General features: G+C 50.2%; 28 protein-coding genes, 3 long non-coding RNA genes and 13 other non-coding genes across 79 annotated transcripts; 16 read left to right on the forward strand and 28 right to left on the reverse strand.

Moving 5' to 3' along the window:
• Nucleotides 1-15,622: 15,622 nt before the first annotated feature.
• Nucleotides 15,623-15,705, reverse strand: LOC137774334 (small nucleolar RNA ZL8). The gene has a single exon (XR_011075858.1). It is a non-coding gene; the product is annotated as a small nucleolar RNA ZL8 (small nucleolar RNA).
• A 355-nt stretch (nt 15,706-16,060) lies between these two features.
• Nucleotides 16,061-16,127, reverse strand: LOC137774312 (small nucleolar RNA SNORD52). The gene has a single exon (XR_011075838.1). It is a non-coding gene; the product is annotated as a small nucleolar RNA SNORD52 (small nucleolar RNA).
• A 426-nt stretch (nt 16,128-16,553) lies between these two features.
• Nucleotides 16,554-16,616, reverse strand: LOC137774316 (small nucleolar RNA SNORD48). Its single transcript, XR_011075842.1, has one exon. It is a non-coding gene; the product is annotated as a small nucleolar RNA SNORD48 (small nucleolar RNA).
• Nucleotides 16,617-21,761: 5,145 nt separating this feature from the next.
• Nucleotides 21,762-24,334, reverse strand: LOC137773034 (heat shock 70 kDa protein 1B). Its single transcript, XM_068557370.1, has one exon. The coding sequence runs from the start codon at nt 24,044-24,046 to the stop codon at nt 22,121-22,123; it is 1,926 nt and encodes a 641-aa protein (XP_068413471.1). The 5' UTR covers nt 24,047-24,334; the 3' UTR covers nt 21,762-22,120.
• A 127-nt stretch (nt 24,335-24,461) lies between these two features.
• LOC137773035 (uncharacterized) lies at nt 24,462-31,856 on the forward strand. 2 transcript variants are annotated; one of them, XR_011075627.1, is made up of 4 exons: nt 24,462-24,625; nt 26,792-26,934; nt 29,422-29,500; nt 31,620-31,856. It is a non-coding gene; the product is annotated as an uncharacterized lncRNA (long non-coding RNA). The 2 variants fall into 2 exon arrangements; XR_011075626.1 differs by lacking the exon at nt 24,462-24,625 and adding an exon at nt 26,590-26,704.
• A 1,256-nt stretch (nt 31,857-33,112) lies between these two features.
• LOC137774335 (small nucleolar RNA ZL8) lies at nt 33,113-33,195 on the reverse strand. Its single transcript, XR_011075859.1, has one exon. It is a non-coding gene; the product is annotated as a small nucleolar RNA ZL8 (small nucleolar RNA).
• A 356-nt stretch (nt 33,196-33,551) lies between these two features.
• LOC137774313 (small nucleolar RNA SNORD52) lies at nt 33,552-33,618 on the reverse strand. Its single transcript, XR_011075839.1, has one exon. It is a non-coding gene; the product is annotated as a small nucleolar RNA SNORD52 (small nucleolar RNA).
• A 426-nt stretch (nt 33,619-34,044) lies between these two features.
• LOC137774317 (small nucleolar RNA SNORD48) lies at nt 34,045-34,107 on the reverse strand. Its single transcript, XR_011075843.1, has one exon. It is a non-coding gene; the product is annotated as a small nucleolar RNA SNORD48 (small nucleolar RNA).
• A 751-nt stretch (nt 34,108-34,858) lies between these two features.
• On the forward strand, nt 34,859-49,351 carry LOC137773544 (uncharacterized). Of its 3 annotated transcripts, none has more exons than XR_011075702.1 (4): nt 34,859-34,953; nt 44,274-44,416; nt 46,901-46,979; nt 49,102-49,351. It is a non-coding gene; the product is annotated as an uncharacterized lncRNA (long non-coding RNA). The 3 variants fall into 3 exon arrangements; XR_011075701.1 differs by lacking the exon at nt 34,859-34,953 and adding an exon at nt 41,950-42,115; XR_011075700.1 differs by lacking the exon at nt 34,859-34,953 and adding an exon at nt 44,072-44,186.
• LOC137773543 (heat shock 70 kDa protein 1B) lies at nt 39,253-41,831 on the reverse strand. The gene has a single exon (XM_068558293.1). It carries the CDS (start codon nt 41,535-41,537, stop codon nt 39,612-39,614), a length of 1,926 nt encoding a protein of 641 aa, XP_068414394.1. The 5' UTR covers nt 41,538-41,831; the 3' UTR covers nt 39,253-39,611.
• An 810-nt stretch (nt 49,352-50,161) lies between the features above and the next one.
• Nucleotides 50,162-50,244, reverse strand: LOC137774336 (small nucleolar RNA ZL8). Its single transcript, XR_011075860.1, has one exon. It is a non-coding gene; the product is annotated as a small nucleolar RNA ZL8 (small nucleolar RNA).
• Nucleotides 50,245-50,600: 356 nt separating this feature from the next.
• Nucleotides 50,601-50,667, reverse strand: LOC137774314 (small nucleolar RNA SNORD52). Its single transcript, XR_011075840.1, has one exon. It is a non-coding gene; the product is annotated as a small nucleolar RNA SNORD52 (small nucleolar RNA).
• A 426-nt stretch (nt 50,668-51,093) lies between these two features.
• On the reverse strand, nt 51,094-51,156 carry LOC137774318 (small nucleolar RNA SNORD48). The gene has a single exon (XR_011075844.1). It is a non-coding gene; the product is annotated as a small nucleolar RNA SNORD48 (small nucleolar RNA).
• A 5,143-nt stretch (nt 51,157-56,299) lies between these two features.
• Nucleotides 56,300-58,878, reverse strand: LOC137773447 (heat shock 70 kDa protein 1B). The gene has a single exon (XM_068558127.1). It carries the CDS (start codon nt 58,582-58,584, stop codon nt 56,659-56,661), a length of 1,926 nt encoding a protein of 641 aa, XP_068414228.1. The 5' UTR covers nt 58,585-58,878; the 3' UTR covers nt 56,300-56,658.
• A 118-nt stretch (nt 58,879-58,996) lies between these two features.
• LOC137773449 (uncharacterized) lies at nt 58,997-66,398 on the forward strand. 2 transcript variants are annotated; one of them, XR_011075674.1, is made up of 4 exons: nt 58,997-59,162; nt 61,321-61,463; nt 63,952-64,030; nt 66,149-66,398. It is a non-coding gene; the product is annotated as an uncharacterized lncRNA (long non-coding RNA). The 2 variants fall into 2 exon arrangements; XR_011075673.1 differs by lacking the exon at nt 58,997-59,162 and adding an exon at nt 61,119-61,233.
• Nucleotides 66,399-67,208: 810 nt separating this feature from the next.
• LOC137774337 (small nucleolar RNA ZL8) lies at nt 67,209-67,291 on the reverse strand. Its single transcript, XR_011075861.1, has one exon. It is a non-coding gene; the product is annotated as a small nucleolar RNA ZL8 (small nucleolar RNA).
• Nucleotides 67,292-67,647: 356 nt separating this feature from the next.
• Nucleotides 67,648-67,714, reverse strand: LOC137774315 (small nucleolar RNA SNORD52). The gene has a single exon (XR_011075841.1). It is a non-coding gene; the product is annotated as a small nucleolar RNA SNORD52 (small nucleolar RNA).
• Nucleotides 67,715-68,140: 426 nt separating this feature from the next.
• On the reverse strand, nt 68,141-68,203 carry LOC137774319 (small nucleolar RNA SNORD48). Its single transcript, XR_011075845.1, has one exon. It is a non-coding gene; the product is annotated as a small nucleolar RNA SNORD48 (small nucleolar RNA).
• A 5,146-nt stretch (nt 68,204-73,349) lies between these two features.
• On the reverse strand, nt 73,350-75,921 carry LOC137774166 (heat shock 70 kDa protein 1B). Its single transcript, XM_068559299.1, has one exon. The coding sequence runs from the start codon at nt 75,632-75,634 to the stop codon at nt 73,709-73,711; it is 1,926 nt and encodes a 641-aa protein (XP_068415400.1). The 5' UTR covers nt 75,635-75,921; the 3' UTR covers nt 73,350-73,708.
• A 7,870-nt stretch (nt 75,922-83,791) lies between these two features.
• LOC137774238 (heat shock 70 kDa protein 1B) lies at nt 83,792-86,276 on the reverse strand. The gene has a single exon (XM_068559470.1). The coding sequence runs from the start codon at nt 86,003-86,005 to the stop codon at nt 84,080-84,082; it is 1,926 nt and encodes a 641-aa protein (XP_068415571.1). The 5' UTR covers nt 86,006-86,276; the 3' UTR covers nt 83,792-84,079.
• A 240-nt stretch (nt 86,277-86,516) lies between these two features.
• Nucleotides 86,517-90,093, forward strand: LOC137773272 (heat shock 70 kDa protein 1-like). Of its 2 annotated transcripts, none has more exons than XM_068557814.1 (2): nt 86,517-86,573; nt 87,903-90,093. In XM_068557814.1, exon 2 carries the CDS (start codon nt 87,916-87,918, stop codon nt 89,839-89,841), a length of 1,926 nt encoding a protein of 641 aa, XP_068413915.1. In that variant the 5' UTR covers nt 86,517-86,573; nt 87,903-87,915; the 3' UTR covers nt 89,842-90,093. The 2 variants fall into 2 exon arrangements, with proteins under 2 accessions (XP_068413915.1, XP_068413913.1); XM_068557812.1 differs by lacking the exon at nt 86,517-86,573 and adding an exon at nt 86,716-86,819.
• A 1,137-nt stretch (nt 90,094-91,230) lies between these two features.
• Nucleotides 91,231-96,271, forward strand: LSM2 (LSM2 homolog, U6 small nuclear RNA and mRNA degradation associated). The gene is made up of 5 exons (XM_068559050.1): nt 91,231-91,478; nt 92,088-92,155; nt 95,463-95,493; nt 95,612-95,671; nt 95,781-96,271. Exons 1-5 carry the CDS (start codon nt 91,476-91,478, stop codon nt 95,904-95,906), a joined length of 288 nt encoding a protein of 95 aa, XP_068415151.1. The 5' UTR covers nt 91,231-91,475; the 3' UTR covers nt 95,907-96,271.
• Nucleotides 96,272-96,978: 707 nt separating this feature from the next.
• Nucleotides 96,979-111,313, forward strand: VARS1 (valyl-tRNA synthetase 1). 3 transcript variants are annotated; one of them, XM_068557624.1, is made up of 30 exons: nt 96,979-97,287; nt 97,483-97,904; nt 99,127-99,261; nt 99,357-99,495; nt 99,726-99,850; nt 99,933-100,020; nt 100,224-100,324; nt 100,460-100,587; nt 104,019-104,183; nt 104,448-104,529; nt 105,021-105,140; nt 105,225-105,333; nt 105,426-105,520; nt 105,759-105,849; nt 106,102-106,226; nt 106,311-106,414; nt 106,501-106,659; nt 106,774-106,864; nt 106,982-107,087; nt 107,173-107,243; nt 107,333-107,458; nt 107,761-107,865; nt 107,948-108,016; nt 108,106-108,184; nt 108,309-108,436; nt 108,819-108,974; nt 109,126-109,332; nt 109,416-109,527; nt 109,623-109,703; nt 109,793-109,942. In XM_068557624.1, the coding sequence occupies exons 2-30, from the start codon at nt 97,518-97,520 to the stop codon at nt 109,849-109,851; spliced, it is 3,543 nt and encodes a 1,180-aa protein (XP_068413725.1). In that variant the 5' UTR covers nt 96,979-97,287; nt 97,483-97,517; the 3' UTR covers nt 109,852-109,942. The 3 variants fall into 3 exon arrangements, with proteins under 3 accessions (XP_068413725.1, XP_068413723.1, XP_068413724.1); XM_068557622.1 differs by adding an exon at nt 111,169-111,313 and having other exon boundaries at nt 96,980-97,287; nt 109,623-109,948; XM_068557623.1 differs by adding an exon at nt 111,169-111,313 and having other exon boundaries at nt 96,981-97,287; nt 99,936-100,020; nt 109,623-109,948.
• Nucleotides 111,314-111,951: 638 nt separating this feature from the next.
• VWA7 (von Willebrand factor A domain containing 7) lies at nt 111,952-122,028 on the forward strand. The gene is made up of 16 exons (XM_068559274.1): nt 111,952-112,307; nt 112,633-112,914; nt 113,416-113,512; nt 114,132-114,242; nt 114,703-114,898; nt 115,013-115,182; nt 117,173-117,285; nt 117,757-117,873; nt 118,351-118,536; nt 119,001-119,133; nt 119,252-119,404; nt 119,515-119,607; nt 119,955-120,256; nt 120,338-120,477; nt 120,680-120,854; nt 120,960-122,028. Exons 1-16 carry the CDS (start codon nt 112,068-112,070, stop codon nt 121,131-121,133), a joined length of 2,682 nt encoding a protein of 893 aa, XP_068415375.1. The 5' UTR covers nt 111,952-112,067; the 3' UTR covers nt 121,134-122,028.
• SAPCD1 (suppressor APC domain containing 1) lies at nt 121,930-123,939 on the reverse strand. Of its 3 annotated transcripts, XM_068559273.1 has the most exons (5): nt 123,561-123,939; nt 123,168-123,308; nt 122,576-122,671; nt 122,384-122,473; nt 121,930-122,289 (listed from the first exon to the last, which is right to left on the reverse strand). In XM_068559273.1, the coding sequence occupies exons 1-5, from the start codon at nt 123,672-123,674 to the stop codon at nt 122,194-122,196; spliced, it is 537 nt and encodes a 178-aa protein (XP_068415374.1). In that variant the 5' UTR covers nt 123,675-123,939; the 3' UTR covers nt 121,930-122,193. The 3 variants fall into 3 exon arrangements, 2 of the variants coding, with proteins under 2 accessions (XP_068415374.1, XP_068415373.1); XR_011075774.1 differs by having other exon boundaries at nt 122,208-122,289; nt 122,384-122,671; nt 123,173-123,308; XM_068559272.1 differs by lacking the exon at nt 121,930-122,289 and having other exon boundaries at nt 122,369-122,671; nt 123,173-123,308.
• A 127-nt stretch (nt 123,940-124,066) lies between these two features.
• On the reverse strand, nt 124,067-141,405 carry MSH5 (mutS homolog 5). 7 transcript variants are annotated; one of them, XM_068559265.1, is made up of 25 exons: nt 141,347-141,405; nt 140,787-140,937; nt 140,379-140,502; nt 139,841-139,921; nt 139,593-139,655; nt 138,767-138,888; nt 138,471-138,580; nt 138,177-138,212; nt 137,772-137,854; nt 136,617-136,662; nt 133,486-133,624; nt 133,307-133,369; nt 128,539-128,667; nt 128,167-128,239; nt 127,897-128,006; nt 127,580-127,660; nt 127,260-127,347; nt 126,830-127,019; nt 126,603-126,729; nt 126,037-126,186; nt 125,604-125,678; nt 125,110-125,253; nt 124,770-124,907; nt 124,536-124,609; nt 124,067-124,313 (listed from the first exon to the last, which is right to left on the reverse strand). In XM_068559265.1, the coding sequence occupies exons 2-25, from the start codon at nt 140,922-140,924 to the stop codon at nt 124,202-124,204; spliced, it is 2,496 nt and encodes an 831-aa protein (XP_068415366.1). In that variant the 5' UTR covers nt 140,925-140,937; nt 141,347-141,405; the 3' UTR covers nt 124,067-124,201. The 7 variants fall into 7 exon arrangements, with proteins under 7 accessions (XP_068415366.1, XP_068415368.1, XP_068415363.1 ...); XM_068559267.1 differs by having other exon boundaries at nt 124,770-124,859; nt 125,604-125,681; XM_068559262.1 differs by having other exon boundaries at nt 125,604-125,681.
• Nucleotides 141,406-144,731: 3,326 nt separating this feature from the next.
• Nucleotides 144,732-149,780, forward strand: CLIC1 (chloride intracellular channel 1). Of its 2 annotated transcripts, none has more exons than XM_068559270.1 (6): nt 144,732-144,992; nt 147,088-147,197; nt 147,391-147,516; nt 147,664-147,770; nt 148,238-148,419; nt 149,384-149,780. In XM_068559270.1, the coding sequence occupies exons 1-6, from the start codon at nt 144,954-144,956 to the stop codon at nt 149,543-149,545; spliced, it is 726 nt and encodes a 241-aa protein (XP_068415371.1). In that variant the 5' UTR covers nt 144,732-144,953; the 3' UTR covers nt 149,546-149,780. The 2 variants fall into 2 exon arrangements, with proteins under 2 accessions (XP_068415371.1, XP_068415372.1); XM_068559271.1 differs by lacking the exon at nt 144,732-144,992 and adding an exon at nt 145,413-145,432.
• Nucleotides 149,781-150,458: 678 nt separating this feature from the next.
• DDAH2 (DDAH family member 2, ADMA-independent) lies at nt 150,459-153,806 on the forward strand. 2 transcript variants are annotated; one of them, XM_068558459.1, is made up of 7 exons: nt 150,459-150,692; nt 151,532-151,895; nt 152,011-152,110; nt 152,236-152,309; nt 152,487-152,606; nt 153,144-153,293; nt 153,483-153,806. In XM_068558459.1, exons 2-7 carry the CDS (start codon nt 151,599-151,601, stop codon nt 153,597-153,599), a joined length of 858 nt encoding a protein of 285 aa, XP_068414560.1. In that variant the 5' UTR covers nt 150,459-150,692; nt 151,532-151,598; the 3' UTR covers nt 153,600-153,806. The 2 variants fall into 2 exon arrangements, with proteins under 2 accessions (XP_068414560.1, XP_068414561.1); XM_068558460.1 differs by lacking the exon at nt 150,459-150,692 and adding an exon at nt 151,196-151,394.
• A 1,901-nt stretch (nt 153,807-155,707) lies between these two features.
• Nucleotides 155,708-157,401, reverse strand: MPIG6B (megakaryocyte and platelet inhibitory receptor G6b). The gene is made up of 6 exons (XM_068558461.1): nt 157,341-157,401; nt 156,769-157,116; nt 156,519-156,609; nt 156,120-156,160; nt 155,911-156,009; nt 155,708-155,781 (listed from the first exon to the last, which is right to left on the reverse strand). Exons 1-6 carry the CDS (start codon nt 157,399-157,401, stop codon nt 155,708-155,710), a joined length of 714 nt encoding a protein of 237 aa, XP_068414562.1.
• A 1,341-nt stretch (nt 157,402-158,742) lies between these two features.
• LY6G6C (lymphocyte antigen 6 family member G6C) lies at nt 158,743-161,373 on the forward strand. Its single transcript, XM_068558870.1, has 3 exons — nt 158,743-158,801; nt 160,181-160,291; nt 160,745-161,373. The coding sequence occupies exons 1-3, from the start codon at nt 158,750-158,752 to the stop codon at nt 160,957-160,959; spliced, it is 378 nt and encodes a 125-aa protein (XP_068414971.1). The 5' UTR covers nt 158,743-158,749; the 3' UTR covers nt 160,960-161,373.
• Nucleotides 161,374-162,281: 908 nt separating this feature from the next.
• On the reverse strand, nt 162,282-163,778 carry LY6G6D (lymphocyte antigen 6 family member G6D). Its single transcript, XM_068558353.1, has 3 exons — nt 163,724-163,778; nt 163,478-163,624; nt 162,282-162,505 (listed from the first exon to the last, which is right to left on the reverse strand). Exons 1-3 carry the CDS (start codon nt 163,776-163,778, stop codon nt 162,282-162,284), a joined length of 426 nt encoding a protein of 141 aa, XP_068414454.1.
• Nucleotides 163,779-165,471: 1,693 nt separating this feature from the next.
• Nucleotides 165,472-166,760, forward strand: LOC137774200 (lymphocyte antigen 6G6e-like). Its single transcript, XM_068559371.1, is given in 4 exon segments — nt 165,472-165,523; nt 166,221-166,346; nt 166,454-166,738; nt 166,741-166,760. Coding segments are annotated over 4 exon segments (483 nt in total).
• A 1,628-nt stretch (nt 166,761-168,388) lies between these two features.
• On the reverse strand, nt 168,389-171,106 carry LY6G6F (lymphocyte antigen 6 family member G6F). Its single transcript, XM_068558352.1, has 6 exons — nt 171,049-171,106; nt 170,216-170,545; nt 169,868-170,131; nt 168,756-168,911; nt 168,547-168,613; nt 168,389-168,413 (listed from the first exon to the last, which is right to left on the reverse strand). Exons 1-6 carry the CDS (start codon nt 171,104-171,106, stop codon nt 168,389-168,391), a joined length of 900 nt encoding a protein of 299 aa, XP_068414453.1.
• Nucleotides 171,107-174,314: 3,208 nt separating this feature from the next.
• ABHD16A (abhydrolase domain containing 16A, phospholipase) lies at nt 174,315-188,500 on the forward strand. Its single transcript, XM_068558335.1, has 20 exons — nt 174,315-174,501; nt 175,481-175,537; nt 176,274-176,340; nt 176,589-176,675; nt 179,679-179,764; nt 181,383-181,456; nt 181,637-181,759; nt 183,509-183,623; nt 183,732-183,833; nt 184,776-184,839; nt 185,264-185,313; nt 185,776-185,899; nt 186,361-186,465; nt 186,700-186,763; nt 187,193-187,249; nt 187,388-187,450; nt 187,592-187,668; nt 187,753-187,851; nt 187,950-187,996; nt 188,172-188,500. The coding sequence occupies exons 1-20, from the start codon at nt 174,370-174,372 to the stop codon at nt 188,253-188,255; spliced, it is 1,677 nt and encodes a 558-aa protein (XP_068414436.1). The 5' UTR covers nt 174,315-174,369; the 3' UTR covers nt 188,256-188,500.
• Nucleotides 188,501-192,109: 3,609 nt separating this feature from the next.
• On the forward strand, nt 192,110-196,848 carry LY6G5C (lymphocyte antigen 6 family member G5C). The gene is made up of 3 exons (XM_068557379.1): nt 192,110-193,033; nt 194,111-194,278; nt 196,353-196,848. Exons 1-3 carry the CDS (start codon nt 192,931-192,933, stop codon nt 196,514-196,516), a joined length of 435 nt encoding a protein of 144 aa, XP_068413480.1. The 5' UTR covers nt 192,110-192,930; the 3' UTR covers nt 196,517-196,848.
• Nucleotides 196,497-201,074, reverse strand: LY6G5B (lymphocyte antigen 6 family member G5B). Its single transcript, XM_068557376.1, has 3 exons — nt 200,273-201,074; nt 200,006-200,134; nt 196,497-199,720 (listed from the first exon to the last, which is right to left on the reverse strand). The coding sequence occupies exons 1-3, from the start codon at nt 200,394-200,396 to the stop codon at nt 199,317-199,319; spliced, it is 657 nt and encodes a 218-aa protein (XP_068413477.1). The 5' UTR covers nt 200,397-201,074; the 3' UTR covers nt 196,497-199,316.
• A 102-nt stretch (nt 201,075-201,176) lies between these two features.
• On the reverse strand, nt 201,177-205,236 carry CSNK2B (casein kinase 2 beta). 2 transcript variants are annotated; one of them, XM_068557377.1, is made up of 7 exons: nt 205,104-205,236; nt 204,416-204,498; nt 203,591-203,693; nt 202,919-203,034; nt 202,394-202,469; nt 202,057-202,246; nt 201,177-201,406 (listed from the first exon to the last, which is right to left on the reverse strand). In XM_068557377.1, the coding sequence occupies exons 2-7, from the start codon at nt 204,485-204,487 to the stop codon at nt 201,316-201,318; spliced, it is 648 nt and encodes a 215-aa protein (XP_068413478.1). In that variant the 5' UTR covers nt 204,488-204,498; nt 205,104-205,236; the 3' UTR covers nt 201,177-201,315. The 2 variants fall into 2 exon arrangements, with proteins under 2 accessions (XP_068413478.1, XP_068413479.1); XM_068557378.1 differs by lacking the exon at nt 202,057-202,246.
• Nucleotides 205,237-205,482: 246 nt separating this feature from the next.
• Nucleotides 205,483-209,163, forward strand: GPANK1 (G-patch domain and ankyrin repeats 1). 3 transcript variants are annotated; one of them, XM_068559006.1, is made up of 4 exons: nt 205,483-205,757; nt 206,312-206,467; nt 206,739-207,443; nt 208,537-209,163. In XM_068559006.1, exons 3-4 carry the CDS (start codon nt 206,845-206,847, stop codon nt 208,979-208,981), a joined length of 1,044 nt encoding a protein of 347 aa, XP_068415107.1. In that variant the 5' UTR covers nt 205,483-205,757; nt 206,312-206,467; nt 206,739-206,844; the 3' UTR covers nt 208,982-209,163. The 3 variants fall into 3 exon arrangements, with proteins under 3 accessions (XP_068415107.1, XP_068415105.1, XP_068415106.1); XM_068559004.1 differs by having other exon boundaries at nt 206,742-207,443; XM_068559005.1 differs by having other exon boundaries at nt 206,330-206,467; nt 206,742-207,443.
• Nucleotides 209,164-210,212: 1,049 nt separating this feature from the next.
• Nucleotides 210,213-212,664, forward strand: C12H6orf47 (chromosome 12 C6orf47 homolog). Its single transcript, XM_068558495.1, has one exon. It carries the CDS (start codon nt 211,031-211,033, stop codon nt 211,922-211,924), a length of 894 nt encoding a protein of 297 aa, XP_068414596.1. The 5' UTR covers nt 210,213-211,030; the 3' UTR covers nt 211,925-212,664.
• A 131-nt stretch (nt 212,665-212,795) lies between these two features.
• On the reverse strand, nt 212,796-214,999 carry APOM (apolipoprotein M). The gene is made up of 6 exons (XM_068558496.1): nt 214,704-214,999; nt 214,176-214,330; nt 213,813-213,886; nt 213,621-213,719; nt 213,345-213,443; nt 212,796-212,936 (listed from the first exon to the last, which is right to left on the reverse strand). Exons 1-6 carry the CDS (start codon nt 214,815-214,817, stop codon nt 212,911-212,913), a joined length of 567 nt encoding a protein of 188 aa, XP_068414597.1. The 5' UTR covers nt 214,818-214,999; the 3' UTR covers nt 212,796-212,910.
• A 2,089-nt stretch (nt 215,000-217,088) lies between these two features.
• Nucleotides 217,089-228,101, forward strand: BAG6 (BAG cochaperone 6). Of its 13 annotated transcripts, none has more exons than XM_068557143.1 (26): nt 217,089-217,344; nt 217,972-218,092; nt 219,125-219,242; nt 219,357-219,553; nt 219,790-219,843; nt 220,004-220,078; nt 220,697-220,935; nt 221,447-221,576; nt 222,066-222,263; nt 222,491-222,743; nt 223,098-223,175; nt 223,287-223,394; nt 223,517-223,629; nt 223,738-223,825; nt 224,031-224,314; nt 224,714-225,011; nt 225,170-225,339; nt 225,538-225,591; nt 225,703-225,805; nt 225,896-226,020; nt 226,200-226,346; nt 226,447-226,506; nt 226,617-226,760; nt 226,842-226,949; nt 227,471-227,617; nt 227,912-228,101. In XM_068557143.1, the coding sequence occupies exons 2-26, from the start codon at nt 217,985-217,987 to the stop codon at nt 228,005-228,007; spliced, it is 3,495 nt and encodes a 1,164-aa protein (XP_068413244.1). In that variant the 5' UTR covers nt 217,089-217,344; nt 217,972-217,984; the 3' UTR covers nt 228,008-228,101. The 13 variants fall into 13 exon arrangements, with proteins under 13 accessions (XP_068413244.1, XP_068413246.1, XP_068413243.1 ...); XM_068557145.1 differs by having other exon boundaries at nt 217,089-217,321; XM_068557142.1 differs by lacking the exon at nt 217,089-217,344 and adding an exon at nt 217,374-217,488.
• A 993-nt stretch (nt 228,102-229,094) lies between these two features.
• Nucleotides 229,095-245,129, reverse strand: PRRC2A (proline rich coiled-coil 2A). 4 transcript variants are annotated; one of them, XM_068556977.1, is made up of 31 exons: nt 244,878-245,129; nt 242,529-242,703; nt 241,839-242,016; nt 241,375-241,474; nt 241,208-241,280; nt 240,736-240,879; nt 240,437-240,588; nt 240,162-240,241; nt 239,870-240,012; nt 239,087-239,177; nt 238,758-238,974; nt 237,867-238,341; nt 237,212-237,402; nt 236,683-236,977; nt 236,098-236,308; nt 234,027-235,895; nt 233,245-233,516; nt 232,916-233,046; nt 232,554-232,683; nt 232,365-232,450; nt 231,935-232,168; nt 231,651-231,791; nt 231,474-231,545; nt 231,188-231,355; nt 230,902-230,984; nt 230,508-230,718; nt 230,312-230,410; nt 229,960-230,172; nt 229,752-229,846; nt 229,551-229,641; nt 229,095-229,431 (listed from the first exon to the last, which is right to left on the reverse strand). In XM_068556977.1, exons 2-31 carry the CDS (start codon nt 242,638-242,640, stop codon nt 229,291-229,293), a joined length of 6,498 nt encoding a protein of 2,165 aa, XP_068413078.1. In that variant the 5' UTR covers nt 242,641-242,703; nt 244,878-245,129; the 3' UTR covers nt 229,095-229,290. The 4 variants fall into 4 exon arrangements, with proteins under 4 accessions (XP_068413078.1, XP_068413077.1, XP_068413080.1 ...); XM_068556976.1 differs by lacking the exon at nt 244,878-245,129 and adding an exon at nt 244,533-244,704; XM_068556979.1 differs by lacking the exons at nt 242,529-242,703; nt 244,878-245,129 and adding an exon at nt 244,533-244,704.
• Nucleotides 242,216-242,346, reverse strand: LOC137774325 (small nucleolar RNA SNORA38). The gene has a single exon (XR_011075850.1). It is a non-coding gene; the product is annotated as a small nucleolar RNA SNORA38 (small nucleolar RNA).
• Nucleotides 245,130-254,266: 9,137 nt separating the features above from the next.
• On the reverse strand, nt 254,267-255,987 carry AIF1 (allograft inflammatory factor 1). Its single transcript, XM_068558015.1, has 6 exons — nt 255,908-255,987; nt 255,672-255,733; nt 255,508-255,574; nt 255,122-255,163; nt 254,770-254,932; nt 254,267-254,462 (listed from the first exon to the last, which is right to left on the reverse strand). The coding sequence occupies exons 1-6, from the start codon at nt 255,930-255,932 to the stop codon at nt 254,378-254,380; spliced, it is 444 nt and encodes a 147-aa protein (XP_068414116.1). The 5' UTR covers nt 255,933-255,987; the 3' UTR covers nt 254,267-254,377.
• Nucleotides 255,988-262,533: the final 6,546 nt, after the last annotated feature.

The raw sequence follows: 262,533 nt of genomic DNA on the forward strand, positions 1-262,533 counted from the left end.
CTTTAGTAAAAAGGAACTGTCCCTCATCAAGGCTGTTGGGTTACCCTGAAGCATGATTTGTATGGGAAAGTCAGGATAAATGCTTCATTTCTCCCGTTAACTTGCCAGGTCTCAGAGTAACCTGATGTAATATTTTACCTTGGCCAGTAAACCACATTGTTACCACACAGGACACACATACAGAGGCAGAATCTATGGGCCTGCGGGGGGACATCTGAGGGAAGAAATATGCGGAGACGAACACAGGCAGCATGGCCGGGGAGGGCAGGCTCTGCTCTTCTAACACAGGTGGAGGAATAGATATGACGCAGGAAGTGCAGTGGGGGGGGTGGCATCTGCAGCAACTGGGACATCTGCTCTCCACTGCCACTAAAAATGCACATCTGAGAAAGTCTCGCTAACAACTTTCTTTATCAGAAATAACGGAGGAGAGAGAGGAAATGATACCATGAATGTCCGCCACATGAGCTACTGCCTCGTGAAGTAGACGTGGCAGGGGGCTTGTAAGGAAGTGATCATGTTCCTTCTTCATAGCCAAGAACCCTCAGCTAAGAGAGAGGCTCCTCAAGGAAGGATCTCCTCCCCTGGAGGTGGCGGAGTGGAGTCATTATAAACCAGAGTCCTGGCCCTACCCCAAACCTGCCTGTAGGTTCAGTGTCTCTAGAATCAGTCCAGGACCTTGCTTTTTTTTTTTTTTTAATGTATTTTATTGAAGTGTAGTTGATTTGCAATGTTGTTGATTTCTGCTGTACAGCAAAGTGATTCAGTTATACGTATGAATATACGTTATACGTATATTCTTTTTCATATTCCTTTCCATTATGGTTTATCCCAGGATACTGAACATAGTTCCTTGTGCTATACAGTAGGACCTTGTTGTTTATCCATCCTATATGAAATAGTTTGCATCTGCTAATCCCAAACTCCCAATCCATCCCTTCTCCACCTCCACTCCCCGTTGGCAACCGCAAGTCTGTTCTCTGTGTCTGTGAGTCTTTTTCTGTTTTGTGGATAAGTTCATTTGTGTCATATTTTAGATTCCACATATAATTCCTCTAATAATTGGCGATGTCGAGCATCTTTTCATGTCTCTGTTGGCCATCTGTACATCTCCTTTGGAGAAATATCTATTTAGGTTTTCAGCCCATTTTTCGATTGGGTTGTTTTTGTTTTGTTTATTTTGTTGTTATTGAGATATATGAGCTGTTTGTATATTTTGGAAATTAAGCTTTTGTCGGTCACATCATTTGCAAATATTTTCTCCCAGTTCGTAGGTTGTCTTTTCATTTTGTTTATGGTTTCCTTTGCTGTACAAAAGCTTGTAAGTTTGATTAGGTCCCATTTGTTTATTTTTGCTTTTATTTCTATTGCCTTGGGAGACTGACCTAAGAAAACATGGGTATGATTCACGTCAGAGAATGTTTTGCCTATGTTTTCTTTTAGGAGTTTTATGGTGTCATGTCTTATATTTAAGTCTTTAAGCCATTTTGAGTTTATTTTTCTGTATGTTGTGAGGGTGTGTTCTAACTTCATTGACTTACATGCGGCTGTCCAGCTTTCCGAACACCACTCGCTGAAGAGACTGTCTTTTCTCCATTGTATATTCTTGCCTCCTTTGCAGGGCCTTGCATTTTTTTTTAATAAATTTATTTATTTATTATTTATCTATTTTTGTCTGTGTTGGGTCTTCATTGCTGCACACGGGCTTTCTCTGGTTGCAGCGAGCAGGGGCTACTCTTCATTGCAGTGTGCGGGCTTCTCATTGTGGTGGCTTCTCTTGTTGCGGAGCAGGGGCTCTAGGCGTGCAAGCTTCAGTAGTTGTGGCTTGCAGGCTCAGCAGTTGTGGCTCACGGGCTCTAGAGCGCAGGCTCAGTAGTTGTGGCACACGGGCTTAGTTGCTCCACGGTATGTGGGATCTTCCCGGACTAGGGCTCGAACCCATGTCTCCTGCGTTGGCAGGCAGATTCTTAATCACTGCGCCACCAGGGAAGTCCGGGCCTTGCATTTTTAAAAGGAACTACAGGAGAGTCTAACACTGGGGTCTTTGGGCTGCACTTTAAGAAACTGTCTCTTAGATGTTTTAGCCTAGACTTAGGAAGACTAGATTTCAAAACACTGAAGAAAAGATCTCAAAAGAGAAACTGTTTCAACAGGAAGAATTTGTGTTTAAAAAACACCAATAACCATAAAAGATGGCAGGGACCAAACCTGCCTGTTTACCTGGGCATCTTAAACCCCGCCACAACACCTAGCACATGGTGGATGCTTAATACAGGAGGAAAGGCAGGTCCAGGATGGGTAAGGAGCTGGGCCAGTGTTTCTAAGCGTGGTTCCAGGTAGGTGGCAGCCACTCCCTGGGAACATGTTAGAAACGCTTGACCTTCCCCCTATGCTGACCACCCCTCTCCCCACCAGACCTGCAGAATCAGAAGCTCTGGGGGTGGGGCCCAGCACTCAGTGTGTTAGCAAGCCCTCCAGGGGATTCTAATGCACATTCAAGTTTGAAAACCAGGGTTAGGACACAAGTCAGGGGTGCAGAAAGGGTTGAAGAATTGTTGGTTGGTTGGCTTTTTTTCTTTCAATATAAAGGGGGAATTAGAAGGAGTGGCAGGAGACTGAAAGGGGAAGGTATGTGCTTATTTGTACAAATAGGACAAAGTGGACTTTGAAAACTACAGCCTGGTGGGTGCCACCTGGATCAGCAGCCAAATTCTAGCGTGGAGCCCTAACCCCCTAACACAGGCCCTTCTGCCCCGCTTCGAAGCCTCTCACCCCTCCCCCCAGCCCCTTGGCTCAGCATTGAAAGGACTCTGGGCTCTCCCTGCTCATCAGGCTGCCCTTAAACAATAGAAGGAGCCTAACAAGTAATATTGAGCAGCAAATACCAGGGACCAGGCACCAGGTACACTTTCTCACTAATTCAGTCCTCACAACCAGAAGTCATTATCAGGAAGGAGCAGGACGAGGTCCATCATTTTTGCCCAAAAAAAAGGATTAGGAAGGAAGATCTAAGACAAAGTCTTGCATTTCTTTTTGACAAAAAGCAAACACACACACACACACACACACACACACACGAAAGGACTTAAATTTACCACAAGGAAAGGGTAGGTCTTCCCTTTCCTAATATTCTGGATAGAATATTTTTTAAAACACATTTTTAGGGAATTCCCTGGCGGTCCAGTGGTTAGGACTCTGCGCTTTCACTGCCAAGAGCCCAGGTTCAATCCCTGGTCCAGGAACTGAAATACCACAAGGCGCGTGGCTCAGCCAAAAAAAAACAAACAAACAAACACATTTTTAGTGTAGGGCTTAGTTGGTGAGAAAGTAAGGGAAATCTTCAAAAACCATAAATAATGGACAGCAAGAACCCAGAAAAACAAGTGAGCCCTGGAGCTGGCATTTGCCCGGAGGACATCAGTCAATGCTCAGTGACCAAATCAGGATTACAGTGGATCACAGATCTGTAGTCAGGATATAAAGCCAAGGTCCTGAGAAGTTCTGGAAATCGTGAAAGGAAAATCAAATGGAGTTGGTATTGCTAAGAGAGCTCTCTAAAATGGAGCTGGGAGGCCATTAAGGAAATGTGACTTACACACATCTCAGCCTGGATGGAATCTGACCTTTTGACCTTATGAAGTCATCCAGAACACCTGCTAGAAACTCAAGATACATATAAAGTAACTCGTGACAGTCTACTTATCAGACCCCTACCCTAAAACAACCTGTGATTCCCTGTGGATAAATATTTTCTGACTTAGTCAATCATAATTCTCGCCAGGCAACTTTTAACAACCTTGTGGCTTTGTGCCTTTATAAGCCCCTGACTCTTTCTTTCCCTTGGAACACACTTTCGGGGTTACCCGACTCTGTGTCTCCCTAACTGCAATTCTTAAGACTCCATATAAACTCTTTTCTTATTTGCAGCCTCCTGCACCATTTTTTTTTAGTTGAGAAAGTTAAAAAAGAGCATTTTTCCCACCCCCACCCCGGGGTGGGAAAGCAGTACTGCCCTGGGTGCAAAATTTAAGAGAACACCAAAAAACTCAGGAATCAAGATAAATCATGTTTTAGTGCAATTAAAAAAAAGGCAAATTGGCAAACTACAGCTCGCAGGCTGACTACTCTTTGTAAATAAAGTATCAAAAGGCCACATCTTCAGTGTGGGAACTGGCCTCCATCTTTGCTCTGGATAGAGGGGGGAAAAAGAAAAGGAAAATAAATAAAAGTATCTGGAAAATTCCTAACAAAAAGTTCATACTCCCGTGGGATTAACGCCAGAAGTCACATTTCCTGTGGCCTCCAAATCTGCCAGCCACACATTTAGCAGTACCTGGTCTTAAGCTCAGTGGTGAGTACATGTTGTTTATTAGTCTTCTTTAAATTGTACATAATTATTATATACACTTTTGTGTATAAATAAGTAGAAGGAAAATTAAAAATAAAATGAAATAGAAAGAAATAAAAGGAACAAATAAATAAATAGAAGGCAAAAGATAAATGGAGACCTCTGGGTAACTTGGCAAAAATACAACCACAAAGGGACTTCCTTGGTGGTCCAGTGGTTAAGAATCCGCCTTCCAATGCAGGGGACACGGGTTCGATCCCTGGTCGAGGAACTAAGATCCCACATGCTGCAGGGCAACTAAGCCCACGCTCCACAACTAGAGTGCCCATGCACCACAACTAGAGAGTCCATGCGCTGCAACGAAAAATCCCGCGTGCCACAACTAAGACCCAACACAGCCAAAAATAAATAAATAAATATGTATATATATATATATATATATTTTTTTTTTTTTTTAAAAATACAACCACAAAGGTGGTGTCCAGAGCGAATGCCAACGTGCATCAAGAGAGGATGAGGTTGGAGGGAAGAGTGAAGATGCATAATCAGCTTTATGCTTCAGTATCTTAAGTCCAGCTAACTTTGTGATGTTCCTATCAACCAATTTAAGGGAGGTGTGTTGTTTAACCTCCACTAAGCTTGGTTTTGGTGTTTTGGAATCCCTGAAGCCGTTGAAGTGCCCTTGCCATTGGAGGTGGGAGCCTGGTAGAGAGCAACTAACATGTTCCTTGGCCAAGATTCTAAAAGGAGAGGGCAGGGGAAGGCCAGCGTCTCTGCACATCTGAGTCTCAGCAAGGCGTTTGATAAGGTCAAGGGGACCACAGGGAAATTTCCTGGACCCATGTATACAAAAAAGAGGGGGAATTCATTTGCCACCACTGGAGGACAATATCACACCAGCCCCTTACACACACAATACTGTAAATACAGAAAAAGAATGAATCATTTCTCCTACGTTTGCGGTAGGAAAAAGTAATTCAGGTTAGACAAAGTACCAGTTGGTGAGATGACTTATTACTTGTTTTACAGAAGAATGTCAGCAAATAAGTGTAGAAGGAATAATCAAATTAGAAAATCATCATTTTGCAAACTTGAGTGAAAATTCCCATTTGAAAGGTGCCCTCCCTGAACCAGGAGGACAGGAAGTTGGCGACCAAGAGAATTCTATACAAACAGAACTTGTTGGGAATTCCCTGGTGGTCCAGTGGTTAGGACTCAGCGCTTTCACTGCCATGGGCCCAGGTTCAATCCCTGGTTGGGAAACCAAGATCCCACAAAAAAAAAAAGAAACAGAACTTGTTAAAAATAATTCTTACCTTCTTTAGCCTCCCCCCATAGTTTAGACACTTTTCCACAATTGTCTATTTTGTTCAACCTAACATAAAAGCAAGTATGCCATGTCTTTGGGTTTTCATTTCTTTATGAAGTCTCGTGTCATGTAAAACTTAAATAAATGTGTATGCTTTCCTCCTGTTAATCTGTCTTTGTCAGATTGATTTTTCAAACCCAGCCAGGGACCCTAAGAGGGTCAAGGAAAACTATTTCCTCCCCTGCACAGGCAAAGATAATCAGTGGATGCCAAAATCATTAGGTTAAGGTTGATGGAGACTGTATATTCATTCACAAGGTGCTGAAACCAAGGGTAGTCAGCAGTTTGCCATTAATAAATAATAAACTGTAACCTGCCTTCACTGATCAAGCTCACTTCGTTTTTACAAAAAACTTGCATGTCCTCTGAGCATCACATAGCCTAAACAATGTTTGCCCAAGTTGTTTTTTTGAGATTTGGAGTTGTCTGTGTCCAGTTCAAGATAGAAGCAATTAAGACTGGTTAAGACCACTGACCCTCCATCTGGGCATGAAGAGTGTCTGGGCACAGAGTGTCTGCTCCGTGACATTTTGACATCAGAGGGACAAAAAATTCACCCTCAGAGCATACTAACACAGCCATTTTCTGAACATAGGTCCCAAGAAGAAGCCTGTAGCTTAGTTGTGTCTTTGCAGAACGTTGATTCAGCACCTTTCTCTTATCTTAATTACCTTTCCCCACACCTCAGCTTTATCCCATGAATACCCCAAGCCGCTTGCCTTTTTGGGAGGAAAATTTGAGACTTGTTCTCTCATCCCCTCAGTTGGCTGCCTTGTGGATAAACACTCTGCTGCAAACCTAGCGTTTGGCTTGCTGCGCATCAGGCAAACAAACCTGGTTTGGTAACAGTGCCAAAGAATTAACCCATCTTGCCACTCACAAGGGCGAAAAGCACCTCTACAATGAAGAGATCCTGGGGGGGTCACTACTTTAACCGGGTGATCAAACTAAGGTCAAGAATAATGGAACAGGGGTGGGATAGGGAGGGTGGGAGGGAGATGCAAGAGGGAGGAGATATGGGGATATATGCATATGTATAGCTGATTCACTTTGTTATAAAGCAGAAACTAACACACCATTGTAAAGCAATTATACTCCAATAAAGATGTTAAAAATTAAAAATAAAAAAGAATAATGGAACAAGTAGACTTTATGATCCCCCTGACACAAGGCCCTGTGAAGTATGTAGCACGTGGTAGACTGAAAAAATGATCCCCTAAAAGATATCCATGCTCTAACGCCTGGAACCTGTGAAGGCTATCTTATATAGAGATAAAGAGGGTCTTTGCAGATTGATTAAATCAAGGGTCTTTCGATGGAGAGATAATTCTGGATTATCTCGGAGGGCTCTAAATGAAATCGCATATATCGTTATAAGAGGGAGGCAGAAGAGGATGCAATACACACAAGTGAAGAGGAGGAGGCAACGTGACACAGAGTCAGGAATTGGAGTGATGTGGCCACGAGCCAAGTTATGCCAGCAGCCACCAGACGCTGGAAGAGTCAAGGAACAGATTCTCTCCCATAGTGTCTCTGGAGGGGGCAAGGCCCTGTGGACACCTTGATTTTTGCCCAGTGAAACTGTTTTGAACTTCTGGCCTCCAGAATTGTGAAGGAATAAATATCTGTTGCTTTAAACCACCAAGTTTGTAGTAATTTGTTACAGCAGCCATACATGGTGTCATTCATGAAGTATTCTTGCCCAAACCATGTAATCAGAATCTAATTAGGTCTTTAAGGGAATTCCCTGGTGGTCCAGTGGTTTGATCCCTGGTTGGGGAGCTAAGATCCTGCAGGCTGCATGGTGCAGCCAAAAAAAAAAAAAAAAAAAAAAAAAATCTAATTAGTCCTTTAAGTATAACTTCAGGTTAAAGAAAATGCAGAAAGTTGAGGAACAAGTTAAAAACGCCAAGAGAGCACAGTTAGATGAAGCCAACATGTGGAACATTCTACAAGACAACTGGCCTAGTCTCTTCAAAGGATCATTGTCACAGAAAGAAGGGGACTGTTCTAGAATCAAGAGACTACTAACAAGGGACTTCCCTGGTGGTCCAATGGTAAAGAATCCACCTTCCAATGCAGGGGACACGAGTTCAATCCCTGGTCGGGGAACTAGGATCCCACATGCCACGGGGCAACTAAGGCCGCATGCCACAACTAGAGAGAGAAAACCCTCACGCCACAACTAGAGAGAAGCCTGTGCGCCACAACAAAGAGCCCGCGTGCCGCAACGGAGACCCCGCCTGCCGCAACGAAGACCCAACGCAACCAAAAAAAGGAAAGTAAATAAATAAGTAAAGATTTAAAAAAAAGAGAGACTAACAAGATATAACAGTAAAAGAAAGTGCTTGATCCTTTAATCAATGAATACTGGCTCTTTAGAAGAACAATTACCATAAAAGCTATTTTGGGAACAGTTGAAAAAATTTGAGTATTGATTTAACTATTAAGTAATATTAGGAATTATTAATTTTCTCAGGTATAATAGTATTGTATATATGCAGGTAAATGTCCTTAGATTGTGGATATGCATGCTGAAATATTTAAGCATAAAATGTCATGATCTCTATAATTCACATTGAAATGAGCCTGCTAAATATATATATTTTATATTATATGTGTGTATATGTATATACACACATATATAATTTAATATATATTTTTGCCATTTGCCATATTTTCAAATATGGAAAAATGTTGACAATTGTTGGATTAGGTGGTGGGTATATGGGTGTTTATATTCTTCCTATTGTTTGAAAAGTTTCCTGATAAAAAGCTTAAAAAGCAATCTTTTGTAATGGTTGCTCAGCCTCCTGTAGAAGAAGTCAACCCACTGTGGAGCAAGGCCTCTCCCTGCATGCTGGGAAACGGGAGGCCCCCAATCCAGGGTGGTGCCCGCCATTGTTGCAAGGCCCTTTAAAGACAGCTCCCTCTCCCATGTTGTCACCCATCAGCACATAACTGGGTTTGATTATTGGCTGACATCTCTATCTTCACTATGTTTAGAATTTAATGGTTTAATGACAGGCAATAGCCAGCCTGGAATGTGACCCATTTCCACCTGAGATTCACCTGATTGGGGGCAATAAAATTTAACATTTTAAGCATCAGCAGGTATTTTAACCCTTAGGATAATCTCTCTGTCCTTACTCTTTGTGAAATAACACAATTGAAAGACTATCCTGGGCAAGTAGGATGTTAATGGTCGAGAAAGTACTACAATAAACAAAGTAATAGATGGCCCTGAGCTTCTCAAAGCCAGATGCCCACAGATGCCACTGCGCAGAGCTAACCATGGTGCCTGCGCCTGTTCTGGCTGCAGCATTATAACAAACCAGCAAGGTGAAGGCAGCTCTAAGCAAACGATGCCAAATGTTGGAGCACCTCACTTCATCCTTCCTATCAACTCCTTTTCATATTCATCTCTGTTTTCTCTGCTCCACATTATGGATGATTTCTTCTTCCAATTCACTAATTCTCTATCCAGTGGGTCTGTTATTTAACCTGTTTGTTGTGCTTCTTATGAATTTACCTGTTCATTTCAATTCTAGAATTGGTACTTGTTTCCTTTTCAAACCCATCTGCTACTTTATAATGCCCTCTTCTGCACAATGGATTGAATGAGCCCCTTTATCTCTTTGAACATCTTCAGTCTCCAAGCGTGCTGTCATCTGAGTTTCTTAGTTGTAAAGTCACCTGTTATTGCACCTCCTGACTTGTTCTCCTGGGGATGTTCTGGCTCATCTTGAGAACGGTTGTCTTCCAAGGGAGCTCCCTGTGTCTGGAGGTGTCCCTGGGGCTGACTTAAGCTTTTGCCTGTGCTCAGCCCTCTGGGATTCACAGGTCCCAAACATTGTTTTTTAAGTTATTAAGAAGTAGTTTGACATATGAAAATATGAATTACACAAGGAGCTCCCATAGAGCCTCCATGTACACCTCCTTGACTATATCACTGTCCCTAACCACCCCATCTTGAATTTAGCATTTAGCAATCCTATGCATTTCTTTTTTTATATATATAAATTTATTTATTTTATTTATTTATTTTTGGCTGTTGTTGGGTCTTCGTTGCAATGCACAGGCTTCTCATTGTGGTGGCTTCTCTCATTGTGGAGCACGGGCTGTAGGCGCGTGGGCTTCAGTAGTTGTGGCTCACGGGCTCTAGAGCACAGGCTCAGTAGTTGTGGCGCATGGGCTTAGTTGCTCCACGGCATGTGGGATCTTCCTGGACCAGGGATTGAGCCCGTGTCCCCTGCATTGTCAGGTGGATCCTCAACCACTGCGCCACCATGGAAGCTCCGGTCCTATGCATTTCTTTTTGTTTTTACTATGATACTTAACTCCAAACAATATATTGGTTTTTTTAAATTTATTTTATTGAAGTATGGTTGATTTACAATGTTGTGTTAATGTCTGCTCTACAGCAAAATGATTGTTATACATATATATATATATATATATATATATATATATATATATATATATTCCTTTTCATATTATTTTCTATCCAGTTTATCACAGGATATTGAATATACTGTGCTATACAGTAGGAACTTTAAGCGATATATTGTTTAGTGGTAAATGTTTTTAAGCATTACATACTATTTTTCTGTGATCTGCTTTTTTTCTTCACATTGTGAGATTAATCCACGCTGGTATGTTAGTCATCCTACTGCTGCATGTAACACATGGTGTATTTTATGAATATACCCCCACTTCCCTATTGGAGAACACGTGAGTTCCTTTTTTTCTCCCCCCTTACCAACAGTACCATCAAGGATGTATATATTAATCCCTGTATCTGTATGTGAGTGTTTAGGGTGCATCACCAGAAGTGGAAACACTGGGTTGAAGAGAGCATGCCTCATTTTTAGTAGGTACTGATAAACTGTTTTCCAAAGGGATTCTATAAAGTTATATTCCTGCAAACAATGTCCAAAACAGTTTTTATTTCTTGGCTCTAGGATTTCCTCACAAATCAAATTACATCCAGAAGCTTTGTTGGAGGCTGTTGCATCACGCAGGGGAGCTAAGTGAGACGACGGTGGATCCCACCAGAGTCAAGGAGCAGTAGAGTTGTGAGATGCGGCCAAATTTTGGTGTTAAGGTATCGCCAGCATGATTTGTTGACAAATTGGATATAGAATATGCAAACAGGACTCAAGCAGACTCCAAGAGTTCGGGCACAAGCAACAGGCAGGTAGAGGTATCATTCTGGAGGGGTTTGCGCACTAGCCAGTTGCTAAGGATTCCAGGGATGAGAGGCCTGGGGAAACAGGCCTGGGAGGCTCACGGGCTTCAGTAGCTGAGATGGCAGGCCAGTCTCTGCGTAGATTAATTTTGGAGAGCTATGAGATCTGCCTAGTGGGTTGGGTGGACTGTTTACTTCTGAAAGTGCTCCTGGGGGTGAAGAAGATTCAGTGTGCTTTGGGGTAGGGGTCTTATCAAATCACTGTCACCCCCGTGAAGAGAGGCTGTAGGGCTCAAGAATGTGAGGACTGGAAAGTGATTTCCATGCCTGGAATTAAGAAAACTTCACGTGACCATCTTCACCATGCCTGTACCTCAATCTTTTTAATGTAAATTAATTAATTAATTAATTAATTTATTTATTTATTTATTTATTTTTATTTATTTATGGCTGCGTTGGGTCTTCGTTGCTGCACGCAGGCTTTCTCTAGTTGCGGTGAGCGGGGGCTACTCTTTGGTTGCGACTCATGGCCTTCTCATTGCAGTGGCTTCTCTTGCTGCAGAGCACGGGCTCTAGGTGTGCAGGCTTCAGCAGTTGTGGCTCACGGGCTCTAGAGCGCAGGCTCAGGAGTTGTGGCGCATGGGCCCAATTGCTCGGTGGCATGTGGGATCCTCCTGGACCAGGGATCAGATCGAACCCATGTCCGCTGGATTCTTAACCACTGCACCACCATGGAAGTCCCTCACTCTTATACTCTAAACCTGGGACTGACAAAGGAAGGAGGGTCTGAACACCTAGGGCAGGACTTGGATCATTCTCTGCAAGAGAATGCAGAAGAGACCCTATGGACAAGAAATCACGTTGACCATTTAATAGTAATGTCAAGGACTAAGGAAAACTGGATGAGGTACTGACTAGGCTATGTTACCTAATGTCTAAACTATTTGGAATAATATAATTGTAGCTAATGCCTAAATAAGGCTTACTATGTGTTAGGCAGTTTTAAGTGCATTTAAATATAGTTAAACCTAACAACTCCGTAAGAGTAGGTACTCTTTGGGGCTTCCCTGGTGGTGCAGTGGTTAAGAATCCGCCTGCCAATGCAGGGGACACGGGTTCGAGCCCTGGCCCGGGAAGATACCACATGCCGTGGAGCAATTCAGCCCGTTCGCCACAACTACTGAGCCTGTGCTCTAGAGCTCGCGAGCCACAACTACTGAGCCCACGTGCCACAACTACTGAAGCCAGCGCACCTAGAGCCCGTGCTCTGCAACAGGAGAAGCCACCGCAATGAGAAGCCCATGCAGCGCCACGAAGAGGAGCCCCCGCTCACCGCAACCGGAGAAAGCCTGTGCGCAGCAACAAAGACCCAACGCAACCAAAAATAAAAATAAAGAAATTAAAAAAAAAAAACAGTAGGTACTCTTTTATCCATTTACAAATGAGGAAATAGAGTGGCTAAGTAACTTAGCCAAAGTTGAACAGCTGTAAGTATTCAGTCTGGCTCCCTACATCTTAACCCAGTCCCCTGTACTTCCTATGTGATACTGTCACCCTACAAAAATGCACTTACAAATGCAAGTCCTCATGTACACTACCCAGAGACACCCATCAACCTAGAATTGTTGTTGTTGGTTTTTTTGCCTAAATAAAAATGGGCAGAAATGTGTTTGGAAGGGTAGAATCTAAACTATAGGGAAGTATGTGAACAAAAAAGAACCAAGCTGCAACATAACTACGTGGAGTATTAGTCCGTATTTATGAAGCTCAAAAAGATACAAAACACAAAACCAAACAATATTTTAGGGACACATTCAATTCAGAGTACAAAGAAAAGCCAAAGAATGATACAGCCACAATTCAGCTGGGTGACATCCTCTGAGTGGGAGGGAGAAAAAGAAAAATGGAATCAAAGAAAGGTTTGCTTCAGTTATTGGAAATGTTTAAAGCTAGGCCACAGGTGTATTATATACTAGACAGAAAGGAATTTGAATCCTGACTGACACTGATCTCGGAGAGACCAGTGAGTGGTCCTGAAGAGAGATCTTAGTTCCTGCCCGGGAATAGAACCTAGCCGCTAGTCCAGCAGGGGCTAGAGGCTAGAAGCAAAGTTCCCTGGCTCTTGCCCCATTTGAAAGCCAAGATGGATTCCGCTGCAGAGGCCTGTGGGGGATATGTCCACACTTATTATGGGGTGGTGCCCCCTCCCTTTTTGACCCCCAAGGAGCCTTCCTGCGCATGTGCAGACAGGGAAGTTTACCTTGACCTCAGGAATGCTCATCTTATCTCTTAACTTCAGCAGAGCTCAGCTTCTGCCACTTGCTTTGTCCTTGGAGTGTCTGGGTGAGAACCAAGCTTCAGTTTTACTCCACTTGACAAACACCAGTGTCCGGCCCAGGGACCTCAATACCTCCTATCTCTCTGACCTTAAGGAAATTATTTAACATCCCTGAGCTTTCCTCTCCTTGCTTGCAAGGTAGGGTAGATACATATCTACTTTGCAAGGTTTTAAGGATTCAATAAAATGAAACACATAAAAAGCCTACGACAGACCAAAGCACTAAATATATGGTGGCTGCTAAGATTATACAGAACCCGTGGTCAGAGAATAGCAATGGGAGCAGCTAACTGTGTCCTGTAGGGAGTACCAAACAGGGCAATTTCAAGGAGGGAAAACAAAAGATCTGGCAAAGACGATTAAGGAAAATAAAAGTTGGAAAAAATCTTTGCTGAGTGGGGACCAAGCTGGAAACGTTCCATAGGAAAACAGATGCAAAAGATGTGCAATATTTAAAAGATGAATTATTAGGTACACAAACTGGTACACTCCACCTGGAGTAGTGATGGCACGTAGAGAAACAGGCACTCTGAAGGAGACTGCTGTTACGAGTATAAACTGGGACAACTTTATGGAACATACATTACTACTTTAAATGCCCAAATCCTTTGACTCTGAAATTCTACTTTTGGAAATGTATTCTACAACACAACTTCAAATGGGTGCAAATTAATAGGGAATCAGCACTGGTATATACCATGACCAGAAGCTCAAACACCCCTTTACCAGAAGCTGGATAATTTACAATACAGCCTTACAGCAGCATACTCTGTACATGCTGGTGGGGAATCTCCTTTATGACGATGACAAATAGGAGCACAGAGTATGCTTTTTCCCCCATTTTTTTTACTGTGGTGAAATACACATAAAATTTACCATCTTTACCATTTTTTAAAAAATTTTTATTGGGGTATCGTTGACTTACAATGTCGTGTTAGTTTCAGGTATACAGCAGAGTGAATCAGCTATACATATATCCACTTTTTGTTACATTCTTTTCCCATATAGGCCATTACAGAGTATTGAGTAGAGTTCCCTGTGCTATACAATAGAGCATTAGTTACTTTTTTTATGTGTAGTAGCATGTATGTGTTAATCCTAATCTTCCAATTTATCCCCCTCCCCATCTTTACCACTTTTAAGCATACAGTTCAGTGGTAATAAACATTCATCACATTGAGCAACCATCATCACCATCCATCCCCGTGAACTCTTTTCATCTTCTAAAACAGAAACTCTGTATCCATTAAACAGTAACTCTTCATTTCCTCATTCCCTGCCCCTGGCAACCACCAGTATATTCTTTTAAACTATATCTGGACAACCTATGTTTTCACCAATTGATCAAAAGGCAAACTGGATGTCTGTGTTAATGCTGTCATAAGAACCTCAAATATTAGAATACTATCACACTCAATCTAGAAATCCTTAACATTGGCGTCAATATGTGGCAAATCTACTTTTTGTATGTCGCTGCAAAGAGGTGCAGCTAGATGTCAACTGTGATGCTCATTCACTGCTGGTTAACCTTTCATGTCCCTAAATCTTTCTGTACCGTCTTGTTTTCACTGAGACGAATCTATTTTTTATTTGCTTTAAAATATTTTATTGGAATCCTTTGGGTAAGACCAAGTAAAGGCCACCTAATTGATTTTGGTCCCCAATTTCTAGGCAGTCCCCTCCCTCCACCCCAGGAGGTTGACAGCTGCTCACGCGGGTTAATGCAGGAAAGATGTGAAGTTCCAAGGATCTGTCCAACACCAGGTAGAGAACATCCTTTGTGTCAGCAAAATTCTAAAATTTCATAAAAGCAACACATATTAGAAACATGCAAGCAACTGGCAGTAAAGCATGAATCAAGGGCTTCCCTGGTGGTGCAGTGGTTAAGAATCCGCCTGCCAATACAGGGAACACGGGCTCGAGCCCCAGTCTGGAAAGATCCCACATGCTGCGGAGAAACTAAGCCCATGTGCCACAACTACTGAGCCTGCGCTCTAGAGCCCACGTGCCACAACTACTGAAGCCTGAGCGCCTAAAGCCCGTGCTCCACAACAAGAGAAACCACCACAAGAAGCCCTCGCACTGCAACGAAGACCCAATGCAGCCAAAAATAAGTAAATAAAATAAATAAATTTATTTTAAAAAAGCATGAATCATAGATACAGAAACAGAGTGGTAGTTATCAGAGAGAAAGGTGGTTAGGCAAAAAGGATCAATTGCATGGTGACTAGACTTACTGTGGTGATCGCTTTCTAGTGTATATAAATATCCAAAACGTTATGTTCCTGAAACTAATGTAGTTATATACCAGTTTTACTTTAAAAAAAGAAAGGTCTGGGTGGGCAGGGGAATTGCCACACAGGGTGGAAAGAAGCATAAGAGTGGATCAGGTGGTTTCAAAGATCCTCAGAGAAGTTCTCAGAGACTCTAGTCCAACCAGGTCATCATTACCACTCTGGAGATGGTAGGAAAACCAGCAAGAGACTTACCACAGACCCAGGCAGAAGGCACGCTACTCTCCACTTCTTGTCACTCTCCACTTCTTGTCACAGCTTGCTGATGAAACTGGCAGGAACCATTACCTGGGCATCCCAGCCATCCCAACAGCACTTCTCCAAGAGGAGAATTCCAAACTTTAGGCCTTCAGCCACCAGGCTATCCCTGAATCTCTGTGAAGGGGCACTGCCCCGGCTGGGCTTCCAAAGCTCTCAAGCTAGAAAGATGAAAGCAGGACCACCGATGAGAAATACAAGCAGAGAGCTACAGCCCTCCCATTGGCTCCTCTCAAAAATCCAAGTATCCAGTTCCCCAAATGAGTCAGAAATTAATTTTGACATCAGGACCAGCATCAGAGACTCTAGTCTGAGAAATCATCATCCCCAATTTAGGGAGACCTGGATCAAGGGAAACCATTATGGGGAGGAATCTAGAACATTCAAAGACAACAGCCCCAATATACGGATCTAGCAAATTAAGAATTCAGGGATGGGAAGTTCAGGAGAGAAAAGAAGTAGGAAACAAACTTAGAACTGCGGAGAACAGCTCCATCAAGGAAGCCCAGCATGCAGGGTAGTTTATAGTAGTAAAACAGGTGGAGAAAGCAGGTTTAGCAAGGCTTAAACAAAACGCTGGGGAGTTAAAAAAGTGAGAGACACTTGAGAGCGCCCGCACACCTAACACTCACCTTTATTCAAAAATAACACATGGGTCGGTGAACGTCTTAATCCCCTAATGGAGAAACGAGACACACGAATAAGTGGCTTCTCCGAGCCCAAATACTAGGGATCCCAACCCGGGGGATGGAGGTGGTCAGCGCGCTGCGGTGATGGCGTCAGCGAGACACTCAGAATCACCTGGGGTCATCATCATCCCCGTCCTCCCCCAGTACAACCACCAGCCACTCCATATCGCACAATCCACTCACCCTCGAGGCGCTGCGGACCCTCCTTCGAGAATCAGGGTCCTGGGAAGAAACCAGTGAGTTAGCAGAAGCCAGGGCGACTACCAGACAAGTCCCCCCTGCCCTGGGCTGGGTCAGTTCCAAGCAGTGGTGTCACAGAGACATCAGAAATTCTAGTCTGTAATGATAGCTCATCCTGCTCAGCCCGAGACTTCGGTCCCTTCAGTGTCCAACACGGCCCTGAGGTACTCAGGTACCTGTACGCCGGCAGCTGTGCAAAGATAGCGCAGGCGGTAGCCTTCCTTTTCCGCCAGGCGGATCCTAAAGCCACCATCTTCGCCATCCACCAGTTCACTGCACAAAGAGAACGACAAGGCCTGGGCCAGGGCCGTTTATTTACGGCGGCGTGGCGTCGGGGCCTGACGGGCCTATAGCTGTCTTCTGAGAGGCCTGTCTCGATCCTCAGAATTTTCCCCATCGCTTGTCCAAACAAGACTAAAGTTAAGTGAAAGAGAGGCCATGAGTGGACGTTTCACATTCTTCTGGGCAAATATTCGGAGATGTTTTGTGAATTTTCAAAAACAAAAAAACAGGTGACTTTACTGGCCAGGCCGGAGAAGTCCGCGACGCTGCCAAGTGCGCGCGCAGCTGAACGCTCTTCCTGGGTGGCCTCCCAGATAGTCCTGTCCCTGCTTGTGTAACCAAGGGACTTCGCTCTAGTTCTCAATTGTCCCGGTTTGGATTCGGGGGTCCCTCCAAGGGACTGCCACCCTCCTCTGTCTAGCCAGCGAAATCTGAATTTGCAAGACCTGTCAGGTACATTAAACTTCCTGTCCTTTTTTTTTTTTTAAAAACACCTTTATTAAGGTGTAATTGTGTCCACTGAAAAAAAAATGCACGTCCTAAAAGTTGAGAATCTGTTTTATTTGGTGGATAAAACTGAGGACTTAGGCCTGGTCGCAGCCTCTCAGCTCTGTAGAGGTAAGGGAGAAGCCAGGCTATATAAGAGTTTTTGCGACAAAGATCGGGTAGTCGGCACTTCATAAGATTACTGTCAATTAGAGAAAACAAGGGATTTCCCTGGTGGCGCAGTGGTAAAGAATCTGCCTGCCAATGCAGGGGAAACGGGTTCGATCCCTGGTCCAGGAAGATCCCACATGCCGCGGAGCAACTAAGCCCCTGCGCCACAACTACTGAGCTTACGGTCTACAGCCTGCGTGTCACAGCTACTGAAGCCCGCGCATCTAGAGCCCGTGCTCCGCAACAAAAAGGAGCCACCACAATGAGAAGCCCACGCACCACAACGAAGAGTAGACCCCGATTGCTGCAGCTAGAGAAGGCCCTCCCGCAGCAGAGAAGACCCAATGCAGCCAAAAATAAAACAATAAATAAATTAAAATAGAAAATTAAAGAACCCCATACTGTCCTCCATAGTGGCTGTATCTATTTACATTCCCACCAACAGTGCAAGAGTGTCCCCTTTTCTCCACACTCTCTCCAGCATTTGTTGTTTGTAGATTTTCTGATGATTCCCACCCTAACTGGTGTGAGGTGATACCTCATTGTAGCTTTTTTTTTTTTAAACATCTTTATTGGAGTATAATTGCTTTACAATGGTGTGTTAGTTTCTGCTATATAACAAAGTGAATCAGACATACATATACATATATCCCCATATCTCCTCCCTCTTGCTTCTCCCTCCCACCCTCCCTATCCCACCCCTCTAGGTGGACACAAAGCACAGAGCTGATCTCCCTGTGCTATGTGGCTGCTTCCTACTAGCTAGCTATTTTACATTTGGTAGTGTATATGTGTCCACTATGGAGAACAGTGTGGAGGTTCCTTAAAAAACTAAAAATAGCCTTACCATATGATCCAGCAATCCCACTATTGGGCACATACCCAGAGAAAACCATAATTCAAAAAGACACATGCACCCCAATGTTTATTGCAGTATTATTTACAATAGCCAGGTCATGGAAGCAACCTAAATGCCCATCGACAGACGAATGGATAAGGAAGATGTGGTACAGATACACAATGGAATATTACTCAGCCATAAAAAGGAACGAAATTGGGTCATTTGTAGAGATGTGGATGGATCTAGAGACTGTCATACAGAGTGAAGTAACTCAGAAAGAGAAAAACAAATATCGTATATTAACGCATATATGTGGAACCTAGAAAAATGGTACAGATGAACCGGTTTGCAGGGCAGAAATAGAGACACAGATGTAGAGAACAAATGTATGGACACCAAGGGGGAAAAGTGGCGGGGTGGGGGATGGTGGTGGGATGAACTGGGAGGTTGGGATTGACATGTATACACTAATATGTATAAAATAGATAACTAATAAGAACCTGCTGTATAAAAAATAAATTAAATTTTTAAAAAAATTAAAACCAGACATCTCAAGTTAATGAATTTAACTAAACATGCCGCAACAAAGATCCCATGTGCCGCAACTAAGACCCGGCGCAGCCCAAAATAAATATTATTTTAAAAATCTCTTCCAAGAATCCTATAGTATTCATCTGTTTATTTGACACATTTCTCAGCTCCCAGTGGTTGAGTTCCGCCTGTGGTTGATGTTGCAAAGTGATTTTAAGTTCCAGGAAGTGTATATGTACAGGTAGGTGATGACGTCTCATATTCTAAAGTGGCTGTTTTTATTGGCCGCGGCGCGCCGCTTGCAGGATCTTAGGACTGAACCCAGGCCCGCAGTGAAAGCGCCGAGTCCTAACCACTGGACAAGAAAATTTCCTGATGTTGCTTTTTAATGAACCATTTCCCTAATGAGGACTCATGAAAGTAGTTGGCCCAGCTTCAGGAATTCTCTTCTTTGGCCCGTTAAGCCGTTGCTGGCGATTTCCCTAACCTTTATCATCGCTGCTGCTGCCAGTGAATCAACACTTTAAGGCTGTGGAAGGCTTCCAGCACTGGTTCACAGCAGAAAGCCCCTTGCCACCAGCTGCTGCTCCTGGAAGCACTGACACCTTCCTGTCCTGCCTCTCTTGGGTCCCCATACCTCTAAAAACATAATCAGGAGTAGCCTCTGGTGCAGTGGCTTTTTCTCAACTTTGGCTGAAACACTGAGACAATTTTAATTCTATACAATTTCTTGGCCTACTTCCAGAGACTCTGATTCTTCCGGGACCGGTATCAGTATTTCTTTTTTCTTTTTTCTTTTTTTTTTAAAATAAATTTATTTATTTATTTATTTATGGCTGTGTTGGGTCTTCGTTGCTGCATGCGGGCTTTCTCTAGTTGTGGTGAGTGGGGGCTACTCTCTGTTGCGGTGCGCGGGCTTCTCATTGCGGTGTGTTGTCTTGTTGTGGAGCACGGGCTCTAGGCACGCAGGCTTCAGGAGTTGTGGCTCCCAGGCTCGAGAGTGCAGGCTCAGTAGTTGTGGCGCACGGGCTTAGTTGCTCTGCAACATGTGGTATCTTCCCGGACAAGGACTCGAACCCGTGTCCCCTGCATTGGCAGGCGGATTCTTAACCACTGTGCCACCAGGGAATCCCGGTATCAGTATTTCTTTAGCTTCCCAAATGGTCTCAGTATACCACTGGGTTGGAGAACCATGGCTCCAGTGTTTTGAAGTTACAAGGTTTATTCCCTCTATTGCTTGGCTGGCTAAATTTTTTAAAAGTTAAGCAAGCCCCCAATTTCTGCTTCTGCAGCAGTTAAACTGCACATACTATATGCTATGGTCAGAGCCTATAATATTACAGTGCACCTATCTTGTAAGTAAGACCGGCCTTTGAGAATTGGCCCAGGAACCAAAACTATACTATTTCCTTTACAAGCTTTTCCTTTACAAGGCTTCCCATTCTTTGTCATTCCTAAGCTGTTTCAATTTCCCAGAGAGGAAGGATTTATTGAACGATAAAACACAGGGAACTTTAATTTGATTCTGGAGTAGATATTCCCAGGCTCAGTTTTTGGAAGGAGCAAGGTTGGGATTTATCAGGCTAGAGGAAGTGTTAAGGACGTTTAACTGCTCCAGTGAGAAGCAGCCCCTAGGGAAGGGCTTGTGTGGGAGGAACGCCCATCTCCCCATCTTCCCAGATCTATGCTGCACAGCTTTTATTTCCTCTTCGTTCATAATTAAATGTGCTATTAAGTTGCTTCTGTTTTGAGACTGTCCATGAAAAGAACAAAAAGGCTACTGATTGTTAAAACTGGGGTAAAACCACCACTTACAGCCAGACAGGAGCCACCCATGCTAGCCCCAGTGTTCAGGCAGTGTGAAAAATCCCTGGCCCCCAAATCATCACTTGTTCCTGCCTAGTTTTGCTCTGGATATAGCTTAAGTGACCACCTCCACATGCTACCTATGAAAAAAAAAAACTTTACAATACCTAAGTTAGAGGGTGGTGTGATGAGAACTACTGAGGATTACAGGAGGGACTCAGAGAACCAGGTGCAGTGCCTGGCCCATTCCTCTTTATTGCCATGCCCCCACTCTCAGTATCTCACTCCCCCAGACCCTCAGTTGAATAACTGCAGCTCCAGTGACCTTCATTGAACATGTTGCTTGCCTATAGCACATTTCTGCTCAAGTGATCTAGATCTTTGGAACTGAGGCCACTCAGGCAAATGCTTTATTTTGAAAGGAGCCAACCAAAACTAAGAGGCTAAGTAATTTGCACTAAGTCACTCAAGTGGGATTTATAAAACAGAGTATGAATCTGCATCTCATTTTTACTGTTTCGTCCACCCCTAAATTCATAACTTAAATAAAAGACTGGAAGACTCACAGGTCTAGTAAGAAATGAACAGCTCTGCACACAGTGAGTGCAAGACCCTAAGGAACCATGAACCCCTCTCAACACTGCCTTTGACACCACAACAATCTCTCCTCCCCAAAACCCTACTGCAGCTCCCATCCCTACTTTTACCTAAAACAAACCCCACCCCAATCAAAATGGGCACTTGGAATTTGTTTTCTGTCCTGGATGTGATTTACCACCTACAATAAAGTCCCAACAAAAACAGCCATACCCACGGCTCCTAATACGTATGATACTCTCTTCAGAAGTACAGCCCTTTCATGGTCTATGGATTTCAGAGAAGAGACTATTATCCCTCCCCAAATAAAAGCAGACATACATATTTAACATTTTATTCTTATTCCTTAAGCATACAAGTTTTTAATTCCATGAGTTTTGGTATGTTTACAAAGCAAAAAATAGGACAGAAGGTGGCAGTGTTAATCCATTTGAGAGAGGGAAAAACAAAAAAGGAAAGTGACCCTTACAGTACCAACGTACATGAAACGCAAATCATTCTGGTGAACGCATTGGTTATAACATACAGAAATAACAAAGACAAGCAAGCTAATTATTAAAGGTTAAAAGCTAACCTTAGAATGAACTGCTATAGTAGAGGACTAACATACAGGGAAATACCAAGGTCCTTGGGTCTCCTCTGTCTCAAAGAGGAATACAGAGAAACAATAGTAAGTCCCCTAATCCACCTCCTCAATGGTGGGGCCAGACCCAGAGCCCCCTTTAGGGGCCTGGGCCCCAAAGCCGCCAGCCCCGGGGCCACCCGCCCCCTGGTACAGTCCGCTGATGATGGGGTTACACACCTGCTCCAGCTCCTTCCTCTTGTGCTCAAACTCGTCCTTCTCGGCCAAGGTGTTGGCGTCCAGCCAGGAAATCACCTCCTGGCACTTGTCCAGCACCTTCTTCTTGTCGGCCTCGCTGATCTTGCCCTTCAGCCCCTCATCCTCCACGGCGCTCTTCATGTTGAAGGCGTACGACTCCAGGGCGTTCTTGGCAGACACCCTCTCGCGCTGGACCTCGTCCTCGGCTTTGTACTTCTCCGCCTCCTGCACCATGCGCTCGATATCCTCCTTGCTCAGCCGGCCCTTGTCGTTGGTGATGGTGATCTTGTTGGCCTTGCCCGTGCTCTTGTCCATGGCCGTGACGTTCAGGATGCCATTGGCGTCGATGTCGAAGGTCACCTCGATCTGGGGCACTCCCCTGGGGGCCGGTGGGATGCCGCTCAGCTCGAAGCGCCCCAGCAGGTTGTTGTCCCGCGTCATGGCCCTCTCGCCCTCGTACACCTGGATCAGCACGCCGGGCTGGTTGTCCGAATAGGTGGTGAAGATCTGCGTCTGCTTGGTGGGGATGGTGGAGTTGCGCTTGATCAGGGCAGTCATCACGCCCCCAGCCGTCTCCAGCCCCAGCGACAGGGGAGCCACGTCCAGCAGCAGCAGGTCCTGCACGTTCTCAGACTTGTCCCCCATCAGGATGGCTGCCTGCACCGCCGCCCCATAGGCCACCGCCTCGTCGGGGTTGATGCTCTTGTTGAGGTCGCGCCCGTTGAAGAAGTCCTGCAGCAGCTTCTGCACCTTGGGGATGCGGGTGGAGCCCCCCACCAGGACCAGGTCTTGGATCTGAGCCTTGTCCAGCTTGGCGTCGCGCAGAGCCTTCTCCACCGGCTCCAGGGTGCTCCGGAACAGGTCCGAGCACAGCTCTTCGAACCGCGCCCTGGTGATGGACGTGTAGAAGTCGATGCCCTCGAACAGGGAATCGATCTCCAGGCTGGCCTGGGTGCTGGACGACAGGGTCCTCTTGGCCCTCTCGCAGGCGGTGCGCAGTCGCCTCACGGCCCGCTTGTTCTGGCTGATGTCCTTCTTGTGCTTCCTCTTGAACTCCTCCACGAAGTGGTTCACCAGCCTGTTGTCGAAGTCCTCCCCACCCAGGTGGGTGTCCCCGGCCGTGGCCTTCACCTCGAAGATGCCGTCGTCGATCGTCAGGATGGACACGTCGAACGTGCCCCCGCCCAGGTCAAAGATGAGCACGTTGCGCTCCCCCTTGCCCGTCCGGTCCAGGCCGTAGGCGATGGCGGCAGCCGTGGGCTCGTTGATGATCCTCAGCACGTTCAGCCCCGCGATCACCCCCGCATCCTTGGTGGCCTGGCGCTGCGAGTCGTTGAAGTAGGCCGGCACGGTGATCACCGCGTTGCTCACCGGGTGGCCCAGGTACGCCTCGGCGATCTCCTTCATCTTGGTCAGCACCATCGACGAGATCTCCTCGGGGTAGAACGCCTTGGTCTCCCCCTTGTAGCTCACCTGCACCTTGGGCTTGTCACCGTCGTTGATCACCCGGAAAGGCCAGTGCTTCATGTCCGACTGCACCACAGGGTCGCCGAACTTGCGGCCGATCAGCCGCTTCGCGTCAAACACGGTGTTCTGTGGGTTCAGCGCCACCTGGTTCTTGGCCGCGTCGCCGATGAGCCGCTCGGTGTCCGTGAAGGCCACGTAGCTGGGGGTGGTGCGGTTGCCCTGATCGTTGGCGATGATCTCTACTTTGCCGTGCTGGAACACCCCCACGCAGGAGTAGGTGGTGCCCAGATCGATGCCAATGGCCGTGCTTTTCGCCATGCCGGTGTCCTGCCCTCTCGGCTCCGCAACGAACTTCAGACCTGAAAACGGCCAACGAGTTCAGCGACGAGGAGCTCGGTCCTTTCGGAATCCGAAAACTGAACGCGCCGGTGCCGCTCGGGGTGGTCCTCGCAGATAGTGTGTCTGCGGAAGCTGCGCTCACCAACCACACCAATCCTAGCAGCTCTCTCCAGGCTTGCCGTTTCTCTGAGGGCGGCTCTGTGTTTATGGTTTTTCATCAAGCTCCGCCTTTTCCCTCCTCAGCCAATCACAGAGCTCAGTTCGGCTGCCGGGTCGGGAATATTCCAGGGGTTTCGCCTCAGGTCCTGCCCCCTGGTTTTCTGGGACCAATCAGCCCCCTGGGTGCCGCCGCCCCCCCCCCCCCCCAGAACTCTCCAGACTCTTCTGGGATTCGCTGGAGGAAACTGGAGTCCTAAGGGAAGGGGGGAGAGGCGCCGGGAAGAGTCGTTGTCGACTCCGGCCACCCAGTCTCCGTTTCCCTGGCGAGCCGCCTGCCAAGTAGTTGGATGTCGGCCGGAAGGATGAGCACTAGGCTTGTAATAAGTAGGGCGGTGAGAGGTTCGTGGGGCTCAAATAAGTTTGATTGTTTAAAGTAGGATTAGGGGGTACGCGATTCCGGGGAGACCCAAATTACAGAACGATCCGGAGTTTCTCTAAGAGGGTGGGGTATCTGTGGCCCAAAGAGACGCTGATTGGAGCCTGACGCTGATGGAAGCAGCCGCGTTTGGGCCGGTTCGCGGAGGGGCCGGGCTGCCTGAGAATTGCCTTGGCCATCCCGGCGTTTTTCCCATCTTATTTTTAAAATAGGAAGGACAAGGAAAGAGATAATGCAGTATAGTTTTGGCGTCATCTTTAGCCCTATATGGATGGAATATCTGGGGATGGGAAAATTTGAATTTTCAAAAGAAAAGTAATCAGGTAAACAGACGGTTCTTAAATTGCAGAAGGTTCCCAACGCCTTAGAAGGGACGTTTTCGGTCAGGGGCGTGGGGAGGGAAGGGCAGGGTTGGATCCACTGCGCCCCTGTCCCCGCCCAGAACCGCTCCCGTTTTCCTCGGGCTGGACTGGGGCTTGAGGAAGAAAAAAAATCTCTGTAGAAATTCAGCTATCATTAGGCCTTTGGGGCTCTCCCAGTTCCTCATCTTTCCCAGCCTGGGGTCCGGGCCACTCCCCTGTTTCCCTTCTGCCTTCTTCATTCCTGGTTCAGCCTCGGATGACTGGTGGTGCCAGGATTAACCTGAGTCCGGAATTCGGCCTTCTGCCTTGTCACTTGCAGCCTCTAGGCTGTCCACCGCTTTAAAATAAATGTGATGTGGTGGTGAGCCTGCGAGGGCGGGGCGGGAATGTTTACTCCTCTTTAACAGCATCATATGCTACAGCAGGTTGGCAGGTGGCTCACTTGAAAGCAAACTGGTCGGGATGGTGCTGTAAAGTGGGAGAGGTTGGCGGGACCCAGATTCTAGCTCCTTTAAAACTTAAGATTATTTGCTGTGCACGTAATTCTTCCATTTAGTTTTTTAGCCTGGATTTCAACTTTCTGTGCATTACCTTCCTTCCTGTTTTAGATACAGTTATATTTGGTAATTTGTTTTGGCCTTTGTTTCTTCATCCTTTGTGGGCAATGCAAGACCCCTTGTTAAGCACCTAAAATGAAAATGTGAGGGACATTAAGGCAACAGTGCGGGGTTCACAACCCACAGAGAAGTAGACTCATTGCTGTACTCACACGTCTTGAGCGTAAAAAACATAACAGCGCAAGTGGGAGGAGGCAGGGTTTTTTTTTTTTCTATTTGTTTATTTTATTTATTTATTTATTTTGGCTGTGTTGGGTATTCGTTGCTGGACGCGGGCTTTCTCTAGTTGTGGCAAGTGGAGGCTACTCTTTGTTGCGGTGCCTGGGCTCCTCATTGCGGTGGCTTCTCTCGTGTGGAACAGGGGCGCGTGGGCTGCAGTAGTTGTGGCGCACGGGCTCAGTTGCTCCGCGGCATGTGGGATTTTCCGAGACCAGGGATCGAACCCGTTTCCCCTGCATTGTCAAGTGGATTCTCAACCACTGCGCCACCATGGAAGCCCCGGTCCTATGCATTTCTTTTTGTTTTTACTATGATACTTAACTCCAAACAGTATATTGTTTTTTTAAAATTTATTTTATTGAAGTATGGTTGATTTACAATGTTGTGTTAATGTCTGCTCTACAGCAAAATGATTGTTATACATATATATATATATATATATATATATATATTCCTTTTCATATTATTTTCTATCCAGTTTATCACAGGATATTGAATATACTGTGCTATACAGTAGGAACTTTAGGCGATATATTGTTTAGTGGTAAATGTTTTTAAGCATTACATACTATTTTTCTGTGATCTGCTTTTTTTCTTCACATTGTGAGATTAATCCACGCTGGTATGTTAGTCATCCTACTGCTGCATGTAACACATGGTGTATTTTATGAATATACCCCCACTTCCCTATTGGAGAACACGTGAGTTCCTTTTTTTCTCCCCCCTTACCAACAGTACCATCAAGGATGTATATATTAATCCCTGTATCTGTATGTGAGTGTTTAGGGTGCATCACCAGAAGTGGAAACACTGGGTTGAAGAGAGCATGCCTCATTTTTAGTAGGTACTGATAAACTGTTTTCCAAAGGGATTCTATAAAGTTATATTCCTGCAAACAATGTCCAAAACAGTTTTTATTTCTTGGCTCTAGGATTTCCTCACAAACCAGATTACATCCAGAAGCTTTGTTGGAGGCTGTTGCATCACGCAGGGGAGCTAAGTGAGACGACGGTGGATCCCACCAGAGTCAAGGAGCAGTAGAGTTGTGAGATGCGGCCAAATTTTGGTGTTAAGGTATCGCCAGCATGATTTGTTGACAAATTGGATATAGAATATGCAAACAGGACTCAAGCAGACTCCAAGAGTTCGGGCACAAGCAACAGGCAGGTAGAGGTATCATTCTGGAGGGGCTTGCGCACTAGCCAGTTGCTAAGGATTCCAGGGATGAGAGGCCTGGGGAAACAGGCCTGGGAGGCTCACGGGCTTCAGTAGCTGAGATGGCAGGCCAGTCTCTGCGTAGATTAATTTTGGAGAGCTATGAGATCTGCCTAGTGGGTTGGGTGGACTGTTTATTTCTGAAAGTGCTCCTGGGGGTGAAGAAGATTCAGTGTGCTTTGGGGTAGGGGTCTTATCAAATCACTGTCACCCCCGTGAAGAGAGGCTGTAGGGCTCAAGAATGCGAGGACTGGAAAGTGATTTCCATGCCTGGAATTAAGAAAACTTCACGTGACCATCTTCACCATGCCTGTACCTCAATCTTTTTAATGTAAATTAATTAATTTATTTATTTATTTATTTATTTATTTATTTATTTATTTATTTTTATTTATTTATGGCTGCGTTGGGTCTTCGTTGCTGCACGCAGGCTTTCTCTAGTTGCGGTGAGCGGGGGCTACTCTTTGGTTGCGACTCATGGCCTTCTCATTGCAGTGGCTTCTCTTGCTGCAGAGCACGGGCTCTAGGTGTGCAGGCTTCAGCAGTTGTGGCTCACGGGCTCTAGAGCGCAGGCTCAGGAGTTGTGGCGCATGGGCCCAATTGCTCGGTGGCATGTGGGATCCTCCTGGACCAGGGATCAGATCGAACCCATGTCCGCTGGATTCTTAACCACTGCACCACCATGGAAGTCCCTCACTCTTATACTCTAAACCTGGGACTGACAAAGGAAGGAGGGTCTGAACACCTAGGGCAGGACTTGGATCATTCTCTGCAAGAGAATGCAGAAGAGACCCTATGGACAAGAAATGACGTTCACCATTTAATAGTAATGTCAAGGACTAAGGAAAACTGGATGAGGTACTGACTAGGCTATGTTAGCTAATGTCTAAACTATTTGGAATAATATAATTGTAGCTAATGCCTAAATAAGGCTTACTATGTGTTAGGCAGTTTTAAGTGCATTTAAATATAGTTAAACCTAACAACTCCGTAAGAGTAGGTACTCTTTGGGGCTTCCCTGGTGGTGCAGTGGTTAAGAATCCGCCTGCCAATGCAGGGGACACGGGTTCGAGCCCTGGCCCGGGAAGATACCACATGCCGTGGAGCAATTCAGCCCGTTCGCCACAACTACTGAGCCTGCGCTCTAGAGCTCGCGAGCCACAACTACTGAGCCCACGTGCCACAACTACTGAAGCCAGCGCACCTAGAGCCCGTGCTCTGCAACAGGAGAAGCCACCACAATGAGAAGCCCATGCAGCGCCACGAAGAGGAGCCCCCGCTCACCGCAACCGGAGAAAGCCTGTGCGCAGCAACAAAGACCCAACGCAACCAAAAATAAAAATAAAGAAATTAAAAAAAAAAAACAGTAGGTACTCTTTTATCCATTTACAAATGAGGAAATAGAGTGGCTAAGTAACTTAGCCAAAGTTGAACAGCTGTAAGTATTCAGTCTGGCTCCCTACATCTTAACCCAGTCCCCTGTACTTCCTATGTGATACTGTCACCCTAGAAAAATGCACTTACAAATGCAAGTCCTCATGTACACTACCCAGAGACACCCATCAACCTAGAATTGTTGTTGTTTTTTTTTTTGCCTAAATAAAAATGGGCAGAAATGTGTTTGGAAGGGTAGAATCTAAACTATAGGGAAGTATGTGAACAAAAAAGAACCAAGCTGCAACATAACTACGTGGAGTATTAGTCCATATTTATGAAGCTCAAAAAGATACAAAACACAAAACCAAACAATATTTTAGGGACACATTCAATTCAGAGTACAAAGAAAAGCCAAAGAATGATACAGCCACAATTCAGCTGGGTGACATCCTCTGAGTGGGAGGGAGAAAAAGAAAAATGGAATCAAAGAAAGGTTTGCTTCAGTTATTGGAAATGTTTAAAGCTAGGCCATAGGTGTATTATATACTAGACAGAAAGGAATTTGAATCCTGACTGACACTGATCTCGGAGAGACCAGTGAGTGGTCCTGAAGAGAGATCTTAGTTCCTGCCCGGGAATAGAACCTAGCCGCTAGTCCAGCAGGGGCTAGAGGCTAGAAGCAAAGTTCCCTGGCTCTTGCCCCATTTGAAAGCAAGAATGTTTCAAGGAGGCAACAACTGTAAGAACAGGTACAAAGTTTATTATTAGAGACACAGCACAAGTGGGAGAACAGCACACAGAGAAACAGTTTATTTAAGATGGAAGCAAGGCAGAAATACACGGAGAGAAAGGATACGGGTGTCCTCTCTAATGAGGAGTACCGTGAAAGGGTGATTTAAATCACATGTAGGACGGGCCTTCCAGGTCTTTGTTTACCTGTAGCCAATTATCTTGTTTCTTTTTTCACAGCTGACCAGTCCTAGACCCTCCCCAAGATGCGAGTGCAGCTTTTTGCCAAGATGGATTCCGCTACAGAGGCCTGTGGGGGGTATGTCCACACTTATTATGGGGTGGTGCCCCCTGCCTTTTTGACCCCCAAGGAGCCTTTCTGCGCATGTGCAGACAGGGAAGTTTACCTTGACCTCAGGAATGCTCATCTTATCTCTTAACTTCAGCAGAGCTCAGCTTCTGCCACTTGCTTTGTCCTTGGAGTGTCTGGGTGAGAACCAAGCTTCAATTTTACTCCACTTGACAAACACCAGTGTCCAGCTCAGGGGCCTCAATACCTCCTATCTCTCTGACCTTAGGGAAATTATTTAACATCCCTGAGCTTTCCTCTCCTTGCTTGCAAGGTAGGGTAGATACATATCTACTTTGCAAGGTTTTAAGGATTCAATAAAATGAAACACATAAAAAGCCTACGACAGACCAAAGCACTAAATATATGGTGGCTGCTAAGATTATACAGAACCCGTGGTCAGAGAATAGCAATGGGAGCAGCTAACTGTCCTGTAGGGAGTACCAAACAGGGCAATTTCAAGGAGGGAAAAAAAAAAAAAAAGATCTGGCAAAGACGATTAAGGAAAATAAAAGTTGGAAAAAATCTTTGCTGAGTGGGGACCAAGCTGGAAACGTTCCATAGGAAAACAGATACAAAAGATGTGCAATACTCAAAAGATGAATTATTAGGTACACAAACTGGTACACTCCACCTGGAGTAGTGATGGCAGGTAGAGAAACAGGCACTCTGAAGGAGACTGCTGTTACGAGTATAAACTGGGACAACTTTATGGAACATACATTACTACTTTAAATGCCCAAATCCTTTGACTCTGAAATTCTACTTTTGGAAATGTATTCTACAACACAACTTCAAATGGGTGCAAATTAATAGGGAATCAGCACTGGTATATACCATGACCAGAAGCTCAAACACCCCCTTACCAGAAGCTGGATAATTTACAATACAGCCTTACAGCAGCATACTCTGTACATGCTGGTGGGGAATCTCCTTTATGACGATGACAAATAGGAGCACAGAGTATGCTTTTTCCCCCATTTTTTTTACTGTGGTGAAATACACATAAAATTTACCATCTTTACCATTTTTTAAAAAATTTTTATTGGGGTATCGTTGACTTACAATGTCGTGTTAGTTTCAGGTATACAGCAGAGTGAATCAGCTATACATATATCCACTCTTTTTTGTTACATTCTTTTCCCATATAGGCCATTACAGAGTATTGAGTAGAGTTCCCTGTGCTATACAATAGCGCATTAGTTACTTTTTTTATATGTAGTAGCATGTATGTGTTAATCCTAATCTTCCAATTGATCCCCCTCCCCATCTTTACCACTTTTAAGCATACAGTTCAGTGGTAATAAACATTCATCACACTGAGCAACCATCATCACCATCCATCCCCGTGAACTCTTTTCATCTTCTAAAACAGAAACTCTATATCCATTAAACAGTAACTCTTCATTTCCTCATTCCCTGCCCCTGGCAACCACCAGTATATGCTTCTAAAATATATCTGGACAACCTATGTTTTCACCAATTGATCAAAAGGCAAATTGGATGTCTGTGTTAATGGTGTCATAAAAACCTCAAATATTAGTATACTATCACAATCAATCTAGAAATTCTTAACATTGGTGTCAATATGTGGCAAATCTACTTTTTGTATGTCGTTGCAAAGAGGTACAGCTAGGGACTTCCCTGGTGGTGCAGTGGTTAAGAATCTGCCCGCCAATGCAGGGAACACGGGTTCGAGCCCTGGTCCGGGAAGATCCCACATGCCGCGGAGCGACTAAGCCCGTGAGCCACAACTACTGAAGCCCGCGTGCCTGGAGCCCATGCACCACAACATGAGAAACCACTGCAATGAGAGGCCCAAGCACCACAACGAAGAGTAGCCCCCGCTCACCGCAACTAGAGAAAACCCGCGCCCAGCAACAAAGACCCAATGCAGCCAAAAATAAATAAATAAATTTATAAAAAAAAAAAAAAAAAAGAGGTACAGCTAGATGTCAACTGTGATGCTCATTCACTGGTGGTTAACCTTTCATGTCCCTAAACCTTTCTGTACCGTCTTGTTTTCACTGAGACCAATCTATTTTTTATTTGCTTTAAAATATTTGATTGGGCTTCCCTGGTGGCGCAGTGGTTGAGAATCTGCCTGCCAACGCAGGGGACACGGGTTCGAGCCCTGGTCTGGGAAGATCCCACATGCCGTGGAGCAACTAGGCCCGTGAGCCACAACTGCTGAAGCCCGCGTGCCTGGAGCCCATGCACCACAACATGAGAAACCACTGCAATGAGAGGCCCAAGCACCACAACGAAGAGTAGCCCCCGCTCACCGCAACTAGAGAAAACCCGCGCCCAGCAACAAAGACCCAATGCAGCCAAAAATAAATAAATAAATTTATAAAAAAAAAAAAAAAAAAGAGGTACAGCTAGATGTCAACTGTGATGCTCATTCACTGGTGGTTAACCTTTCATGTCCCTAAACCTTTCTGTACCGTCTTGTTTTCACTGAGACCAATCTATTTTTTATTTGCTTTAAAATATTTGATTGGGCTTCCCTGGTGGCGCAGTGGTTGAGAATCTGCCTGCCAACGCAGGGGACACGGGTTCGAGCCCTGGTCTGGGAAGATCCCACATGCCGTGGAGCAACTAGGCCCGTGAGCCACAACTACTGAGCCTGCGCGTCTGGAGCCTGTGCTCCGCAACAAGAGAGGCCGCGACAGTGAGAGACCCGCGCACCGCGATGAAGAGTGGCCCCCGCTTGCCACAACTAGAGAAAGCCCTCGCACAGAAACGAAGACCAACACAACCAAAAATAAATAAATAAAAATAAATTTTAAAAAAAATATATATATATATTTTATTGGAATCCTTTGGGTAGGACCAAGTAAAGGCCACCTAATTGATTTTGGTCCCCAAATTTCTAGGCAGTCCCCTCCCTCCACCCCAGGAGGTTGACAGCTGCTCACGCGGGTTAATGCAGGAAAGATGTGAAGTTCTGAGGGTCTGTCCAACACCAGGTAGAAAACATCCTTTGTGTCAGCAAAATTCTAAAATTTCATAAAAGCAACACATATTAGAAACATGCAAGCAACTGGCAGTAAAGCATGAATCTAGGGCTTCCCTGGTGGCGCAGTGGTTAAGAATCTGCCTGCCAACGCAGGGGACACGGGTTCAAGCCCTGGTCCGGGAAGATCCCACATGCCACGGGGAAACTAAGCCCATGTGCCACAACTACTGAGCCTGTGCTCTAGAGCCCGCGTGCCACAACTACTGAAGCCCAAGCGCCTTAAAGCCTGTGCTCCACAACAAGAGAAACCACCACAAGAAGAAGCCCTCGCACTGCAACGAAGACCCAATGCAGCCAAAAATAAGTAAATAAAATAAATTATTTTAATAAAGCATAAATCATAGATACAGGAACAGATTGGTAGTTATCAGAGGGAAAGGTGGTTAGGCAAAAAGGATCAGTTGCATGGTGACTAGACTTACTGTGGTGATCGCTTTCTAGTGTATATAAATATCCAAAACGTTATGTTCCTGAAACTAATGTAGTTTTATACCAGTTTTACTTTAAAAAGGAAAGGTCTGGGTGGGCAGGGGAATTGCCACACAGGGTGGAAAGAGGCATAAGAGTGGATCAGGTGGTTTCAAAGATCCTCAGAGAAGTTCTCAGAGACTCTAGTCCAACCAGGTCATCATTACCACTCTGGAGCTGGTAGAAAAACCAGCAAGAGACTTACCACAGTACCCAGGCAGAAGGCACGCTACTCTCCACTTCTTGTCACTCTCCACTTCTTGTCACAGCTTGCTGATGAAACTGGCAGGAACCATTACCTGGGCATCCCAGCCATCCCAACAGCACTTCTCCAAGAGGAGAATTCCAAACTTTAGGCCTTCAGCCACCAGGCTATCCCTGAATCTCTGTGAAGGGGCACTGCCCCGGCTGGGCTTCCAAAGCTCTCAAGCTAGAAAGATGAAAGCAGGACCACCGATGAGAAATACAAGCAGAGAGCTACAGCCCTCCCATTGGCTCCTCTCAAAAATCCAAGTATCCAGTTCCCCAAATGAGTCAGAAATTAATTTTGACATCAGGACCAGCATCAGAGACTCTAGTCTGAGAAATCATCATCCCCAATTTAGGGAGACCTGGATCAAGGGAAACCATTATGGGGAGGAATCTAGAACATTCAAAGACAACAGCCCCAATATACGGATCTAGCAAATTAAGAATTCAGGGATGGGAAGTTCAGGAGAGAAAAGAAGTAGGAAACAAACTTAGAACTGCGGAGAACAGCTCCATCAAGGAAGCCCAGCATGCAGGGTAGTTTATAGTAGTAAAACAGGTGGAGAAAGCAGGTTTAGCAAGGCTTAAACAAAACGCTGGGGAGTTAAAAAAGTGAGAGACACTTGAGAGCGCCCGCACACCTAACACTCACCTTTATTCAAAAATAACACATGGGTCGGTGAACGTCTTAATCCCCTAATGGAGAAACGAGACACACGAATAAGTGGCTTCTCCGAGCCCAAATACTAGGGATCCCAACCCGGGGGATGGAGGTGGTCAGCGCGCTGCGGTGATGGCGTCAGCGAGACACTCAGAATCACCTGGGGTCATCATCATCCCCGTCCTCCCCCAGTACAACCACCAGCCACTCCATATCGCACAATCCACTCACCCTCGAGGCGCTGCGGACCCTCCTTCGAGAATCAGGGTCCTGGGAAGAAACCAGTGAGTTAGCAGAAGCCAGGGCGACTACCAGACAAGTCCCCCCTGCCCTGGGCTGGGTCAGTTCCAAGCAGTGGTGTCACAGAGACATCAGAAATTCTAGTCTGTAATGATAGCTCATCCTGCTCAGCCCGAGACTTCGGTCCCTTCAGTGTCCAACACGGCCCTGAGGTACTCAGGTACCTGTACGCCGGCAGCTGTGCAAAGATAGCGCAGGCGGTAGCCTTCCTTTTCCGCCAGGCGGATCCTAAAGCCACCATCTTCGCCATCCACCAGTTCACTGCACAAAGAGAACGACAAGGCCTGGGCCAGGGCCGTTTATTTACGGCGGCGTGGCGTCGGGGCCTGACGGGCCTATAGCTGTCTTCTGAGAGGCCTGTCTCGATCCTCAGAATTTTCCCCATCGCTTGTCCAAACAAGACTAAAGTTAAGTGAAAGAGAGGCCATGAGTGGACGTTTCACATTCTTCTGGGCAAATATTCGGAGATGTTTTGTGAATTTTCAAAAACAAAAAAACAGGTGACTTTACTGGCCAGGCCGGAGAAGTCCGCGACGCTGCCAAGTGCGCGCGCAGCTGAACGCTCTTCCTGGGTGGCCTCCCAGATAGTCCTGTCCCTGCTTGTGTAACCAAGGGACTTCGCTCTAGTTCTCAATTGTCCCGGTTTGGATTCGGGGGTCCCTCCAAGGGACTGCCACCCTCCTCTGTCTAGCCAGCGAAATCTGAATTTGCAAGACCTGTCAGGTACATTAAACTTCCTGTCCTTTTTTTTTTTTTAAAAACACCTTTATTAAGGTGTAATTGTGTCCACTGAAAAAAAAATGCACGTCCTAAAAGTTGAGAATCTGTTTTATTTGGTGGATAAAACTGAGGACTTAGGCCTGGTCGCAGCCTCTCAGCTCTGTAGAGGTAAGGGAGAAGCCAGGCTATATAAGAGTTTTTGCGACAAAGATCGGGTAGTCGGCACTTCATAAGATTACTGTCAATTAGAGAAAACAAGGGATTTCCCTGGTGGCGCAGTGGTAAAGAATCTGCCTGCCAATGCAGGGGAAACGGGTTCGATCCCTGGTCCAGGAAGATCCCACATGCCGCGGAGCAACTAAGCCCCTGCGCCACAACTACTGAGCTTACGGTCTACAGCCTGCGTGTCACAGCTACTGAAGCCCGCGCATCTAGAGCCCGTGCTCCGCAACAAAAAGGAGCCACCACAATGAGAAGCCCACGCACCACAACGAAGAGTAGACCCCGATTGCTGCAGCTAGAGAAGGCCCTCCCGCAGCAGAGAAGACCCAATGCAGCCAAAAATAAAACAATAAATAAATTAAAATAGAAAATTAAAGAACCCCATACTGTCCTCCATAGTGGCTGTATCTATTTACATTCCCACCAACAGTGCAAGAGTGTCCCCTTTTCTCCACACTCTCTCCAGCATTTGTTGTTTGTAGATTTTCTGATGATTCCCACCCTAACTGGTGTGAGGTGATACCTCATTGTAGCTTTTTTTTTTTTAAACATCTTTATTGGAGTATAATTGCTTTACAATGGTGTGTTAGTTTCTGCTATATAACAAAGTGAATCAGACATACATATACATATATCCCCATATCTCCTCCCTCTTGCTTCTCCCTCCCACCCTCCCTATCCCACCCCTCTAGGTGGACACAAAGCACAGAGCTGATCTCCCTGTGCTATGTGGCTGCTTCCTACTAGCTAGCTATTTTACATTTGGTAGTGTATATGTGTCCACTATGGAGAACAGTGTGGAGGTTCCTTAAAAAACTAAAAATAGCCTTACCATATGATCCAGCAATCCCACTATTGGGCACATACCCAGAGAAAACCATAATTCAAAAAGACACATGCACCCCAATGTTTATTGCAGTATTATTTACAATAGCCAGGTCATGGAAGCAACCTAAATGCCCATCGACAGACGAATGGATAAGGAAGATGTGGTACAGATACACAATGGAATATTACTCAGCCATAAAAAGGAACGAAATTGGGTCATTTGTAGAGATGTGGATGGATCTAGAGACTGTCATACAGAGTGAAGTAACTCAGAAAGAGAAAAACAAATATCGTATATTAACGCATATATGTGGAACCTAGAAAAATGGTACAGATGAACCGGTTTGCAGGGCAGAAATAGAGACACAGATGTAGAGAACAAATGTATGGACACCAAGGGGGAAAAGTGGCGGGGTGGGGGATGGTGGTGGGATGAACTGGGAGGTTGGGATTGACATGTATACACTAATATGTATAAAATAGATAACTAATAAGAACCTGCTGTATAAAAAATAAATTAAATTTTTAAAAAAATTAAAACCAGACATCTCAAGTTAATGAATTTAACTAAACATGCCGCAACAAAGATCCCATGTGCCGCAACTAAGACCCGGCGCAGCCCAAAATAAATATTATTTTAAAAATCTCTTCCAAGAATCCTATAGTATTCATCTGTTTATTTGACACATTTCTCAGCTCCCAGTGGTTGAGTTCCGCCTGTGGTTGATGTTGCAAAGTGATTTTAAGTTCCAGGAAGTGTATATGTACAGGTAGGTGATGACGTCTCATATTCTAAAGTGGCTGTTTTTATTGGCCGCGGCGCGCCGCTTGCAGGATCTTAGGACTGAACCCAGGCCCGCAGTGAAAGCGCCGAGTCCTAACCACTGGACAAGAAAATTTCCTGATGTTGCTTTTTAATGAACCATTTCCCTAATGAGGACTCATGAAAGTAGTTGGCCCAGCTTCAGGAATTCTCTTCTTTGGCCCGTTAAGCCGTTGCTGGCGATTTCCCTAACCTTTATCATCGCTGCTGCTGCCAGTGAATCAACACTTTAAGGCTGTGGAAGGCTTCCAGCACTGGTTCACAGCAGAAAGCCCCTTGCCACCAGCTGCTGCTCCTGGAAGCACTGACACCTTCCTGTCCTGCCTCTCTTGGGTCCCCATACCTCTAAAAACATAATCAGGAGTAGCCTCTGGTGCAGTGGCTTTTTCTCAACTTTGGCTGAAACACTGAGACAATTTTAATTCTATACAATTTCTTGGCCTACTTCCAGAGACTCTGATTCTTCCGGGACCGGTATCAGTATTTCTTTTTTCTTTTTTCTTTTTTTTTTTAAATAAATTTATTTATTTATTTATTTATGGCTGTGTTGGGTCTTCGTTGCTGCATGCGGGCTTTCTCTAGTTGTGGTGAGTGGGGGCTACTCTCTGTTGCGGTGCGCGGGCTTCTCATTGCGGTGTGTTGTCTTGTTGTGGAGCACGGGCTCTAGGCACGCAGGCTTCAGGAGTTGTGGCTCCCAGGCTCGAGAGTGCAGGCTCAGTAGTTGTGGCGCACGGGCTTAGTTGCTCTGCAACATGTGGTATCTTCCCGGACAAGGACTCGAACCCGTGTCCCCTGCATTGGCAGGCGGATTCTTAACCACTGTGCCACCAGGGAATCCCGGTATCAGTATTTCTTTAGCTTCCCAAATGGTCTCAGTATACCACTGGGTTGGAGAACCATGGCTCCAGTGTTTTGAAGTTACAAGGTTTATTCCCTCTATTGCTTGGCTGGCTAAATTTTTTAAAAGTTAAGCAAGCCCCCAATTTCTGCTTCTGCAGCAGTTAAACTGCACATACTATATGCTATGGTCAGAGCCTATAATATTACAGTGCACCTATCTTGTAAGTAAGACCGGCCTTTGAGAATTGGCCCAGGAACCAAAACTATACTATTTCCTTTACAAGCTTTTCCTTTACAAGGCTTCCCATTCTTTGTCATTCCTAAGCTGTTTCAATTTCCCAGAGAGGAAGGATTTATAGAACGATAAAACACAGGGAACTTTAATTTGATTCTGGAGTAGATATTCCCAGGCTCAGTTTTTGGAAGGAGCAAGGTTGGGATTTATCAGGCTAGAGGAAGTGTTAAGGACGTTTAACTGCTCCAGTGAGAAGCAGCCCCTAGGGAAGGGCTTGTGTGGGAGGAACGCCCATCTCCCCATCTTCCCAGATCTATGCTGCACAGCTTTTATTTCCTCTTCGTTCATAATTAAATGTGCTATTAAGTTGCTTCTGTTTTGAGACTGTCCATGAAAAGAACAAAAAGGCTACTGATTGTTAAAACTGGGGTAAAACCACCACTTACAGCCAGACAGGAGCCACCCACGCTAGCCCCAGTGTTCAGGCAGTGTGAAAAATCCCTGGCCCCCAAATCATCACTTGTTCCTGCCTAGTTTTGCTCTGGATATAGCTTAAGTGACCACCTCCACATGCTACCTATGAAAAAAAAAAACTTTACAATACCTAAGTTAGAGGGTGGTGTGATGAGAACTACTGAGGATTACAGGAGGGACTCAGAGAACCAGGTGCAGTGCCTGGCCCATTCCTCTTTATTGCCATGCCCCCACTCTCAGTATCTCACTCCCCCAGACCCTCAGTTGAATAACTGCAGCTCCAGTGACCTTCATTGAACATGTTGCTTGCCTATAGCACATTTCTGCTCAAGTGATCTAGATCTTTGGAACTGAGGCCACTCAGGCAAATGCTTTATTTTGAAAGGAGCCAACCAAAACTAAGAGGCTAAGTAATTTGCACTAAGTCACTCAAGTGGGATTTATAAAACAGAGTATGAATCTGCATCTCATTTTTACTGTTTCGTCCACCCCTAAATTCATAACTTAAATAAAAGACTGGAAGACTCACAGGTCTAGTAAGAAATGAACAGCTCTGCACACAGTGAGTGCAAGACCCTAAGGAACCATGAACCCCTCTCAACACTGCCTTTGACACCACAACAATCTCTCCTCCCCAAAACCCTACTGCAGCTCCCATCCCTACTTTTACCTAAAACAAACCCCACCCCAATCAAAATGGGCACTTGGAATTTGTTTTCTGTCCTGGATGTGATTTACCACCTACAATAAAGTCCCAACAAAAACAGCCATACCCACGGCTCCTAATACGTATGATACTCTCTTCAGAAGTACAGCCCTTTCATGGTCTATGGATTTCAGAGAAGAGACTATTATCCCTCCCCAAATAAAAGCAGACATACATATTTAACATTTTATTCTTATTCCTTAAGCATACAAGTTTTTAATTCCATGAGTTTTGGTATGTTTACAAAGCAAAAAATAGGACAGAAGGTGGCAGTGTTAATCCATTTGAGAGAGGGAAAAACAAAAAAGGAAAGTGACCCTTACAGTACCAACGTACATGAAACGCAAATCATTCTGGTGAACGCATTGGTTATAACATACAGAAATAACAAAGACAAGCAAGCTAATTATTAAAGGTTAAAAGCTAACCTTAGAATGAACTGCTATAGTAGAGGACTAACATACAGGGAAATACCAAGGTCCTTGGGTCTCCTCTGTCTCAAAGAGGAATACAGAGAAACAATAGTAAGTCCCCTAATCCACCTCCTCAATGGTGGGGCCAGACCCAGAGCCCCCTTTAGGGGCCTGGGCCCCAAAGCCGCCAGCCCCGGGGCCACCCGCCCCCTGGTACAGTCCGCTGATGATGGGGTTACACACCTGCTCCAGCTCCTTCCTCTTGTGCTCAAACTCGTCCTTCTCGGCCAAGGTGTTGGCGTCCAGCCAGGAAATCACCTCCTGGCACTTGTCCAGCACCTTCTTCTTGTCGGCCTCGCTGATCTTGCCCTTCAGCCCCTCATCCTCCACGGCGCTCTTCATGTTGAAGGCGTACGACTCCAGGGCGTTCTTGGCAGACACCCTCTCGCGCTGGACCTCGTCCTCGGCTTTGTACTTCTCCGCCTCCTGCACCATGCGCTCGATATCCTCCTTGCTCAGCCGGCCCTTGTCGTTGGTGATGGTGATCTTGTTGGCCTTGCCCGTGCTCTTGTCCATGGCCGTGACGTTCAGGATGCCATTGGCGTCGATGTCGAAGGTCACCTCGATCTGGGGCACTCCCCTGGGGGCCGGTGGGATGCCGCTCAGCTCGAAGCGCCCCAGCAGGTTGTTGTCCCGCGTCATGGCCCTCTCGCCCTCGTACACCTGGATCAGCACGCCGGGCTGGTTGTCCGAATAGGTGGTGAAGATCTGCGTCTGCTTGGTGGGGATGGTGGAGTTGCGCTTGATCAGGGCAGTCATCACACCCCCAGCCGTCTCCAGCCCCAGCGACAGGGGAGCCACGTCCAGCAGCAGCAGGTCCTGCACGTTCTCAGACTTGTCCCCCATCAGGATGGCTGCCTGCACCGCCGCCCCATAGGCCACCGCCTCGTCGGGGTTGATGCTCTTGTTGAGGTCGCGCCCGTTGAAGAAGTCCTGCAGCAGCTTCTGCACCTTGGGGATGCGGGTGGAGCCCCCCACCAGGACCAGGTCTTGGATCTGAGCCTTGTCCAGCTTGGCGTCGCGCAGAGCCTTCTCCACCGGCTCCAGGGTGCTCCGGAACAGGTCCGAGCACAGCTCTTCGAACCGCGCCCTGGTGATGGACGTGTAGAAGTCGATGCCCTCGAACAGGGAATCGATCTCCAGGCTGGCCTGGGTGCTGGACGACAGGGTCCTCTTGGCCCTCTCGCAGGCGGTGCGCAGTCGCCTCACGGCCCGCTTGTTCTGGCTGATGTCCTTCTTGTGCTTCCTCTTGAACTCCTCCACGAAGTGGTTCACCAGCCTGTTGTCGAAGTCCTCCCCACCCAGGTGGGTGTCCCCGGCCGTGGCCTTCACCTCGAAGATGCCGTCGTCGATCGTCAGGATGGACACGTCGAACGTGCCCCCGCCCAGGTCAAAGATGAGCACGTTGCGCTCCCCCTTGCCCGTCCGGTCCAGGCCGTAGGCGATGGCGGCAGCCGTGGGCTCGTTGATGATCCTCAGCACGTTCAGCCCCGCGATCACCCCCGCATCCTTGGTGGCCTGGCGCTGCGAGTCGTTGAAGTAGGCCGGCACGGTGATCACCGCGTTGCTCACCGGGTGGCCCAGGTACGCCTCGGCGATCTCCTTCATCTTGGTCAGCACCATCGACGAGATCTCCTCGGGGTAGAACGCCTTGGTCTCCCCCTTGTAGCTCACCTGCACCTTGGGCTTGTCACCGTCGTTGATCACCCGGAAAGGCCAGTGCTTCATGTCCGACTGCACCACAGGGTCGCCGAACTTGCGGCCGATCAGCCGCTTCGCGTCAAACACGGTGTTCTGTGGGTTCAGCGCCACCTGGTTCTTGGCCGCGTCGCCGATGAGCCGCTCGGTGTCCGTGAAGGCCACGTAGCTGGGGGTGGTGCGGTTGCCCTGATCGTTGGCGATGATCTCTACTTTGCCGTGCTGGAACACCCCCACGCAGGAGTAGGTGGTGCCCAGATCGATGCCAATGGCCGTGCTTTTCGCCATGCCGGTGTCCTGCCCTCTCGGCTCCGCAACGAACTTCAGACCTGAAAACGGCCAACGAGTTCAGCGACGAGGAGCTCGGTCCTTTCGGAATCCGAAAACTGAACGCGCCGGTGCCGCTCGGGGTGGTCCTCGCAGATAGTGTGTCTGCGGAAGCTGCGCTCACCAACCACACCAATCCTAGCAGCTCTCTCCAGGCTTGCCGTTTCTCTGAGGGCGGCTCTGTGTTTATGGTTTTTCATCAAGCTCCGCCTTTTCCCTCCTCAGCCAATCACAGAGCTCAGTTCGGCTGCCGGGTCGGGAATATTCCAGGGGTTTCGCCTCAGGTCCTGCCCCCTGGTTTTCTGGGACCAATCAGCCCCCTGGGTGCCGCCGCCCCCCCCCCCCCCAGAACTCTCCAGACTCTTCTGGGATTCGCTGGAGGAAACTGGAGTCCTAAGGGAAGGGGGGAGAGGCGCCGGGAAGAGTCGTTGTCGACTCCGGCCACCCAGTCTCCGTTTCCCTGGCGAGCCGCCTGCCAAGTAGTTGGATGTCGGCCGGAAGGATGAGCACTAGGCTTGTAATAAGTAGGGCGGTGAGAGGTTCGTGGGGCTCAAATAAGTTTGATTGTTTAAAGTAGGATTAGGGGGTACGCGATTCCGGGGAGACCCAAATTACAGAACGATCCGGAGTTTCTCTAAGAGGGTGGGGTATCTGTGGCCCAAAGAGACGCTGATTGGAGCCTGACGCTGATGGAAGCAGCCGCGTTTGGGCCGGTTCGCGGAGGGGCCGGGCTGCCTGAGAATTGCCTTGGCCATCCCGGCGTTTTTCCCATCTTATTTTTAAAATAGGAAGGACAAGGAAAGAGATAATGCAGTATAGTTTTGGCGTCATCTTTAGCCCTATATGGATGGAATATCTGGGGATGGGAAAATTTGAATTTTCAAAAGAAAAGTAATCAGGTAAACAGACGGTTCTTAAATTGCAGAAGGTTCCCAACGCCTTAGAAGGGACGTTTTCGGTCAGGGGCGTGGGGAGGGAAGGGCAGGGTTGGATCCACTGCGCCCCTGTCCCCGCCCAGAACCGCTCCCGTTTTCCTCGGGCTGGACTGGGGCTTGAGGAAGAAAAAAAATCTCTGTAGAAATTCAGCTATCATCAGGCCTTTGGGGCTCTCCCAGTTCCTCATCTTTCCCAGCCTGGGGTCCGGGCCACTCCCCTGTTTCCCTTCTGCCTTCTTCATTCCTGGTTCAGCCTCGGATGACTGGTGGTGCCAGGATTAACCTGAGTCCGGAATTCGGCCTTCTGCCTTGTCACTTGCAGCCTCTAGGCTGTCCACCGCTTTAAAATAAATGTGATGTGGTGGTGAGCCTGCGAGGGCGGGGCGGGAATGTTTACTCCTCTTTAACAGCATCATATGCTACAGCAGGTTGGCAGGTGGCTCACTTGAAAGCAAACTGGTCGGGATGGTGCTGTAAAGTGGGAGAGGTTGGCGGGACCCAGATTCTAGCTCCTTTAAAACTTAAGATTATTTGCTGTGCACGTAATTCTTCCATTTAGTTTTTTAGCCTGGATTTCAACTTTCTGTGCATTACCTTCCTTCCTGTTTTAGATACAGTTATATTTGGTAATTTGTTTTGGCCTTTGTTTCTTCATCCTTTGTGGGCAATGCAAGACCCCTTGTTAAGCACCTAAAATGAAAATGTGAGGGACATTAAGGCAACAGTGCGGGGTTCACAACCCACAGAGAAGTAGACTCATTGCTGTACTCACACGTCTTGAGCGTAAAAAACATAACAGCGCAAGTGGGAGGAGGCAGGGTTTTTTTTTTTTCTATTTGTTTATTTTATTTATTTATTTATTTTGGCTGTGTTGGGTATTCGTTGCTGGACGCGGGCTTTCTCTAGTTGTGGCAAGTGGAGGCTACTCTTTGTTGCGGTGCCTGGGCTCCTCATTGCGGTGGCTTCTCTCGTGTGGAACAGGGGCGCGTGGGCTGCAGTAGTTGTGGCGCACGGGCTCAGTTGCTCCGCGGCATGTGGGATTTTCCGAGACCAGGGATCGAACCCGTTTCCCCTGCATTGTCAAGTGGATTCTCAACCACTGCGCCACCATGGAAGCCCCGGTCCTATGCATTTCTTTTTGTTTTTACTATGATACTTAACTCCAAACAGTATATTGTTTTTTTAAAATTTATTTTATTGAAGTATGGTTGATTTACAATGTTGTGTTAATGTCTGCTCTACAGCAAAATGATTGTTATACATATATATATATATATATATATTCCTTTTCATATTATTTTCTATCCAGTTTATCACAGGATATTGAATATACTGTGCTATACAGTAGGAACTTTAGGCGATATATTGTTTAGTGGTAAATGTTTTTAAGCATTACATACTATTTTTCTGTGATCTGCTTTTTTTCTTCACATTGTGAGATTAATCCACGCTGGTATGTTAGTCATCCTACTGCTGCATGTAACACATGGTGTATTTTATGAATATACCCCCACTTCCCTATTGGAGAACACGTGAGTTCCTTTTTTTCTCCCCCCTTACCAACAGTACCATCAAGGATGTATATATTAATCCCTGTATCTGTATGTGAGTGTTTAGGGTGCATCACCAGAAGTGGAAACACTGGGTTGAAGAGAGCATGCCTCATTTTTAGTAGGTACTGATAAACTGTTTTCCAAAGGGATTCTATAAAGTTATATTCCTGCAAACAATGTCCAAAACAGTTTTTATTTCTTGGCTCTAGGATTTCCTCACAAACCAGATTACATCCAGAAGCTTTGTTGGAGGCTGTTGCATCACGCAGGGGAGCTAAGTGAGACGACGGTGGATCCCACCAGAGTCAAGGAGCAGTAGAGTTGTGAGATGCGGCCAAATTTTGGTGTTAAGGTATCGCCAGCATGATTTGTTGACAAATTGGATATAGAATATGCAAACAGGACTCAAGCAGACTCCAAGAGTTCGGGCACAAGCAACAGGCAGGTAGAGGTATCATTCTGGAGGGGCTTGCGCACTAGCCAGTTGCTAAGGATTCCAGGGATGAGAGGCCTGGGGAAACAGGCCTGGGAGGCTCACGGGCTTCAGTAGCTGAGATGGCAGGCCAGTCTCTGCGTAGATTAATTTTGGAGAGCTATGAGATCTGCCTAGTGGGTTGGGTGGACTGTTTATTTCTGAAAGTGCTCCTGGGGGTGAAGAAGATTCAGTGTGCTTTGGGGTAGGGGTCTTATCAAATCACTGTCACCCCCGTGAAGAGAGGCTGTAGGGCTCAAGAATGCGAGGACTGGAAAGTGATTTCCATGCCTGGAATTAAGAAAACTTCACGTGACCATCTTCACCATGCCTGTACCTCAATCTTTTTAATGTAAATTAATTAATTAATTTATTTATTTATTTATTTATTTATTTATTTATTTATTTTTATTTATTTATGGCTGCGTTGGGTCTTCGTTGCTGCACGCAGGCTTTCTCTAGTTGCGGTGAGCGGGGGCTACTCTTTGGTTGCGACTCATGGCCTTCTCATTGCAGTGGCTTCTCTTGCTGCAGAGCACGGGCTCTAGGTGTGCAGGCTTCAGCAGTTGTGGCTCACGGGCTCTAGAGCGCAGGCTCAGGAGTTGTGGCGCATGGGCCCAATTGCTCGGTGGCATGTGGGATCCTCCTGGACCAGGGATCAGATCGAACCCATGTCCGCTGGATTCTTAACCACTGCACCACCATGGAAGTCCCTCACTCTTATACTCTAAACCTGGGACTGACAAAGGAAGGAGGGTCTGAACACCTAGGGCAGGACTTGGATCATTCTCTGCAAGAGAATGCAGAAGAGACCCTATGGACAAGAAATGACGTTCACCATTTAATAGTAATGTCAAGGACTAAGGAAAACTGGATGAGGTACTGACTAGGCTATGTTAGCTAATGTCTAAACTATTTGGAATAATATAATTGTAGCTAATGCCTAAATAAGGCTTACTATGTGTTAGGCAGTTTTAAGTGCATTTAAATATAGTTAAACCTAACAACTCCGTAAGAGTAGGTACTCTTTGGGGCTTCCCTGGTGGTGCAGTGGTTAAGAATCCGCCTGCCAATGCAGGGGACACGGGTTCGAGCCCTGGCCCGGGAAGATACCACATGCCGTGGAGCAATTCAGCCCGTTCGCCACAACTACTGAGCCTGCGCTCTAGAGCTCGCGAGCCACAACTACTGAGCCCACGTGCCACAACTACTGAAGCCAGCGCACCTAGAGCCCGTGCTCTGCAACAGGAGAAGCCACCACAATGAGAAGCCCATGCAGCGCCACGAAGAGGAGCCCCCGCTCACCGCAACCGGAGAAAGCCTGTGCGCAGCAACAAAGACCCAACGCAACCAAAAATAAAAATAAAGAAATTAAAAAAAAAAAACAGTAGGTACTCTTTTATCCATTTACAAATGAGGAAATAGAGTGGCTAAGTAACTTAGCCAAAGTTGAACAGCTGTAAGTATTCAGTCTGGCTCCCTACATCTTAACCCAGTCCCCTGTACTTCCTATGTGATACTGTCACCCTAGAAAAATGCACTTACAAATGCAAGTCCTCATGTACACTACCCAGAGACACCCATCAACCTAGAATTGTTGTTGTTTTTTTTTTTTGCCTAAATAAAAATGGGCAGAAATGTGTTTGGAAGGGTAGAATCTAAACTATAGGGAAGTATGTGAACAAAAAAGAACCAAGCTGCAACATAACTACGTGGAGTATTAGTCCATATTTATGAAGCTCAAAAAGATACAAAACACAAAACCAAACAATATTTTAGGGACACATTCAATTCAGAGTACAAAGAAAAGCCAAAGAATGATACAGCCACAATTCAGCTGGGTGACATCCTCTGAGTGGGAGGGAGAAAAAGAAAAATGGAATCAAAGAAAGGTTTGCTTCAGTTATTGGAAATGTTTAAAGCTAGGCCATAGGTGTATTATATACTAGACAGAAAGGAATTTGAATCCTGACTGACACTGATCTCGGAGAGACCAGTGAGTGGTCCTGAAGAGAGATCTTAGTTCCTGCCCGGGAATAGAACCTAGCCGCTAGTCCAGCAGGGGCTAGAGGCTAGAAGCAAAGTTCCCTGGCTCTTGCCCCATTTGAAAGCAAGAATGTTTGAGGCAACAACTGTAAGAACAGGTACAAAGTTTATTATTAGAGACACAGCACAAGTGGGAGAACAGCACACAGAGAAACAGTTTATTTAAGATGGAAGCAAGGCAGAAATACACGGAGAGAAAGGATACGGGTGTCCTCTCTAATGAGGAGTACCGTGAAAGGGTGATTTAAATCACATGTAGGACGGGCCTTCCAGGTCTTTGTTTACCTGTAGCCAATTATCTTGTTTCTTTTTTCACAGCTGACCAGTCCTAGACCCTCCCCAAGATGCGAGTGCAGCTTTTTGCCAAGATGGATTCCGCTACAGAGGCCTGTGGGGGGTATGTCCACACTTATTATGGGGTGGTGCCCCCTGCCTTTTTGACCCCCAAGGAGCCTTTCTGCGCATGTGCAGACAGGGAAGTTTACCTTGACCTCAGGAATGCTCATCTTATCTCTTAACTTCAGCAGAGCTCAGCTTCTGCCACTTGCTTTGTCCTTGGAGTGTCTGGGTGAGAACCAAGCTTCAATTTTACTCCACTTGACAAACACCAGTGTCCAGCTCAGGGGCCTCAATACCTCCTATCTCTCTGACCTTAGGGAAATTATTTAACATCCCTGAGCTTTCCTCTCCTTGCTTGCAAGGTAGGGTAGATACATATCTACTTTGCAAGGTTTTAAGGATTCAATAAAATGAAACACATAAAAAGCCTACGACAGACCAAAGCACTAAATATATGGTGGCTGCTAAGATTATACAGAACCCGTGGTCAGAGAATAGCAATGGGAGCAGCTAACTGTCCTGTAGGGAGTACCAAACAGGGCAATTTCAAGGAGGGAAAAAAAAAAAAAAAGATCTGGCAAAAGACGATTAAGGAAAATAAAAGTTGGAAAAAATCTTTGCTGAGTGGGGACCAAGCTGGAAACGTTCCATAGGAAAACAGATACAAAAGATGTGCAATACTCAAAAGATGAATTATTAGGTACACAAACTGGTACACTCCACCTGGAGTAGTGATGGCAGGTAGAGAAACAGGCACTCTGAAGGAGACTGCTGTTACGAGTATAAACTGGGACAACTTTATGGAACATACATTACTACTTTAAATGCCCAAATCCTTTGACTCTGAAATTCTACTTTTGGAAATGTATTCTACAACACAACTTCAAATGGGTGCAAATTAATAGGGAATCAGCACTGGTATATACCATGACCAGAAGCTCAAACACCCCCTTACCAGAAGCTGGATAATTTACAATACAGCCTTACAGCAGCATACTCTGTACATGCTGGTGGGGAATCTCCTTTATGACGATGACAAATAGGAGCACAGAGTATGCTTTTTCCCCCATTTTTTTTACTGTGGTGAAAATACACATAAAATTTACCATCTTTACCATTTTTTAAAAAATTTTTATTGGGGTATCGTTGACTTACAATGTCGTGTTAGTTTCAGGTATACAGCAGAGTGAATCAGCTATACATATATCCACTCTTTTTTGTTACATTCTTTTCCCATATAGGCCATTACAGAGTATTGAGTAGAGTTCCCTGTGCTATACAATAGCGCATTAGTTACTTTTTTTATATGTAGTAGCATGTATGTGTTAATCCTAATCTTCCAATTGATCCCCCTCCCCATCTTTACCACTTTTAAGCATACAGTTCAGTGGTAATAAACATTCATCACACTGAGCAACCATCATCACCATCCATCCCCGTGAACTCTTTTCATCTTCTAAAACAGAAACTCTATATCCATTAAACAGTAACTCTTCATTTCCTCATTCCCTGCCCCTGGCAAACCACCAGTATATGCTTCTAAAATATATCTGGACAACTATGTTTTCACCAATTGATCAAAAGGCAAATTGGATGTCTGTGTTAATGGTGTCATAAAAACCTCAAATATTAGTATACTATCACAATCAATCTAGAAATTCTTAACATTGGTGTCAATATGTGGCAAATCTACTTTTTGTATGTCGTTGCAAAGAGGTACAGCTAGGGACTTCCCTGGTGGTGCAGTGGTTAAGAATCTGCCCGCCAATGCAGGGAACACGGGTTCGAGCCCTGGTCCGGGAAGATCCCACATGCCGCGGAGCGACTAAGCCCGTGAGCCACAACTACTGAAGCCCGCGTGCCTGGAGCCCATGCACCACAACATGAGAAACCACTGCAATGAGAGGCCCAAGCACCACAACGAAGAGTAGCCCCCGCTCACCGCAACTAGAGAAAACCCGCGGCCCCAGCAACAAAGACCCAATGCAGCCAAAAATAAATAAATAAATTTATAAAAAAAAAAAAAAAAAGAGGTACAGCTAGATGTCAACTGTGATGCTCATTCACTGGTGGTTAACCTTTCATGTCCCTAAACCTTTCTGTACCGTCTTGTTTTCACTGAGACCAATCTATTTTTTATTTGCTTTAAAATATTTGATTGGGCTTCCCTGGTGGCGCAGTGGTTGAGAATCTGCCTGCCAACGCAGGGGACACGGGTTCGAGCCCTGGTCTGGGAAGATCCCACATGCCGTGGAGCAACTAGGCCCGTGAGCCACAACTACTGAGCCTGCGCGTCTGGAGCCTGTGCTCCGCAACAAGAGAGGCCGCGACAGTGAGAGACCCGCGCACCGCGATGAAGAGTGGCCCCCGCTTGCCACAACTAGAGAAAGCCCTCGCACAGAAACGAAGACCAACACAACCAAAAATAAATAAATAAAAATAAATTTTAAAAAAAATATATATATATATTTTATTGGAATCCTTTGGGTAGGACCAAGTAAAGGCCACCTAATTGATTTTGGTCCCCAAATTTCTAGGCAGTCCCCTCCCTCCACCCCAGGAGGTTGACAGCTGCTCACGCGGGTTAATGCAGGAAAGATGTGAAGTTCTGAGGGTCTGTCCAACACCAGGTAGAGAACATCCTTTGTGTCAGCAAAATTCTAAAATTTCATAAAAGCAACACATATTAGAAACATGCAAGCAACTGGCAGTAAAGCATGAATCTAGGGCTTCCCTGGTGGCGCAGTGGTTAAGAATCTGCCTGCCAACGCAGGGGACACGGGTTCAAGCCCTGGTCCGGGAAGATCCCACATGCCACGGGGAAACTAAGCCCATGTGCCACAACTACTGAGCCTGTGCTCTAGAGCCCGCGTGCCACAACTACTGAAGCCCAAGCGCCTTAAAGCCTGTGCTCCACAACAAGAGAAACCACCACAAGAAGAAGCCCTCGCACTGCAACGAAGACCCAATGCAGCCAAAAATAAGTAAATAAAATAAATTATTTTAATAAAGCATAAATCATAGATACAGGAACAGATTGGTAGTTATCAGAGGGAAAGGTGGTTAGGCAAAAAGGATCAGTTGCATGGTGACTAGACTTACTGTGGTGATCGCTTTCTAGTGTATATAAATATCCAAAACGTTATGTTCCTGAAACTAATGTAGTTTTATACCAGTTTTACTTTAAAAAGGAAAGGTCTGGGTGGGCAGGGGAATTGCCACACAGGGTGGAAAGAGGCATAAGAGTGGATCAGGTGGTTTCAAAGATCCTCAGAGAAGTTCTCAGAGACTCTAGTCCAACCAGGTCATCATTACCACTCTGGAGCTGGTAGAAAAACCAGCAAGAGACTTACCACAGTACCCAGGCAGAAGGCACGCTACTCTCCACTTCTTGTCACTCTCCACTTCTTGTCACAGCTTGCTGATGAAACTGGCAGGAACCATTACCTGGGCATCCCAGCCATCCCAACAGCACTTCTCCAAGAGGAGAATTCCAAACTTTAGGCCTTCAGCCACCAGGCTATCCCTGAATCTCTGTGAAGGGGCACTGCCCCGGCTGGGCTTCCAAAGCTCTCAAGCTAGAAAGATGAAAGCAGGACCACCGATGAGAAATACAAGCAGAGAGCTACAGCCCTCCCATTGGCTCCTCTCAAAAATCCAAGTATCCAGTTCCCCAAATGAGTCAGAAATTAATTTTGACATCAGGACCAGCATCAGAGACTCTAGTCTGAGAAATCATCATCCCCAATTTAGGGAGACCTGGATCAAGGGAAACCATTATGGGGAGGAATCTAGAACATTCAAAGACAACAGCCCCAGTATACGGATCTAGCAAATTAAGAATTCAGGGATGGGAAGTTCAGGAGAGAAAAGAAGTAGGAAACAAACTTAGAACTGCGGAGAACAGCTCCATCAAGGAAGCCCAGCATGCAGGGTAGTTTATAGTAGTAAAACAGGTGGAGAAAGCAGGTTTAGCAAGGCTTAAACAAAACGCTGGGGAGTTAAAAAAGTGAGAGACACTTGAGAGCGCCCGCACACCTAACACTCACCTTTATTCAAAAATAACACATGGGTCGGTGAACGTCTTAATCCCCTAATGGAGAAACGAGACACACGAATAAGTGGCTTCTCCGAGCCCAAATACTAGGGATCCCAACCCGGGGGATGGAGGTGGTCAGCGCGCTGCGGTGATGGCGTCAGCGAGACACTCAGAATCACCTGGGGTCATCATCATCCCCGTCCTCCCCCAGTACAACCACCAGCCACTCCATATCGCACAATCCACTCACCCTCGAGGCGCTGCGGACCCTCCTTCGAGAATCAGGGTCCTGGGAAGAAACCAGTGAGTTAGCAGAAGCCAGGGCGACTACCAGACAAGTCCCCCCTGCCCTGGGCTGGGTCAGTTCCAAGCAGTGGTGTCACAGAGACATCAGAAATTCTAGTCTGTAATGATAGCTCATCCTGCTCAGCCCGAGACTTCGGTCCCTTCAGTGTCCAACACGGCCCTGAGGTACTCAGGTACCTGTACGCCGGCAGCTGTGCAAAGATAGCGCAGGCGGTAGCCTTCCTTTTCCGCCAGGCGGATCCTAAAGCCACCATCTTCGCCATCCACCAGTTCACTGCACAAAGAGAACGACAAGGCCTGGGCCAGGGCCGTTTATTTACGGCGGCGTGGCGTCGGGGCCTGACGGGCCTATAGCTGTCTTCTGAGAGGCCTGTCTCGATCCTCAGAATTTTCCCCATCGCTTGTCCAAACAAGACTAAAGTTAAGTGAAAGAGAGGCCATGAGTGGACGTTTCACATTCTTCTGGGCAAATATTCGGAGATGTTTTGTGAATTTTCAAAAACAAAAAAACAGGTGACTTTACTGGCCAGGCCGGAGAAGTCCGCGACGCTGCCAAGTGCGCGCGCAGCTGAACGCTCTTCCTGGGTGGCCTCCCAGATAGTCCTGTCCCTGCTTGTGTAACCAAGGGACTTCGCTCTAGTTCTCAATTGTCCCGGTTTGGATTCGGGGGTCCCTCCAAGGGACTGCCACCCTCCTCTGTCTAGCCAGCGAAATCTGAATTTGCAAGACCTGTCAGGTACATTAAACTTCCTGTCCTTTTTTTTTTTTAAAAACACCTTTATTAAGGTGTAATTGTGTCCACTGAAAAAAAAATGCACGTCCTAAAAGTTGAGAATCTGTTTTATTTGGTGGATAAAACTGAGGACTTAGGCCTGGTCGCAGCCTCTCAGCTCTGTAGAGGTAAGGGAGAAGCCAGGCTATATAAGAGTTTTTGCGACAAAGATCGGGTAGTCGGCACTTCATAAGATTACTGTCAATTAGAGAAAACAAGGGATTTCCCTGGTGGCGCAGTGGTAAAGAATCTGCCTGCCAATGCAGGGGAAACGGGTTCGATCCCTGGTCCAGGAAGATCCCACATGCCGCGGAGCAACTAAGCCCCTGCGCCACAACTACTGAGCTTACGGTCTACAGCCTGCGTGTCACAGCTACTGAAGCCCGCGCATCTAGAGCCCGTGCTCCGCAACAAAAAGGAGCCACCACAATGAGAAGCCCACGCACCACAACGAAGAGTAGACCCCGATTGCTGCAGCTAGAGAAGGCCCTCCCGCAGCAGAGAAGACCCAATGCAGCCAAAAATAAAACAATAAATAAATTAAAATAGAAAATTAAAGAACCCCATACTGTCCTCCATAGTGGCTGTATCTATTTACATTCCCACCAACAGTGCAAGAGTGTCCCCTTTTCTCCACACTCTCTCCAGCATTTGTTGTTTGTAGATTTTCTGATGATTCCCACCCTAACTGGTGTGAGGTGATACCTCATTGTAGCTTTTTTTTTTTAAACATCTTTATTGGAGTATAATTGCTTTACAATGGTGTGTTAGTTTCTGCTATATAACAAAGTGAATCAGACATACATATACATATATCCCCATATCTCCTCCCTCTTGCTTCTCCCTCCCACCCTCCCTATCCCACCCCTCTAGGTGGACACAAAGCACAGAGCTGATCTCCCTGTGCTATGTGGCTGCTTCCTACTAGCTAGCTATTTTACATTTGGTAGTGTATATGTGTCCACTATGGAGAACAGTGTGGAGGTTCCTTAAAAAACTAAAAATAGCCTTACCATATGATCCAGCAATCCCACTATTGGGCACATACCCAGAGAAAACCATAATTCAAAAAGGACACATGCACCCCAATGTTTATTGCAGTATTATTTACAATAGCCAGGTCATGGAAGCAACCTAAATGCCCATCGACAGACGAATGGATAAGGAAGATGTGGTACAGATACACAATGGAATATTACTCAGCCATAAAAAGGAACGAAATTGGGTCATTTGTAGAGATGTGGATGGATCTAGAGACTGTCATACAGAGTGAAGTAACTCAGAAAGAGAAAAACAAATATCGTATATTAACGCATATATGTGGAACCTAGAAAAATGGTACAGATGAACCGGTTTGCAGGGCAGAAATAGAGACACAGATGTAGAGAACAAATGTATGGACACCAAGGGGGAAAAGTGGCGGGGTGGGGGATGGTGGTGGGATGAACTGGGAGGTTGGGATTGACATGTATACACTAATATGTATAAAATAGATAACTAATAAGAACCTGCTGTATAAAAAATAAATTAAATTTTTAAAAAAATTAAAACCAGACATCTCAAGTTAATGAATTTAACTAAACATGCCGCAACAAAGATCCCATGTGCCGCAACTAAGACCCGGCGCAGCCCAAAATAAATATTATTTTAAAAATCTCTTCCAAGAATCCTATAGTATTCATCTGTTTATTTGACACATTTCTCAGCTCCCAGTGGTTGAGTTCCGCCTGTGGTTGATGTTGCAAAGTGATTTTAAGTTCCAGGAAGTGTATATGTACAGGTAGGTGATGACGTCTCATATTCTAAAGTGGCTGTTTTTATTGGCCGCGGCGCGCCGCTTGCAGGATCTTAGGACTGAACCCAGGCCCGCAGTGAAAGCGCCGAGTCCTAACCACTGGACAAGAAAATTTCCTGATGTTGCTTTTTAATGAACCATTTCCCTAATGAGGACTCATGAAAGTAGTTGGCCCAGCTTCAGGAATTCTCTTCTTTGGCCCGTTAAGCCGTTGCTGGCGATTTCCCTAACCTTTATCATCGCTGCTGCTGCCAGTGAATCAACACTTTAAGGCTGTGGAAGGCTTCCAGCACTGGTTCACAGCAGAAAGCCCCTTGCCACCAGCTGCTGCTCCTGGAAGCACTGACACCTTCCTGTCCTGCCTCTCTTGGGTCCCCATACCTCTAAAAACATAATCAGGAGTAGCCTCTGGTGCAGTGGCTTTTTCTCAACTTTGGCTGAAACACTGAGACAATTTTAATTCTATACAATTTCTTGGCCTACTTCCAGAGACTCTGATTCTTCCGGGACCGGTATCAGTATTTCTTTTTTCTTTTTTCTTTTTTTTTTTAAATAAATTTATTTATTTATTTATTTATGGCTGTGTTGGGTCTTCGTTGCTGCATGCGGGCTTTCTCTAGTTGTGGTGAGTGGGGGCTACTCTCTGTTGCGGTGCGCGGGCTTCTCATTGCGGTGTGTTGTCTTGTTGTGGAGCACGGGCTCTAGGCACGCAGGCTTCAGGAGTTGTGGCTCCCAGGCTCGAGAGTGCAGGCTCAGTAGTTGTGGCGCACGGGCTTAGTTGCTCTGCAACATGTGGTATCTTCCCGGACAAGGACTCGAACCCGTGTCCCCTGCATTGGCAGGCGGATTCTTAACCACTGTGCCACCAGGGAATCCCGGTATCAGTATTTCTTTAGCTTCCCAAATGGTCTCAGTATACCACTGGGTTGGAGAACCATGGCTCCAGTGTTTTGAAGTTACAAGGTTTATTCCCTCTATTGCTTGGCTGGCTAAATTTTTTAAAAGTTAAGCAAGCCCCCAATTTCTGCTTCTGCAGCAGTTAAACTGCACATACTATATGCTATGGTCAGAGCCTATAATATTACAGTGCACCTATCTTGTAAGTAAGACCGGCCTTTGAGAATTGGCCCATGAACCAAAACTATACTATTTCCTTTACAAGCTTTTCCTTTACAAGGCTTCCCATTCTTTGTCATTCCTAAGCTGTTTCAATTTCCCAGAGAGGAAGGATTTATTGAACGATAAAACACAGGGAACTTTAATTTGATTCTGGAGTAGATATTCCCAGGCTCAGTTTTTGGAAGGAGCAAGGTTGGATTTATCAGGCTAGAGGAAGTGTTAAGGACGTTTAACTGCTCCAGTGAGAAGCAGCCCCTAGGGAAGGGCTTGTGTGGGAGGAACGCCCATCTCCCCATCTTCCCAGATCTATGCTGCACAGCTTTTATTTCCTCTTCGTTCATAATTAAATGTGCTATTAAGTTGCTTCTGTTTTGAGACTGTCCATGAAAAGAACAAAAAGGCTACTGATTGTTAAAACTGGGGTAAAACCACCACTTACAGCCAGACAGGAGCCACCCACGCTAGCCCCAGTGTTCAGGCAGTGTGAAAAATCCCTGGCCCCCAAATCATCACTTGTTCCTGCCTAGTTTTGCTCTGGATATAGCTTAAGTGACCACCTCCACATGCTACCTATGAAAAAAAAAAACTTTACAATACCTAAGTTAGAGGGTGGTGTGATGAGAACTACTGAGGATTACAGGAGGGACTCAGAGAACCAGGTGCAGTGCCTGGCCCATTCCTCTTTATTGCCATGCCCCCACTCTCAGTATCTCACTCCCCCAGACCCTCAGTTGAATAACTGCAGCTCCAGTGACCTTCATTGAACATGTTGCTTGCCTATAGCACATTTCTGCTCAAGTGATCTAGATCTTTGGAACTGAGGCCACTCAGGCAAATGCTTTATTTTGAAAGGAGCCAACCAAAACTAAGAGGCTAAGTAATTTGCACTAAGTCACTCAAGTGGGATTTATAAAACAGAGTATGAATCTGCATCTCATTTTTACTGTTTCGTCCACCCCTAAATTCATAACTTAAATAAAAGACTGGAAGACTCACAGGTCTAGTAAGAAATGAACAGCTCTGCACACAGTGAGTGCAAGACCCTAAGGAACCATGAACCCCTCTCAACACTGCCTTTGACACCACAACAATCTCTCCTCCCCAAAACCCTACTGCAGCTCCCATCCCTACTTTTACCTAAAACAAACCCCACCCCAATCAAAATGGGCACTTGGAATTTGTTTTCTGTCCTGGATGTGATTTACCACCTACAATAAAGTCCCAACAAAAACAGCCATACCCACGGCTCCTAATACGTATGATACTCTCTTCAGAAGTACAGCCCTTTCATGGTCTATGGATTTCAGAGAAGAGACTATTATCCCTCCCCAAATAAAAGCAGACATACATATTTAACATTTTATTCTTATTCCTTAAGCATACAAGTTTTTAATTCCATGAGTTTTGGTATGTTTACAAAGCAAAAAATAGGACAGAAGGTGGCAGTGTTAATCCATTTGAGAGAGGGAAAAACAAAAAAGGAAAGTGACCCTTACAGTACCAACGTACATGAAACGCAAATCATTCTGGTGAACGCATTGGTTATAACATACAGAAATAACAAAGACAAGCAAGCTAATTATTAAAGGTTAAAAGCTAACCTTAGAATGAACTGCTATAGTAGAGGACTAACATACAGGGAAATACCAAGGTCCTTGGGTCTCCTCTGTCTCAAAGAGGAATACAGAGAAACAATAGTAAGTCCCCTAATCCACCTCCTCAATGGTGGGGCCAGACCCAGAGCCCCCTTTAGGGGCCTGGGCCCCAAAGCCGCCAGCCCCGGGGCCACCCGCCCCCTGGTACAGTCCGCTGATGATGGGGTTACACACCTGCTCCAGCTCCTTCCTCTTGTGCTCAAACTCGTCCTTCTCGGCCAAGGTGTTGGCGTCCAGCCAGGAAATCACCTCCTGGCACTTGTCCAGCACCTTCTTCTTGTCGGCCTCGCTGATCTTGCCCTTCAGCCCCTCATCCTCCACGGCGCTCTTCATGTTGAAGGCGTACGACTCCAGGGCGTTCTTGGCAGACACCCTCTCGCGCTGGACCTCGTCCTCGGCTTTGTACTTCTCCGCCTCCTGCACCATGCGCTCGATATCCTCCTTGCTCAGCCGGCCCTTGTCGTTGGTGATGGTGATCTTGTTGGCCTTGCCCGTGCTCTTGTCCATGGCCGTGACGTTCAGGATGCCATTGGCGTCGATGTCGAAGGTCACCTCGATCTGGGGCACTCCCCTGGGGGCCGGTGGGATGCCGCTCAGCTCGAAGCGCCCCAGCAGGTTGTTGTCCCGCGTCATGGCCCTCTCGCCCTCGTACACCTGGATCAGCACGCCGGGCTGGTTGTCCGAATAGGTGGTGAAGATCTGCGTCTGCTTGGTGGGGATGGTGGAGTTGCGCTTGATCAGGGCAGTCATCACACCCCCAGCCGTCTCCAGCCCCAGCGACAGGGGAGCCACGTCCAGCAGCAGCAGGTCCTGCACGTTCTCAGACTTGTCCCCCATCAGGATGGCTGCCTGCACCGCCGCCCCATAGGCCACCGCCTCGTCGGGGTTGATGCTCTTGTTGAGGTCGCGCCCGTTGAAGAAGTCCTGCAGCAGCTTCTGCACCTTGGGGATGCGGGTGGAGCCCCCCACCAGGACCAGGTCTTGGATCTGAGCCTTGTCCAGCTTGGCGTCGCGCAGAGCCTTCTCCACCGGCTCCAGGGTGCTCCGGAACAGGTCCGAGCACAGCTCTTCGAACCGCGCCCTGGTGATGGACGTGTAGAAGTCGATGCCCTCGAACAGGGAATCGATCTCCAGGCTGGCCTGGGTGCTGGACGACAGGGTCCTCTTGGCCCTCTCGCAGGCGGTGCGCAGTCGCCTCACGGCCCGCTTGTTCTGGCTGATGTCCTTCTTGTGCTTCCTCTTGAACTCCTCCACGAAGTGGTTCACCAGCCTGTTGTCGAAGTCCTCCCCACCCAGGTGGGTGTCCCCGGCCGTGGCCTTCACCTCGAAGATGCCGTCGTCGATCGTCAGGATGGACACGTCGAACGTGCCCCCGCCCAGGTCAAAGATGAGCACGTTGCGCTCCCCCTTGCCCGTCCGGTCCAGGCCGTAGGCGATGGCGGCAGCCGTGGGCTCGTTGATGATCCTCAGCACGTTCAGCCCCGCGATCACCCCCGCATCCTTGGTGGCCTGGCGCTGCGAGTCGTTGAAGTAGGCCGGCACGGTGATCACCGCGTTGCTCACCGGGTGGCCCAGGTACGCCTCGGCGATCTCCTTCATCTTGGTCAGCACCATCGACGAGATCTCCTCGGGGTAGAACGCCTTGGTCTCCCCCTTGTAGCTCACCTGCACCTTGGGCTTGTCACCGTCGTTGATCACCCGGAAAGGCCAGTGCTTCATGTCCGACTGCACCACAGGGTCGCCGAACTTGCGGCCGATCAGCCGCTTCGCGTCAAACACGGTGTTCTGTGGGTTCAGCGCCACCTGGTTCTTGGCCGCGTCGCCGATGAGCCGCTCGGTGTCCGTGAAGGCCACGTAGCTGGGGGTGGTGCGGTTGCCCTGATCGTTGGCGATGATCTCTACTTTGCCGTGCTGGAACACCCCCACGCAGGAGTAGGTGGTGCCCAGATCGATGCCAATGGCCGTGCTTTTCGCCATGCCGGTGTCCTGCCCTCTCGGCTCCGCAACGAACTTCAGACCTGAAAACGGCCAACGAGTTCAGCGACGAGGAGCTCGGTCCTTTCGGAATCCGAAAACTGAACGCGCCGGTGCCGCTCGGGGTGGTCCTCGCAGATAGTGTGTCTGCGGAAGCTGCGCTCACCAACCACACCAATCCTAGCAGCTCTCTCCAGGCTTGCCGTTTCTCTGAGGGCGGCTCTGTGTTTATGGTTTTTCATCAAGCTCCGCCTTTTCCCTCCTCAGCCAATCACAGAGCTCAGTTCGGCTGCCGGGTCGGGAATATTCCAGGGGTTTCGCCTCAGGTCCTGCCCCCTGGTTTTCTGGGACCAATCAGCCCCCTGGGTGCCGCCGCCCCCCCCCCCCCCAGAACTCTCCAGACTCTTCTGGGATTCGCTGGAGGAAACTGGAGTCCTAAGGGAAGGGGGGAGAGGCGCCGGGAAGAGTCGTTGTCGACTCCGGCCACCCAGTCTCCGTTTCCCTGGCGAGCCGCCTGCCAAGTAGTTGGATGTCGGCCGGAAGGATGAGCACTAGGCTTGTAATAAGTAGGGCGGTGAGAGGTTCGTGGGGCTCAAATAAGTTTGATTGTTTAAAGTAGGATTAGGGGGTACGCGATTCCGGGGAGACCCAAATTACAGAACGATCCGGAGTTTCTCTAAGAGGGTGGGGTATCTGTGGCCCAAAGAGACGCTGATTGGAGCCTGACGCTGATGGAAGCAGCCGCGTTTGGGCCGGTTCGCGGAGGGGCCGGGCTGCCTGAGAATTGCCTTGGCCATCCCGGCGTTTTTCCCATCTTATTTTTAAAATAGGAAGGACAAGGAAAGAGATAATGCAGTATAGTTTTGGCGTCATCTTTAGCCCTATATGGATGGAATATCTGGGGATGGGAAAATTTGAATTTTCAAAAGAAAAGTAATCAGGTAAACAGACGGTTCTTAAATTGCAGAAGGTTCCCAACGCCTTAGAAGGGACGTTTTCGGTCAGGGGCGTGGGGAGGGAAGGGCAGGGTTGGATCCACTGCGCCCCTGTCCCCGCCCAGAACCGCTCCCGTTTTCCTCGGGCTGGACTGGGGCTTGAGGAAGAAAAAAAATCTCTGTAGAAATTCAGCTATCATCAGGCCTTTGGGGCTCTCCCAGTTCCTCATCTTTCCCAGCCTGGGGTCCGGGCCACTCCCCTGTTTCCCTTCTGCCTTCTTCATTCCTGGTTCAGCCTCGGATGACTGGTGGTGCCAGGATTAACCTGAGTCCGGAATTCGGCCTTCTGCCTTGTCACTTGCAGCCTCTAGGCTGTCCACCGCTTTAAAATAAATGTGATGTGGTGGTGAGCCTGCGAGGGCGGGGCGGGAATGTTTACTCCTCTTTAACAGCATCATATGCTACAGCAGGTTGGCAGGTGGCTCACTTGAAAGCAAACTGGTCGGGATGGTGCTGTAAAGTGGGAGAGGTTGGCGGGACCCAGATTCTAGCTCCTTTAAAACTTAAGATTATTTGCTGTGCACGTAATTCTTCCATTTAGTTTTTTAGCCTGGATTTCAACTTTCTGTGCATTACCTTCCTTCCTGTTTTAGATACAGTTATATTTGGTAATTTGTTTTGGCCTTTGTTTCTTCATCCTTTGTGGGCAATGCAAGACCCCTTGTTAAGCACCTAAAATGAAAATGTGAGGGACATTAAGGCAACAGTGCGGGGTTCACAACCCACAGAGAAGTAGACTCATTGCTGTACTCACACGTCTTGAGCGTAAAAAACATAACAGCGCAAGTGGGAGGAGGCAGGGTTTTTTTTTTTTCTATTTGTTTATTTTATTTATTTATTTATTTTGGCTGTGTTGGGTATTCGTTGCTGGACGCGGGCTTTCTCTAGTTGTGGCAAGTGGAGGCTACTCTTTGTTGCGGTGCCTGGGCTCCTCATTGCGGTGGCTTCTCTCGTGTGGAACAGGGGCGCGTGGGCTGCAGTAGTTGTGGCGCACGGGCTCAGTTGCTCCGCGGCATGTGGGATTTTCCGAGACCAGGGATCGAACCCGTTTCCCCTGCATTGTCAAGTGGATTCTCAACCACTGCGCCACCATGGAAGCCCCGGTCCTATGCATTTCTTTTTGTTTTTACTATGATACTTAACTCCAAACAGTATATTGTTTTTTTAAAATTTATTTTATTGAAGTATGGTTGATTTACAATGTTGTGTTAATGTCTGCTCTACAGCAAAATGATTGTTATACATATATATATATATATATATATTCCTTTTCATATTATTTTCTATCCAGTTTATCACAGGATATTGAATATACTGTGCTATACAGTAGGAACTTTAGGCGATATATTGTTTAGTGGTAAATGTTTTTAAGCATTACATACTATTTTTCTGTGATCTGCTTTTTTTCTTCACATTGTGAGATTAATCCACGCTGGTATGTTAGTCATCCTACTGCTGCATGTAACACATGGTGTATTTTATGAATATACCCCCACTTCCCTATTGGAGAACACGTGAGTTCCTTTTTTTCTCCCCCCTTACCAACAGTACCATCAAGGATGTATATATTAATCCCTGTATCTGTATGTGAGTGTTTAGGGTGCATCACCAGAAGTGGAAACACTGGGTTGAAGAGAGCATGCCTCATTTTTAGTAGGTACTGATAAACTGTTTTCCAAAGGGATTCTATAAAGTTATATTCCTGCAAACAATGTCCAAAACAGTTTTTATTTCTTGGCTCTAGGATTTCCTCACAAACCAGATTACATCCAGAAGCTTTGTTGGAGGCTGTTGCATCACGCAGGGGAGCTAAGTGAGACGACGGTGGATCCCACCAGAGTCAAGGAGCAGTAGAGTTGTGAGATGCGGCCAAATTTTGGTGTTAAGGTATCGCCAGCATGATTTGTTGACAAATTGGATATAGAATATGCAAACAGGACTCAAGCAGACTCCAAGAGTTCGGGCACAAGCAACAGGCAGGTAGAGGTATCATTCTGGAGGGGCTTGCGCACTAGCCAGTTGCTAAGGATTCCAGGGATGAGAGGCCTGGGGAAACAGGCCTGGGAGGCTCACGGGCTTCAGTAGCTGAGATGGCAGGCCAGTCTCTGCGTAGATTAATTTTGGAGAGCTATGAGATCTGCCTAGTGGGTTGGGTGGACTGTTTATTTCTGAAAGTGCTCCTGGGGGTGAAGAAGATTCAGTGTGCTTTGGGGTAGGGGTCTTATCAAATCACTGTCACCCCCGTGAAGAGAGGCTGTAGGGCTCAAGAATGCGAGGACTGGAAAGTGATTTCCATGCCTGGAATTAAGAAAACTTCACGTGACCATCTTCACCATGCCTGTACCTCAATCTTTTTAATGTAAATTAATTAATTAATTTATTTATTTATTTATTTATTTATTTATTTATTTATTTTTATTTATTTATGGCTGCGTTGGGTCTTCGTTGCTGCACGCAGGCTTTCTCTAGTTGCGGTGAGCGGGGGCTACTCTTTGGTTGCGACTCATGGCCTTCTCATTGCAGTGGCTTCTCTTGCTGCAGAGCACGGGCTCTAGGTGTGCAGGCTTCAGCAGTTGTGGCTCACGGGCTCTAGAGCGCAGGCTCAGGAGTTGTGGCGCATGGGCCCAATTGCTCGGTGGCATGTGGGATCCTCCTGGACCAGGGATCAGATCGAACCCATGTCCGCTGGATTCTTAACCACTGCACCACCATGGAAGTCCCTCACTCTTATACTCTAAACCTGGGACTGACAAAGGAAGGAGGGTCTGAACACCTAGGGCAGGACTTGGATCATTCTCTGCAAGAGAATGCAGAAGAGACCCTATGGACAAGAAATGACGTTCACCATTTAATAGTAATGTCAAGGACTAAGGAAAACTGGATGAGGTACTGACTAGGCTATGTTAGCTAATGTCTAAACTATTTGGAATAATATAATTGTAGCTAATGCCTAAATAAGGCTTACTATGTGTTAGGCAGTTTTAAGTGCATTTAAATATAGTTAAACCTAACAACTCCGTAAGAGTAGGTACTCTTTGGGGCTTCCCTGGTGGTGCAGTGGTTAAGAATCCGCCTGCCAATGCAGGGGACACGGGTTCGAGCCCTGGCCCGGGAAGATACCACATGCCGTGGAGCAATTCAGCCCGTTCGCCACAACTACTGAGCCTGCGCTCTAGAGCTCGCGAGCCACAACTACTGAGCCCACGTGCCACAACTACTGAAGCCAGCGCACCTAGAGCCCGTGCTCTGCAACAGGAGAAGCCACCACAATGAGAAGCCCATGCAGCGCCACGAAGAGGAGCCCCCGCTCACCGCAACCGGAGAAAGCCTGTGTGCAGCAACAAAGACCCAACGCAACCAAAAATAAAAATAAAGAAATTAAAAAAAAAAAACAGTAGGTACTCTTTTATCCATTTACAAATGAGGAAATAGAGTGGCTAAGTAACTTAGCCAAAGTTGAACAGCTGTAAGTATTCAGTCTGGCTCCCTACATCTTAACCCAGTCCCCTGTACTTCCTATGTGATACTGTCACCCTAGAAAAATGCACTTACAAATGCAAGTCCTCATGTACACTACCCAGAGACACCCATCAACCTAGAATTGTTGTTGTTTTTTTTTTTTGCCTAAATAAAAATGGGCAGAAATGTGTTTGGAAGGGTAGAATCTAAACTATAGGGAAGTATGTGAACAAAAAAGAACCAAGCTGCAACATAACTACGTGGAGTATTAGTCCATATTTATGAAGCTCAAAAAGATACAAAACACAAAACCAAACAATATTTTAGGGACACATTCAATTCAGAGTACAAAGAAAAGCCAAAGAATGATACAGCCACAATTCAGCTGGGTGACATCCTCTGAGTGGGAGGGAGAAAAAGAAAAATGGAATCAAAGAAAGGTTTGCTTCAGTTATTGGAAATGTTTAAAGCTAGGCCATAGGTGTATTATATACTAGACAGAAAGGAATTTGAATCCTGACTGACACTGATCTCGGAGAGACCAGTGAGTGGTCCTGAAGAGAGATCTTAGTTCCTGCCCGGGAATAGAACCTAGCCGCTAGTCCAGCAGGGGCTAGAGGCTAGAAGCAAAGTTCCCTGGCTCTTGCCCCATTTGAAAGCAAGAATGTTTCAAGGAGGCAACAACTGTAAGAACAGGTACAAAGTTTATTATTAGAGACACAGCACAAGTGGGAGAACAGCACACAGAGAAACAGTTTATTTAAGATGGAAGCAAGGCAGAAATACACGGAGAGAAAGGATACGGGTGTCCTCTCTAATGAGGAGTACCGTGAAAGGGTGATTTAAATCACATGTAGGACGGGCCTTCCAGGTCTTTGTTTACCTGTAGCCAATTATCTTGTTTCTTTTTTCACAGCTGACCAGTCCTAGACCCTCCCCAAGATGCGAGTGCAGCTTTTTGCCAAGATGGATTCCGCTACAGAGGCCTGTGGGGGGTATGTCCACACTTATTATGGGGTGGTGCCCCCTGCCTTTTTGACCCCCAAGGAGCCTTTCTGCGCATGTGCAGACAGGGAAGTTTACCTTGACCTCAGGAATGCTCATCTTATCTCTTAACTTCAGCAGAGCTCAGCTTCTGCCACTTGCTTTGTCCTTGGAGTGTCTGGGTGAGAACCAAGCTTCAATTTTACTCCACTTGACAAACACCAGTGTCCAGCTCAGGGGCCTCAATACCTCCTATCTCTCTGACCTTAGGGAAATTATTTAACATCCCTGAGCTTTCCTCTCCTTGCTTGCAAGGTAGGGTAGATACATATCTACTTTGCAAGGTTTTAAGGATTCAATAAAATGAAACACATAAAAAGCCTACGACAGACCAAAGCACTAAATATATGGTGGCTGCTAAGATTATACAGAACCCGTGGTCAGAGAATAGCAATGGGAGCAGCTAACTGTCCTGTAGGGAGTACCAAACAGGGCAATTTCAAGGAGGGAAAAAAAAAAAAAAAGATCTGGCAAAGACGATTAAGGAAAATAAAAGTTGGAAAAAATCTTTGCTGAGTGGGGACCAAGCTGGAAACGTTCCATAGGAAAACAGATACAAAAGATGTGCAATACTCAAAAGATGAATTATTAGGTACACAAACTGGTACACTCCACCTGGAGTAGTGATGGCAGGTAGAGAAACAGGCACTCTGAAGGAGACTGCTGTTACGAGTATAAACTGGGACAACTTTATGGAACATACATTACTACTTTAAATGCCCAAATCCTTTGACTCTGAAATTCTACTTTTGGAAATGTATTCTACAACACAACTTCAAATGGGTGCAAATTAATAGGGAATCAGCACTGGTATATACCATGACCAGAAGCTCAAACACCCCCTTACCAGAAGCTGGATAATTTACAATACAGCCTTACAGCAGCATACTCTGTACATGCTGGTGGGGAATCTCCTTTATGACGATGACAAATAGGAGCACAGAGTATGCTTTTTCCCCCATTTTTTTTACTGTGGTGAAATACACATAAAATTTACCATCTTTACCATTTTTTAAAAAATTTTTATTGGGGTATCGTTGACTTACAATGTCGTGTTAGTTTCAGGTATACAGCAGAGTGAATCAGCTATACATATATCCACTCTTTTTTGTTACATTCTTTTCCCATATAGGCCATTACAGAGTATTGAGTAGAGTTCCCTGTGCTATACAATAGCGCATTAGTTACTTTTTTTATATGTAGTAGCATGTATGTGTTAATCCTAATCTTCCAATTGATCCCCCTCCCCATCTTTACCACTTTTAAGCATACAGTTCAGTGGTAATAAACATTCATCACACTGAGCAACCATCATCACCATCCATCCCCGTGAACTCTTTTCATCTTCTAAAACAGAAACTCTATATCCATTAAACAGTAACTCTTCATTTCCTCATTCCCTGCCCCTGGCAACCACCAGTATATGCTTCTAAAATATATCTGGACAACCTATGTTTTCACCAATTGATCAAAAGGCAAATTGGATGTCTGTGTTAATGGTGTCATAAAAACCTCAAATATTAGTATACTATCACAATCAATCTAGAAATTCTTAACATTGGTGTCAATATGTGGCAAATCTACTTTTTGTATGTCGTTGCAAAGAGGTACAGCTAGGGACTTCCCTGGTGGTGCAGTGGTTAAGAATCTGCCCGCCAATGCAGGGAACACGGGTTCGAGCCCTGGTCCGGGAAGATCCCACATGCCGCGGAGCGACTAAGCCCGTGAGCCACAACTACTGAAGCCCGCGTGCCTGGAGCCCATGCACCACAACATGAGAAACCACTGCAATGAGAGGCCCAAGCACCACAACGAAGAGTAGCCCCCGCTCACCGCAACTAGAGAAAACCCGCGCCCAGCAACAAAGACCCAATGCAGCCAAAAATAAATAAATAAATTTATAAAAAAAAAAAAAAAAAGAGGTACAGCTAGATGTCAACTGTGATGCTCATTCACTGGTGGTTAACCTTTCATGTCCCTAAACCTTTCTGTACCGTCTTGTTTTCACTGAGACCAATCTATTTTTTATTTGCTTTAAAATATTTGATTGGGCTTCCCTGGTGGCGCAGTGGTTGAGAATCTGCCTGCCAACGCAGGGGACACGGGTTCGAGCCCTGGTCTGGGAAGATCCCACATGCCGTGGAGCAACTAGGCCCGTGAGCCACAACTACTGAGCCTGCGCGTCTGGAGCCTGTGCTCCGCAACAAGAGAGGCCGCGACAGTGAGAGACCCGCGCACCGCGATGAAGAGTGGCCCCCGCTTGCCACAACTAGAGAAAGCCCTCGCACAGAAACGAAGACCAACACAACCAAAAATAAATAAATAAAAATAAATTTTAAAAAAAATATATATATATATTTTATTGGAATCCTTTGGGTAGGACCAAGTAAAGGCCACCTAATTGATTTTGGTCCCCAAATTTCTAGGCAGTCCCCTCCCTCCACCCCAGGAGGTTGACAGCTGCTCACGCGGGTTAATGCAGGAAAGATGTGAAGTTCTGAGGGTCTGTCCAACACCAGGTAGAGAACATCCTTTGTGTCAGCAAAATTCTAAAATTTCATAAAAGCAACACATATTAGAAACATGCAAGCAACTGGCAGTAAAGCATGAATCTAGGGCTTCCCTGGTGGCGCAGTGGTTAAGAATCTGCCTGCCAACGCAGGGGACACGGGTTCAAGCCCTGGTCCGGGAAGATCCCACATGCCACGGGGAAACTAAGCCCATGTGCCACAACTACTGAGCCTGTGCTCTAGAGCCCGCGTGCCACAACTACTGAAGCCCAAGCGCCTTAAAGCCTGTGCTCCACAACAAGAGAAACCACCACAAGAAGAAGCCCTCGCACTGCAACGAAGACCCAATGCAGCCAAAAATAAGTAAATAAAATAAATTATTTTAATAAAGCATAAATCATAGATACAGGAACAGATTGGTAGTTATCAGAGGGAAAGGTGGTTAGGCAAAAAGGATCAGTTGCATGGTGACTAGACTTACTGTGGTGATCGCTTTCTAGTGTATATAAATATCCAAAACGTTATGTTCCTGAAACTAATGTAGTTTTATACCAGTTTTACTTTAAAAAGGAAAGGTCTGGGTGGGCAGGGGAATTGCCACACAGGGTGGAAAGAGGCATAAGAGTGGATCAGGTGGTTTCAAAGATCCTCAGAGAAGTTCTCAGAGACTCTAGTCCAACCAGGTCATCATTACCACTCTGGAGCTGGTAGAAAAACCAGCAAGAGACTTACCACAGTACCCAGGCAGAAGGCACGCTACTCTCCACTTCTTGTCACTCTCCACTTCTTGTCACAGCTTGCTGATGAAACTGGCAGGAACCATTACCTGGGCATCCCAGCCATCCCAACAGCACTTCTCCAAGAGGAGAATTCCAAACTTTAGGCCTTCAGCCACCAGGCTATCCCTGAATCTCTGTGAAGGGGCACTGCCCCGGCTGGGCTTCCAAAGCTCTCAAGCTAGAAAGATGAAAGCAGGACCACCGATGAGAAATACAAGCAGAGAGCTACAGCCCTCCCATTGGCTCCTCTCAAAAATCCAAGTATCCAGTTCCCCAAATGAGTCAGAAATTAATTTTGACATCAGGACCAGCATCAGAGACTCTAGTCTGAGAAATCATCATCCCCAATTTAGGGAGACCTGGATCAAGGGAAACCATTATGGGGAGGAATCTAGAACATTCAAAGACAACAGCCCCAGTATACGGATCTAGCAAATTAAGAATTCAGGGATGGGAAGTTCAGGAGAGAAAAGAAGTAGGAAACAAACTTAGAACTGCGGAGAACAGCTCCATCAAGGAAGCCCAGCATGCAGGGTAGTTTATAGTAGTAAAACAGGTGGAGAAAGCAGGTTTAGCAAGGCTTAAACAAAACGCTGGGGAGTTAAAAAAGTGAGAGACACTTGAGAGCGCCCGCACACCTAACACTCACCTTTATTCAAAAATAACACATGGGTCGGTGAACGTCTTAATCCCCTAATGGAGAAACGAGACACACGAATAAGTGGCTTCTCCGAGCCCAAATACTAGGGATCCCAACCCGGGGGATGGAGGTGGTCAGCGCGCTGCGGTGATGGCGTCAGCGAGACACTCAGAATCACCTGGGGTCATCATCATCCCCGTCCTCCCCCAGTACAACCACCAGCCACTCCATATCGCACAATCCACTCACCCTCGAGGCGCTGCGGACCCTCCTTCGAGAATCAGGGTCCTGGGAAGAAACCAGTGAGTTAGCAGAAGCCAGGGCGACTACCAGACAAGTCCCCCCTGCCCTGGGCTGGGTCAGTTCCAAGCAGTGGTGTCACAGAGACATCAGAAATTCTAGTCTGTAATGATAGCTCATCCTGCTCAGCCCGAGACTTCGGTCCCTTCAGTGTCCAACACGGCCCTGAGGTACTCAGGTACCTGTACGCCGGCAGCTGTGCAAAGATAGCGCAGGCGGTAGCCTTCCTTTTCCGCCAGGCGGATCCTAAAGCCACCATCTTCGCCATCCACCAGTTCACTGCACAAAGAGAACGACAAGGCCTGGGCCAGGGCCGTTTATTTACGGCGGCGTGGCGTCGGGGCCTGACGGGCCTATAGCTGTCTTCTGAGAGGCCTGTCTCGATCCTCAGAATTTTCCCCATCGCTTGTCCAAACAAGACTAAAGTTAAGTGAAAGAGAGGCCATGAGTGGACGTTTCACATTCTTCTGGGCAAATATTCGGAGATGTTTTGTGAATTTTCAAAAACAAAAAAACAGGTGACTTTACTGGCCAGGCCGGAGAAGTCCGCGACGCTGCCAAGTGCGCGCGCAGCTGAACGCTCTTCCTGGGTGGCCTCCCAGATAGTCCTGTCCCTGCTTGTGTAACCAAGGGACTTCGCTCTAGTTCTCAATTGTCCCGGTTTGGATTCGGGGGTCCCTCCAAGGGACTGCCACCCTCCTCTGTCTAGCCAGCGAAATCTGAATTTGCAAGACCTGTCAGGTACATTAAACTTCCTGTCCTTTTTTTTTTTTTAAAAACACCTTTATTAAGGTGTAATTGTGTCCACTGAAAAAAAAATGCACGTCCTAAAAGTTGAGAATCTGTTTTATTTGGTGGATAAAACTGAGGACTTAGGCCTGGTCGCAGCCTCTCAGCTCTGTAGAGGTAAGGGAGAAGCCAGGCTATATAAGAGTTTTTGCGACAAAGATCGGGTAGTCGGCACTTCATAAGATTACTGTCAATTAGAGAAAACAAGGGATTTCCCTGGTGGCGCAGTGGTAAAGAATCTGCCTGCCAATGCAGGGGAAACGGGTTCGATCCCTGGTCCAGGAAGATCCCACATGCCGCGGAGCAACTAAGCCCCTGCGCCACAACTACTGAGCTTACGGTCTACAGCCTGCGTGTCACAGCTACTGAAGCCCGCGCATCTAGAGCCCGTGCTCCGCAACAAAAAGGAGCCACCACAATGAGAAGCCCACGCACCACAGCGAAGAGTAGACCCCGATTGCTGCAGCTAGAGAAGGCCCTCCCGCAGCAGAGAAGACCCAATGCAGCCAAAAATAAAACAATAAATAAATTAAAATAGAAAATTAAAGAACCCCATACTGTCCTCCATAGTGGCTGTATCTATTTACATTCCCACCAACAGTGCAAGAGTGTCCCCTTTTCTCCACACTCTCTCCAGCATTTGTTGTTTGTAGATTTTCTGATGATTCCCACCCTAACTGGTGTGAGGTGATACCTCATTGTAGCTTTTTTTTTTTTTAAACATCTTTATTGGAGTATAATTGCTTTACAATGGTGTGTTAGTTTCTGCTATATAACAAAGTGAATCAGACATACATATACATATATCCCCATATCTCCTCCCTCTTGCTTCTCCCTCCCACCCTCCCTATCCCACCCCTCTAGGTGGACACAAAGCACAGAGCTGATCTCCCTGTGCTATGTGGCTGCTTCCTACTAGCTAGCTATTTTACATTTGGTAGTGTATATGTGTCCACTATGGAGAACAGTGTGGAGGTTCCTTAAAAAACTAAAAATAGCCTTACCATATGATCCAGCAATCCCACTATTGGGCACATACCCAGAGAAAACCATAATTCAAAAAGACACATGCACCCCAATGTTTATTGCAGTATTATTTACAATAGCCAGGTCATGGAAGCAACCTAAATGCCCATCGACAGACGAATGGATAAGGAAGATGTGGTACAGATACACAATGGAATATTACTCAGCCATAAAAAGGAACGAAATTGGGTCATTTGTAGAGATGTGGATGGATCTAGAGACTGTCATACAGAGTGAAGTAACTCAGAAAGAGAAAAACAAATATCGTATATTAACGCATATATGTGGAACCTAGAAAAATGGTACAGATGAACCGGTTTGCAGGGCAGAAATAGAGACACAGATGTAGAGAACAAATGTATGGACACCAAGGGGGAAAAGTGGCGGGGTGGGGGATGGTGGTGGGATGAACTGGGAGGTTGGGATTGACATGTATACACTAATATGTATAAAATAGATAACTAATAAGAACCTGCTGTATAAAAAATAAATTAAATTTTTAAAAAAATTAAAACCAGACATCTCAAGTTAATGAATTTAACTAAACATGCCGCAACAAAGATCCCATGTGCCGCAACTAAGACCCGGCGCAGCCCAAAATAAATATTATTTTAAAAATCTCTTCCAAGAATCCTATAGTATTCATCTGTTTATTTGACACATTTCTCAGCTCCCAGTGGTTGAGTTCCGCCTGTGGTTGATGTTGCAAAGTGATTTTAAGTTCCAGGAAGTGTATATGTACAGGTAGGTGATGACGTCTCATATTCTAAAGTGGCTGTTTTTATTGGCCGCGGCGCGCCGCTTGCAGGATCTTAGGACTGAACCCAGGCCCGCAGTGAAAGCGCCGAGTCCTAACCACTGGACAAGAAAATTTCCTGATGTTGCTTTTTAATGAACCATTTCCCTAATGAGGACTCATGAAAGTAGTTGGCCCAGCTTCAGGAATTCTCTTCTTTGGCCCGTTAAGCCGTTGCTGGCGATTTCCCTAACCTTTATCATCGCTGCTGCTGCCAGTGAATCAACACTTTAAGGCTGTGGAAGGCTTCCAGCACTGGTTCACAGCAGAAAGCCCCTTGCCACCAGCTGCTGCTCCTGGAAGCACTGACACCTTCCTGTCCTGCCTCTCTTGGGTCCCCATACCTCTAAAAACATAATCAGGAGTAGCCTCTGGTGCAGTGGCTTTTTCTCAACTTTGGCTGAAACACTGAGACAATTTTAATTCTATACAATTTCTTGGCCTACTTCCAGAGACTCTGATTCTTCCGGGACCGGTATCAGTATTTCTTTTTTCTTTTTTCTTTTTTTTTTTAAATAAATTTATTTATTTATTTATTTATGGCTGTGTTGGGTCTTCGTTGCTGCATGCGGGCTTTCTCTAGTTGTGGTGAGTGGGGGCTACTCTCTGTTGCGGTGCGCGGGCTTCTCATTGCGGTGTGTTGTCTTGTTGTGGAGCACGGGCTCTAGGCACGCAGGCTTCAGGAGTTGTGGCTCCCAGGCTCGAGAGTGCAGGCTCAGTAGTTGTGGCGCACGGGCTTAGTTGCTCTGCAACATGTGGTATCTTCCCGGACAAGGACTCGAACCCGTGTCCCCTGCATTGGCAGGCGGATTCTTAACCACTGTGCCACCAGGGAATCCCGGTATCAGTATTTCTTTAGCTTCCCAAATGGTCTCAGTATACCACTGGGTTGGAGAACCATGGCTCCAGTGTTTTGAAGTTACAAGGTTTATTCCCTCTATTGCTTGGCTGGCTAAATTTTTTAAAAGTTAAGCAAGCCCCCAATTTCTGCTTCTGCAGCAGTTAAACTGCACATACTATATGCTATGGTCAGAGCCTATAATATTACAGTGCACCTATCTTGTAAGTAAGACCGGCCTTTGAGAATTGGCCCAGGAACCAAAACTATACTATTTCCTTTACAAGCTTTTCCTTTACAAGGCTTCCCATTCTTTGTCATTCCTAAGCTGTTTCAATTTCCCAGAGAGGAAGGATTTATTGAACGATAAAACACAGGGAACTTTAATTTGATTCTGGAGTAGATATTCCCAGGCTCAGTTTTTGGAAGGAGCAAGGTTGGGATTTATCAGGCTAGAGGAAGTGTTAAGGACGTTTAACTGCTCCAGTGAGAAGCAGCCCCTAGGGAAGGGCTTGTGTGGGAGGAACGCCCATCTCCCCATCTTCCCAGATCTATGCTGCACAGCTTTTATTTCCTCTTCGTTCATAATTAAATGTGCTATTAAGTTGCTTCTGTTTTGAGACTGTCCATGAAAAGAACAAAAAGGCTACTGATTGTTAAAACTGGGGTAAAACCACCACTTACAGCCAGACAGGAGCCACCCACGCTAGCCCCAGTGTTCAGGCAGTGTGAAAAATCCCTGGCCCCCAAATCATCACTTGTTCCTGCCTAGTTTTGCTCTGGATATAGCTTAAGTGACCACCTCCACATGCTACCTATGAAAAAAAAAAACTTTACAATACCTAAGTTAGAGGGTGGTGTGATGAGAACTACTGAGGATTACAGGAGGGACTCAGAGAACCAGGTGCAGTGCCTGGCCCATTCCTCTTTATTGCCATGCCCCCACTCTCAGTATCTCACTCCCCCAGACCCTCAGTTGAATAACTGCAGCTCCAGTGACCTTCATTGAACATGTTGCTTGCCTATAGCACATTTCTGCTCAAGTGATCTAGATCTTTGGAACTGAGGCCACTCAGACAAATGCTTTATTTTGAAAGGAGCCAACCAAAACTAAGAGGCTAAGTAATTTGCACTAAGTCACTCAAGTGGGATTTATAAAACAGAGTATGAATCTGCATCTCATTTTTACTGTTTCGTCCACCCCTAAATTCATAACTTAAATAAAAGACTGGAAGACTCACAGGTCTAGTAAGAAATGAACAGCTCTGCACACAGTGAGTGCAAGACCCTAAGGAACCATGAACCCCTCTCAACACTGCCTTTGACACCACAACAATCTCTCCTCCCCAAAACCCTACTGCAGCTCCCATCCCTACTTTTACCTAAAACAAACCCCACCCCAATCAAAATGGGCACTTGGAATTTGTTTTCTGTCCTGGATGTGATTTACCACCTACAATAAAGTCCCAACAAAAACAGCCATACCCACGGCTCCTAATACGTATGATACTCTCTTCAGAAGTACAGCCCTTTCATGGTCTATGGATTTCAGAGAAGAGACTATTATCCCTCCCCAAATAAAAGCAGACATACATATTTAACATTTTATTCTTATTCCTTAAGCATACAAGTTTTTAATTCCATGAGTTTTGGTATGTTTACAAAGCAAAAAATAGGACAGAAGGTGGCAGTGTTAATCCATTTGAGAGAGGGAAAAACAAAAAAGGAAAGTGACCCTTACAGTACCAACGTACATGAAACGCAAATCATTCTGGTGAACGCATTGGTTATAACATACAGAAATAACAAAGACAAGCAAGCTAATTATTAAAGGTTAAAAGCTAACCTTAGAATGAACTGCTATAGTAGAGGACTAACATACAGGGAAATACCAAGGTCCTTGGGTCTCCTCTGTCTCAAAGAGGAATACAGAGAAACAATAGTAAGTCCCCTAATCCACCTCCTCAATGGTGGGGCCAGACCCAGAGCCCCCTTTAGGGGCCTGGGCCCCAAAGCCGCCAGCCCCGGGGCCACCCGCCCCCTGGTACAGTCCGCTGATGATGGGGTTACACACCTGCTCCAGCTCCTTCCTCTTGTGCTCAAACTCGTCCTTCTCGGCCAAGGTGTTGGCGTCCAGCCAGGAAATCACCTCCTGGCACTTGTCCAGCACCTTCTTCTTGTCGGCCTCGCTGATCTTGCCCTTCAGCCCCTCATCCTCCACGGCGCTCTTCATGTTGAAGGCGTACGACTCCAGGGCGTTCTTGGCAGACACCCTCTCGCGCTGGACCTCGTCCTCGGCTTTGTACTTCTCCGCCTCCTGCACCATGCGCTCGATATCCTCCTTGCTCAGCCGGCCCTTGTCGTTGGTGATGGTGATCTTGTTGGCCTTGCCCGTGCTCTTGTCCATGGCCGTGACGTTCAGGATGCCATTGGCGTCGATGTCGAAGGTCACCTCGATCTGGGGCACTCCCCTGGGGGCCGGTGGGATGCCGCTCAGCTCGAAGCGCCCCAGCAGGTTGTTGTCCCGCGTCATGGCCCTCTCGCCCTCGTACACCTGGATCAGCACGCCGGGCTGGTTGTCCGAATAGGTGGTGAAGATCTGCGTCTGCTTGGTGGGGATGGTGGAGTTGCGCTTGATCAGGGCAGTCATCACGCCCCCAGCCGTCTCCAGCCCCAGCGACAGGGGAGCCACGTCCAGCAGCAGCAGGTCCTGCACGTTCTCAGACTTGTCCCCCATCAGGATGGCTGCCTGCACCGCCGCCCCATAGGCCACCGCCTCGTCGGGGTTGATGCTCTTGTTGAGGTCGCGCCCGTTGAAGAAGTCCTGCAGCAGCTTCTGCACCTTGGGGATGCGGGTGGAGCCCCCCACCAGGACCAGGTCTTGGATCTGAGCCTTGTCCAGCTTGGCGTCGCGCAGAGCCTTCTCCACCGGCTCCAGGGTGCTCCGGAACAGGTCCGAGCACAGCTCTTCGAACCGCGCCCTGGTGATGGACGTGTAGAAGTCGATGCCCTCGAACAGGGAATCGATCTCCAGGCTGGCCTGGGTGCTGGACGACAGGGTCCTCTTGGCCCTCTCGCAGGCGGTGCGCAGTCGCCTCACGGCCCGCTTGTTCTGGCTGATGTCCTTCTTGTGCTTCCTCTTGAACTCCTCCACGAAGTGGTTCACCAGCCTGTTGTCGAAGTCCTCCCCACCCAGGTGGGTGTCCCCGGCCGTGGCCTTCACCTCGAAGATGCCGTCGTCGATCGTCAGGATGGACACGTCGAACGTGCCCCCGCCCAGGTCAAAGATGAGCACGTTGCGCTCCCCCTTGCCCGTCCGGTCCAGGCCGTAGGCGATGGCGGCAGCCGTGGGCTCGTTGATGATCCTCAGCACGTTCAGCCCCGCGATCACCCCCGCATCCTTGGTGGCCTGGCGCTGCGAGTCGTTGAAGTAGGCCGGCACGGTGATCACCGCGTTGCTCACCGGGTGGCCCAGGTACGCCTCGGCGATCTCCTTCATCTTGGTCAGCACCATCGACGAGATCTCCTCGGGGTAGAACGCCTTGGTCTCCCCCTTGTAGCTCACCTGCACCTTGGGCTTGTCACCGTCGTTGATCACCCGGAAAGGCCAGTGCTTCATGTCCGACTGCACCACAGGGTCGCCGAACTTGCGGCCGATCAGCCGCTTCGCGTCAAACACGGTGTTCTGTGGGTTCAGCGCCACCTGGTTCTTGGCCGCGTCGCCGATGAGCCGCTCGGTGTCCGTGAAGGCCACGTAGCTGGGGGTGGTGCGGTTGCCCTGATCGTTGGCGATGATCTCTACTTTGCCGTGCTGGAACACCCCCACGCAGGAGTAGGTGGTGCCCAGATCGATGCCAATGGCCGTGCTTTTCGCCATGCCGGTGTCCTGCCCTCTCGGCTCCGCAACGAACTTCAGACCTGAAAACGGCCAACGAGTTCAGCGACGAGGAGCTCGGTCCTTTCGGAATCCGAAAACTGAACGCGCCGGTGCCGCTCGGGGTGGTCCTCGCAGATAGTGTGTCTGCGGAAGCTGCGCTCACCAACCACACCAATCCTAGCAGCTCTCTCCAGGCTTGCCGTTTCTCTGAGGGCGGCTCTGTGTTTATGGTTTTTCATCAAGCTCCGCCTTTTCCCTCCTCAGCCAATCACAGAGCTCAGTTCGGCTGCCGGGTCGGGAATATTCCAGGGGTTTCGCCTCAGGTCCTGCCCCCTGGTTTTCTGGGACCAATCAGCCCCCTGGGTGCCGCCGCCCCCCCCCCCCAGAACTCTCCAGACTCTTCTGGGATTCGCTGGAGGAAACTGGAGTCCTAAGGGAAGGGGGGAGAGGCGCCGGGAAGAGTCGTTGTCGACTCCGGCCACCCAGTCTCCGTTTCCCTGGCGAGCCGCCTGCCAAGTAGTTGGATGTCGGCCGGAAGGATGAGCACTAGGCTTGTAATAAGTAGGGCGGTGAGAGGTTCGTGGGGCTCAAATAAGTTTGATTGTTTAAAGTAGGATTAGGGGGTACGCGATTCCGGGGAGACCCAAATTACAGAACGATCCGGAGTTTCTCTAAGAGGGTGGGGTATCTGTGGCCCAAAGAGACGCTGATTGGAGCCTGACGCTGATGGAAGCAGCCGCGTTTGGGCCGGTTCGCGGAGGGGCCGGGCTGCCTGAGAATTGCCTTGGCCATCCCGGCGTTTTTCCCATCTTATTTTTAAAATAGGAAGGACAAGGAAAGAGATAATGCAGTATAGTTTTGGCGTCATCTTTAGCCCTATATGGATGGAATATCTGGGGATGGGAAAATTTGAATTTTCAAAAGAAAAGTAATCAGGTAAACAGACGGTTCTTAAATTGCAGAAGGTTCCCAACGCCTTAGAAGGGACGTTTTCGGTCAGGGGCGTGGGGAGGGAAGGGCAGGGTTGGATCCACTGCGCCCCTGTCCCCGCCCAGAACCGCTCCCGTTTTCCTCGGGCTGGACTGGGGCTTGAGGAAGAAAAAAAATCTCTGTAGAAATTCAGCTATCATTAGGCCTTTGGGGCTCTCCCAGTTCCTCATCTTTCCCAGCCTGGGGTCCGGGCCACTCCCCTGTTTCCCTTCTGCCTTCTTCATTCCTGGTTCAGCCTCGGATGACTGGTGGTGCCAGGATTAACCTGAGTCCGGAATTCGGCCTTCTGCCTTGTCACTTGCAGCCTCTAGGCTGTCCACCGCTTTAAAATAAATGTGATGTGGTGGTGAGCCTGCGAGGGCGGGGCGGGAATGTTTACTCCTCTTTAACAGCATCATATGCTACAGCAGGTTGGCAGGTGGCTCACTTGAAAGCAAACTGGTCGGGATGGTGCTGTAAAGTGGGAGAGGTTGGCGGGACCCAGATTCTAGCTCCTTTAAAACTTAAGATTATTTGCTGTGCACGTAATTCTTCCATTTAGTTTTTTTTTAAATTAATTTATTTTTATTTTTATTTTAGTTTTGGCTGTGTTGGGCTTCGTTTCTGTACGAGGGCTTTCTCTAGTTGTGGCGAGCGGGGGCCACTCTTCATCGCGGTGCGTGGGCCTCTCACTTCCGCGGCCTCTCCTGTTGCGGAGCACAGGCTCCAGATGCGCAGGCTCAGTAGTTGTGGCTCACGGGCCCAGTTGCTCCTTGGCATGTGGGATCTTCCCAGACCAGGGCTCGAACCCGTGTTCCCTGCATTGGCAGGCAGACTCTCAACCACTGTGCCACCAGGGAAGCCCGTTCCATTTACTTTTTTAGCCTGGATTTCAACTTTCTGTGCGTTACCTTCCTTCCTGTTTTAGATACAATTATATTTGGTAATTTGTTTTGGCCTTTGTTTTTTCATCCTTTGTGTGAAATGCCAGACCCCTTGTTAGGCGCCTAAAATGAAAATGTGAGGGACATTAAAGCAACAGTGCGGGGTTCACAACCCACAGAAAAATAGACTTATTGCTGTACTCACATGTCTTGAGCATAGAAAACATAAGAGCAGAAGTGGGAGGAGGCAGGGGATTTTTTTCTATTTGTTTATTTATTTATTTATTTTGGCTGCGTTGGGTCTTCATCGCTGCACGCAAGCTTTTCTCTCGTTGCGGTGAGCAGGGGATACTCTTTGTTGTGCTGCGCGGGCTTCTCGTTGCGGTGGCTTCTCTCATTGTGGAGCACGGGCTCTAGAGCACAGGCTCAGTAGTTGTGGCGCACGGGCTCAGTTGCTCCTCAGCATGTGGGCATGAACCCATGTCCCCTGCATTGGCAGGCAGATTCCTCTTTTTTTTTTAAATATAAATTTATTTATTTATTTATTTATTTATTTTTGGCTGTGTTGGGTCTTCGTTGCTGAGCAGGGGCTTTGTCTAGTTGCGGGGAGCTACTCTTCGTTGTGGTACGCGGGCTTCTCATTGGGTGGCTTCTGTTGTTGGGAGCATGGGCTCTAGGCGCACGGGCTTCAGTAGTTATGGCACGTGGGCTCAGTAGTTGTGGCTCGCAGGCTCTAGAACACAGGCTCAGTAGTTGTGGCGTACGGGCTTTGTTGTTCTGCAGCACGTGGGATCTTCCCCGACCAGGGCTCGAACCCGTGTCCTCTGCATTGGCAGGTCGATTCTTAACCACTGCACCACCAGGGAAGCCCAGCAGGCAGTTTCTGATGAAGGGAAGAAATCTTGCTTTTGAACACTTTTGCTCAATTGGCATTCTTTACACACACACCTGTCCATCCATACACCTTTTCCTGGAATTCAAGGGTATTCATTTGTTTATTCTATAATTTGCTCAGGCTAATCTAAACTGATATTGCAAAAAGATTGCTTTAACAAACCTGTGTGTCTTTCTCTGTGCAAGTAGGTGATAACTTTTTTTACTTTCAGATGTGACTCCCTAAATGAATCACCTCCTTTATCTAGTCAAACTGGCCAAACTTCAGGAATTTTCCATTTCTTTATGCATTATCTGGTTGGGTATTCCCCAAACTTACATCTTAGCTGCCCAGTATAGGAACACTTCCAGAGATCCTTAACCTCACCCCCTCCTTCTGGACGCTTCCTCACCATCAGCTGCTACCAGCAGCACTTCTGGATTCACTCTTTCCTTCTCTCCAAATTTGCAATTGTATTCCTCTGTTGGCTTGAAGCAAAGGGTATCACTGTCTCCACTGCCAGGCAGGTAGAGGATGTGAGAGGGCCTCAAATCTTGTGGCTGCTGGCTTAGCAGAAAAAAAGCCACTCGAAAATGCTGTTTTTCTTGAATCGGGCAGTCAGCCGCACATCGTATTTGACCTACCTTTTGCATTAAGTTTCTCTCTGTGGACTGGCCTGTAAACCTAAACATCTATATTCCTTTTCCATTTCCTACAAGGGGAGAGTCGCCTGAATTTTGTCTTTCCTTTTGCACTGGACACTTCCCAATGCAGAAACTCAGTTACCGGTTTAATTGATGTCTAAGGAGATTATATGAACCCCAAGAGATTTTTCAGAACTTTAGTTTGATTAGCTTTGGAATTAGGTTTTTATCGGGTTTGGTGTTTGGAAGGATCAAGGCTCAGGTTCCCCAAGCCTGACGGGCTGTCAGGTAAAATTTAAGGGTGGGGGATGGGGGAGAGAGTGCCAAGAAACCTGACCGCCGGCGGCAGGAAGTATGGGGGAGGGGAACCCCTCAAGGCTGCGGGATCTTGTTTCTTCTCTCTCCTTTTTCCTACAGTTTTTCAAACAGTATCGTTTTCTCCTCAATTCTATTTGCTTTCAAAGATATTATAATTCTAGGTTTATCAGAAGAACGCAAAAGAGATAACTGATATGAAACCTAGAGCCTGGCATTTTTAACCATCAAATGGCAAAGGCTTCAAAGACCTGGGAACCCTGCTAATTTCCAGCAGCATGGAAAAAAACCTGGGTTTGCGTCTGGACTCTACTTCGTTGTTGAGGCTGTTTTTCTTCTTTCTTTCACAATGAAGTACTTGTAAGTTAACTAAATTACACGTCTCTGTATCTCTAAATTAGAATTAACAATATTTATTTCATAGGATAACTACAAGGATAATACTTATAAGGCCTTAGTTCAGTGTCTGTGACAGAGTAGTGCTCAAAACTTTGCTCCCTTCTCCCTTCTTTTGTTGGCGGTCCCACACTCTCTCAGGTCTGATATATCTCAATCATTCTTACTGAAGGTTGGGGGTTAATACCAGGACTATCGTATTACTTTCAGCTTACCATAGAAACTATTTTAAGATTTTTAGGCAGAGCCCTTCAGCCAAACCTTTCCATTTTCAAACATAAGCACAAAAGATCAGAGGTTTAGTGGCTTGGTCTGGTCACCTAGACAGATAATTACAGAACCGGTGACTGAACCTACATGTCCTCATACTTTCTATTTTGGACTCCTCCCAATGCTGGCACATAGACCTTACCCTTTCACTCTAAAAAGAAGAAAACAAATGGTCACAGAAGAAGATAGTTAAGAGTGAATGTCAGGGCTCTGCGCGCACCTTGGGCACCATGGGGGTATGTGACCAGCAGGTATTCCCCTCCAGGCTGTTGCTTCTGACTCACAACCATCTCCCCCATCGCCCCCCCACTACCCCACCCTTCCAGCTTCTCCCAGAACCGTCTCCTCTTCCCTTCATCCCAGACTGGTCGGTTGTTATGAGGGGAAAGGAGGGGGGGGCCCGTTACTAAGGCTAGGCTGGCACCCAGTTCAAAGAATCTCCTGGAAACTAAATGTAGAGCCGTGACTAAGCTTGATATCCTAGAGTGGGGTTGGGGGGTAGGGAGACTTGGGTGGGGCAGTTTGTTTGTTGAGGACTGTTCCTACGAGTCAGTCCCCGCCTTCGAGCCCAGAGAACTCCAGAAAGTTCCTCGCACAGCCTGAAACGGGGGCAAGGAGCCAGAAGCCGTAAGACCCCGATAAAATGGGGCGGGGCGGGGCCTGACGGTAGGGCTGGCCGCGGAGCTGCCTGTCCGGTGCCGGCGTTTTTCGGCTGTTTTTTCAAAATGGGATTAAAGAAGTAAATAAAGGAGAGACCTTTAGAGTTTCACTCAAACTCGCTAATTTATTGGATGAAAACACTGGAAAAGTTCGTAACTGATACAAGGAAGCCGGATGAACTGGGTGGCCAGACGGGAGAAGGCCCCACCGCCCTGGGCAGGGACAGGCCATAGATGGGAGCTTGCTGGCTTCTCTCTGCCGCTTCCCCACCCGACTCTAGTCCCTGGTTCTCGTGAGGACGTTTGGAGGGGTAAAATGGTCTAAGACTCTCGGGGGTGATTCTGGTCTTCCGAACTCCCCCCGCCTTCCCACCCTGTTTGCCCCGTTGTGCCCTCCCTCCTCCCCCGCTGTGCCCTCTGCTCCGATCCTCTGCTGGGCTGGACAGGGGCCCGCGGGGGTGGGGCGGGTTGACCTCGGCATCCCGAATTCGCGGCGCTACGTGACCCCTTAACGTCTCCAAATGAGCTGGAGCTAGGAGAGGGTGAGGGGGCTGGTGGGGTTGCTCTGTGTCACAGAACTGCACTGGATACTTTACGGGTGACCCTCGGGGACGGATTTAAGGTGATCAGTTGGAGTAAAGTATGATGACAGTCACCGTTTCTTATTCCTAGCGTGAGGATCTCCCCCTCAGAAATCGCCAATATTGGTTTTTCACCTGAAACAACCTCTTTTAACTGAAAGCCCATGCTTTTGCCCACTTCTCTCACATTTATAAACGTTTTTGTTGTTTTGGTATCTTTTCTTCATTTTTGATGACAGAACCCTGTTAAACACCAGGAATAACAGTATGTATATTACTAATCACACAATATCTTGGATTTAAAAGACATAAAATTAGTCGTATTACCATAGCCACCTGCCTTCTGAGGGCTGGCATAGGGAGACAGGTGAGATTGGAATTAGGGAAGGTATTAGATTTTAAAAATTCTTTCCTCATCTACAATTATCTCGATGCGCCTCCTCTCCCCCAAAGTTCCTGCTGCTACCCAAAACACCGCTTTTTCCAGGGATGGCATTGCATTCTCTTTGCTAGTTCTGCAATTCCCTCAGCTTCATCTGGAACTTAAAAAGTGATTATTTTCAAAGTACTCCGTGCAAGGGTATATGTTATCAAGGCAATAACATATTGACTTCTTAGTATCAATAAAACACCCTCAATAACCTTAACTGATTTAGCCATAGGAACTCATTTTCTCCAAGGTAATTTCTGGAGATTTCCCTAACCTCTCTTATCAAAGGTGTTTCTTAGGTCCTTCCCAATCTCCGCCCTTTTCCATCCACCCTCCCCATCCCTTGCTACCTCCCCCTAAAGTAGTGGTAGTGGCTGCTTGAAGAGTTACTGTGTTGTGTGCAGATGACAGTCACAAATGCTACTGCAGCTCTATGGGGTAGAGGAGGTCCTGTAGCAAATGCATACCCCCATGAAGGTTGACTTACATTGTGGCTAGACTCCACAGCGCTACAGTTCAACTACCCTGAGGATTAAACGTGTCTTTACAAACTGGCCTGTAAGTCTAAGCATTTCCATTTCCAAACTTACAGGGCAAGGTCTACCTATACATGTTATTCCCATAATATTGGATTTTCTTCAAAGGCAAGTATTTAGTGAAAGGTTTGGTGGGCCTTGAGGTATACAAACTCATAAAGTGCTTTTATAGAATGTTGACACAATTTTTTTTTTCTGCTTTTGGCGAAGTAAATTCACATAACAAAATGAACCATTTTAAAGTGTACAATTTAGTGGTACCTAGCCCATTCCCATGTTGTGCAATCACCACTGCTGCCTAGTTCCAAAATCTTTGTAAACCCCAGACACAACTGATTTTTAAAAGGGCTCACTCCCCAAGCCTTGAGGATTGTGCCAGGCCTTTTCCAACAAAGAGGCTGTGGAGGAGATTACTTCTAGGATGCTAGCAGCTAGGGTATGAAGCATCTCAAGGGGAAGCAAGTCTGTGGTAAGTCTTCCTGGTACAGAGCTGCAAGTTTTTTCTATCACTCTTCCAAATTAACAAATACTAAACCTCTGTCATCAACCCTATTGTTTATCTGACATAATTGTTTCGATCATACAGAGTAAAAGCAGAAAGAATACTGATTGTGAAACCCAGAGTAGAAACATAACCCAGAACCAGACATGCACACACAAAGCCCTGTGGACTTGGGGCAGCAGGGCAAAAACCAATAAACCCAGAGTTGGAATCCAGGTTCAACATCTTTGCTGAACTGATTTTTTTAACCTTGAAATAAATTTTAGTTAAGCCAGTAACTTTTAAGTCTCCCCATATGTTCACCTGTGGAAGTCAAACACCACCTATACTCAGTGCAGTGGAATGAGAATCCATAAACACCTAAAAGGCCCCTGTACAGTGCCCGGTAGGTAAGAGCACTGAAATACTGGGGTCCCCCTGCTGGGGCATGAAACTATGACACCTGCCTAAGGTGCTCACTGGGATACTTAAAATGTAGGTAACCACTGCTGGAAATGTGGCATTTTTATCTCAGCATTCTTTCAGAAATAAGAAATATAGATTGAGGCATGAGGCCAAACCCTTCCATTTTAAAATATGAGAACTAGGGATCACAGTGGAGAATGCATTCATGCATAACTAGTCAAGCCAGTGCTTGAACTCACATCTCCCCACTGCCAATTTAGCCTCTCTTTCATGCTGAATCCAGATTAAGTAACAGGGCTCTAACATATCACGTGTACTCACAGGAAGCAGGAGCCATGACCTTCCAATCCAACTGCCTCTCCTATTTGGCTGCTTCTCCAGAACACTCCCACGCACAAGCTCCTTTTGAGGCCACCCTTAAAGCCTCTACCCCCTCAGCCACCTTGAGGCCACCATGACCATACCTCTTATTTTTTCTGGACCCACCAAACCCAAAGCATTCAAATTCACAGTTTTGTATCTCCCAAGAATACTATTTGCCTAAAAGACGTGTGTCACGATACAATACATATCCTTACTTTCCAGATCCCTGACCTTATCTAAGAGGCAAATTGCCATTCAATTCTAGACTCTGTAAGAAAGAGAACCTATGCAGACCCTTCTGCCCTCAAAATAAAACAGACAGACATCACTCGAATTCTTTTGAGTTTATTTACTTTGAAGTAATCGGTTAAAAGGGGGGGGGGGAAGCCTTAGTTTGGCATGAGTATTACAAAGCGGAAAATTGACAAAAGATGGCAGTATACATTCATCTCTACACTCACACGCTGAAAAAGAGTTCATAACTTCACCAAGAGACACAGTTCAACTTTGCAAACAACTTGCATAGCTGATAGCTGATGAAAGGCAGATACATAAGGCAATGCAAAATCTTGGATCCCAACTGTCTCCATAAACATGAACGATCTGGGGAAAGATTCCTAATCCACCTCCTCAATGGTGGGGCCAGACCCAGAGCCCCCTTTAGGGGCCTGGGCCCCAAAGCCGCCAGCCCCGGGGCCACCCGCCCCCTGGTACAGTCCGCTGATGATGGGGTTACACACCTGCTCCAGCTCCTTCCTCTTGTGCTCAAACTCGTCCTTCTCGGCCAAGGTGTTGGCGTCCAGCCAGGAAATCACCTCCTGGCACTTGTCCAGCACCTTCTTCTTGTCGGCCTCGCTGATCTTGCCCTTCAGCCCCTCATCCTCCACGGCGCTCTTCATGTTGAAGGCGTACGACTCCAGGGCGTTCTTGGCAGACACCCTCTCGCGCTGGACCTCGTCCTCGGCTTTGTACTTCTCCGCCTCCTGCACCATGCGCTCGATATCCTCCTTGCTCAGCCGGCCCTTGTCGTTGGTGATGGTGATCTTGTTGGCCTTGCCCGTGCTCTTGTCCATGGCCGTGACGTTCAGGATGCCATTGGCGTCGATGTCGAAGGTCACCTCGATCTGGGGCACTCCCCTGGGGGCCGGTGGGATGCCGCTCAGCTCGAAGCGCCCCAGCAGGTTGTTGTCCCGCGTCATGGCCCTCTCGCCCTCGTACACCTGGATCAGCACGCCGGGCTGGTTGTCCGAATAGGTGGTGAAGATCTGCGTCTGCTTGGTGGGGATGGTGGAGTTGCGCTTGATCAGGGCAGTCATCACGCCCCCAGCCGTCTCCAGCCCCAGCGACAGGGGAGCCACGTCCAGCAGCAGCAGGTCCTGCACGTTCTCAGACTTGTCCCCCATCAGGATGGCTGCCTGCACCGCCGCCCCATAGGCCACCGCCTCGTCGGGGTTGATGCTCTTGTTGAGGTCGCGCCCGTTGAAGAAGTCCTGCAGCAGCTTCTGCACCTTGGGGATGCGGGTGGAGCCCCCCACCAGGACCAGGTCTTGGATCTGAGCCTTGTCCAGCTTGGCGTCGCGCAGAGCCTTCTCCACCGGCTCCAGGGTGCTCCGGAACAGGTCCGAGCACAGCTCTTCGAACCGCGCCCTGGTGATGGACGTGTAGAAGTCGATGCCCTCGAACAGGGAATCGATCTCCAGGCTGGCCTGGGTGCTGGACGACAGGGTCCTCTTGGCCCTCTCGCAGGCGGTGCGCAGTCGCCTCACGGCCCGCTTGTTCTGGCTGATGTCCTTCTTGTGCTTCCTCTTGAACTCCTCCACGAAGTGGTTCACCAGCCTGTTGTCGAAGTCCTCCCCACCCAGGTGGGTGTCCCCGGCCGTGGCCTTCACCTCGAAGATGCCGTCGTCGATCGTCAGGATGGACACGTCGAACGTGCCCCCGCCCAGGTCAAAGATGAGCACGTTGCGCTCCCCCTTGCCCGTCCGGTCCAGGCCGTAGGCGATGGCGGCAGCCGTGGGCTCGTTGATGATCCTCAGCACGTTCAGCCCCGCGATCACCCCCGCATCCTTGGTGGCCTGGCGCTGCGAGTCGTTGAAGTAGGCCGGCACGGTGATCACCGCGTTGCTCACCGGGTGGCCCAGGTACGCCTCGGCGATCTCCTTCATCTTGGTCAGCACCATCGACGAGATCTCCTCGGGGTAGAACGCCTTGGTCTCCCCCTTGTAGCTCACCTGCACCTTGGGCTTGTCACCGTCGTTGATCACCCGGAAAGGCCAGTGCTTCATGTCCGACTGCACCACAGGGTCGCCGAACTTGCGGCCGATCAGCCGCTTCGCGTCAAACACGGTGTTCTGTGGGTTCAGCGCCACCTGGTTCTTGGCCGCGTCGCCGATGAGCCGCTCGGTGTCCGTGAAGGCCACGTAGCTGGGGGTGGTGCGGTTGCCCTGATCGTTGGCGATGATCTCTACTTTGCCGTGCTGGAACACCCCCACGCAGGAGTAGGTGGTGCCCAGATCGATGCCAATGGCCGTGCTTTTCGCCATGCCGGTGTCCTGCCCTCTCGGCTCCGCAACGAACTTCAGACCTGAAAACGGCCAACGAGTTCAGCGACGAGGAGCTCGGTCCTTTCGGAATCCGAAAACTGAACGCGCCGGTGCCGCTCGGGGTGGTCCTCGCAGATAGTGTGTCTGCGGAAGCTGCGCTCACCAACCACACCAATCCTAGCAGCTCTCTCCAGGCTTGCCGTTTCTCTGAGGGCGGCTCTGTGTTTATGGTTTTTCATCAAGCTCCGCCTTTTCCCTCCTCAGCCAATCACAGAGCTCAGTTCGGCTGCCGGGTCGGGAATATTCCAGGGGTTTCGCCTCAGGTCCTGCCCACTGGTTTTCTGGGACCAATCAGCGCCCTGAGCGTTGCTGCTCCCAGAACTCTCCAGACTCTTCTGTGGCTTTCTGGCTGGCACTGGCTCGGGGAGTGGGCAGTGGGTGGGGAAGGAGTGGGAGGAGCTGGCGGGTCCGGTGGGGGCGGCGGGGGCGTTGACGTCTTCCACGCAGTTGCGTTACAATGGAGATTGTGCTTCTGACCTCATGGGCTAGTTGGGAGTCTGGATGACAGGTCTGGGCCCGGCTCAAAGTTGTAGGGCAGGGCGGGTGGGGTGGGGGGACACCGGCTGCGCAGTTTGGATATTGAGGGAGCCCCAAGTTATAGACGCTCTGCAAAACGAACCGTATCAAACTGCATTGAAGGCGGCGAGACACTGATCCACGAGTACTCTGATCGGAATGGGCTTGGAATAGGCAAGACGAATAAGTCCTTGTTTGAGGAAGCGCTGGAAAGTTCTCTAGTTTGTTTAAATCTAAGGTATGGGGATGTGGGCCAGCCAGGGAAGGAGGATCGTTTAAGGACCACAAAGGTGGCTGGGATTGGTCAGAGCTGCCAGAAAAAAGTGAAGGAGCTGGTCTGTTATTGTCTCCAGATAACAGGTGTTTTATTTGGGAGAAGATTAGAGAAAGAGACAGCCTTAGAGAGCACCACCTCGCCTGAGAAAACTCATGGGGGCTTGATGGGGTTCCTAGCAGCCGTCTTCAGACTGGCCCAAATGTACTCCCACCAATCCCTAATAGAGGGTAAAAGGCGATCAGCAGGGTTGCTAAACCCACGTGACTGATGTCTCCTGTGGAGACCAGAACTTCAAATAATCAGAGTTCAGCAGGAGACAGGTACAATACCAGAATAAAAAAAGTCACAGACACAGGAACAGGACAGTTGAGTCTGGCCCTGTGAGAAATTGAAAACAGCATTATGACGCTGTCCTCCCACTTCTGGTTGGCTAGGAGTTCTTCTACCTTGTACATAACCTTGTCTGGAAGAGATGTTTGCACACACAGTATGTGGCAGGATTATTCACAATAGCCATAAGGTGGAAGCAGCCCAAGTGCCACAGAAGGAATGAATAAAGAAATGTGGTATATACACACAATGAAAATTATTCAGCCGTTAAAAGGAAATTCTGACACATGCTGTAAAATAGATGAACTTTTAGGATATTATGCTAAGTTAAATAAGCCAGTTACAAAAAGAAAAATAGTGTGTAATTCCGCTAATGTGAGGTACCTAGAGTAGTTAAATTCTGAGAGACAAAAAGTAGGCCAAAAGGAAAACCACTAGTAGGCTAATGGTTTCCAAGGGCTTGGAGGAGGGGGGAAATGAGGAGTTGTTTAATGGGTATAGAATTTGTTTTGAGAGATAAAAAATTCTGTAGATTGGTTGGGCAACAATGTGAATGGACTTACTACTGAACTGTATGCTGAAAAATGGTTCAGATGGTAAATTTCATGTTGTGTGTATTTTACCACAATTAAAAATAAATAAAAATAAATAAATAAATAAATAAATAAAAATTAAAAGTTTTCTCTGAAATTTTATCTCATTCTTTTCCCACAGGCCTAGGAAAACCATGGCTGCTGCTAAGGGAACGGCCATTGGCATCGACCTGGGCACCACCTACTCCTGCGTGGGGGTGTTCCAGCACGGCAAAGTAGAGATCATCGCCAACGATCAGGGCAACCGCACCACCCCCAGCTACGTGGCCTTCACGGACACCGAGCGGCTCATTGGCGACGCGGCCAAGAACCAGGTAGCCATGAATCCCCAGAACACTGTCTTTGATGCCAAACGGCTGATCGGCAGGAAATTTAACGATCCTGTAGTGCAATCAGATATGAAACTTTGGCCTTTCCAAGTAATCAATGAAGGAGGCAAGCCCAAGGTAACGGTGTCCTACAAAGGGGAGATAAAAGCTTTCTACCCTGAGGAAATCTCTTCTATGGTACTGACTAAGATGAAGGAGACTGCTGAGGCTTTTTTGGGCCACAGTGTCACCAGTGCTGTGATCACCGTGCCAGCGTACTTCAATGACTCTCAACGCCAGGCCACCAAGGATGCAGGTGTGATTGCAGGTCTCAATGTGCTAAGAATTATCAATGAACCCACAGCTGCTGCCATTGCTTATGGCTTAGATAAAGCAGGGCAGGGAGAGCGACATGTCCTGATCTTTGATCTGGGTGGAGGCACATTTGATGTGTCCATCCTGACCATAGATGATGGGATTTTTGAGGTAAAGGCCACAGCTGGGGACACCCACCTGGGTGGAGAGGATTTTGACAACAGGCTTGTGAGCCACTTTGTGGAAGAGTTCAAGAGGAAACATAAGAAGGACATCAGCCAGAACAAGCGGGCCGTGAGGCGGCTGCGCACCGCCTGTGAGAGGGCCAAGAGGACCCTGTCGTCCAGCACCCAGGCCAACTTGGAAATTGATTCACTTTATGAAGGCTTTGACTTCTACACATCCATCACCAGAGCCCGGTTTGAAGAGTTGTGTGCAGACCTGTTTAGGGGCACACTGGAGCCTGTGGAGAAGGCTCTTCAGGATGCCAAGATGGATAAGGCTAAAATCCATGACATTGTTTTAGTAGGGGGCTCCACCCGCATCCCTAAGGTTCAGAGGCTATTGCAGGACTACTTTAATGGTCGTGATCTCAACAAGAGCATCAACCCCGATGAGGCAGTTGCCTATGGGGCTGCAGTACAGGCAGCCATTTTGATGGGGGATAAGTCTGAAAAGGTACAGGACTTGCTTTTGTTGGACGTGGCTCCCCTGTCCTTAGGGTTGGAGACAGCCGGGGGTGTCATGACTGTCCTGATCAAGCGCAACTCCACCATCCCCACCAAGCAGACGCAGATCTTCACCACCTACTCAGATAACCAGCCTGGGGTATTGATCCAGGTGTACGAGGGCGAGAGGGCCATGACGCGGGACAACAACCTGCTGGGGCGCTTTGATCTGAGTGGAATCCCTCCTGCACCCAGGGGAGTGCCCCAGATCGAGGTAACCTTTGACATCGATGCTAACGGTATTCTCAATGTAACAGCCATGGACAAGAGCACAGGCAAGGCTAACAAGATCACCATCACCAATGACAAGGGCCGGCTGAGCAAGGAGGAGATCGAGCGCATGGTTCTGGATGCTGAGAAATATAAAGCTGAGGACGAGGTCCAGAGAGAGAAAATTGCTGCAAAAAATGCCTTAGAATCCTATGCTTTTAACATGAAGAGTGCTGTGAGTGATGAAGATCTACAGAGCAAGATTAATGAGTCTGATAAGAAGAAAATACTGAGTAAATGCAGTGAGGTCCTTTCATGGCTGGAGGCCAATCAACTGGCTGAGAAAGATGAGTTTGATCATAAGAGAAAGGAATTGGAGCAGGTGTGTAACCCAATCATCACAAAGCTCTACCAGGGAGGATGCACTGGGCCTTCCTGTGCAACAGGGTATACACCTGGAAGGGCTGCCACAGGCCCCACCATTGAAGAAGTAGATTAATCTTCACTGGAGCTGGAGGGTTCTAGGGTGCCTCTAGATGAATTTTGTTCCCCTCATCTTTAAACATGGTTATGATTCCTGAATTGACTGGACCTGAAGCTAAGTTACCATCCCTTTTGGATTCTGATAGAGGAGTCTCATATACCATCTTTTCACACTCCAACATTCTCTTTCTGACTCTGGATTGAGACTCTTAGGAAAACTAGGCCTCTCTCTGAACCATTTGAAGAATTTGAATGTCTGTTATTTATTTCCAGCCTCCCCAACTTTCTTCTTCCTGTGTGGATGGTTATCTGTCCCTCAGTAAATTTGTTCCTAAAGCAAATTACTTCTGGTATTTTTAGACTGTGAGTGTATCTTGTAAAGTAGGGAAAAGGAGAGCTCCTGGAGAGACCATCTGTGGTCTGTTTGTGAGCTAATTGTGAATGATTAAACTGGTAAGGCCAAAGTATTTGAATTTTCATGAGCTAATTGTTTCAAGAAGGAAAACAACTTTTGATCATCAGGCACCTTTAGCCCCAGTTAGAGTAGTTGCTAATTAGTTACTGCTTATATTCAGTGATAGACTGATTTCTGTGCTTAGGGTTCAGCTGGGGTGAGAGGGGCGGTGGTGAGGGCCCAAACTTCTGCTTGATGTCCTGATGTCAACTTACAGGTGGGGCCTAGGAAATCCAGCGTCTGTGCACTCACAGAGTTCATTATTACAATCCTTTACATGCTGAAAATATTTCTACAACAAACTCCCAACAAATGTGTACTTTTATGCAAGATGAGAAATGCAAGATTTATTACAATCTTATTCCTTTAAAAAATATTTTCACCTATTGTGTCATAATATCGCATACTTATAAAGCCTTGGGGGCTTGAGTATAGAAGTACGTGTAATTGTGTAACTGCATTTGTGTCCCTTTCTGTTTGAAGGAAATATTTTTTAAGTGAAAATATTAGAATGGGTATTTCTAGCCCCGAGCCAGACTGTTTGGTTTTACTCAGTCCTTTACAGGACAGTCCTAGGCAAAACCGTAAAAGAAATGTGGACCGAGAGAGTAATATCTTTATTGGGAACCTTTGATAAAATCGAGATTTGTGCGCAGGCTCCTCATCTCCGGGACTTCTCAACATTTTTTTTTTCTTTACTTTTATCAAAGTGTAAAATACATAGAAAAGTGTACAAATCATCACGGGTTTTCACAAGCTCCCCAGCAGTTTGCAATAGGAAGTGTCTTTAGAGTATGAGCAAATCATGTTGGAACTGTACTTATTGTCATAGAAAGGAACAAACACCTCTGAGGGGCGGTGAGCCACCCTCCCCGACGCTCGTGCAGCAGCTGGAGCCCGCACCTGCGCGGTGGGAGCCTGCCACTCCGGGAGGAAGTCGGAAGGCGGGAAGCTCCGCCCCTTTCCCGGCTTTGGCGTTCCCCTCGGCTCTATTCCCCCCCCGCCCTCCCCGAGCCGCGATCCTGCGGGGCGCTGTCCTCCACCCCTCGGAGCAATCCGCGGCGCTTCCCGCTGCGCCTGCGCGACCCCGTCCCGCCCCACGTGCGGGTTGGCGTTCCAGTTGCCTCCAGGCCCTCGGTCTACTGCCCCCGGCCCTCGCCCTCTCGGTCCGGCGGGCGCCCGGCGGCGCAAGCACCATGGTAGGTACCGTGACGTCACAAGGGGGCGCCCTCGGGGAGCGCGGGCGGTTGGGGGCGGGGCGGGGGTCCCTCTGGGGGCTTTGTTCTTCTGGGCTGGGGTTGGGCCCTAGGACTTTTCCCTCCATCCTTAGTTCGTGCGCCTCAAGTTCTTTGAGGAGAGACCTGGAAGCAAATAGGATTTTTATTTCCCCCCATGAGAAAAAAAGAATAAAAAGACAGAGAGAGTCGGCGGGGACAGCAGAAGGAACAGCTAGATCTCAAGGACCATTTCCCTGACGGAGAACAGGCTCCGGGAGGGTGCGGGTGGAATACTTTCTACAGTTCTCTGGGAGGCGTGGACAGGACCCTAGGAGAGGTCGTCCGTTGAGAGACGAGCCCGAAGTGTGTAGCGCAGAGCCTCTCTCTGGGGCTTTATGTCAGGGGCTCGAGGTAGTGTGCATAATCATCTGGGCTCCTGCTGTTCATCCGAGTGTTCCTTCCTGTGAAGTTTTGAGAACTGCCAGAAATGGGGCGGGGATCCCAATACCAGTATTTGGTAATACTGGCAGGGGGACACGCCTCTTACCATGTCCTTTCCCATATGATGGTTTTCCCCCTCTCGCCCAATAGCTCTTCTATTCCTTTTTCAAGTCCCTTGTGGGCAAGGATGTGGTCGTGGAACTCAAGAATGACTTGAGGTAGGTACCTGCTCTGCCAAGTCTGTAGGGGGTGGATGTGCCCAGCACCCTGGAACCTCTTTAACAAGTATTTGAGGGCTAGGCAAGGTGGGAGGGATACAAAAGAAATAAATGACTTGTGCCTCAAGCTTACAGATTAGCTGAGGAGTTGTATCTTGTATTGGAAAAAAAATACAAAGAAATATGTAAGTAGTAAGTACTAGAGAGAAGACAGGGCAGACGCATCAATAACATTTTTTACAAAACGTAGTTTTGTTTTTCTGATTATATACTCCTTTGACCCAACTTCTAGAAATGTAAGTATTGGTTCCTCAAGTAAAGATGTATGTACAAAGATGTTGGTAGATTTTTTTCTTTTTTGTAATAGCCAAAAGTTGGGGGGAAAAATAGCCATAAATAGGGAATGGGTTAGATTGTGGTATTTCCATATAATATAGCTGTCACATAGAAATGAGATGTATTACTATGGAAAGCTGTTGCAGAATAGTATATGTGGCATAATCTCCCTTTTGTTGAAGAAAATATGAAAGATAAACAGAAGACCAATGCAGCCCCTTCTGTCTGTACTGCTGTTACATCCCCTATACCCTTGTATCATTAGCTTCTAGTCATTTTTCAGGAGTTGGATTAAATGCTGTATCCTTGGACTTTCCTGATTCTTCTTCTTCTAGCCAAGTAGACGCTTCCTTTTGTTTTTTTTTTTTTCTGGGCTGCGCCACGCAGCATGTGGTATCTTAGTTCCCCCACCAGGGATTGATCCTGTGCCCCCTGCATTGGAAGCACGGAGTCTTAAACCACTGGACCTCCAGGGAAGTCCCTAGCCAAATAGACTCTTCTGTCAAAGAGTCTTTTTTTTCTTCTTAGTGGGTGCTTCTCAAATTGTGATTTCATAGAAATGTATTTACTGTTTAGGATCTATCTTTCCTACAGGGCCAAGACCATGTTTAAGTTCACCACTGTGTAACTAATGTCTAGCACAGGCCTGGTATCAATATATAGTAGGTGCTTAATAAATGTGTGCTGAAGGAAAAAAAATAGCCAACATTTGAGAACCTCCTATAGACTAAGAACTACTCTGAATACTTTACATTTGTTAACTCATTTAATTCTCAGAACACCTCTACATGACATATATTATTGTTCCTGTTTTACACATGAGGAAACTGAAGCTTGGATAGGTTAAGAAACTTGGTTAAGTCTACACAACTACTAAAAGACAAAGCCAGAACTTAAATCCCATTCTGTCTGCCCCCCAACCCCTTTTTAAAAATTAAAAACAGGGTGATAGTTTCTATGCAATTGTGAAACTTGCTTTCACCTAATGGTATGTTGCGGATATTTTCCATGTCAATAAAGTTGATGTTTAACGTTTTAACGTTCTTAATGTCTGAATGGCATTTTTCTTAGCTGGCTAGAACTAATTTAACCAAGACCTTGCTGTTGGACACTTAGGCTGTTTCCAATTATTTGCTTTTATAAATGATGCTGCCCTGAACATCCTCATGCATACATCTTTGTATACATCTCATTTCATTAGAAAAAAATCCTTTAAATGAAACGTACATTTAAAATATTGATACATGTTACCTGATTGTCCTTTAGAAAGTTTGAATGAATGTATTCTCTCCCCAACGGTTTCTTCTTCATTTCTATGTGAGATAATTTCTTAGTGGGGGAGGCACTGACATGGCAGGGAACGGTGAGGCAAGGGATTTGCCTTTTAGATCAGGGATTTCGGTTTATGGCACTGACAATGCATGTGGTATTGATGGCATATATTGATAGATTGGGTCCATATAGAGACAAGTGTGGAAAGCACAACTACCCTCAGCAATTCTGTGAGATGACTTGTTTTTTGATTTTCCTCTTCTTCCTGGGTCTTCCACATGGCAAGAATAACTGTTACGTTATAGCCCCAGATCCTAAAACAAGGACTTAAAAGAATCGAAGGTAATCCATTGGGTTGGGAGAAGAGCTCTTTCTCTTGTGCTGGTTGTCAGACCACTTTTGTCCTAAATATCTCATTCTAAAGGGACTGAATGAAATGTTACCACCTTATGCAATTCCTGAAAGTTATTGCATTGCTGCAGTTGGTGATAGGGCGCTGTCAAAAGTTTTTTAGCAGCCAGGGATGTGGTAAAACCACCACTGAGGCAGTTGGTCTCAGACACTGGATTTCAGACACTTAGAATTTTACAAAAATTAGGGCCAACAGAGAACTGACAACTTGAATTTTGGCAAGGTAAGGATATTTTTAAAACTGCCATTTATTAACAATCATTTTTTTTTTAATACAAAAAAAAAGGAAGGGCAATTAAAGAGCAGTTATTCTTAGGAGGAAACCAATGACAACCTTCACCACACCATATACATACTACACTAGCCTGCGTTTCCTCTTTTGTCATGGACTCATGAAACCTTTGAGCTCACATCAGTATTTGAGAACCAGTTCTAAGGAACTTAGAATCTGGTGATGACATGCAGAATGGTTAGGATGAAGGCAGCCAGGTTGGAGGCTGGCCTGGATTGAGCTGTAAAGTCATTAGACCTTGGTTTGTAGAAATTATACTACAAAGAGAATTACAGAAATGTTAGACATCAGCAAACCATAGGGATTCATGGGACATGGAGGGTGGAGAAGTACAACTTACAGGATTTGAGGTTGTGAGACTTCATGTTGAAACTATTGGCAGAACTTAAAGGATTGGGAGAGGTAGCATGGCTTGGAGCACTGGTGTTTAGATAGCATTCCTCTTTAACATTGCAGGGGATTGAGGAAGGGAGAGGACATCCCTGTGCCTGCATCATCAAGAACACTGCTAGCTACCTACTTTACCTACTTTACATATGAGGCTCTGGTTCCAAAGCAATAGTATTTGAAAATAGCTGGTGGTTGTGGGGGTTGGACAGGCCTGAGCCAAAGTCTCTGTTTGTTCTAAACTTGGGTAAGTTATAAACCGTTTCTGAGCCCCTGGATGGTTAATAGCTACCTTACGAAGTGGCTGTAAAGATTACAAATACGCAGAATACAGGTCTAGCACATACCAGTTGTTTAATGGTAGCTACTAAGAGTGAGTTGGTTTAGGGAGAGGAGAGGTTATTTCAGAGGTCTAAAATAACACACTGCTCTGGAAGCACCTTCTTTCCTAGTCCAGAGCTTAGACATATCCCTTTTTGGTTCTGCCTTTTCTGGTTTCCTCAAGTCCTTTATTTCCCCCAACCATGCTCTTATCCCTGCTCTGCAGTCACCTCTATGTTGACTTTGGTATAAACTAATTGGGTTTTACCCTCTCTTTGCCCCTGACAGCATCTGTGGAACCCTCCATTCTGTGGATCAGGTGAGAATATAATAAGGGCCCTGAATGGGGTCTTGGGGAAGGAGATGGGAGAGGTTAAGGGCTGCATACATTCATATTGTCTCTAGTTCTAATGATGGTGTTCATCTTCTTTTCTTAGTATCTCAACATCAAACTAACTGACATCAGTGTCACAGACCCTGAGAAATACCCTCACATGGTGAGTTGTGGATGGTAGAGAAGAGGAAACACCTCTCAAAGCAGGAGGTCCCTGGGTGGATAGAGGACATTTTTTAAGGGTGTTTTCACATTTGTCTATCTTTGTCTAGTTATCAGTGAAGAACTGCTTCATCCGGGGCTCAGTAGTTCGCTATGTGCAGTTGCCAGCAGATGAGGTCGACACACAGTTGCTACAGGATGCAGCAAGGAAGGAGGCCCTGCAGCAGAAGCAGTGATGGTTCCTCCTCCCTTCCCCTCCTTCCATTGGTGACCCTTAACCTCACGTCCCAGCCTGGGAGGCCTCCCTCCCATACTTGAGGTGGTGTTTGTTTCTACATAGCAAAGGCTTTTTTTTTTTTTTTTTTTTTAAAGGGATGTGGATGAGAGGAATAATAGTAGGGAGCAGCTATCCTCTGTTGAGAAGGGGAGGAAAAGTAGGCTGGGGAACTGCGAAGACTTCCCTGTCCCCAGCACCTGCCTTTCTCACTTCTTCCCTGGAGATGGTGGGAAAAATCTCCCAGATCTCTCCAGGGTAGCACGTGATTCATTTTGGGGATGGAAGGAATCTGTCCCGCATCGGGAATAAAATTTATGACGCAAATTCTGGTTCTGTGTGTGTTTTGGGAAGGGGGCTGGAGAATGGGAAAGGGGTGCTAAATTCATCCAAGCCCTGTTACTCTCATTACCCCAGCCAAGAATCCAACCCATCCCGGCATTATCTGCTGCTACTCTCCTTGGTATAAACCATATCATTACCTCAATTAGACTACATGTGTTTCCTGAACATTCCCCTACCTAAATGGCCTACCTATCGCAGCCTTTTGCTTATACTGTACCTATGAGTGCTTGCTGTCCTATTACCATGAAAGCTAATGAGACACCAAAGTGCGTTTAATGCTGCTGGATTTCTTCCTCAGCCCAGCCAAACCAGTACACTCTTTCCCAATATCTACTGCAGATAAATACAAGTGACAAAATACTGTGGAGAGTTGTGACTGGGAATTAACTCACTCGCTTAGCAAACAAGAGTTGCCGCTATAGAGATGAGTTCTCAGCACGAAGGGACCTTAGAGGCCATCCAGCGTGACTCCCTCTTCCCACATAGGAGGAAATGAGGACCAGGGAAGACCTGGACACCAGGATCCTTCGCCAAATTGATCCGCGTCCGCGTCAGGGAGCGTCCTCCCCGCCGCTTCCCCAGCTGCCCGCTCGGCACCGCCCTCCCGCCCGGCCGAGGACCCGCGCGGGGTGCCCGCGGCGGCGCCTGACGGGAGCGCCGTTCCTGGGCGCGTCGCCACCCCCCACCCCGTGCCCGCGCCCCTCGCTGTTCCTCCGGAGCGCGGTCTGCGGCGGGCGGCGTGGTCCCTGGGCCAGGGTCGGGCGGGGCAGCGCCCGCACACGCAGGCCGGGCACGGCTGCCCCCGCCAGGACCCGCGGGCCCGGAAACGCTTGCAGTCACACGTGGGCGCCGACGGCCTGGGCTGCTGTCGCAGGGAGCTACGGTCGCCCGGACAACTGCCCGCCGGACTCCCCGGCTCCAGCCGCCAGGCCAGTCCAGCTTCGGCCGGCGCCCGGCTATGAGGTGGATACCAGGCTCAGTGTGACCACCTCCCTCCAGTACGTACATACAGCCCGAACCCCCGTCCTGCCGGCCGCTGAGGGGCTCCTACGAGCTTCCCACACTCCCCGAGGGCCCGCGGTCACGGGAAGTTCCCCACTGTCATTGCCACTCCGAGAGCTGGGTCCTCGGCTCTTGAAGTCCCGTCAGATTCCTGGATCCCTCGGTCTTACCCTGTCTCTCTTTCTCCTTAGGGTTTTTCCACCTCGTTCGGACCTCCTGCATAACCATGTCCGTCCTCTACGTCTCTCCTCACCCCGATGCCTTCCCCAGCCTCCGAGCCCTTATAGCTGCTCGCTACGGGGAGGCTGGGGAGGGTCCGGGATGGGGAGGAGCCCACCCCCGCATCTGTCTCCAGCCGCCCCCGACCAGCAGGACTCCCTTTCCGCCACCCCGCCTGCCCGCCCTGGAACAGGGGCCCGGTGGGCTCTGGGTGTGGGGGGCCACTGCTGTGGCCCAGCTGCTGTGGCCAGCAGGCCTGGGGGGCCCTGGGGGTAGTCGGGCAGCCGTCCTCGTCCAACAGTGGGTCAGTTACGCTGACACGGAGCTGATACCAGCCGCCTGTGGGGCAGCGCTGCCAGCCTTGGGACTCCGAAGCTCTGGCCAGGACCCCCAGGTGAGAAGAAGCGCAGAGGGGAAGGGGGAAATTTAGAAGAAGGAAGCAAGACTTGCAATCGATAGTGAGTGAGGAAGACAGCATGTCAGACATAGAAAAAGGTTGATCGTATTCCAGATTGCCACCTGATATGGTAACCTTGGGCAGGTTTCTTAAACTCTCTGAGCCTTGGTCTTCCTCTGTCTGTGAAAACGAAAATTGAGAACATGTTGAGAAGGTGAAAAGATGTGTGCAGATCACATAATCTAGTGCCAGGTGCTTTAAAGTCTCGGAGTAAGAGTTTGATGAATCTGAAACCGATGAGGTTAGTTAGAGGTTACTGTGAATTGTAGGCAAAGACTGGGTGAAGGAGAGATGAGGAGAGGTAGTCAGGCCTGGAGAGATGACAGTTGCTGGGAGAAGACGGAGGAGAAATGAAATGAGGAAGAAGGGAAGTAGGAGAAAGGAGAGATAATCATACCAGATTATAACTAAATTCTTCTTGAGTGGAGCTGTGCCTTACTACCCTTATAACACCAGCTCGTTGCAGAGTATTGAGCACATGGTGGATATTTAGTATTTTTTGAATGAATGAATGAAATGAATATATGACTTAGATCCTGGTTTGCTCCCTCATATCCTGACTACCCTATCTAAATAGAGCCCCCCCCCCCATTGGGAGTCTCTCTCCCCCTCAGCTTCATTTATTTTTCTTCATAGCACTTAGGAAAAAAATAGGGTAATACGTTATATATTTGCACATTTATTGTCTCCGCCCCTAGAATGTAAATTCCAACAGGTCAGGGGCTCCATCTGTTCATATTGTCTCCTCATTCATTAGAGAAGGCCTGACATGCAGTAAGTACTTAATAAATATTTGTTGAAGCAGTTACTGTGTTGCTTCATGTAATCTTTAACTTCCTGTGCTTAGTATATTGTATCTGACATGTAGGTGTTCAGTAGGCAGTCCAGTGGTTAAGACTCCATGCTTCCAGTGCCTGGGGTGTGGGTTTGAGCCCTCGTTGGGGAACTAAGATCCCGCATGCTGCGTGGCATGGCCCAAAAAAAAAAAAAAGTGTTCAGTAGGAATTTATTGAATGAATGGGAAGTATTTTTATTACAATCATTTCAGTGAAGAAGAAACTGGTGATTTGTGGGAATGGAAGGAGGCCAAATGGATTGAGTGGGGGTGGGGATTGAGGTGGGCCGAGCCTTATCTCATACCCCTTTGCCCTCCTTTTAGGCTGCACTGGCGGCCCTGGGCAGGGCCCTGGGCCCCTTGGAAGAGTGGCTTAGGCTGCACACCTACTTGGCTGGAGAGGCCCCCACTCTGGGTGACCTGGCGGCTGTCACAGCTTTGCTGCTGCCTTTCCGTTATGTGAGTCATTGGGGCTTGGGGAAGAATGAGGGCAGGTTCCCTCAGACCTCACTATAGGGTGACTAAGGAGAGTTCATTTCTTTTCCCCACCCCAGGTCCTGGACCCCTCTGCCCGCCGGATCTGGGGTAATGTGACTCGCTGGTTTATCACATGTGTCCAGCAGCCAGAATTCCGGGCCGTGCTGGGAGAGGTGGTTCTGTATTCAGGAGCCAGGCCTCTCTCCCAACAGCCAGGTGAGGAAGGATGGAGGGTGGGAGCGGAGGGGTTCCTCTGGGGCCTTTCATGCAGCTCACTTTCCTTTCTCTCTTAGGAATAGCAAAATCACTGGGACAGGAGCTGGGCGGGGGTAGGTGGGAGGTCGGCATGGGGGAGCCTTTGGGCAGCTGAAATAGGCCATCTGAGACGTAATAGCACTATTCACAGAGGGTCCGCAGCAGGTCTGCATTTCTGTGCCTCTTTCCAGGCTCTGAGGTCCCTGCACCCCCAAAGACAGCTGCTCAACTCAAGAAAGAGGCAAAGAAACGGGAGAAGCTAGAGAAATTCCAACAGAAGCAGAAGGTCCAACAGCAGCAGCCACCCCCTGGGGAGGTGAGAGGCTGGTGGAGCTGGATGGAGGGTTGGTGCCATGGTGAGCGGCTGATATCTGGGCCTATATCCTTTCCCTCCCAAGCAGAAGAAACCAAAACCAGAGAAAAGGGAGAAACGGGATCCTGGGGTCATTACCTATGACCTCCCAACCCCACCTGGAGAAAAGAAAGGTACTAGGAGGAGGAAGAGAGACCTCCACTCTTCACCTCCACCCTCCTTGTCTCTTCTCTTTTTATCCCTTTTGCTCTGTCCTTGCTCCCACTACTTTGCTTAGTGAGGGTTTGCAGAGTCCCAGGTCCTTCTCTGCTGGCCCCTCGTCCCCTTCCCAGCTGCTCCCAGCCTCGGCTCTGACCCTTCCCTTCCTCCCCCTCAGATGTCAGTGGCACCATGCCTGACTCCTACAGCCCTCAGTACGTGGAGGCTGCCTGGTACCCTTGGTGGGAGCAGCAGGGCTTCTTCAAGCCCGAGTACGGGGTGAGTGGGCACTGCTGCCCAGGCCTGGAGGGGATGGGGGCGGGGAAGGACAGGGCTGAAGGATACATTGCCTGGGAGCGGACCAGAAGAGGTGACATGAGGCCTTAGTAAGTACCCATCCTTCCTCCCCGTCAGCGTTCCAGTGTGTCAGCACCAAATCCTCGGGGCATCTTCATGATGTGCATTCCACCCCCCAACGTGACAGGCTCTCTGCACCTGGGCCACGCGCTCACCAACGCCATCCAGGACTCCCTGACCCGATGGTGAGCTCCCATCCTCTCCTCCAACTGGTTCCCTCTGCCTTCTCTGGCTCCACACTCCTGTGGTTCCCTTCTCTTTGCCGACTGGGGCCCTCAGCTCTGCCCCCTGGTGGTGCTACACTTCTCTCTGGGTCACTCCCATCTGATGACTTAGCATCCTCTCCTGGTCAAGTAACCAGCACTTCCACTTGCAAACTCTTCTCTTGCCACTAAAAATAACATTATTTTGAATTTAGCAAGAAATACGTGAATATATTCTTGTAAGAAATTTAAAGCTTCAAGTTTCCTTGACCACCCTCCTCCAGATTTATTCCCTCCTAAGAATTAGCACACATCATTGTTATCACTTGGATGTGTATCTTTCCAGACCTTTCCTATTTGCTTACATGTACATGTACCCATAAAAATGTGTAGTTTTCCTTTTGGGAAATGGGTTTTTCTTCTCTGTAACATAAAGGGCTCACACCAAACTTGTTATTTTACAACTTTTTTCTTACCCTTAAGAGTTTATCGTAGAGATTTTTCCTTGTCCTTATATGTAGACTGACTTCATTCTCCTTCATTGCTCCTTAGTGTGGCTCTACATAATGGTGTCACTTTTTTATTAATGGTTGTTCCTAATTTTTCTCTGTTGAAAACTGCTGGAATGCACATTTCCTATACATGCTTTCTCAAGCTCCTGTGGAAGCATATCTCTGGCGTAGATACCAAGAAATGAAATCTCTGTGTCCAAGGGGCATGCCTTTATCGAGTACAAATAGAAGCTGGCAAGTTGCACTCCAAAACAGCTTTACCAGTTTATACTCCATGAGTTGCATGTGAGGTGTGCCCCTGCCAACCCTGGACATTATCTGTCTTTGTTTTGCCAATCTGATGGGGGGAAAATGGTTATTTCTGTTACTGCTGATTACTAGTGAGGCTGTGTCTCTTCATGTATCCTGGCTAGTCAGGTTTCCCTTTATATGAATTGTCTGAACCTATTGTTTGCCCATCTTTCTATTGTTCTTTGTTTGTTTACTTTTTTAATTGTTTTGTTAGAAGATTCTTTATAGACTCTATGTATATATTCTGGCTATTGATTTTTGTTGTTGTTGTTATATATGTTATAAACATTTTCTCCTGTTCTAGCACTTGATTTTTTTCCCCCACTGTTAATATTTTGATTAGTTAACAACCACAAAGGCTAATATTTCAGGTGACGAATTTCTTTTAAAAAGTATTTTAAAACAGCATTTTATCTATTGAAACTAGGGTTTATTTATTATATTTTAAATTTTGAGAACTTTTTCTAGTGTCCTACTTAATTAATTTGGTCAAAAATATTTACAGGACATAACTATGTGCCAGCTCTGCTCAGGGCACTGGGATACATCAGACTTAGCATTTTGCAAGGAATTAAGAGTTGGAAAAACAGAGTTGTGTTAAATACGTATAATATATAACAGCCAGATTATTTACGTGAGGAAAGGTTTAACACTTCTTACAGAACGCTTAAGGTAGCAACATTTTTTGTTAATGAGCATGGTTTAAATCAAATATTAGAAACTCCCATTACTTAACTGGAATAGATTCATGTCAGTGTTTTAGAATCACAAATAACGTGAAATACAGCCATAAGTATCTCCAGTAAGATATAAAAATGAAATGAAAGTGACTATCTACCTATGTTTTTTCCGTTTTCTTCTTCTTGCAGAGAATAGGGTGTTTTTCTACAAATATCCATGACATTTTATTGATTTTTTTTTTTTTGGACAAATTTATATGCTCCCCAAGAGATACTTTTGGTGAAATAATATTTTTATCTTCCTCTCTCATGCTTGATTTCTTTAATAGTATTGTTTAACAATATCTTGAAAAGGTCAGAAAATGTTCATATCCATTACAGCATATAAGAATATCTGTGATCTGTAAGAGAACGGGTTGCTACAGTCCTGTCGCCAAGGAGATCTAAACCCAGTGGGGGTAAACAGACTGATAAAGTAATGGATATAATGCCGTTTGATGAGTCATTGAAAATAATGTATGAACACAGTGTTACTGTATTTCTATAGTAATTTTCTCTCCCCCACTCTTTTTTTTAAACGTTTCATTTTTTAAAATTAATTAGTTAATTGGCTGCGTAGGGTCTTCGTTGCTGCGTGCGGGCTTTCTCCAGTTGCGGCGAGCGGGGGCTACTCTTTGTTTTGCTGCGCAGGCTCCTCATTGCGGTGGCTTCTCTTGTTGCGGAGCACAGGCTCTAGGTGCGTGGGCTTCAGTAGTTGTGGCTCGCGGGCTCAGCAGTTGTGGCGCACGGGCTTAGTTGCTCTGCGGCATGTGGGATCTTCCCAGACCAGGGCTCGAACCCATGTTTGCTGCATTGGCAAGCAGATTCTTAACCACTGCGCCACCAGGAAAGTCCCATAAACATGTATCATTTTTTAATAACAATAGTAATAGCTGACAATAATAATAGCTTAATTTGGTCCTCTCTCCTACTTTAAAATGTACTTCTCAAAGGTCACCAAAAAGTTCGTTACAGTTTAATGCTTTATGGGCCACATCAGCACAGAGCTTGATTAAGAGTAAACTACATTTACTTGTACCAGAATATGGTAGGTGAAGACTCACGATACTACCATCTCTATTTCTCTAATTCATCCCCTGATTAATTCCCTGAAATATTACTAACTTCCAGTCATTTTCTCCAAAATAGTCTAGTCCTTGCATTTCAACTTAGAGATTTTATTTTTCTGAGGTTTTATGTTTTAACCTAGTCAGTTTACCAATGTTCTTTGACTTAATCTTTACTGTCTTGTTAAAGAAAATCTCTCCTGCCTCCAAGTTACAAACATGATCACCTATTATTTTCTTCTTTTTTTTAATTTTTGGAAACGATACCATTTTCTAATGCTTTTCTCATAGTTTTGTTTTCTTAAGTTGAGGGTTTTTCTTTTTAACTAAATTAAAATCAAACTAAATTTAGATTTTAAAGTAAGTAAGTTTATTTTTGTGGCTATGGGGAAGTAGGGCGATTTTTCCAACCAATTAGCTAGTGTCCCAAACAAATTTATTGAATAGTTTGTCCTTTCTCCACTGATATGAAATGCCACCTTTAACAAATACTAAATATGCTTGAATCTGTTTCCAGTCACTGTTTTGTTTCCTTAATCTATAACTTTTTTCCTAGTTCCTGTGAAAACTTCTTTTAATAATCATAACTTTCTCATATGTGTTGATATCTAGCTGGGCGAGAGCCTCCTCTTTGTCCTTCTTTTGCCAAATTGCCTTGGCTGTCCTCACACATCTCTGCCTGACAATGATTTTAGAGTTGGGAGAGTCCTGCCCCATCGCCCCTCTCTTTCTCGAGTTCACCGACTGCCTGCCTGGAGTCCCTTCCTCCTTCGGGGCAGCTCTACCGCCCGCTCACCTCTGCTCCTCCGTGCTCCTCCCCACAGGCACCGCATGCGCGGGGAGACCACCCTGTGGAATCCTGGCTGTGACCACGCGGGCATTGCCACCCAGGTGGTGGTGGAGAAGAAACTCTGGCGCGAGCAGGGGCTGAGTCGGCACCAGCTGGGCCGAGAGGCCTTTCTGCGGGAGGTCTGGAAGTGGAAGGAGGAGTGAGTGCAGCGTCCCTGCAGGCATCACAGCCCTGCTTCCCTGTCCCCTGTCCAGATAAGATCTCTGTCACCTGCAACCTGGCTGCAGGGGTCAAACCCTCCCACAGAGGCTGAGGGTCATTTGGCCCCAGGGCCCACGTCCATTTGGCCCCAGGGCCCACGTCAGAGGGATGAGTGATCCCCACATTCTGCCCCATTAGCTGCCTGATGTCTCCCTCCAGCCCAGGCCTGATTGCTGATCCCGGCCTGTCTGTCCGCTTCCAGGAAAGGTGACCGGATTTACCACCAGCTGAAGAAGCTTGGCAGCTCCTTGGACTGGAATCGAGCCTGTTTCACCATGGATCCTGTGAGTAGGAGTAGGGGCGGGTCTCGGGGCTGGGGTAGGAGTAGGAAGCTCCCCACAGAAGAGAGCATATGCCCAGGGCCCTCCCCCAGGAGGTGGCCCACTCATAGGAAACCACTAGGGCTCAGCTGCAAATGCCACTTTCTACCCCGTGTCATGGCCCTTTGTGTTACCTGTCACCCACCTTAGGAGCTCAGATTCCTTCCAGTGGCACATGATGGGGCCTCACCCTCCCCTGGAGCCTGAACCCCCAGGATTTTCTGCACTAGCACCTGTCCCTAGCTGAGTGGTTTCCCTGCCATCTCCAGTATCACCAGGCTGTTGCCGATCTGTGTTCCCATAGTGCCCTCTCCCCCTCAAGAAAAGTACTTCTCTCCTCTAGCCCCTAAAGGGGTCTGTGTGCCGGGCAGTGGGGCTCTGGGCCGGCCGGGTCTCACTGGCCCCTGCTGCCTTGACACCGAGGCCCATCTCTGGCTCCCCCTGTTCCCCCCTAGAAACTGTCAGCAGCCGTGACGGAGGCCTTTGTCCAGCTCCATGAGGAAGGAGTCATCTACCGTAGTACCCGCCTTGTCAACTGGTCCTGCACCCTCAACTCTGCCATCTCGGACATCGAGGTGTGCCCCTTCCCTCCCCGGCTCTCCCCATCTCCACCCCCAGCCCCAGCCCCTGGGCCACTCTTCTTAATCTCCGCCTCACAGGTGGATAAGAAGGAGTTGACAGGTCGCACCCTGCTCTCTGTGCCTGGCTACAAGGAGAAGGTGGAGTTTGGGGTCCTCATCTCCTTTGCTTACAAGGTCCAAGGCTCAGGTAGGAGCCAGGGGCACCAGGGTCCTGGGCTGGGTTGGCTCGGGGGCGGGAAGGGCCCAGCGCTGAGCCCACAAGGCCTCCTGTCACCCCAGACAGCGACGAGGAGGTGCTGGTGGCAACAACTCGGATTGAGACGATGCTGGGAGACGTGGCCGTAGCTGTGCACCCCAAAGACCCCAGATACCAGGTGTGGTGGTGTGCTGCCCGCAGTTGGGGGATGAATGCTGGCTGAAGCGGCCCCCACACTACGTGGGGGGATGGGCTCTGAGACCCCCGGCTGATGAGAGTAATTGGATCAGAAACTCATCCGCTGGCTGTTTTCTGGCCCTGTAGATGGAATTTGGGTGTTAGGAAGCCAGGACCCTGCGTAGGAGGGAGTCAGGCCCAGCCCTTTGTGCGTTTTTGGCATCTTCCTCTGTCCCCAGCACCTGAAGGGGAAGAGCGTGATGCACCCATTCGTGTCTCGGAGCCTTCCCATCGTCTTCGATGATTTTGTGGACATGGAGTTTGGCACAGGTGAGCGCAGGGCTGTCCTGTGGGGAGAGGAAGGAGCCGTGAGGCACACTCCTGCTGTGCATCTTCCCTCTCAAAGAAGAAAATAAGCTTCACCTGAGCAGGCAGGAGTTGGGCTGCTTCTCAGGGGACTGTGTGAGGGGGATGGGGGACAGGGGTGGTCTGAGAGCCACATCCGTCGGCAAAAGGGGGGTGCGTGTGGGCAGAGACTCTTCTGAGTCCCTCGTGACCCTGGCACCCCCACGTACACCCCAGGCGCGGTGAAGATCACCCCTGCACACGACCAGAATGACTATGAGGTTGGGCAGCGGCATGGGCTGGAGGCCATCAGCATCATGGACGCCCAAGGGGCCCTTGTCAACGTGCCCCCACCTTTCCTGGTGAGACTGCCTGGGGCATGGTGGCTGGCTCAGGAGACAGCGGGGTACCTGGCACGGCCGTGACAGCGCCTGTCTCCCATCCAGGGTCTGCCCAGGTTTGAGGCCAGAAAGGCAGTGCTGGCGGCGCTGAAGGAGCAGGGACTGTTCCGTGGCATTGAGGACAACCCCATGGTGGTGCCACTTTGCAAGTGAGGGTGGAGGCCAGGGAAGGGGGGAGGGGATGGGTTTCTCGGGGTGCTCACCACCCAGCCTCCCCACCCACATGTACCTGCAGCCGCTCCAAGGACGTGGTGGAGCCTCTCCTGCGGCCGCAGTGGTACGTGCGCTGTGGGGAAATGGCCCAGGCCGCCAGCGCTGCTGTGACACGGGGCGACCTCTGTATCCTGCCCGAGGCCCATCAACGGACGTGGCATGCCTGGATGGACAACATCCGGTGCGTCAGGCCCCTCGATGTGGGGAGGGCGACCGGGCGAGGGGCCGAGCGGGGCGGAGGCCGGTGCACCTCCTGCCCTTCCTTGATTCCCTCCCCTCCCCCTGCCACTTGCAGGGACTGGTGCATCTCCCGGCAGCTGTGGTGGGGCCATCGCATCCCAGCCTACTTCGTCACTGTCAGTGACCCAGCTGTACCCCCAGGGGAGGTGAGAACTGGGCCAGGGCTGGGTACTGGCACATCTTGGGGGGGCTCTGGGTACATTGGATCTTGGTGGGGGGACAGGCAGAGGTGCCCCCTTGGATACTCACTCCACCTGTGGCAGGACCCTGATGGGCGGTACTGGGTGAGCGGGCGCACCAAGGCCGAGGCTCTGGAGAAGGCAGCCAAGGAGTTTGGAGTGTCCCCTGACAAGATCAGTCTCCAGCAAGGCAAGGCGGGGCCTTGGGGTGGGGGCAGAGGGGGGCTGATCCTCACCTCTACCCCGTCTGACCTCTGACCTCTGGTCCCCCTCAGATGAAGACGTACTGGACACCTGGTTCTCCTCTGGCCTCTTCCCCTTCTCCATCCTGGGCTGGCCCAACCAGGTACATTCCCGGGGCCAGCGCAGGGTGGGGTGGGAGTCTTGGGGGTGGGTGCTCGGCTCGCCATCACTCACGCCCTGCTCTGCCCCCAGTCAGAAGATCTGAGTGTGTTCTACCCGGGGACGCTGCTGGAGACGGGCCATGATATCCTCTTCTTCTGGGTGGCCAGGATGGTCATGCTTGGCCTGAAGCTTACTGGCAGGCTGCCCTTCCGAGAGGTGTGGAGACTGCTGAGACCCCTCCCACTGTCCCCTCCCTCACCCGGGCAGCTGTGGGTGGGCCTGGCCAAGGAGGCTTGTGGGGTCTCAAAGCCAGCCTGGGCTCCACTAGGTGATTCTGCACCCCAGCTTCCTAGAGGAGGGAGCACCTCTAATTCACACGAAGGCGCTGAAGGGGCTGGCAGGGACATCGAGGGGCCTGAGGTTCAGAGGGGGGCAAACCAGAGGTAGGGGTAGGGGGACAGGCATTGGGGTCTAGGTGGGGAGACATCCCCACAGGCCTTCCCTTCCCTTCCTCGCAGGTCTACCTCCACGCCATCGTGCGGGATGCCCACGGCCGGAAGATGAGCAAGTCTCTAGGCAACGTCATTGACCCCCTGGACGTTATCCACGGAGTCTCTCTGCAGGTGGGGCTGGGCGCGGGCTCAGGCCAGGAAGGACTGTGGGGTGGTGGCCGCGGGCCCCTGACTACTCCCACCTCACCCTCAGGGCCTCCACGACCAGTTACTGAACAGCAACCTGGATCCCAGTGAGGTGGAAAAGGCTAAAGAAGGGCAGGTACAGAGGGTGGGCCCGGGGCTGGAGTTTGGGCAGAAGGCAGGCGAGGCTGGCTCAGGACGCTCCCCCTGCTCTCTCCTCCCCCGCAGAAGGCAGATTTCCCGGCGGGGATCCCCGAGTGTGGCACCGATGCTCTCCGGTTTGGACTGTGCGCCTACACGTCCCAGGGTACGGCTCCCCAAACCTGTCTCAGCTGCATCCTTCCTCCTTCCCTGAGGAACCCCTCTCTCCTCTGCCCTGGGCGTGAGCTGGGAGGGAGAACGGTGTGGACTCACACTTCACCTCCACCCAGGCCGTGACATCAACCTGGATGTGAACCGGATATTGGGATACCGCCATTTCTGCAACAAGCTCTGGAACGCCACCAAGTTTGCCCTCCGTGGCCTTGGGAAGGATTTTGTGCCTTCACCCACCTCTGAGGTGAGGGCCTGGTGGGCGCGAGGTGGGCAGCACCCACACAGGTTGCATCGTTGCCATCAAGCACGGCCCATGCTGTGTCAGGATTGTAGCCACAGAGTCAGGAAGCCCGGCTCCTGCCCCCAAGGAGCCTCTGTCTAGCTGGGGGGACAGAAGGATATAGGGACAGATCGTCATCGGGAGAGCCTCAGGCACTGTGGTCCTCCCACAAGGTGGAGGGGGGCCTGCCCCTTCTCCCCCAGATACTGGGCACATGGTGGTTGCTTTGGACCCATCAGGCTCCTGGAATGCAGATTTCCCCATGGTTCCCATTCCCATGGGGTTCTGGCTCCCCTCCCCCTGGGCATATGGTGGCCCCCTGCCTGATATGGTGCTTCCCCCCAAGCCTGGAGGCCGCGAGAGCCTGGTGGACCGCTGGATCCGCAGCCGGCTGACTGAAGCTGTGAAGCTCAGCAACCAAGGTTTCCAGGCCTACGACTTCCCAGCTGTCACCACCGCCCAGTACAGCTTCTGGCTCTATGAGCTCTGTGACGTCTACCTGGTGAGGAGGAGCCGAGGGGCCGGGGCGCACAGAGCCCTGGGTTGGCATGAGCCCTGAGCCAGCCTGTCCCCCTCCCGGTCCTCACCAGTTCAACGAGGGCTGGAGGCTAGGCCTTCCCCAGCCCTGAGCCCTGTGCCTCCCCCTCCCCTAGGAGTGCCTGAAGCCTGTGCTGAATGGGGGGGACCAGGTGGCGGCCGAGTGCGCCCGCCAGACCCTCTACACCTGCCTGGACGTCGGCCTGCGGCTGCTCTCACCCTTCATGCCCTTTGTGACCGAGGAGCTGTTCCAGAGGCTGCCCCGGCGGACGCCACGAGCTCCGCCTAGCCTCTGCGTTACCTCCTACCCGGAGCCCTCGGAGGTAGGGGGATGGCCTGGCACGGGGCTCCGGGGAGCTCTGCAGAGCCAGCCCCAGCTTCCCTCACCCCCTCCTCCACCCCACAGTGCTCCTGGAAGGACCCTGAGGCGGAAGCCGCCTTCGAGCTGGCCCTGAGCATCACTCGAGCCGTGCGCTCCCTGCGTGCCGACTACAACCTCACCCGGATCCGGCCCGACTGTGAGCCTCAGGCCCCCGTGTCCCCCGTCCCCTCAGCCCACTCTGGGACCAGTGTCCAGTGTGGCTGTCTCGTCTCCTTTCTCCCTTCCACGCAGGTTTCCTGGAAGTGGCTGATGAGGCCACAGGCGCCCTGGCGTCAGCAGTGTCGGGCTGTGTGCAGACGCTGGCCAGTGCGGGTATAGTGGCTGTCCTGGCGCTGGGGGCTTCTGCACCCCAGGGCTGCGCTGTGGCCCTGGCTTCTGACCGCTGCTCTGTCCACCTGCAGCTGCAGGGGCTGGTAGACCCGGCCCGGGAGCTGGGCAAACTGCAGGCCAAGCACGATGAGGCGCAGCGGCAGGCCCAGCGTCTGCGGGAACGCCGCGCCGCCTCGGGCTACACTGTCAAGGTGCCCCTCAAAGTCCAGGAGGCGGATGAAGCCAAGGTGTGTGCTGTGGGTGGGCATTTCCTTCCCCATTTCCCACCCCATCGCTCCCTCCACCATCAAACCCCCTCCTGCATCTGCTCTGCCGGGCCCCAGGCAATCCATGGAGGAGCAGGTGGGACCACGTAATCCCTCCTCTTACACATGAAGAACAGCCAGGGCAGGGGCACAGTCCAGGGTCACACAGCAAGTTGAAGATGGAAGCAGACCATCCATCCATCCTTCCTCCCAGCCAGACCCCTCGTGCACCACTCGGTTCCCAGAACTTGGCATCCACGTGCCGGGGGGCTGGGATCGGGACTGACCCAATGCAGTCAGGAAGCTTAGCAGATCACCTGGGACCCCTCCAGGGAGGAGCCATGGGGTAAACCACAGGGACAAAAAGAGAAACATGAGTGGAGGCTAAGAGTTACAGAGCCGTGGCGGCTGAGCAGGGTTGTCTCACGTGATTGTCCCAGTAGCCCTCTCATGGCAGGGCAGTATTAGCAACACCATTTTCCAGGTGAAGGCTAAGGGCCCCTCAGAGCCTCTGTTCCTAACCACTGTGCTCTACTTCCCCAGTCATTGGCTGGGGCTTAGCCACTGGGTGGCACACATGAGCTCTGAAGCTCCTTTGTCTTTGGGAACGGACCACTCTGGGACCCAGGAGACCAGTGATGGTGGAAGAGAACAGGGAGGTGGGGAATTAAGGGAAAGCAGGCTAGCCAAGCACACAGTTCCCCCAAGCTACTCCCTGTCCATGGTCCTCACCCATCTTTCCAACTCTGACCCCTCTGCTCTTTTTTTTTAATATATAAATTTATTTATTTATTTTTGGCTGTGTTGGGCCTTCGTTGCTGCGCACAGGCTTTCTCTAGTTGCCGCGAGTGGGGGCTACTCTTGGTTGCGGCGCGCAGCCTTCTCGTTGCAGTGGCTTCTCTTGTTGCAGAGCTCGGGCTCTAGGCGCGCGGGCTTCAGTAGTTGTGGCACGTGGGCTCAGTAGTTGTGGCTCACGGGCTCTAGAACGCACGCTCAGTAGTTGTGGCTTACGGGCTTAGTTGGCTCCGCGCCATGTGGGATCTTCCCGGACCAGGGGTCGAACCAGCGTCCCCTGCGTTGGCAGGCGGATTCTTAACCACTGAGCCACCAGGGAAGTCCCTGACCCCTCTGCTCCTGTGGGTATTTGGGGTTCTCTTTTCTTGGCCCTGGGTCTCACCACTCACCCCCTTTTCCACCCTCAGCTCCAGCAGACAGAAGCAGAGCTCAGGAAAGTCGATGAGGCCATCTCCCTATTTCAGAAGATGCTGTGATACACCCAGCTCCAACCTTCATAACTCCCAGTGTTCCACCATGGGGATGGCAGCAATAAAATATTTTGCCACAAAACCATCTCTTAGCTGTGTGTGGTGGGGCTGTGGAGGGAGTGCTGAGGGGCTGGGTTCCTGAATCCTCAGGGGCGCCAATGTGAACAGGAGGGCAGCAGGCTGGGCTTGAGGCACTGGGTCCTGGCGGGTAAAGAGGTGCGTCTCTCTGGGTCTGGCCCTGGCCCCGAGCCAGGCCTGAGTCACGCTGCTAGCACCCTCCTCCTCCCGCTGCCTCCTCCTCCCAGCTCTTCACTCACCTCCGCACTGCGGCCAGCCATCCAGCCGTGGGAGGCCCGCCCTGGTGCTGGCTGCTGCCTGTGGCCTTGGGCAGGCCTCAGTAGAGGGGCCAGGGGCTGCCTGTCCTGCCCGCAGCCTGCCGGGGCCTCCCTCTCCCTCTCTCCACTGAATCCGGCCTAGGTTAATTATAACTCTGACCTAAGTGCCCTGTGACACCCTGCCCCCACGGCCCTGCCTGGAGACCCAGCAACCAGGTAGGGGAGAGGCCTAGAGAGGAGACTTCCTCTGCATGGGGGTGTTAACCGAGGGGTGTGGGGTGCGGTGCTGGGGGAGGAGCCTCAGACCCTTCCCCTGCAGGTGTAAGCCCCTATTGGTCTGAGAGGCCCTCAGGTTGTCTGGATGATTGAAGGGAGAGGGCGGGGAAGCCAGTTAAGGGGCCAAAGCAGGTGCCCATAGAGACAGAGCCAGGCCTGCCCTGAAATCTCTGCTGCTTCCTGCTCTCTCGAGAGCCTTCTGTTCCCCAGGTCCATGTCTCAGCTATGCTCCCCACGGACGAGCCCCTGTCCCACCTGGGCCCCTCACTGCTGCTGTTGCTGCAGCTGCAGCTACTGCTGCCCCCCGCATCTGCCTTCTTCCCCAATATCTGGAGCCTCCTGGCTGCCCCCGGCTCCATCACCCACCAGGACCTGACCGAGGAGGCGGCACTCAACGTCACCCTGCAGCTCTTCCTGGAGCAGCCGCCCCCAGGTCGGCCCCCCCTTCGCCTTGAGGACTTCCTGGTGAGCGTCCCTGGGTCCGGTCACATCCCAGGTGGATTCCCCCATTCTGGGGGACTTCTACTACTTGAGGGTCCTGCTTGCCCAGAGAAGGAACCCCATGCACACATTCCCTCCTCCCCTCCTGACAGCAACAATACCCAGCAGTCCTGGTCCTGCAATCAGGAGTCCCGCTCCTTAGGAATGACAAGGATTGCCCCTCCCTTGTAGGGCCCAGCACCCTCAATTCCTGCCACACCCAGCCTTGAGTGACAGAGCTGAGGAAATGTAGGCAGTGGTCCGATCCAAGGGGCTTCCCTGGAACCCCTGCCCCCTACCACCCTCCCAGGGCCACACCCTCCTTGCCGACAACCTCTTTGCCGCCTACTTTGGACCTGGGTCTCCTTCCCGGCGATTCCGAGCAGCCTTAGGAGAGGTGTCTCGTGCCAATGCCGCCCAGGACTTCCTGCCGACTTCCAGGAATGACCCTGACTTGCACTTTGATGCCGAGCGGCTGGGCCAGGGGCGCACACGCCTGGTGGGAGCTCTAGGGGAGACTGTGGTGGCAGCCAGAGCCCTTGACCACACCCTGGCCCGCCAGCGCCTCGGGGCTGCGCTTCATGCCTTGCAGGTGAGGACAGAGTTGGGGGGGTCACGGTCAGAGGGGTCTTCGTTTCCAGTCTTCCTGTCTCCCGAATGGTGCCTCCTTAGCCATGCCTCCCCCTACTCTAGAAGGGGCTGGGGCGCTGCTTGCCAAGGCCCTGGGGCTATTCCCTAGTCCCCGCCTCCAAACTGGCAGCTTCCTGTGGGAACAGCCGGGAGGCATTGGTGGCTGGAGCAGCTGAGTGAGAGAGGGCGGTGCTGAGGTCAAGGGGTGGGCTGTGCAGGCCACTGAAAGGCCTCTGGCTGGGCTCTGAGTGAGATGGGAAGAAACGTGGGAGGCTCCCACTTTGGCAAAGCTCTATTCTGGGCAAGGGAGAGAGCAGTGGAGGGGACTTGGGGTGTCTGAAGGAGTAGCAGGGTGGGAGGAGGCTTTCAGGCTGGGGAACTGGGAGGAGGGGGGAGTTAGGGCTGGAGACTGTGAGAACAGTGAGCTAGTGCTTCTTCCCCTTCTCCTTTCTCTTGGGACCAGGATTTCTATAGTCACAGCAACTGGGTGGAACTGGGGAAGCAGCAGCCACACCCTCACCTCCTCTGGCCAAGGCAGGGACTGCAGAACCTGGCACAAGGTACGGCCAGGACCCCACTGGTAAGGGTGAGCCCACAGAGCCGCCTCTCAGCCCATCCAGCCACCACCTCACATCCTGGGGTCAAATAGGATGCGACATGGCTTCATCTCTGGAACCACCTGTGCGGTCCCTCGGTTCAGCCAAAGGCCAGTCAGCTGCTTCCCCAAGGTCACGCAGCAGAGGACAGAGCCAGGACCTGATCTGCAGACGTCAGGGAGTTCTCTGTCCTTCACGCGGCTGCCTCCCCCCGCTGGATCACACAGGGCTTTCTCTCTCAGTCCCCTCATCCTTCCGACTGAACTGTGACCCGGAAGCTGCCTCCTGTCTAGTACAGGTTCACTTCCTGTCCACAGCTCACAGAGGGCACACTCCCGTAGGATTGGTCCCCCCCACACTTCCGGGTTTTCTAGCACAGTCCCAGTCTCAAATATTAAGTCTCATTGCCAGCCATGAGCTCCAGGTTTTAGTTCAGAAAGCCTGGAAGGGTACCTGCAAAGGGTACCTATGGGCTTTCGCCTTGCTCCAGTCGAGAGGAAAAGCTGAAGAAGTTTGGGTGGACAGGGATAAAGGTCAGGGGCAGCAGAATCTTGGGTGCTAGACCCTTGCCCTCTCTTCCCAGTGGGCGATCCTACCTGCTCCGACTGTGAGGAGTTGAGCTGCCCTGGGAATTTGCTGGGCTTCACACTCCTCACCTCTGGCTACTTTGGAACTCATCCCTCCAAACCTCCAGGTACCAGACAGGAAAGCCCCCAGAAGTAAGGGGAGAAAGTCACTTCCTCTCCCCTGACCCTCTCCCTAGGGACCTCAGTCCTGTAGCCCTTGTCCTATTTCCTATGGCATCACTTCTTGGAAGAAGGAGAGGATGCTGGGAGGGAGGCGGGTGGAGGAAGGTCCACTGAGGTGGCCATGATTGTTGGGGTGGTGGGAGCAGCTTCTTACACTGCCGATAAGACTTCAGTGCCCGAGGGCAGCTTTTGGGGACTAACCGGAGGGATCAGGGGATCCACCATGTGCTGTGGTAACTAATCATTCCAGATTTACTCCAGATTTGCCCTCTACAAAGTATCATAATTTTCTGCTTATCCTTTGCTGAGGAGTGAGAGGGTCAGGGCAGGTCAGAGAGGGCCTCGTTTTATTAGGAGGCAGTGGGTTTTTTACCTCCACCCTCCAGATCCCTTTCCCCAACCCAGGGAAATGTAGCCATGGGGGCCATTTTGACCAGAGCAGCTCCCAGCCACCACGGGGAGGCATCAACAAGGATAGCACATCCCCAGGCTTCTCCCCCCACCACATGCTGCACCTCCAGGCCGCAAAACTGGCCCTTCTGGCCTCCATCCAGGCCTTCAGCCTCCTACGAAGCCGCCTGGGAGACAGGGGTTTCTCCAGGTGAGTGGCCTCCTGGGGATGGGCTCCTTAATAGGTAGGTGCTCCAGAGTTGAGAAACCAGGGGCTGGGGACAAGTGCGCAGACCCTTCACTGTATCTCTGGCCTGCTTCCCAGGCTGCTGGACATCACCCCAGCCTCCAGCCTGAGCTTCGTCCTGGATACCACAGGCAGTATGGGCGAGGAGATCAACGCTGCCAAAATCCAGGCTCGCCACATTGTGGAGCAGCGACGGGGTGGCCCCATGGAGCCCACCCACTATGTCCTGGTGCCTTTCCATGACCCAGGTAACTGGGGTCTGGCTGGAATAGTGGAGGGAAGTCCAGGGCAAGGGGTAAATGCCACTGGTAGGGAAGTGGGCCTAATGGCTTCACTTCCATAATAAAATGGAGGCACTTCCTAGGGTCCTGAGTGAGTCTTTACTGGTACTTGTGTGCATATAGGAAACAATCAGCCACTTCTTCCACTGCTTCCAACATGACAGCACTTTCCATATGAGTTTAATCATTATGGGTGCTTAGGCAGGTAGCCTCTGCTTTCTTAGGCCTCCATTCTAATAAGTCATTTTCAGTTCTCTCCATTTCCTGTAGACAGAGGTTGGGATGAAGATGGTGGGGGGTTGGTGGGCCCAGGCCTCTGTGAAATGTCTAAGACAGCTAGTTACATCATATTCCTTTCCCTGCTAAATAGAAGTCAGATCATCTGGCCTGGGTTGACCAGCACTTACTGTGTGTACTTAGGCTGATTGTTTAACCTCTCTTTCCTCAATTTCATCATCCATAAAATGGATTAGTACTTGCCTTATCCTACCTATCTCCCAGGGTAGAAATGATCATCAAATAAAATTTGGATTGAGAATTCCCTAAGGGCAGGGTTTGAGTCTGATCTGCCTATATAAATCTCATAGTAGCTGACATTCAAAAGGGGTTTATCACATATTTGATAAAGGTACGAGTAAGTGAATAATTAAGAATTTAGCACTTATTATGTGTCAAAGCACTATTCTAAGATTTACAAAATCAACTCATTTAATCATCCCAATAACCCTCTCTGAGGTAAGTACTATTATTTCTCTCTCTTTTCTGTGAGGAAACTGAGGACCCAGTTTTTTTTGTTGTTTTTTAGTTGAAGTATAGTTGATTTACAATGTTTCAGGTGTACAGCAAAGTGATTCAGTTATATATATTCTTTTTCAGTTTCTTTTCCATTATAAGTTATTACAAGATATTGAATATAGTTCCCTGTGCTATACAGTAGGTCCTTGTTGGTTATCTATGTTGGCTTTTTTTTTTTTTTTTTGGCTGCGTTGGGTCTTTGTTGCTGCGCGCGGGCCTTCTCTAGTTGCGGCGAGTGGGGACTACTCTTCATTGCAGTGCGTGGGCTTCTCATCGCGGTGGCTTCTCTTTGTTGCAGAGCACGGGCTCTAGGTGCGCGGGCTTCAGTAGTTGTGGTGCGTGGGCTCAGTAGATGTGGCTCGCGGGCTCTAGAGTGCAGGCTCAGTAGTTTTGGCATACGGGCTTAGTTGCTCGGCGGCATGTGGGATCTTCCCGGCATGTGGGATCTTCCCGGACCAGGGGTCGAACCCGTGTCCCCTGCATTGGAAGGCAGATTCTTAACCACTGAGCCACCAGGGAATTCCCCCCAGTTGTTTTTTTGTTTGTTTGTTTGTTTTTTATATGTTTTCCAGTCACTCTGTACTTTTTTTTTTTTTAATTAATTTATTTATTTTTTGGCTGTGTTGGGTCTTCGTTTCTGTGCGAGGGCTTTCTCTAGTTGTGGCAAGCAGGGGCCACTCTTCATCGCGGTGCACGTGCCTCTCACTTCCGCGGCCTGTCTTGTTGCGGAGCACAGGCTCCAGACGCGCAGGCTCAGTAATTGCGGTTCACGGGCCCAGTTGCTCTGCGGCATGTGGGATCTTCCCAGACCAGGGCTCGAACCCGTGTCCCCTGCATTGGCAGGCAGATTCTCAACCACTGAGCCACCAGGGAAGCCCCCCCCCCCAGTTGTTTTTTATACTTACACATATACCCAAAAAGGCCCACTCAGGACCACAGGAAGTGCCACCATTTTGTGAAGAAATGAGGTCCACTTTCCCACCAGAGGTACCTAGCCTCTGCCTTGTTCTACCCTGTCAGTATAAATATAAAGGAATATTGTTATCTCAATACTCGTCCACCCAAGGAGCACAGCGGGGCCTCTTGACTGGGGAGATGCCCGTGGGTGGGAATGAGGGGAGCCCTCCTCTCACTTATCTCAATCTCCTTTCTCCTTTCCCAGGGTTTGGCCCCGTCTTTACAACCAGTGACCCTGACAGCTTCTGGCAACAACTCAATGAGATACATGCCTTGGGAGGTGGAGACGAGCCCGAGATGTGCCTGTCAGCCCTGGAGGTCTGCCCTCCCCACCCCTTCTCTTCTTCTCCCCCCACCCCTTTCCAGGCCCCACCATCAAGGGAACTAGAGCTTCCCTGGGACCTCATCCCTCCACCCCATCTTCAGAACCTAGTCCCATTCGCTTCACTCCAGGTTCCAGGGCCGTATTGCCTTCTACTCTGCCCTCCCTTGCTCTGCCCATTCCCCTACTCCCGCCATTTTTTTTTAAATTTATTTGGTTGCACCAGGTCTTAGTTGCGGCAGGCGGGCTCCTTAGTTGCGGCTCGTGGGCTCCTTAGTTGCGGCAGGCGGGCTCCTTAGTTGTGGCATGTGAACTCTTTGTTGCAGCATGCGTGTGAGATCTAGTTCCCTGACCAGGGATTGAACCCCGGCCCCCTGCATTGGGAACGTGGAGTCTTATCCACTGTGCCACCAGGCAAGTCCCACTGCTGCCATTTTTTAACACCAGCTTTTTCCCTCCCCTGCCAGCTGGCCCTGCTGCACACACCTCCACTCTCAGACATCTTCGTCTTCACTGACGCCTCCCCCAAGGATGCCTTTCTCACCAACCGGGTGGAATCGCTGACTCAGGAGCGGCGTTGCAGAGTAAGCATAGCTGGTGGGAGACTCAATGTTAGCCACCCAGGGATGTGGGAAACTGCAGGACAACTCTCATTACAAGGGTCACACTCACACTAGGGTGGCTTGGGGGTGGGAGAAGTGGACCATGAGTATAACATTTCCAGATCCCTTTAACAATACTAAAGAGTGGGAGGCCCTACCCTTAATGATGCTGAATTCTTATATGAATCTGCCCCCAATAAACCGTTTGAAGAACTGGAGATTTGATTGCCAAAAATCCACTATGTGGATGACGTATGGTGACAGTTACAGGGAATGGCAACTTCTAATTGAAGCCCAGGGGTTGCGTCACTGGGAGACCCTGCTGTAGCAGCCAGAGGGTAGACAGAGAATTTACCACCAATCATCAGCTCTGTAGAAAGCTTGAGCACAGGAGATCCTTATTTACAATGGTAGATGGCAAATGGAAACTTCAAGTACTGGCCTTTCTTCCGGGCACAGGTCACATTCCTGGTGACTGAAGACCCATCTAGGGTTCAGGGCCGACCTCGGCGTGAGGTCTTGTCCCCTCTGCGTTTTGAGCCATATGAAGCAGTGGCGCTGGCCTCAGGAGGAGAGGTGATCTTCACCAAAGACCAGTACATTCGGGATGTGGCAGCCATTGTTGGGGACAGCATAGCTGACCTGGTAAGTGTGGGGGCTCAGCTCAGAACTGAGGGGATGATGGTGACACTGCATTTCTCTTTCTTGTAGGAGAAAGCAAATGGCTCCCATTGCTGAGTTGCCATTCTAGGCAGAGGGTGGGAAAGGAAGTTTCTCCCCCTCTGAGATCCACAGCTACCCACCTTCTACACTGCTCCTTCCATATTAGTACTACCACCCCCAGTCTTGGCCTCCAGTATTCTGTCTTCGCGGCTACTTTAAGAAGTCCTGCCATCTTTTAAGGGGGGCAAGAAGTGGTTGCCTCATCCATAATTCCTTGCCTCCAACTTTGTCATTGATCATAGCTTCATCCCTGGTCCTTCCTCTCTCACTGGTATCCCATGTGTTACTTAGTTTTTTTCTGTCTCTACCTTTCTTTCTCCTGTCTTTGTTCCCACCTCATTCCATGCCTTATCTTCTCCCCCATTTTTTGGTCCTGCCCCCTCAAGGTGACCCTTCCCCTGGAGCCTCCTGTTGTGGTGCCTGAGAGGCCACTTGTGTTCAGTGTGGATGGGCTGCTCCAGAGGGTCACAGTCCGGATCCATGGGGAGGTCAGCAGCTTCTGGATCAGAAACCCTGCAGGTACTTCCACGTGTGTGTCTCAAGGCAGAGGCAAGAATGGAGACTGGAGAATGAGGGGTAATGTACTAAGGGAAAGGAATTCTCCTGTGACAATCTCTTGCCCCCAATACACATCCAGGGGTCTCCCAGGGCCAGGAGGAAGGTGAGGGGCCTCTAGGTCGTACTCGCCGCTTTGGGCAGTTCTGGATGGTGAGCATGAATGACCCCCTGCAGACAGGAACCTGGGAGATCCAGGTCACAGCCAAGGGTACCTCCCGGGTGAGAGTGCAAGGTAAGGAGGGAGATATTCCTGGGAAAGGAAGGGGAGACTGCAGAGCTCAGAGAGCAATATCAGTCACGTTCATCTCTGGAAGGTCTCTGACTGCCTTCGCCCTCCCTCAGCCCAGACCTCCCTGGACTTCCTCTTCCACTTTGGGATCCCCAGGGAGGATGGACCCCACCCTGGCCTCTACCCCCTGACTCAACCAGTTGCAGGTACATCTGTCCCCACCCCTAACTTGTTTTGTGTATATATATATATATATATATTATATATATAGCTTTTCATTGAGTTATAACATTTAATAAGGGGCACTAAACTTCGGTGTACAGCTGGGTGGATTTTATATAATAAAAAATAACCGTCATTCAGTTCAAGCTATAGAACATTTCCAGCATCCCAGCACTCCCTCCTGGCCCTCCCCATCAATACCCATAGAGGTAACTCCTTTTCCCCATCCATACCCCCCAGAGCTAACCCCTATTCAAAGCCGTTCATGCTTTTCTCCCTGTCTCCAAACCTCACGCAGACCACTGTTCTTTCCTCCCCTCCCCTGTCCCAGGTCTCCAGACCCAGCTGTTGGTAGAAGTGACAGGGCTGGGCTCCAGAGGAAACCCTGGAGATCCTCTGCCGCATTTCTCCCACGTCGTCCTTCGAGGGGTCCCGCACGGTGCCGAGCTGGGCCGGGTGCCTTTGGAGCCCATGGGACCCCGGGAGCGAGGTCTCCTCGCTGCCTCGCTACCACCCACGCTTCTGTCCACCGCGGGACCCTTCTCTCTGGAGCTGATTGGCCAGGACGGGGTGGGGCAGGGCCTGCACCGGGCGGCCCCCCAGCCCTGTGCTGTAGTTCCTGTCCTTCTGGAGGTGAGATGCCAGCGGAAGGTGCGGCTGCGGCTGGAGAGAACAGGGCCTGCTGCTCCTCCCCTGACCGGCCCTCCTCCGCAGCTCAGTGGTCCCCCGGGTTTCCTGGCGCCGGGCACCAAGGCCCCGCTCAGCCTCCGCATCGCCAGCTTCTCGGGCCCTCAGGATCTCGATCTTAGGACATACGTCAACCCCAGCTTCGCTCTCACCTCCAACCTCTCCAGGTGAAGCCCCTGAAACCTCCTGCTCCCTTCTTGTCCCATCTTTCTATTCGCAGGGCATGGGATCTGGTACTCGCTCCTCTGGCCCTTTCAAATTGGCGCTCAGATTCCTCGCTCCCCTCCCAGCCTGCGCTTGGCTCCACCCCTTGGCTCTCAGCTATTCGGAGCCTGCGGCTTCAGCCAGACTTCGGCATCCACTCCCCAGGGTTCGCCTGGAACAGAACGAGTCCGCCTGGGGGTGCCTGTGGCTGAAGGTACCAGACACAGCCGCCTCAGACTCCGTGGTGATGGTGACTGTGACCGCGACGGATCGAGAAGCCAGCACAGTGCCCCCGACCCATGCCTTCCTCCGGCTCCTGGTGCTGGGCCCTGCCCCGCAGGTGAGGTGCCCCCACTTTCCACTGCACGATAGGCAGGGTGAGGGCAGGGCGGTGCAGGCTTATTTGGGTGCAGCCACCCTGACAGCCTCTCCCTCTTCTCCCCAGGACCAGCTCCCTGCCCCCGTCCACTCGACTGACCCTGTCCTCACAACCACCAGCCCTGCCTTTCATCTTTCCACTTTGGTGACTCCGGGCAGGGCTGGGGGAGGGCTGGTGAGCAACCCCTGGTGGGGCACAGTTGGAGCAGTGCTGCTCCTGCTAGGCCTGGCCTCCTGGTGACACAACAGCCCCTAGAGGGATGGGTCTCCGGCACTGTTTGCCATCTTGCCCCATTGGTAAGAAGGTAACACGGGCCTCTGGACCCTACCTCTCCCAGGTGGGATGGAGGTTTTCCTTCTCATGCACTTGTCCCTTTCCAAGATTGGGATAGAGGGCAATGGATTTTCCCACAATGCACTTTCCCTAACCCTTGTGGGTAACAAACCAGACTCATTTTTGGAGAAAGTTGCTTTCTATTTCTCTGTAGCATCTTTTTTTTTTTTTTTGGCTGCGTTGGGTCTTTGTTGCTGAGCACGGGCTTTCTCTAGTTGCGGCGAGTGGGGGCTACTCTTCGTCGTGGTGCATGGGCTTCTCATTGCGGTGGCTTCTCTTGTTGCGGAGCACGGGCTCTAGGCGCACGGGCTTCAGTAGCTGTGGCTTGCGGGCTCTAGAGCACAGGCTCAGTAGTTGTGGCACACGGGCTTAGGTGCTCTGCGGCATGTGGGATCTTCCCGAACCAGGGCTCGAACCCGTGTCCCCTGCATTGGCAGGTGGATTCTTAACCACTGCGCCACCAGGGAAGCCCTCTGTAGCATCTTTATTTCACTACTTATTCATGCTCTCCCAAGCTCAGGTAGAGGGGAAGATACATGGGGCAGTGACTAAGATTGTAAGTGGGGAGGAGGGTACCCCACCTCCTACCGAAAAGTGTTATTTATAGAATTGCTTTTATTGAAATTCTGGAGACGCTTCTATTTTATTTTTGAAATTCTGGAGATGCTTATATTTTATTTTTGTATTTAAAGTTGAAGGACAGTGCCAATAAACATGTCTTCTCCCCAGAGAGATTTCAAAGAAAGATCACTTATGCACATCATATAGGGAAGAGTGAGAGCGTAGGATACCAAAAAGATGAAATGGAAGTTTTCAGGAGTGGAGAAGAAACTTCACACCAAGATGTCTGGATTTCAGTTGACCCACCACCTGGAGCCATTTAGCTATTGAGTCAAGAAGCAGAATAAGGAGGCTGGGGGTTCTGACTCAGCCTTGCCAGCACAACTGAGGGGAACCAGAGGAGACCTTAGACACGGGTAGGGCCCCTCCGTCCATTGGGGCACCCTGGCTGAGCCATCTCCCCCTTTGGCTGAGTGACTCCTTTCTGCTGCCTTGACACCACCTGGAGAAGAGGAGGGAGACAGCCTGGGTGTCTGTGCCCTCCCTCCCACTGAGGGCCAGGGCTTCCGCCCTCCCCCCACTCCTCTACTGCTTACATGTTGCTGCCACACATTCTGCTTCCTTGGCCTTCCCTTCCAGTCCTGGGTGGCGCAGGAACTAGCTTTGTTCAGGGGATGCGGGGAGAACTGGGCGGGGCGGGGAATTCGCTGCTTTGTTAGACCAGTGCTGACCCCAAGTCCCCTCTTTACCCTCACTTCCCAAGAGTAAACTAAAAACAATAAACTCACCTTCCCCTGAATCAGGTTCTGCAAACAGATGTTCACCTTTTGAATATGGGCTAACTGGGGGCCACCAGGCTCTGAGTGTAAATCTGTTGGAAAATTCTAAAAGGAGGAGTTAGAGGCAGACAACGTGGTGAAAACTCGAGTACCATCTTCCACTCTTCTCCTATCACCACAGGTCATTCCTCTCCTCCATCTGGATCCCCTCATCCCAATTCCCTGCCAGGCAGGTGGGAAATTCCAGTACTCTCCACTCCATTTCTTTAATAGTCCAGTTCCTCCAACCCCCTCACATAGCATAGTACCCGCTTTCTCTATTTGGATCCTCCCTGTCCATCCCTGACTCACTGGAACAATCCAGACCACTCCCCCATCTCCATGGAGTGAGCCAAATTGTGTCCCTCTGAATGGAATGCAGACCAGCCTCCTCTAGGCCCAACAATGAACCGACCTAACACTTGGTGGCATCCTGTCATTACAATGCTGCTTCCAACTGATGATCCCTCTCCATTAACTCCTGCCTTTCCAGGATGGTGTCAGGCTGTGTCCACATGTCCCTGCTACCCCTGCCCCCACATACCGTGGGTCAGCCCCATACCTCACCAAGGGCCCCCAGATATAGCTGCTGTTGCTGGGCCTCCCTCAGACGGCCCTCATACCAGGCCTGGCTATGCTCCAGCAGCTCCAGCCCCTGCCACAGGGCATCCTGTTCCCGCTCCAGAGCCTGCATCCTCTGCAGCTGAAAAAGGCAAGAAGCAGAGGCTGACTCACTCCACAGCAGGGTTCTGGGCCATGCATGGCCCTTACTCTTAACCCCTGGTTCAGTTCACTATCTGGTCACTGAGTGTGAGCCCAGACTGGCCACTGAGGACCTGGAGGGCGAGGGAAAGCAAGGGGCTGAACTTACGAGTCCTCAAAATTGAGTGGAATTGCAGGAGACTGATCTAGGGAGAGGGGCTTCCCCGGGACCTCTTGCGGGACTGATACTCACCCAGAGGAAGAAGCGCTGGGCCCCTGGGTCTTGGCGGCTTGTCTCCAGTGGCAGCAGCAGAACCGTGTAGGGGGCCTGCACCAGGGGCAGCCCACCAGGACCCCGGCTCCCCATGGCTCTGAGGTGGGAAGGGTGGAGCCACACCCACTGGTGCAGGGCTGGTCCCTCCCTTTCCCCCAGCCTTGCACCGGTCCTGCCTAGTCTTTCAGCCTCCCAGAGCCGTTCCTGCTGGGTCTGTCTCAGGCTGAGGTGTTCCTACTTTGAGGGGAAAGAACATCTCCCTTGGGCTCCTGTCTTCCCTCTCATCTGTTTTTGTAGGGTCTGTTGAAGTGGTTGGTTCTCATAAAGTCCCCCTGGGTAGAACCCGAGGGCCTCCCTCCAGCAGTGATACTTTATTTTTAATGAGGCAGGGCAGGTCCTTCTGTGGCCTGCTGCTTCCTATTTCATCTCTTTCCTACTCTCTTGTTTTGTTTTGGCTCGTCTAAGGAAACAATAACTTTCTCCAAAATAAACTTTATTACTAACATGAAACAAAATTTTCAGGGAAACTGAGAACTCTGGGTGTGAAGGAAGTAAGGAAACAAAGAGGGCCTGGCAGCCTCCCGGGGTTTGGGATGTGGAGGAGAGCCCAGGAAGGACGCTCAGAGGATGGTGGTGGCAGCAGGCAGCACTTCCTGACTCATGAAAATGTCCAGGTCCAGATTGGGATCTTCCAAATCCAGTTTCAGAAACTTGTTTACTAACGTCTGGCAACTGAGGGGAGAGAGAACAGTGAGATTTATGGAAGCATGGATAACAGAATCCCTGAGCAGAGGGAAGAGGATGCAGCACAGGAAACCTGAGAACTTGAAAATTTAGGAATTTCAGGAAGAAATTTTGAATCTTTAAAGGGCAAGAGGCTGTCTGAGTCCCTGAAAGGGGTAGAAGAGCTGCAGAACATGCTAGAGAGAACAAGGACCCTGGGCCTGCACTCACTTTTCCATTTGTTTCTCCTTTAGCAGCTCCTTGACAGGCTTGATGGGCTTTCCGCTGCAGATCAAGTCTGAGACCTAGGACCGAGGAGGAAGGGGCAGAGGTGGGCATGGGTGTTGGATAAGAGAAGAGAGAGTAAGGGTCAGAAATCCCATGGGCCCAGAAATCCAGGTCCCTCAGAGAAGCAGGGACAGTGGGAGGGAGCCCTGATGGAGGCGGTTGCTGTTTGGACCTCACCTCCTTGCCACGAGCAACGAGTTTCTCAGGAAGCCCAGCCTGGGCAGCTGTGTGGGAGGCATGGCTGGCATTGGCAACACCTTCGCAAACCTGATAGAAGAAGACAAGGTCATTCCCATCTTCACAGGTCTCCATGGTCTTAAAAGAGAAGAAAAGGGGAATGTTATCAGTCATTCTGCTTCCTGCCCCAGTCCATTGGTCAGTTGCTGTGGAGAATGAGAAACAGAAAGGGACATGGTCCCTGTGCTCAGGGAGCCCCTGTTCTGATGGAGAAGCCAGTTCCCAGCTCAGGGAAATGCTCGGCCTAGGGGCCCCTAGGGAGCTGGATTGGTTTCCTCACCAAATACTGCACGAGGGGCCCCTGTGGCAGCAGCTGTAGCTGAATGAGGCTCAGAAAGTTGGTGGCCACGAAGATGTGGGGGCACGTGGGCCCAAGCGCCAGCCAGTGTCGGATCACGGCCGCCAGAAGCGCGAGCCCATCCACCTGTGCAGAGGGCAGGGGTGAGGCTGTGGAACCACAGGTGCCCCGTGCGCCCCTCTCCTCCTGCCAGGCCTCTCCCGCCTCACACTCTGTTTCTTTTCCACCCACACAGTGTCGGATCACGGCCGCCAGAAGCGCGAGCCCATCCACCTGTGCAGAGGGCAGGGGTGAGGCTGTGGAACCACAGGTGCCCCGTGCGCCCCTCTCCTCCTGCCAGGCCTCTCCCGCCTCACACTCTGTTTCTTTTCCACCCACACACCCCTATTCTTTTCCAGGGGCGCAGCCGCACCCTCTTGTTCCTTAGCCCTCCTTCATTTTCCCCTCCTTAGCTCCTCAACAGCTTCTCCCCTTACCGTGTTGGTTCCCTTTCCGAATTCATCGATAAGGACCAGCGACCGCTCGGTGGCATTGTTCACTGCTTTCGCCACCTGCTGGGTACCAGGTGGACAAGGGAGAGTTTCAGAAACATTCGAGGCCTGTAACGCACTGACCACAGTCTGCCTGGCAGTGAAGCTGCTTGTGTATGTGTCCACCCGACTGGACTGCAAGTTCTTTAACGGCGAGACACATGTTTTGTTCATCCTTTCATTGCCAACAGTGCCTCACACAAAGCCGGGGATCGATAAAGGTTCGCGGTACTGATTCTCCTGGTCTCTGAACTGGGTGCTCCCTGCCCCTAGTGCAGAGAGCAGGCAGCAGAAGGAACGCTTTTCCTGTTCTGAACATTTTTCACGGGTAGGGTTCCTTCCCCATTATCCCCCTCCCCCAACCCTCCCTCCTTTTGACCTGGTTGAGGTCGATCATGAAGGTAGAGAGGCCAAGGGAGATGGATTCACAGCTCTGGATTCGGGTGAAGATGGCGTCTACTGCCCCGATTTCGGCTTCCTCTGCTGGCACAAAGCTGCCCACCAGGGCCATGAATGTGATCAAGCCTACCTGGATAGGGGAGGAGACAGGGCCCAGTGCCTCGTGTGGCTGAGGTGAAGGTGAGGCTAAACTGAGGGGAGAACAATAGATCAAGAGGGATGGACACAGTTTAACAGAAGATCACAGCCCCTTCTGCTCGCTTTAGAATCAGTAAAGGGCAGGGAGTGAGCAAAGGCACACTTTAATTCAGAGGTGGGGGAGGAGAATTCAGGCCATGGAATGATCATTAGAGCATGGCTCTCCCTCAGGTAGAGAATGAGAACTTGGGAGGAAGAGGAGCAGCGGGTGTGGGTTATGGTCTTTTCATGACAGCTGGGGTCAGAACACAGTGGGAGAAGAGCCGTAAGGACCTGGGTTGACTGGCAGGTGGGGGATGGAGACAATGGAGAAGATTCCAGAGGCCCAGTTTGTAGGGATTCCTCTACCTGTTTGAGGTATATGCTCTTCCCTGAGGAGTTGGGTCCAGTGATAACTTTGACCCTCCCTTTGTACCCCCCGCATTCTGCGGAGTTGGGCACGAAGGTTCGGGCACAGAGTTCCATCAGAGGATGCCTGCAGTGGGTGGAGAGGTACCTTGCACATGGCCTGTGGATGCAGAAGATGGGGCCTTTGGGCCCCTCTTGTCTATGCCTCCACCCTTTTCTGTTCTCACCTGCCATTCTGGATTCGTACCCCAAGGAGCCGTGCGGAGTAATGGGGCCTTGAGTAGCCATAGTCCCGGGCGGCACTGGCAAGAGCCAAGAGGACGTCCAGGCGGGAGGCAAGGTCCAACACCCGGGTCAAGACAGCTGCCCGTGCCAGCACCTGACACTGCAGCTGGTACATCAGCAGGATCTCCTGGTCTGGGGGCAGGTAAGGGAGGGAGCTGGGGGTCAGCTCCAGGGGAAAGTGAAGGAGAGACAAAGAGGCCAGCAGAGGGACCCAGAAACAGGCTTGCAGATACCATCTGAAATACCCAGAGACATTCAGAAAAGGCAGAGTCAAAGAGAGAAAGAGAGCGAGAGCAATAGCAGGAAGGAAAGGAGCCTATCAGAATCATCTCCATGCTGCCCGCTCCGCTCCAGCCACTCGCTTCTCCTCACCCCGGATGTCGCAGTGCAGGTCCCCCAGCAATGCATCCAGCTCCTTGGTTCGAGCACTACGATAGTGAAGCTTCTCCTCTGAGAGGAACTGGATACAAGGGTTCAAAGCTATGGGCTTTGCTTCTCTCGATCCTCATCCTCTCTAACCCCCGCTCCAGCCCTGACCTTGATTTCTTTCTCCTTTGTCTCAGAGCTGGTAAAGATCAGAGTAAAACAACAGAAGAGGGATCCCACATTGGGCAGTGCTGATGGGGTAAGGCCTTCCCCTCAGCTGCTCATTCACTTTCCTTATCAACCCCTACAGAGGTCAAGGGTCTCACCATGAAGTCCAGACCCTCAATCTCAAAGTCATTGGTCTCCACCATGGAAGGCAGGCGGGGAATACAAAGAAGGAAGCCAATCTGGGGAGAGTAAAAAAGAGATAAAGCAGAGAGTGATGCACTGGGCACTTTCTTTCCTTAGAGGAAGCCAGAGTCCCCTATATCCCCCAATGCTTCCCTCAGGGGGCTAAAGCCACCAAAAAGTGTTCACGTTCTTCAGATTTCTCCAGGGTTTTCTTATGTACTAATGTGTCCTTCATAAGCCTAATGTCCCCCTAAAAAACCCCTGGGGAGCACACCCACCCTCCTACCCTCACCAGAGGGATGTAGATGACACTGCATGAAGGAATACGGGGGTCCAGATTTTCCAGCTCCTTCCGAGCCACCTCAGTGAGGAAACTGGGAAGTCCTGTCAGCCTTCGTTTTTCTAGGAGGGTGAAAGACACGTGGATATCAAAAGTAAGGTTCCTGCTCTGGTTGCGATGATTATCCCCAGTTGTAGTGGCCGCCTACCGAGAATGGTACCCCATCACTGGGCAGGCTCATGTTTCAGTGCTCACAGGCCCATCCGTACACCTAACACTCACTCTCATCAATTTCAGGATCTATGTTGGGGAGGACTGTGAAGCGATTTTCAGCAACACTGCCCTCAAAGTCCACCTGAGGAGACAAGAAGTCCAGGTTCTTTACATCCAGCACCATCTCGTCCTGTTCCTCACCTCTACTTGGGCCCCTTCAGCCCCTGCTTTAACCCTAACCCTCCAAGCCTCCAAGCAGATCCCTGATATTTTGCCATCTCCTCTCACCATCCCATCCCTTGGTCATCCAGCAGACCTCAGTGTCTCCCATGCATCCCCATCTTCCACACCACATTCCCCAGAGCCCAGTCGTTCTCTATTATACAAACCCATCTCTCTCCCCTAGTTTCCCAGGAGCTCTGCCTCTTTCCTTCCACTCACCACTTTCCCAATGAGGCTGGCAATGTGGTGTAGGTCATCAGAGAACTCTTGGGCAATGTCCCGAAAGAGCTGAATGGACTGGGGCAGGGAGCGGCAAGCATCCCTCAGGCCCAGGGCACTGTACACTGTCTGTAGGAGAAATGGACAGAGGAGAGTGGCCCAAACCCAGGCCGGGCTTAGGCGAGGGGACAGGGATGGACTGAGAAGAACAAAGACCGATTGGGAAAAACACAACAACAGAGAGAGATCTCAAATGCAAAAAAGAAAACAGTGAGAGAGAAAATGGTATCTGCAGAACTCTTCACCAGGCACCACACTAAACACTGAGGCTCCAAAGACAACAAAGACAACTGGGTCCCTTGTCCTAGATGGGCTCGTGGTCTAGTAAGGAAGACAGAAATACACCCAGAAGATTTAAAAATAAAGTGGTAGGTGCTTTGATAGAGATTTGTACAATATCCCAAGAGAGAAGTTTGTACAGAGGAAGGAGAAAGAGAAATGGGGATATGAAAGGCAGAAAGAAGTAAATGAGCAGAAGGGGCAATGACAGCATTCAGGTAAGAGACAGCAGGAAGAGAGGATGGGTGAGAGTCACTGAGAATTAATTCCCCAGCGTGAAAGTCAGTGTGACCTGAGGTGGCTGCTCTAACCAGGGATTAGACTGAGTGGATAGACCCAATCCAAAGGACATTGACTGAGCCTCACTCTGTGACAGAGGATATATAAAGTGTGTAAACCAAAGGGTTTATAATCTAGCCATGATGGAAACAAGCAACAAAAACAATGACTACCCACAAAAAAGATTGACCAAGTTGTGAAACTGACTAAAATACTAAGGAAGTTCAGAGAATAAGACTAATATGGGCTAAAATAGTTGGGATAGCTTTGCAGAGAAAAAGAAATGAGCTTGGTCTTGAATAAGGCAATTCCAAAGGGAGGAGGGTATTCTGGGTGGGGGGAAGAGCATGGGCAAATGAATAGAGGTAGGAATAAGAACTAACACTTATTGAATGTTTACTACCCGCCAGGCAATATTCTAAACTTTTTACATGTGTTAATTTCATTCAATTCTCAAAATAATCCTAGGAGATAGGGACTAGCACGACTCCATTTTACAGATGAGCAACCTGAAGCACAAAGAGGTAACACAATTTGCTCAAGTTCTCACAGAGAGTAAATAGAAGAGCTGGGAATTGAGCCCAGGTGTCTGGCTTTTAACCACCATGCTATCCTGAGCAGGAACATGGTGGGTCTCCCAGGCAGAGTGCTTGAACGCAGAGCCTGGCCTGGGTGAAGCCAAGGATAAATGTTAAGTAGTGGGAGGGGATATACAAATAGTCACACACATCTGCTCACGTAAAATAAAACTGAAACTACTTTATGTGTTAGGTAAATATACTGTAGAGGGCTTCCCTGGTGGCCGCCTGTCAATGCAGCGGACACGGGTTTGAGCCCTGGTCGGGGAAGATCCCACATGCCACGGAACAACTAAGCCCGTGCGCAACTACTGAGCCTGCGCGCTAGAGCCCATGAGCCACAACTACTGAAGCCCATGCGCCACAACTACTGAGCCTGCGCTCTAGAGCCCACAAGCCACAACTACTGAGCCCACATTCCACAACTACTGAAGCCCGGGCGCCTAGAGCCCGTGCTCTGCAACAAGAGAAGCCACCGCAATGAGAAGCCCGCACACCGCAACCAAGAGTGGCCCCCGCTCGCCGCAACTAGAGAAAGCCCGTGCGCAGCAACGAAGACACAACGCAGCCAAAAATAAATAAATACATTTAAATTAAAAAAAAATTTTTAGGCTCTCTTGCCTTCTGAGATGGCCCCCACTCTGTCTGTGGAGTGTGTTTCTCTCTAAATAAATCCACTTCTTAAGTATCACTTTGTTTCACACTGAATTCTTTCTGCAATGAGACATCAAGAACCTCAAATTCACTGGGAACAGAACTATAGCAGCTGCTGCAGCAAAAAAGCTGGAAACTGAAACCATGCACAGAGGAACTTCAGACAGTCACTGTAAACTTCGAATAGCGGTGGAGGAGGAGTAGCTGGAAAGCAGATGTTACAGCTGGAATTCACATTGCTATCTTGAGCTAGGTGGTAGAAGCCACATGCTGAGGATGGCAGAACAGGAAGACAGAAGGAGACTGGGTCACTGAGGACTTTATGAAACCACCCAACAATCATGGACTGCTTATTTTTATCCTTTTCTATAAAAGATAAACTTAATCTTATTTAAGCCAAAAAAAAATTTTTTTTTAAAAAGGTTATCTATAGGTGGAGAGAGGGAAAAGGGATAGAAGCTACAATTAATTGACTATACCTTGTTTGGGAGATTTGACTTTGGAACTGTGTAAATATTCTACATAATTATAAGATTAAATTTTAAGAAGCAATTATTAAAAATCAAAAAAAGAATGAAACAAATGAACATAATGTATATCCAGATAGTGACATAACCACTTGAAATAGTGACTAAAACACAGCAATTTGACTGTATATCCCTAGAGAGAACAGAAAGCACTATACCTCCTTCCCCCCAAAAAATCTTAAACAGTGTTCAATAATCATATAGTTGGTAGTAACGGTGATATTGCTATTCTAAGATTGTTGTGGATGTAATGTAGGAAAAAGCAAATAAGTAATACTTTGATTTTCTCATTCCTAGTGTTATTGAGACACAGAATCTCCAGTATGGAAGAAGGAAATATTGAAGAGGATAAAAATGGAATATACAAGAACCCTGTGGTACTGAATTTAAATAGGTGATATCACAGATGTAGAAAACAAACTAATGGTTACCAAGGGGGAAACGGTGGGGGAGGGATAAACTGGGAGATTGGGATTGACATATACACACTACTATATATAAAATAGATAACTAATAAGAACCTACTGTATAGCACAGGGAACTCTACTCAATACTCTGTAATGACCTAAATGGGAAAAGAATCTAAAAAAGAGTGGATATATATTTATGTATAACTGATTCACTTTGCTATACAGCAGAAACTAACACAACATTGTAAATCGACTATACTCAAAAAAAAATTAATTAAAAAAAAAAGAATATAGATACAGTGATCTCTGGATATCAAAAAACTAAAATAAAATAAATAGGTGATGTCAGTACTAATTTATCATGTATTTTATTTTTTTTAAAGTTCCTAGATCTGTCCACAGAAAAGGCCTACAAGCAAAAAGCAAAACATGCTGAGTACCCTCTAGCATTCACTGTGGTATACAGAAATACCATTTCTCACTAAAAGGAACCAGGGCTCCTCAGAGAAATGTCTGGTTCCGGGTCAGAACGGGTAGGTGTAAATGGTATATCTGGTACATCTTGTCAAACCAGAGAGTGGGGAAGCTATCCAAGTCTACTAGTGTCATGTTAAAGGACTCAGAAGCCAACATGAAGAGGCTCCCATTGGCCAAAGATGGAATAACTCGAATATGTGTAAAGATTAAAAATGCAGTGAAAAAAAAAAAATGCAGTGGCCTGAAGCACGAAGACATCTCTAAGTTTGTAATGATACTAAAACAACAACAGCAACCAAAAAAACTCATTGGTTGCCTTGGAGGATTATGGAACTAATTTCGTATTTGCTGATAGCTGGACAGATAAAATCAGGGGGAAAAAAATCAAGCAATGTTCTGTGATATCACTAGGTAACCAAAGAGTAGATGAGAGGAAGTCTTCCTTCCAGAAACGTTCTGTCTAATAAATGAAGAAAGAATGACAGAATTAGAATAACACTACTTTGCAATCTCTAAAGAACTAATGGACTTAGATATTAAACATCAAAGACTGCTAACATCACAAAAGGAGAGTCAGACATACTGACATTATGTTCCTCCATTTATGAAACACTATTGAAAAAAATTAAACTTGAAGCTGATCAAGCTTCTAGATTCAACTATTAATTTACAGAAATTTTAGAAGAGGAGAGAAACATGTCAAAAACAGGGAATGTAATCAGTGAAATTCAGGCTAAGGAAAACTCTGCAGGACAAATAATCCAGCTTCTTCAACACATACATTGCAAGGGGGAAAAGACATATATATGGAGAGATGGAGAGATGGGGGGAGAGGGAGAGGGAGGGAGGGAGGGAGGGAGGGAGGGAGGGAGAGAGAGAGAGAGAGAGAGAGAGAGAGAGAGAGAGAGAGAGAGAGAGAGAGAGGAGAGAGAGAGAATGGTGAAATGGAGAAGGAACCCATAAAGGAGACTCAGAAAGACATCATCCCATTGCTATATGAACATATTTTGATCCTAATTAAACAAACTGTAATTTAAAAAAATCATTACATTTAAGAGATAAATAGAAATTTAAACATGAGATAATTGATATTAAAGAATTACATTAATTTTTAGATAAGATAATGGCATTGTTATTCTTTTTTAAAAATAATTTTCTTTTAGAAAGCATATTGAAATATTTATGGGTGAAATGACATGATGGCTGGGAACTGCTTCAAAATAATCCAGGAAAAGGAAAGTGAGAGAAGATATACATGAAACAAGATTTGTATGAGTCAAAGTGTTAAAGCTACATGGTGGGTACATGGGAGTTCATTGTATTATTCTCTCTAAATTTTTTTTGACGATTTCCACAGTGCAAAGTTTTTTTTAAAAGTGTTGGGATTAAAAAAAAAAAAAAAGTGTTGGGATAAAGTTGGACCGAGTGACGAGAGTAAAGAGGGTTTGGAACACATGCTGGGGGTCTTAACCTGGACTTCTAGATTCAAGAAGGGAGGTCTTACCTTGTAGAGAACCTGCCAGTCACTGACCTTGGTGTGGGACAACTTCATGCGTTTAAGAATCAGCTGGAGTCAAACAAGGAGACAGCCGCTGTTTTCCTTCTCCCACCCTAATGCCCCTCAAGATGCCCAGCATTCCTCAACCTCCTTCCCCACCTCCCTGCCCCCAACCCCGAGCTCACAGGTACGTTCTTGATGTGACCCAGCAATCGATGCAGCATCTGAGCCATGTCCAGATTCTGGGGTAACAGGAAAAACTGAATGACATCCAGACGGGAATTTAGTTCCCCCAGGTCCTGGGTTGGACGTGTGAACCATAGCCTGGAAGTGAGGGTTGGAGTGAGGAGACCAGAAATTACATCTGTTCTCATCACTGTCTTGATCTCAATTTGTGAAAGTGTGCATTTGGAGGTCCCTGGGGATTGTGGCAATATGTATCTGCACTGGTAAGTACAGTGTCCTATCTATGCAGGTGTGTTTATTTGCATCTACTGAAAATCTCTGGATGTGAGCACAACTGTGTGTATCTCGGTTTTGATGGATATGACCATGTGTCATTCCATGTGGATATGTGATGGAGTTTGTCAATATTTTAGAGGGAGAGCAGTGTGTTGAGGCATTTGAATGCCAACACTCTAGCTCTCTCTGCAGCTGAGTAGGAGTGAGTCAGAAAGAGTTTGTATATCTGTATTTAGTGAGTCAGAAAGAGTTTGTATATCTGTATTTAGCTATTTTAGCTGTATTTAGCTGTGACATTCGTCTTTTCATGTTCTTCCTGTGAAAGTATATAAATGTTCCATGTAGAATAAGTCCTCAATTCATGATAATGTTCATCCCTGCAGAGAAGAAAGTATTGGGTAGAGATACTTAAAGGGCTTCAATAACATTGTCTTATTTTTAAATTGGCTAGTGGAAACACAGAGGTTTATATTATTATTATTATTATTACCTTTTCTGTGTCTGAGGTTATTTCCTAATAAATTAAATTATTATACAGAAATAAACGTCTCATCCGTATTTGTCTAATTCTGGGTATCCCTATCTCCCTGTGGCTATGAAGAGTGTGAGATTCTACAAGGACCTGGGAGCCCAAGGATTCTTTCCTACATTAGAGCAAGCCATTAGGCATACCATTTTGTATAAGAGCCAATCTGTGAAGACACTGGGGCCTAAGGATGTGTATCTCACACTGTAGTCTACAGCCAGTTACCCTGGGTTAGAACATCCCAGGTTAGAATGAAGTGGAAGACTCATGTGGATTCGAGGGTGGGTTTTAGGCACCTCTGCTCCTTGGCCACAGAGGAGCAGAGGTGCCTGAGGCAGTGTAGGCCAGTCTGTGAATACCCTCCCCACCTGGAGAGCACGAGCCTCACCAGACTTTCTTATAAAACACCTGGGTAGCTCTGACTCATGTACTTCGAGTGCCTGGAGGTCTTAGTCGAGCCAGACTCAAGTCAGCTGAGGGGATGAGGCCCTTAGAAGGTAAGCAAATTGTCCAAAGTCATGCAGCTAGTAAGAAGTACAACTGAATCTCAAACTCAGGTCTCCCACCTGCTAGGACAGTGCTCTTTAGAGCATACTGTGACATTTAGTCACCTTCCAGGTGCCCTGTCTGGCTTCAGGCCAGCTGGGCCCTTGGCTGATCATCAGATTGTGATTCTATGCCCTGCAGGATCCTATCTAAGGAATCTGCACCCCTCCCTCACCTTTAACTCAGTTCTCTTCTCCTTTGAGAATTCCTTCCCTTTCATCCCTGGTTGAGATTAGAGATCTGCGCCTGAAGCACTAGAGAACGTCGAGGTAATTAAATCACCCCACCAATTACCTGGAGATGGCCTCAGAGATAATCCTAAATTAACCTCCACAAGACATACATTGCAGGGCAGGTGGCATGGGGAAAAGATTGTGCACCTGCAGGCTAGCAAAGGTTTCCTGAGTTTTTAGAGATGATGTAACCAGTGTGCTTGCATTCTACTGCGTACAAGGCCATGTGCTGAGCTAACAGGAATGGGCCACTGCATAGAGCTCACTCACAGCTATGAGGGCAAGTAGATTCACCAACTAATTCCAACCTGATGTGATAGTGCAACTAGAAAACATAAACAAGCACTATGTGACCACACAGCAAAGTGCACGTCAGTCTCCTCAGAGGTGCCTGTGAAAGCTTCACCAGAAAGGTGATAGTTGGGTTGCAAGAGGATGTAAGACTTTGACAGGTGGACAGCAGGGGAAAGACTTTCCAGAGGGAACAGCCTAAACATAGGCTTGAGGGGGAATTCCCTGGCGGTCCAGTGGTTAGGACTCCGCACCTTCACTGCTGAGGGCCTGGGTTTAATCCCTCGTTGGGGAACTAAGATCCCACAAGCCGCACGGCCGAAAAGACAAAACAAAACAAAACAAAACAAAACATGGGTATGAATGAGGAGGTAAGCCTGGAAATTAAAATTGAGGGGCCCTGAATGCCATACTGCTAAAGATGCGACCCTTAATCATGCAGGTAATGCGGAAACCTCCTGAGGTTTATGTTTTGTTTCTACTTAAGCTTTAAAAAAAAGGGGGGTGGGGGAGTGACATGCTCAGACCTCTATTTTGGAATGAAGAATAGATTGGAAAAAAGAAGCGTTTAGAGGCAGAGACCAATTTGAAGGTGAATGCAATGCTCCAGGTTAGAAATGAAGATAGCCAGAATTAGAGCAGAGGAAAGAGGGAGAAGGGGATGGCTGAGAGAGACATTTCTGGATAGAATCAATAGGTCTCAGTGAATAATTGAATATGGGTGGTGAGGGAGAAGCATCAATCCAAGGTTCAGAGCCTGAGAAGCTATATTGCCAGCAATGCCATTAACCAGAAAAGGGAATGCAGGAAGAGGAACAGGGCCAGTGGGTGTCAGTTTGGATGCTCTGAGTTTGAGCTGCCTATGGAAATTGCAGGTGGCGATGATGTGCAAAGAGCATTCCACATATGGAGCTCGGAACTAGAGATACAAATTTGAGAGTCATCAGAGAACAGCTCAAATTTGAAGTGTGTTTTTAATAATTAAAGATATTACCATGTGTACATTGCTGTCTCGTGATTCTGCTTCTGCTGCGTGTATGTGTGAAAGTCCGTGTATCATCAAGTGGGTACATGTGCATCTGTACTGACAACGTAAAATGAGAATAACACTAGCTACCACATGGGGTCGTTGTAAGGATTAAATGTATTTAGCCAGCATTCGGGAAAGGGCAGTTGTTTTCATTACTACTAAGGGTGGTGTGTTTGAGTCTACAGATTGCCTGCATTAACCTGTAGCACGTGTGTGACTCCTACTCACCTGAGCAGTTTCTCTCCCCACTTACAGCGGCATCTGTTGAGGATTCCTGTTGGGAGTTGGGGTATGGAGTGAGCCTGTTACAAGCAGGGTCAGGGAAAGGAATGTATGGATGTGTCTAAGCTGAGGCATCAGGGTCAGAGGTTTGGGTGTTCGGCTGGCTGGCCTGGGGGGCGTTCCCCAGATACAGGACACAAAGGCAGCCAAAGCCAGAGTGTGGCCACAAGTCTGAGCCGGGATTACCTTACATGGGCTTGGGGGAGGGAATGGGCACTCACAGGAACACTCAGCCAGAAAAATATGCAGAGCAGGCATAGTTAGACTCACAAAAAGCCCAACACATACACGTAAACATTAGACACAACCCACTGAGAAGCACAGTGAAACCATGTGGTTACTTGGGGTGATGTCCCCAATACACCCTAAAGCCTGAAACAACTATAAGAGATAAAGACTCTATGCAAAGCAAACATGGGAGTTATGCAGTTACATAACTCTCCTCTATACATAGGGCCTCCCAAAGACCCTAGACAGGTACACCACTAGTAGGAATATTCATACAAAGCCAAGGAATAAACATGGAACTGGTAAAGTAAGAAATGATACTCAAATGACACTGGACAACTACACTGGACAAGGTTTCGGGAAGATGCCCAAACTGAGGGAGAGTACAAAGAGGATAATAAAGCTGGATTGGGACTTCCCTGGTGGTGCAGTGGTTAAGAATCCGCCTGCCAATGCAGGGGACACGGGTTTGAGCCCTGATCTGGAAAGATCCCACATGCCGCAGAGCAACTAAGCCCGTGCTCCACAACTACTGAGCTTGCACTATAGAACCCGCGAGCCACAACTACTGAAGCCCCCGTGCCTAGAGCCTGTGCTCCGCAACAAGAGAAGCCACCGCAATGAGAAGCCTGCGCCCCGCAATGAAGAGCAGCCCCCCATTCGCCGCAACTAGAGAAAGCCCGAGTGCAGCAACGAAGACCCAACGCAGCCAAAAATAAAAAAATTAAGAAAAAAAAAAGAAGCTGGATTGGAGCAGAAGAGACAGCTGGCAATGGGATGAAGTGGAAAGAGAGGGGCTGGGATACATCTTTGGAGGCAGCTGCTTTTCTGGCAGGCCTGTGTAGTTTGGGATGAGGGAGGGGGCACACCTACCAAAGAGGCTGAGCCCCTCCTTGAGTCCACTGGCCACTTTGTACACTGAGGGGTGAGGCTCACTCTTAAATATCTGCAGAACACTATCAGGGAGAAATTAGGGTAATTTGTATTTTAAAAGGCAATTGAGAAAATGGAATGGGGATTGGGAACACCTCCTGAGATCAAGTCTTGATGTAAGGTTTGTCCCTCACTGCTCTCTGCCTCAGTTTCTCCCTTTAGAAAAGGAGGGTGACACCTTTGTGCTTTTCTTCTTCTCTCCCCTCACCTCTTCTCTTTCCTTCAGGGAGAGAGCTCTTAATAGCCCCAGGATTAAAGAAATTGGAGCCCCGTTAAGGATTATTAGAGCATTAAGCTTAATCCTTCTCCCTCCCCAAAGATGACAGCTTGCCTCCATCTCCTTACCTGTAAGTGTCTTGATCTATGCTCACCAGATGGGTCCTGAGGACAGAAAACAAGCAGAAAGGAAGGTGGCTGGGGTATGAGAGGTATGAGTTCATTCTGAAGTTATACCCGCTTAGCTCTCCTTCAAGAGTACTGTCTCAGTTTTCTCCCCAGAGCTCCACACCCTCTCAGGAGCTCCTGTGTGTCCTAGAGCACTTTACCAGATGGGTCACTGCCAACGCCCCCCATCCCGTCTTACTTTCCAGGCCTCCCAATCCCACCTTACTTTGGTTGAGGTTAGGGTAAATGACCTACAACACAAATTTCTTAAAGCCTAGGATGGGGACGCTGACGTTATAGTCTTCCAGTTCAACCCCGATTCTTCTTCGACCCATGAACTTCAGCAGCCCTCCAAGTGCTCGAACCTAGGAGGGGATCAGTAGTGGAGGTGGGGTAAATCCCAACGTCTTGGAGGCTGGACGACACCAGGGAAAACTACTATTTTCCAGGGCTGGGCTAGTATCTCCCAGGACTCAAACCTAGTCTCCAGGTGCTTGTGCCTTTCTCTAACCTGCTGCAGCCCAGTCCTTATCTTGCAGGACCCATCTCACCGTGAGGAAGCAGTCAAAGGGGATGATGGAGGAGAGGAAGAGGATTTTCTCAGTGCCAGTCATGGAGTCTGGGATGAAGGAGTAGTTTCCAGAAAGGAGGCGCTGTTTGCTTATTTCCAGGCCTATTTTGAGGGAAGGGAGGGAAAGATCTTATAGCCCGATTCTTCAACTTATTTTAAGAATGAGAAAACAGAAGCAAGAGAGATGATGTGGCTTGCCAAATTCACACAGGCAGTTAATGTAAGGCTGAGACAAGAACCAAATTTTCAGACTCTTTATTCTACATATACTATAAAGAAGTTTGGCTGGGAACATAAACTGAGAAAGATAAATGGCTCAGGAGAGTAAGATATCTGTCTGGAATTGGGGATTTGGGGTCAAAAAAATCACATTAACAGAGGAACTAATAACATGAATGCCCTAACATCTAATTTAGGATAGAACATTCCCTGTCCTTTTTGCAAAACCTGGGAAGGTTATGGAAGTGTCTTCTAGATGAATGAGGTCACTGAGGCAGTGCCTTTTTTTTTTTTTTTAAGGGGCAAATGGCTTTGGCTTAAACGGGAAAATGCCAACAATCAAAGCTGACCAAAAAGTGTTACTACTCCCTCTTCTCACGGAAGGCCCTCATCCCTAGACAAGCCTAAGCTGCAGGTTATTAAAGGGTAGGGATTAGGAGAGATCGTGGGGAGACTGGTCATGGGGCTTGAAGAACACAAAGGTTTAGAATGAGATAGGGCTGAGGGGAGACCTCTGATGACGAAGGTGGAGTTAGGAGAAAGAAAACTGGGATGGGGGATTGGGCAAAGCAAAAGGGAGGAGATACCAAAATCCACACTTGGCAAATATATGATTTCAGGTCTCTTAGGCTCTCTGTGCTCTTGGGAGGCTGTGAGGGAGGCAAAGAAAGGGCCATCAGTCTGTACATCTCAGTCCTTCTGCCGCTGTTCCACCTTCCCTCTCACCCAATTCTGGTCTCCTGGCTGTAGCTCCCCACAAGACCCTTTACTCTCCTGGAACATTCCATAATTTAGTCCTTCCCCATTTTCCCTCTCTCCCTTACTCAGTCCTTACCAAGCTTCCCCAGAAACCGAGTCATATTCTCATCCTGTTTGGCGCTCGTGACAACAGACTGGGGATGGATTTCATCCAGAACTTGGAATGAGAATGGAGACCAAATGAGTTCAAGGATCTTTATCTTTTGACTAAGAGGGAACCTGTAGCCCTCCCCTTGCTATCTCCCTTCACCCCTCAGAAACTTATTTCCTCCCTCTAAGAGTAGGGAGTGCCCACCACATTGGGAGCATAAGTCGGAGTCAGACATGAGATTAGAAAAGGAAAGAGTAGTAAGACTGATGGGGTGGTGGGAGGGAAGAGGGGTGCCCAGGAAATTATCACTAGACTGTAAACCCTTAAAGGACAGACATGACTGATTTGCCCAGGACTGTATCTCCAGCTCCTGGTACATTTGTGAATAATGAGATGAATTCCTAAAAACAACAAAGGGGGCCTCTAGAAGTCAACTAATAAAAATAGATTGAGTCAGGTAAGGACCTACGAGTGAAATACACTTCTAATCCCAGAGTAGAGGAATTCCTAGTTCTGTCCTCACCTCTCTGGAGCAGCCTGAGGCTCTCGTGGTCTGGGGCATCTGGCATAAAGTAGATGGTGGAGTCACTAGTGTCATAGTAGGCAATGCCCAGGTATCCTGAGTTCCACAGCACACACAGATGAATCTGTCCGGCAAGGAAGAAAGGAAACTAATATTTGAACCACTCGTTAAGTGCAGGGTTGAGGCATGCCTTATTTAATTTAAATTATTTTATCAACTCTCTGAGATAGGCATCGTCACCCCCATTCAGTTAACGTGAAACCGACATTCAGCGGAGGGAAGTGACTGGCCCAGCTCTTCTTCCCAGCCCCTTTATAGTCTAACAATCAGACGTTCCAATCAACTCCCTGCTCTCCAGATTCGAGCTCTCGCTCCTCCGACATCGCCTCTCCGCCCCCCGCCCCAGACCTCCGCGGGCTCCTCCTCTTCCTCCTCCTCGGCCTCCCGGGGGTCCGGCACTGGGGCCGGGCTAGGGAAGCTGGCCGAGGCCTCCCCAGGTCCCGGTCCCTGCGGCGTCCTGCCTGGGGTCGCTCCTACGGAGGCCATGGCCTTGGAGGCTCTGCGGATGAAGAAAATGAAGGCGGTTCAGGAGCGAGATCTCACCCGCGAGCAGGCGGGGGTAGCGGGGCGCGCAGAAATGCAACTCCACTGAGAACTAATGGGAGAGGGCTGAGGGGCAGGGCTGCTAGGGCCTTCCAGAGCTGTGGTCACAGGTGCAGGGCATCTGGAGGGGCGACTTCTCGGGTATTTCACTTAAGTACAGACTGTAGAAAACACCACTCGCCCCACCCTCATTCCTGTCACGCGGAGGTTGTATTTGGAGACGGTCTGAGGGTCCTGTGGGACACGTTTTGCACGCCTCCTCTCTCTGCCCCTGCCAACCAAGCCCCCAAGATCACAGCCTCACGCCCTTGACTTCCCCACCCAGTTGCGGACAGCTCGCGGCGTTTTCCCGCCTTTTCAGTCACCTCGGTCGCGACGTGCGCGAGACCGCGTCACTAAGTGTCGCGGGCCCGCGGGAGGGTGCGCCGACGCGAGGGCGGGGTGCGCGCGCACACGCCCCGCCTTCTTAGCCGCTATTGGTCGAAGAGACCCGGATCCTGCCTAGAGATCCAACAGAGCGAGAGGGAGGAGGGGACCGCAGACAAGGGTGGACGATGATTGGCCTATTCGCATATGGGGCGGTGCCAGAAGTTCAAACTTCCCGCCCTCTGCTGTTGCCTAGCAACCGGGCCTCTGGCCCTTGATTGACATGGGGTGGAGCCTGTGAGAAGGTCATTAGCAGAGCTAGACTCCGGGCCCCCGGAAAGGGTCTAGGGGCGTTGGGTAATCTGGAGAGGGGGCCGACCTTAAAGGAACAGAGGCGCGTTTTTTTTGGTTTTTTGTTTTGTTTTTGTTTTTGTTTTTTCTGGAGAGTGGAGAGAAGCAACAGTAATTCAACCTATGCCAACAATTCTAACTTAATATTTATAATGAGCTTAGAACAGTGCCTGGCAAACATAGTAAGAGCTACGTGAGTGTTTTAAATAAATAAGCGGAAATAAGAAGCGAGACTCCTATCTCAGCCCACCTTTGCCTGTTTCCTGGGTGCAGAGTATGATCACTCCCATAGGGACACCACAGGGCCTAATTAATAATTTCAGCGCCCCAAGAGAAGTTGGAAGCATTCGAATTTCACCAAGTTCTGGCAGAGAGAAGCAGACCTGCTAAAAAACACCTACACCCCTACTGAAACGTGCCCCTACCCCTGCATACACACACACACACACACACACACACACACACACACACACACACCTCTAAGGACAGAAGGGTGTCATTCATTCATTCTGGGCCAGGTGGTGGACTCAAAACAGGGAACATAATTAAATCCCTACTCCATGAGCCTAATTTTTGAGTGTGTGTGTCTGAGGGGAGGAGAAGCAAGGAGATAGTGAAGGAGAAAGAAATAAACAATCATATACTTTTAAAAACATCTCTTAAAATACATCTTCACCCCCAGCTTTGTTCTGGGTACTCTGAGATGCGGAGATCCCACCCAAGAGCTTAGGAAAGATGGTAACCTGGCTCTGCTAACCAATGATTGGAAAATCCCCTCTAGTGAGAAAGGTGGGGGAGTGAGTTAAGGGCTAGGTTAATGGTTACCCCTGGCAAATTGTTTAGCAACGGGGCTATGGAAACCTGGAGGAGGCCAGGTGACAGCTCTAAGAAGTGTTGGGGAGGGACACACGTTCCAATCTGGGGTGGGAAGAGATTAGGGACTGGTTTACCAACCTGAGGAAGGGGAGGGAGTGGAAAGAGAAGCCTGGGGAGGAAGAGGGGAGATACTGAGATAGGAGAAAAGCAGGGGCAAGGAGATTGAGATGGGAGGGAAACTTCTCTGATGCAGGATTTGGGGGTATAGCCCCTGGCTTCAAACCCATGCGGCACTGATGGATGGTACCAGGAGAGGGCAGCGTTACCTGTTGTTACCTGAGAAGTTAAGGAGAAATACTTTGTGGGTAGCCATGCCAGCTAGCCAAAGTCAATATTGATCAAGGCAGCTCTAGCTATAAAAGCTGTAGGGAAAGAGAGGCAGGGGAGAAGCTGCCAAACCTGTTTGAGCTCAGGGCTGGCGCCATTTGCCTGAATCTTCTCCCAGAAGGGAGATTTTTGTGGGGCAGATTCTCTGGTGGACATGGACCAGCTGGAGCAGAAAAGGACCCTGGGAAGTAGCGCTGCTTTGACCTCCCTTCCTCAGATGGAAGGGGTCATGTGTGCAGATTTTGAGGGTCACCCTGGAGGAGATTCCCCCCCAACAAACACATACTCGTTGAATCATTCTACATCCTTATCGGATGTTACAATTCAAGGGAGCAAACACCAAATATATCCCCTCTCTGAGGAGAACAGAGAAAGGCCTTTCTCCATGGAGGAGAAAACCCACAGAAGAGGAAGCATGAGAGGAAACCGCTAACTGCTGGTTCCAGCACCTCTCTTCACTCCACCCCCTCCTCCCCCAACTCTCTCCCTTTCTTTAAGTTTCAAGCCCTGTTTTGCTCCTATGTCCTTGCATTCCACCATGATTTTCTGAAACTGTAGGTGTCCTGTTAGACAGAGGGTGGTGAGGAAGAAAGGGATGGCTGGATAGGAGATTCAAATGTGGAGGCTGGCATATGTCCAGTTTGGAGGACATATTTTTGGGCTATTTTTCAGCAGATCATAAAGGGTTTGATAGAACCTCCAAAATCAAGGTTATTGGGGAGAGAACTCTTCTTCCTCTGTCCTCCCTACTTATTTATTTATTTATTTTGGGCTGCACTGGGTCTTCATTGCTGTGCCCGGGCTTCTCATTGCGGTGGCTTCTCTTGTTGCGGAGCACGGGCTCTAGGCACGCAGGCTTCAGTAGTTGTGGCACGTGGGCTTCAGTAGTTGTGGCACGTGGGCTTCAGTAGTTGTGGCACGTGGGCTCAGGATCCTCCAGGACCAGGCCTCGAACCCATGTCCCCTGCATTGGCAGGCAGATTCTTAACCACTGCGCCACCAGGGAAGCCCCCTCCTTTCTTCTTTATTTAGTCCTTAGTCCTTCTAAGGACTCCACTCACCCTATTCTGTCTGATCTTCACTTTTTTCCCCCATGATAGGACCAGCTACCACCAGCCCCTAGCATCGGTACAGCTCTACTCTGGGGCCACAATAACCCCATGCTTCCACCCCATCTCCAAGGCAACCCGTCAGTGATAAAAGGGCAAGGGGCACAGGAAAGGGCCCCAGATGGGGGGGACAGAAGTAGAAGTATTAAAGCTGACCGGGCTGTGGAGCAGGAGAGTACCTCTGCCAGTGATGAGGCCCCTTGGCTCAGCTTCCTGTTTCCCCAGCACAAGGCCTGGTTATCTCCTTTCCCCACCCCTACCCTACCTCTCACAGCTCTCTTCCCCCAACCCCAGCTTCCACTTGCAAGTCCCTCTCCTGGGCCACAGTCCTAGCAACCCAGAATTTGGACTGGAGTCCCGAGGGAACTTGGAGAAAGTAATAAAGGACCACCTTTCCCTTCTATAATTCCCTTTCTGGGCCCTCAGGGACGTGCTCAAGCAGTCGGTGTCAGATTTCTTGTGTGAGGGTTGAGTGGGAGTGTCCTCTGATTAATGAAGCAGGGAAACTGAGGCAGAAAAAAGTCCTTTGTTCAAGGAGACTGGCAGGGACAAAAGAAGTTTCCCAGGATTCCATCTCCCCAACACCCCCTTCCCCATCATATCTGGGAGACCTGAGGCTCACCCTTCCGGGCCCACTCCCTAGGTCGTCGAGTTCCGCCCCCGCGCCTGTCCCCTCCGCAGGTTCAGGGCGGGGCGGTCTGTGAGTCAGCTCCCAGATCCAGCCCGGGAGAGGGTAGAGCTAGATCCGCTGGGTGTGGAGTACGCTGGACTGGTCGAGAGGCCGCGTCTGGAGTGAGCGGGTCTGATCGGGCTCTTGCTGCGCTGCAGGGCGAGTAGTCCTAGGTCTGGGGGAGAGAATCTTTTCTGTGAGACCGCCTTCTCCCTGGCCCCGCCCCCTCCCAGTTCCCTCAGAGACGGCCGCTTCCTGGTCCCCGTCGCAACCATGGCCGAAGAACAACCGCAGGTTGAATTGTTCGTGAAGGTAAGAACACCTTCTCCCTCCTAGGCCCCCCTCTGAGTTCCTGGAAGGCAACTCTCACTTTTCCCCAGCTCCAGCCTTAACTTCCTAATCCCTTTCCTCTTTGATCCCCACCCCCAAACCCACGTGCAGTCTTTAGGGCGTGTGTGGCAGGGGCCTGGGGTGGTGGTGGCCGGGGTTTGGGAAGGGAAGACAATTGATGTGTGCGCGGGTAATGAGAAATCTAGGCTCAACCCTGAAAAGTTTGTAGAAGTGCAAGTTTCCAGCAGCCTGAAGGACAGGAAAGTAGAGAAAAGGGAGGGTTCCCAGGAGCTGAGAAGATTGACGGGAGTGGGTGTGGGGGGACAGCTGATAGGAGGAATGAGAGAGAAGGCGGCAGCAGGAAACCTACAGGCTTTGGGTGGGACAGAGGGAGACATCCGGCCCTACAAGAAGATCAGAGGGTGAGGAGCATAGTGGGGGAGACTTGGATGGGGGGGGTGGTGTCGGGGAGGGGGAGGTTTCAAGGAAGAGGGTGTGGTCCGGAGGCCTGGGAGTGGGACCAGGTGAAATGGGAAGAATTGGTGGGGTGGAAGGAGACAGGAGAGTGGGAGTGGAGTTCCAGAAGCTGGCTCAGAGAGGTGATGGGGTCGAGAACGAGTGTCCTGAGGACTTGGAGAAGCGAGAGAAAGGATGGTGGCGAGGAGATGAGAGTTGAACTGTGGCTACCACGAGGGTAGATGGGGAGAGAGAACAGAAGGAGGAGGAGAGCTGGGTTAGGGCGTTTAGGGTTTGGGGGTTATAGAAACAGAAGAAAAAGAGTTGCCCCAGCTCTGTTCTCTCGGGTGTGGATGAGGAGAGGTGGTCCCAAGGCATTTGCATATCGAAACCGCAGGCTGCCGTTTCTGACCCGCTCCCTTCCCCACTAGCACTGCATTCTCTCCCCTCTCTGGACCTCTTCTCTGTGCCCCTCCCTCCCTTTAGCGACCTCCCCCTCCGTCGGTAACTCCCGGTTCACACATTCTCCCCACCCTTCACTTTCCTGCCTCCTTTCTCTCCACTTCCCCGCTTTTGTTCATCTAGCCTTTGTGTGTTCCAGCCCGTTTCATCCTCTCCTTTATGCTGGGGCTTCTCCGGTAGCCATTCCCTCTCCCTCAGCCGTGCCTGGGTCGACCCCCTTAGGTGTGGTCCCCACCTCACTCTCACACTTGCCTCAGGGGCTATTTTTATTTTTACTCCTGGGTGAGACTGCGCTACAGAGATTCCAGCCCTGGGTCCTGTGTGAGGAAGATTATCTGGAGCCAGGGGACTTGTCCTGGGAAACCCCAGCCATGCCCAGGGAAGAGGGAGGTGGCCTTTGCTGCCCAGGCCTCAGCCTCACAGGTCCCTGCCCCCACTGCTTGCCAGGAAGGAAGCTGCTGAGACCGGAGACACAGTGAGATGAATCACCCTCAGCTAACGGGGAGGTGTCCTTTGGGGGATGAGATCACTACTTGCCGATTAGAGGGCAGCCCCCCTCCGCGAGGCCCTCCACACCTCTAGGGCGAGGCTCTGAGCCCCTTGACTCTCCACCCAGTTGCTTGGGTAGAGGTATAGAGAACCAGAACTCCTGCTTCCAAACCCTGCCCCACCTCTCCTGTTCTCAGGCTCTACTCCATTCAGGAATCCAGGCCTCTAGCCCACAACTCTAGCCTCACCAAAGTCCCTCTCTAGGTGTTATTTCATGGGTTGATGTGAGAATTAAATGAGTTTTTGTATGTAAAGTGCTTAGAATAGTACAGAGAAAACTAACTACACCACCATTAGTCTTCCCTCTCTAGGGTCCAAATCCTCCAAATTCTCCAAAGCCCATTCCCTCTGCCTACCTCCATCTGTCCTCAACTCTCTGGGGAACCAGAAGCCTACCTTTGCAGAAGATATTCTCACTGATCCACCTTAGGTTTGACCCAGACCCCAGGGTGGAGAGCCCAGTTCTGGAGGGGTGCTTTTAGCGGTGAGACTGAGTATGTGTCGTGACTAGGCAGAAACCAGCTGGGTCTGGGAGTAGGAGATGCAGAGAATGGCCTGGGGATGAGTGGGGTGCACCAGGCCTAACCTTGGGCTGGGGGTTGCTTTCCAGGCTGGCAGTGATGGGGCCAAGATCGGGAACTGCCCCTTCTCCCAGAGACTGTTCATGGTGCTCTGGCTCAAGGGAGTCACCTTCAATGTCACCACTGTTGACACCAAGAGGTAGGCACCCTTCTGTTCCTCTAAACTCCCTTGTGCACACACACATGCACACTTACACACTCACCTACCTGAGTCCTTCCATCCTGAACTGTTTTCCCCTCCATCCGGAGCCCCTTTCCCACATCTCTCCATCTCTCCTTTCTGGGTCTCCCTAACCCCCTTTTCCTGTCCTAATGCCTGATCTCTCCTCCAGGCGGACTGAGACGGTACAGAAGCTGTGCCCAGGAGGGCAGCTCCCGTTCCTGCTGTACGGCACTGAAGTGCACACAGACACCAACAAGATTGAGGAATTTCTGGAGGCGGTGCTGTGCCCTCCCAGGTATAGGGGAACTTGGAAAGGGGAGTAGGGGAGCTGGGAGAGAGAGGTTGAAGAAATGAAAAACAGAGATGGTGGTGGGTCTGGGGCAGGGGAGCTGAGGTTCCTCCTCGGAAGATATCTTATCCTGTTTGTCCCATTGGCTTCCAGGTACCCCAAGCTGGCAGCTCTGAACCCTGAATCCAACACAGCTGGGCTGGACATATTTGCCAAATTCTCTGCCTACATCAAGAATTCAAACCCAGCTCTCAATGATAGTGAGTCTTGTGGGTTGGAGGCCTGGGTCCTAGGAGGAATAGAAAAGATCCAGGGATTAGGGGCACCTGGACATTCAGATACCAGGGAGATGGAGCAGATGTTGGCAAATCTTACTTCAATTTAAAAAAATAAAAAGAGAGAGAGAGAGAGAGAGAGACTCTAGATCCAGATGACCTGAGTACAAATTCTAGTAGCTGTGTGACTTTGGGGAATTCATTTAGCTTCTCTGTAAATCCATTTCCAGATCTATAAAATGAGGATAACAATACCTACTTCATGGGTTGATGTGAGAATTAAATGAGTTTTTGTGTGTAAATTGCTTAGAATAGCACAGAGAAAATGAATTACATTAGTGTTAGCTATTATTATTTTGGACTGGACTCACCATTAGTGTTCACCCCCTCATGGGCCTTTTTGGACTATGTCAGTCTTCTGATGTTCTTACCAACTCCCTTCTCTTGCACAGACCTGGAGAAGGGACTCCTGAAAGCCCTGAAAGTTTTAGACAATTACTTGACATCCCCCCTCCCAGATGAAGTAGATGAGACCAGCGCTGAGGATGAGGGCATCTCTCAGAGGAAGTTTCTGGATGGCAATGAGCTCACTCTGGCTGACTGCAACCTGTTGCCAAAGCTCCACATAGTACAGGTGAGTGGTCATTGTGGGAGGAGAGGGTGGTCGCTGGGATGGCTCTTTAAGGGGCTCCCACGCAGGCTTCCCATGACAATCACTCCAAAGGTGGTTTCTTTCTTAGGGTGGTTTTCAATAGCAGACACCACCCCATTCCTTCTCTGCTGTCTTTGCTGGCAAGACCACTACTTGAGAGAATTACATTCCACGATGCAAGGTGTGGGTGCAAACAGACTGGCCTAGGGTAACACATCCCAGTATTACTTTCAAGAATGCTCTTCCTGTCTCTATCATTGCCAAATCCCCAGATCAGAGAGCAGGCTTTTCCTAAAATCAAAGTTTTAAGTCTATAGCTTCAGTCTCCACTTCCTCTTGTGGAAGATGAAAACTGCTGGTTCCCATGTTTTTGTCATAGTTCAAAGCTATGGTTTAGTTTCTGAAACGTGGGCCCAGTGTCAGTCTGCTGCAGAACTGTGTACTAAAAATCTCTGTACTAGGCACTGAAAGACAAGATATGTGGTGATTGGTCCTTGCCCTCAAAGGATCTGAAATCTAGCTGAGAAGATAAAACATTCACATGATTAATAATAACATGATTAAAAGCCAAATGAAAAGTAGAAAGAGTTGCTGTGGAAATTCAAGAGGAGAATTTTATGGTTTGTGAATTATATTTCAAAATCAAGAGGGGAAAACTAGCACCATGGACTGGGGTGGCCTGAAAAGCGGCTGGTTATAAATGGCCAGGATTTCAGTAAGTGGAGAGGAAGGGTGAAGGCCTTACAAGATAGTGAGGAGTTAAGAAAGATGATTGAAGATGATTCATATGGGAGATAAGAATCATAGGAAGAGAAACCAGATAGTGGACCTACTCGAATGCCTGGATTTTATCATGAGGCCTTGGGATAAGGGAAAGACCAAGAGCATGGCAGCCAATGTGACTTCCCTGAAGCTAACCTACTGGTTCTCCTCTACCCACCCCTAGGTGGTATGTAAGAAGTACCGAGGATTCTCCATTCCGGATGTGTTTCGGGGAGTGCATCGGTACCTGCGCAATGCCTATGCTCGGGAAGAGTTTGCCTCCACCTGTCCAGATGATGAGGAGATCGAGCTGGCCTATGAGCAAGTGGCCAAGGCCCTCAAATAAGCCCTTCCTGGAGCTCCTTCGCCCCCCTCCATTTTCTCCACAAAGGCCCTGGGTGGTTTCCACATGGTTACCCAATGGACACACTCCAAAATGGCCAGTGGGCATAGAATCCTGGAGCACCTGTGCAGGGCTTGCTGGGGGGATGAGGAGAAAGGATGGGGGATCTGGGTGAGATTTTTACTATGGGGTGGGTAGGACAACGTATTTCAGTAATAAAGTACAGAATGAAAGTCTAGTGCTTTGGGACCTCCCTGGTGGCACAGTGGTTAAGAATCCACCTGGCAATGCAGGGGACATGGGTTCGAGCCTTGGTCCGGGAAGATCCCACATGCCGCGGAGCAACTAAGCCTGTGTGCCACAACTACTGAGCCTGTGCTCTAGAGCCTGTGAGACCGGGTGCAAAAACTCCTGAAGCCCGTGCGCCTAGAGCCCGTGCTCCCGCAACAAAAGAAGCCACCGCAATGAGAAGCCCGCGCACCGCAACGAGGAATAGCAGCCCCCGCTCCGCAACTAGAGAAAGCCCGCAACTAGAGAAAGCCCGCGCCTAGCAATGAAGACCCAATGCAGCCAAAAATAAACAAATAATTTTAAAGGGAAAAAAAAAAGAAAATCTAGTGTTTTTACACAAAGGGGGCTTGGAGTGTGAGTAACACGGAATGAAGAGTGGGTCAATGACCTTGAACTCCTGGCAGAAACCAGGAATTTAGAAGAGGGGTGCTTGTGACGGGGCTGCCATTCTTAGAGCGGGTCTACCATAGCGCTGTTTTGTGCTCCATGTCGCACTTGCAGCCCAGCTGCCAGAGCCGACCAGATCTGGGTGGGTCTGGGCAGAGCTCATGGGGCGGGGCCGAATTCCGAGAAGGGGGGCGCAGTCGGGGTGGAGCGGGCGCGGCAAAGCAGGGCGGAATGGGCGTGACATCGAGGAGCCCCGCCCCGTCCCGCTTAGACAATGCCCCGAAGCCGCCAGACCGTCGCGCCCCCGACCCTCTGTAGTACTTGAGCGCGCCTACCCGGGGACCCCTCAAAGCCAAAGCTGCAATCCCCGAGGCTTGAAGACTACGACTCTCTTCTTCACCAACTCTGTCCTCAGGGGGGTGGGGCCCCAGCCAAGAACACAGAGCTGCAAGAGTGGGGGTGGCCGCAGGAGGTGAGTCTGGAGGGAGGTGTTCCTCGGACCGTGTGTGGGCCGGAGTTTGGGGGTGCTGGGCCCGTGCTTGCGCCGGACAGTGCAGAGGGTCGACATTTGGGTGCGGAGCTGAGTCCGGGTGGACTTCGGGGAAGATGGATCGGGAGACTGGGGGACCCGGTCCTGGCGCCCGGAGCGGTGCCTGCTCCCCAGAACCACGCCCCCCCGTTTCCCCGCCCCTCGGATTTCGTTTTAGACCTCTCCCAGTCCTCCGGGACTCAGTCTGGTTTACACTGGGTCGCGCTAGGAACGGAGTGACCGGCCAGGGTGGAGAGGATGTTTAACTCCTTAGGCTCTAATTCCTCCCTCCTTGTCCCTCTCTCCCTTTCTCGCTCGGACACCCAGGACTTTCATCACCCAGGTCCTGACTCTCTCCCCAGCTGTCTCCTCCTGTCCCATAACCCTTGTGGGTTCCTCGCCGCACTTCGGGTCCCTAAGGCAGCGAGCAGCAGAGGGTTAAGGGGGCGGGGCCGCTGCATTTTTTGGGAGTGAGCGCATCCTAGCGGCTGCCAAGAGGGGCGCCCGGCAGGGACCTCTGGAAGCCCCCGAGCAGGGGCAACAGGTGTTTTGGAGACTAGGGATCCCGATCTCGTTCCTCGGACTCCCCCTAAAGCAGCAGACCCGCGAGGATGCGGGGTGGAGTGGGGTCAGCAGGAGAGGAAGGTCTGGAGGGGGTGGGGTGGAGTGGGAGGGGCGCCCGGAGATGGCAGGAGGAAGACCCGGGCGCTTTTAACCATCCCCCTATGCCCTTCTCTGCATGTCTCTCTCTCTGCCTACCCCCGTTCTGTTTCTTCTCCCAGACAGGTGAAGTAAAAAAGAGACAACTAAGAAATCAGCGCAGCCGGAGGGGGCGTCTGTGTGGATGGGATGGGGACGCCAGGGGAGGGGCTGGGCCGCTGTTCCCATGCCCTGATCCGGGGTGTCCCGGAGAGCCTGGCGTCGGGAGAGGGTGCGGGGGCTGGCCTCCCGGCTCTGGACCTAGCCAAAGCTCAGAGGGAGCATGGGGTGTTGGGGGGTAAACTGAGGCAGCGATTGGGGCTGCAGCTATTAGAACTGCCTCCTGAAGAGTCGCTGCCGCTGGGACCGCTGCTTGGTGACACCGCTGTGATCCAAGGGGATACGGCCCTAATCACGCGGCCCTGGAGCCCCGCCCGCAGGCCGGAGGTGAGCGCCTGGGCACGGGTGGGGTAGGGGGAAGGGAGGATCTGGACGTCTGGGGCTTAAGGGAAGAATGGGGGTGGGAATGTCTCCGCTTCGCGCCCTCTTCTCCTGCCCTAAGGTCGATGGCGTCCGCAAAGCCCTCCAGGACCTGGGACTCCGAATTGTGGAGATGGGGGACGAGAACGCGACGCTGGATGGCACTGACGTTCTCTTCACCGGTGAGGCTGGGGTGCTTGCACCCTGGGGCTTGGCACAGGGAAGCAGACTTTGGGAGACTGGGCCATCTCGGGCCTTGCTTCCAACCCACTCCCGCCTCATACCTCGACGGCCTCCCTGGGCTCAGGCCGGGAGTTTTTCGTAGGCCTCTCCAAGTGGACTAATCACCGAGGAGCTGAGATCGTGGCGGACACGTTCCGGGTGAGGAGCGGGACCAGCCTTGGGTGGGGGGAGCAGAGAGCGGATGGGGGTCGGAGGGACCTGGGCGGGGGCGCGGGGCGGGCCGCGCTGAGGAGGAAGAGGCTGAGAGCAGCCTGTGTTTGAGGGTATCCTCTCACCCTTCCCGCGTCCCTGAATACTCTCCCTTGGTCCCCTTAGGACTTTGCCGTCTCCACGGTGCCGGTCTCGAGCCCCTCCCACCTGCGTGGCCTCTGCGGCATGGGGGGACCCCGCACTGTGGTGGCGGGTAGCAGTGAGGCTGCCCAAAAAGCTGTCAGGGTGAGAAGGGGCGGGGCTGGGGTGGGGCAGGTTGGGGCTCGGCCAACAAAGTGGGCGTGGCTCCGGGCCTGGGAGGCGGGGAGTTGGGAGGCTCTGAGAATTAACTCCAACCCCTACCCTCATGGAGCTGTCCATCTATGTGAAAACACGTGTGAAAACAAGAAGTTACTATAAACGGGACAGACAGCTGGAACACCAAGGAACAGGGGCAATTAACATCGTTTTCCCGAGTTTCAAGAAACTCCCTAAAGGGCACCCAAGCTGCGTCTTGAAGGATGGATAGGACCGACCCGTGGGGTCTGAAGTAGGGGAGAAGTGGGTAGCAGGTGGAAAGAACTGCGTGTGAGTCCGAGGTGGAAATTAGACAAGTTAATTAAAGCGCTTAATGCCTGACACATAGTAAGTTCTATGTGATTGCTGTCATTATTATTCCACAATAATGTAACTCTGTCCCCAGCGCTTAGCGGTGGTAGGGCAGCCGGACTCAGTTGTGGAGAGGCTCTGAGCCTTGCATGCTTCCTCTCTCCTCTCCCCCAGGCAATGGCAGTGTTGACGGATCACCCCTATGCCTCCCTGACCCTCCCAGATGATGCAGCGGCTGACTGTCTCTTTCTGCGTCCTGGGCTGCCTGGTATGCCCCCTTTCCTCCTGCACCGTGGAGGCGGGGACCTGCCCAACAGCCAGGAGGTGAGAGAAGGCAGGAGCTCCACCACCACCACCAACCAGAGAAATGGGGCTCAGGCCTCCCTAGTGGGAGGAAGAAGGGGTACCTTTTCTAGAAGCCTGGGTGGGGCCACTCTAGCTGGCTGAAATGGGGCCCTGGCTGTGGGCCTTGGGGTCTTACTCCCTTCTCCCCACACACTGTCCTCCCTGCAGGCACTGCAGAAGCTCTCTGACGTCACCCTGGTACCTGTGTCCTGCTCGGAACTGGAGAAGGCAGGCGCTGGGCTCAGCTCCCTCTGCCTGGTGCTCAGCACACGTCCCCACAGCTGAGAGCCTGGCCTTGGGGTCCTGGCTGACCAGGGGCAGGGTGGCATAGGAGTAGAAGGGGAAGGAAGGTTAGATAGAGGACAGTGAATAGTAGTAGTGGGGAGATGGCCCCAAGGTAGGGGGAGGGCATAGAGTGAGAAAAAGGATAGAGGTCACTGGGTGAGTCCTCTCCCCAAGAACTAATAAAATAGAACTGACCTTTTAGACTGGGCTGCGACTGGGCTGCGACTGGTGTCTTACTGGGGCAGAGGGTCAAGGGCAGGGCTGAAACCTGAGGTTGGGGTCAGTGCTGGGAAGGAGCAAACCCTCATTCAGCGCTCACTGACTCATTGTCCAGCCCTGTCATAGCTGCTTGGGCACAAGATGGACAGGACAGAATTTCTATAATGGGGAGCATGTACAGGGCAGAGAAAAAATATGGGTGAATCACTCACTGAATTTATCTAAATGTCAGATGATTCAGAGACTGGGAGATCAACAGCCCATCCCTAGTTGATAGGAGGAAATGACATTTCCAGGGATATTCATTTTCACTCATTTACTGAGGCTTAGCAGTGATATAAAAAGGGTCAATCTCCTGATATCAGGGGACTCACAGTACATGAATATTTCTTATAAATTGAAATACAGGTTGTAATGGAACAATTCACAGGAGGCTGTTGCTATGAGAGAAATAAGGGGGCTCCCTAGGGCATCAGAGTGTATGCAGGGGTGGGCAAAGTGGGTCAGAAATAGCTTCCCAGAAAAGGCTACACTTGAACTGAGTCCTGAGGATAAATAAGAATTAGCCAGGCAGATAGTGGGGAGGAGGCAAAGGTTAATCCAGGAAGAAGAAATTGCACGGGGCAAAGGCACATTTGGGGGCTGGGAGAATTTCTCTAAGGCTGTCCTGTTCTAGGCACTGAGTGACAGAGATAAGCCTGGAGAGTAAGTAGAGTACTGTAGCACCTTGAACCCAAAGCTGAGGCCCATGGGCCCAGAGCTGAAATACTGCTGAAATATAGGCTGTCAGGAGCAGGTTAGCATTTGGAGAGAATATCTCTAGCTTCAGGAAGGAGAACAAGGGCAGGAGGATGAGGTGGGGCTATGGGTAATCCAGGGAGGAAATAAAGAGTACATTCAGGTGGCAGTGCTGGTGTGAAAAGGGTGTGGACTTGACAGTGACATTAAAATTGAAAGACAGGACTTGGTTTATCGTGTGGGAGTGAGAGGAAGGAGGTCTACATGACTCTCCATTTCTGGCTTGGGCAATGGGTTTGATCAAGAGAGAATGCAGAGGAGGAAGGATTAAGTAAGTGGCTTGGGAGATGACAGTGAGTTGGGTTTTGGACCTGCTGTGTGCAGAATGCCTAGGGCCAGCCAGGCAGGGATGTCTGAGGGACAGTTTGGAAATCTCATATCAGAGATCTGAACTGGAGAGAGTTCTGGATGTTGCTTGCAGAGAAAAAGGCTGAGGACTGGCTGTGGATGACAGCATCCCAGGAGAGGGAGAAGGCAGATAAAGAAAAAGACAAACCTGGAATGGTGGAGAATACTGTAGGGGTAGGGAGCAAGGAGGAGGAGTCCAGAAGGAAGACAACAGCATTAAAGAAAAACAGAGCTTAAATAAGAGCAATCAAAGGCCAAGCCAGATGAATGCTAATAAATGTCTAGTGGGTGTGGTTATTAGGACATCACTGGCAATCTCATGGAGAGCACGTGAGCAGTGGGAGTGGAGTGAAGAAAAAAATGGAAGAGAAAGGTGTAGGCCCTTGGTTCAAAGAGCTTGACTGTGGAGAGAAGGGAAGAGATAGGGCAAAAATCTAGGAGTTGTTGATGTCTTAAGATAGGGAGACAGGGCTTGATCAGGTTTAGAAAGGACATCAGTGGTGAAGGAGACCTGAAAGCTGTGTGAGAGATGGGGGTAAGGAAGGACCAAGATCAGCAGCAGAGATAGCCTGGATCCTCCGTCTCCTGACTCCCAGTCTAGTGCTCATTTCTATCCCATGGTGCCTTCCTGTTCCAGGTGAAGGGCCAAGAAGGGGAGGGGTGTTATGGAGAGCTGGGAGCCCCCAGCTTGTGAGGTAGTAAGGGCTTCCTTTCGAACTACAACCGCATAGGTGGTGGAGGAATCAGCAGGGACCATTGGGGACAGTCGGCAGGATCTTCTGAGGGCCATATGATCCAGGTCTGCGTAGAGCAGGCTCTGAAAGGTGGGGAGGAAGGTAGGAGGGTCTCAGAAGTCTGACTCCCTTGGGGATCCAAGCCTCTGTCTTTCTTGGTCCACTTTACTCACGAATTCTGGCCAGCCCCCATCCCACTCCCAAGCCTTTACCGGCTCCTGGTCCAGGTCCCCTGCAATCTTGGGCTCTTCCTCCTCTCCTGGCCTCTGGGGCTCCGCTTTCACGAGTGGAACTATGTGGGGGGGACAGAGCTGAAGGATTGAGAGAAGGTGACCAACTTGTCTGCTCCCAGCAAGGGCTCAGACTCAGGAACTGGGTGGGGAATGTGCGGGGAAGGCAAATGGGGTGGAGTTAGTCTCACCAAATCTGGGGGGTGGTCGAGGCGGGTGAAGGGGCGAGCGCCTGTAAGAGACGGTTAAGAGTCTTTGAGAACCACTAATCTTGTCTCGCTTGTTCTGGGCCCCAGGACGCGCCAACAACAACCCAGCAACAGGCCGGCTCTGACCAGCAAAACAACCTAGGTTCCACCCGCACAGATAGTTCCGCCCACACTTGGAGCCAGCTCGGCCTCTAGCTTGGCTTCCTTAGCTAGGGCTCCACCCATCAGCCCATGGCCTCGCCCCCAAGTTCCGACCTCCCCCATTCGTCTCCGAACCACATCCGAGGGCTCCTGATGTAGCTTTGGCCCGCGAAAGTTCTGGGCCTGCCCCTCCCGCCTCTGGTCGAGAGCCTTCAACCAGGCCCCGCCCCTAGAGCTCACCTGCGCAGCCAACAGGCCCAGCCCAATACTCCGAGTCCCAGCACCAGCCCAGCGCCCAGCAGCGGGATTAGAATCTGGGGATACACGGACCCTGCGGGAACGTTGGAAGCGGGGTAGCGGTGGATGCCGAGGTTAGGGTGCGGAGACAGAGAGCTAGCTCTCCCACTCAGGAACCCCCAGACCAGGCTTCCCTCCCTGACGGGGGCGTGTGTCTGAGTTAGGTCCCCTTTGTGTGAAGGCCTAGACCTACCGTGGGTAGGCCCCGGAGCTCTGCAGTAGGCCCGGTCCCCCAGCACGTGAAGCTCCGTACGGCTCTCCTTCTCTTGGCGGCCCTTGCAGATAAAGGTGCCCGAGTCCCCCGCGCTCAGGAGCAGCTCCAGCCGCCGGATATCAAGGTTCAGGGCACGTAGGCGGCCAGCAAAGGGCTGGACGGGAGACACGGTGGGGGTCCCGCTCGGTGAGGCCAACAAGATCGCGCGGCGTCCTTTGGACAGGCCTTTGCAGGCCGGGAATCTAGGTGCCCAGACCCAGCGGGTGGGTTGCGAGACCCCTACGCAGGAGAGATTCACCCGGTCCCCGGGGTGGCCGTCCAGTGAAGCTAGGGGAGGTGGGGGTGGGGTTGCGGGGGACGGTGGTCAAGGCAAGTCCACAGAGCAAGACGACCCTCCCTCTTACGTCTTTTCCCTCTCCTCTACCCTCCCGCCATCCTGGATCTTCCCATACACATCTCATCCCCCCCCTCCACCGGGTCGCCTCCTCCTCCTGCCTCAGTCTTTCCTTGCCCATTCCGACTTTCCTGGGGACTTTCCTGGGATGGCTTACCCCCGGGGTTCCCCTGGGCCCTCCACAGCAGCAGCGGCAGCAGCTGCAGAACCAAGGCCATGGCTGCGATGTGGTGGGAAGAGGAGGCCAGTGAATCAGCGAAGGAGACCGGAGGGAAATCAGAGGGGGGTGGAGGGGGCAGACCGCAGGTCTGGGGGCTCCGATAAGGGGTGGGGGAGGGGCCACCAGCTGCCCACTTCCCTCTGGGAATCCTTGCAGGCAGGTTCACAGCCCTCAACCAATGCTCACTTAGAATTCATGCTGGGGCCCTTTACACAAGCACTTTCGCAGACTTTAACTCTTGAAGCGTAGCAGTTGCCGGGAGCACCACAATTTCTGGATCTTGGCTGTCTGAATTCAAATCTCGACTTCACCACCTACTAGCTGCGTGATGTGCGCAAGTCGCTTAACTTCTCTGGGCCTGCTTGCTCATCTGTAAAATGGGAATAAAAGCACCTACCTCGCACAGTATTGTGAGAACTAAATAAAGTAATACACGGTAAATGCCTAGAACAATGGCAGAGACATAGGAGCACTATACGCTTGCCATTATTACTATTTCTATTCTTATTTTAGCTGCTACCTCACCCCTCTGTGCCCACTCCGTCCCTCCCGGCCCAAGGTGGCCCGCCCAAGTTGGCAGGTTTTGATTAGGGAGGCGCTTTGGAGTAGGTGCACAGCCCCACACCCAGTACTTCATCTGCCCTCACTGCACCGGAGCAACCAAGGCCAGGCCAAGCCCAGGTGGAGCCAGGATGAGGTTCTGAGAACCTTCAGGGGGCCTGAGGCAGCCCCTCCCTAACAGGCAGCTCCAGCCCATGCCTCTGCTGCTTTGACATCACAGAAGCTCTTGGTGACATCATAAATCCTACCCCTCCATCCTGTGGCTGAGGAGGGGTTGGGAAAACTAAGTGGAGGCTGAACTGAGATTAATTTGGTGCTCAATTTCTGCCCACATACCCCCTACCAATGCCCCCCAGGGACCAAAATTTTGCAGTCAGCTTGGGCCACACCCCATTGTCCATTTCCCAGGAACCAGCAGACACTGCTACCACCACAGCCACTGTAACATCACAGGGGCCTTTGGTGATACTTCTTCAGAGGACTGGGCAGACAGGGATGTTACTCCTGGGGGCCAGGAGGGTGTGTCTTGGACTGAAACCAAGAACCAAAATGGAGTTGGCCACTAGTGCACCTACCCTCCCCACCTCTCCCATCCCCATCCCTACTGCCCCACTGGGTCCTGCTTAGCCCCTCCCTAAATGGGGAAGGAGGGGCCACCAGAGGCCAGGGAGGGCGGGACTGGTGTGGTTATAAATTCCAAAAAGGCCACTCAAATCCCAGAGCAGGAGCCCTGAAATTCTACTCTGTCGGCTGCTGCTGTTGCTACCATTCTCAGGATCCTCACCATGAAAGGCCTTCTGCTGCTCACCTTGTCTTCTCTGCTCTGCTGGGTCTCAGGTGAGCACCTGGGGGCCCCAAGGACCTGGTTCACCTGGTCAGGACTTTTACACCCTGCCCCAGGCACTGCCCTACACTACGCACTACTCAAGATCCCAAGCGCCCCCAGACCCAACTGGCTCAGCTCTCCTGTGCCCCACTGCGACAGGGTCCTTGCTCTATTTCTCAAGGACCCGTGTCTCCATCTTCAGACTCTTCCCCACCTCCAAGACGCACTCTTCTAACCTGCCCAGGGTTCCAGGTCCCCTGGTCCCCACTCCTTGGAAACTCTGATATCCAGCTCCCCTGCCAGCCCCACTCTGATACAGAACTCTCCAGGATCCAGCTTACCTGCTTTCTCCTCTCACCACCTGCACTCAGCCAGGGTGTTCTCCCGGAAATCTAGGCATCCAGCCTGCGGCTTCTTTTGTGACCCATCCTCCCATCTACTCCATCAGGGACTTTGTGCTCAGTCCCTCGTTCAGTGGCCTCTCCTAGATCCCCCCCTGCTCCTCCCTGAGGTGCATACCTCCAGGAACACAAGCTTTCTGGAAGGCTCCAGTGACCTCTCAGAACCTCCCAGGGAACCAGGGAGATTTCCCAGCCTTCTAGGGAGGGAATGCCAAGGTTGCTCACCCCCAGGGTGAGGTGGGTTTCACTGAGGTGCAGTCACCAGGCTCCTCCACCCACGGACTGAACCCTTCCGTCCCTCAAACCTTGAATTGGATGCAGCAGAAGCTTTCGGGGTGCCACCTTCTGCCTTTCTGCACCCATCCTCTCCATTTTGGTAAAGTGCTCGGATGGATTCTGATGATCTGTCTCCCAGATACTTTTCCTTTCTGTCAGAGAGCTACTGGGGTGGGAGGATTCAGTTCAAGTCTGGTTCCTCTTCCCATGCTCTTGGCGGCCCCAGGAGGTGAAGAATACATTGCTAATCTGGCCCCAGGTGGCTTTCTTGCCGGCCTCAAGTTCCAAGCCATTTCTACAAGTGTTGTAACCACCATGATTTTTACTTTTAATATTTCTTCCTATTTCAAGACTCCATCTGTGACCTCTTCTGAATTCCTTCATCTCCTCCCTTGCCACCTCCATTCCTTCCCCATGGTATTCTCACATTTCCTCTGTCCCCAGCCCCATTGTTGGTAACTCTGCCCCTCTTGACTCATCTCCAGATGGGGTGGAATGAAGGAAGATGTTTAGGGTGTGGGCCATTCACAGAGCAACAACTCCACCCTCACCCACTTGCGTTTTTTCTGCATCACTCACCCTCTCTTTCCCTACCAGACCAAACAGGTCAGAATACCTACTTGATTGGCTCTTCTCCACCCTGCCCACCAGCTGGGCTCATCCCCAGGTGAGTCAGACACTCCATCACTTCAGCCCGACTTGTGTCTTCCCAGCTGACATTCGCTGTCACTCCTGCTACAAGGTCCCTTTGCTGGGCTGTGTGGACCGGCAGTCCTGCCACCTGGAACCAGGACAGCAATGCCTGACAACAAATGTGTACCTCGGTAACATTCCTTTCTTCAGTGGGGAGAGGGGGCCAGTGGGAGACTCTATGGCTGGGGATGAGGTGGAACAGAGAATTACAGCAATGATAATATTTGGCCAAGGATTATTATGTGCCAGGCACCATCCTATGTCTTTACAAGGATTGTTTCAATTAATGCTCATGACAACCCTATGATGTGGGTGCTATTATTATACTGAGAAAACAGCCTCAAAAAGAGACAGTAACAGGTCCAAAGCCTCATGGGCAGCAAGTGATAGGACCAGGATTGGGGTGAGGGGCAGGGTAAGGAAGTGCAGGAGAAAGGTTAGACTGAGAAGAGATACAGAAGGGCAGGGCCAGGGGCAGAGTTGGGAAGGAAGGAAGCCTGGGTGGGGTGCATGGGGTGGGGAGGTGGACACAGGCATGCCAGGTGCCCATCTTAACTGTCCCCACTGCCCCCTCCTAACCCCAGGGAAGATGTGGGTTTTCTCCAACCTCCGATGTGGCACACCAGAAGAGCCCTGTCGGGAGGCCTTCAACCAAACCAACCACAAGCTAGGCCTGACCTATAACACCACCTGCTGCAACAAGGACAACTGCAATAACCCAGCCCCTCGGCCCACCCCGGCCCTGGCCCTTGTCCTCCTCACCTCCTTGGCTGGCCTTGGCCTCTGGCTGTTGCACTGAGACTCACTCCATGGCTGCCCCTCCTCCCACCTGCCTTAGCCTGAGCCTCTCTTCTTGTGTCTTCATATCCTCTGCTTCCTTTTGCTCAGAAAAGCATTTCTCCAGACCCTTCATATTTCTTTAATTAGACCGTGGTTTCCCGATCCATCCTTCCATCCCACACCCTCCACTCTGCTTCTCTGGAGTCTCTTTCCATTTCCCTCAACACCACTCCAGATCCTCCATTGTCTCCTAGAAGGGCTCCCCACTTTGCCTCCTGAACTCCCCTGTGCCCTATGTGAGGAGGGATTGGAATCTGGGCCTGAAATGGGGTTTCTGTCCTGTCCCCAATGAAGGCTCCCAGGAAGGACCTGATGACCTCACTGTATGAGCTGATTCTCCAAACCCTGGCTCCCATGCGTACCTCATCCCCATGCTCACCCCTTTCCATTTTGAGTAATAAATGTCTGTATATGATCAATTGTGCATCAGAAGATCTATTGTCAGAGGCGCCCTCCCAGGAAATAACACTCTCAGCCCTCACACTCACCCAAGAACCCTTCAGGGAGTTTCTCTCAGAGGCTGGGCTGGGGCAGATGGAGAAACAGGTTTTGCAGCCTTCCATCCTCTCTTCCAGTATCTGGGGGCTGGCGTACAGGGCCCAGTGTTTGGAGAAGCAATATTTATCTTAAATTTAGGCCACACCTCTGATGTACTGCCAAGAAGGAGGTGCAGCCTGGCTTGAGGGCTCCCCAGAAAGGGTAGGAGAGTTGCATGGGGATGGGACCTGGGACCCTCTTTCCAGGCCTCAGTCCCTCAGGTTAGATTCAGAGGCCTCACCTGGCCTAGTACGTGGGGCACCAAGCAACCCTCCTATCACAGTGCTTACATTTCCTTTCTCAATTCCAAATAGTCATACTGGGAGCCAAGTTGCAAATGCGGGGAAGGGGAACAAGCCCAGACAACGAGGCTCATTGATTCCTGGTGGCCCCCACTCAGCCCAGAGCCTGCTCCCCTCAGTGATCCTTGTTGCTAAGGAAGATTCTCCCTAGCAACAGGATGTAGGAGTCACATAGGGCAGATTCTCCATTGTCCTTTGGGGTTTAGTTGGTTAAGGAGTGCACCATTGTAACTAAGTCCACTGATCCTTGATAACCCCTAAACTAGAGCCTGGTTGCCCCCATATTACTCCTTCAGCCCTCCCATCAACAAAAGATGGAATTTTCCAGTCAGCTCTAGAGTGGTCGATAGATTTTAATGGCTCACAGAGGAGTGTTTATCTTCTCACCTCAGATCCCCTTTGTTCCCTTGCTCCCTTGCTCCCTTCTCTTCCCCTACTCCCACTACCCTCTCCACAGTCCTGACAAGAGCCAGGCTAGGGCAGTGACCCCTGCAGCCACGATGCACGCGGGGGCTGCAGTGCTCGCCACAGCACTGTTGCACAGGTCGCAGACGCAGCAGTCCCTGTGCGTCATATAAGTCACGTCTCCCACCACCTCTGTTTCCACTCGACTGCAATGATGGGCCGCCACGCAGGCTGGATGGTGATGAATCAAGGTCACTGAGGCTGAGAGAGAGAATGAGATTGGGCTGTTGAACTCCTGGCTTGAGGACTTGCCTTCTGGGGCAGAGCAGATGTGATTTCAAGGAGCCCAAAGGGATCCTCTGCCCCCTCAAAAAACACCTCCCTGAAACCAAGTGATCACAGTTAACACACTGACATTGTGAACCCCTGATGGGATGCACTGAAAGGGACCAACATCACTTCTTGCCAAAAGCTCACAACCTCAGTCTAATCATGAGAAAATATCAGGTAAATCCAAATTGCGGGACGTTCTATAAAATAACTCATCAGGACTCTTCAAAAATGTCAAGATCATGGAATCAAAGGAAGACTCAGAACTGTCCCAGAGGGGGGACGACTAAGAAGACAGGAGAGCTAAAGGCAATGTAGGATCCTGGTGTGGGTCCTGGATCAGAAAAAGGACATCAGTGGGACAACTGGCTAAATTGAATAAGGTCTGTAGGTTAGTTAGTTGTACTGTACTGGTGTTATTTTCTGATTTTGCTAATTGTACTATGGTTATATAAGACGTTAACATTAGAGGAAACTGGGTGAGGCTATACAGTACTGATCTGTACTATTTTTCTAATAAAATTAACTTTTCTGTCAATCTAAAATTATTTAGAAACAAAAAAATTAGAATACACACACACACATAACTCCCTGGTCCTTAGCTGATGCCTGCAAGTTGAAGTTTGGCCAAATCTTTTGGTCCCTGCCTTCAAGGGAGCTTTTCACCCATTTGTGAGTGAATGGGCCTATGAGACTCATTCTGGAGGGTAAAAAGGAGGGGGTGGGGCCGCACAGACAGCGGGCTTCCAGGGGCTCAGTGCCAGGAGCCAGAAGGGGCTACAGACCGCTCCACTCTGACAGCGACACCATCTGCCCAGAGCCAGACTGAGCCTGGAAGGTTCTGGAAGCCAGAAGGACTGAAGTAGTAGGGGCTGGAGGCAGGGGGACAAACGGAGGACTCACGGTTTCCAGTTGGCTTGGTCTGTCTCGGGTCTGGTTGGGGTTTGCGCTCCAGGAAGCCGCAGCGTTTGCCCTCGCCGCAAGTGGTCACGGTCTCTTTGCAGGAGCCGCTGGGGCCTCCACCGCAGTCATAGCACCGCTTGCGGTTTCCTGGCAGGAGAGAAGAGGTGCTGGAACTGGGTGGGGTAGGGGGGGCGGCTGGCACAGGGCGACGGGCCTTTGTGACAGGCGCCTTGGCTGCCTCCTTACCCAAGGCAGCCCGCAGCAGGGTGCTGAGCGGGATCCCAGCAAACAGGGGGTTCATTGTGTCTGCCTGTGTCTGTAGCGCCTCTCCCTCCCGCCCACCCGCCTCCCTGGCCCTGCTCTGCCAGCCTTTTATCCCCCTTGCCTTGGGCTTTTTTTTTTTTTTAATTTTTATTTATTTATTTTTGGCTGCATTGGGTCTTCGTTGCTGCGCGCGGGCTTTCTCCAGTTGTGCTTGCCTTGGGCTTTATAGGGCAATAAAAAGGGAGGAAAGAGACTCCTCCAGCAGCCACCGGGGCCGCAGTGGGGACAGGGAGGGGCCCCCACAGGAGAAAGAGCTCTCAGCATCCTCTGGCATCCCCAAACTCCTCCATCTCAGGAACAATTCTAAAACGGTGGCCCCAGACCTCCTGCGGGTCCCTAAGGCCCTTTTAGAGGGTCCTCTGCCGTTTTCCTTTTCCAACTACATATCTGTCAGATTTTCCTCAGATACTTCAATCAAAACAACAAATCCCAACAGGTTGAATGCAGAAGCAGATGTGAAAACCCAGCCATCTTCTATTTCTTCTATTAAGCCCACCATTAAATAGATTCCCCAAAGGGTGAAGCCATGCCACTCTTCTCACTGTACTGTTGGGAAAGGAATTATTTTTCGCAAAACTATGTTTTGTTAACATGTAATAGGTTTATTGTTTTTTTATTTTTAAATGAACCTATTAAAGTATTCTATTTCTATTTCTCATATAGCAAATATTGATATAACTTACATAAGAAAAGCTCTTTGGGGTCTTCAGTAATTTTTGCGTGTAAAGAGGTCCTGAGATAAATGTTTTGAAAACTGCTGCTCAGTGGATACCTGTGTCTCCTCTGCCTCACATCTCCCCCACCCTGTCTGCCTCTTACTCCCAGTACTTCTGCCCTGATTCCCCAGGTGCAGCTCTTCTCCCCAATCTCTTAAGCCCCCGTCTTCCAGACTCTACCACCCGTACTCCCAAATCTTATCGCTGCCTTCCTTCCTGGTCTTTCTGACCCTCATCCCTGCACCAGTGGAAACACATCAGTCCCTCTGGCTGCACCCATGATTAATTCTTTCCTCTAACGCAGTAAGGCTGGGAGAGATAATTATGGGGTAAGAATGTTGAGGCTTGGGGGGATCAAAGGGATCGGAAGCTGGGTGGCGTCCTCCCTTACGCAGCTGCAGCTGGGCTTTGTGTGGGCCCGTGGGTGGGGGATTGTTGAGTCCACACTCAAACACCGCTTGCCAACAGATGTGGGCTGCAAACAGGTCTGGGCCAGGGCTCAAGGTCAAGGAGAGTGACCTTGACAGACTTAAATGCACAGAAGGACAAAAGACAGAGAAACATAACAAGGAGATGAGAGAGCAAAGAACAGCTTGAGACAAGGGGAGGGAGGGAAAGGAGTAGGAGGGAAAGTGACAGACGCTGACAGACACCATTCAGGAGCGACAGACGCAGCTAAGGGTAACAGGCAAACGCTGCGGGAATGGAGAACACCCTCAAGGCAAGAGCGGGCTCTAGTAGGAGGCAGGGAGGATGTGAGAACTGTGAGGCCAGGGTCCCTGCTATGTCAGGCTGCAGAATCTGGTCCGGCTTCTGCCCCACCCTCAGATTCACTCCCTAGGTGTGTTTGTTTACTGCTCCCTCCCTGTCTCGCTCAGATGCTCCATCTCTCCAACTCTAGGATCTCCGTGTGCAGATCACATTCTCCCAGACTCCTGAGCCCCGGGTCCAGCCATGGGCACCTCCAGCATCTTCCTCTGCATTCTGTTCCTCGGTGGGGCACTGGGTAAGGGTGGGCTGGGGAATCCTTGGGGGCTGGGGGCAGGGTGGGGTGGTGGTGCTGGCAGGGGCTTGTGGAGGAGCCTGAGGTCTGGGGGTGGGGGGTGGCGGAGAGGGTGCTGTGAAATGCCAAGGAGGGAGTTGTAGGGGTTTTGGAAAGAAAAGCTACTGGGAATGGTCTCAGGACAGCCTGATGAGGTGGAACAAGAAAAATTTCCTTTCAAAGGCATTTGAGAATAACTGTCTCTTTCCTGTGGCATCTTTGACAAGCCTCTGTCTCCCCTGACCCTTATCTCACCTCCTATTTCTTTGCTGGGCCCCTTGGTCAATGTTAATTCCTATTTTCTCATCTGACTTAGCACCATCTGCTTAACTTCTTCACTGGTACCCCCTCCTTGTCCCGCCCTGGCTTTTTGTGTCATTCTCTGTGTTCATCTCTGATTCTCTTGGCTTCTGTTCATGTCTGTGCGTCTCTCACACTCCCTGTATCCCTCGTGCCTCTGCATCTTTTTCTTTTCCTGTATTATCCCCCCTCCCTTCTCTGTGTCTCTTTTTCTACTTCTGTTTTTCCCTCCATTTCACTGCTCCTCTCTCCCCACTTTGTGTATCACCTCTGTCTATGCATCTCATTCCCAAATCTGGGCTCAGCCTCTCACCTGTCCTGTTTGCCTCTCCTCCGTGCCTGATCTCCACCGACCCCACAGGTCTCGCCACTTCCCCTGCCTGGAGATGGCTCCACTGTTACACCTGCAACTTCGCCAAACCCTGCTACCCTGTTCCTACCGAGTGTCAGGATGATGAAGTTTGTGGCATCAGTATTGGTACCTCAGGGAGGACTCCCTAGGCCTTCCCCACCGCCATCCGTCCTGCCTTTCCTGTGGCCTCATGGCCCTTGCCTCCTTCCTGCCCCTGCCTCAGCATCCCCTCTTTGTCCCATAGAACAGTGAGGTCAAGGAGCGGAAAGCCTGCCTCCCAAGGACCCAGTGCTCTCTGCAGGGCCATGCCACCTGCTGGTCACGCTCCTACACTCCTCAGCACCACTGCTGTGAGCAGGACCTGGGCAATGCGGCCACCCCACCGCATCGGCCCCCCAGCCTCCTCCTCATCACCCCGCTCATCCTCGTGGCCAGCTTCACCTGGGGAGCCCACCTCCTCCACCAGCCTTCAACCCAAGACTCCTCCACTATCACCGTGGCCCTGGAAACACCTGCACAGACACTTCTGCGATCTGCCCAAGAACCTGATCTTGTACAGAGACCTCACACCCCTTGGGCCCAACACCTTCACGGACCCCTCCCCAAACCTGATTCCTACAGGCACTGCTCTAGCCCCTACCTGCCCAGAGGCACCTACCCGGAGCCCAGCCTCATAAAGAACACCTGTTCTAAATCTTTGGTCTTTTCTAGATGTCTGTTGCTGATGCATTCTCTCAGCCCCAGCTCTCTGGCAAGGCAGGTGTTTGACGGAGCTGTGGGTCCCAGGCAAGGGGATCGAAGGGGCACCAGGTGTGATGAGGAGGAGGGTCCTGCTAGGAGAGATTAACTTGGTAGGTCAGGAAGGAGGGCTTGGGGAACTATGAAGAGTAAATATAATAAAAGTGCTATCTGGGAGTTCAGTAACACTGCTCCGTGTGTGTGTGTGTGTGTGTGTGTGCGTGTGCACACGCATGTGCTCTAACAGCAAACTATAGCTGCTTGGTGGGTTGGGCTGGGCTGCTGGCACGTGAACCACAACTTTCACTTCATCCTCCATCTGTCATTGGCATCCTCCTTCTTGCCATTAGCTTAGCTTAAGCCACTGCAGCGTGAAGGCTTTAGGTAAGACTTCTGAGAAAGCTTTTCTCCAGTGAAGCCCAAGCTTGAGTAGACACACAAAGGGGCCCCTGGTGGAGTGGTGAGGGTGTGGCCGGGAGGCCAGCTCATTTCCACCTGAGACTAGGAGCTGGGAGCACCGGTTCCCTCTCCCGCTTCACCAGCCCAGACTTGTCTTGGTTCACTGACAGCCAAGCACGCAGGGCCCAATTACTCACCCCACCAGGGAATTCACCCACCCAGCACAGTGGACACTCCCTCTGCCCAGGGGCCCCCAGGATGTCAGGGTGGTAAGCTGCTCCCTGCTCTGGATGCCACAGTGGAGCGCCTAGGATAAGGGGGGGCCGTGGGGGTGGTGGCCAGGCACAGGTACCCCCATCCTGACTCAGTTCCCTCCACTTCCATCTGAGGAAGTCTGGGGTCTGATTAGAGGTGCTTCTCTCTCAATTTCTTTTCTTTGTGGGGATGAGACAGGGGTGGGGATCTAGCTTAATTTAGAGGCAAGTTGAGTCTTCTTTCCATTCTCTCTGTCCCTCAATCCTCCCACTTTGTACTTCTATTTTTTTTCTCTCTCTCTCCATCTCTTTCCCTTTACCCTGACTTGAGCCTCTTCCCTTCTCTCTTCTTCAATTTCCCCCATTTGTTCTTTGGTTCCCCCATAACTGATTCTCCACCACGGCTCAAGTCTCTGGATTCCTCTGTCTCTTTTCTTCATCCCCACCCCTCCTCAACCCCTTCCAGCTACCCCAAGCTCCCCTCAACCCCATGGTACTGCAGGCTCAGGGCCACCCCTCCACTGGCTTCTGGGAGACAGGAAACCACACTTTTCATAGGTGACATCACAGAATAATGCTTCTCCTTTCCTTCAGCCCCCAGCCCCTTCACACACACACACACACACACACACACACACACACAGAAAGCTTGGCTGCTGGAGACCAGCTGGACTGTGAAGTAGCACTCCCAGCCCCTCCCCGCCTTGCCAAGGTTTTCGGGAATCTTTCAGGTGCCAGATGGCCAGGGAGACAGCAGGTCACACTTCCCAGCAGATGTCGTCGAGATCACCTGGTCTTAGGGGCAGGTGGTCTGTGGGTTTTGCAAAGCAGAAAGACATTAAGGATACTTCTATTCTCCACGTCCTCAGGAACAAGCATCCCATCCCCACCCCAACCTCAGTCTCCTCTGGGATTTAAGCCTCTGCCCCCTAGTTGTTCCTCACCTGAGATGGGCCAAATGGATGTTCTCATAGACCTGGATCTCGGGTTTGAACTGAGGAAACGAGGCATCTGGGGAGAAAGAGCCGTATGAGGTGTGGCAGAGAAGTCACCAGATAACTCAGAGCTATATTCCTTACCCCCCTCCTCCCCTAGAGAAGACAGGGTATAGAGGCAAGATATGAGCCCACCCCTCTGGGAAGGAGGGACTCACTTCTGTGCTTAGTCCCCTGGACCCTCCGCCTCCAGAGCATGACGCTGAGGACCACGATGGTGAAGCCCTGGCCCACTGTGAGCAACAGCATCAGGATCCAGGGTGCACCCCACTCTGTGGAAGGGGCACAGAGCGCAGGGGAGGCATCCATGGAGGCTGCAGGAAGGGCACGAAAAGAAGGATAAGGAGGGAGGCAGGGAGGGGGGTCTATCCCTTGCGCCCCAAAGAAAGGCTTTCCCCCATAGTCTGGTGGGCTCTTCCAAAAGAAGACTTCCTTGCCCCCAATATCCACCACCCCATTTTGCCTGTTTCCAGGCCTCTCACCCTGATCCCATAAACCAACATTGACAGAGAGTGGTGACGCCCCCCTGGCTACACATGGATGGCTAACTCCAGGGTGGACCACCACCAGCCATAACTGCGATTTTTCCCTCAAGCCCTTCACAGTAATCCACCCTTTTAAGAAAAAAAGAAAATGCCTTCTGTTTATTCATTCTTTCATTCATCCACTCCACAGGTATTCGCTGAATGCCCACCACATGCCAGACCCCAGATTAGGTGTGAGGATGTAGAAGGAAATAAAACCCAGTCACTGCCTGTTGGCCTTCGCTTACCAAAATAATGGTCATTTGCTCCTCCCTCCTGCCTTGTAAATGGGTTGTTCTACATCCAATAGCATTCCTTCTCTGTATAATGGACTTTTTATTGTAAAACAATTATATATTTTTTCTCCTTCTGCCTCCACCATCAATGGGCCATTATAACATCAGTGCATATATCCTTTCTTCAAAAGACAACCACCCCAGCAATAATTCTTACCTTCTTCCTCACTGCTAAGGGATATTCCACAAAAATCATAGATTATCCTATTTCTAAACAAAGGTATATTCCACCAGAATTCTTCTTCTCCCTCTTGACTGATGGTCTATTCCATCAGAAAGCTGGCTTAACCAGCCCCCTTCTCTGTTACAGATTCAGTCAGTGAGAAAAAGCCCTCCTCCTACAGGCAGCGGAGGATAAAAACAGCCAATAACAGATTCGCCCCCTCCCCTAGCTAGCAGTGCGGGATGTGTCGGAGGCAACATCCCTTCCCTTAGTGTCCATCAGTTTACCTGCCAGCCTAAAGCTGATCCCTTTGTTCTGAGGCATGAGGCAGCGGATGTTTCTTGGTCTATGTCCCCTGGGCTCAGGAAGCCCTTCCCCAGGACACACCAAGAGCATGGCAGCCCCATCACCCCAGAAGGACTGCACACGCCCCCTCACAGGACCCCTCCCCTCCAGCCAGGTCACAGAGTCCAGGCGTCTGGCGGGGACCACAGAGCACAGCAGGATAGAGCAGGGAGATCCATCTGCAGCCCTCGCAGAGAACTGGGATCCTGGAGGGAGAGAGGGACTCCTCAGTTCTTTGTCTGGGCTTCCCTGGTTCCCAGTGGCCCCTGGTCTGCATGCCCCCCACTCACCTCTGAGCACGGAGACATCATACACCCTCCAGTTCTGGTACCTGTGGTGCTGACCCAGCACGGCGCACCAGTACCGCCCAGCGTCTCCCTCCTTGGACCCTTCCAGCCACAGAGAGTTGTTTCCCAGGAGTTTGAGCCTGGATTCCCTTCCGGGCTTCCCAGGGTCTGGGGCTGGCCTGGCTACTTGGACGTGGGCCACTAAAGCAGTGGACAAGCCTGTTGCCGGACTGCGGAACCAGGACAGGAATTCGTCTCCATGCAGGGTGGGTGGTGAAGGACATGGCAGCTCCATTGCCTCCCCCAGTGCCACATAGATGGCCTGGATGTTGTCTGTGGGGAGGGGGCTGTGTGAGACCAGAGACCTCCATCAGGTCAACAACCCCACCCATCAACCTCCTACCCCTGGCTTCTTCCCCTTCTGGGGTCCCCCAGCACTGGGCCAGACTGTGAGCACATTTCTCAAGTGACAGCTACAAAAAAGTAAGGTGGAGAGAAGAGGGTGGGGCTTTCCCCACCTCTCCTGGCAAGTGAGGGAATCTGAGGGCAAGAGGGAAAAGGCTGGAATAGCTGACAAATGCCCATACCCCTCCCTTTTGTTTCTCCTCTTCTGGATGAGCATTTACTTGTCTGTTCTTATTTTCTAAAGGAAACTGTACCTGACCTGGACCCTCGCTGACTCTGGATCTTTCCCAGTATTAGAGGCAGGGGGAGGTCAACTGGGGTAAATCTATCTTCTTGAGACAGAGGCCTTCCCCAGGCCCCTAAGGAGAAACAGCAGCAGTCCCTCCCAACCCTGTGAATAAGTGAAGGACCCCTCAACTCCTGCTCCTTACCTGCAGCAGCCTGGGGGAGCCCATGTAGGCACAGAAGGAGGAGGAATAAGACAGCCATGGGGAGAGCTTACCAAGTTCTCTTGCCTGGGACCTGCTATCCCCAGGGAGGAAACAGAGCCCAGATAAAGGCCCATACTCCCTAGTCTGGAGTGACATGGGCCTTTGAAGGGGATGGGAATGCTGGGGAGATAAAGCCCAGCTGCATGTCTAATGGGGAAAAAGTGACAGCCACCTTTCTGTGCCAAGAGGGAGAAGACCAAGTTCAGGCCACTCCAAAGATGACCTCTTCACCCTTCAGACTCCACATCAGCTGAAGGACTCAGAACAAAGACTCTCCACGCTAAGAAGCCTGTGCAGAAGGGGTCACGGCTGTCCACCTCCCATCAGTCTGGAAGTACATTCCGTGTTCTCTCCTCCAGCCCAAGAGACACCAGCCATGAGGGAAGAAGCTGAGTCTTCATATTGGTTTCCAGGGAACCCAGCACAAGACTGCACATCCAGTCAGTACTCCCTAAATGACTTAGAATGACTTTCTCTGTGGCTGCCTGGCACATCACAGACTTCTTCTGAGCCCCTGATGAGTATATTAAGTTATTACTCAAGGAGAAGGATAGCAGGGGCCTGGAGAATTCACTGATTCATCCCTTTGCCTCAGGAAGGACTCTCTTAAGGCAGCTCTTCATATTGCTCTAATAGTTTTTAATGTGTTATTTATTTATTTATTTAAAAAATAGACTCCTGGTAAAGCATTTCTTTATTTTTTAAATTAATTAATTAATTTTTATTTTTGGCTGCTTTGGGTCTTCGTTGCTGAGCGCGGGCTTTCTCTAGTTGCGGCGAGCGGGGGCTACTCTTCGTTGCAGTGTGCAGGCTTCTCATTACAGTGGCTTCTCTTCTTGCGGAGCACGGGATCTAGGTGCGCGGGCTTCAGTAGTTGCGGTGCACGGGCTTAGTTGCTCCGCGGCATGTGGGATCTTCCCAGACGAGGGATCGAACCTGTGTCCCCTGCACTGGCACGCAGATTCTTTTTTTTTTTTTTTTTTTGGCACGCAGATTCTTAACCACTGCGCCACCAGGGAAGTCCCAATGTGTTATTTATCTTTAAAGGCTATTTTTTAAAATTGTTTTTGATGAACTATTTCATGCATACCAAAGACTATATCTAATGTACAACTGTATATTGGCTAAAGAAACTGTGGTATATTCACACAACGGAACACTCGATAGCAATTAGAATGAACAAACCACAATGACATGCAACAAGGTTGACTCCCACAAACATAATGAGAGTAAAGAAGCCAGAAACAAAGGGCACATACTGTATGATTCATTTACATAAAGTGCAAAAACAGACAAAAGTAATCTACGAGGTTAGAGATTAAAAGAGTGGTTACCCATGGATGGATCTAGAGGTTATCATATTAAGTGAAGTAAGTCAGAAAGAGAAAGACAGGGACTTCCCTGGTGGTCCAGTGGTTAAAACTCTGCACTCCCGGTGCAGGGGGCCTGGGTTTGATCCCTGGTCGGGAAACTAGATCCCACATGCATGCCACAACTAAGAGTTTGCATGCTTCAACTAAGAGTCTGCATGCCGCAACTAAGAGTCCTCATGCTGCAACTGAAGATCCCGCATGCCACAATGAAGACCCAGCGCAGCCAAAACAAACAAACAAACAAAAAAGAGGTCTTCCCTGGTGGCGCAGTGGTTAAGAATCTGCCTGCCAGTGCAGGGGACATGGGTTCGAGCCCTGGTCGGGGATGATCCCACATGCCACAGAACAACTAAGCCCGTGTGCCACAACTATTGAGCCTGTGCTCTAGAGCCTGTGAGCCACAACTACTGAAGCCCATGCACCTAGATCCCGTGCTCCACAACAAGAGAAGCCACCGCAACGAGAAGCCCGCGCACCACAACGAGAGTAGCCCCCGCTCACCGCAACTAGAGAAAGCCCCCGTGTAGCAACGAAGACCCAACGCAGCCAAAAATAAAGAGAAAGACAAATACCATATGATATCACTTATAGGACACAAATGAATTTATATACGAAACCTACTGACAGACATAGAGAACAGACTTGTGGTTGGGGGGTGGGGTGGGGTGGGGTGGGGTGGGAGAGGGATGGATTGGGAGTTTGGGATTAGCAGGTGCAAACTATTATATATAGAATGGATAAACAACAAGGTCCTACTGTGTAGCACAGGGAACTACATTCAATATCCTGTGATAAACCATAATGGAAAAGAATATGAAAAAGAATGTATCACTTTGCTTAAAGCAGAAATTAACACAACATTGTAAATCAACTATATATGAATAAAATAAATTTAAAAATAAATTCAGATCTAAACAGAAAGAAAAAGTAATGGTTACCCTTGGTGGGGTGGTAGCAACTGGTAGTGATCTGGAGAGGGTCTTCTAGATGCGGTAATGATGTAATGATGTAATCAGATTCCTGATCTGGTGATGACTACATGGACATATTCAATTGGTGCATTTTTCTCTATATGTGTTTACTGCAATGAAAAGCTAAAGGGTTTATATATTATGTAGGTGTAAGGTACTAAGAAAAATAAAACAAACCTCTATATCTATCGAGAAACAGAATATTACCCTTTCAGCCAAAGATCCTCTATGCTGTGTATTATAAATTTGCTCTTTATCTTTCACATACTTGATCATTAAATTTTAAGTGTTTTTGAATTTTGTACTATGGTGTCATGTTGTATGTAATCTTCTGTGGCTTTCTTTTCTCCACTCAACATTATGGTTTTGAAAATTGTTCACGCTTAAGTGCGATAATTCATCCTTTTTTTTTTTAAACCAGTATTTCACACATCTTAACAATATTGAGTCTTCCTATCCATGACCATGGCGTAGCTCTCCATTTACTCAAGCCTTTGTTTACCTCTTTCAGTAATTTTTGTAATTTCCTTCGTAAAATCTTGCATTTCTTTCATTAGACGTATTCCTAGATACCTTTTTTGTTGCTCTTGTCAAACGCTCCTTATCTTAACCCCTCTTTCACACTGTCGCTCGAGAGTCTGCCAATATTAAGGGGTAGAAAGAAGTGACTTAACTATGTCTGATAATATTCTAACTCTCCGCGGTCCAAACGCCTCCAACTAATTTCTGACCATTGCTGTTCCCGTAGCTCCAACTGCAAGAATCCGTGCTGAAAGGGCGCTGAAAATATCTCAACCGCGCGCGAGGCGGAGCCGGTACGTGCTGACGTCAAGGGCACGCAACACCTTAGGGGCCGGGGGAGGGCGGGGCCAGCAGGGGGACCTGCTGCTGAAAGAGCAGCGTCCCGGGCCGGGGCCATGGCGAAGCTGCTGAGCTGCGTCCTAGGCCCCCGGCTCTACAAGATCTACCGGGAAAGGGACTCTGAAAGGGCCCCGTCCAGCGTCCCTGGGACTCCAACTTCAGTCACTAACCCCCCTTCCAGCTCCTGGGTGAGTCGAGTTCTCCCCTGGTTAAAAACATAGTATGGCCCAAACCCCTTTGCGGCCTTTGCTCCCCAGAAGCGCCCATTATTGGAGCCTGCTTGTCAAGCTAGTTTTCCGCAAAGTCTGCGCTCTTTGTGCTTCCTGGGTGAAAGTCACGCCTGTGGACTGGCCGCCTGCTGTATCGCTGTTGTCCAGTGCTTTCTCATTCCGACTGCCACTCCTTGCTTTTTTCCTCTCGCGACCCCTCAACCCTGCCCGTCGTGCTTCATGCCGGTCCCAATTGACTCTTAAGTCCTGGAAGAGACCCTGCGCGGATTCAGGAGCTGGATGATTCTGCCATCAAACTCGCGATTTCCTCTTACTCAGTGCCTCACCCGGTTCCGTTTATCTTCCCTGGCCTTGAATTTCAAAATGACTTCTTCAACATGTCATATGTCCGCTCTCCCCCACCCCACCCGCAGCCTACCTTGGAGACCCCAGGATCATTGCGTTTATGAAAACCTGGGTGGTGGTAGGCTGTGTCCCTAAATGTTCTCTTCCTTTTTATCGGTAGTCTCAGATTATGTTCATTGTCCTCTACAAACTGCCCACCGCCAGCCACATTCTCTTCCTTAATCAGCCTACTCTTATTTCCGATGCTCTTCTTTCCCTCTTAAAGTTGTCATGATGTCTTTCCTTCTCTACCCCTGTCCCCATACGCACACAACCCATTTGAAACTGGGTTGTGAAAAAGAGCAAAAGTCGTCCAATGCTGCTTTCACTTTTGCTTCCAAGTCCAGTGCCCTGTGTTTGTTCTCAGGGTCTGGAGTAGGAAATCAGCTTCTGAGTCAGGGTGGGGAAAAGGGGCTTCCTACAGAGCCAGAGATGTCCTAGGAGAGATGACTCTGGGGGCTAGAACCAGAGGTCACACATCAGGGCTTCTAAAAGGGAAGGTGGAGGACTTGTCAATGAGCAGCGTCCTTAATTCGGCCATCTGTTTTGGCAGGATACGTACTATCAGCCCCGTGCCCTCGAGAAACATGCCGACAGCATCCTGGCACTGGTATGTCTGCCCTGGCATCTGGGACTGCTGCATCTTTTCAGACCCAGCTGCCCTCCTGAACTTTCTCCTCCCCAGACTAGGAGAAGGCAGTGCCCCTGGGGGTGGGGGATGCTCTGGGCTCTGCAGCAGACATCAACACACACACACACACACACACACACACAGATAGCTCTCAAGCGCACATACTTGGTACTCTCCTTTGGCATGTGCACTGCTTTCTCTGGGGCAGCCTGAGCCATGAGGAAGCTGCGTTTACTCTTGGGACCATCCGCAGGTGCGGAGTCCTGCAGTCCCCAGTGACCTGTCCTCCCTGGCAAGTAGCCTCTTTGGCTGCAGAGACAGCTGTTCTCTCTGGCAAGGTTCCCATGGTGACATTTGTGCATCTCTTGGGGACCAGGCCAGGGGCTGTCCTGAGCAGGGCTGATTGAAAAGGCTCGATTAACTTGAGTAGAAAGAGAGACTGGCCTTTAAATGTGATGAAATTATGTCCAGAGATGATTAGAGGAAGAAACTAGAAGCTGTACCTAGTTTTCCAAGCCTCCGTTATGCTCTGACACACTGCCTTCAACAAATAATTGAGCACCTACTGTGTGCATGGTGTCATGCACAGAATAGGTACTTGATATGATATCCCTCAGGTTATCCACTTTGCTCAGAGCCAAGGCCTGGAAATGGCAGACCCGTGTGTGTGTGTGTGTGTGTGTATTGATTGCTTGTCCCTGTCTCTCTGCTACAGGCTTCAGTCTTCTGGTCCATCTCTTACTACTCCTCTCCCTTCGCCTTCTTCTACTTATACAGGAAAGGTCAGTGTGGTTTCAAAGGTGGTGGGACAGGAAACGGGCAGGTCATTGGCAGCTGAGCCAGTCCCCTGATGAGGAAAGGGGACCTGTGATGAGGATGGCTTGGCTTCCCTCTTCCATCAGGCATCTTCTTCCTCTGAGGGTGTGGCTGTCCCCAAAAGAGGGTGTGGGGGGGATGTTGGGGCTGAACTGCAAAGACGAGCTGAGGGGCAGTGGGGAAAGCTTCTCATATAATCCCTCTCCCCCACCAGGTTACTTGAGTTTGTCCAAAGTGGTGCCATTTTCTCACTATGCTGGGACACTGCTTCTACTGCTGGCAGGAGTGGCCTGCCTCCGAGGTAGGTGGAGAGGGAGACTGGTTTGGATCTATCCATCACTGAGTAAATATTCATTAAGTACCTTTGCAAATACAGTTTGGTGCTGAGCCCTGAAGGGAAGTAATTAATGGCCGAGACATGATCTTTTCCTTAAAGGGGTTGAGTTGTAAATATGAACAGATAATTAGCAGAAAGGTTTGCTATTATCTAAAAAAGATGCATATACCCTACAACAGTTCCACATATATCCATGTGTATGTTTGTATTAATCCTTAAGTGGACTCCATGGCCCCTAATAGCAGGATGGATAAATACGTTAGAGGTTATAGTCCTACAACAGAACACCAGAGAGCAAGGCAGATGAACAAGCCAGAGTTACACTCAGCTACACAGATGAATCTCACAGATATAACGTTTTTGGGGTTTTTTGGGCTGCGTTGGGTCTTTGTTGCTGCGCGCGGGCTTTCTCTAGTTGCAGAGAGCGGGGGCTACTCTTCATTGCGGTGCGCAGGCTTTTCATTGCGGTGGCTTCTCTTGTTGCAGAGCACGGGCTCTAGGCGAGTGGGCTTCAGTAGTTGCAGCGGCATGCAGGCTCAGTAGCTGCGGTGCATGGGCTTAGTTGCTCCACGGCATGTGGGATCTTCCCGGACCAGGGCTTGAACCTGTGTCCCCCGCATTGGCAGGCGGATTCTTAACCAGTGCGCCACCAGGGAAGTCCCCCACAGATATAATGTTGAATGAAAGAAGCTGAACACCAAATAATTTATGCAGTATGTTTCCATTTACATAAAGTTCAAAAGGGATGCATATATAAGTGGCAAAACACTAAAGAAAAACAGTCTTGGTTATCTTGAAAGTCAGGAGAGAGATAACCTGGGAGGGGGAGGGAACAGGCTGGGGAGGACTCCTGGTGGGAGGTGGCTTTGTTCTCTTTCTTGACCTGGGTGATCGGCACATGAATGTTTGTATTCTTTAAACTGAATGTATGTTTTATGTACATATGTTATTATCTCACAATTTAAAAAATGAAGAGACAAACCAAATCAGTGCCCTCTGGCGGGGGCACTTGAAGAAAACCAGGTGAGGGGGATGCCTAAGAAGGGAGTGGTGGGGTCAGGAGCTGGACGGCTGCCGTTGGGTCCAGTTCGGGGTGAGGACCTTCTGCCCGTTCTGCCTCCTGATCACCATGGGGCTGGGCTCCCTGCTCAGAGAGGCCCTCCCTGACCACCCTATCTGCAAGTCGCTCCCACTCCTCAGTTTTGTCTTAATTTTAAATTTTATTTATTTTTAATTTGGGGGAGAAATTAAGTACAGAAAAGTCCGTAAAACAAAATATCAGAAAGAACTAAAATGCTTATGTTTTGTGCTACTGCTTCAAATACCTTTTGTCAATAAAATACTAAAGCATTACAGAGTTGGCGTTCCCACTGGAATCTTCCTCAGCCCCATGTTTCTCTTTCCCCAGAAGTAACCATTGTCGTCTGGTGTGTTTTTTTTCCCTAGTCCATATTTTTATACTTTTACAAAATATAGACCTCATTCCATCACATCTAAGCTGCTATGAGTTGTTAAATGCGTACCGATTTCAGAATTTTCAAATGTGAAAAAAAATATGAATCTTAGAATCTGTGCAATATGATAAGTCTAGACAAAATATAGCATTTTGGGGGGTGCATTGTACATTTTTAGCACAAATGACATCCAAATCACTGTGCAGCTTGTTTCATTCTCAGTATTGTTTGGGGGCTCTACCCTTGATGATACATAGCATTCTAGTTCATTCTGGTTTTATTTTCTTTATAGCCCTTATCCCTCTGAAATTTTCTTGTTTACTCATTTATTGTCTTTCTCCAGCCCCACCCCATCCCCAACCAAAATGCCAGCTCTTTGAGGGCCGGGACCTATGTGTCTCGTCTCCTGCTGTCTCTCCCATGTCGGAACAGTGCCTGGCACATGACACCTGTCGGGTTAGTGGTAGCAGAGAAGTCAGGGCTTGAGATTCCTCAGCAGTGAAGGGAGAGCAGATGCGATCGCTGAGGGGCCAAGCAAAGAGAGAAAAGAGCTCAGTGTTGAGAATGACTTTCAATTCAGAGAGAGAAGGAGAAGGGAGGCAGGGGAGGAGCAGCCCAGGAATTGGAAGGAGGCAAAGATGGACCCAGGAAACAGGAGAAAGGAATCTTGACGGACGGGAAGAGTGCTGGGCGGCACAGTTAAAAGAGAATGGGGGGACTTCCCTGGTGGCACAGTGGTTAAGAATCCGCCTGCCAAGGCAGGGGACACAGGTTCGATCCCTGGTCCGGGAAGATCCCACATGCCGCAGAGCAACTAAGCCCCTGTGCCACAGCTACTGAGCCCGCTTGCCACAACTACTGAAGCCTGCCCGCCTAGAGCCCGTGCTCCGCAACAAGAGAAGCCACCTCAATGAGAAGCCTGCATACCTCAACGAAGAGTAGCCCCCGCTCGCCGCAGCTAGAGAAAGCCCGCACGCAGCAACGAAGACCCAACTCAGCAAAAAATAAACAAATAAATTTACTAAAAAAAAAAGAGAGAGAGAGAGAGAGAATGAGGACAGGAAGGGGACTCGGATGCAGTGAGTGAGGAAGTAATTATGGGGCAAGAGCAAGAGCTGTGAAGCCAGATGCAAGGAGTTAGAATATGCAGAAAAGAGATGGAAAGGTAGCATTGGAGAAGGGAGGAGGGAAAAGCAGAGAAACCCAGTGTTAGCAAGAGTGAAGCCTGAGGGCACGTGACAGTGTTTTAAGACTGGGAAGAATGAACATTCTGGAGGGTGGAAGGTCTATAGTCTAGGAAGAAACAAACTGGAGAAGTTAGGGAGGGGAAGAATGCCCTTGCCGGCCACTGGATATGGAGGAGGGGCGTTGGCTCAGGTCTCCTATTTCCCCAGATCCGGGGCCCTCTGTTCCTTTTCCTCTCACTTCTTGCCCATCTCGGATTCTCTTCCTGAAACTTACTTGTCTTGCTTCCCAGTTTTCCTAACACAGTTTCCTATCCTCTCTCCACCAGGCATCGGCCGCTGGACCAACCCCCAGTACCGGCAGTTCATCACCATCTTGGAGGCAACACACAGGAACCGGTCCGCAGAAAACAAGGTGAGACCCTCAACTGCCTCCCCAGAGCACCGGCCCAGCTTCTGCCTGAGCAGGGAGATGTGTTTTGCCACCCGCCACACTGGGCGTTTGCTTGCACATTGCTGGATCCCTTCTCCCCTCCACAAGGGAACTGTCCGCCTGAGGAATTTTTCCTCCCTACCACTTCTGGTGGAATATTCCACTAGAATAATCCTCCACCCTCCATCTGCAAGAATTGCCTGGATGTGGAAACATTCCACAGTGTTTCTTAGAAGGAGGTTTCCTCTCTATCACAACAGCTCATTCTGTAAATGTTTGTTTATTTTTGCTGTGTGCATTGAACACTGTGCTAGTTTTGTTCAGGGATGGGACAAGACAGGCAGGTATGTCCACCCTTGTGCCCAAGAGCACAGTGTGGTGCCAGGAGGGAGAAAGGCTAGGGCAGAGTGTCCTTGGAGTTGTGCCAGCCCAGCCAGTACTAGAGTGTGATTATCTTTGAGAAGGGGCTTTGGGGCCTTATAAAGCTCTTTCCTGTTACACAGGGGTTTCTGGGATCAAACAGCTCTGACCAGCATCATCGTATTGCTGGTTGCTCCACACCACCACTTATGGAGCTGTGTAAAGACATTCCACCATGCCGCTGTCTGACGCATTTTGCATGCACCCTTTCTAATCCTCACAGCAATGGCATGAGGTGGCATTAGTACCCTTATTTATATGTCTGAGGAAACAGAGGCAAAAAGAGGTTACAAGACCCAAGCATAGTCACAGAGCAAGGAAGTGACTAAGCCTGTGTTTGGGTCCAGGTCCGAACAGAGCTTGCCTAAAATTTGCTTCCCTTCATTTTGTTTTGTTTTGCCATTTACATTTTTGTAGAATTTTTCTATTGCTCTCTCTTAGTCCAGTTATTTTTGTAAATGTCAAAAAAAAATTGTCTGTGACAGAAAATAAAAACCTATTCTCAAAGCGCTGGGAGCTCTGGGGGCGGGGGAAGAAATCAGCAGAGTGGAAGACACAGCTCTCCACTGCCCTCAAAAAGCATGTGGACTGACTCGGTGGGGTAACCGGAGGCACAGATGGTCTGGGTGGCATCAGTAGCCCATGGCTGCAGGAGTCGAGGGAAGGGAGGTGCCCGTGAGGATGGAACAGTCAGAGAGGCCTTGATTCAAGTGGTGGCCCAGGTGCAAAGGGGCTACCGTGGGTGTGACTTCCCTCCTTCCCTCTCACCAGACATTTTGATCCTTCAAGATAGAATCATGTAAAGGACCCAGGTGGGGAAGGGAGCGTGACCAGCCAACAGGCTCCCCACCTCCTCCCTCAGAAGCTCCAGCACCTCCAGCCACCCCTCCTGGGGGTGAGTCAGTCTTAGATTTTAGAAAAGCGAAGAGTGGTAGGTTCCTCTTCTGGATGAGGGCAAACAGGCCAGAGTTGATACCTGAGAGGCCATACTCTCTAGCCTGACTTTTCTGGCCCCAGCAGAACTTTCCATCTGCGAACCGGAGGGTGTTGACCTCTGCTTGTCTCCCCATGATGGGTGGGGGCCGGTCCCCTGGATGGTGGGAGTGTTGAGGGTGGGTAGGTGGGCATCCCCACAACTCCCCTTTTCATCCCCTCCCCCATCTCTCTCTGCCCACCACAGAGGCAGCTCGCCAACTACAACTTTGACTTCAGGAGCTGGCCAGTCGATTTCCACTGGGAAGAACCCAGCAGCCGGTGAGGCCCCAGTTCTTTCGCTCCATCCCTGCTCTGTCCCCCACCTCCACCCCTTCTTGGGGTCTAGTGCCTGCCATCCAGCGCCATCTCCTCATTCCTACACCCCACCATCCTACGGACCTCAGACGTCCAGCTTGCTGCTCCTGACCCCATCCTCCCCTGCATCTTTCCATTCCTCAGGAAGGAGTCCCGGGGGGGGCCTTCCCGCTGGGGTGTGGCCCTGCTCCGCCCAGAGCCCCTGCACCGGGGGACTGCAGACACCTTCCTCAACCGAGTCAAGAAGCTGCCTTGTCAGATCACCAGGTGGGAAGCAGCAGGGAAGAGAGGCCAGCTGGGGTGGAGGGAACATAGGGTGCAGGCTCCAGGACAGGGTCTCCATTGTAAGATGACTGGCATTTATTGGGCTTAGTGCCATGTACATTGTATTATTTGTAGCAAAGTATTTAGTTTTTATCCACATCTGTGTGTGAAAAAAAGAGGTTCAGAGAGATCCATAATCTCACAGGTGGTGCCTGAAGAGCTGGGATATTAACACAGTTCTGTCTGACACAACAGCTCTTTCAGTGAGGCTGAGAGGGAAGGGTGAGGTTATGGGTGGGGAGGGGACACACAGCCTTAGCTGCAGCAGGGTCTGGTGTCAGCTGCAGCCCTATCCTGGCCCCGCTGCTCCTTGGTTTTTCCACTTTGAGGCAGCTCCAACTTCTGCGTCCATGAGCAACCTGCCTCATAGGGTTGGTGAGATTTAACATATTCTGAAGGGCTTCCACCTTGCCTGGGTGCCTGAGAGCATGAGGTAAAACCTAAGTAAATCGTGGATGTGGGTACTGATGATGTCTGAAGCAACAACAGTGACCACAGCGGTGCGGCCAGTGTGGGAATTTTCTGTTGCTGGGGGCTAGGAGGCAGGTTGGAGGACACCAAGGAAGTGGATGGACTTAGTGGTCAGTTGTTGACTGTGTGCTGATTGATCAGAGGGGCGAGCCAAGTTTGAGGTTTTGAGGGGGGATGCTGGACAGGGTTGTGCAATGTTCTGGGGACAAATCCTACTTCGGGATTAACTGGAAGTGGTTAACCATCTTTTTCAGGAATAGCACCTATCACATCTCTTTTTTCGATTTATTTATTGATTTATTGATTTTTGGCTGCGTTGGGTCTTCGTTGCTGCGTGTGGGCTTTCTCTAGTTGCGGAGAGCGGGGGCTACTCTTTGTTGTGGTGCACGGGCTGCTCATTGTGGCGGCTTCTCTTGTTGCAGAGCACGGGCTCTAGGCACATGGGCTTCAGTAGTTGTGGCACGTGAGCTCTAGAGCGCAGGCTCAGTAGTTATGGCGCATGGGCTTAGTTGCTCCACAGCATGTGGGATCTTCCCAGACCAGGGCTCGAACCCGTGTCCCCTGCATTGACAGGTGGATTCTTAACCACTGCACCACCAGGGAAGCCCCCTACCGCATCTTATGTGTCTAGATTAGTATATTTGTGCAAGAAATATTTATTAAGCCCCAGAGTACTCTGTGTGAGGCTCTTGGCACCTACTACATGGCAGATACCGGGCATATCGCAATGAACAGTATTATTTATTTGGGGACTTTAATAAATACATTAACAGAATCATAATTGTTAATTACCTTGTTTTACTTGTCATATCAGTATACAGAAAGTATTATCTCATAAAACTTTCAATGTTAATATGTGCATATATGTGTACTAGGCCACAATATAAAGTATTTTAAAAAGGTTGCAGTAAAAAAAGTTTGCAAAGGGAGGGACTTCCCTGGAGGTCCAGTGGTTAGGACTGCACACTTCCACTGCCGAGGGCATGGGTTCAATCCCTGGTCAGGGAACTAAGATCCCGCAAGCCACGTGGCGCAGCCAAAAAACAAACAAACAAAAGTTTGAAAAATTGGTGCATATATTGTTTCGTTAAGTCCTGAAAGAGGCAAACGAAGCTGTGAAGGTCAAAGGTGAAGCAGGCCCCAGAGTCTCTGAGTGCTTGGGTTGGGATGGTCCCTGGGCTCCACTGTGTTGGAGGTTCACTAACCCCATGTTCCCCACAGCTATCTGGTGGCACACACCCTGGGGCGCCGGATGCTGTATCCGGGCTCTGTGTACCTGCTCCAGAAGGCCCTCATGCCTGTGCTGCTGCAGGGGCAGGCCCGGCTGGTGGAAGACGTAAGGCTCCCCTGCCCATGACCACCCCCCCCACACAGCCCTTCTTCCCCCACCCAGGAATGTGGCCTCCTGTCCCTCCAACTTGGCCATTGCATCTCCCCCACTCAGTGTAACGGGCGCCGGGCAAAGCTGCAGGCCTGCGACGGCAATGAGATTGACACCATGTTTGTGGACCGGCGAGGGAGAGCTGAGCCCCAGGGACAGAAGCTGGTGAGAGGGCACAGGGAGCCCAAAGGTAGAGTGTGGGGAGGGCAGTGGAGGTTCTAGAGATCTCAGTTCTACAGCAGCCCTAAGGAAGCACAGTGGGGATAATCCCATCTCCCAGCTCCACCCTAAAGACCTCTTGATGTAGGAAATCCCTGTGATAGGGAAATAGATGAAGGAGTTGACACGCAAGGACCAAAAAGTCATCATCGTAATAGTTACCACTTAGCACTTACCACAGGCAGGGCATATGTTTGAGCCTCACAACAGCCCTGTAAGATAGGTACCATTTATATTAGCCCATTTTACAGATGATGAAACAGAGGCACAGAATAGCTTTTCCAGATCACACAGTTAGTGAGTGGGAGAGCTGGGATTTGAGCCCAGGCAGCCTGGCTGTAAAATCTCCTGTGCCCATGAAGCAGCCCTGGAAAGAGCACTAAGCCAGCAGCGCTGGGTGCTGGGTTCTAGTCCCAGCTCTGCCCAGATGCTCTGAGGGTCTACCCAAGCCCCACCATCCCTGAGCTTTGGCTTGGGGCACCAATAGCGTTTATCTGACCATAATTCTGGAGCCCGAGAGGGAGAGGGAAAGTGATTGGCATACCACACGAAAGAAACAGTCACAGAAAAAATGGACCCCAAAACTAGAAAGGAAAAAAAAATCCATAATCCCATTCCTGAGGGATGGCCACCTGGTAGTCTTCCAAGGAAGAATGGACACTGTGCTGGGGGGTTGAGCATTTCAAGTTGGATCATTCCTCTTCCTCTGAGGGCCCAGTTTGCTAAGCATTTGCATCCACTTTGCCTCTCACTTTACGGACTTCTCTCTCCTTGGAGAGAACAGGAAACGCGCCCTTTCCTCTTTCCTACAAAGCTCCCACAGGCTGCCCTCCCTGCCGCTGGTGGGATTTTTGGTCCCAACTTGGCTCCTTCCTGCTTCCCCTATAGGTGATCTGCTGTGAGGGGAACGCGGGCTTCTATGAAGTGGGCTGCGTCTCCACACCTCTGGAAGGTAGGCCCATGGCTCAGCCCTCTTATCTCTGCCCCTTGGAATGGAATGTCCCCACCTTCCCACATGGCTATGACCTCCCAGGGCCTAACCACTTTCTCTGGGTGAGGTTTGAGACCCCCGCCTTTGGGGAAAAGTCTCCTCCCCATTGCTTTGCTAGCCTTGCATCCTTCCCCTAGGGCTGCGTCCCTAACCTTATTATGCTCTTTGTTCTGTTCCCCGGACCCAACAATCACATCTCTCTCCCTTCTGCTGCCTCAGAACCTTTTTGTCATCTTCCCATTCTGGGAAGGCTTGGAGTTCTTTGCCTCTGAGTTGGGTGTTTAGAACTCCAGTGTCCTTCTGCTCCTTCCCCCAGAGCTGGGGGCAGAGAGTGGTGGAGGCCGTGGTCCATGAGGTCCCAGCCCTTCTTCCCCCTGTGTTACAGCTGGATATTCAGTCCTGGGCTGGAATCATCCCGGCTTTGCTGGAAGCACGGTGAGACCTTCTCTGAAATCCCTTCTTTTTCTGAGTTATGGTCTGTCTCCCTCTGGTCAGCCACTGGCGTTAGGGAAAGGGGCTATATGTTTCTGTAGGGCCTCCCACTCACCTGTGACCTGGGCGCCAAGGGCAGGGAGCTGCAAGCCTCCTCCTGTCACACTGGGGGCTTGGCAGGAGGGGAGGCGGTGGATCTTGCTGTAAACGACTGGTTTCTAGAGAGAACAGCCACTCCCACTGCCCTATTCTTTTTTTCTTTTTCTTTTTTTTTTTTAATGCCACTGACAGGCGTTTATTCTTCCATTAGAGAAGCACTCTGAATTGTCTGTTCAGAGCTGCAGTTCCGTCTTTGCTGTCTGTTGCAGTGTAGCTGCAGGAAGGGTCCATGCTGGGAGGTTGGGGGGTGATGGGCAAGTGGCCTTTTGTGCTGACCCATTCCTGCTTTTGCCTTTCTTCCTGCAGGGGGTGCCGTTCCCACAGAACGAGGCCAATGCCATGGATGTGGTGGTCCAGTTTGCCATCCACCGCCTGGGCTTCCAGCCCCAGGACATCATCATCTATGCCTGGTCCATCGGCGGTTTCACTGGTACCAGCCTCCCTCCTACCCCCCCTACTGTAGGCACATTCAAGCCATCTCTGTGTCCCCCCAGGAGAGGTGGGGAAATGCACTGGTGGCCCAGGAGTGGGGTGGAGGCTTCAAGGAGGAGAGGTGGGATCTCTGAGTGGGTCTGGAAGAAGCTCTCCTTTTTGTGTACACTTCACATTTCCTTCCACCCTTGTGCCCGATTATTAAAAGAAGTAGACCGGGGTCCTGGGGTGGGGACATCAGGGAGTAAATGTCTCCTCCGATATTGTCTTCAGTGCACTTCGTTGTTCTCTCTCCGTCCTCTCCGGGCAGAGCCCTGGCTGAGTGAAGTGAGGGGTTAAGGAGAGACCTGGGGCTCACTTAGTATGCAGGATGGGGTCAGCCTATAGGATCAGTGGGACAAGGGTAGGGGTGGTGGGCCTGCCCTTGGTCCTCACCCTTTTTCCCTGTCCTGGTACCAGCTACGTGGGCAGCCATGTCCTACCCAGACATTAGTGCCGTGATCCTGGATGCCTCCTTTGATGACCTGGTGCCCTTGGCCTTGAAGGTCATGCCAGACAGCTGGAGTGAGTGCAGCTCCCAGGCTTGCCCTTCAGGAAAGAGGTGGGCTGGAACTGGGAGATGTTCTAACTGGAGATGGTTCCCCTTTCTGTGGGTGGGGAGTAGGTCACCCCGTTGTTGAGAAGCAGGAGGACTCCCCTGTCTGGGGACCTCAGTTTTCTATCTCCATGAACAGTGGGGACCTTGGTGTTGAGCAGGGGCTTTGTCTCTGCTGTCCTTTCACATTTCTCTCACTCTAGGGGGCCTGGTGACCAGGACTGTGAGGCAGCATCTCAATCTAAACAACGCAGAGCAACTGTGCAGGTGAGGGCAGGCCAATGTCTAGCGTATAACATCCTTCCCCCACCTCACCCCCCGTAGAGATGCTGCTGGGTGTTCAAATGCTGAAATTAGTACCAAAGTACAAGTACAAGCCACTGCCCCACATTTCCTGAGTGACCCTGCCACCACCACAGCAGGCCCAACCCCTCCCAGCTTCCCTGGGACCCTGGACCTTCTCATGACCTGGCAACCAGTCGGTTCATGCCTGGCACAGCAGGGACCTCCCAGCAAGGCCTGACTTTGAGCAATGCCCATTCTTAAGTATTCTGACTCTCACCCCTGGGTGAAGGGCTAGCCCAGGGGGCCCTGCTGTAGCAGGGGTAAGAATGCAGCCAGTGCAGGGGTGGGGTGGCCAGTTGTCACCTATCTCCCCCTCTGAGCTCTCCCTCCCCACTATGCTGTCCTCTGAAGGTACCAGGGCCCTGTGCTGCTGATCCGCAGAACCAAGGATGAGATCATCACTACCACGTGAGTGCCTGGGAACTTCTGGATCCCAGAGACAGCCAGGGAGTTGCCCCTCCTCCCTCTGCCCACCAGAAAACCAGGTATCCAGAACCTTCCTCCCCAACCTCCAGCCCCTCCAGTGTACATTCTTCTCACCCCCAGGGTTCCTGAGGACATCATGTCTAACCGAGGCAATGACCTCCTGCTGAAGCTCCTGCAGCATCGGTGAGAGCCAGGGTGTGTGTACGCACATACGCACATATGTGTGTGTACTGACACCAGCGCGGGGAGAGGGGGGAGAAGGTTCGGGGATGAGGAGTGAAGAGAACTGGGTCCTGACCTCTTGTCCCGGCACTCCCTCCATAGGTATCCCCGTGTGATGGCAGAGGAGGGTCTTCAAGTGGTGAGGCAGTGGCTGGAGGCCTCCTCACAGCTGGAGGAAGGTGAAAGGGGATCTGGTGAGGGCTTTGGTTGGGGGCCTGGCAAAACCAGGTTGCTGATGGGCACTCCTCTCTCTCCATGACCAGCCTCGATTTACAGCCGATGGGAGGTGGAGGAGGACTGGTGCCTGTCCGTCCTCCACTCCTACCAGGCAGAACATGGGCCTGAATTCCCCTGGAGCGTGGGTAAGGAGTCCTGGGGCAGGAGAAGGGGTTGGGAAGAGCCCAGGAAGGGGGTGAATATCCAGATGCGTGGCCCGTGTTTGAGCACCTCCTCTCTGCAGGGGAGGACATGAGTCCAGAAGGAAGGCGGCAGCTGGCTTTGTTTCTGGTGAGCTAAGGGGTGGGAAGCAGGAAGAGGGTGCCTGAATGGCCAGGGGGCACATGTGGGGCTTGGGGACAGGGGTACCCTGTAAGCACTGGAAGTAGCAGCTTTTGTAGAGTGGGTAGTGGGTTCGGAGGGTGTCTGTGTTCTGCACCCAACCTGTCCCGCCCTCTCCCCTCAGGCTCAGAAGCATCTGCACAATTTCGAAGCCACACACTGTACCCCACTCCCGACCCAGAACTTCCAGATGCCCTGGCACCTCTAGGGACCACACTGGGACTCATTCTGGAAGAATGGATGGGAGGAGACACGAGGAAGGACCCTATTACTTGTTATTCTCTGTTTATTTTGCTGTTTATAGTTTGTGACAAGTGGGGGAACCATCCCCCTTCTCACTGTTCCTCTTGCACGTTTCCCCTCATCCATCCAGCAGTACCTAACCTTCCCCAACACACTCCCTGCATTAAATGAATGGATTATTCCTAATAATTAATAAAAGTATTTTTTCTACTGGCTGGCTAATTTTGTGACTTCCCAGGTGTCCAGGAAGCCAGGGTTGGGAGTGGGGAGAGTCGAAGCTCCAAAGGGCTGGGCTTTGAGAAACCCCAACTCCAGACAGCCAGTTTAACCCTCCCCATCTCTGCTGTCACCTCAGGCAATAGCACGAGCTATCCTTGTGCAGTGGGTCCCCAATCCTCACCCTTCCCTGGCATGCCTAGTACTATCACCACTGTGCAGCCTCCCTGGTGCCTGCCTAGGCCTTCCTGCATACAACCAGCCCAGGAGACCAAGGTTGCCTCCTATTGCTCACAACTCATGGGCTTTGTTGTTTACAAAGTACTTTCTAGCTCCTGATTTTCACCTACTCAGCAATTCTACAGATTTCCAGGTCCAGCCTGCATGGTCTCACCATCAGTACTTCCAGTTTTCCTTGCTTAGCTCTTGCTCTTTCCGTGGGGAGTGAGGAATGGCCTGCTCCCCATGTCTTATGCAGCAAACCCTGCACACCCTCCTCACCGTGTCAAGTCTCTCTCCTCACACCCTCTTTGCAATTCAACAACACAGGGCCTGCCAGGGACCAAGGAGCAGGTGCCAAGGACTCAGGTCTTCCCAGAGCCATACTTTGCCTTTCTGGACAGCTGTTAGAATATTCTTAGTTTGAACCTGAGGAAATTGGTTCCCAATAACTTCCATTCTATTTCCAATCCTTGGACCTCACAGAACAGAATGAGTCCCTTTCCCACCCATCAGTTTGTTACCTGGCCACCTTCTTCCCTTGGAAACCTCTTTTCCAGATGAAATACCCCTAGGTTTACCACCCTGGGTGAACCATTTTGAACAAGATACTTAAGGTGGACAGTATTCTGAGGTCCTGGATACAGCCTCTGGTTAATTTCAGTGTCTCCTCCAACCTCAAAGCACAAAGCTCCCCTGCAATCCCTGGGGCAGAGGCTGTCTGCCCTAACCAGCTCAGCAGCTCCTTAAAGGGAGATATACTGAGTCTCCACTGAAAGGAGTGATCTGAGACTTGTCAGTTGACATGATGCCTCCTATTTGGGGTTAGAAGAGAAGAGGTGACCACAGCTCCAGAATGCTCCACCTTTAGCAAATACTGGAGAGCTGATACTGGCACCCCTCTCCTCTGTCCTGCCCTAGGGAGCAAACAGGGTGGGAAGTGTGGAGCGTGAAGCTGTGGGGCCAGCTGCATGATTCTGAACCTTGCCTTCCAGAGCCATCAGGACAGTTAGCCCCCTGGAAACCAAGTCTTTGTTCAGCTAAGGGAACCTCCTTAAATGCAAACACGGGGTGCCCCACATCTCACACCCTAGACACAAAGGACTCCCTCTTCCTGGCCATGGCCATTAGGGACTCTGTTGACCTGCCTCTACAACCACATCTCCCTCCCCCTTCTCCCTGCACATACTATAGAGAACAGTGGATGCCATGAGGGGTGCTTGGATACCTGAAGTGGGTGGGGAGAAGTGAGGCTCAACATTTGAATTCTGGACCACGCCACCAAGGAGTCTCAGTCTACCCCCTCAGATTACTCCCTATCTGATAAGGCTCACAGCAGCTGTGTTTTCAGAACCACCCCCACCCCAGGGTGGGACCAGCTCCCCATCCACTCCTCACCCTATTTATCAGGGTTCTAGCAGTCTCGGGAGAAGACCAGCTGAGATGCAGATACCACATCCGCTGAGGCTCTGGCTCTTGCTGTAGTGGGCACCAGGTGAGGCCTGGGCACCCAGGCATCCCAGAGTTGCTAGGCAAACTGGGAGAGGGGATGGAGGCTGGGGAAAAGGAGAGCTAGCAACTGGACAGGAAACCTGGGAAGAAGAGGTGGGCCCCGGGCTGAGCCACCCTTTATCTTGCCATGTCTCATTGGCCCAGGCTCCACCCTGCGCTGCTCCCAGTGTGAGGTGCTGGAGTCGGCTCTGAACTGAGTGTCTGGGTTGAGGGTTTGCTCCATGTCCCCGGGAGGGGCATGTGTTTCCCGCACTGTCACAAGTGAATGAGGGCCCCGAGGGTGAAAGGCTCCAGCGAGTGGGGGGCCCAGGAATCGGGGATAGCCAGGTCCCTATCCATCCATCCATCCAATCACCAAGCCTTCCCAGCTCCCTCAAGAGCCCAGTCATTCATTTTTTCATTCATTTCTATTCTGATTAAAGATCCCCTCTGTAGTTCCTCTCCAGACCGCTCTGTCGCGGCCACTCCCCTAACAGAACCTGGCTTTCGCCCCGCCCATAGCTCCGCCCCTCGTTCACCCCGATTCTTTCCTCTAATTGCAGCGTTCTGTCCTAAGGCCCGACCTGCTTTGTTTGGCAATTTGGCTGCTTACCCTCAGGTATCCCTTGTCCGGGGGGAGGGGCCCTCAGCGTGGATTTCTCCAGCCGCTGTTGTCACCATGACGACTATTGCAAAGCCCCGCCTCTTCACCCCAGGAAAGCCTCCAAGGAGCCCGTCACCATGACAACGAACTCTAGCGGCTCTGCGCGCGCAGAAGCCGCGCCCTGCCTCGTGGACAGGGGAGGAGCGAAACGAAACAAGGGCGGGATTAATGACCCTAAGGCCACTCCCTCTCTGAAGAAGGCCCAGCCCAGCTCCGAAATAACCACTCGCCTGTTCGCAGTTGCTACGCCCTGGGCCCCTGATTGCCGTAGCTCCACCGCAAGTCCTCCCGGACCTCTCAGGGCGACCCCTTAAGGGAGGCCAGCCTCAGCCACCCATAACGCCCTTGGCCTTTTCGTTGCGCTTATATTCGAGAGAGGGAGTCAAAGGGCGCTGTGAAATTCCCTTCTGCCTCTCCTTTTCTCTCTTTGCTTCAAAAGCAGCCCCCGCTGTCTAATTGTTTTCGTCTATCACTTTGTCACTCATTCAACCAACATTTATATCGGTCCCAGGTGCTCCTCCCCAGTTCTCCATTACTCTTGACTTTTCTCTAAAATAATTCTCTTATTTTTATCATCCCAAGGCTCTTGGGGTGCGCGCAGTGGCGTGTGTTTTCCTCTCGTATTTCTTCTTTCGCGTCCGCCTTTCTTGGCGTGTCTCCGTCAGTTTCTTCCCATCTTCCGCATCAGCACCCCGAGACCGGATGATTCTTGGATAGCGTTGGGACCACTGCAGGGAACCCTCGGGCAGGGCCCGGCCCCAAATCTTCAGACTGGAAGTTGGAGCAGGTGGTGGGTTCCTGGAAGCCGAGGACTTCCCCTAGCCCACCGACCCTTAAAGCAAAAAACCTGTGTCTCTCACAGAGAGACGGACCTGGCGAGATGCAGAGGGAGCAGGCATGGTGGGCCCAGCAGGCCCCCGGCGGGGGAAGTGGATGGGGCGCCTGGAGCCAGTCCGCGGCCGCTCATTGGTTGCTGTGTGGTCTCCAGAATCCGGGTGTGGGGAGGGATGTTAGCACCACAGTGCCATGTTCCGGGGAAGCCGCCTAGTGCTCTGGGTGTCTGACAGGGCCGGATGCCTGAGTCCCGACGCCGGGCGCGCCCTCCCCAGCCGCCCGGCCGAGAGCTGAGCTTGGGCTGGGGGCCGCCCTCGCGTCTTCCCAAAATCTCTGAGGTGCAGCCAGGCGCGGAGAGCGAGCACACAGCGCCGGAGCCTGTGGGCGCCGGAGATCAGACCCACCGACCTGCAGCTGAGCTGAGGCGGGGCCGGAAAAGGGGGGCGTAGGGAAAGGCTCTGACTTCCCGGAACCCACAGGGGCCACTGGGCTGAGTACGGTCATTAGCGACTCAGGTGTCCTCGCTTTTGGATTTCTGACACGTTTTTCTCATCTTGAAAAATGGTGTCACAATCACCCCCTTTTGCAAGCCTATCCCCCTTCCCTCACCTCACATTCAGTCTAAGTCCAAATCTGTCCAGTCTTTCTTCTAAATGCAGCTCAGATTCATTCACTTCGCGGCTTCCCTCTCTTCTGCTAGACCAGGCCGCCATCTTGTGACTGGGCTTAGGAATAGCTTCCTAAGTAGTTTTCTGGCCTCAGAGATCTTTTACAAACAGAAATTGATCTCGTTACTGCTCTGATGAAACCCCTTGGGTCAGTAGTTTCCACTGCCCAAGTTCTCCCCGGAAGCACTCTGCCCGCGTTCCCCGCCCCTCCCCCCTTCTTTGTCCGTTGACTTGTCTCCGGTACTAGATTGTGTACTCTGTGAGGGTAGGGACTTTGTGCAATATTGTATCCCCAACACCTGATGCAGTGATTTAATGAATGCCTGTTGAATTAATATGAAAGAAGTTTCCCCTCTCATTCCCCTGTTGCTGGGTCCTTGTCCCCAAGCCAGTATGTTAGACCCCAGAATGGCCGTGGGTGAGGACACTCTGTCCTTCTGGCTGTTCAGGCACTGATTTCCACCCCAAAAGGATGTTGCCTCTCCCCTTCGTCTTCGCCAACTTCTCTTCCACCAATATAAGGCCAAACTGGAGGCTGGTGGGCAGTCATGCATGTTATGGCAGGCCCTGCAGGTAGCCGGAATCCGGGCCCCCCTCAAGCCCTGTACATGGTCCTCTTAATAATGCTGGTCGTGATGAGCTTGGCGTTTGGTAAGTGGCTCTAAGGGGTCAGAAGGGTCTCCTATCCTGCTGGATAGGGAAACCCTGGATAGATGTCTGGTACATCTGCCAAGGAGATTCAGATAAACCCAGGCAGGAGGAAAGATGGGATGGGTGGGCTTGGTGGGATAATGCCTGGGGACTGATAATGTACTGATGTTCACTCTGAGGGAGATTTCTGGTGATTACCCCAGGGCTGTCTCACTCAACAGCAGTGACCTGAATGGAGATACTAAAGGGAACCTCTTAGAATCTGAGGACAATACAGAATAGGGAGGGTTGGGAGAACATGCCAGATGGCAGCCTCAGGATCCACAGCGTAGAACAAGGCTGAATCCAGCCTGATAACCTCACTTGGCTGCAAAGCACCATCGACACAGAAACAAGATCCAAAGTGTTTGCTAAGCATCTGCCTTACACCAAGTGCTCTGCTGGGTCTGGGGACTCATTAACATGTGGTCTGGGCCTGGGATCAGAGGAGGAAGGAGATGAATATGCATGCAGTTGGGGAGGGCTTTGGTGGACAAAGTTTAATATGAGTCTGTTCAGTGAGAGAACCACCAAACAAAGAATGTGGCCTTGGGCTGCTTGAAGTCTCCTGTCTACACAAAGCTGAGATTCTTCCTGTCCTGTGATGATGCACTCTGATGTTTTCACTTCTGAACATTATAGATTAAGAAAGCATATTCAAAAGAGTCTGGGGGTTGGGTGGGGACAGTGAAACCAAGTCACAGAGGAAGAACTGTCCTAACAGGGCTGCCAAAAGTTGTAATGGGCTGCCTTGGCCTAACCTTTAAAGTTAGAGTCTTGTAGAGTGCTGGGCACGTTAGCCCCTTAAATATATGAATAAATGAATGAATGAATGAGTTCCTCATTTCAGGAGGTAAAAGAGCAGAGAATGGAGATTTTTAATGAGAACTAAAGCTTCTGATGTTAGATTAAGCCAGATGGTTCATTGAAGAACTGGTGATTTTATGGTTTTCTGAGATGGGGAGGTAGGAGGGAACAGTGGGATTGGCCAGTCTGGGAATTAGGTGGGTTTGGGGTCAGTGCTTCTCTGTATTCTAGGTGAGTTTGAGCATTATGATCAAGAACCCCTTCATCAGATTCATTTAAACAAATACCTAAGCTGCTATCGATGCCTCTTGGAGACCAAGGAGTTGGGATGCCTTCTAGGATCTGACATCTGCCTCACCCCGAAGGGCAGCAGCTGCATGACACTGCTCATAAAGAACAGTAAGCTGCCTTCTCCCTTTCGTCGTGGGCCCAGCCCATTCCCAAACTGAGTCTCTACCAGCCTTCTAAGCTGCACCCTAATTCTGGTTCCCACAACTCTAAGACACTGTTCCACCTCTCTCTCTCTTTCCTTTCCTTTAGAGCCACTCTCCATCTCCACTTCTACTCCCCTCCCCTTCTCGGCTAACCCTCCTCATAGCACCCAGCCTTGTAGGGGACCCTGGAGATCACCAAATCTACTGGCCTTTCTTCAGGCTGCCTTCTCCCCATCTGTCAGCAGTAGTTCCTGCCAGCACCGCTCTTCTCCTACATCTTCCACTGCTTCTTTCCAGTCTCCTTCACTGAGTCTTGACCCTTAACAGTTCACGTTCCCCAAAGTTTGGTCCTTAGCTCTCCTCCTCTTTACTCTCCCAGAGGATTTTATCTGCTTCCTTGGCTTCACCCAGCAGGCACATACTGCATCCTCCTAAAACTGAATGTTAGGCCAAACTGTAATGTCACATTGCCCTCTGGATATCTCCACCTCATTTTCAACTTGCTGGAAATTGACTACATTCCCTGTTCCTCAAGCCTGCTCTTCCACCTGATCCCTCACCTTTTTCAATAATAAACACATAACACAGACTATGTACCCGGCACTGTTCTAAGCACTTACAACCCTCCAAGGTAGGCATTGTTATCCCCATTTTACAGATGTGGAAACAGAGGTGCAGAGAGGTCAGTACCTTGCACAAATCTTCTAGAGGCTGAGCCACAGTTTGTGGTGGTTCCAGAGATGGTGCTCTTGACAACTGCTGTACAAAGCTGCCTTCATTCAAATCCTTTCATTATACTTTTTAAAACAGCTGATGCATAGATGTGGTTCCACATCAGAGTAGTCAAGAAAAGTCTCCCTCCCACTCCTGGCCCAATTCACCCAGCTCTCAGGCATGAATAACATAAAACCATTTTTTAAATTGCCTTTATTATCCTTTCTGTGATCTTTTGTGCACATCCCACCCTATACAAATATGCTGTTTACTCCTTTTCACCTCTTTTTTTCCTCCACAAACAGTACCATACTACTGTAAGCACTGTTCTGCACTTGTTTTTTAAACTTAACAGTTATGGGAACTTGATGTTTCCATATCAGTTTGTAACCAGCTTCCTTGTCCTGCTGCATGGTATTCCACGGCATGGGCATGTCAGAGTTGATTTATCTATCCCCCTACTGATGGACCTTTAGGTTGCTTCTAAGTTTTCACTCTCTCAAGCAGGGCAGCAGTGAACATCCCCGTACATGGGCACAAAGATTTCCCCGCTCTCATATATACAATAGCAGCAGAGATATCCTCTTCTACTTTTCTTAATATAAATTTATTTATATTTTATTTATTTATTTTCGGCTGCGTTGGGTCTTTGTTGCTGCGCGAGGGCTTTCTCTAGTTGCTGCGAGCGGGGGCTACTCTTCGTAGCGGTGTGCGGGCTTCTCATTGCAGTGGCTTCTCTTGTTGCGGAGCATGGGCTCTAGGGTGTGCCGGCTTCAACAGTTGTGGCTCGTGGTCTCCAGAGCACAGGCTCAGCAGTTGTGGTGCAGCGCACGGCCTTTGTTGCTCCATGGCATGTGGGATCTTCCTGGACCAGGGATCGAACCCATGTCCCCTGCATTGGCAGGCGGATTCTTAACCACTGTGCCACCAGGGAAGTCCCTCATCTTCTCTTACTTTTGATCCACAAAATAAACGACAAACACCTCCTGTCTGCAATCTGACCTGCAATACATCTCCCAACTTTTTCTTACATGGTCCCGCCTGAAGTGCTGGTTCTCCTCACTTTGCTCCACAAGTCCCAATTCACCCCATTCCAACTGTCACTGTATCTCAAATGGCTCTTTCCCACCAACCTTCCCTGGGAAACTTCCACAGAGTTCATGGCTGGTGACTCCTTGGCACTCCCTGGCCTGTCCAGTTCCAGGAATTGTTGCATTTTGGGGGTCCGGGGCAGTGATGGCAAGTCCATGTGGGGTGAGGGGATGGGAGGGTGAGGGGCTTTACCTGGGAACTCTGTGTCACTGATTGCTGCCGTCCGTCCCCAGACAGTGGTTCGGAGATCATGGTGAGTGACTGCCGCAGCAAGGAGCAGATGAGTGATTGCTCGTACACCCACACTTCTCCAGTGCTGGGCTTCTGGATATTCTCTCGATGCTGCTTCCGGAATTTCTGCAATAACCCTCAGAACAGAATAAAATATGGTCCTTAGAACTTCTGTAGAGACCTCTGGAGTAAAAACCTGCCAATTTCCAGCCATCCTCCTGATTTCCACCTGGGGGCAGCCAGAACAACGTCCGGCCCCACCCACCAGCCCTCCCTGCCGCCCTCAGCAGCAGTTACTGGACCCCAGTCCTATCTGCCTCTTGGTTGACGCCCCTCAAGCCCCTTCCCCAGTCTCCCTCTCCAGAATTCTCTGGAGTTTTCCTTCCAGTCCTCAGTCTGACATCTTTCCTCCTGTCTGTTCCCGCCTCAAGGATGCCCCTTTACCCTGCTTTGCTTCTTTTCCCACCACAGTCCTCTCTTGTCCCAAGTCCCCAGCTGTTCCTCCAAAATAAATAGATGTACCAACTGTTTGATTTGTCTCTCTCTTCTGGTGGATGTAGAGGCTGAGGGAGGTGGTACTGCCTGAGTGCCCCATCAGGGGCAAGTAAGTGGCTCCCAGCTCTGCAGAGCTCTGCTCCTGCCCTGCCCCACTGTCTCTGATTCAGCTCTCAGCACAAAGAGGTGAAGAGGAACTGCAAGCCCTCCTATGTTGAGACCAGAAGGGTAGTGGGCATCCTCAGAAGTGCTGTCAGACCCAGAGCTGGATGGGGACTGGTAGGGAGGTTCATGGGTGTGTGTTGGTAGGAGTGGAGGTGTAAAAGAACCAGTCCCAGGGAGGAGAGGGTGGGGAAGGAGCTCTGTGAAGAGATGCAAGGCCTAGTGACCTCTCTGATTCCAGGCTTAACTTCCCTTTTCAAGGACCATGGTAAGTTACTCAATTTCGGGCCTTGGGTTTCTCACCCTCTGAGGCTGTCTTCCAGTTTGACTTGCTGGAGCTGTGTATACCTGGGCCTTTGACTTACGCTGAAGTCAGAGGTCATGGGGTAAAGTGGGGCGGCAAGAGAGGGACACAGTGGCTTGTACCTCTCTTTGTACCTCCAACTGCTTCCTGACCTAGAAACAAATGTTGGTTTCTCCCACCAGAGCACAAGCTGTTAAAGGGGCCACAAAAATCTGTTAACATACATGCAAAATGTTGTGTAGGAAGTGTATGCTGTGTGATGTCGTTTCTATCAAGCACACAGACAAAATTCAGGACAGTGGCTACCCCTGTATTTTAGGAGGGTCTAGGAGGGTGCATGAAGGCAGCTTTGGGTGCTGATAAAGGCCTTTATGCTAACTCAGGGAGTGGTAACACAGGTGTGTAGTTTACAAAAACCCACCTTATGGTACGCAAACATCTGTACGGCCAAAAAGGTTTAAAACTAAATAGACCAAAATCTGTGTTTATGTTTGCCTCTAAGGCATGTCTATTTTTGAGCCCATTAACTTCTGTGTGCACACATTGACATTCTCTCAATCCTGAGGCACTATCCCTACTTGACAGGTGACCAAAGTTCGGCAGAGACCAACTTACTCAAGTGGCAGAGGAGCTGGGACTTGGCCTCCCAGCCACAGAGCTGCACTACTTTTCAGAAAAAGGTTTCATAATCCCAGCACTGGGTTGTGAGATTCGGAAGGGTGGACACCTGGCTGTACTCATCTGCAAGTCTTGGTGCTTAATACTGGGCCTGGCTCAGAGCAGTGTGTCCAGTGTTTATTGAACATACAGGGAAGGTTGCTTTCTGCATACTTGCAGTTTTTCTAAATATTAAAATGAAAGACCCTACTACTGCAGCCCCACCTGTGTGCTCTCTGTACTCTCCCACCCCCTCCACCTAGGCCCTCACAGAGGGGGTCCTGGGTCCCAGGATCCTGAAAAGAACTGAGAATAGGCAGGAACGCAGGTGCCTCAGCTCCAGGTAACTGAGATGCAGACCTGTGCCCTTTGGTTTGCTCTTGAGTTTTCGTGGTTGACTGTCTCCTCCTTTCTTATGTGGAAAAACCTGGTATCACCCGGGTTTAACTTTCTAGGTTTTGTAGGGTATGCTTAAGGCTGGCAGGAGTCACAATCCTCATACTTTGATCTCTAGCTGAGCAGAGGGTGGGATGGATGTGGGCTCTTCGCAGCAGGCCATGAGGAACCACAAAGGCCAAGTGGAGTGGGCAGGGCTCTGCAATGCTGTTTGAACCCCACGCCCAGTTAACTTTCTTTAACCTGTTTACACCTGCCCACACCTGAGCCTGACCCCATAAACAATGTGACACAGACTTAGCCCAGTTTGTTTATTGTGGAGGGAAACTGGGGAATGTGGAGCAGAGGACAGATCCTCTCCTCTCCCTGGGAATCTGTGCAAGTGGGTGTCAGGACTCAGGGACGTGGAGCGGGACTGTGGAAGCCAAAGATGGGGACAAGAGATGAGAGAAGGCAGCAGGAGACCAGGCGGGAGTGAGGGTGGTGGAGACAGTGAGGTAGGAACACCAGAGTGCCCAGTCAGGAAATCTGCACAAAGTCCGCCTCTCACCCTTCTTGATGCAAGTTCAGTTTGGCACAAGGTTTGAGAGACAGGTGTAGGAGTGGAAATAGCCAGATTGAGAGGGGATCAGGAAGATGGGGGGTGGGGGGGATGATCCCACTCAGATGATGTGAAAGGGATGAGGAAACCACTGTGCCTTTCCCAGGTCAGCCTAGGCAGAATTCACATTTGAGATTATTTTCTAGGTGGACGAAGGGCACTGGGTGCAGCGCCAACTGCTTTTTGGGGAGGAAACTAAACCAAACCCATATAGACGATGAAAGTACAAAGGAAAGGAAGACTGAGAACTCACAGACCAGAGAGTGTGAGTGTTCTGAGAGGGCAGTACATGATGCTGGGGTGTCAGGGGAGAGACGCTGGACCAGAGTGAAATCTGGGAAGGGTAAGACATCACAGCCTAGACCAGGGAAGAACCAAAAGTCCTGAATTGTTGAGGAACCAGTATATGCGGCGCAGGTCAGCAATGGACAAACTCAGATTCAGGGGCAGGACAGCCAGGGGGTCCAGGCCTTCAGAAGGCTCCTTCCCAGCATGGAAGCTGGGTAGGGGCAGTGAGAGGTTCAGGGCTTGGTAGAACCACTGGATCTGGGACTCAGACAGGGGCAGGGCCAGGGACCCCTCAGGGGGCTCAGGGAGGGAGCTCTGGAGCTGGGGGCTGTACCAGGAGTTGCAGTAATCATACTGGCAGCACTGGGCGTAGTACCAGTACTCTGAAAGGTAGGTGGGGCGTTTTTCTTGGCACTGGTAAGACTTGTGCTGTCCACAGCCTCGGATTAAGAAGCGAACCTTGGTATCTGGAAGAGAGCGGACAGCTAACAACCCTTGCTGCCTCCCCTAGTCCCCAAACCTGGCACCCCTTTCACAGACTCTGCGATCCCTCACCCAGACCCAATTCCTATCCCAGACTCCTTCAGAAAGGGCCAGAAAAATTAGTTTAACTGGCTCCACAGAACCCCAGACCCCTCCCCTTCCAGGATCCTCCATCTCCTTAGACCTCAGGCCCCAAGCAGCCTTCATCTACAAGAGGAGACCAAGCCATGGCTGCCCTACCAGTAGCCCCTTCCTGGGACTTGACTCACTATGAAAGATGCTGATCACCATGCACGGGGATGAGCTGCTGATAGTGCACTTCTCCGAGCCTGAAACGCATCCTACAGTAGGATCTTCTAAGAGGCAGAGGTGGCAGGTCCGGACTTCAGGAACAGGAGCTGGGGAGGTGGAAGACAGGAGGAATGGCCGTGTCGGCTCACTCCAAGTTCCCTGCCCTGCAGGGAGCCCGCTCATCCAGAGCCACCTCCTCCCTGGACTCAGTCACCCCTCCTTCCCTGCCCCTGTGTCCCACTTACCCTTTCCCACTGTGAAGCCCATCATGACCAGCACACCTACAAACATATGGGCCTTCATCACGGAATTCTGGGGAGAGGGGAAGTCCCTCAGGGGTGCTCTGAAACCCCACCTTCCTGTGACCATGCTCCTTGAGCCTGAACTGCAGGGTGGTTTTGACAGGCAGAGTCTGGGCAGGAGCTACTGCAGGTACAGAGCTATATTCCTGCCTGGGGGAGGAAGCTATTAACTTGGCAGGAGGGACGTGTCCTCACCCACCACGTCTGGTTCCTGAATGTGGGAGCAGTAGCCCAGACAGGGGCAATACCTGGGCCCCAGCCCAGCAGCCTACCTTTGTCCTGTGCGCCTTTCAAGGGTCCATGGATGTTTCCTTCTCTGGTACCATTTGCTATCCTTCCCACACAGTAGGGTCAGTCCCTATTGTTCTGGGAGAAACCTTAGCCAGGAGCCCAGTGACCCCCATCCTTCTGAGATGGGCATGTCTCAGCTCCCCAGCAGGGGGCAGGCAGACACCACAAAACAGCAATTCTGGACCCTGCCCCCTCCTCTCCCCACCCCTTACAGTTCTCTTTATTTTGGGACCACTTTCCCTGTAAAACCCAAACTGTTGTTGATTACATTCCCTAGAGTGTAAGCAGACAACCATAGGTGGCCCAAAAAGAATAAATATTTCTCTAGTCTTTGAAATCTGATTTTTCTGAGTCTTTTCCTTGTGATCTTTGCACATCCCCACACCCAATTCTAGAACTCTGCTTTACTACTAAAAACATCACCCAAATCCACTGGGCACAAATCTGTGCTGGGATTTCAAGCTGAGGGGGGTGGGCGGGGCCAGGAGAGCTCCTGGGGTCCAGCACACCACTACCCTCCCTTCTCCAACCCCAAGCACCAGCAAATCAGCCCACGGCCTTTTCTTCCACTTTATTTCATATTCCCACCACAATAATGACTCCTTTAATTTAAACTAAAAACCATTGAGGGTTCCTGAAAGGGTGGCAGCAAAGGAACGAAAGTGTCAAAGACTGGGGACAGGTGGGGTGGGGAATCAGCGAATCGTCTTGACTGGACTCTTGAAGTTGCTGGCCGCTTGGAGCTGCAGCTGGTAGGCCATCGGATGGATCTTGAAACCGTAGAGCCTGGGTCAGGGCAGAGGTCAGAGAGGCAGCAGCGTGAGCCCCATCCTGGCCCTGCCTGTGGCCAGCATTCCTGCCTCCCCACCCCAGCTCCTTCATAGGCCTGCTCAGTACTTAAGGGCAGTGGTTCCCAAACTTCTTCTCTCAAAAATTTTTGGAAATTTATTTTAAATATCCATTAAAACTCAAATTCTAGAACGTACACGTGTACACACGCACAAGCACACACATCGGTACTTGTTTTAATATAAAGCTGAACTTTCCTTCTCTACACAAGAGTAAAAATGATACTCCAGGAAGATAAACCACACTTGAACCGTGGCTCTGAGGATTTCCTGGCAGAAGGTTGAACACCCAAGATGGCAACAAGGATAGCTATTGTTTAAATGTTGCTTCAAGTGACAAACGTTATTTTAAGCGATTCATACATTTAAAAATACACTGTCAGGCATGTCACTATCCCCACTTTATGGATAACAGAACTGAGGCATAGATGATCACACAACTTTCTCAAGGTCACTCAGCAGGGAAAAGCCCTGGCTTTGGGAGAAGTAAGTCTCAAGAAAGGACCATGCCCTGTCCTTGTCCTCCTCCTTTCTGGGGGATCCCGGCCCTTTCCTTTGACCCTTGGTGACTCTGTCCCTGCTCCCCACCTGGGCACAAACTGGTTGGCGGGCCTCTTGGGCCGGTACTCAGGGTGCACCATGAAGAGCATGTGAGGGAAACCGGTGCCGAAGTAGGCGCCATCCGTGTGGTGGTGCCTCGATGACTTGGGTGTGTACACGTCCATGCACTTGGGGCAGTAGAGCTTCACCATGGCCTCACCTGGGATGTCCGAAAGGCCTGGGAGACAGCCAGACTCAGCAGGCCAGGTAACCCAATCCTGCCCAACCTCCCTCCTGGACTCAGGCCCCAACTTGCTGAGCCCCAACTCCTTCCCAGTGGACCTGCCATTTTACGTGGCCCTTCTTTCCCTTTTCCAACACTCACCGATGGGAAGCATTGGCTGGTTTTCACAGTACACACGGGGACAGTAGCCAAAGTCTCCCTGCTGGTACTTTTCCAACTGCAGTGAATAAAATGGAAGGGGTTGCTGGATAGGTATGAAGAAAAGAGGCAACCCCCTCCTCAGCCCAACCCACATCACTCTGTCGCCAAATCCTCCTGTCTCTGGCTGCCCAGAGGCCCCTTTTCTGGCTCAGATGGGCCCTCAAGACTCCTCTGCTTCCCTTCCTCCAGTTAGGCAGGCTGCAGACCATCAGAGCCATTCGCTGCTTATTCCCTGAGGAAGAAGCAGTCTACAACTTCCTGCCCAAGGTCACATCTCCCTCCCTGAAAACACCCCCTTTAGCACAACCCTCAATCAGGTTTTAACCCCTAAGCCTAGGTTCTGAGGTTTTTTTCCCTCTTCTCAGCTAGATTCCTTGACAAGGTTGAAACAAGTGACTTCCTGCTGCAGGGAACTGTTTCTCTTGTTGCCTCTGAAGGAGCCAAGTGGGAGTAGAGAGGCCTCACCATCTGGGCGATGCCACGGTTGGTGAGGATATAGCGGGCGTGGATCAATCCATAGAGCATTTCAGCTGCCTGCTCAATCAGGTCACTCTGGTTGGGGTTGTCTTCCAGCTCCTCATCTGAAACATGGCCCCAACCAAATGCAACCACTTGTCTTACAGCTATTTTAGGTGCCCTGCCCACCCCCAGGGGCTGCTAGCTACTCAGTTAGCCCAGCATCCAACTCTGAGCCTCACCCCACCCATGGCCTGGGCATTTGACCCAGAAACCTGGGCCTCTGACCCTTCCACCAACCCAAGGCAGCTCTGCCTTCTTTCCATCCCTCTCAGCCTCTACTCCCTTCTCTCCCTCGATACATAAATGCAAAGATGTCACCACAGAAGATAAAACTCTAGCCTAGAAGGTGCAAGGCAGGGAAAACAGGCAGAAAATAAGACTCACGGAAAAACGGGCATTATGGAATAGTGCTAAGTTAACAGAATCAGAATATGGAAACAAGCGGTGTAAGTCACAAAACTAAGCAAGAGTGAGGTAGGGAATCAAAATGAAGTAGAGGACTTTGGGTTAAGGGAGTCAGAGAACCAAAAGGGAATTTAGAAATTCAAGAAGCAGATAAACAGGATTTGAAAAGGAAAAGAAACATACACACACAAAACAACCCTGAGGGTGTCTCACCAGGCTCCAGGTCCAAGATCATGTCTAAAGCTTGTCGATAGTGAGGCACCTGCTCATTGAGTCCAGTGAGATTGAATTTGTCCTGGATATAATCTTCATCCACCTGTCAGGACATGAAGTCAAAAGGAAACCCATAGCAGAATCCTCAGCTTTGACCCGGGCAAGTTGCTCGAACTGGTGCCTTAACCTCAACACAACTGCTTCTATTCCCTTTGTTCCGCACTCCCAACTCAGCAGAAGTACTTGAGTCTCTCTCCCCAGCTCACATATACTGCCCACCCATAAAAGCTTTGGGTTTGCTTTTCCAAGGATAAACAGGTACAGCAAACCCCGTCTTAGAGAGACATTCCTTTCATGATCCTTGTCCCTATTCCCGCTTCCCATCTCAGTTTTGGCCTCTCCTTAGGGCCAGCTGGCTCTCTGAGGAAGGTGGAGGCTCAACAGCTTGAATTCTGAAGGCAGTTACAATCCCTTATGTTAACACACAGCTCTGCATGTTACAGGACATTTTAGTAGGAACTATTTTAATTCTAACAGCCACCAAAAATAGGTACTACTAGTACCACTGTGGTAATAAAAAAGAAAATACACAGGTTGACATGTCCAACGTTATACTGCTGGAGAATGGCAGGGCTGACTTGGGGCCCCAGTCTTGCCCCTTCACCACAAGTTAGTGAGGGAGTTACTAAGGAAACTCTTCCTTGATGAGAAAGAGTTTTTATGTAAGCCTGTGAAAAAACTGTATGGAAGCTGAATATATAGAAGAATATTTTATTTAGCCAGATTATATGTGGAGATGGATAGGGGGGTTTGAGAAGAACTCACTTCACAGAAGAATTCATTGCCACGAAGCCCACAGAACCAGGAAATCCAGGACACCTCCTCTGAGCTGCTCATCTTCACGTCAGCTAGAGAAAGAGAAGTGTAAGGCTAAGCTCTCCCTCCCTGTCTCTGATATCCTTCCTCCTTCCACACTTTGCCCTCCAACCATGGAAGAATTTGGGGCCACCCTTTCTTAAAAGATCCGAACCTGGAGCACGTCTCTCTAGCTCCTCTTATTCACATCTCGGTCCCTTTTCTCTGAGACTAGATAAATTCTTTAGGGTCCCACCACTTGTGAGAAACCGACAGGTCTTGACCCACCAGTCCTACCCACATCCCTGACGCTCCCGAAGGCCAGGCCCCTCTCTCCTCCGTGTCAACTCCGGCAGGGCCCGCGGCTCAGGCTCCCTACCCCCGCAGGTCTCCGCGTGTTCCCGGCCCCATTCCCAACGGTTCCGAAGTTTATCCTTTCCAAACAAGAGCCGGGCCCCTCCTTTTCTCATGGCCTGGGGTGACCCTCAGGTCCCTTTCATGGGAGTCCCCACATCCCGCCTCCACCCTTTTGGCCACCTCTCCCTCCCTCGGTGCCGGACCAGATCACTTCCTTCCCCTCCCCCATATCAAGGCGCAGAGACCCCATGTGCCGCGCCCAGGGACAGGGGATACGGCGCGGGGACGACCCCAGACTCACCGACTGGATGGGGACTGGGACCGGGGGACGGGGGGGGAAGGGGAGTTTCTGCTTCCAAGGAACCGCGAAGACCGCTGCAACGCAGGGCGCGGACCCGACCGCGGTAGGCGAAGTGGGGTGGGGGGGAGTGGAAATTGGGGAGGGTGGGGAAGAGGGCAACGCGCAAGTGCTTAGCGTCGGGAGCCGCGGTGGACGCCGGGAAATGGAGTCCCCGGTAGGGAGAAACTGGCGAAACTAGGGAAAGCCGAACTACGAATCCCAGGATGACCCGCGCACGACCCTGGTGTCGCGAGGCCCCTGAGGGAGCCGCTCGGGGGCGGGGCGCAGCAAGGGGCGGCCAGGCTCCACCGGAAGCGGAAATAGTGTCGCGTTCTGGGCCAGGGAGCCTGGGAAATATAGTCGTGTGATTCCCGGTACCGTGGGGTCGAGAAGGGCGGGGAGAAGAACAAGGCTGCCGGGGTCGTTTCCTGCCGCTCCCCTCACACAGCGAGCCTCAGGCCCCGGCGCGGTTCCGCTTCCCAGGGCATTGACCTCATCCGCTCCAGCCAGCCTGGTCCTTATCGCCTGTCGAGCTCCTTGCCCGAGTCAGTCCGCCAAGGAGACCCCCGAAGGGGCCAATGCTTCACCCTGGGGTTTGGGCTCCGGAGGCGGGAGGTGAGGCCGGGTTCCGTGCCGAGGGACCTGGGTAGGGTGTACTGGGCTGAACTGAACGGCGACAGAACCAGGACGGCCCCGTGCGCTAACCTGAGGTGGCGCCAGCCATTCTGCTGCTTGTTCCCTTGCACTCTTAGGGCTTGAACGGGGCTGCTGCAGGCGCTAAGTGTGACCTTCGAACCCTGGTCAGAGTAATGGTGAGGGGCTCTGAGGCGTTATTTCTTTTCACGGTTTCTGGGCATTCTCCACCTCAGGGCCTTTATTAACCCCGAGAGAAGTTTCCCAGGGACAGAAAATGAGCTCGGAGCGGGGGCCACCTTGAGGGAGGCGAAGGGCATTGTGGGGGCGTTATGTAAAAGCAGCACCCCAACCGACGGATCCTTCTCGGTCCTCGCGCTACCTGGGCACGTGGTGCGTTGCGTGTGTGCTATTGGAACGATTCCAAGGCGGGAAACAGCCCGGCGCTTGCGCGCGCCTGCGCCCTCAAGTAATTGCCACCCAAGCCACGCATGCGTCTTTGTGCCGTGTGACTCTTTGTCTACTCCTTTGCTTAGAGTAGCGCCATTTTGCAGTACGGAACCTCTCCCTGAAATCTGCTTCCTGCTTCCGGAGAAGTGTCAAGTCTGTCAAAGTCTTTTTGTTTGGAAAGACGTTACCCGAAATAGGATCGAGGAAGATTTAAAGAGCCAGGCTGATTGTTTTTCTTAACGGTATGTCTTACGCGGTGGTAAAGTAGCCTCAGAGAGCCTATTATTTATTGTTGATGACGATGGGAGTGGGGGCGGAGCGCAGGACCTCTGGGCAGCTGTCTTACGGAGACTTCTTTGTTAACCTTTACTAAGGGGCATGGTCTGTTACTGTAGGGTTTCTTGTTTTTCCACATGATCTATGGTCCTCAGGCCCTGCAGGGTCCTAGGTTGTGGGGTCACTTTTGGGTTAGGAGGGGATTTTTGACGCTAAGGATACTTTTCCTTCTCCCAGCAGGTGTCTGGAGGTGGCTCTGGTCACTGCAGGACCACCAGGGGCTTGGCTTCCTTGTTTCATCCTCCCCCTGCCTAGTCTCATTTTCCCAGATCTCCCAAAAGCCATGTCCGGGGCCTCCCTCATTAACTTTACCCGAGCCACTGACCCCAGTGATCTCTGGAAAGATGGGCAGTTGCAGTCACAGCCTGAAGAGCTGAAGCCCACCCTGGATGGAGCTGCAGCCCGGGCTTTCTACGAAGCCTTGACTGGGGATGAGAGCAGCACTCGTGAACCCCAGAGGGCTCAGTCTGAGTCTGCCAGGAAGAGAAGAAGAATGATGAGGGAAGCTGCAGCAGGAGTATCAGGAGGACATGGACAAAGGAGATCCCTTGGGGCAGAGGACAAGATGACCCACCGGATACTGAGAGCAGCCCAGGAGGGGGACGTGGCAAAACTAAAAAGACTGTTGGATCCCCATGAGGCAGGGGGAGCTGGGGGGAATATCAACGCTCGAGATGCTTTCTGGTGGACCCCCCTGATGTGTGCTGCCCGAGCAGGCCAGGGGGCAGCTGTGCGCTATCTCCTGGGCCGTGGGGCTGCCTGGGTGGGGGTCTGCGAGCTGGGTGGCAGGGATGCTGCTCAGCTGGCAGAAGAAGCGGGCTTCCCTGAGGTGGCCCGCATGGTCAGAGAGAGCCCCAGAGAGACGAGCAGTCCAGAGAACCGGTGAGGGGAAGCCTTATCTTCCGTTGTGTTCTTTCCTTCCTAGCTACTCCACACCAGAGGCCCCAGAACAGAGCTGGAGGGTTGGTTCTCTCCCCTGTCCTCTAGTGTAGGCTAATAAGGCAGTCTGGTTACGGACATGAGCTCCCTGGGTTTATTTTTTTTAATTTAAAAAATTTATAGGGCTTCCCTGGTGGCGCAGTGGTTGAGAATCTGCCTGCTAATGCAGGGGACACGGGTTCGAGCCCTGGTCTGGGAAGATCCCACATGCCGTGGAGCAACTGGGCCCGTGAGCCACAACTGCTGAGCCTGCGCGTCTGGAGCCTGTGCCCTGCAACGGGAGGGGCCGTGATAGTGAGAGGCCCGCGCACCGCGATGAGGAGTGGCCCCTGCACCACGATGAAGAGTGGCCCCCGCTTGCCGCAACTAGAGAAAGCCCTCGCACGAAACGAAGACCCAACACAGCTAAAAATAAATAAATTAAATAAATAAATAGCTATTAAAAAATATATATATTTATTTACTTTTTAGTTTTTATTTTTGTATTTTATTTTTTTATTGAAGCATAGTTCATGTATGATACTATATAAATTACAGGTATACAATATTAGTGATTCACAATTTTTAAAGGTTATAGTCCATTTAAAGTCATTATAAAATGTTTGCTATATTCCTGTGTTTACCCACTGCCTGGGTTTAAATCCTGACTGTACTTACTTGGGCAAGCAACCTAATGTCCATGTGCATCAGTTTCCTCATCTAAGAAATGGGGCAATAAGAGCACCTTTCTCAAAGGGTTGTTAGGATTAAATGGGTTAATATATGTAAAGTGCTAGAACAGTGCTTGTAGCATAGTAAGCACTATACAAACATTAGCTATAGTAATTATTATTATTCCTCCCTCACCCAAGAGCCTTGTGAGGCCTTTTAACCTCTTCTCCCAGCTATTCCCCTTTGGGTCCCTTGTTGCTAAGTGGGGAGGAAGGCAATTTGTTCCTCAGCAGAAATACTGGAAGGGCCCTGTCCCACCCTGCCACCCACCTCTGAGGCCTAAACCCTTGTGCTGCCCTTAACCCTTTCTCTTTTTTCTCTGCAGGTCCCGATCCCCCTCTCCCCAGTACTGTGAGACTTGTGATGCCCACTTCCAAGACTCTAACCACCGTACATCCACTGCTCACCTGCTGTCATTGTCCCAGGATCTCCGGCCCTGCAACCTGCCCCTTGGGGTGCCTACCTCCAGCCCAGGCTTCAAGCTGCTGCTGAGGGGGGGCTGGGAGCCTGGAATGGGGCTGGGACCCCGGGGCGAGGGCCGTGCCAATCCCATCCCCACTGTCCTCAAGAGGGACCAGGAAGGATTAGGCTACAGATCAGCACCCCAACCCCGAGTTACACATTTCCCAGCTCGGGATACACGGGCAGTGGCTGGGAGGGAGAGAGCCCCTAGGGTGACCACACTGAACCGGAAGGAGGAGAGAAGGCAGGAGGAGAAGGACAGGGCCTGGGAGCGGGATCTGAGGACATACATGAACCTTGAGTTCTGACCTTGGCAAGTTCTGACCCTCGTCTGCTGCTGAAGTCTGAACTTGGGCCCCTGACCTAGGCACTTGGGCTTCTACTTCCTGGGATCTGCCCAGGTTCCAGACCTTCAGGTTTTCATCAGTGGGCTCTGCCTTTGGGAGAAAAGAGGCTGAGAGTTGAGAAATAAATCAAGCTTTTCCCCCTCTTTGGTGTTTTATTCACTTTTCTGGAAGCTGTTGCAGGGAAGCCGAACAGGCTGGGGGCCACATGAAATTCTACCTGAGCCAGAAGAGGCAGCCCTGCTAGGTGGTATGATAGGGTCACTTCCCTGCCAGTCTGGTTCGCTTCTAGTCCCAGCCACTGCCCAGAGTGCCCCACCTATTTTTTTAATCCCTGAACCAGGAATTACCCATCTCTATGCAAGTCTAACCTCCCCCAGAAGGCATCCCCTGCCCACTCCAGCCAGTTCAATCACTGATTTCACAAAATTCATATACTATGTGCTAAGAATGGGAGTAATAGACTTTCCCAGTCTTCAGGTTGCTCACAGCTGGAGGAGACAGGATGTGATCAAATACAAGTGATAGAGGAAGTCAGGGAAGGCTCAGATGTGATGAGGGTGGGTAGGGTCTTGCAGGAAGAGGCCAGTGTGATAGGAGGGCCTAAGATTATGCAGCCTGTAGGCTATTAGCTGAACTGGGACCAGAACTCTGGCTTCCCAAATATACACTTTAAGCCAAAGTTCTTCATTTTGATACCTGAAAACTCCTGAGGGCAGGAAGCACATCCTATTTGTCTACACTTGTCCTTCCCACACTTCCTCTTCCGCTCCTCCCTTGTGCTGCTCATACTAGGTGCCAGGCACATGAAGCGCTCACTGTCGTCAAATCCAAGAGGTAAAATCCGTGCATGGAGGAGCAAGGAAGGGCTACTCAAGTCCCAAGCCTCCTCTCAGCTTTCTTTTCCGGAAAATCCTTTCATGAAGTCATAAACAAGAAAAGGGGACTAAAGCGGGCGGGCGAGTTTAAGGGAACACTGGCGTCACGGGGGCTCTAGACGACGAAAAGGGAAAGCTGGGTTTACATTCAGGTGTTGAGTCCCTGTGATCTTGGCTCTGCGCCCCGCGGTACGGCCCGGTGCGCACTGATGGCGCGCACAAGCAGCGCGGGCGGGGGGCGGTAGTGGATCGGCAGGGTCCGCCCCGCGAGCTTCGGGCTCCGCCTCCGCCTGTCCCTCTAGTCCCGGTGCAGCTGCTTCCGGGCTCTGCGGCTCCGGGCGGATCTGCGAGGCCGCGGCCCGGACGCTGGGCCCGGGAGGGGCTGCAGCGCCTGGACGCCTGGCTCCCCAGGCAGGCCCGCGCTTTGCCTCGCAACTGGGATCTCCGAGGACATCTCCGGCCTGACCTCGCGGAGACCGAGTCTCAGCTGCGTGCTCAGGGGCCGGCGGGGCCACTTTATAGGGTTCATAGCCCTCTGAATCAAGGGACGAACGTTGCTGGCTGGAGTTTGTCGGATACCTCTTCCCTCACTCACCTAACAGGAGACTTCTTCCTGAGCTGCCTTAGGGCAGCAGTTCAGGACTCTCCTGCTCCGGAGCACCTAGGACCCGGGGCCACCTTCCTTCTTTCCTTCCTTCGTGGATGGAGCACCTCCTCCCCCGTTTCTGGGGCACCTTGGGGCGTAGCCTTGGTGAGTGAAACTTGGGGTGCTGCCTGCTGGGAAAGAAACCTGGAAAACAGGGAGGACACTGTGGGGGTGACCCAGGCTTTGTCAGATCCTGAGACTTTTGGAATCTTGTGTGTTGGGTGGTGGTGGTGAATGAACTTGGATGTGCCTTCCTTTACCTCAAAACTGTAAAGGAAACAAGCCGCTTGACACACTTGAGGCTGCATGACCAACCAGGGAAGTGGGGAGCTACTTCTGAATTCAGAGTAGGACTCACCAGCAGATACCTGTTCTTCTGAGCCTGAACAGACTGTGGCTTCTGAGGAAACCCTCAGCCCCCAAACCTGAGAGTCTAAGCAGTGCCAGGAAGCAGCCCCAGAATTTGGGGGCTCATTACACACCCCAACCATGTTCCTGCGACAGCTTGGTGGCTGGCTACCTCGCCCCTGGGGCCGCTGGAAATCAACGAGGCCTGACCTGCCCGCCCCAGAACCCAGACGGATGGACAGCTCCTCTGAGAATTCAGGGAGTGACTGGGACAGTGCCCCAGAAACCATGGGAGATCTGGGGCCTCCCAAGACCAAGGACTCAGGTGCACAGAGGAGCTCTGGGGCTGCTCCAGAACCAAGCAGGGAGTCCCAAGTTGAGCAACTGGGGTGCAAAAGAATGGATTCTCTCAAGTGGGACAAGACTGTCTCTAGCACTCAAGAGTCTGGGAGATTGGAGGCTGGAGAGACCATTCCCAAACTAGGATGGGATCCTGTGGACTCAGGTAGCACCAGGAAGCCTGGTGTGTCCCCTGAAGAGGGACTGAGTTCCCCTGGGCCTGAAGCCCCAGCGGAGAAGCCTGGCCAGCATCAGAAGCTGCTGGGCTGGCTGCGGGGGGAAACAGGTGGGGGAGCAGGGGCTCCCTACCAGTACCTGGGGGGCCCAGAGGAGTGTCTGCAGATCTCCACCAACCTGACCCTGCATCTGCTGGAGCTTCTGGCCTCAGCCCTGCTAGGGCTGTGCTCAAGGCCCTTGCGGGCAGCCTTGGACGCGTTGGGCCTGCGTGGACCGCTGGGCCTCTGGCTGCATGGGCTACTGTCCTTCCTGGCTGCCCTGCATGGGCTCCATGCTGTGCTGAGCCTACTTACCGCTCACCCCCTGCACTTTGCCTGCCTCTTTGGTCTTCTACAGGCCCTGGTGCTGGCTGTCAGCCTCCGGGAGCCCAGTGGGGATGGGGAGGCCACTGACTTGGAGGGCGAGAAGTTGGGGAGGGAGGGTGAGGAGCAGAGGGGAGACCCAGGAAAGAGGCTGTGACCACGTGGTGGGGTGTGGCCCAGGGTCCCACCCTCAGTGGGTTGGGAGCAAGGGTGAAGATAGTGTGGGGACATGATCCACATTGTAAGCACAGGGACCTCAGGGATGGGGCAGAAACCCCGGAGTATGAGGGCACAGAGCCCCCCTTCACACACAGCAGAGCTGTTTAGGGTGTCTGTGTTTATGGACAGTGGGGGCATTGGCCTTGAATTCACCAGCTATTGTTAATTTTTGCTTTTACATTTCTCCCACTTTTTTTCTTTTCCCACCTCCGCTTTTTAAAAACCAAAAAAAAAAAAAAAGTGTGGTGGTGGAGAATAAAGACTAAAGGGTCTTCTCTACCTTTCAAAACTCTCCAGGGGTGGAGGAGACTAGAGGCAAGACAGACAGACCTCTGGGTGGGGTAAGAGGGTGGCTGAGAGACTCAAGGGATCCTGTGGATCCTGGGATCTGTGCTATCTAGGGAAGAGTGGCACTGCTAGGTGGGTGGATTAGGGGGTCTGGATGGGGTTCCCACAGGTGATGGGGAGCCTGCAGGGGGGATCTGGGTGTTCCTAGGAGCCAGAGGGAGTGGGGATGGTGCTGGCAGTGTTGGCAGGAGGGCCAGCTCAGAGGGGCTGGCAGCTCATAGGCAGCATGGGGAGCACTGGAGTTTGCAGACCCCACTGGGGGGTTGGCTTTGCTCACTCAGCAATAAATAACTGTGTCACACCAAATCCTAAATACACCACTAAAAGTGAGAGTTACTGTCGCTCAGTGTCCTTCCTGACGCCGTCCAGCTGGGGGCTTAGGTGGTAGAAGGTCCAGAGGGAGTATTGAAATGGGGGGAGTGGGACTGATGTTGGGAGACAAACCCCCAGATGAGATGAGGATTGAAAAATCATCTTTATTATTCTTGAAAGGGAGTTAAGAGTCTCCAGCTTCTCCCCCCACCACAATCTCAGTTCCCACTGTATCCATCTGGGGGGCACAGATGAAGCCACAGGTCAGTTACTGGACAGCTCACAGGTCTCTGGTGGGAGGAGGGAGAAAAAAAGAAGATGAAAAGGAAGGAGACCCAGGGAGAGAGGCAAGGCTGACGGTAATGGGATGAGGAAGAATGCACTCCCTCATTCCCCCATGTCAGAGAAGGGGTCTCTGAGGCCTTTTTTCGCTACAGACCTCTGCCCCCTGTCTGCCCCTCTGCCCCTTTTATCCACTGCAAACTCAGAAACCTCTCTTTTGAGTATCCCAGAGCCCATCCTGGCTCCCTGTGGTGCCATCACAGTCTGTGACACAAATGGAAGTGTCAACACAGCCAGCGTGATGATGTCGGCCTTTGGCCATGCCCTCTGGTGACATCACTTGAGTCCCTTTCATCCAGCACTCACAGAAGACTTGGTGAGTCCTAGTTGTTTTCTGTGGGACTCTACCCCCTCACCTTGATTCCTGGGAGTCAGTAAGAAGGCCTTAAAGTCGAGGCAGGAGGTCAGGGACTGGAATTCCTCCACACACTTCTTGGGAGGGTGTGGTGAGCGATCTGGAAGAGCAAGGCAAGGCACGTGAAAGCCCATGCTTCTCAGCACCGCCCCTGGTGAGGCCCTCATGGAAGCATGCAGCCCTTCCTGGGATGATGTCATGGAGCCCAGAGAAAGGGGCTCTCTTGCCCCCCGCCCCCACTTCCCCCCAGCGCTTCCTGCCTGGCACCCTCACTCACTGTAGAGGAGGAAGCGCTGGTAACCCTGGCCTGTCTCTTTCAGCATGATTCCACCTGGGCATGCGCTGGAGAAGAGCTTGGTCTTCATGTCAGGGCGGCCTGTCAGGGTGGGTGGGGAAAGTGTGAGGACAGAGGTACAGAAGCAAGCCAGCCCAGGGGGCTTGAGGAGAGTGAGGGCTGGAGAGAACCAACCTTCAGTTCTGAGATCTGTGCTCCCCTCAGACAGGTGGTAGATCCATTTCCGGGGCGCACAGAGCCCATTTTTCCTGCAGAGGTGGTGGTGACAAGGAGGAAAGACTGAGTGACACCTCAACCACTCAGTATCAGCCTCTATTTATTCCATCTTATTCCCTCTTGAAGCCTGGCTCCTCTTGGGTTTCAAGCTACCAAGGGATGGTTAGGTCCCTATCTCTCCGGAGAGAAACTAATAGAGCTGTTGAACTCAAGTGGACCAAGAATAATGGATATGCCAAAGAGCCCAGCTCTTTGTGGGTGGGTGCTCACAATTTAGGCAGAGACTGTACCTACTGGTGCCTCTGCCTCCTCACCACTCACGTGCGGATGGTAGCTCGAAGCTGGAGCTGCATGGGGGCAGAGCCCACGGCCATGTTGAAGACAATGTTGTCCACAGGGTCAAAAGTCGCCAACTCCTCCTTGGTGGGAGCTGCCCCTGCGATAAAGTACCACCGGCCCAGGTGGGGCTCTGGGAACTGGAGAGATGACAAGGGGAGCAGAAGGTGGGTCTCACTACAGAATCCATCCAACCTCTTCATCAGTCAGAATGACAATGCTTAGGGGTGAAGCTGTTGGCTGCCTTTTTCCAACTGAGGGTTGGATCCATGACAAGGAGTCACTAAATGACTTTTCCTCTTTGCCCCTCCTCAGTAAACCCCACCTCCCAATTCTACCATGTCTTCACATTGATGGCCATAGTCCTAATATTTTTTTTACTTCTTGTTTTCATCCTCACAACACCCACATCCTCTTCCTCCCTTCCTTTCCCAGTGTGGCTGTTTGGTCATCCTAGGCCACTTCTCAAGGCCTCCCCAACCCGGCAAAGCTTCCCACATTCTCAGTCCATACCTCTTTCCCATCTGCTCCTTCAGTTGTCAGTTGACTGTGCTCAGGGCACTGGTAGATGGAGTTAAGGAGAATGCCATAGAGGTAGAGTAGAGCTGCCCAAATTTGGTGGAACATCTTCAGGCAGGAGGGAGCTGGGGGTCTGCGTGGAGTGGCTGGTGCCTTAACTGCTCTCCCCCACTGGCTGCTCAGTCCACTCTGCTTCCAGCCCCCTTGCCTCGACCCTTGACCCTTTCACCTGCTAATGAGTAACTTCAACCTTGTTTTCCAACCCAAGCCTGGATTACTTACAGTGTTTGGGACTTCCTCCCCATCTTCTAAATGCAACTACTCCACAGTACATCCTGGCATGTCCAGGGTCTCCCAGGAATTAAGAGAGCTGAGACCTCCAGGTAGGCCTGTGATCTTTTAACCCATATCTGAGCTGGGATATCTGCTGTGCTGTGCAGCAATGAAGAGAAGTGGATTGATTCTTTCATTCGCTCACTTAGCAAACTAAGTGTTTTTGAGTTCCAGCTGTTGGTCAGGAACTGGCTAAGCCCTGGGAACATAACAATGAGTAAGACACAGTCCCTGGCCTTGAAGAAGTCAGTCTATGGAAAACTAGCTGTGTAAACAAATCATTGCAGTACAATCTGGTAAGTGCTTTAGAACAGGTATGAACCAGGTGCTGGAGCATGGTGGATGGGAGGCTTTCTCTCTGAAGTTGTTAATTGGGGAAACAATATGTACACCCCCCAGAAAAGTTTGCTCACACATGAGTTCATTCACTCAATGTTTATTAGTATAAGTAAGAGCCTACATAATCTAGTGGTTAAAGAGAACAGACAGTGGTGTCAGGCAGAGTGGGTCCAAACCCTTAACTCTACTTATCGATCTTGGATAATTTTATTAATCTTTATGCCTGTTTTTTCATCTGTAAAATGAGCAAATCATCCATCTCATAGGATTAAAAGAGCTAATGCACATAAAGCCCATAGCAAAGGCTTGCACATAAGTCCAAAATAAATATTCGCTATAATTAATAGTAGTGTTTGTAAAGTACTTATTAGTCTCTGGTGGGTATTAAGTTCTCAAGTAACAGCAGGTAGGGAAAGAATTGTCAAGAGGCAGTCATTGGGTAGTGAGTGCCAAGTGGGTGGAGCAGTTAATGTAATGGAAGGTGTGGGGCTTCTTTTATATATTATTTATAACCCACAGACTGCCATAAAGGTTTGTTCTGAGAGGTGAGGCTTGCTATGGGCTTGCGATTTAGTTAAAAGAATAAACTTTGGATGATGGGTATATGAGGGTTCATTATTACTGTTTTGGGGTAATGTTTGACATTTTTTATTAAAAAAACTAAAATACAAGTTATTGGGGCAGTAAAGTAGAAGTGATTGACCCAAGGGAGTCTGGTAGGCCTGAATTTGTCAGTTCTGCCACTTACATTCGCCTAAGTGTACTCACCTGTAAAATGGATGTAATAGTTATCTCAGATGTTGAAAGCCTTTTAAATATGACAGTACGTGAAACCCTCAGCAAACTGGCTGGCACAAACTAGGGGCTCATGTACAGGTGCTTACTAGAACTCTTAACTGAAACAGTACTGGGACTTAGGTATAAACTACGAATCCCAGAAAGGGTGGGCACCAGAGGCAGGCACACTGGCAGCAACGGGTCTGGCTGGAGCACCGCGGGGCCCAGGTCTCTGCCCGAGGGGCTGGGGGAGAAGAGGACAGAGGGACGGTAATCCCCCCGGACCTCCGGCCCGCAGAAGCCCTTAGGCGGCCCTTTCAATTCCCCAGGGTCAGAGTCTTGTGTTTCGGTCCAATGTAACTCCATTTGCTCCCAATTCCCAAACTCGGAGGCGTCCTTTTTTAGACAAAAGTCCTGAAAAGTAGCAACTCCTTCGCTTCTCCAAAACATGGCGTGTCCCCTCGGCCGCACACCGCCAGGGAAGAACATGGCGCCACAGAACGCCCACCGGGCAAAACCGAGGCCAAACCCAACGACGCCACCGCACGCAAATCAGCTCGAGAGCCACCTCCAACAGCCTATGGAAAGGGTGACTTCCGGAGGCGCCGAAGGAGTGCCGCAACGAGGACGATGGTAAGAGGAAGACAGAATTCTAGGTGGCCAGGACAGTGCCGCCTCAAATTCTCTGCCGGCCAAGATTTTAACATAGATTAGCGAGGCACAATCCCCAGTCTCCAAACTCCGAGATCCATATAACTGTTCAAAGCCGCTCTCGAGGCAGTCGAAGAGTCCCACCTGATAATTTTTTTTCAGGCATTTATAGCGGCCACCACAACCCCCTACTGCTTAAGCGCGCGCACGTAAGAAATGGACAGCACCGGCGGGGGTGGAGAGATGCCTAAGCGTGTACGCATGCGTAGTGCGACGCACGCAAGCGCAGTACGGTCCCCCGGGCGACGGCGGCGGCGGCTCTTCGGGGTGCTCAGCTCCCTCCCATCTAGGCCGGCCCCGGCCCGTTTAGCCCCCAGGAACTCACTATTTGGGGCCGCGGACTTTCTCGTCGTGCCCCACAAAAGTAAAGCTTGGGGACCTGGGGGGAGCCGGAAGTACCGCCTCGCGATCCCCCAAATACTGTCGGAAACGGAAGTGGCCGTCGGAGGCAGGTTGGGGGAGGCCGGAAGTGACGGTACCGTGGGGAAGTCGGGGGCGGAGCTGCGGGGTTGTGGGGTGTGTGTGGGTGTGTGTTTGGTCTGTGTTGGTTGCGTCGCTCTGCTAGAGCACCGAGGGTAGGTGGAAGAGGGAGGCAGTCAGCAAGCAGATCTGGCCCCCCGTGAGTGTCCGTCATTTCGGGTCTGTCGTGACTTAGGCGGGTTCGATGGGCGTGGCGTGGCGTGGCGCGCGTGCGCGAAACCACTTTCTCCGCAGATTCTGGCGCGACCCTCGGTCTCTCGTTGTCCCAGGGTTTGCTGACTTCTCGGGCCCTTGTCTTATCGCGACCAGTGATGACACTGGTCTTGTGTTTCCTTCCTTCCCTGCTTCCTAGCCCGACTGGCTCTCCCTTATTGTGATTGGCATCGTGGAGCCCCTCCCACCTGCCGTCCTCCAGCTCCCTGTGCCGTCGATCTCTTGCCCTTTGTGTTTCTCTCCCTGTGCCCCGGAATCTGAAGGGGAATGGGGGAGGGTGTGAGTGTGTGTGCCTGTGTGAGAGAAACTCTTTAGGTATTGGGGCGGAGTCTCGGGCCGGGGAGGCTTCCGGGTATATAAAAATCTGCTCTGGGCGACAGCGGACCTCCCTCATAACATTCTTCCTTAGAGAGCTGTCGGCCATGGAGCCCAATGATAGTACCAGTACCACTATGGAGGAACCTGACAGCCTGGAGGTGCTGGTGAAGACCCTGGACTCTCAGACCCGGACCTTTATTGTGGGGGCCCAGGTGAGACCCTAGTACTTCTGGGAGACACCCATTAACCTTCCTCTTATAGGTTCCTTATTCTGAGAGAAGAGCGTAATTTTCTGGTTTTCAAATTTTCTTTCATTGATTCCTTCGTTCATATTGTAGCCAGAACATTTTCTGATGTTTCCTCTTTGGCTTTTGTTGGGGAAGGCAGATTTTCTTTTGCCTTCCTCCACCTGGATAAAACTCAGCGCAGAGGGAAAGAAGGAAGGAAGAGTCTGTATTCCAACATCATAGATGAACCCCAGCCCAAAGGGAGAGACATGGCTCCTGCCTTTGGGAAAGGAAAGAGAACACACAGACCTAAAATACAAGTGTGTCTTAAAAGCAAAAATTGGTGAGGTCTGTACTGTGTAGTTAAAGGATAGAAGTCAGATCCTGTAATGTTCATAATGCAGGTGGAGCCCTAATAGACAAAATCGTGAGGTGGTTGATTTATAGTTTTAAAACACAGTGTTACATGTATTTAAGGAAACCATATAGGCTTGTGTGATTAGGTGTATGTAAACAGTTTGGTACTCCTCAGGAGTCAGTTGTCTAGTTAGGAAAAATGTTTTTCTCATTTGCCCCTTTTTCTTTTTTCTTGCTTGAGTCTGCCTTCCTTAATCTGATTTTGTACTCCATGTTCTTTGTTACTGCTTTTATCTTTGAGACTACGGTGTTGGTATCGTTCTGTGTTTGGGGAGGGGTCACCGGTATCTTTAGACACGCACATTCCTTTGGGAGCCAGGCAGAGAAGGAGAGAAGAGAATGTCAGTTGACTTTTCTGTTTTTCAGCCCTGTAGTTTTCTCCTAGGTCTATAACCTGAAGTTCTTTATGTTTATTGTAAGTGTTTTGACAGGTGTTGCCTTAGTTCAGGGCTTTGCACAATAATTACCTCACAATTAAGACAGGCAGGTAGTGGTTTTATGATGGGATGGTTTTTACCCCTCACAAGTGGGTTGTCCCTCTGCTGTCCTTCTTTTTTCTTCCATTCCCTGATTCCTATTTACGTCTCTTCTTCCTTACAGATGAATGTAAAGGAGTTTAAGGAGCACATTGCTGCCTCTGTCAGCATCCCCTCTGAGAAACAACGGCTTATCTACCAGGGGCGAGTTCTGCAGGATGATAAGAAGCTCCAGGAATACAGTAAGAGGGTGGGGGAGGCAGTTCAGAGCTTGCGGCTGCTGTTCAGAGGGATGAGCTAAGGCTGTGGGTTTGCCTGATCATACAGTGTTTCGGTGTGTATGTCTTTTTCTGCAGATGTTGGGGGAAAGGTTATCCACCTTGTGGAACGGGCTCCTCCTCAGAGTCAGCTCCCTTCTGGAACGTCTTCTGGAACAGGGTCTGCCTCAGCCACCCATGGTGGGGGACCCCCGCCTGGTACTCGGGGGCCTGGGGCCTCTGTTCATGACCGGAATGCCAACAGCTATGTCATGGTTGGAACCTTCAATCTTCCTGTAAGCTTGTGTTTCACATGGGAGGGTTTTTCTGGGGGTAGTTTTGGTTGTGGTAGCAGTCAAGAGCTTATAAGACAGGTGTCTCAGTGTTTAGATTGGGTTTGGAGGGCCCTGTGGTCTGATGATGGCCTCAGTCTTTGAGGAGATAGGGGGTGGGGCTCCAGAGAATCAGTTGGAAGTGCGGGGGCCTTAGTATTTGACTTCTCCCAGAGCAACTTCCCTTACCCTTTCCCCAGAGTGACGGCTCTGCTGTGGATGTTCATATCAACATGGAACAGGCCCCGATTCAGGTATCACGGGGCCTGGGAGGGTCAGGGAAGGGGATCTGGGAGAAGGAGGCCATGAAGTGGGGGTGGATCTGGCTGAGGAGATGGCTGGGACCTGGTTTAATAGGTGGTGGAGCTTGTGGCTTATCTCAGACCTGTCCTGATCTTCTCTTTCTTGTTGTAGAGTGAGCCCCGAGTACGGCTGGTGATGGCTCAGCACATGATCAGGGATATACAGACCTTACTATCCCGGATGGAGGTGAGTGGGCAAGGCTGGCTAGGGTCTGTCTGTCTCACCCCATCCTCCCTACCCCTTTTCTCGTAGCCTAGGGGTGGGGGCATGACTGGCCACATCCACTGGATTCTCCCTTCCTAATCTAGTCTCTTTGCAGTGTTCATTCTTTGGGGCAGAAAAAGTATCTTTGTGAGGCTGTTTCGTCCCTGCCAATCCTCTGAGTACCGGGTATCTGGGCAGTTTGTTGCAGACTTGTCAGATGATTCTCACGGCATGTTTTTTCAATTAAATACGGATTCCGTGCTTTTCTGTTCCTCGCTTATCATATTTGATACTGGGTGGGATGGCCTAATTTTATTAGTTTGCGTTTGCAACCAGTGGCCTTTCCTTCTTTTCTCTTGGAGGTTAGGAAACCACAGGCCATACTTTTTGTTAGTAATTTGTTTGCAGGTATCATGGGTATTCATCACGCATCTAACTTGTGTAAGTCTTAGGGAGTTGCTAGGGAGTCAGGTACAGATGCAGAGCCCTGCCTTCAGGGAGCTGAGTTAGCACATTCTCCACTCAGTCTGCTTTGACCTGAGTAATTTTCTGCTGCTGTCTCATCTTGCCTTTGGTGTCCTGACTCTTCCCCACCTTCAGTGCCGAGGGGGACCCCAAGCCCAGCAGAGTCAGCCGCCCCCACAGACGCCAGCTGTGGCCCCGGAGCCAGTAGCCTTGAGCTCTCCAACATCAGAACTGGTCGAAAGTGAAGTGCCTCCTCGGGAGCCCATGGAGGCAGAAGAGGTGGAGGAGCGTGCCCCTGCCCAGAGCCCGGAGCTCTCCCCTTCTGGCCCAGCCCCAGCGGGCCCAACACCTGCCCCAGACACAAATGCACCCAAGTGAGAGATGGAGGGAACCTTTTGGGGTAGGGGTGGGTTGGGGATTCTAAGTGAAGTATGAGGACCAGGAAAGGTCTGATGGCAGAGGAAGGATTGCTTAGGGGTTCTACCTGTAGAGTTAGTGTTGAGGGGCAGGGAGGGGCTCCAGTGTAGGTAGATGGGGTTAGGACTGGCCACTGAGCCAGAAGCATTGCTTTCCCTGGGGCAAGGAAATCCAAGTGGTGCTTCTTGAGCCTGATTAAGATTCTGTCCTGAGTTCACACAGGCCCCATCTGTTTTTTAGGGTTAGTGTTTTGCCCTTGTAGGTACAGGATTGTATGGTGGGGAGGGTGGAAGCAGTTTATTTTCCTCTTCCCATCTTCCCCTGGGTAAGGTTAAAGAACAGGAGCTCTGCTAGTTCAGGAAGGGATTGGGCCAGGGGTCTGGGAGGCCAGGAAGAGGTAGGGCAGATATGGTGAGGTTGGGAATCTGAGGGAAGCCTTGGCTCACTGCCCCTTGGGGTTGCCCACAGCCATCCTTCCCCTGCGGAGTATGTCGAGGTGCTTCAGGAGCTACAGCGGCTTGAGAGCCGCCTCCAGCCCTTCGTGCAGCGCTACTATGAGGTTCTGGGTGCCGCCGCCACTACAGACTACAATAACAATGTGAGCCCGCCCACCCCCTCGCCCAGTACTCCCCAGTGGGGCAGGGAGAAATGCAGATCACCCCTTCCCCCCGCAGAAGACACTGCCTTCGACAGAATAGTTGCTCTTTAGATTTGGAAAGAAGTGATCTTTTTCTCTGTGACAGAGAAGGAGGATCTTTTTCTCCCTGATCTCTTTATGATGACCACTGTCACTGTCCTCGCACCCTCTTGATCCCCTCAGTGAGTTATTTAGGAAGTTTATAAAGTAAGGGAGATTAGCAGGTGATAACTGATTCATCGTAGAGCTTATTTTATCAGGAAGCTGTTCATGTGTATAAAATAGAATTTACTTGCAAAGATGTGGTCTACACAGAAGCTTCTAAGCATGTACTGGAAGACGTAGAGGACGTGAGAACGTGATAATTTCAGGAAGGTGCTGTTTTTGTTAGCGAGGTGGATTCTAGCCTAAAGTTTTCTGCCTTTCTGTGTTTGGCCCCGGGGAGTACAGCAAGAGGGCCGTGAAGAGGACCAGCGCTTGATCAACTTGGTGGGGGAGAGCCTGCGGCTGCTGGGCAACACCTTTGTGGCGTTGTCTGACCTGCGTTGCAATCTGGCGTGTGCGCCGCCGCGTCACCTGCACGTGGTCCGGCCCATGTCTCACTACACCACCCCCATGGTGCTCCAGCAGGCAGCCATCCCCATCCAGGTGGGTCAGGGGAGCCTGGCCTGAGGGAGAATGGAGGGCTGTCAGTGGAACGATCCAGCATAGCTATTGGGCTCAAAAGAGGTTAGAAGGGGAGCATACTTTGGAAGGGGAGCATACTTTGGTGACGCAGGATGAAGGAGCCTTTAGAAGTACAGTGTGCCGTGGGGTGCTCTGGGTTAGGCTCTGGTGTTTTTCTCACTTCTGCCCCATCCATCTCTATCGTCCAGATCAACGTGGGGACCACTGTGACCATGACGGGGAATGGGACCCGGCCCCCCCCGACTCCCAGTGCGGAGGCATCTCCTCCTGGTCCTGGGCAGGCCTCATCCCTGGCCCCCTCTTCTACCACCGTCGAGTCTTCGACTGAGGGGGCTCCCCCGCCAGGACCAGCTCCCCCACCGACCGCCAGCCACCCGAGGGTCATCCGGATTTCCCACCAGAGCGTGGAACCCGTGGTCATGATGCACATGAACATTCAAGGTGAGTTAGGAAACAGTCGCTGGCAGAGCAGAGCAGTGCGATGTGGGAGGTGGGGTTGGCGCTGAGGTGTGAGGGCGCCAGGGTGGGAAAGGAGAGGCCAGGGCTGATGGCGGTGGCAGGGGAACCGAGCAGAAGCTCTTCTGGTTGGTGTGGGGGGGGAGGGGCAGGAAGAACTACTTGTCCTCGGAGAGTTGTTTGCATGGTGAAGGGAGCGTCTCCTCCTTGGCTAGATGGAGTGAAAGGCAGGCTTTGTGGTCGGGGGAGTGGAAGCCTGAAGCGCGCCGATCTCAGGAGGATACAGTTAGGCCTTGGCCCCGCCTATCTCAGGGCCACTCTCTCTGTCTCCTTGCCCAGATTCTGGCACACAGCCCGGTGGAGTTCCGAGTGCTCCCACTGGCCCCCTAGGACCCCCTGGTCATGGCCAGACCCTGGGTAAGAGTGAGGGCATCAGAGCAGGCTGAGCTCTGGGTAGAGAAGGGGTAGGGCCAAGTGGGTGGGTTGAAGGGGGTCCAGGTTCAAGGTTACATCAGACCCACCCCCCAGGCTCCACCCACATCCAGCCGCCCTCCCTGCCCCCTGAGTTCATGCACGCCGTCGCCCACCAGATCACACATCAGGCCATGGTGGCAGCTGCTGCCTCCGCGGCCGCAGGTAATGACCTGAAAGGGGAAGCCTGGGAGGTGGGGCCTGGTCCATGGTGGTGGGCATCATCCACTGGCAGGCCAGGGCCCGGCCCTCAGCCCTCTTCGGTCTCTCCCCTCTGCCACCCACAGGACAGCAGGTGCCAGGCTTCCCGACAGCTCCCACCCGGGTGGTGATTGCCCGGCCCACCCCTCCACAGGCTCGGCCTTCCCATCCTGGGGGGCCCCCAGTCTCGGGGGCTCTGGTGAGTAGGGGTGGGGGAGTTCCACTGGGGAAGAGTATGGGGAGAAAATCCTATGGTGGGGCATGGAGAGGCCAAGACTGAAAGCCTGCCCTTCTCCTCTCCCCTCAGCCGGGCGCTGGTCTGGGTACCAACGCCTCTTTAGCCCAGATGGTGAGCGGCCTCGTGGGGCAGCTTCTTATGCAACCTGTCCTTGTAGGTGAGTACTTGTTCTTCCCCACTTCAAACTGAAGAGGTTTCCATGGCTCTGAAGGCTGATGCTGCCTTCCTGGTCTCCTCACTGGCACTTCCCAGTTCTCTCCGTATTCCTTTGTTCTTGCTTTTCTACTGGGAAGACCAGAATGGAGATGCTGTGGGGTCTTGATTTTCTTGAGATTTCAACTTTCCTCTTTTGGCCCCTATAGCTCAGGGGACCCCAGGAATGGCTCCACCTCCAGCCCCTGCCACTGCATCAGCCAGTGCCGGCACCACCAACACAGCTACCACAGCTGGCCCTGCCCCCGGGGGGCCCGCCCAGCCTCCACCTCCTCAACCCTCCGCCTCTGATCTTCAATTCTCTCAGCTCCTGGGGAACCTGCTGGGGCCTGCAGGGCCAGGGGCTGGAGGGCCTGGCATGGCTTCTCCCACCATCACTGTGGCGATGCCTGGTGTCCCTGCCTTTCTCCAGGGCATGACTGACTTCTTGCAGGTGAGTGGCTGGCTTGCTCCTCACTTCACCCTTCCTGTTCCTGGGCGCAGCCAGGCATTGGAGTCTTGTTGCCATTATATTGCCACTTGGAAGGAAACTTGGGAATTTATTGACTCAGAACCCTCCATTTTGGAGATGAGGAAAACAGGGCTTGGAGAGAGAAGCATAGTAATTTGGGTCACTGCTTTCTGACCTAACCCAATCAGAGGGAGAGAGGTAGCTGCTCAGCCTGACTCTACTCTGGAGAAGCTACAGTGTGTATTCTGCTTTAAGGTGCAAAGACTGGAATAGAGCTCCACGTCTTCCAGACTCCTGTTGATTTGTGCCTTCCTGATGCCCTTTTATGTCCTTGTCCCCGTTCTCACTTCGTCTTCTGTTCATTCCTTCTCTGTGGGGCAGGCGACACAAACAGCTGCTCCGCCCCCTCCGCCCCCTCCGCCCCCACCCCCGCCTCCGGCCCCAGCACAGCAGACGGCGCCTCCACCAGGGTCCCCCTCTGGTGGCGCAGGGAGTCCTGGAGGCCTGGGTCCTGAGAGCCTGCCGCTGGAGTTTTTCACCTCAGTGGTGCAGGGTGTGCTGAGTTCCCTGCTGGGCTCCCTGGGGGCTCGGGCTGGCAGCAGTGAAAGTATTGCTGCTTTCATACAACGCCTCAGTGGATCCAGCAACATCTTTGAGCCTGGGGCTGATGGGGCTCTCGGTGAGCAAATGGGGGTGCCTTGGCCTTCTCTAGGGAGGGGCAACCAGGGGACGGTAGATGGCCTTTGTTAGGGGTATTGCCAAGGTGGGGTGAGGCTGATGGGCTGGTGGGCAGGCCAGGTGGTAAAGGCCACTGCTAACTTCTGCCCCTGTCTCTAGGGTTCTTTGGGGCACTGCTCTCTCTTTTGTGCCAGAACTTCTCCATGGTGGATGTGGTGATGCTTCTCCACGGGCATTTCCAGCCACTGCAGCGGCTCCAGCCCCAGCTGCGATCTTTCTTCCACCAGCACTATCTGGGTGGCCAGGAGCCCACACCTGGTAACATCCGGGTAAATGAAGACCTTGGGCCCAGAGCTCTTCTCCGTCTCACCTTCAGTTACTTATTCCTAACTTTGTCCGTTGCCTAAAGCTGTGACTGCCTCAGCTCAAGCCCTGGGCTTGGTGGGGGAGGAGGGGGAAGCGTCTTGAGGGGTGTGGGACTTGGTTCTAAACTTGTGCTGTTCTCTTCCCCCCACACCGCCCCCAAGACGGCAACCCACACATTGATCACGGGGCTAGAAGAATACGTGCGGGAGAGTTTTGTGAGTAACACTTCCCCATCCCTTCCTGTCCTGGCTCTGGTCAGGATAGCCCACGGCTCCCAGTCTCTCAGGGCTTCTGATTTGGGGGTCTTTGTGTGTCTTGTCTCTCAGTCTTTGGTGCAAGTTCAGCCAGGTGTGGACATCATCCGGACAAACCTGGAATTTCTCCAAGAGCAATTTAATAGCATTGCTGCTCATGTGATGCACTGCACAGGTCAGGGGCTCGCTAGGCCGGGTGAATGGGGCATGTTGGATGTGCAGGGCTGCTGGGTGCCAGCATTCCGTCCTTATTTCTCACCCACAGACAGTGGATTTGGGGCCCGTTTGCTGGAGCTGTGTAACCAGGGCCTGTTTGAATGCCTGGCCCTGAACCTGCACTGCTTGGGGGGACAGCAGATGGAGCTTGCTGCTGTCATCAATGGCCGAATTGTAAGCATCACCCAGTCCGAGATTCCCAGCCTTTTGTTTCTTCAGGTTTCTGTTTTCTTTGGTATCCTGCAGTTTTCTTTTCTTTTTTCTTTTTCTCCAAACTGCCATCCTTTACTGTTTGGTACCTTTCGAAAGCTGTTTGAGAGTTTTGTGTTCCAAGTCTGCTTTCTGCCCCCCAGCGTCGCATGTCTCGTGGAGTGAATCCGTCCTTGGTGAGCTGGCTCACCACTATGATGGGACTGAGGCTTCAGGTGGTACTGGAGCACATGCCTGTAGGCCCTGATGCCATTCTCAGATATGTTCGCAGGGTTGGTGATCCCCCCCAGGTAAGGGACCTGATGGGCTATGGGGTCAGGGGACTCGAGGGAACTGCAGAGATCTGAGAGGGCCTTTTGTGGTGGTCTCCTTCTCTGTCCTTTTGCACAGACGCTTCCTGAGGAGCCAATGGAAGTTCAGGGATCAGAGAGAACTCCCCCTGAGCCTCAGGTACCAGGGAGAGGTCGAGGAGCCAGATAATGTGGAGTGGAGGGCTGGGGCCGGAAGGGCTGGAGGCTGAGAATTCTGAAGCCTGGGTCTTCCCACTGTCTGACTGCCAGCGGGAGAATGCTTCCCCAGCCCCTGGAACAACCGCAGAAGAGGCCATGTCCCGAGGTCCGCCTCCTGCTCCTGAGGGAGGCTCCCGAGACGAGCAGGATGGAGCTTCAGCTGAGACAGAACCTTGGGCAGCTGCAGTCCCCCCAGTGAGTGTCAGGAGGTGGTCCAGTGGGCTAAGGCAGCTGAAAGTTGTGGGAATTACTATTTTCTTATCTTTTCCTCCCCAGGAATGGGTCCCTATTATCCAGCAGGACATTCACAGCCAGCGGAAGGTGAAACCGCAGCCCCCCCTGAGCGATGCCTACCTCAGTGGTATGCCTGCCAAGAGACGCAAGGTTAGTTTGCCTCTTCCCTGAGGATCCCTCTTTATCCGAATTCCCCTGTTGTGCTTAGAGTCAAACTAATTAGAGCTGGAAAGAATTCTTCCTAGTTTAGTCCCGATTTAATTGATGAGGAAACCTTTCTGGCTCAGACTTGCTCACGGTTGTTGCCCCACACCTTTACATTAGTCTGTCAGCAGTCCTTGTCATCCCTTAGTTGCCCAATCCCCATGTGACCAGGGCCCATCTTCCTTAAGATGGGCTTCCTCTTGTGGACTAGCTAGCTGTGAGTACTGGGTGGCTTGACCCATCTTGCCCCTCTTGTTTTGAAGACCAAGTCCAGCACATTCAATAGTGTTTTTGGCCAGAGCCAAACAAAATTAGGAAGGCATTTCTGCTGTCAAAATTACACATGGACTGTTTCCCTTCTCTCCGCTAGCATGGAGACTCAGTGGTTGACTCATGGGAAGGGTGAGCTGGGTGGTGGCATTGGATCTGATGTTGATCCTCTTTTCCCTTTCAACCCCATCCCCCAGACGATGCAGGGTGAGGGCCCCCAGCTGCTTCTCTCAGAGGCCGTGAGCCGGGCAGCTAAGGCAGCCGGAGCTCGGCCCCTGACGAGCCCCGAGAGCCTGAGCCGGGACCTGGAGGCACCAGAGGTTCAGGAGAGCTACAGGCAGCAGGTGCCCCCACCTTGAAGCAGCATAGGGATGGTCTAGTGGGAGGGATTGGGCTAGGGTCCCTCTTCCCTGGATCCCTTCAGAGATGAACTGGTTAGTCTGGGGCTACCACTTGGTTTTATAATGTTGTTTTCCCCTAGGGGCATCTGGGAAGGCTCAGTGATGCCATATTGGGCTACTGGACAGTACATGGCTGGTGGGGAAATGTTAGCTCCTGAGGGATGACTTGTGTGTGCTTGCTGGGATCCTAGGGGCTGGGCCAGTACCACTGCAACCTGCTTTGCTCGCTCTCTCTAGCTCCGGGCTGATATACAAAAGCGACTGCAGGAAGACCCTAACTACAGCCCCCAGCGCTTCCCTAACGCCCACAGGGCCTTTGCTGACGATCCCTAGCTCTTTGCTCCATGGCCCTCCATCATCAGGGGACCATTTCTCCCCTCTTCCTTCACAGTATTTAAGAAATAAAGTCAGATTTTCCTGGCTCTTTCTTTTGGTCTCTAAATTGTCTTCGTTTAGTCTAAGCCCCTTAATCTTCTATGAAGTTGGTTTTATAATTCCCAGGAACCCACCTATACTAGACAGCTTTTAACATTTCAACACGAGCAGATGTGCAGTATGATGTTTTACTGTTCATGCAGCACAAGCGTACAAGCCTGTTCTGAGGTCAGCCATTTTCAAGGAAAACTGTGTAAATGAGATGAAAGAAACCTACTGCAGGTACATGCTAGGATAGGGCTCTCAAACCATTTAATTGACAAGCAGCTGCAGACCTGTAGTCTTGACTAGCATGCAGTGGTACCAGTGTAACTCAACGAAGTTTGACTATGGTGGAACTGGTCTACCCAGTTCAAGGAGCCCAAGTTCAAGCCCTGTGCTTGAACACATGTGACAGCTATAAAGGCACTTCCTTTCTTTGTAGGCAGGACCAAAGGGACGTGTGGCTGCAAATTCTCCGCTGCTCCATTTGAGATGCAGTTGCTGTCCCTTCCCCTTTTTAGCTAGTTCGTGCTGGGCAAATAGAACGTGGCAGAAACCTAAGAACAGGTTGTAAGCTTTGCAGCTTCTGCCCAGACCTCTTGGAACACTGACTCAGGGACATTGAAAGGCCTTATGACTCAGGGTATCTTGCCAGAGAAGCCATGCAGAGACAGTGGTTGACAACCCAATGGAGTTCTGCCTTCCAGGTGTCCCAACATGGCCCCAGACATGTGAGCAGAAGCCCTCTAGGACCAAGGAGCTGTCAGGTGCTGGCTGACTGGTTACCGACCAACCTCACGCACTGGCACAAGATTTGCCCAGGGGAGCCCAGCTCTAATTCCTGGCCCACAGAACTTTAAGATACAACCAAACTTTGTTCTGAGGTATTTTGTTACATCACTGAGGTAAATGGCAAATAGTTCCCTGACTAAAACCACTCTACAGATCACTTGGCACTGAACTATGACACAGGACATTGCAAACAACTGACCCATCCCCAAAATCATTTTGGAAATATTTTTTTAATCCTTTTATTATTCTTTTTTAACAAACGGCCCCAGGGATAGGGGACCAGGGGAGGGGGGAGGAGGGGAAGCGAGGCCCCAGCCCTGCAACCCCTCCCCACCGGCCCCTTTCCCCCTTATATATTTATAATCTATATACACGCCCCGGGGGGGTGGGGGGCAAAGGGCACTCCCTCAGCGGGGTGGGGGCAATCCAGGCTCATTGTCCCCTCGGGACCCAGGCTCCTCTGCCCTTCGGGACGGCCCTTCTCCAGAAGGTGGCCCCGTCCGCTCCCAAGGCTTCGGCGTCCAGCGCAGGGCATCTGGTGGGGAGGCCTGGGGGACGGGTACATGTGGAAGAGTTAAGTCAAACAGGGAGATCAGGGATGAAAGGACAGGAACTCAGGTGGTGACTTTTAAATTAAGACTTGAGACCACAGGGGTTTCTCCTTCACCTGCTGGTAGAGGTCGATGCGCTGGGTGCGGAAGACTCCGCTGTAGGTGGAAGGTGGGGCCTTGAGACGGGAGTTGAGGCCAGAGAAAGACCTAAAGGAGGAATGGCATTTGAGGCAACCTTAAGACCCACCCCTGGTCCCCAAAGAAAGTCAGTCCTTGGGGATGGATAGGCAGTCTGCATCCCCATTCCCTTCTCTTGCCTTCCAGCTGGAGGAGTACGTGATGACCCAGGTCCCCCAAGGTTGCTGTTCAGTTTTCGATAATCGTGGAACGGCTTTAGTTCTACTGGGTGCAGCTGAAGGACAAAAAATTCATGAGCATCCTGCCTCTCAACCCTTTTATCTCGAGATGCTAAATCCTTACCCCTAACTCTTGAGGTTCCCTAGCACTTCAGTTCCTGTACCTTACCTCTGCTCGCCCCAAGCTAGGGCCGAAGGGCCTGGTAGGTGAAGGCAGCACCCGAGTAGCAGGAGCAGGTGGGGGCCGCACAGCCAGGCTGGGGGGCTGCAGAGCAGGGCCCACAGGTAACAGAGAAAGGGGGGGTGGGGCAGGAGGCGGCGCTGGTGGCAGGGAGCCGAAGTTCACCACAGGCAGCTGAGAGTCCACCATGGGTAGAAGCATCTGTAACGAGAAACATGGGAGTGTGTGTTGGGGCAGGGAGGAATGTCAGAAAACCAGGGAGAGAGTCCAAACAAGTAACAAAAAAAGCTAGAAGTTGGAGGAGAACAGAACAAAGGGGAACTGGGAAGATAAAAGGTACCTGCTGGGCAGGGGCCCCTGAGGGGAGGAAGCCACTTTGGCCACCAGGTTGCAGAGGAGGAGAATAAAAATCTGAAGGGGACGGCAGATCCTGTCGCACCTGTTGCGGAACAGGGAGAAATAAGTCAACTCCCCCAAAAGCATTCTTCACCCCACCCCTAACTCCCTAAGCCCAGCACACCCCCACCTCTTCTTACCTGAAGCAAGGGTGGGTCTGGCAAAGGGCTAGGGCAGAAAGCTGGAGAGTAGAGGAAGGAAGGTGGAGGGTAGAGAACTCCTCCAGCTGGCAGCTTCCCCAGCTCTGTTGCTTGCAGTGTGGAGAAATCCAGAAACTGGCCCTTGACAGCTACCCCAGAGAGCAGTGCTGAGGGTGGGGCTGGGCCTGGGGGGAGGTACAGGGGCTGTGATCTGAAAAGAAATTGGGGCAAGGGGGAGGAAAGGCATCAGGAAGCCAGAGTCATTTACTCCTTTAGTCTGAACAGTACTGTTAGGTCCACTAGCCGCCGGGTACCCTAGAAATGTTTTCCCCTTCCCTCTTCCCCTGAAACACAGTTCCATTTCCTTCTGAGATCCACAGAGATCTAGTCTTACCTGTAAGGGTGCAATGAGGGTGTCCCAGGGCGGAAACCTCCATTGTTGGGATGTAGCTGAGAGTCTATGGCTCCCCCTGAAACCTGCAGGAGAGCAAGTATGGAATAGCTCCAGTTTTCCTGGTCCAGAAAAGCTCACCCACCCCACCCATTACAGCAAAAGCAGGAAGAAAAATGAAATGACAAAGGAAAAAAAAAAAAAAAGTGTTAAAAACTACAAATTGGAAAGGTTTGATATTAGGAGACTACAGGCAGAAAGGGGTCTTGGGATAGGAAGTAGGACCTACCTGAGAACTGGGAGGCCCAGGGCTGCCATAGAAGACCTCAGGATACAAGCGTTGGCCTGAGGAGCTGGTCTCTGGGCCACAGTGCCCAGAACCCAGGTTCTTGGATTGTGGCTCAGCTGAGGCAGAAGCACTGGGGAGCAGCTCCCAGTCTCGGGCTAGGGGAATGGCCTGGGAAGGAGAAGACTTGTCAAGGGGGCTATCTGGGCAACCTGGATGCCCAAGTCACTCCCAGACCCCTTTTCCAGAAGTCTAAGGCCTTTCCCCAAAACCTCACTCTCCCACTTACCTCAGTGACTGATACCGTTAGCTCCTTCTCTGCTTTTAAACTGTCTCCCACCACTAGGCACAAGTCCGAGTCCTGTGATCGTGAGGCAGGAGATTGTCCCATGATTCAGACATGTGTCCTCCACATCCCACTTCTAGTCCACCCCACCCAAGACACCCAAATCTAGCCTACACAGACCTTGTCATTGGTACCAAACTGGACCGGAGGACCAGGTCGATGGGATGGCCGGAGGGAGCCAGGCTCTGGGCCTCGGTCTGTACGCTGCAATCGTTCTGTGCCAATGGGCCCAGGGGGCAGAGGCTGCTCCCGGGGCAGCTCCTAGGTAGGGCAACACAGTGAAGTAGGGTTGGGGGAAGGAAAAGGAAGCCCCAATCAGCACACACAGGCAGAGGAAAGGGGAGACAAAGGTAAGGCCAAAGTCAAAGTCCCAGAAACATTCTTATCCTTTCTTGGTCATTTACCTTTCTGTCCCCATCGTGGGGGGCAGGTGGCCGTCTCCTAGGAGGTTCAGAGGGTTCAGAGCCAGGTGGACCCTCACCAGGAACAGCATTCAGGGGGGAGGGGCCTCCAGACCGCTTGGGGGGCCCCTCTGCTGCCCCCTTGAGTCCTCCATCAGGGGAACTTCGCTGGCTGCAGGGACCTGATGACACCTGAGAATCCCCACTCAGGTCCACCCCACTGTCAGACTGACTCATCTGAGAGGAGTGGAGAAGGAGTTAGGTCAGAGTAGAAGGCACCCCGATACCTGACTGTGGTACACACACAAACAAACTACAGAAAGTAGGCAGCTACGTGATGCAACAGCCCCACACTCATCCCAGAATAGGTGGGGAAGTATGACCACTGCTCAATAAAATCCCAGCTCAGACACTCCTTCCCACCCTCACTTACCTCCGTGCCAGCCACATCCTCAAAAGGACTCAGGGGTTCCATCCAAGGCTCCATGGAGCCAGGCTGGTAACTCTTCCGGCTAGTGGCTGGGAGGAGCACCAACACAACAGGAGTGAGAGAAGATGGCTCTGTGGCCCGCCTCGCTCTCTAAGCCCTCTAACCCAGTCCCTCCTGCTCAGCTCAACTCACCAGTATGTATACGATTCCAGAGGTGAGGGGTCAGGGCCTCTGTTCCTGCATCTCTGGACTCTCCCTGAGGGCCTGGGCCCTCAGGTTTGGGGCCCAAGAATCCAGAGCTATGAGAAGGTGGCAAAGATTCCTAAAGGTGAGAGAGGCCAGAAGCAAAACATGAATGAGGTGGGAACTGGGGAATGTAAGCACCTGAGACAGAGTGCCCCACGTGTGGGGAAAAAGGGAGACAAACAACAACTAACACTGAGAATTTGGGGTGAAAACACAATGACAAAAATAGGAAAAAGAGTGAAGAAAACATAAGTGAAAACCTTTGAAAGTGAGAGCTGTGAAACATCACCTCAAGCCCCATCCCTCACCTCCTGCAGCAGCTCCGGTTTTCTGGGAGGCCGCTCTCGCCGTTTGGGGGGGAAGGGATTAACCCCGGCAGAGTCCCGGGGAGTCCCGCCCACCCCCCTGACCATCGGCCCTGGCTCCTCCAAGTGGGGGTCTGGGGAAAAGGGGAAATCCGTCAGCATGTCTTGCTCTATCACTGAACCGAGCTTTTCCCTCTGTACTCCACCTCCCAACCCTTCCACCCTCAGTGCAGACACCCAGCATCAGGGCTCCCAGGCCAGGTTCATCCCCCTTCAGCACCTGGCCTTCTCTGGGGATGGAGACATTTGCACCCTCAGCCCCTCCAGCTTACCCGAATTGACGTCATTGTTGTTGGCCCTCTGAGGGTCATACCGGGTTGGGGGCCGAGGGGAGGGGCCTTGGGGGGTTTGGGGAGGCCCAGGCTTGGGCCTTGGGTGCCCCCCTGGTGCAGCTGCACTTCCTTGGCGGCTGCTGAGCTGAGCCAGAGCCTGTTGGATGCCAGCAGGGTTGCTGTGGATAACTTGGTCCAGGCGGAAGACAGCAGAACTGCTGGGGGGTGGGGGAGGCAGAGGGAGCCCTGGGGGACGCTCCTCTGGAGGACGGCTGAAGAAAACAGAGCATCCGTTCCACTATGCACAGAATTGTTATATCTTCCCTACAAGTCAAATCTCCTCTACCTCTCCACCTTCAACCAGTCCTCTGCGCTAAAATCCAGGCGTTTCTGAGCACTTCCCCCCCCACCCCCCCCCACACACCATGCGGCTTGTGGGATTCTCGGCTCCCCAGCCAGGGATCGAACCCAGGCTCCAGGAGTGAAAGCGCCGAGTCCTAACCACTGGACTGCCAGAGAATTCCCCATTTCTGAGCACTTCCAAGGAATTCTACTCGTAAAGGTCTATCGAGGAGAAAGCAAGGAATATGGGTGTTCCCAAAGCTGTTAACTGCTTTCCAGCTACTTTACCTTAACACGGATAATCTAGCGCGCCTAAGAGCTTACCCTGCGCCCTCTGATCTCACACTCCACAGCACACAGCCACACCTTTCCCCCAGGTTTTCTCCCCTCCCCCAACTTTTTAACCCTAAGAATAAACTTAATCACCTGCCTGTACCCACCTTCGGTTCTTGGGAGAGGGCCAGCTCCTCTTGTCCCCTCGCCCTGGGCCAGTCCTCCCTCCAGGACCCCCGCCACCTCCTCCACTGCTGCCACCACCACTGCCAGACTTGCTGCTCGGGCCTGGGCGCCGGTTCTGCCTTTCCATGCCTGGCCGCTGACTCGAGAAGCTCCGCTTGCTCAAATCTTTCGCTCTCTGGCTCAGCTCTCCACGGGACATGGCTGAAATGCCTGGTCCAGCTCCACCTCCACTGCCCCCGGGAGTCCCCACAGCTTTGGGGGTTAGCAGTGCTGCTGGCGGAGCCTCCTTGTCCCCCCGGCGCTCACTGGCAAAGTCACTGCTCTCTGAGGCAGTCTCCCATTCCTCATTGGCTTGATCTGAGTTCTGGTTTGACAGATCGGGAGACTTAGCAGCTGCCCGGCGAGGTGGTGGGGGCACTGCTACCGTTGTGAGGGCTTCCTCCGGTCCAGGAGTGGAGACTGGAAGGGCAAGGGAAGAGGACTTGCCCTCGGCCCCCCTGGCAGCATTCTCCCGTTCCTGTTTCAGTCTCCGGAAACGAGGCGGTTTGTCCTGCTGCTGAGCCCTCCCATGTCGCCTCCTTCTGGGCCGCTCTCCATCTTCCACACCCATGCCTACGTTGCTGCCTCCACTGCTGCCTCCTCGGGCCATGGGGGACAGGGGCCCTGGGATCAGCTTTTCTTTCAAAGGCTCCTTACTTGGAGGCAAAGGACCTGTTGGAGGCTTCTTTGGAGCCAGAGACTTGGTTGGGGGGCTCCAGCCTGGGCAAATGGGGGTAGGGGGCCGCCCTCCCCCTCGACCCCGGCGTGATGGCACCCCTCTGGGAGTGAAGACTCGTCCACCTCGGGCAGTGGAAAAGCGGGCTGGGGCTGGTGAAGGGGGTGCTCCTGATGGTGGGGGAGCAAGAGGAACCTGTGTAAGTACTCCCTCCTTGGGTGTCGGGGCCTCCTTGTCTGAGGGGGCCAGATCACTCTCATGGGTCTCGCTGCCTGTCTCTGAACCCCGCTGCCGGCGCCGCTTGGGGATTTCTTCATACTCTGAACCCTCACTCCGTGTCTCACTGGCAGTGCGGCCTCGGGGAGCAGGAGGATGGTTTGGTCCCCCTGCCCCACCTCCACGCCCATCATCTCCTCGGAATTCCCGGTAACTACGGAACTCTCGGCTTCGGGCTCCCCGCCCCCGTCCCCCATAGGTGCCCCGAAAACCCCTCCCTCTGGCAAAATACTCCCCTCGGCCCCGACCCCGGCAAGAGGTAGGACCCACTCTCTCATAGGAATAGTCCCTCCGAAGCCTTGGGGCAGGGGAAAGAGTCCCACTGGGTGGGGTCTCCTTGGGGCCACCTATCTTCCCCTTTGCCGTCTTCAACGGGTCTGGCTTTGGAACCTTGGGGGTTTCATCCCCCTGTTCGAGGGGCTTGGGGGGCAGATCTTCGACTTTTGCAGGCGGTGGGGGTTTCTTGATAGGCCCAGCGCGGCGGGGAGGGGCCCCTGGCTCCTCTGGAGGGATTCCACGACGACTGCTGCCTGGACGAGGGCCCCAGCGGGTCTCAGTGCGGCTCTCCCTGCGAGGTGGCGGGGGGCCTTGGCCTCCGATTCCACGGGTAGGCTTTCGACCAGCTTCTGGCCCGGTCAGCTGTGGAGTCTCCTCCTTGGGGGTTTCCTTTTTAGGTGGTGGAGCTTGTATCTTGGCTGCCTCATCATTGCCTGGGGGCCAGGGGAGTGGACGGGGCCCTGGGGGAGCTGGCTCCTCCAGAGGGAAGCGAGGGATTGGGGGCCCAGGGGCTCCATTCTCAGGAAAGCCTGGATAACTGGCCAGATAGGGTGGTGGGGGAGGTACTGGAGGGGTCTCGCTCCTGAAGAGGGAGACAGAAAAGAATGGAAATTAAGTATCTTAAGACAAGGAAAACGAACTAGATGGGGAAAGAGAACACTTTATTACGACCCAGACACTCCTTTCACGTTTACTCTTATCACTTCACCGATAACCCAAAGTACCTTTTCTCCTAGCCTAAATATTTTCACTGGAAACCCACCCATTTCTCTACTCAGACTCACCTCATCCCCTTCTCATCCTCGTCAGCAGCCTGGCGCAGTGGTGAGGTAAGTGGGCGGGGGTCAGCAGGTGTGGTGGTGAAGACATCTCCTACCCAGGCCAACTTTGGATCCACTGGTGGGGTGCCACGATCCCGTAAGAGGGGGGGTGCATGGCGCTCAAATGGCTCTGAGCTTGAGCCTCCACTGTCTGAGCGCTCCCGGGGAACTAGGCCTGAGGAAACAAAACAGTATGAGAAAAACCACCCTTTTTTATGTTACAAGCCCTCCAGCCCAAAAAGCATCTCCCCAGTTAATCTTCCACGTTAGCCCAGTCAATGTCGGCACCTCTATCTCCTGGGCCTTGCCCACGCTCCTGAAACACAGTTATCCACTAAGCTTCCCTACAGATGAATCCAGTTAATCCCCCCACCCAGGTAAATCCCAGTTAAAGGAGGACCACTGTTACATTTTTGCAACAAAGAGGTATCTCAGCAGTGCTAGGCTCCCCTCTTAATTGGTGGCCCTTCATCCCCGTAGCAAGATGCTGATACCCACTTCCCAGGACTAAGGGGTCCACCACCCCCTACTTCTTCTATGGCCCCTTACCAGAGGGATGCACACCAGGAGGATAGAAGTCCAGAGGGGGCCGGCCCTGAAGGAGCCGGGGGTCCACATAAGGAGGAATCATCATCCAGCGGGGATCGAAGTTCATAGGGGGCATGGGTGGGGGCCGGCCCAGAGCACCTGGGTACAGGGCCTTGGGGGGTGGTGGCGGAGCCTGTGGAGCTGGCACAGCCCCCATGGTCACAGGCTGTGGTGGTGATGGGGGCACTGGGGCAGGTGGGGCGGAGCCCTGTTGATGCTGCTGCCACTGCTGTTGTTGCTGCTTCAAGAGCTGCTCCTGGGGAAGGACAAAAGGGGATGAGAGAGGCATCAAAGGCCCCAAACAAAAAAACGAACTAACAAAACAAAAAACAAAAACCCGCAAATGGGACAAATACCTGGACTAGATGGAAAACTAGGATGACACAAAGGAAAGATAACTGGTAGAGGGACCCAGAAAGTAACTCATGGATAGGATAAATGTTGAAACCAAGAAAAGCAGCCCTTAAGAGGGGAAGTAACTTAGTTTCACCTGCTGCTGCCGCTGGAAACGAGGAGGCAATGATTTCTGATACTTGGGGTAGCCCACGCCTTGGCTGGGGGGCTGCCGGGTAGGACCAACCCCATCACCCTTGGGCTCCACCTTTGGGGCTGGGGTCGTGGCAGGAGAAGGAACCTCTTCTGGTGGTTCAGGACCCTCTTTTGAGGGCAGTTGAGGTTCCACTGCATTAAAGAAAAGACACTCATCAAAGTGGTCTAGTCCCACAACAGATATTCCATGAACACCCCCATAATTTCAGCTCTCACCTCTAGCTCCCCGACTAAGGTTAAGACCATCCCATTTAAAACCCATGAAAACACTTCATGGTCTCTCAAAAGCCAACAGTGGTGGCATTAACTTCCCATGAGATCATCAAAAGTAACCGACACTTCTTCAGCCTTGCTCCACTCTAGGCCTACGGGAAGTGGTTTTAGGTCACTACTTATTCAGGAATTCAAGCAACAAAACCTCTCCCCCTCGGATGTCCATACAAGCAAAAAAACCCTTTTCGCCCCTACCACTGATAGTCCAATAAACCGAAACAACTGCCTTCTATTTCCTTTACTCACATCCTTACCACTTTCACCCTCAACCCCAAGCAGAAAAGAGATCTGGCACCTCGTAGTACCCATCACCATCTCCATACCTGGGCTGGCTTCGAAGCTGCCACTGCTGGTGCTACTGGTGCTGCCACCACCACTCACCACGGTGGGAGCTGGAGCCACACCTGGAGTTGGGGTGGACTGGGCAGGAGGGGCTTGTGCCGGCTCTTCCGGTTCTTTTTCAGGTGTCGGGACTGGTGCCGGTGGAGGAGCTGAAGGTGTGGGGAGTTCTTTGGGGGCCACAGGTGGTGGAACAGGGGCAGGAGGGGCAGCAGGTGGTACAACAGGCTCCGATTTGAGCCGCTTGTCAGGTGCCCCAAACTTCTCATCGAGTCGCTTGAGTTTCTCGGCACAGGCTGCCCTGCGTTCCTCCTGCATGCGCCGTTCCTCCTCCTCTCGCCGTCGCCGGGCTCGCTCCACAGCCAGGGAGATTTCAGACGAAGACTGCTTTCGCCGCTGCCGCCAAGCCTCATCCTCATCTTCGGGTGCTGTGGGCTTGCAGGGAGGGCCCCCGCGATCCTGTCAGTGGGCAGACCCAGCAGGGCCAGAGGTATCAGTCATTATGTTTCTTACGATCTCTTTCACAGACTGATCAACTGTCTCTAGCTGCAGGTGCAAAGACCAGGCCTTGGGGTTGATGGCCTCTCAGGGTAGGGACAAACTCATCATCCTAGTCTTGTTTCCTCTCTTTCAGAGACCCGAACACCCAGGTCTCCTTGTTTTTCCTAACTGGCATCCCAGTTTCTCTTTTCACCCAGACCCGCCTAACACCAACGATGTTCCAAACCTTTCCAGAGATGCTCCACAGCTCTACGCTTCCTGCAGCCCATTTTCGGTCCTCCCTCCAGCTTCCTCTTATTACTACTGCTTCAATTACTCAGCTGAGACTAATCTCCCACAACTGACCCTCTCAACCCCTCATTGTAGACACTCACTGGGTAGTCCCCAGGGGGGCCCCAGTTCCCGGTGGGGCCCCGGTGAGGTGGGGGTGGGGGAGGCTTTGGGGCAGGAGGCCCCGGCTCTGTCTCTGGAAGCCGAGAGGTCTCTGCCCAGGCCGTCTTGGGAGGGGGTGGTTCGCTGCCGGGGGAGTTGCCCTTTTTGTCATCTGCTTCAGGGGGCCGTTCCTCACCAGCAGCTGACTGGGACTCCTTGCTGTGGGCAGACCAACAGTGGAATTAAAATCAGCTGCAACCCAACTCTTTTAAGAGTATATTACCATGAGAGAAACGGAGCCCCCTCCTCTCCCCAGAGGGCCCGAACTCACTGGCCCTCAGCTCCCTCCTCATCGGAGTCTCGCCCGTCTTCCTCATCGCTGAACTTGAGCTTCTCAGTGTAGTCGACCTCCTCGTGGGCCCCTGAGGAGAATAATGAAGAGTGGTAACCCAAGCATTCTGCTCTCCAATCTCATATTTTCTAGAACACAGGAACTACGTGATGGGATGTACTACTAACGCCAACTGCCCTCCTCCCACTGACATCCAGATCCCCACCATGACTCTCATTCTCACTCCTCTTAGTTCTCTACCAGGACTTGGCTTTCCTCCACCTATCTCCCCTACCTTTCAGTGTCTGCTTTTCTCCCACACAACCCATTTTTTTTTTTTTAAGATTTTTTTTTTGATGTGGACCATTTTTAAAGCCTTTATTGAATTTGTTACAATACTGCTTCTGTTTTATGTTTTGGTTTTTGGCCACGAGGCATGTGGGATCTTAGCTCCCCGACCAGGGATCGAACCTGCATCCCCTGCATTGGAAGGTGAAGTCTTAACCACTGGACTACCAGAGAAGTCCTGTATAACCCGTTTTTTCCTCATCAGATTTTGCTTTTTAAAACTAAAATACTTGGGAATTCCCTGGCGGTCCAGTGGTTAGGACTCCACACTTTCACTGCCGAGGGCCTGGGTTCAATCCCTGGTAGGGGAATTAAGATCTCATAACCTGTGCAGTGCAGCCAAAAACCAAACCAAACCAAAACAAACAAAAAAACCCCAAACCAAAACCAAAACCAAAACCAAACAAAAATACTTGGTCCTTACTATCCACTCACCTGCCCAACCATCATCATTCTCCTGGTCCAACTGATCAAACTCTTTAAGATTATCTTCTTTAAGAATGGAAGGCCGACCCACAGGTTCTACAAGGCGCATTGGCGGCCCTGAACCTCGGGGGCCTGCCACACGGGGGAAACGGCTGTGTATGAAAAAGCAAATGGGAGAAGAGATTAAAAAACGGCATGTTGTATAATCACATACAAGACTGAGCCTCCTGGCTAGAAAACCATCTCCTCCCCAATAGGCTTCCCCTGTCCCCAACCACAAACCCAGACCTAGATTACTCACCCGGGCCCATCAGGAGTGGGGTATCGGTAAGGCCCCTGGGGTCCATAGGGCGGAGGGAACGGGAGATATGGGGGATACATCTGCAAAAGGGCCCAATAGTAGCTGCTCAGAGGGACAATCAAATAGCTTACCAGCTCCCTAAACCTATTATCCTCCCACCCTCACTATATGTCACAGGCCCCTGCTTTCCATGTGTCCCCTCCGAAGACTAAGCCCTAATTCCTAACTCTCTAACTTCCAGCACAACCAATCCAAAACAAGATATCCAAACTCACGAAAGGCGGCATCATTCCGCGGTAGGGAGGGAACTGGGGTGGGCCTGAAGGCTGCAGCCCACCCCGGGGATCATGGCCGTGATGAAGTTTGGAGTCCGGGCCCTCCAGCTCATCAGGGCCACGCCCACCTCCGTCCCTCCAAGTTGTAGAATCTGTATTTTGGAAAAGGCAGAGAGTGAACATAGCTGAAAATGATGGGGAGAAAGATGAATAAGCTAGCAGCTAACTCTAAAATGGAATAAGGTAATGTCCTGGCCAAAAGGTAACCACTCATTCACTCACTAATGGCGGCCACTCACTTTGGGGGCGGAGGCTTGGTCCGGGCCCAGACGACTGTTCGGCAGACTCCCTTTCCTTGGCAGCCTTGTCCTGGTCGCCAGCCGCCTGCAGGGTCGGAAATTCCTCTCGAGAGAATCGTGACAGTAGGCTTGATGCCCTTCCACCTGTTGGTGTTGAGATGCAAAAGTAGGAGACACAAGTACATTTACTGAGAACGCACCATGAAAAGTGAAAGGGTCTGACAGGTAGCAGATCCAGTTCTGCCTCCAAACTCACCCCCTACGTAATTCCATGATCATTCCCCAAGAAACAAGGTCAGTTTTGGGACAACCTCCTCACCTTCAGTTAATTCTGAGACAAACTTGCTCATTTGTGTCCCATGAAACTGAATATGAGATCCAAAATTTAGCCAAAGAGGAATGAGGAGGTACAGTGCAGGACTCCTGCCTACTATGATGCCCAAAGAGACTCCCCAAACAGCCCTGCACTCACCATCTCCATGTGCTCCATGGGTGACACTGGCCTGTGCCCAGGACTTTACCCCGCTTGGAACCGAAGGAGTGTTCTGGGGAAACAGAAATAATAAATGGTGACGTGGAGGAGAAGCTACAAGCCATTCTTGCCCCTGCCCCTTAAATAACATCCAGTCCTTCAGATACCTCGGGGGCTGCTGGGGGTCGTTTCGGTTGGTTGGAGGCAGGCGTCTGTGAAGCCGGCAGTGGCTGCGATTCCGGCGGCTGAGCGGTTGAGGCATCGGAACTGAGGGGATGGTAGGATGAGAAAGTCAGAGTCTGAGATGGCTCCGGCTCCCCTGCTTCTCCAACTGGTGGAGGACAGGAACTGAACCCAGGTCTACTCCCTACTTTTAACAAGCATTAGGGCAAAATACCATAAGCTCGTCACCCTGCATAGGCTGTCCTCTATTCTTCAAGCTTTCTTTACATCTGACAGAAAGCTAAAGGTACCGTTCATTAGTCATCTAACAGGAGTCCTACAATAGGCAGGACAGGGTCTTCCCTGTTTGTCTCTGACTCTCATGTGGCCAGGCTAGACCAACCCCCATTCATCCCCAAGTTCAAAGTTAAAATACTCATAACTCTAAGTCCCCCAGGTCTCTGTCTACCTCTTGGGGTCGGACTGCTCCTGTTTGCTTGCCCATCCTGTTCCGTCTTTCGGCACTAGTGAGACGTTGGGGTCATTGCCTTTGTTCTCGGCTTTCAGGCTTGGAAGGTTGGCTGGGGGTGGCATACGCCGAGCAATGGCAACTTTCCCGAGACTCTGCAGGCCATGGCGAGGGGCAACTGGAGAAAAGGTGGAGAGAGAGTGAAAAATGCTTTATATAGGAGATCTGACAGCATCCTACCCTAGGGCCCATTTAGACATCCTCAATATCTTCTCTTAGAAACCAAACTTTTCCTAGAAACCTTCCCTCCCTTTGCCCTAGGCAACCTCCGAAATTCTATCAGGAAGGAAGGCTGAGATGCTTTACATTCAATACTTCTATGTGGGATGGCTGATCTTGAGCCTGCAGGGAACAAGCTGGCCCCAGACTTCTCCAAGTCCACATTTCTTTGCCTCCAATTCTTACGTGTCCAAAGACGGGAAACCACAGACACGCCTTTGTAGGAGGGTACTGGTGTTCACCCAAAGCGCAACATCCCATGGGGCCCAAGATAAAATTAGAAAGTCTCTAGCGTCCCTCTAACCTTTGGATGTATGTACCATAGTTGTTTCCCTTCGAAGAACTCTGAAATAATGTGCCCCATTCATGCCCAGCCTCCTATAATTAGGAACATCACTGCAGGACCCTCACCAGCGGGTTTCTGGATCTCTAAGGACTTGCCCTTATATGTATCAAACAGGTTGAGCGAGGAATACTTTTTTCCATCCTTCCCCTTGGCAGTCGGCCCCGAGCGATCGGACATTGCGCTGGAAGCTCATTGAGTACGTTGGGTCCTGCAGGCACCTCCCCCAAAACGTGCCGGAGCCTGTGGGCCAGATACCAAGTGTTTCAGTCTCTGCTCCATTTAGAGACTTCAACAGAAGCTTAGACTCGTAGGCTCCCTTTTATTCTCATCAGGGGCCCAGATATGTGGCCCTCTAGTGTCTCTTCCTCCAGCCTATTCAAACACCCCAGTCCCTTTAAGCAACCATTATCTACTTAGCTCCCCACGGAGCCCAAATGCCATGTTCCCTCTTTCCCCCAGACACCTCTTGCTAAGGAAACCCAAATAAAAATCCAGTATCTTCCTAATACAAACACTCTTCCCTTTGTACCGATCTATATAAACTGTAGCAGCCTCCTCATTATGCCCACAAGTAATAATCTCTCTCCACCAAAATCATTTCAGAGACCTACAATAAAAAAGGGCAAGTCCAAGCTCCAGAGAAAACCAGAAAGACGCATACAGCTCCATCATGTAAGAAACAGAGCTTTAGATCCCCTACTTATTAGATACCAGCTTTCTGTGCGCCAGGTTCTATTCCCAGCCGCCTCACTCCCATCCGGGGAGGTTTGCAGGAAGGTATGCCGGAGTTTAAGGATTTTATGAGCTTGCTCAGCCAGACTGGGGGCTGGTGCCAGAGAATTCCTGAGGGAACAAATGGGGCTCTACATACTCCCAAGCTATAGAACCAAGTATTTGGGATAGCCTGTCTTTTCCTACACTTGCCCCCATCCCAGCTCCTGGAAAAATTTTTGTCTGCAGATGAAATACTGGTGGGCTCTGGTTTACCCTATGTAGATGTGAGAAAAACAAAGCATTATGGACCCACCTCAAGCATACCATGTAACCATGGGGCCAAGGCCGGAACCAGCTTCATTTTCCTACCCCCAGTAAAAACACCCATCAGCAGTCATTTCTTTCCCTAATACCCCTTGCCCCCCAAGCCGGCCAAACTCTCCAACATCGGTCAGTTCCTGGGTGACAAGGCATTCGTTTACAGAGAATGGTGTAAGGGAAAGAGATGGGAGTTGGTGAGACATCCCGACAGGACCAGGATGATAATCCAAATCAAGAACTTTAAGACAGGTTAGATGAGGATTGCTTTTAAGGTGTTTAAGGAGACCAGTCTTTGAAAATAAATTTATGAAGAAAAAGAAGACAGAAAAATAGTGAAAAAACTAAAACTAATAAAAGAGAATTAATACGAAAGCAGGTAAGAAATAATACACAAAAGCGGGAATGGTAGGAAAAGAATGCAGACCAAAGTAAGGAAGCAACGTCAAGAGACTCCGAAGAAAGGGCGGGGTTGGGATAGAAAAGAGATGATAAGAGGAAACATGAAAAAAGCAGAGAAGAAATTGAGGAACGTAGGAAGCACAGATGCGGGATAAAAGCAGGGCTCCAGAGTGGGAGTGACTCGACGCGAAGTGGGGCGTCAAGAAGGGGGAACCTTAGCGCTGGATGATGGGAGGGGTCCACTATGGAGGAAGGGAGACTCTAGGAGAAGAGGACAGTCAGGCGCGGCCCACCCTAGAGCGGCGGCAGGGAAGGGGACCACAAATACGGGTGAAAGGCCAGGAGCGCAACGGGGCGGGGGGGGAGTTACGGCCCAAGAATAGGGGGTCGCCCCATGAAACCATAAGGTGAGTGGATAAGGGCAGGTCATAGACTCAGAGAAGGGCTGGAAGTGCGGGTCCCGGGGTGGGAGTATCGGAGGGGGAGGGGCAGGCAGGGCCCGGCAGCAGGAGGACAAAATGGCGGCGGCTAATAGCAGCTTCTCCTCACCCCGGCCCGCCACCGCCGCCGCTGCCGCTGCCACCGCTGCTCCCGCGCCGGAAAAGGGCGTTAGCATTCGGCTCGCCCAGACTCACCTGGCCGGGTGCGCGGGGGTCCGGGACCGGGGCCTAGGGGCTCCCCGGGGTGGGATGGCGGTGGGGCGGGGACGGATGGCGGCGGATGGCGCCGGGTTCGGCTCCTCCCGTCTCCCTCGCTCACTCCGCGGCTGGGCCCCGACTAACGGCCCATCCGGGCAACCGCCACCCCCGGGAGCGCCCCCCCGCGCCGCCTCCCTCCGCGCCTAGGCACGCCCCTTAATTTGCATAAAGGGCGGGGCGCTTCCTACCCTATCCCTCTTTACTTCCAGGGCTATCCTTATTAAAAAAAAGCAGAGCGTGCGAAGCTGACATAGGTTATTTGCATAAAGAGGAGGGACTTACAGGCGCTAGGACGCCGGTTGGCTGAAGTGGAAGGCCCCCGGCGTCGGCCGTTGAGACGCGTAGAGGGGGCGGGAATGCGGAGCCGGTCGGCCGGGCGGTTGGGGCGCAGAATTTGCACGACAAATAGGGGGAGAAAGAGGCGGAGCGTGCGTCGTGCGTTTGTGGAGAGATGGGAACGGAGAGACGTAGGGACGCCGAAAGTGGAAGGAAACGATGCTAGGTCCGTGGCGCTTTCGGCGAAGGAGACGGAGCTAGAAGACGGGGCGGAAGGGTTTCTTTGCCGGAGGGCGGAGCTTACGTAACCAGGGAAGAGTCCCAACTCACGCTTCTCTTCGCGAGAGGTGACAGCACCAGGGGGGCGGGCCTTCATTTATTATATCACGTCATGCAAATAAGGTGGATTGACGGGCCAATCCAAGGGGCCAGGGGCGTGCATCACACAGCATAGGCCTTCTGTGGGTAGTTCTACTTATTTGCATAATATATGCAAATAATTTGAACAAAGATACGCTACGAATAACCTATTCATCAAAATAGTGGTAACCAATGACTAAGACGGGCATTTAATTTTATAATCTACAATTTTCATGAATATATTTGTATATCTGACATTATTAGCAGTTTGCATTCGCTTCACAACGAGTTTAATTCTACGAAATGCAGTACCATTTCCCTCCTTTGTCTCCTATTACTCTATTACTCTGCTTCTACTACCCGTTCAGCAAATCATGCAACAGCTATGTTTTTTTAACCATTAAAAATATATAAAATAGATTTTTATTAGAGCGGTTTTAAGTTTACGGGATAATTGAGCAGAAAGTACAGAGAATGCTCGTATACTCCTTCCCCTGCCTCAGTTTTCCCTATTATTAACTTCGTGCACTGGTGTGGCACATTTGTTACAGTTGATGAGCCAATAGTGATACGTTGTTTTTTGTTCCAGTTTTATTGAGATATGATTGACACACAGCGCTATATAAACTTTAAGGGTACAGCATAATGATTTGACTTAGCAACATCATGAAATGATTACCACAATGTTTAGTGGACATCCATCATCTCATATAGTTACAGACTTAAAGAAATAGAAAAAATGTATTTTTTTCCTTGTGAAGAGAACTCTGAGAATTTACTCTTAACAACTTTCATCAGTTTTCATTATATTTATCATGCTATACACTACATCCCTAGTATTTATTTATCTTATAACTGGAAGTTGGTACTTTTTGACTGCCTTTATCCATCCCTTACCCCCCACCACAAATCTGATCTCTTTCTCTATAAGTTTTGTTTTTTGTTTTTTTAAAATAAATTTCTTTATTTTTTGGCTGTGCTGGGTCTTTGTTGCTGCGCGCGGGCTTTCTCTAGTTTTGGTGAGTGGGGAGCTACTCTTCGTTGAGGTTCACGGGCTTCTCATTGCGGTGGCTTCTCTTGTTGCAGAGCACGGGCTCTAGGCGTGGGGGCTTCAGTAGTTGTGGCTCACGGGCTCTAAAGCGCAGGCTCAGTAGTTGTGGCACATGGGCTTAGTTGCTCGGCAGCATGTGGGATCTTCCCGGACCATGGCTCGAACCCATGTCCCCTGCATTGACAGGGGGATTCTTAACCACTGCGTCACCAGGGCAGTCCCTGTTTGTTTTTGAAGTATAGTTGGCCTACAGTACTATGTTAGTTCTTGGTACACAACATAGTGATTTGATATTTCAAAATGATCACCATCATAAGTCTAGTTATCACCTGTCATCATACATAATAATTATTGACTATATTCCCCACACTGTACATTACATATCTGTGACTCAATTATTTTGTAACTGGAAGTTTCTTTCACTTAATCACTTAATCTCCTTTGCCTATTTCTCTCCTCCCCCGCCAACTACCTGTTTGTTCTCTGTATCTATGACTCTGTTTCTGCCATGTTACATTTGTTTTTATGTTTTATAGATCCCACATAAGTGAAATCATACAGTATTTTTCTGTGTCTGACTTATTTCACTTAGCATGATACCCTCTAGGTCCACCATGTTGACACAAATGGCAAGATTTCATTCTTTTTCATGGCTCAGTAATATTCCATGGTACATATATACTATATCTTCTTTATCTGTTCACCTGTTGATGGGCACTTAGGTTGCTTCTATATCTTGGCTGTTATAAATAATGCTTCAGTGAACATAGTGGTGCATATATCTTTTTGAATTAATGTTTTCATTTTCTTCAGATAAATACCTAGGAGTGGAATTAGTGGATCGTATAGTAGTTCTGTTTTTAATTTTTTTGAGGAATCTCCATATTGTTTTCCATAGTGGCTGCACCAATTTACATTCCTACCAATATTGAAAGAGGGTTCCCTTTTCTCCACATCCTTGCCAACACTTGTTATTTGTGGTCTTTTTGATAATAGCCATTCTGACAGGTGTGAGGGGATATTTCATTGTGGTTTGAGTTGTATTTCCCTGATGATTAGTGATGTTGAGCATCTTTTCATGTGCCTGTTGGCCATCTTTATGTCTTCTTTGGAAAATGTCTATTCAGGTCCTTTGCCCATTTTTTTTTTTCATAGTATTTTTTTATTTTTTATTTTTTTTTGCCTGCATTGGGTCTTTGTTGCTGCACGCGGGCTTTCTCTAGTTGCAGCGAGCGGGGGCTACTCTTCGCTGCGGTGTGCAGGCTTCTCGTTGGGTGGCTTCTCTTGTTGCGGAGCATGGGCTCTAGGCGTGGGGGCTTCAGTAGTTGTGGCATGTGGTCTCAGTAGTTGTGGCTCATGGGCTCTAGAGCGCAGACTCAGTAGTTGTGGCGCACGGGTTTAGTTGCTCTGCGGCATGTGGGATCTTCCCAGACCAGGGCTCGAACCTGTGTCCCCTGCATTGGCAGGCAGATTCTTAACCACTGTGTCACCAGGGAAGTCCCCATTTTTTTTTTCTGCTCTGCCCATTTTTTAATCTTTTTTTTTTAATTGAGTTGTATGAGTTCTTTGTATATTTTGGATATTAACCCCTTATCAGATATATTATTTGCAAGCATCTTATTCCATTCTGTAGGCAGCCTTTTCATTTTGTTGATAGTTTCCTTTGCTACACAAAAGCTGTCTAGTTTGATATAGTCCCATTTGTTGATTTTTGCTTTTGTTTCCCTTGTCTGAGGAGACATATTCAAAAAAATATTGCTAAGATTGATGTCAGAGAGCATACTCCATGTTTTCTTTTAGAAATTTTATGGTTTCAGGTCTTACATTTCTTAGATTTATTCCTAGGTATTTCATTCTTTTTGAAGTGATTGTAAATGGGATTGTTTTCTTAATTTTTTTTCTTGATAATTCATTGATAATGTGTAGAAATGCAACAGATTTCTATATGTTAATTTTGTATACTGCAACTTTACTAGATTCATTGGTGAGTTCTAGTAGTTTCTTTGTGGCATCTTTAGAATTTTCTATGTATAGTATCATGTCATCTTCAAACTGACAGTTTTACTTCTTCCTTTCCAATTTGGATTCCTCTTATTTCTTTTTCTTGTCTGATCATTGTGGCTAGGACTTCCAATACTATGTTGAATGAAAGTGAGCATCCTTGTATTCTTCCTGATCTTAGAGGAAATGTTTCAGTTTTTCACCATTGAGTATGATGTTAGCTGTGGGTTTGTCATATATGGCCTTTATTATGTTGAGGTATGCTTCCTCTGTGCCCACTTTCTGGAGAGTTTTAATCATAAATGAATGTTGAATTTATCACAAGCTTTTCCTACATCTGTTGAGATGACCATATGATTTTTATTCCTCAGTTTATTAATGTGGTATATCACATTGCCTGATTTATGGACATTGATCCATCCTTGCACCCCTGGGATAAATCCCACTTGATCATGGTGTACAATCCTTTTAATGTATTGTTGAATTCCATTTGCTAATAGTTTTTGAGGATTTTTGCATCTCTGTTCATCTGTGATATTGGCCTATAATTTTTATTTTTTTGTGATATCTTTATCTGGATTTGGTATCAGGGTGATACTGGCCTCATAAAATGGGTTCAGAAGTGTTCCTTCCTCTGCAGTTTTTTGGAATAGTTTGAGAAGGATGGATGGTAACTCTTCTTTAAATGTTTGGTAGAATTCATCTTTGGTAGAAGTATTGTGGTTCTGGAGTTTTGTCTGTTGAGAGGTTTTTTTTTTTAAATTACTGATTCAATTTCATTACCAGTAACTGGTCTGTTCATATTTTCTATTTCTTCCTGATTCAGTCTTGGGAGATTGTACATTTCTAGGAATTTGTCCATTTCTTCTAGGTTGTCCATTTTATTGGCGTATAATTATTTGTAACAATCTCTTATGATCCTTTGTATTTCTGTGGTGTCAGTTGTAACTTCTCCTTTTTCATCTCTGATTTTATTGATTTGGGCCCTCTCCCTTTTTCTTGATAAGTCTGCCTAAAGGTTTATCAATTTTGTTTATCTTTTCAAAGAACAGCTCTTTCATTAATATTTTCTGTTTTTTGTCTCTATTTCATTTATTTCTGTTCTCATCTTTATCCTTTCTTTCTTTCTACTAATTTTGGGTGTTGTTTGTTCTTCTTTATCTAGTTCCTTTAGGTGTAAAGTTAGATTGTTTATTTGAGGTTTTTCCTGTTTCCAGGGGTAGGCTTGTATCGCTATAAACTTCCCTCTTAGAAATGTTTTTGCTGCATCCCACAGATTGTGGATCATTGTGTTTTCGTTTTCATTTGTCTCCAGCTTTTTTTAATTTCCTCTTTGATTTCTTAAGTGACCCATTGTCAACAACTATGTTCTGAAGGCACCAGAGATATGCACAGAATATTATAGAAGTAGAGGAATAAAAATCAGACTGTGCCTGAGCAGGTTCAGAAATGCTTCTAGAAAAATGTGACTCTTATTAAGTGATATGAAGAACTAGTTAAGATTTAGCTAGGGGACTTCCCTGGTAGTCCAGTGATTAAGAATCCACCTTCCGGGCTTTGCTGTTGGCGCAGTGGTTGGGAATCCGCCTGCCAATGCGGGGTACACGGGTTCGAGCTCTGGGGTTCGAGCTCTGGTCCGGGAGGATCCCACATGCCGCGGAGCGGCTGGGCCCGTGTGCCACAGCTGCTGAGCCTGTGCTCTGGAGCCCGCGAGCCACAACTGCTGAAGTCCATGCACCTGGAGCCCGTGCTCTGCAGCGGGGGAGGCCACCGCAGTGAGAGGCCCGCGCACTGCAATGGGGAGTGGCCCTCGCTCGCTGCAGCTGGAGGGAGCCCGTGCGCAGCAGCGAGGACCCAACGCAGCCAAAAGTAAAATAAATAAAATAAATAAATTAAAAAAAAAAAAAAAAAGAATCCACCTTCCAATGCAGGGGACGCAGGTTCAATCCCTGGTTTAAGGGAACTAAGATCCCACATGCTTTAGGGTAACTAAGCCTGCATGCCACGACTACTGAGCCCCCACGCCACAACTAGAGAGCCTGCACGCTGCAACTACTGAGCCCACGTGCTCTGGAGCCCATGCGCCACAACTAGAGAAAAGCCCGTGTACCGCAACAAGGAGCCCGCACACCAGAACGAAAGATCCCGCATGTCACAACAAAGATCCTGTGTGCTGCAACTAAGACCCGATGCAGCCAAATAAATAAAATAAGTAAATTTTAAAAAAAAAGGTTTAGCAAGTTTGAGGAGAGAGTGCACATCTCGGGCCCAGTGAACTGATAAGCAGAGGCATGGGTTTGGAAACTATGCCTAGGCTGGTGTGGCTAAATTAAGGGACTGACTGTCCATAATGGAAAATGAGAGCAGAAAATTTAGCAAGAATCTGGTAAGAATTTTATCCTGAGGCACATTAAGATGGTTGAGATGACTTCAGTTCTCAAACTTTCTTTTTAAATTATTTTTATTTATATATTTTTTAATTTTTAATTTTGGCTGTGCTGGGTCTTTGTTGCGGCATGTGGGCTCTTTGTTGAGGTGCGTGGGCTTCTCTAGTTACAGCGTGCGGGCTTGTCTAGTTGTGGCGTGCAGGCTCAGTAGTTGTGGTGCGCTGGCTTAGTTGTACCATGGCATGTGGTATCTTAGTTCTCGGACCAGGGATCGAACCCGTATCCCCTGCATTGGAAGGCGGATTCTTTTTTTTTTTTTTTTTTAATGAATTAATTTATTTTTGGCTATGTTGGGTCTTTGTTGCTGCCGGCAGGCTTTCTCTAGTTGTGGTGAGTGGGGTCTACTCGCAGTGCGCAGGCTTCTCATTGTGGTGGCTTCTCTTGTTGCGGAGCATGGGCTCTAGGCGCGCAGGCTTCAGTAGTTGTGGCTCGTGGGCTCAGTAGTTGTGGCTTGCAAGCTCTAGAGCACAGGCTCAGTAGTTGTGGCACACGGGCTTAGTTGCTCGGCAGCATGTGGGATCTTCCCAGCCCAGGGCTCGAACCCGTGTCCCCTGCATTGGCAGGGGGATTCTTAACCACTGCACCACCAGGGAAGTCCCTCTCAAACTTTCAAAATGATTCTCGTGTCCCCTTTCCCCGGTCAGTTACCACAGCAGAATTTTTTGGAAGACCTATCCATACTCACTGTCTCCAATGTCTCTCCTCTCATTCTTTCTTAAACCCACTCCAGTCAAGCCTTCATCCCCACCTTCTACCCAAACTGCCAAGAGCATCAGTCTCATGGCTTGAAATAACGTTTATATGCTGATGACTCCCAAATGTGTCTATTCATCAGAGACCTCACTCCAAAACTCCAGACTTGTATACACAGCTATGTACTTGACATCACCTCTTGGGTATCTAACATCATTTCAAATTCAGTATGTCCAAAACTGAACATTTTGATCTCCAGTCCTCCAATACCTGCTCTATCCACAGCCTTCACCATCTCATCTGATGACAATTTAAAAATTACAGTTAAACTAACACAACATTGTAAAGCAACTATACTCCAATAAAAATTAATTTAAAAAAATTCCAGTTAAGTAAAAAACCTTGGAAACTTCATTGACTCCTTTCTTTATCTCACTCTCCACTTTCAATCAGACAGGAAATCCTATATTGAGAAATTATACAGAATCCAACCTCTTCACTTCCACTTTGATCTGAGCCGTCCTCATCTGTTACCTGGGTTACAGTAACAGCCTCCTAACTGGTCTTCCTAAGTCTACCCCTGCTCCTACAGTCTATTCTCTATACTGCAGTCAGAGTGGGGCCTTTTCTCAGAGGAATTTTCAAAGCATTCCTTTGCTCAAAGTCCTGCATTGCCTCTCCATTTCTCTCAGAATAAAAACCAAAGTCCTTACTGTGGCCCACAAGACCCTAGATGACTTGGCCCTCTCTTATGTTTCTGATTTTATTACTCTGCCTATCTGCACAGACCTGTCTTTACCCTAGGGCCCTTCTGCTCCTTTTCCCTCTGCCCAACTGACTCTTCCCCCAGAAACCTGCATGGCTCACTCCTTTATTTCCTTGAAGTTTTTGCTCAGTGTTGGTCACCTGCTCAAAGAGTCCTCTCCTGATTACCCTTTCAAAATTTTAATCTTCCCTGACCATCCTGGCACCCCTCATTCCCTTTAACCTGCTCTACGTTCTCTTTTTTTCATAATACTTGTCATTTTCTAATAGATCATATAAATTTTAAATTATGTTTACTTTTTATTGTCTGTCCTCCTCCCACACCAGTTCCCACAACAGAACGTAAACTTCACAAAGGCAGGGATCTTTGTTTTGTTCACTCTTCTATCCCAAGCACCTGGAATAGGGAATGGAACATAGTTAATGTCCAATAAGTGATTTTTTAAATCTTCTTTAGAGTAGCCCCCGCTCACTGCAACTAGAGAAAGCCCGCATGCAGCAATGAAGACCCAACCCAGCCAAAAAAGAAAAAAAAAAATTCTTCTTATCAAAGTGTGTAATATATATGTGTATTTCATATATATATATGTGTATTTCATATATATATATGAAATTCTGATAACTTTTCATGAACTGAGCAAAACATGTAACCAAAAACAGAACCTTAACTAGCACAAAAGCTGCCTGAGGGCCTCTTGTAGTCACTGCCCTCCCCCAAGGCTAACTATTATCCTGACTTCTAACAATATATATTAGTTTTACTTGCTTTTGTACTTTATATAAATGGAATTGTACAGTAAGGGTTCTTTTATGTCTGCCTTCTTTTGCTCAACATTGTATTAATGAAATTGATCCACATTGTTGCATGTAGTTGTAGTCTGTTCATTCTTATTGCTATATAATAGTAGTCCATTGTGTAAATATAACCCAATTTATTTATCCTGAATGAACAAATTGTTTAAGCTCCAGATCCTTCCTATCCTCCTTGGTGTCGCCAGAGTTGTCGGGAAGATTAAGTGAATTAATACACAGAAAGCATCTACCCAGTGTATAGTAGGTGCTCAGTAAAGCTTAGCTATTAATTTTGTTATATTCAGAAATTTTATTGAACCCACATTGATCTCGTCCTCATCTGAAGTCCTATACAGTTACTGTAGCACTCTTTAGGATGCCAACCTGGCTTTACCATTGGAAAGGGCCAAAATGAATGGCCCTAGGGGCCTGATCTGTCCTTGGTACATGAAACGAGCTGGGCCAATTTGATTCTTGCTTTCCAGGGAGTAAGGAAATCTGAAATAGTGGCCAATGACTGGGAGTTGCTGGAGTTAATGCATCTGGACCCCTTGGAGGAAAAGTCCAGGAATAGCCTCACCAAAGGCCTGGGAACTCTCAGGCTCCTGCCTTCCCTGGAATTGGCTTTTTACCCTTTCTGCCATCCAGGGATCCTGCATCCTCAGAATATGCCCTCAGTACTCTCCTAATACAAGCCCCTTTTCCTTTTATTAGATAGACTCGGTTGTTGTAGCTTGTCCCCAATGGGACCTCAAGGCTCATTTTCACTTAAATTATCAGGCTTTATAGTGTCGTGAATCCTTTACTTAATTCAATAACACCAGTTCTTTCATCTATCCATCCATCCATTCATTCAAGTTTTAAACATTATTGAGGGCTTATGATATCTCAGGCACTGCAGGATAGATCATATTACTCTCATTTTCAAATGAAAGACTCAGAGAGGCTGAATAATCATTGAGGTTACAAAGCTTATAGTCATAGAGAATGCTGGTTCAAGGTAATCCTTGCTCTTCATCATGAGCTTGGATGAGATATTTTTTGTTTGTACATGTCTTTTCATCCCACTTAAATTCCTTGAGGGAGGTCAAGGCTATCTTATACATCTGGAATCCCCCTTGGTGTACAAAACCATCTGCTGTAGTAGACATACTACAGAATTGTTGATGGATTGCTCAGATGGGCAAATCCTTGCTACCCTTCCCTCAAAGACGCTTCACTCCTTCCCAAACCCAGGAAAAAAAAAAATACCCCAAACAGTGACCAAGCTGATCTGTTGATCTGAAGGAGGGTAGTTTATTTAAATTAGTTTAGCTCTGGCTCACAATTTTGTGTTCTTTTTCCATGTTGGAGTCATAGAAGCCCCTTCAATCCCACCACATCTCCTTCACCACAAATCAGGGCAACTCAGAGATAGCCTTCTTGGCTGGGGGACCCGCTGGCTTCTCCTGTTCTCTTGCTCTCTCTTCATACATCAGGATCCTGATGGAGATGGGAAGAGACACAGGGATCAGGGGACAGTCCTCTCAAGAGAATAAATTTTAGGCTGCTGTGAAAGTCCAGGAAAAGGATGAGGTTTGTGGGGGTGGGAGGAGAAGGAGAAAGGGCAGGAGTGGGAGTACTGGGGGCTGTGGGGACCAGACCATGGATGAGGATAGCACCTTGGAAGGGTCTCTCAAAAGACGGAAGAGAAATGCATGCTGAGTAATGTGTAGAAGGTGAACCTGGGGATGGAGGTGGGGGGAGAGGAAACAGGTAAGTATAGGGGAGGTTGGAACTGGACCCTCACATTTTTAGGATGGCAGATCTCTTGCCCAACATCATCTTGAGAAAGTCAGAGTAGCTGAAAGTCTCCCCAGGGCCGCTGGATACCTCCCTGATTAATTTCTTTAGCTCCAGGTGGGTCTTGGGGACCTCAAGTTTCTCCAGCATTCGCTTCAGGGACATGATATCTGGAGGCAGAGGATGGGGGTAAGAAGAGGGGGAGCCTCTCTCACTCTGTCGCCTCTACCTCCTCATCCCCATTCCCCTTCCTGCCCTGGTCGATGGGCCCTCTCCCGAACCATTGGGAATGGAGCACTGTGGGAAAGACCTCCCTCTTCCTAGATCTGCACACTCCCCCAGGATCACCCTTTTCTCACCGATATCTCCGTTTCCATTCAGGTCAAACTCCATGTATTTCTCTGGGTGAGGGGAGAAAGCAGAGAGGGTAAGCACTGGCTGGAGGGTCCCAGGCAGGGGCAGGGCAGGGATTGACCGAGTGCTAGGTGTCGGGGGAAGATGAAGAAGAGGTGGGGCAGGTAGAGGAAGTGTGAAGGTTGGGAGGCTGAGGGCCCTGGTACGGTGTAGGGAACTAGAGGGGCTCCTGAGAGGGGCAGGCCGGGGAAAAGGACTAACCAGGGTGGCGATAGAGGCAGCCTTCCTTTTTCCCACCCCAAAAGTCAACTTCGTTTCTGCCATCTGCTCTCTTCCTGGGGAAATGCTACCCTCCTCACCCCCTTCTCCACCCCTATAGTTTTCCCCTCACTCTTGAAGGCTTCCAGTTTGGAGGGCAGGTCCTCGTCACTGCTATATTTGGGATCATCCAGGAATTGCTGTGGGGGAAAGCAAGAACCTGGGTAGGCCCTCCTGGTCACACACCACTGCCCCCCACCCCGCCCCCCGGCCCCGCACCTTAGTTCTTCCTTTTACCTTGTTGATTTCACTGAGTCGCTCTTCTTGCTGGGCCTTCAGCAGCCCAAAGGCTTTTCCTCCTGAAGGGGTGCAAAGGTTAATGTAGCCTCACTGCCCCCTGCCTCTCCTCACCCCCAAGCCCAGCCTGAAGCCATCACAATTCTGCTTTCATGGGCCAGATTCCCAGCCCCCAGCCCAGGACTGTCCACCTCCTTTCTCCCGTTTTAGGATGCTGCCTATTCCACCTTCCCTACCCTGTAAATCCCTGGTTTGGCTCATAGCTCAGCAGATGCTGGAGGAGACAGACCAGGCTGGGCGCCTCTCTGTCTGCCAGCTGTCCTCTCCCACCAGCTTCCTGGAGGCCTCCCTCCCAAACTTCCCCTTTCCCCTCATTCCCTCCTCCTCTGAGTTCCAGGCCTCACTTCCCCATCAGCTTCTGCTGACACTAGCACCCAGGAAGAAGGGGGAGCTGGGTGTAGAAAGGAGATGAGAAAACAACATTCTCCTTAATTCCTCTTAAGGGGAACCCAGTGTGCGTGTGAAAGAAATATTTCGATAAGCCACCAAAGGAGTGGGGGAAGGTCAGTAAGACCCCAGGGAGCGTTTATTCTCAGGAACAAAGAATCTCTGAACAGGTCTGGAGGTTCAGGTGACTGAGGCCCAGGTTTCACAAGTCTGGACACGCAGGTTTGGATAGGGAGCTGAGGAAAGGCTGACTGAATTTTTCTGCACTGTGGATGGGAGAAGAACCTGAAGTTGCTGGCAGATCTGGGAGGGTGGCAAGATGGGTGCAGGGTCTGGAAAGGGAGAGGTACTTCACTTCCCACCTGGCAGCTCCAGAGAGGCACTTGGAAATATGGAAGTGTCTGACAAAGGAGTCTTTGTTTGCTTTAGGATGTACAATGTAATCCCCTCATCTTATCTCCTTTGAAATTTTTAGTAAAATCTACAGAGCTCTGGAATTTGAGAATTTCAGTAGATTCTTTGGGGGAATTCCCTGGTGGTCCAGTGGTTAGGACTGTGGCGCTGTCACTGCCGAGGGCCTGGGTTCAATCCCTGGTGGGGGAACTAAAATCCCACAAGCTGCATGACACAGCCAAAAAAAAAAAAAAAAAAGATTCTTTGGAGGCCAGTGGTGCTGAGAGAGATAGCATTGGTGGACACAAGAGCCAGGGGGTGAGGCCGACATTAGGGGTGGGGCGGTGCTGGTCACTGTGGGTTCAACAGAGTGGGGAGTAGCCTCTGATAAATGTCCTCCCTAGGCACACTCTTTATCCCCTTTGCTACTCTTTTTGGCTAGTGGCTTCTAGGGGAGGCCAGGACAGTGCGTCCCCCTCACTGAGACACTTTAGTCTAAACTCCCCGCCCCAAGCTCCAGCCACTCTGCCCCAGCACTGATGGGCACACCTTTCCTTCTCTCCCCCGCCCCCAACCTATTTCCTCTTCTGCAGCTGGGAGTCTTCATTTCTCACTGCCCTCTCCCTGACCCACATGATTGGGGGAGATGCTGATGGGGACTCTGGCCTCTTGAGTTCCCTTTATCACAGCTTCCTCTCCCCCTGAGGAGAAAGCTGCAACCCTGCCCTCCCGATGGTCTTGGTGCCTAGTGGGGGGAATCTATTTTTTTATTCATACATTCATTCAACAAATATTTATTGAGTGCTTACTATATATGCCAGGCACCTTTCTAGGGCTAATGAAACAAATAAATGTAAACTCTTCTCCTCATGGACAATCTAATTGGGGGAGACAGACAATAAAAATAAACAAGTATATTAAAGGTGGTAGGTGCCTATGGAGAACAAAGTAGGGAGGGAGATAGGAAGGGCTGCGCGAACTGCAGATTTAAATAGGGTGCTTAGGGAGGCTTCTCTGATAAAGTGATATTTGAGCAAAGATTTCAAGGAGGTGAGGGAACAAGCCACGTGGATATATAGGAGGGGAGCATTTCAGGCAGAGGGAACAGCAAACGCAAAGGTCCTAAGGTGAGGACGTGTCTGGATGTCTGAGTATTCGTGAAGCAGCAGGAAGGCCAGTGTAGTGGAGCCAGGTGTGTGAGGGGAAGCAGAGGCAGGAGGTGAGGTCAGATTGCATAGGGCCTTGTAGGCCATTGGGAAGAATCTGGCTTTTATTTGGACTGAGATTGCGTCCCAGAGTAGTCTTTCCCTCGCGGGTGGCTTGGCAGACTACCAAGGTGAGATAGAGCTTAGATGCTCAGAAAAACTTCCTGGGAAAGAGAAAGTGACAGCTGCTCTGACCAAGGGACAAAAATGAAGTGTAAAGAGTAACTAGAGGGCTTCCCTGGTGGCGCAGTGGTTGAGAATCTGCCTGCCAATGCAGGGGACATGGGTTTGAGCCCTGGTCTGGGAAGATCCCACATGCCGCAGAGCAACTGGGCCCATGAGCCACAACTACTGAGCCTGCGCATCTGGAGCCTGTGCTCCGCAACAAGAGAGGCCGCGACAGTGAGAGGCCCGCGCACCGCGGTGAAGAGTGGCCCCCGCTTGCCACAACTAGAGAGAGCCCTCACACAGAAACGAAGACCCAACACAGCCAAAAATAATAATCAATAAATAAATTAATTAAAAAAAAAAAAAAAGAGTAACTAGATGGGCAAGTGAGTGGCGAATGAAACTCAGCATAAGCACAGATGTGGGAAAGCCTGTGAAGAACAGAGATGCGAGAAGACACCTCCCACCAAAACCCAGGGGCCGGCCCGCTGGACCAAAGGGAGGGCAAGCTCACAGTCCACAGTCAAGGCTGAAGGGGAGGTGGGGCCTCTGGGCAGAGAGCTGCCAGGGAGCAGCTGTGAACCCAGAAATAAGGGAAGTAGGTAACTCTGTGACAGCCTGCAAAATCTAGCTCTGAGGAGAGACATGCAGAATCTCCTTAAAGCAGTGGTTCTCAGCGAGTGGTCCTTCCACCAGCATCACATGGAAACATGTTAGAAACGCACATTGTTGGGCCCCATCCCAGACCTACTGAATCAGAAACTCTGGGGGTGGGGTCCAGCAATAGCTTTTTAACAAGTGCCTCAGATGATTCTGATACACACTCAAGTTTGAGAGCCATGGGCCCTAAAGCAAGAGAGTGACTCCCAAGCCTGCAGGGCTTACTGTCCTCACTGAAGGTGTCAACATGGCTTAAGTACGTGTCAGTGGGTGGTGGGGCTGGTGAGTCTTGGAGGCAGAAAAAGGAGGAGTCACTGAGGCCAGAGTTGTTAGTGTCCAGCCAAGCAGTCAGGGAGAGAATGCTGAGCTGGCTCAAGAAATGACCCGCTAGAACCCTGTGAGGTTAGAGCCCCTTACAGGACTGGCACCGTGTTGCTAAGTGTCCCTGATATGGTTCCACACTCTCCAGGGGAACTCCTGGTTAGAATTAGGCCCGCTGTGTACCTACATGAAGAAAATACACTGGCCAGAAAGCTTGTCTGTGCATGGGGGTGGGGGGGCCTGGATGTCTTCTGTTTGCCCCTTCATTTTCCCTCTCCCACTCTGTTCTCTGCCCCAGGAGACTAACCTGTACAGACTATATCAAGGGCACCTCTGGCTTCTAGCTGTCTTGGCTGATGGGGAGCCTGGCAGGAAAACAACAGGAGGGAGGACATTAAGGGTATTCATTCCTTTGGCTCCCTTCCCACAAGGTCACCTCAGGCTGGCTGACACCTCCATCTATGGGCAATGCTCCTCTCCAGGCAACCTGCTCTACATGATGCTGTCCTTTTCCAGGTTTCAGAAGCCCAGGAAATAACTTTCAGGTGGTCTGTGAATTTGGAAAAGAAAAAAATGTACAACCTCTTCTCACGTCCAACATTACATGTGTTGCCTTGTCAAAGACCACTTCACAGTTTAAAGTTCTTACTCAAGCCAACAACATCTTTTGCACTGATATATCTTTATTAAAGTCTAACTTCAACTTGCCTGTATTTCTTTTTTTAATATTTATTTATTTATTTGGCTATGCCGGGTCTTAGTGTGGCACGCGGGATCTTTCATTGCGGCATGTGGGGTCTAGTTCCCTGACCAGGGATGGAACCCGGGCCCCCTGCATTGGGAGCGTGGAGTCTTACCCACTGGACCGCCAGGGAAGTCCCAACTTGCCTCTATTTTAAATCTCTTGTCTTTTAATGTGGTAATAAGTACATGTTTTTTTCTATCCCAATATTTTATTAGTATTCTGATAACTGGAGCTCAGTGTAATTGTTTTACTTTGTTATATATTTTTTATTTTACACTTTACCAGAATGCCGAAGAGATCTGTGGCACAAAATGAGTAAAAACCACTGCTGTAATCTCTCCTCCCCTCATCCCTTTGGGCCGGGGTTACAATATGCCTTGTGATTCACGTATACCTGACCCACACCTTTGTAAATAAACTATCTCTGGGCACTTCCCTGGTGGTCCAGTGGCTAAGACTCTGCGCTCCCAATGCAGGGGGCCTGGGTTCCATCCCTGGTCAGGGAACTAGATCCCACATGCAGCAACTAAGAGTTCGCATGGCACAACTAAAGATCCCGCATGCCGCAGCTAAAAAAAGATCCTGCGTGCTGCAACTAAAGATCCCGCGTGCTTCAACTAAGACCCAGCCCAGCCAAATTAAAAAAACAAAACAAAACCGTCTCCTCAAATGAACCAAATTTGAGAACCTGAATGGATACAGTGTACATGTGTGTATGGGGGGAGTGTGGGGGGCTGGGAAGAAACGGATCTCTGCTGCAGCTCTATTTCTTATTGTAAATGAACAAAAGGGCATCCTGGTGTTTGCACCAGACTCAGGGGCTTGGTTAACAAGAGGCTTTCCCTGAGGCGGGAAAACAAGTTAGGATTCTGAGTCTACAAGGGACAGCTCTGTAGAACCATAACCGACTCACCAACATTGCTTTTGCCAAAAAGTCTTTTCTTTTCTAAAAAGCCTCCTGTAGGGCTTTGAGGGAAATGTGGCAGCCGTTTATTTCTAAATTTCCCCTCTTGACGCCTGTAAAGAGATTGGAAACACACACACACACACACACGTGCACGCGTGCGCTACATTTTCAGTGAAGCTAGGAGATACAGAGTACCTACAAACTCTGATTTATGTGTCTGTGTGACCAAATTCCCCGCTGAGCAGGCATTCCCCAGGAGTGCCTCTGAGAAGAGCAGGGGAGTAGGGAGGGTCCCAGTGACTGCTAAAAAAAAAAAAAAAAGCAAATATTCCTTCCTAGGAGGAAAGGCCTCACCCCTGGAGGGAAAAGCTGAGGGCAGTGCTGACTGAACAGATTCAAATACCCGTAAAGGTGGAGAGAGAATGTTTTAAAGCAGCCAAAGGGACCCAGATGTGGCAGCAAAATTCTCCTAATATTAAGTGCACCACCTTAGGTGCACTTGGGAGATGGCAGCCTGTGAGGTCTCCTGTGAAATAAAGAAGCCTAAGGTTGGGGGTAAATGCTTACTTAACTGAGAGAGGTTCTCAGAGGCCAAGGAGGTAGTGGCTACACAGAGGTGCCAAATTTAAGGAAATAATCCATTGTGATGGCAAAAGAGGAGTCCTTGAACTTGTAAGTCTGGAAAGCCATCCTGACCCCCCACCAAATGTCCTCCTGTTAATAATTTAGAAAAATCTAGCTCATTTAAATATGAGTGGAACTTCCCCAGTGGCGCAGTGGATAGGACTCCACGCTCCCAATGCAGGGGGCCCGGATTCGATCCCTGGTCAGGGAACTAGATCCCACATGCATACCGCAACTAAGAGTTTGCATGCCACAACTAAGGAGCCCACGAGCTGCAACTGAGCCCGCCTGCCGTAACTAAGGAGCTCACGTGCCTCAACTAAGACCTGGTGCAACCAAATAAATAAATAAATACTAAAAAAACCCCTAAACTGATAAGCTTTTAAAAAAAAAATGAGTAACAAAAAGAAATGACCAGGGCTTCCCTGGTGGCGCAGTGGTTAAGAATCCACCTGCCAATGCAGGGGACACGGGTATGAGCCCTGGTCCGGGAAGATCCCACATGCCGCAGAGCAACTAAACCCGTGTGCCACAATTACTGAGCCTGCACTCTAGAGCCCGCGAGCCACAACTACTGAGCCCGTGTGCCACAACTGCTGAAGCCTGTTCTCCTAGAGCCTGTGCTCCACAACAAGAGAAGCCACAGTAAGGAGAAGCCTGTGCACTGCAACGAAGAGTAGCCCCCGCTTGCCGCAACTAGAGAAAGCCCGCGTGCAGCAACGAAGACCCAACGCAGCCAAAAATAAAATAAATAAATAGATTTATTAAAAAAAAAAAAAAGAAATGACCAAAGCATCTGTTCAATTAACTATGAAAAAAAAGGTAAAGAAGAAGAACACAATTTTCCAACAGATGACAACACACCAGAAATGTATTGCCAAAAGCAGGTGGAAACTGTGGCCCAAAATTCCATCATGAATTGAAAAACAACAAAACTTAGCATAGCCTTTTAACAGTGAAGGAAGGCCACATATCAGAAATCCAAATACTCCCACAAGAAATGATGGTTAACAGAGGGTACTAATAGGAACACGAGGAAATGTATACAAAAAAAAAAAAAAAAGACAAAGCCATTTCAAAAACATACACTAAATTTCACTGGCGAAGAGAGGCATTTGTTATACAGTCCTAATTTTTAAAATCATAAATGACTGTTGTGAAATGATTTTTTTTCTATTTTAAAAATTTGAGTAGTTGTTTATCATAAACACCTTTTGTAAAATGCTTTTATTGTATTGATTGAGATGGTCATATGAATTTTCCTCCCTCATCTCTTCATGCATTGAGTTGTATGAATGGAAACTAGGTATTGTTTGGTTAAGGTTTTTTTGTTTTTGTTTTTGTTTTTGTTTTTTTTGGCCATGGTGTGCAGCATGCGGGATCTTAGTTCCC

Source organism: Eschrichtius robustus, chromosome 12, assembly GCF_028021215.1.
Source record: "Eschrichtius robustus isolate mEscRob2 chromosome 12, mEscRob2.pri, whole genome shotgun sequence".
NCBI classification, from domain to species: Eukaryota; Metazoa; Chordata; class Mammalia; order Artiodactyla; family Eschrichtiidae; genus Eschrichtius; species Eschrichtius robustus.

Bases quoted from the DNA above. Each gene is read 5' to 3' on its own strand.
- LOC137773034 (XM_068557370.1), bottom strand. From the start codon at position 24,046: ATGGCGAAAAGCACGGCCATTGGCATCGATCTGGGCACCACCTACTCC.
- LOC137773543 (XM_068558293.1), bottom strand. From the start codon at position 41,537: ATGGCGAAAAGCACGGCCATTGGCATCGATCTGGGCACCACCTACTCC.
- LOC137773447 (XM_068558127.1), bottom strand. From the start codon at position 58,584: ATGGCGAAAAGCACGGCCATTGGCATCGATCTGGGCACCACCTACTCC.
- LOC137774166 (XM_068559299.1), bottom strand. From the start codon at position 75,634: ATGGCGAAAAGCACGGCCATTGGCATCGATCTGGGCACCACCTACTCC.
- LOC137774238 (XM_068559470.1), bottom strand. From the start codon at position 86,005: ATGGCGAAAAGCACGGCCATTGGCATCGATCTGGGCACCACCTACTCC.
- LOC137773272 (XM_068557814.1), top strand. From the start codon at position 87,916: ATGGCTGCTGCTAAGGGAACGGCCATTGGCATCGACCTGGGCACCACC.
- LSM2 (XM_068559050.1), top strand. The intron at 92,156-95,462 runs GTAGGTACCTGC...TGCCCCTGACAG, and splicing joins GAACTCAAGAATGACTTGAG to CATCTGTGGAACCCTCCATT. The intron at 95,494-95,611 runs GTGAGAATATAA...TTCTTTTCTTAG, and splicing joins CCCTCCATTCTGTGGATCAG to TATCTCAACATCAAACTAAC.
- VARS1 (XM_068557622.1), top strand. From the start codon at position 97,518: ATGTCCGTCCTCTACGTCTCTCCTCACCCCGATGCCTTCCCCAGCCTC. The intron at 104,530-105,020 runs GTGAGTAGGAGT...GTTCCCCCCTAG, and splicing joins CCTGTTTCACCATGGATCCT to AAACTGTCAGCAGCCGTGAC. The intron at 107,088-107,172 runs GCAAGGCGGGGC...GGTCCCCCTCAG, and splicing joins CAAGATCAGTCTCCAGCAAG to ATGAAGACGTACTGGACACC.
- VWA7 (XM_068559274.1), top strand. From the start codon at position 112,068: ATGCTCCCCACGGACGAGCCCCTGTCCCACCTGGGCCCCTCACTGCTG. The intron at 119,405-119,514 runs GTAAGGAGGGAG...GCCCTCCCTCAG, and splicing joins CTCCCGGGTGAGAGTGCAAG to CCCAGACCTCCCTGGACTTC. The intron at 120,478-120,679 runs GTGAAGCCCCTG...TCCACTCCCCAG, and splicing joins CTCACCTCCAACCTCTCCAG to GGTTCGCCTGGAACAGAACG.
- SAPCD1 (XM_068559273.1), bottom strand. From the start codon at position 123,674: ATGGGGAGCCGGGGTCCTGGTGGGCTGCCCCTGGTGCAGGCCCCCTAC. The intron at 122,672-123,167 runs GTATGGGGCTGA...TCCTCCTTTTAG, and splicing joins ATCTGGGGGCCCTTGGTGAG to AATTTTCCAACAGATTTACA. The intron at 122,474-122,575 runs GTGAGTTTATTG...CGCCCCGCCCAG, and splicing joins AGAACCTGATTCAGGGGAAG to TTCTCCCCGCATCCCCTGAA.
- MSH5 (XM_068559262.1), bottom strand. From the start codon at position 140,924: ATGGCCTCCGTAGGAGCGACCCCAGGCAGGACGCCGCAGGGACCGGGA. The intron at 138,213-138,470 runs GTAGGTCATTTA...TTCTGTCCTCAG, and splicing joins GGCTTTAAGAAATTTGTGTT to GACCCATCTGGTGAGCATAG. The intron at 127,661-127,896 runs GTGAGGGTAGGA...TACTCTCCCCAG, and splicing joins GTGTCATCTACATCCCTCTG to ATTGGCTTCCTTCTTTGTAT.
- CLIC1 (XM_068559270.1), top strand. From the start codon at position 144,954: ATGGCCGAAGAACAACCGCAGGTTGAATTGTTCGTGAAG. The intron at 147,771-148,237 runs GTGAGTCTTGTG...TCTCTTGCACAG, and splicing joins AAACCCAGCTCTCAATGATA to ACCTGGAGAAGGGACTCCTG. The intron at 148,420-149,383 runs GTGAGTGGTCAT...ACCCACCCCTAG, and splicing joins CAAAGCTCCACATAGTACAG to GTGGTATGTAAGAAGTACCG.
- DDAH2 (XM_068558459.1), top strand. From the start codon at position 151,599: ATGGGGACGCCAGGGGAGGGGCTGGGCCGCTGTTCCCATGCCCTGATC. The intron at 151,896-152,010 runs GTGAGCGCCTGG...TCCTGCCCTAAG, and splicing joins GCCCCGCCCGCAGGCCGGAG to GTCGATGGCGTCCGCAAAGC. The intron at 152,111-152,235 runs GTGAGGCTGGGG...CCCTGGGCTCAG, and splicing joins CACTGACGTTCTCTTCACCG to GCCGGGAGTTTTTCGTAGGC.
- MPIG6B (XM_068558461.1), bottom strand. From the start codon at position 157,401: ATGGCCTTGGTTCTGCAGCTGCTGCCGCTGCTGCTGTGGAGGGCCCAG. The intron at 156,161-156,518 runs GTGAGCTCTAGG...CGTCTCTTACAG, and splicing joins TGGGCCTGTTGGCTGCGCAG to GCGCTCGCCCCTTCACCCGC. The intron at 155,782-155,910 runs GTAAAGGCTTGG...CCCACCTTTCAG, and splicing joins GGGACCTGGACCAGGAGCCG to AGCCTGCTCTACGCAGACCT.
- LY6G6C (XM_068558870.1), top strand. From the start codon at position 158,750: ATGAAAGGCCTTCTGCTGCTCACCTTGTCTTCTCTGCTCTGCTGGGTC. The intron at 158,802-160,180 runs GTGAGCACCTGG...GTGTCTTCCCAG, and splicing joins TCTGCTCTGCTGGGTCTCAG to CTGACATTCGCTGTCACTCC. The intron at 160,292-160,744 runs GTAACATTCCTT...TCCTAACCCCAG, and splicing joins GACAACAAATGTGTACCTCG to GGAAGATGTGGGTTTTCTCC.
- LY6G6D (XM_068558353.1), bottom strand. From the start codon at position 163,778: ATGAACCCCCTGTTTGCTGGGATCCCGCTCAGCACCCTGCTGCGGGCT. The intron at 163,625-163,723 runs GTAAGGAGGCAG...CTCTCCTGCCAG, and splicing joins CCTGCTGCGGGCTGCCTTGG to GAAACCGCAAGCGGTGCTAT. The intron at 162,506-163,477 runs GTGAGTCCTCCG...TCTCTCTCTCAG, and splicing joins GACCAAGCCAACTGGAAACC to CCTCAGTGACCTTGATTCAT.
- LY6G6F (XM_068558352.1), bottom strand. From the start codon at position 171,106: ATGGCTGTCTTATTCCTCCTCCTTCTGTGCCTACATGGGCTCCCCCAG. The intron at 168,912-169,867 runs GTAAACTGATGG...CCCTTCCTGCAG, and splicing joins GATCAGCTTTAGGCTGGCAG to CCTCCATGGATGCCTCCCCT. The intron at 168,614-168,755 runs GTGAGTCCCTCC...CTTTCTCCCCAG, and splicing joins CCAGGGGACTAAGCACAGAA to ATGCCTCGTTTCCTCAGTTC.
- ABHD16A (XM_068558335.1), top strand. From the start codon at position 174,370: ATGGCGAAGCTGCTGAGCTGCGTCCTAGGCCCCCGGCTCTACAAGATC. The intron at 174,502-175,480 runs GTGAGTCGAGTT...CTGTTTTGGCAG, and splicing joins ACCCCCCTTCCAGCTCCTGG to GATACGTACTATCAGCCCCG. The intron at 181,760-183,508 runs GTGGGAAGCAGC...TGTTCCCCACAG, and splicing joins CTGCCTTGTCAGATCACCAG to CTATCTGGTGGCACACACCC.
- LY6G5C (XM_068557379.1), top strand. From the start codon at position 192,931: ATGCATGTTATGGCAGGCCCTGCAGGTAGCCGGAATCCGGGCCCCCCT. The intron at 193,034-194,110 runs GTAAGTGGCTCT...TCTGTATTCTAG, and splicing joins CGTGATGAGCTTGGCGTTTG to GTGAGTTTGAGCATTATGAT. The intron at 194,279-196,352 runs GTAAGCTGCCTT...GTCCGTCCCCAG, and splicing joins GACACTGCTCATAAAGAACA to ACAGTGGTTCGGAGATCATG.
- LY6G5B (XM_068557376.1), bottom strand. From the start codon at position 200,396: ATGGTCACAGGAAGGTGGGGTTTCAGAGCACCCCTGAGGGACTTCCCC. The intron at 200,135-200,272 runs GTAAGTGGGACA...CCACCTCCCCAG, and splicing joins GGGCTTCACAGTGGGAAAGG to CTCCTGTTCCTGAAGTCCGG. The intron at 199,721-200,005 runs GTGAGTCAAGTC...GCTCTCTTCCAG, and splicing joins GGTGATCAGCATCTTTCATA to ATACCAAGGTTCGCTTCTTA.
- CSNK2B (XM_068557377.1), bottom strand. From the start codon at position 204,487: ATGAGCAGCTCAGAGGAGGTGTCCTGGATTTCCTGGTTCTGTGGGCTT. The intron at 202,470-202,918 runs GTGAGGCCTCTC...TATTCACTGCAG, and splicing joins ACCGTGGCATCGCCCAGATG to TTGGAAAAGTACCAGCAGGG. The intron at 201,407-202,056 runs GTGGGGAGCAGG...GCCCTGACCCAG, and splicing joins GCCAACCAGTTTGTGCCCAG to GCTCTACGGTTTCAAGATCC.
- GPANK1 (XM_068559006.1), top strand. From the start codon at position 206,845: ATGTCCGGGGCCTCCCTCATTAACTTTACCCGAGCCACTGACCCCAGT. The intron at 207,444-208,536 runs GTGAGGGGAAGC...TTTTCTCTGCAG, and splicing joins ACGAGCAGTCCAGAGAACCG to GTCCCGATCCCCCTCTCCCC.
- C12H6orf47 (XM_068558495.1), top strand. From the start codon at position 211,031: ATGTTCCTGCGACAGCTTGGTGGCTGGCTACCTCGCCCCTGGGGCCGC.
- APOM (XM_068558496.1), bottom strand. From the start codon at position 214,817: ATGTTCCACCAAATTTGGGCAGCTCTACTCTACCTCTATGGCATTCTC. The intron at 214,331-214,703 runs GTATGGACTGAG...TCATCTCTCCAG, and splicing joins AAGGAGCAGATGGGAAAGAG to TTCCCAGAGCCCCACCTGGG. The intron at 213,887-214,175 runs GTGAGTGGTGAG...CCACCTCTGCAG, and splicing joins CTTCGAGCTACCATCCGCAC to GAAAAATGGGCTCTGTGCGC.
- BAG6 (XM_068557143.1), top strand. From the start codon at position 217,985: ATGGAGCCCAATGATAGTACCAGTACCACTATGGAGGAACCTGACAGC. The intron at 220,079-220,696 runs GTGAGTGGGCAA...CCCCACCTTCAG, and splicing joins CCTTACTATCCCGGATGGAG to TGCCGAGGGGGACCCCAAGC. The intron at 221,577-222,065 runs GTGAGCCCGCCC...CGGGGAGTACAG, and splicing joins CTACAGACTACAATAACAAT to CAAGAGGGCCGTGAAGAGGA.
- PRRC2A (XM_068556977.1), bottom strand. From the start codon at position 242,640: ATGTCCGATCGCTCGGGGCCGACTGCCAAGGGGAAGGATGGAAAAAAG. The intron at 230,985-231,187 runs GTAGGTCCTACT...GCTCTCCTGCAG, and splicing joins CTGGGCCTCCCAGTTCTCAG to GTTTCAGGGGGAGCCATAGA. The intron at 229,432-229,550 runs GTGAAGGAGAAA...CCCGTCCCCCAG, and splicing joins GCATCGACCTCTACCAGCAG to GCCTCCCCACCAGATGCCCT.
- AIF1 (XM_068558015.1), bottom strand. From the start codon at position 255,932: ATGAGCCAAACCAGGGATTTACAGG. The intron at 255,164-255,507 runs GTGAGGGGAAAA...CCCCTCACCCAG, and splicing joins CAAACTGGAAGCCTTCAAGA to AGAAATACATGGAGTTTGAC. The intron at 254,933-255,121 runs GTGAGAAAAGGG...CTCTGCCTCCAG, and splicing joins GAATGGAAACGGAGATATCG to ATATCATGTCCCTGAAGCGA.